Source organism: Streptopelia decaocto (genome assembly GCF_964273445.1).
Source record: "Streptopelia decaocto genome assembly, chromosome: 13".
Taxonomy (NCBI): Eukaryota; Metazoa; Chordata; class Aves; order Columbiformes; family Columbidae; genus Streptopelia; species Streptopelia decaocto.
This window is the reverse complement of record NC_138668.1, coordinates 129480-380155: the sequence shown is the minus strand read 5'-3', so window position 1 is coordinate 380155 and position 250676 is coordinate 129480. Positions and strand designations below refer to the sequence as shown.

Below are 250676 nucleotides of genomic sequence, written 5' to 3'. Positions count from 1 at the left end.
TTATTTTGTAAAAGCAATATAAACCAATACAGTCCCAAAGCATTCCTTGTCTGTCTGGCTGTACATTTTATGGACCGGGAAGGCAAAATGTGGCCCTTTCCCTTTAAAATCAGTGATACGTCATATGCAATATGTAACACACTGGGATTTTTCATGTACAAGCAGCCACCATCCCGACCTCAATAGCTCCGTACCGCTGCAACCCAGCGGGGGGCAGCCAGGTCTGCGCGCACCCGCGACACCCGCGGACACCCCGTCAGCCCTTCGCTCTGCCGACCCTCCCTCCGCCGGGCACGGGCGCCGGGGCCCTTCGCTCTGCCGACCCTCCCTCCGCCGGGCACGGGCGCCGGGGCCCTTCGCTCTGCCGACCCTCCCTCCGCCGGGCACGGGCGCCGGGGCCTCGGGCAGTGAACGTGTCTCCTGCCTGACATCACGGCCGCGTTTCTACATGATGGTTTTTCAAGGTACACTGTATTTCTGTGGTGTAACCACATGGGCACATCTACCCATCAGTACAGTGTGTGGGGTCTGCGGTACTTCTGAGACCTGTCACTGACCTCATGCAAATTCCAGACATAAAGAACGTCAAGGTTCACAGCAGCTACCGACATCAACTTCATGTGTAGCCTATGAGCGGGTCTGCAATGCCATGGTGTTCTCATTTCAACAGTGAAAACAACCCACTGCATTTTAAACACAGCAGACTGCTTTATTTCCCAACCCACCCTATCACCATTGCGTGTTAGGCCTTTGACGCCACTTGCTGATAAAACACCAGTTGTAACAGCATGCGGAAGTCATGGCAGTACGTGTGTCATCAAAGGGACGTGTAGAGCACCAGTCGGTAATGATGGTGCACTTAGGTTAGCTGTGAATTAGTCACTGGTAGAAGCTTAATAACCAAACCTTCCAGCCCTTTGTTCCCCATGTTAGTCACAGTTACTCCTGATCTTCAGATACACCACGAATATCCCCAAAACCAAAGATGCACACCTAATCTGGCTGCCGTCATCAGCAAGGTTACCATTCACCCATTTACAATGTGTGCAGTTAAACATTTGTAGTAACTATGGGATGAGCAACCTAGTACCAAGTAATCCAAAAGGTACTTACAAAGAAAATATATTTACTTAAACAAAACTCTTCCTGTACACAAAATGGGATGTATCACCACATATCACGGCCTCACGTCTCTTGATTATGCGCTGTTATCATTGCCAAATTACTGAAGCCGCTGTTCCGTGTGGGAGGTGTTAAAACCTTTTTTTAGAGACAGATAATTGGATCAACTAAAGGATGTTGATGGTTTTATTTTCTGTTGGTTTTCTTCAATATTTCTTATAACATTATTGGTGCGGAAGGAATACTGTCTAGCAGCCTGAGCAAGCTGCCAGAGGGGTGTTAAAGGTCTTCAATTTAACTGCGAATAAAGCCCCAAAAGATGCACAATTCGCTTACTACAAACCAGAGTGTCACTGAGCATCAGGAACAGGGCCGGGTACAGAACCAAGGTCTTCATTCCAGGTCGCTTTTAAGCATCAAGATTAGTTTCTGTGTGTAAGAATGCTGAGACACCCTGCTCTCCCCCCTCCGCAGCACAGCCCCTCACCCTTTCACCTCTAACCTTGTCTTTCCCTCTCAGTGTTGTCTTTTTATATTTAACAAAGTTATTTGCTTCTCCACCTGACAGAGACAAAACAAATGCCACTGCTTTTAACCTCCACGTTCAGCTGTACGTGACCCAACAGAGTTTCTAGAGAGCTGGAGGCACCTTTCCCAGCTCCAGCACCGCAGCTCCCAAGGAAAAACAGCTAAAGAAACCCGGGTTTACAACAATCAGGCACCAGATCTGCCTACTGGAGGCCGTGGTTTCCCCTGAGGACCTGTCACTCCAAACAGGGCTTAGAACAGAACTCTCTCATTTCTCCCCACATATGCTTAAGTTTGCCGACGGAGACACGAATCTCTGAAAAATATGGCAGGGCACATTTCGAACCGCTGATAGAAAATTCGGTTTACGTTAATTTAAAGTGTGTGCTATGGGCGCACAGCCCGTCCCGCAGCTCAGCGCCGCGGGACCCTCTGCACCACACGCTGCTGCGGGCGCACAGCCCGTCCTGCAGCTCAGCACCACACGCTGCTGTGGGCACACAGCCCGTCCTGCAGCTCAGCACCACACGCTGCTGTGGGCGCACAGCCCGTCCGCAGCTCAGCACCACACGCTGCTGTGGGCGCACAGCCCGTCCTGCAGCTCAGCACCACACGCTGCTGTGGGCGCACAGCCCGTCCGCAGCTCAGCACCGCGGGACCCTCTGCTCAGCACCGCGGGACCCTCTGCACCACACGCTGCTGTGGGCGACCGCAAACACTTGAGCAGGAGACACAATATGAGCTGTGTGTGTCTCTAAAAAGTAGTTCTAATACTACTTTATTAACTATTATACATCACCACTTGAGTATGTCACCTGTTGAAAGAGAAAAATTGAATGAGTTACTCAGATGTGTGTTTTGAGTCCTATCATTTCCCGGGACAGCTGGGAATTATATATAAAGGAAACAGTAGGAGAACAGAAATTACAATGACTAAGGAGAAACAAGCTGTATTTCTTAACATAAAAAACCACTAAGGGATGCATACAATCTATTCCCTAGATACCAAAACGACTAGCATAAGAAATGACAAGTAAAAGCAGGCAGTGTTTAATCACTCTGAATGAAAGCTTGCCTAGGACTTCTGTATAGCAAATATAATACTTATATTCTAAAAAGTATTTTTAGTAATTATATATATTCTAAAATGTATTTTTTAAGTTCTGAATAATGCAAAGTCTTAGAACAAATGTTGAAAGAAAGAATAATTAATTGCAGAGAGGCAAACAGAATGTGAGAAAAAAAGCCCTTTTGAGCAAAGCAGAGGATGTCAGACCGGGCGAGTACCCTCCGGTAGGACCGCTGTCTTTTTAGAACTGAGCAGTGCAGCGAACTCGGTGCAGTGACGTTGGAACAGATCATTTGACACAGTGCTCCACAGGAGATCAGCGCTGAATGTGGAGATGATAGGGATTAATACAAAAGCAATACGAACAAGGAGCAACTGGTCGTAATAAAAAGGGAGTTGTAAGAATGGAGCAAATTACCCGACGGAGTTCCTCAGGGAGCCTGTGGAGCTATACCATGTAACGTATAGTGCCTTGAACCAGCAACCGTGAGCAGGCCCGGCCTCCGCAAGCCTGCGTGTGATCCAGAGGCGGCAGCGCTGCGGTGCCGAGCCGGCCCGGAGCAGCGCGCTGGAATTACTCGACCTTCTTGCCTGCAGTGACAGAAAATTAATAATACGAGCTGCAAAGTCATGTTCTTGGGCCTCATCAGCTGGAAGCAACAGAGGAGGGAGAAGATGAGAGTGCTGTGACCAGGGTGCCAGAGCTGCCCGTGTGACACTGCCTGTGCGACACTGCCCGTGCGACACTGCCCGTGTGACACTGCCCGTGTGACACTGCCCGTGCGACACTGCCCGTGTGACACTGCCGGTGTGACACTGCCCGTGTGACACTGACCGTGTGACACTGCCCGTGCGACACTGCCCGTGTGACACTGCCCGTGTGACACTGCCGGTGTGACACTGCCGGTGTGACACTGCCCGTGCGACACTGCCCGTGTGACACTGCCGGTGTGACACTGCCCGTGTGACACTGCCGGTGTGACACTGCCGGTGTGACACTGCCCGTGCGACACTGCCCGTGTGACACTGCCCGTGTGACACTGCCGGTGTGACACTGCCCGTGCGACACTGCCCGTGTGACACTGCCGGTGTGACACTGCCGGTGTGACACTGCCCGTGTGACACTGACCGTGTGACACTGCCCGTGCGACACTGCCGGTGTGACACTGCCGGTGCGACACTGCCCGTGCGACACTGCCCGTGCGACACTGCCCGTGTGACACTGCCGGTGTGACACTGCCGGTGTGACACTGCCCGTGTGACACTGCCGGTGTGACACTGCCGGTGTGACACTGCCCGTGTGACACTGACCGTGTGACACTGCCCGTGCGACACTGCCGGTGTGACACTGCCGGTGCGACACTGCCGGTGTGACACTGCCGGTGTGACACTGCCGGTGCGACACTGCCCGTGTGACACTGCCCGTGTGACACTGCCGGTGCGACACTGCCGGTGTGACACTGCCCGTGTGACACTGCCCGTGTGACACTGCCCGTGTGACACTGCCGGTGTGACACTGCCCGTGCGACACTGCCGGTGTGACACTGCCGGTGTGACACTGCCGGTGCGACACTGCCCGTGTGACACTGCCCGTGTGACACTGCCGGTGCGACACTGCCGGTGTGACACTGCCCGTGTGACACTGCCCGTGTGACACTGCCGGTGTGACACTGTCGGTGCGACACTGCCCGTGTGACACTGCCCGTGCGACACTGCCGGTGTGACACTGCCGGTGTGACACTGCCCGTGTGACACTGTCCGTGTGACACTGCCCGTGCGACACTGCCGGTGTGACACTGCCCGTGTGACACTGCCCGTGCGACACTGCCGGTGTGACACTGCCCGTGCGACACTGCACGTGCGACACTGCCGGTGTGACACTGCCGGTGTGACACTGCCCGTGTGACACTGCCGGTGCGACACTGCCGGTGTGACACTGCCGGTGTGACACTGCCCGTGCGACACTGCCGGTGTGACACTGCCCGTGTGACACTGCCCGTGTGACACTGCCGGTGCGACACTGCCGGTGTGACACTGCCGGTGTGACACTGCCCGTGCGACACTGCCCGTGTGACACTGCCGGTGCGACACTGCCCGTGTGACTCTGCCCGTGCGACACTGCCGGTGTGACACTGCCCGTGTGACACTGACCGTGTGACACTGCCCGTGCGACACTGCCCGTGCGACACTGCCGGTGTGACACTGCCCGTGTGACACTGCCCGTGCGACACTGCCCGTGTGACACTGCCCGTGTGACACTGCCCGTGCGACACTGCCGGTGTGACACTGCCCGTGCGACACTGCCCGTGTGACACTGCCCGTGTGACACTGCCCGTGCGACACTGCCCGTGTGACACTGCCCGTGCGACACTGCCCGTGTGACACTGCCCGTGTGACACTGCCCGTGCGACACTGCCCGTGTGACACTGCCGGTGTGACACTGCCCGTGTGACACTGCCCGTGCGACACTGCCCGTGTGACACAGCTGTGCAAACAGACTGCGTCAGTTCAGCAGAGAAGGAATATTGGGGCTTTTACACAAGGCATTGGTAATGTTGGTGTGAAATATTTATACAATTCCAGTCAACAGTGTTAAAAAACATTAACTTAAACTAGAATAAGTGCAGACTGGCTATTAGAATGAGTACAGAAATATCAGTCTTCGGGAGAGATGTAGAGAGCATGGTTTGTTCAGAGTGACAGTGGAGAAACACTATGCAAGTCCTTTATAAATACATTTTGAAACAAATAGCATGGAAAAATAACTAAGTTAAAGGTTAATGTGACTGCGAGATCAAATTTTTGTAACTGATCGGCAGTATGTTTAGACTGAAAACTAATAAACCCATTTCTAACTATTCAAGGAGATCACACGCCGCCATGATCTTTCAAAGGCAGCAGTAAGGGCAGGAACCTAAACGGTCTGGAGACGGAACATGATGTGCCCATGGAAGAGCTGCATAACTAAGTACGAAAATGAGTCTGTCATCAGTAGATGTTTTGGATATACCTCAAGAGGTTTGAAACGAGACGAGATCTCTCCTGCTCTTCACTCATTCTGGACCCCACGCCTGACAGAGCTTTCTGATTGCCGACAGGTTCCGCCAGCGGGGAGCACACCCGCCGCTGCTCGGGGCCCTCCTGGGGATGGTCACACTCCTCCGAACCCCCGAGCTCTGCAGCGGCTCCACTTCACCCCTGCCGGAGGATGTGCCGAGCGGGCGCGCCGCACCGGACGAGCCGCGGCTCGGGGACGCGCCGCCCGCCCAGCCCGCCGCGGCCCGCACCCGCACCCGGGCACACGGGGACGCGCGGGGACCCGCTCCTCTCCCCAGCACGGGACGAGCCGCGGCTCGGGGACGCGCCGCGCGCCCAGCCCGCCGCGGCCCGCACCCGCACCCGCACCCGGGCACACGGGGACGCGCGGGGACCCGCGGGACCCGCTCCTCTCCCCAGCCCTCCTGCTGCGCGGGTCCGGGGCCGCTGCACCGCACCCCGCTGCGCAGCCTGCCGCTGCCTGGTCCGTCACTACACGCTCTCTTCCATCGCCCGAACTAGTTCTTGCTTGGCATTTTATCCTCTACAACCTTACAGCTGAAATGCTATCCCTTAAGTTCTTGCCTGCTCTATTCCTATGATGGTATCAACGAGGAGTAACCCCCTGGTGCCGAACCACCGCCCCGCTCCGCAGCACGGCCAGGCGCCGCCCCCGCCGCAGGGTGGCGCTCGCGGCCCTGGCCGCCGGGCCGGCTCCGCGCCCAGCGCTGCCCGGTCAACACGGGCTGTCGGCATCGGCGTCCGCGCACCCTCCACACCGAAAGGCTTTACACCGCAAGTCTGACCAAGTGCAACAAACATAGGAAGGTAGCATGTGAAGGGGAAGAAAATGGGGGGAGCCAAGACAGATGCTAAAATACTGATGTCCGTCCTACCGCAGCTCATCACTTAGTATTCGCAGGCTTGCCAGCCCTGTCCTGCTCTTCCTGCTGAGCTCAGGCAATGGAAGCAAAAAGGAGAAAGGCAAGCTAGCCCGAGAGTCAAAATCCGCCCGATCTTCACCCGCGTTTTTACCCTGGCGCAGTCTGTAACATCACTTAAAACGCATCCTGCTCCTGAGACTAATCCGAATTCCTGACACACTCATTCGTGCACTGCTCCACGCCCAGCACAACAGCTACCCCCGAGAACGTGGGTTTTGAAAACAAAACAACCAACAACAAAAACCCAAACCCACCAGATCCAAATAGGAGCGTAGATCTAGAACCAAGCCTCTCCCTCTCCACACAAATACTGTTAGCCTGTGCTCTATAAAAGGAGCTGCTGGGCTGCTGCCTAAAAATAGGAAGCCTTAAATTTTTTACATAAAAAGGACAAACAGAGAAATTATTCTGATTACTCTCTATCTGATGCTGGTGGGTTGTTTTAAAAGTAAGTTAAACAAAATCACTGCCCGAAGCATTTACATTTGTGGTTGTTGTTGAGCCTCTAACGCCCAACACATCAGTTCCGCGCAGAAGAGCCGTGACCGGCCCCTTCCAGGACACGGCGCCACTTCGGCCCATCTCCTGGACAGCACGGCCAGCTGGGCGCCCGGCCGCCCCCGAAGGACCAGCCGAGCAGCGGGGCCGGGGCCGCGGCCCGACGGCGGCAGACGTGAGGTCGGACCCCGCCCAGCCTGATCCAACGTGCGCTCGCAGCGCGGTGCTGCGCGGTAACACGCTCCTCCGGGTCACCGGACCCCGCCCAGCCCGGACCAACGCGCGCTCGCAGCGCGGTGCTGCGCGGTAACACGCTCCTCCGGGTCACCGGACCCAACGTGCGCTCGCACCGCGGTGCTGCGCTGCAACACGCTCCTCCGGGTCACCGGACCCAACGTGCGCTCGCACCGCGGTGCTGCGCGGTAACACGCTCCTCCGGGTCACCGGACCCAACGTGCGCTCGCACCGCGGTGCTGCGCGGTAACACGCTCCTCCGGGTCACCGGACCCCGCCCAGCCCGGACCAACGTGCGCTCGCAGCGCGGTGCTGCGCGGTAACACGCTCCTCCGGGTCACCGGACCCAACGTGCGCTCGCAGCGCGGTGCTGCGCGGTAACACGCTCCTCCGGGTCACCGCTCCGAAGGTCAGTCAGTGCGGGGAGGGCAGGGGAGACGGAGGGTAAGGCAGCCGGTGTCAACATGGGGATCCTGTGTCTGCGCCGAAGAATGATTCATTTTACAAACACGTAGGTATCAAAATGCAGGCAGTTCTCCAGCTACATACGAGTTAGACTATCTGTTCTTGCTGATACAAATTTTCACACACGAGGGGGGAAAAGTGCTGGTTTCAAGCATCACTTTGCACTGGATTGTGTCCAGTTGCTTTACTTAACATTATGCAACTTAACCCAGGGCAATTCAACACCCAAAGACAAAATTAGAAATAGTAAATATATTTGCACTGTTTTCTTGCTCTCCATAACAATATTTGTTTCAATCCCCAACCCAAGACGAACTGCATCACGCAAAATTAAGTCTAGAAAAACATACCAATAATTTTATTTTTCTGAACTGAGTATTTTGCTGTTTATTATTGTCAGAGCAGATGGGACTATTTCTGTTTAAAATAAAACACCTATCATCTTGATGACTGGGAAAATTCAAGCATGGACAAAATCCATCATAAATCAGCCCTAATTCAGGCAAAAGTTCAACTGACTTCCAGGGATAAGCACGGATTTGGGACTAATGCAAGCTGAATTGCTTTTACTAGAATGAATGAAGAACTTACAGAAAACTAGAAGGACTGGCCTGTTCTTCAGCACAATTTTTCATCTCCAGAATTAATGGTAACTAGCAAGTTCACACAACACCTTTTTAAGTCATTAAAGAAATTAAACACATTTAACTTAGAGAGAAACAGCATCTTAACTAACGTATAGGAACAACTGTCTGATAGAGTGGGTAGGATGTGATTCCTACGTTCACCTGCGTTGTCCTGGGGCAGTTTGTAGCACGTGATCTATTCAACGTACACGGAGGCGGGATCTCCACCGCCCTTTTGGCTCTGGCCTCTTTCCTTGACGCTCCTTTGGGAACAAAGCGAATCACGTGAACGCGGTGAGACTGCACGGGAGGCGCTGGCTCAGAGCACACGAGAACCAGTCATTCTGCAGGGCCGCAGGGAGACTGGACACCAGGTGAGAACTACGACTCAGACAGCCCACCCCGGTGTTCGTTTGTCTCTCTGATAAGCGTGAATGATTCAGCGGTAAAGACAGGAGGTACCTGGGCACACGGGCAGAACGCAGAGTCGTGGGTCCAGTCCTGTGCTTGCTGTTGATCCCTAACAGAGCACATTCCGGCTCCTAAACTCAGCCCACGCGAACCGTTCAGCCCAGTATCAACCCGCTGCCGTTCCTGGGGATCCTGCAGCCGCCGCTGTCTCAAGAGCTTCCTCTTTACACTGAAAACTGCCATCTCCTCCTGACCATAGCTCGGAACGCTCCTCTTCTGACCAGAAAGTGATTTAAGAATAGAGCTACTGTTCTGAAGAACAGCACTGACAACAGCCACCTCGCCTTAACAGAACCTTCCATCTCTTTCGACAGAGACCACGAAGCATGTTTCACTAATAACAATACTAGGATGGCTTTAACCACAACGAGTATAGGATTAAAAATTCATAGAGCTTGGTAAAAACAGGGACACTAATTTTAAATTGAAGTAGTAGAGAAACAAAGAAAGATTCAATTAACCCTAATGACCCACAGCTTCTGTCGCTATCAGATTCAGCTCATTAAGCAGCTTCCCAATGCTAATTATATCATAATTTTAATGGGAAACATTTGTCTTATTGTGGTCCAGATTTTGTTGGCCCTGAAGTCAATGGGAATTTTGCCATTGACTTCAATGGAAACAGGAAGTGTCTGTACAGTCGGCATTTATAAATATCGCATGGTTGTCCCTATGATTTATTGCTCTGCTTGGAAGACTGAACCTCCCTGCAGTCCCCGTAAAGAGCCGTGGGATTAGCTCGTCCCGGCCCAGAGCACTGTGCAGGCCGTCGCCGTGTCTGTCGCTGCAGGGCCGGCGGGGTCCCAGCCGTGCGCAGGGCGGCTCCAGCGGCGCGGCGCTGCGGCCGGGCCGGCACGGGCAGCGCCGACCAGCCCGAGACGCGCTGCCATTGCAAACAGAGGCGCCTGCCCGAAAAGCCGTTTCTGGTCAGGGGGGTTCCTTATCGCAGGATAAAAACACCTATTAAGTGCAATCCCCTCAGCATCCTCTCCAAATAAAGCTATAAAATCCTAAGGAAAGATCTGACACAGCTGCCGCACACGTACAGAGCCTGTCTTTTCACGCACCGGGGGAAATCCTTTCCAAGCGCCACCGGCTTCAAAAGATCCTTTCTTTTGAAGCTGTTCAGCTGGGAGGACTTAGATACATAATAAATACTAAGTTAACAGGCCACAATCCTAATGCTGAGAAACCCCGAAGTTTTATAAGAATGAAAAGCAAAGAAAAATAATATAAATAGGAGCATGTAATAAATTTCACTGTTGTCATCCTTGCTAATGCAGTACAAAAACCCTATTACATAGGCACTTTACTCTACACAAAACAAATTAAGAGATTGATTCCACAGTCTGTATTCATTAAATTCCCACTGACTCCTCACCAGAGCTGTTGAGGAATTTCCTGTAACTGCCCAGCTGTTGAATCCACAATCCAACCCACCACTGAGCAAACGCTGCCTGCAGAAACGCCAGATGATGCAAACTGTTCCAGAAAGATCTGCAAAGTGCTCAGCATTCCTCGGAGCAGAAATAGCTGGTGCCAGCCGGGAAACATTCCTGGCAGATACGATTCAAAGAAACGGGCTTTAGAACATTAATTGCATATCTTTAGAAGCTGACACGATACAGACAGTGCATTACGTTCATTTGGGGAGTGGGCTTGATTTTCAGTGTTCAGAGTCACTTTGCTCAGGTTTCCCACCGCACCAGCAGCTTTTGCTGTGATATTTACAGACTTCTCTAGCAGTCTGGTGTTATCAAGCACGAGGCAAAGGCCAAAGGGGGTTTTGTGCACACGGTGCAGGACACACACTTCACTTGCAGCTCTGTTGCAAAGACGAGCTCATCAGAAAATGTGTCCCCTCTCCCTGGCTTGTCAAAGTTGCACTTTTTCACCTGCACGAGAAAGAAAGGAAATACAATGCTGCATTTTTACCAATGCTATGGAGGAGACTAAGTCCTTGAGGGTCAAAAACCTGATGCATTTAAAGAAAATATCTTCCATGTATTTACCTCAAAACCATACCTCCTTCCCCAACAAACATGATCTGGTAAAATGCGAAATCGGTATGCAGGACGGAATCAACAGCAGAAGCTGGGGAGAATTTGGATTGCAGCGGCTCTGCTGGGAAGGGAGGCAGAGCGTATTGCACCAACACAGAACTCGGTGTTTTTGTTAAATATAGCCCCAAACTGTTGCTATGCTTGAAAGCATGTGTCAGCTTTATCTGCGTTGACCAGCCTGTAACTTTATACCCCGTCGGGGTCCGTACACACAGTCTGAGCAGGAACGAGCCTGTCCTTCAGAAAGCCCTGGGCCTGGGGTAACAGTCAGGGCCGTTCTCAACGCCGCGCGCTGCTCTTGCCCCAGGACGCCCCGGTGCGCGAGCAGCGCGGGCCGGGCGGCTCCAGCGCGGCGCTCGGCTCTGCGCGGGTACCGCCTGGGAGGGACACACGGGCCTTACGGAACGGAGCGTCCAAAAGACAGGTAAGGGCCCTGGGGAGATTCTTGCTTTTCACTTGCAATTTTGGTGGAGAGAATTTCCCACCACCAAGAGGGATCCATTAAGCTTCTTTTATTTTCTACTTAATTCATTGTTAATAATGAATTGCACTAAATACCAGTAAAAAGAAAAGGAATATTCAAGACACTATCCTTTAATTCAGAGGTTTCTAACATTGATACCATTTTATCTTTTCAATTAAATCCTCTGCCATGGCCAGATAAACAAGTCTGTGAGTCACTAAGGCTGCGTGGTTCTCCCAGGAATGGTGCTAAAGCCATCATGGGGATTCTGGGCCAGCTGAGACACAGGATATCTGATCCAGCAGGTCCCGACTGGAATTTCCTTAGTAGCTGAAACAGTAGAGGCCAAGCTGAATTACCAAATTCATCAGACAACTCTAAATGGTCCTAAATTAAGTGGTAGAGTTAAACGCACTGATGTGCTTTTGCTAGGCTGGAGTGCAGGGAAACAAAGAGCATTTGGAAAAGCATTCTTTGAGTGTAATTAATTTGATTCTAAATGGAGTTAACAATAATTTTGTATGTTAAGGCTTTTTCACCCTAACACCCTTCAAAGTAATCAGGAGAGAGACATACATAGAAATCTCATGTTTTTCACTTTAATTGTGAACATTTCTCATCTCTAACTCTGTGCTCTTTTACTCTCTCCCATCTGCTCCACATGCGTTCAGCTCTCCCCAGGCACAGGAGGCCGAGTAACTCTGCTGGCTCAGTTCTGCACTCCCGACATCGAGCCCGTGTCACCACAAGCCAGCAGATGAGGATATTTAGTGTTAGTCCTACTGCTCGCAGCAGGGCTGCAGAACCGTTGCAGTAACTGGCCTCCAGTGGCTGCTGGCACTCTGGAGTCCCCTCCGCAAGATCGCTTTAGGGAAATCACTGCTCTGTTTCAAGGGGCTCACCCGGATTATTTTACAGAAACAAGAAAAATCTCAAACTCTTCTCCGTTAGATGTCATGAGGCAGCAACTCAAAGCAGACTGGGCTCTCTGGAGAAGGCTGAACTGCAGGCTTCTTTCCTCGGCAGAGCTCAGTCAGGCTGTGAGCGGCGGCTGTTGCTGCCCTGCGCCCGCTGCAGCCTCTGCCACTGCAGCCTCTGCAGCCTCCGCCGCTGCAGCCTCCGCTGCTGCCACGGGCTCCAGGCGCTGCCACGGGCTCCAGGCGCTGCCACGGGCTCCAGGCGCTGCCACGGGCTCCAAGCGCTGCCACGGGCTCCAGGCGCTGCCACGGGCTCCAGGCGCTGCCACGGGCTCCAGGCGCTGCCACGGGCTCCAAGCGCTGCCACGGGCTCCAGGCGCTGCCACGGGCTCCAGGCGCTGCCACGGGCTCCAGGCGCTGCCACGGGCTCCAAGCGCTGCCACGGGCTCCAGGCGCTGCCACGGGCTCCAGGCGCTGCCACGGGCTCCAGGCGCTGCCACGGGCTCCAGGCGCTGCCACGGGCTCCAGGCGCTGCCACGGGCTCCAGGTGCTGCCACGGGCTCCAGGCGCTGCCACGGGCTCCAGGTGCTGCCACGGGCTCCAGGCGCTGCCACGGGCTCCAGCCGCGCTCACCAGAGGCCGAGACCCAAGGGCCCAAGCGCCGTGGCCGCATCCCGGAGTCAGAGCTCTCAAACGCCACCTCCCAGCCACGATCACCACTCGGGCTGCTCCAGAGCACAATCTCCAGCAGTTATGGATGTTTCTCTCAATAGAATAGCATAAAAGCAATTGTGGAAAGGAAGTTACAGCGTTTCAACGCCTAAGCCTGCACTTTTAGTTTCCATTCCACTGACTGGTTTTGTTTCTCTAAGAGCTCTTGCTATTTTTGCCATTGTCATTGTTTGCACAGTTTTTATTGGAAAGCTCGAGGGGGTTGCTGAAGAACTGGCAGAATTAGGACACCAAGATACACTCAAAGTGATGCCTGATTATCAGATCGTGTTTTTCATACTTCTAGTTTTAAAAGTGGGTGAAATCCAATTCCAATCACCCAAAGGAAATCCTCCTTTTGGAAGGCGACCCGCTGGCTGTATCCACAGAAGATGAGTTACCACAGTTTTTTTTTGCTAACAACACTTAGCTGAACGCTGTCCCTAGACCCGGGGTCTAACTAGAATCATAGAATCATAGAATGTCAGGGGTTGAAGGGCCCTGGAAAGCTCATCCAGTGCAATCCCCCCAGAGCAGGAACACCCAGATGAGGTTACACAGGAAGGTGTCCAGGCGGGTTGGAATGTCTGCACAGAAGGAGACTCCACAACCCCCCTGGGCAGCCTGGGCCAGGCTCTGACACCCTCACCGCGAACAAGTTTCTTCTCAAATTTAAGTGGAACCTCTTATGTTGCAGTTTAAACCCATTACCCCTTGTCCTATCATTGTTTGTCACCGAGAAGAGCCTGGCTCCATCCTCCTGACACTCACCCTTTGTATATTTATAAACATTAATAAGGTCACCCCTCAGATGCTCCACTCCCTTAATCACCTTGGTTGCCCTGCGCTGGACCCTCTGCAGCAGTTCCCCGTCGTTCTGGAGCTGCTGTGCACAGCGGGTGAGCGCGGCGGGCACTCGGAGCGGCCGCTCGCCCCTGCGCAGGACGCCGCTCTCCCCGGCCCGCCGCAGCCTCGGCCCGTCAGCCCCCGGAGCAGCTCCCCAGGGGAACAGGCAGCGGGTGGGCTGAGCACTGCAGCGCCTGTGCCCAGAGGGGAGGGCTGAGCACTGCAGCGCCTGCGCCCAGAGGGGAGGGCTGAGCACTGCAGCGCCTGCGCCCAGAGGGGAGGGCTGAGCACTGCAGCGCCTGCACCCACAGGGGAGGGCTGAGCACTGCAGCGCCTGCGGCCAGAGGGGAGGGCTGAGCACTGCAGCGCCTGCACCCACAGGGGAGGGCTGAGCACTGCAGCGCCTGCGCCCACAGGGGAGGGCTGAGCACTGCAGCGCCTGCGCCCAGAATGGTGGGCTGAGCACTGCAGCGCCTGCGCCCAGAATGGTGGGCTGAGCACTGCAGCGCCTGCACCCACAGGGGAGGGCTGAGCACTGCAGCGCCTGCGCCCACAGGGGAGGGCTGAGCACTGCAGCGCCTGCGCCCAGAATGGTGGGCTGAGCACTGCAGCGCCTGCGCCCAGAGGGGAGGGCTGAGCACTGCAGCGCCTGCGCCCAGAATGGTGGGCTGAGCACTGCAGCGCCTGCACCCAGAGGGCAGGGCTGAGCACTGCAGCGCCTGCGCCCAGAGGGGAGGGCTGAGCACTGCAGCGCCTGCGCCCAGAGGGGAGGGCTGAGCACTGCAGCGCCTGCACCCACAGGGGAGGGCTGAGCACTGCAGCGCCTGCGCCCAGAGGGGAGGGCTGAGCACTGCAGCGCCTGCGCCCAGAGGGGAGGGCTGAGCACTGCAGCGCCTGCGCCCAGAGGGGAGGGCTGAGCACTGCAGCGCCTGCACCCACAGGGGAGGGCTGAGCACTGCAGCGCCTGCGCCCAGAGGGCAGGGCTGAGCACTGCAGCGCCTGCGCCCAGAGAGGCACCCACAACGGCTACAGACGCTTTAATTTAAGAGAGGTGGCCTTTTGTACCAACTTAACAAGGCTTAGACAACTTGCAAACATTTTCAATGGATGCTTCTCTAACATCTAATACCCACATATTTAATAGAAAAATGCATTTGGTTACTCAAATATTCATGAATGTTAAACCATGCCCAACTTTGTACTTTTCTCCAAAGTATGACTTTAATTCTTCTACTAGTTCTAATAATGCACTCATTTTAATTCCTGTGCCGAGAAAATCCATCATTCATCACCAGAAGCATTCATAATTTAAATGACTGTCTCTGCTGCTGCTGACACCATCAATTATAAGGTTATGTGAGGGGGAAGATCTTCTGCACTGATTAGCGTGCATTTTTCAACCTTGCTGTTATGTAAAGTTTTATATCACTGCAACTTTCAGGAAGTGGCTGGGATTTGGTGTTCTGAAATTACCTTGCCATGGTATTCTGAAATAACAGCTTTGGAGCACTGCTTAGGAAAGGCCTCACATTTCATACGAGAATCAAATTTCAGTAAGATCACATTGTGCACACAAGTACTCAACATTCCAGCAAAAATGTTAAGTGCCAAATTCTGCCCAGAACTACAGCGTGTACAGCCCCGCTCAGCACTGCGTAGGACATACAATACCTTCGCAAAATGGGCTTACTTTTCTAATTCAGCAGAGCACTTAGGCACATATTCTGTTTAACACCTGCTTCCACCCACCTCTGTTCAGGAAGGGACATGCCGATATGGAGAATGCAGGAATCAGCGAGATACCTTCTGCTCTCACCTTCTGGATTTTAAAATCTGGACATTGCTATGCAGTATATGCAAATGCAAAAGTTAAAAAATAATGAGTCAAATCCTTCAAAAATGGTAAGATTGATCCAACAGTATCCAGAGTGTTGTTCGCTAATTTGTCATCTTGTGTTATAATGGCACCCGGCACCCGGCGAGTTGTCCCAGAGAACAGCAGATGCCCCGTCACCGCTGGCAGGACCCGTCCTGTGCGAGCAAGAGCTCGCGGTCCATTTCTGGATATTTAAGGATACATTCTGCTATAACTTTCAACCGGTCACAGCCAGACTTGAATTTCTGTGAAGGAGACGGGGTCCTGCCCTGAGGTTCACTCAGCCTCTTCCTCCTGGAGCTTCCAGTTAAAGCATATCCTTTTAGTGAAGTGCAATCAGTGCTATCATCCACCTTAGATGGAGGCCACCACAATCCAAGGAAAAACCGTTACTCGAATGTAGCACTAGAATACAATACTTCACACCTGCCTGCAGCAATTCGCTAACAGGATCCATGATGAACATAATGCGTTTTGTCCATAAAAGAGCAATAAGATCTCACATTTGCTGTCTGTGTTGTTCTATACTATACAATGCAGCGTGGAATCACTGGACTGTCTGACACCGGTACGAGTCGGGAGCCACGGCCCCAGCGCAGCACTGCGCAGGAAGAACAGCGCCCGCTTCCGTCTCTTCATCCCGCTGGCCCCTTCAATATGTGAGCAGTGGAATCACTTTATTGATGCGCCAGTTGATTAAACCAGGCTTAGCTCTCAAATACTCAATGAATTCTTGTTTGTGAAGAGTTAACGATTTCATATCCGACGCCATTATGTCTTTAGTGCCAATTTCCATATTCATGCAGCTTACTTTTCTACAGTTCTCATTCTAATTGCTGTCAGTGCTTTGCTGTTTGCTGGCAATGCCTGACGAGGGACGGAGCAACGCTGCTGCGTGCCCCGGCGACAGGAGCTGCACGTGGGGGCCGTACCGACACACGCAGCCCCCACCAGGCTCCGGATCGCACAGGCCGGACAGCGGGGCCCGCTCTGAGCAGCTCCCGTCCTGCACAGCTCCTGTCCTGCACAGCTCCTGTAGTGCACAGCTCCCGTCCTGCACAGCTCCTGTCCTGCACAGATCCCGTCCTGCACAGCTCCCGTCCTGCACAGCTCCCGTCCCGCACAGCTCCTGTCCTGCACAGCTCCCGTCCTGCACAGCTCCTGTCCTGCACAGATCCCGTCCTGCACAGCTCCCGTCCTGCACAGCTCCCATCCTGCACAGCTCCCGTCCTGCACAGCTCCCATCCTGCACAGCTCCTGTCCTGCACAGCTCCCGGCCTGCACAGCTCCCATCCTGCACAGCTCCCGTCCTGCACAGCTCCTGTCCTGCACAGCTCCTGTCCTGCACAGCTCCCGTCCTGCACAGCTCCCGTCCTGCACAGCTCCCATCCTGCACAGCTCCCGTCCTGCACAGCTCCCGCCTGCACAGCTCCCGTCCTGCACAGCTCCCGTCCTGCACAGCTCCTGTCCTGCACAGCTCCTGTCCTGCACAGCCTCCCGTCCTGCACAGCTCCCGGCCTGCACAGCTCCCGTCCTGCACAGCTCCTGTCCTGCACAGCTCCCGTCCTGCACAGCTCCCGTCCTGCACAGCTCCTGTCCTGCACAGCTCCCGTCCTGCACAGCTCCTGTCCTGCACAGCTCCCGGCCTGCACAGCTCCCGTCCTGCACAGCTCCCGTCCTGCACAGCTCCTGTCCTGCACAGCTCCTGTCCTGCACAGCTCCCGTCCTGCACAGCTCCTGTCCTGCACAGCTCCCATCCTGCACAGCTCCCGTCCTGCACAGCTCCTGTCCTGCACAGCTCCCGGCCTGCACAGCTCCCGTCCTGCACAGCTCCCGTCCTGCACAGCTCCCATCCTGCACAGCTCCTGTCCTGCACAGCTCCTGTCCTGCACAGCTCCCGGCCTGCACAGCTCCCGTCCTGCACAGCTCCCGTCCTGCACAGCTCCCGTCCTGCACAGCTCCCGTCCTGCACAGCTCCTGTCCTGCACAGCTCCTGTCCTGCACAGCTCCCGTCCTGCACAGCTCCTGTCCTGCACAGCTCCCGTCCTGCACAGCTCCTGTCCTGCACAGCTCCTGTCCTGCACAGCTCCCATCCTGCACAGCTCCCGTCCTGCACAGCTCCCGTCCTGCACAGCTCCTGTCCTGCACAGCTCCTGTCCTGCACAGCTCCTGTCCTGCACAGCTCCCGTCCTGCACAGCTCCCATCCTGCACAGCTCCTGTCCTGCACAGCTCCCATCCTGCACAGCTCCTGTCCTGCACAGCTCCCGTCCTGCACAGCTCCCATCCTGCACAGCTCCCGCCTGCGCCGCGGGCACGGCCCCCGTGCACACCGAGCGCCTCTAAGAGTCACGTTTATGTCAGTTAGCGTTTGGGGTTTTGAAACCTACCTGTCCTTGAAATATATATATCCTTAGCATGCGACTCTAGCAGAACAACTGAAAGCACTGTTTTATTCAGCAATATCAATATTAGATTAGTGTAAGCATGAATAATGACCCAGTTCTTAATTCACACTCCTGCAATTACATAACTGCAAGAAGCTGTTTCTGTTTATAGTGACACACACAGTTTACACGGTGTGATAAGGACTGCACAGGATTCTCAGGCTGAAAAACATCTGATTTAATTTCAAGATTTCTATATTTGCTGCGACCTACGGTTATTTATAGTGCTTACAAAGCAGAGCGACGCAGCGCAAACACACGGACGAAGGCCACGGCTCCTGTGAGGGGACCCTCTTCAGCCCAGCTGAAGACACAATATAGATCGAGTATTGATTAGAACTTGTGTTTGCAGAATATACCTTCACTTCCAACTTAGCTAGAGAAGATTGCCCTGACAGAACTGATTTTATTTTCTACTCAAAAAACATTATTATTCCACACATACCTTTTTATTGGCAATTTTATTAGGATACCTCCAAACCTAGTAAGCTTTTTGCTTCAGAATTGAAGCAGGAAAGATCTCTATTCTATAGGCCTTCCGACACCTGCCGCATGTAGTTTTTGAAGTATGGACAGAGTTCAAGCATCTTGTCCATTCATGAACGACTGCATCAGATTGAACAGAGCCCGGAATCCCTCCTTTCCGAAACCATTCTATGGGAACTTCTTTCTTCAAAAGAAGCCTTTTCTTTCTGCATCGATGCATGAACATGTTCAGAAAGAAACAGAAATGGAAGCGAACTGGAAAGTTTCAATTCAGAAACACGAATCTCAAGCTACAGATTGAGAAATCGCATCCATCTTACATCTGGACCATATTCCTTTCACACTTTGGAATGAGAATTGAAACTCTCTTGCAGATTTCAGAAGTGCAGAACCACAAAATGTCTGATTTATGCAAACAATCCACTTGGCTTAAAAATTACGCTTTACACGTCTAAGAAAAATACAACTGAGGAGATTTTGTAAATCAGCACTTTAGCGGGGAATCCGAGTTGGAAAGCACATTGTACATTCTTAGACTCTCTGAAAATCCACCTCAGAGGTCAAGGCCACTTGACACGAGAATAACGGGTGAAAAAGAAATTACTCCATTTTTTGTGAGTGTTTCAAGTTCGCAAAACCAAAGCGATGTTACCTGGTGTATTCCATGGACGGCTTCCTCACCCAGAGCAACTGCTTTCAGTTTCCTGGGGCAGCTGTGAGGTGTCTGCAGGTATCAGGCTAAGCAATATGAACCTCAAACCACTCACTAATATTTCCAGATCACTCCAAGACTTCTGTTGCTCAAATGACAGGAGCACAATGCATTAGTACAATTACACTAAGTTACATTCATGCAACTTCTTTCATGTCATATATTCCCAAAACCAATTACAAGCTGAATGAATATTCCACTTCCAGTATTCACTTGTCATTTAACCATGGGTTCAACATGTTATAGAAGGTAATTTCTGTTCCTTGACTGGGGACTGTGGATATCCCTATCATAAGCATTCGGGGAAACAACCTCGGGCATATAGAAGGGCAGTAAATCACACTTGTTTAAATCAAAGTGGGCATTCACAACTGTTTAGTGTATTTTTGTTATGCTATTGCACACGACTCACGTCAGCACTCGAAGAAGAATGACAGGAATATATTACAGAACAATCACAGAACTTATGATGACCTAATATGCTTTTCAACCTGGGGAGGTAACTTCAGGTGTTAGAAGAGTTAAGATCAAACATGGGAGAATAAAACAAGAAAGGAGCGTTCATCAGAGAGCCCTCTAGCAGGCACTGACTCGCCACTACAGCGACACGCTGGAGTCCAGGGTTTAAACTGCTGCCAGTGGTAACCTGACAATCTGAAAGGGACATCTTCTCCTTACATTTTAATACCTCCCCAGTTCCTCTCCCTGATAAGTTGGATGGCAGCTGGAAAGTTACTACAGTATTTTAGAAAGTAAAACTGACCAGACAGATGCTTTTGCAATCTCTGCTGTAGGGCTCGAAAGTGAAACGGCTGTCGATAGTTCGAGGGTCCTCGTGCGTCCCATCCCGCCGGCCGCGCACGTGCCCGGGTCTCCAGCGCCTCAGTCCCGCTGCAGACGGGACTCCAGAAGCTGCTGGAGTCTGAGTGCAGCCCCACAGACTGCAGTCATAAACCATTTGACGTTCATGGTCTATCCTTAACATTTCAGAAGACAAAAGGAATCATCTTGCTGAAGCCTCTTAGAAAACAAAGCAGACTTTTAAAGACTCCATCCTTCTGTGATTCACATACAAAAGTTCAAACTAATGGCAAGAGTCCACAGGCATTAAGGGAAATAACAGCAATCAATGCTATTTTTAAAGGGAAGAGTGGGGGCGAGGGGTTAACATATGTGGAATTAGCTCTGGGCAAAATGAGAAGCCATTGCATCTAAAATCAAATGCATTCTCTGAAACAGACACCAGAGCCCAAATTCCCATGTCGACTCCTGCAGCCCAAGAGTTTCGGCAGAAGGTGGCCCTCCTCCTAACTTAGCTTCACTAGGTCAGACCCTGCCACCAGTTTCTATGTAGACTCCCCAGAGGTCCCATCAGTTGCTGGCACTATGTAGGCATGTTCCGAGGCGGAGGGGCACAAACGGTGCTGTGTGCACGAGTGAGAGGAAAGTTTTTTCTCATGTAAAATAAAGGTAATTTCTTAGAAGAGTTTGAGGGGGAGAAAGTGGTATTTGTATCCCTCCTGCCAGATGTCACTAGTGGCAACGAGAGCCAGTATTAAATATCTATCCATCGCATTCTTCTTGAAATGTTTCAGCGTCAGCTGGTGAACAACCCATTCAGACACCTGGGAAAGCTGCAATTTCTACAGCCACTCTTACCAGTGCTTCTTCCTCTCACAGGGATCATCCGTGCCTGAACCGCTTCTGCGGATGACAGACATGTAGAATTTTAAAAAGCAACGATTTTTCTAGGTTTCTGTTCAGGCAGTGGGAGAGCGCGGCTCGCACACGGTGCCGACAGCTGCCGGCCGCGCCGCGCGGCGGCCCCGCGGGTCCCCACCTGCCGCCCTCCAGCCCCCCGGGGTTCATCAGGCACTGCCTGCAGCGCTTGGCTGGGTTTGCCTTCCATCCTAGCGGGAAATGCTCCTGAGAAAAGGCCCTGGACACTCTTGCTGCCACTGGGACAATCTCTGTGCCGGCACCTGAAGCTGTGACGCCAGCTGCACCGCCAGCCCCTCCGCCGTCCCCGTGGCTCGCCCTGCCCGCACGGCCCGTCGGCGCCGTCCTGCGCCCGCAGCGCGGTGACGCCCCGCGGACGGCCGCCTCGCCCCGAGCTGCGCTGTTCGGGAGAGAAAACTGAGACCATAAGATTGCTTCTGTGCTGCTTTAAAAAGATAATAATACTTTAAACAGATAATGAGCACAAAGGAGCACTATGAAACAGCCCCGGCCAAAAAATCCATTAAAAAATAACTCCTCTAGAAGAGATCAGAAGGTAGTTGCAGAACTGCATTCCTCGCACGCGGTTCGCCGCAGGGGTGCTGCACCCGCGCTCTCTGTTCAGCAGCACGGATCCGGAGGGCGCGGCTGGCCGCAGGACACGGCGGGCACGGCCCTGCGCCCCAACGCGCCAACCGCAGCGCGTCAGAGCCTCACGCCACCCCGAGGTTTTCTCTGCAGACACACCGGGCGCAGTGCCCTCCCCAGACAACTCTTCCCATGGGCTGGCACCTATTATTTTACCTCCCCTAGCAACAAATTCACTTGTGGGGTTTGTTGACTTTTTTTCCAAACAAAAACGGACAAGAGATTCTGGGAGACAACACAACTGTTGTTTTCCCTAAATGCTTTGCTACACAAACAATATTTGAACGGCACATTTTAGTTATTTTTTTGTTTAGTGGTCTAATGATGAAACTCCATCACATGTAGTGTGTACAGATAAGATAACAAGTTATCACATTCAAACATTCATTAAAGGCATCTCTTCCAAAGTTCGCAATGCTTCATTTCAGCTGACTCCTTGGGTCAAGCATAGCAGATCATGGGGTTTTTTCTGCCCTACATTCTACAGAGAAGTTGATATTTTCTCCTTAAATCAGAAGAAATTCAATATGACTGTCCTTTTCACCTATCCGGCCGCTCATCTTGTTTCGCTTGCAAATATCAGATGTATTCTCTTGAGATAAAAATAGTGCAAGATGATTAGTTAGGCAAGTTCATTTGACACCATTCCCACTTCGTGACGCTGAAATCCAAAATCTGTATATGGTATACAACTTAAGGTATATATATGCAAGCTCAGCCCAGCTCTGGAGGAGACGCACAGCAGGCACGCTCCTCCCAAGCAGCCGCTTCCTCACCCAGCGGGACGACCACAAAGGTAAGCTCACTAACCCTCTGCTTCCAGAAACGGGAACACGAAAGCAAAATGCTCCCTGCATGCAAAGCTCCTATGCAGTTAAAATATCTATTATTCTATCAGCTTCCAGTATGTTGTGGCTTTACAAGCTAACATAGAATAGAATCAGCATTCAGATCATAGGATGGGAAAAGACGAGAACGACGCCCCTTCTGAAAATGAGACCATGCTGCGATTTTTAGGTTTTCCTTCAACTCTCCCCCATTTTTAATCCTGTCAGCAGAATCAGGTGCGTGGCAGAGCTCCAAATTACCTCACCCAGCGCTGAGAGGGGGAAGCACTCTGCCCAAGAAGCCACTGGGACAAAGTAGTTGCCAGCAAAACCCCAGTAAGCGCGGTGCCCAGGCGCAGCAGCGCGGCTGCGCCAGCGTGGGCCGCCAGCGCGGGCCACCAGCGCGGGCCGCGGGCCACCAGCGCGGGCCGCCAGCGCGGGCCGCGGGCCACCAGCGCAGGCCGCCAGCAGGGGCCGCCAGCATGGGCCACCAGCGCGGGCCGCCAGCACGGGCCGCCAGCATGGGCCACCAGCGCGGGCCACCAGCGCGGGCCACCAGCGCGGGCCACCAGCATGGGCCGCCAGCACGGGCCACCAGCATGGGCCGCCAGCGCGGGCCGCCCGCCGCCTGCTCGCGCCTCGCCAGCCGCAAAGCCACCGCGGGCACTGACCACAGGTGCAGACGCAGCCGCTTCTCATTCGCGGCAAAGTTTCAACTGTGCGTAGGTCCCAAACCAGCGCCGAGTTTAAGTGGTTCCCAGCATGGCTCTCCCTCTCGTGAACGCTGCTTTCCATGCTCAGACAGGAGGGATGGTGGTGGGGAAGAACAGTTAGAGACCAATGAAAAGATATTTCTGTTCTCTTGTGGCTCTCAGGAGCAATTTCTCTATGCCTTAGCTCCCGTTCCTTCATTCACATGAAGCTACTTTACAGCGCTGCTGCGAGATTTGAACTGTAGCCAGTCTGTACCGGTGGGTGCATTTACCAGACTGTAAATGCATCGACGCTCTGTTCACACTAAAAAATTGACTAGAAATTCAGGCCTTGTAGCATTTTCTTAAGTGATATGTATTTCACTGACAAACCATTGCAGCTGTGGGTGGCTGAATGGACAAAGAGCATCTTTTGTCAAATGCTGCTGTATCAGAAGAAAGCGGCTCCTCCGCCCTGCTGGCTACAAATATGAGGTCTCAATACCGCTGTTCCAAGCACATCAATATACTGAAATGCCAAAATCTGCATACAACTCTGGTTTATTGTCACCTACATGGAATAATAAAAAAGCCCACAGGAAACTTAATCGAGCTGTCATGAACTGTAGTCTCTTAATGAAGCAGCAGCCCAGCAAGCCCAATTTATAGTGTAGTTACATTTATTGCTGCAACTAAACAGAGGAGGAACTTACTCTCCAAATTTAGATTTCCTTAAAATGCGTGAAATTATTATTACTTCTTCTACACTATTATTTTCATTCTTTGAAAAGATCACTACATTTATTGATAATAATATACTAGATTTATTAAATTCCAATTGCATTTATTCTAGATTTGTTCTAGGGGACATAATGAGCCTTATCTTTCATGCATGCTGAGAATACACACCGATTTTAATGGGGTAACAACCCGCCTCCGGGAGAAGCCACGCAGGAGTGCTGAGGTTTGGGTGCCAGACACCTCTGCCCTGCTCCCCGGGCGCAGCGCGGGCACCGGGTCCTGCGGCGCGGGCACCGGATCCTGCAGTGCAGACACCGGATCCCACGGTGCAGACACCGGATCCTGCAGTGCAGACACCGGATCCTGCAGTGCAGACACCGGATCCCGCGATGCAGACACCGGATCCCGCGGTGCAGACACCGGATCCCGCGGTGCAGACACCGGATCCCGCGGTGCGGGCACCGGATCCCGCGGCGCGGGCACCGGATCCCGCAGTGCAGACACCGGATCCCGCGGTGCGGGCACTGGATCCCGCGGCGCGGGCACCGGATCCCGCGATGCAGACACTGGATCCCACGGTGCAGACACCGGGTCCCGCGGCGCGGGCACCAGATCCTGCGGTGCAGACACCGGGTCCCGCGGTGCGGGCACTGGATCCTGCGGTGCAGACACCGGGTCCCGCGGTGCAGACACCGGATCCCGTGGTGCAGACACCGGGTCCCGCGGTGCGGGCACTGGATCCTGCGATGCAGACACCGGGTCCCGCGGTGCAGACACCGGGTCCCGCGGTGCAGACACCGGATCCCGCGGTGCGGGCACCGGATCCCGCGGCGCGGGCACCGGATCCCGCGGCGCAGGCACCGGATCCCGCGGCGCCCGCAGAATTCCTCCCCCGTCGCGCAGCTCTGCGCGGCAGCACCTGCTGCAGACAGCTGGTCCAGCGCGCCCCACTCGAACCCGATGAGTGACGTCTGCCCGACCACACGCTGTCACAGCAGCGACTTCCAACGGAGCCATGAAAGAGGCAGAAATATCATTTTAATGACTAAGTAGCTCCCATTTAATTTATTTTACAGTTCAACGATGGCCATCACTGACATCCTTTCTGCAAAAGATATTGAATCTGCTCTCTCCAGCTGCCAGGGTAAGGAATGGGCTCTCTGCAGCCAGAAGATGCAGATCATTTTTTTGTCAGGATGACATGCCTATCATTTCCCCCTCAGATTCCTTCCCCGTGAGATCTCTTTTAGCTGCATTACAGTAAAGCCTCTTGAATTCAGAAAGTCTCGCAAGTGGTCATTGGTGGGTAACATTCCCTGAAACACAGAGCAGCAACCAAAAGAGCCACAGTTTCGGTTCGGGCTGGCTTAACTCTAAATTGTCCATTTTTAATCCCGTTAAAGACCTATATTTAAATAGTCAGCCTTTTTCTTCAAAATGGCAAAAAAGCCTCAGCTTGCAGAATCAAAGAACCACTTGTGAAGCAATGACCAGTCTCAGTTCTCTGACGAGTTCCTTGGTAAGATCGAGCCGGTTTTCCAGCTGCTCAAAGAGCTAGGTTAAGACTGTTCATTACTTACTTTTCTACCAAATTGTCCACCAATGTAAGGACTAACCGAAAATGATGTGAGAATTATAGGAGTTTAAGCCACAGTAGCACCCTCTAAATATTTACTATCAATTGCACGTGACACATTGCACAGATCCTGATCTAGCAGAACGTGCGTTGTAGCAGAAAGCTTCGAGCTGGCTGAGCGGACCCACCACCACAGGCACAGAGTGGCTGCAAAGGGAAATTATCCACCCATCTTCTTTGCTGCTGCACTGAGAACCAAGAGGAGCAGGCTGGTGCTGGGGAAGGACACACGTCTCCCCAGGACACACAGCAGCAGCTTCAAGGGCAAATGCTTAAACAACTTGTGTTTCTTCCAGCTGACGATTCCTTCAATTACAAGTCTTTCTTCTCCACGGTTGGTTTATCCAGCAAAACTCCTGATCAGATAAAGTTAGTTTTTGGAATCCTTGATCAGGACAAGAGTGGTTTCATCGAAGAAGAGGAGCTTCAGTAAGTATTTCTTTAAACGCCATAAACCTTTGAGCTTGCTTAGTGTCCTAGAAGCAGCTTCCTGTTGTTTGAAAAATAACACGATTCCTTGTATTTCCTTGAATCTGTGTGGATTTCCTCGGATAATAAGACCAGGCATTACATGATGGGGGTTTTGGCCGGGGTTTAAGAAAACCAGCAATATGGCAAGGCCGCTTCAGAACCAGGACGCGAGCACAGCACTCTGCCCCGTTCCCTTCCAGGCTGTTCCTGAAGAACTTCTCCTCCAGTGCCAGAGTCCTCACGGCCGCCGAGACCAAGGCCTTCCTGGCCGCCGGCGACACCGACGGGGACGGCAAAATCGGGGTGGAAGGTAAGGCTTGGGCAGCCCCATTACATTTGTGATTTAAAATGCCTGCGCTCAGGGCTGCAGCCGAACTGCGGCATGAGGAATACATCCTGGTGCCTGGCCTGGCAAACTGGCATGAGGAATACATCCCGGTGCCTGGCCTGGCAAACTGGCATGAGGAATACATCCCGGTGCCTGGCCTGGCAAACTGGCATGAGGAATACATCCCGGTGCCTGGTCTGGCAAACTGTGCCATGAGGAATACATCCCGGTGCCTGGCCTGGCAAACTGTGCCATGAGGAATACATCCCGGTGCCTGGCCTGGCAAACTGTGCCATGAGGAATACATCCCGGTGCCTGGCCTGGTACTTTCTGCCACAATTTTTATACCAGCGAATACTCCTTTAGTGTCATATTTACTCCCATTTGGTCTCTGTTGCAGCAAACAGCATATTTAGGCTCAATGGAGAGCCTTTTCTCCCAGCCAATAGTAACAGCTTTGGGGTTAATTTCTGCCATGTGCCCGATCCATAGACTCGAGGTGCCAGGTTTTTAAAACATCCCGAACACCTTTTCATTCTTTGAATTTTCGTTTTGGTAGCAGATGATCTGTGCTTCTGGACATACGAAACTTCCATTTTTAAACACACTTCCACCTACATAAACCTATTTCTTCATCTACCACTACTAAGGGTTGGCCAATATTCCTGCGTGCTTAATTCAGTGATGTAAAACAAGGCTGGCATTGTTTCTCAAGGCTAGAACTGGTGCAATGCAGCACAGAATTTGACGCTGGAGAATTATCAGATAGGTGCCAATTTCACTGGGCGGTCCTTCTACAAGAAACTAAAGAAAACCCCACAGGGATGATGTGAACTGGCCAGGATATTCCTTTTAGAAATGGCAGCAAAGGAAAATAGGACATTATGCATCATGTATTAGAAATGAAGCCACGGAAAACAGGGCCGCCTCGGCCGAGCTGGGACAGGTGGCAATGACTCCAGCAGCCACGCGTGCTAATCTTAGCCAGTCTGGGAGGAGACACACACACGCTGGTGGAGGAATCCGCTTTAGCAGCAGCTTTTGCAGCTTCTGTTTATAAGCTCCAAATAGGGCATTATATTATGCAGACCTGAGCCCTTAACCATTGAATTTCCCATTCTGAAACCACATCACTACTGATATCTTTGCTTTGCAATAACTAAATGAAAAAATCCCTCACACTGAAAGCTACAGGCTGGACCTCATTCGCCCTCTGCTCCCGTGGCTGTTACAGAGTTCCTAAGGGGTTAAACCTTTAGCTCAGGACGTCCCGCAAACATGAACTTACAGACGCACTCCTCCTCTTTGCGCTCACTCTTTTTAAGGAGTGAAAAATCTGTTACGCCCCCAGAATCTCAGTTTAGCAGTAGCTTGTGCAGTGTTATAATAACGCTGGGAGCCCTCCATAGCTAGGAGTTTAAGTCACTTTTATCTATATTTTCTAAACAAGTTAAAAACTGCGTTCATCTAATTTTATTCCCTGCCTTTCTCATTTTCTTCCTTGACAGAATTCCAGTCTCTGGTGAAGGCATAGACAGCATTAGACCAAAGGCAACCCTGGAGTGACTCTTTCGATTACCTCGTCCAACAGGCACTTGGCACTCAGCACGTTTCCACATTTTGGTATCGTTTCAGGCATCAGCAGTTCCCCACGTGTCAAGTTCACGCAGTTTGGGTCACGCAGTGTTGTTACCTTTCCACTGTAAAGACGGCACTTTGTGACCTTCAGCCGCTCGTGATGTTGAAATTGGGGCTGGAGGAGGGGAGGGAAAAATGTAAAAACCAGCTTGGGGGGGAAAAGCTGCTTCTAAAATGTCGTTTACGTCTTCCGTCCTCACACTTCACTGTGACTTCAGACACAGTTTCGATGATCTTCAACAATACCACGTCTTTTAAGGCTTAATGGTAATGATTTCATTGAGTTTTATTTCTGCTTAATTCTCTGATCTTGAGGAAAAGCAATGCTAACGAGATAGCTAAAAATAATTTCTGTTAAGTCCCAACCCTGAGAATATGAGAAGAAAAATTGAAGAGGAGTTGACACATAGCTCAAAGCACGGAATAAGTCTGTGGGTAGCTTTACAAAATGAAGTACCAGGCTACAGCATGTGTCGCCAGAAAGTGTTTATGGCCTAAAATGTAACTCTCCCTTTGGAAGATTTCTCCATGAAACCGAAGCAGCTGTGAGACAGAGGAGAAGGGTCTAATCCTGCTCCGACAGCGCCCTGACGGGGCGGGCGGGGCTTTCCTGTGAATCGCGAACGTGTTGCTTATTATCTCCTAATGTGTACAAAACAACCCCAATTTGCCACATTTGTGAACTTCTGTGTTTCCTACAGATGAAACAACTGCCAGAATTGCTGTTTGATTACCTTAAAGCTCTGTTACATTGCTAAATAATGCTAATTACTCGATCCTTTCATTTATTATAATGAATAATCATCTATATAATGCATAATATTAGCAATTTTCTTAAAGCTGAAAATCACTAAGAACTAGTCTTTCCGTTGATAAGCGTCTTACAGGATTTAGAGCTCGCTATAGCATAGCCAAAGTAAATCCCGCTGATGGTTAAAGGCAGAGCTCAACAGCCTGAGCAGACGCTGTGCACCTCTGGCCGAGTGGGCTGGAAATCTCCCCATCTACCACGACGTGGTTCTAGCTCACAAGTACACGATCATTTTAATACTCCCTGCTGAAAATGGATGATAATTATAAAATAATTTGGTAGCTGTTTTGAAGAGGAGCAGAAACAAAGCCTTGTGGAACTTCCACGTGATGCTGAATGCTGGCGTCTCCATGCGCTGCGAGATGCCGATGTCCGAGCCCGGCTCCCACAGCGGCACGGCACGGAGCTGCCGCGCAGGCTCAAGGAACTCCAGCAATCGAGCCACTGGAGCCCTGGCAGAATGATAATGAATATAAATCCTAATTCTATCCCCACTGCCTTTGATGTTAAATCTGGGCCTAAATTATAGCTGCTGTTAATTGCAGCACTGAAATATTTTGCACAATGATGGGATTCTGCTGGTTCCTTTTACCTTATTCATTTTCCTATCTGCTAAAGAAAAAGTCCAGCACAATCCAGATCTGCAGCAACATGCAGATGTAATATATACATTAGCTCTTCACACTGCTAATCACTACAATATCATGTCACTAGCTCACGAGCAGGTGGCACAGACAATACCGTAAGGGACAGACCTGCTATTGCATTCCTTGCACATCTGAAAGTCTCATGTGGAATGCAAGTATTTCAGAGACGCCGAACAACTGCACATCACCGCCTTCTGTCGCCACAGGGGGGAACGGAGAACTTGGAGAATCAGGCACTCAGTCCTCGTGTATGTCGCAACTTCAGAGAATTTCGCTCATGAGGCAATCTGTTCTTCTTAAACAGCAGCTCTTGGCAAGAAGATGAGTTTTAAATCTTATTAAAACCATTCAGCCGTTTCATTAGAAAGAATGAAAATTAAAAAAACTGCCCAAAGTCCCCAATTTTGGAAAAGCCCATTGACTGTTCAGCAAAAACAAACCCCTAGTCCCTCATAAGTCTTCTGTTGGCAGCAGAATCTACATTTTTAGAGTTAAACCAAACTAGACAATAATATTTACCACTAAAAGAAACCAATTCTAGCAGGGTAAAGTTTTCTTGGAAGTCCAGGCAGTGGCAGCCTCAGTCTCCGCAGGGAACACACAGCAGCGCTCTGAGCCTGACGCCGCTGCGCCACAGAAAGCCCTGGGCTGGGTGTCTGTGTGCGGGCCAGCCGAAGCAGTAGAGAGACGGATGCTGGTATCACAAGGTTACCGCAATTAAGGTGCAGAATCACAGAATAACTCATGCTGGTCCAACCACCTCCTCAGGGGCACATTGCTCTAAGCTGAGCTTGAGTAACTTCAAGAATGAAGGTTCTGTAACTTCTCTGGGCAATTTGATAAGTAAGGATTGAACCCTCTGCATCCTGCTCTTGTGAATGAAGCACACAAATAAATCACTGCTGAGTGCACAGTTAAACCCCAAAGTTCTGTTACAAATTGTTTGTGCTCCATCCAGTCAGAAAGGATCTAACGGCACCCCGTGTCTCACGCTGCCAACCCGTTCTCAGCTTTTAGAACAAGGCCATCCTACTCAGTACAACACTGCTTCAGAATTCCAAGGATAAAGGAAAGGTTGTTTATATATTTTACCTTTATTTAAGACAATGAAGGAGCAACCCAAGACGTGAGCAGCAGATCTGAGTTCCGCTGAGCCCAAAGACTGAGTTTTCAGCCACACCTCAGCTGCACACAGTCCCCTCATTCCCCTGTACGAGCAGTTTCATCTCTAACCCTCCCAATACTTCTTGTGAAATACAATAAAGAGGTGCTATGATTTCTTTAAACACAAAGAAATTGATTGTTCTACACAAGCGCTTACAAGAAGGATGAAGTGGCTGGGGTGTTGAACCCAGTATCCCAACCCCAGCCTATTGCTCTAGCCACTGATTCCATCACCTCTGTTAATCTCAGACGCTTGGTTGTCCTGATAAAGGAGCAGAATCGTGCATAAGATAACATCTCCTGGTATTTAGTGGAAGGTGGCTGCCTCCTAACTTCACGCTCCTTTGGAAAGCCCAACCTGGAGTCATTTGTAAACTTCAGATTCAGTTTCAGCTCTGTTTGAAATCTCACACTCATCTTCTAACAAGAGGAGCAGGAGAGCACAGAAAGGGCAGGGGGATGTCAGAGCACTCACTGCACACACAGACCGCTCGAGTTTCTTGAGTTAGCAGCCAGCGCAAGTGGAAAATCCGCGCTGCAGCACCCCCAGAGGCGCCCGGAGCTCTTCAACAAACAGCGTGCGCAGAGGTGGCCAGGGCTGGATTAACTTCCCAGAACGAGTTACCGAAATAGATACATCTTGATTAAATCCCTGAACTGACATGTACCTGACATTTTCATGCTTAGTCGTTCATATAGTTTAAAATATTTTAATAAGTGGATGCCTAGAATATGAACTAATTTGAAGTGTTCGTATTTTATGAAACTTAATTTCCATATTACTGTTGCTGGCGGGCACAGAGAGATACCATTGCATTGGTACGGACCGTCTGGTACGCCCTCTGTACCGAAAGCTGAGATATAGCTGCTCTATAGCTTCAGATGTGCTCATCAGCATGTCTTACACTCATGTAAACAAGAAGATCAGGGATTTTGTACATCGAGCTTCAGAAAAGAAGAACAATTACCACATTGGTTACAATATGAAAAGAAGGCACCCCTAGATGATGCCTTCCCCTGCAGACACAAAGCTATTATTGACCCTAAGTTCAAAGGGGAATTTATGTCAAACTAGAATATGGAAATACTTGACTCAAAGGGAATCACATCAGATTCATCCCAACTAGACGTTAATCAGCTGGTATTTCCTAGACACTTTCTGCTCTAACTGCCAGGCTTCCAGAACAAACAGATCCTGCACTTGCAATCATGTCCCCAACAGACTGTAACAGCCAGCACAGAAATAAACACGGGAAGATCTGCTTTTGTTAGGCAGATGAAATAACCTGCTCTTCCTCATCATCACTACAGGAAGGTCCCCTGGAATAGTCTCTGAGTTCCCGATCCTGCCAATGCCAATGCTGCCACCCGGCGGCAACGCTGCCACCCGAGGGCAACACTGCCACCCAAGGGCAACGCTGCCACCCGAGGGCAACACTGCCACCCAAGGGCAACGCTGCCACCCGAGGGCAATGCTGCCACCCAGCGGCAACGCCCAGGACCAATACCAAACTCTGCACGCTTCCAGCACCGAGCATGTCTCACCCATTTGCCCCCTCCAGGATTTCTCAGCCGAGCTCTGGCCGCTGCTGAGGCCAAGGTGGTCCTGGCAGCAGGGGACAGCGGTGGGGACAGAAAACTGGAGCGGATGGTAAGACTGCGTTTATTACATGGAGTCCAATGTACCTGTGATACGCGGCAACAGCTCTCGGCAGCTGCCCTGCTCCATACGTTGGATGTTACGGATGCGATTTCGAGGTGCTCAGATCTGCTCTGCACTGCAGAGCGGATTTAACACAGGAGCCGGCCTATATTCTGCCCTTGGCTACAGGTGGTCAGTCCCTCTTCATCTACAGAGAGTTCTTCAGGACTGGAACCTGAACTGGTGTATGTATAAAATTTCAGTGCTTTTTACTATTGAACTACAATGCGACACTTAAAATGCAACACTTCGGTTCTCTTAAGTATCTAATATTATGAGTATACAATGTGTTGCCTTTAAGGAATGATTATCAGAGGAAGTATCGCTAGTTTCCCATTTTAACTCTAAAAATTAAGAAAGTATTTTTTTTGACTGTGAGATTTTCAAATGTCCCATTTTATTATTCTTTTATTTATTTTTTTGAGTCCTGGTCAACTCTTAACAAGCAGTCAAGATAAAGACAAGATATCTGTGCCATAAACAATCTTTCCTACTGCAAGCCTACAATTTATTTACACATTTGGTATCCTGAAAGATCATGAACAATTGCTGGCAAGTGATTTGCTATCACTGGAAAACACCTGCGCAGCGCAAGCACCACTTCAACCCGCTCCCCGAGGCTTTGAGCAAAAGGTCTTTGTATCACTGGGGCACTGAACTGGAATCCATCCTGCCCATCCGAACTGGAATCCAGTCTGCCCGCTGAATTGGGGGCATTCCAGATTCTAGTAAAAATATTAAGAGAAAGAGAAAATAAAAGCATCTGTGTGGGCTATTTCAATATTTGCATAAATAGCCAGCAGCTGTTGTAAAAAACTGGAATTAATAGCATGCCCAGGTGTAAAACGTGGTCATGGTAACTGGTATAAGTGGTATTTAATCATTAGGTGTATTTAATGCTCCACACGTGTTTATGTCATTCTTTATGCAGCTGATTATGTTTCATGCACTAATTAAACAGCAGGACCTAGCATTAATTAAGCTGTCGTTTTTTATACAAGATCAACTGGATCCAAGATGTACCCAGATCGCTGAAAGAGCAAGACATTCCAAATTCTGCAAGGAACCTCTCACCTTGCTGCCCAGCTGATGGCACTATCGTCCCACTTACGAGAAGTCAAAACAGTTCTACCTGCTTGAATTAATTCAAGTCAGAACAACTGCAGTTCCCCACTCGGCCACTTCTGCTGATGACACAGTTTTCCCAGGTTAAATTATCCCTGAACACAGAATGCCAATTCCATCTCATTCTCCAAAGGAGGGGACCCTGCGCCTTAGCCCTCGGGAGCAGGATGGAGGTCTCAAGAAAGGTCTGTGGTGCTAATTTGCAGCTGGGGAATAAATACCTGTTGTTGGGTCCACTTTGCACCCTATGTATTCTTTTCCAAAAATCGAACTCTTACAGAGTGTGTTCTTGGGCAGTGGTCTTGCAAAAACCTCTGTGGCTGTCTCGTACTGTATCTGCTGGAGCTATTTAAGAAGATGTTTCAATAGCTGCAGATCAAAAATCAAAATTATCTGCTAACGGTATAGTGGTTCTGACACATAACACGTTTACAATACGACATTATGGAGAAGGAAGGAAATATCAATACAGCACTGGGGAAATCATTATGTTACACAAATTAAAGCAATCTACAGGACTTTAATGAATACTCAATAATGTGTTACTCCAGTAACTCTAACGAATGAATCAGGCCCTAATATTGTAGAATTTTCCTTAACAGTGAAAAGAAGAATTATCCATCAAACAAATTCACATTTATGATTTCAATAGCATGTCAGAAGAGCAATAAACAAAGGAAATTCTGATAAATTAATAACTGCAGTTTGATGGCAGGGCTAAAAGCTCTTATTATGGTCAGGAAATGCTATGTATCTCAGCTGATATTCTGTTGTATATATTTACCATGTAATACGGGTCGCTGGAAGATACTCGAGCACCATACCAGTATTAATGGCTAAGTGAGATAGGCACAGACAGCTCAGATAACTTTGGAGTTAGCAGTCAGCTCCCTTATTTAACCACACTTAGTTCCACATTGATTACCCTGCTAGATCTACAAATCTAAGACAATTTCACCACTTGCCATTCCATTAAGAACAGTAAAAAATTAATGACAAGGTAAGTCTGATATCAGCTTCAGTGATCTCTCCAGAAAGTTAAGAAGAGCTTGTGACTAGAGACGTTTTTAGACCTTTCCTTCCTTCACTATTACCACTAAACAGATGGGTGGAGAAAACAGTGTTTTCTGTCTACAAGAACACACTTACCTTCTTGTTCTCTCAGAACCTGGTTCTGATGGGCGACTTCAACTACCCAGACATTTGCTGGAGCTCACGTGCCACCCGCCCGGCCGCTGGACACGCAGGACGGCTGGCTCACACAAACGGCAGAGGCGCAGAGCACGGCTGGCTCACACAAACGGCAGAGGCGCAGAGCACGGCTGGCTCACACAAACGGCAGAGGCGCAGAGCACGGCTGGCTCACACAAACGGCAGAGGCGCAGAGGACGGCTGGCTCACACAAACGGGAGAGGCGCAGAGCACGGCTGGCTCACACAAACGGCAGAGGCGCAGAGGACGGCTGGCTCACACAAACGGGAGAGGCGCAGAGCACGGCTGGCTCACGCCAACGGGAGAGGCGCAGAGCACGGCTGGCTCACGCCAACGGGAGAGGCGCAGAGCACGGCTGGCTCACACAAACGGGAGAGGCGCAGAGCACGGCTGGCTCACACAAACGGGAGAGGCGCAGAGCACGGCTGGCTCACACAAACGGGAGAGGCGCAGAGCACGGCTGGCTCACGCCAACGGCAGAGGCGCAGAGCACGGCTGGCTCACACAAACGGGAGAGGCGCAGAGCACGGCTGGCTCACGCCAACGGGAGAGGCGCAGAGCACGGCTGGCTCACACAAACGGGAGAGGCGCAGAGCACGGCTGGCTCACGCCAACGGGAGAGGCGCAGAGCACGGCTGGCTCACACAAACGGCAGAGGCGCAGCCAGCGGAGAGGCGCCGCTGCACCGCTGCTCGCACCCCGAGAAAACCCGCTCGGGAGCAGCTCCGCCAGGACGGCCCGGGCTGCAGGGACCCGCTGCTGCGGGCCTGCGATCCTGCTGCGCGTGCTGGACGCTGGTGACAACACGGGGGCTTCAATTTTAGAAACTCCAGCTCGCTCAGGGCTCCCTCCCTTGAGAGGGATTCCATGGGAAGCTTTCAAGAATGCTCCCCTGGAATAAAAGGCCATTTCTGTTAAACAAGTGACATTTGAGGATTATGTATGATAAGGCTAACTCTAATTATAGGGTATTTTTACTTTAAGGTTATACTAAGGGTTCTACATGCTCCTACTGCTGAAAGTAATGGCAGAAATCCCACTGACATCTGTGAGGACAGGCAGTGAACACGGAAAGAGTTGGGATCACCTTCAGTGTTACTTGCTTTATTTTACTGTGGCTTCTTGCACTGTGGGTCACAGTGAAACAGCCATGTGCAAAAAGCCTTTGGGAACACTATAGTACCGCTGGACACGTCTTTGACACGTCACAAAAAGCAGCATCCAGACTGTTTCACAGCTTCCAACCTTAGGACACAGTTATTCTTAAAATACCCAGAAAACCTGAACAATTTCGACTTTTAAAGATCACTCCACCTGACACTGTCTATAGTGCTGACAGCAGACAGAAACCTCTTAGACAATTATGTTTAGGGTCAGAGTCAGAAAATTGTGTTACTGAGTCACAGAAGCACTTGCAAGTGCATTTAAAGACAAACACAGTGTATTAAATTCTAGCAGAGTCCTTCCAGGACAGCTTTTGAAGTGAAAAAGCGTTCTGATCAGAACAATCTCTATGAATCAGTTACACTATCAATCAGTTGTGTTAGCCTATTCTGCTCTCATTTTCAAACAGAAATCAGTCTCATTTACATAGAATAATAAGGACATCCTTTAAACTGGGGAGAATACATCAGATGCACCTCCTGAGAGAAGTACCTGTCTTTGCTGAGCTCCGCACCCAGCGTGCTGCAGGATGGATCTCGGATCCTGGGCTCTACAGTCCAGGTCTCTGCTCGGGGCTCGGGGCCATGTCCTCTACTTGCTGCGGGGAAAGAAACCTTTGTCACTGAGGCTTCCAAGGCCTGGATTTCATCCTTCATTGCAATAATGCACAGTACCAAACAAGTCAAAGACTAAACCATGTTCTTAAATGTCTCTGTTAAATATGACAAAAGACTATGGCCCAAGCAACCCTTCAAATCAGATTCTGTAATTATTTCTATATGATTAAAGCATGTGCCTTAAGAGACAACTTGAAGCAGCAGGCTACACCTTGTTTTGTTGTAAAGGGCCTTTTCAATTATTATAGCTATATTCACACTAAAATTCTCTGTCATCACCATTAAGACATCGACGTTAATGATCGACCTCACAGGTTACCGAGTCCCTGGTTTAGTGACTTCCGAAGTCATTACAAAGGCAGAACCTGTTCCCCAGGGTCGCCCCAGCACAACCAGGGTGAAAGGCAGGGTTGTGTGGGCTTCGGAGCAGCGGCTACAGCCTCTCTGAACACGGCTGTGGAGGTCCAGGCTGCACCTCTCCTGAGACAACTGCTGATGTTTCCTCTGCATCCGAAGTCACAGGAACAAATGTTAAACGTCCTGGAAACTGCGGTAACTCAGACTCTGTCCCACATTTTGCACTGCTGTTAACTGCCCATTACTTAGCAGCTGTTCTACTGGAATTATTAGGTATTTTCTTTATAGCACTACATTGCCTGCATATCTTTTAGAAAATTTCTTTTATAGATATCAGTGTTTGAACCTCTAAAATGATAACACTCACCTAAGCTAACACATACCCCGGAAACAAGGAAAACAGGCAGGTAATTTAGCCGTAAAATAGATTATCTAATTAAAACATCCCTTTATATAATATACTCATCCCTGATTATGTCATTCTAATTGCAGCGGAGGGAAACCTGTTCTTCAGATGAAGTGTCATTCATAAATAAATAAACCCCAGTAACCTTAGATTTCCACCTGTATCAATATACAGTGACATCAACTTGATTCTGAAATTCAGCTCTTTTAGGCTTTTGTAAACCACCTTTCCGCCAGGATTAGCATCGCTTTGTTGGGAGTGTTGAATTTCAAACATTAAAACATCCCTTCATAAGCAATAATAGTGACCTTATTGTAGCAATTAGCTCACTCTTGAGATATTTTAATATAATACTAATTCTGGCTACTTTACTGTTGTTGAATACACGTAAAAGTAGCTCAGCACCTTGTGAGCCGTGGCAGAGTGTATGAGGTAACCAGACGCCATTCTGTAAGCGTTTGGTGCTTGTATTTTAATACAATGCCTGAATTAGTTGCAGACATATTTTGAGTTTGAGTATTATATGCTCCCCTTTATCTCACCATTTTCCTCACTTTTAATAATTACTGTTGCACGGCAAGTAAAAACTGTAAACAAAGCAAGCAGCTCAGCGAGCAGCCTGTGGGCACAAGCAGAAATAAAGGAAGCCCCTATAAAGTAACATCTATGGCACTATGGCAGTGATCTAAGAAGAATTCTCTTCTCCAGAAACATTTTTGCAGGGAAAATGTCACGAGGAATCAGTAAAAAGCCTTCTGTTAAAACCCATATCAACTTGAGAAGATCATAAAGGAGAAAATTCACAACAGAGGGCAAAAGGTACCTACAAGGATGAAAGCCATTACAGGACTAACTCGTAGAAACCACGCTATGCGCTTCATTCCTACGGCCACCATCTGATGGATCGTAACTTCATGCAGATCTCAGAGAGAAAGCAATATGAATGTATAGCACTACTTACACCAAGGCTTAGATATACTACTTCTAGTCTACTCCACAGCATAATTCATAACCTTTGCTACTACAAAAGATATTACTTGTTCAGCATACTATGCTATTTGCATTCATTAAAAACCAAAACAATGCTCACGTGTTAGGAGAGCATTACTTTAGATGCCGCAATGGACTGTTATCCAGCAAACTCTAACCAAAATACATGTGGTTTTTATTGGTCTTCTATTTTGTCCACATAACCACCAAAAAGATGGAAATAGACTTTGGTCTGAGAAGGAGCCTCATATCTGCTCTTCCCAATTTTCTCTAGTGTTTTTTTCCAAAACTAATGCTACCTAAACATACATTAACCCCTCACTCATTTATACCTGCCATTTTAATTTCATATTAAGGAAGCAGGTTATAAGAGCGTGTGCTGTAAGATGACAGCATGCTTTCCTATGGTCACCTCTGATCTTTTCTCCCCAGCTTCCTTTATACATTCCACAGGATCAAAACACTTGGGGAAACCAAACTAGTTTCTCTTCATAAGGGTTTGACTGCTGGAGCCAACTCGCAGTGGGCGCCGCCGAGGTCCAGAGGTTAACTGGCAATCTTCAGCACACCTGGAGACTGAAAGGCTACGTTTGGATGGCAGAGTTGTACTTAATTACGTGCAAGCATAATAGATGTATTAAAAAACCTCTTCTTGTCCATATTATCTTAGGATATAAATAGAAAGGTTTAATTAGTTAAGGAAGAAATTTGAGCTAGGACTCAAATCAAGCATTTGATCCATGAAACAGTAACCTAAGTAGTGGTTATTGTCACCTTTTGAATCCTTTATAAGCCAGACTCGCAAGCCAGAGCCAACATTAGTATTTTGCCCGGTATCTCCTCAGCTATTTTTCCTTTACCTAGCTGAGAAAACTATAAAGGTGAGCAGCTGACTTGAGATTCCTTGAATGAAATTACTGTGCAGAGCTGCACCAGCAGTAAGTACGATAACCATTCCTCTAAGACTATGATTTTAACTGCTGGAATTACATATGGATGGACCTTATTTGGATAAGTATCGGTTTTCTTTTTCATTCTTCAGAGCTGTTGGGGGAGAAAACAGGAATGAATCTCTTGACTTCTTTTTTTCCACTGCATATACTGTTATTTGTAGTGCCAGATGCCATGCATTCCAGTAAGACAGTATTTGGTTAATGGTTACACAGAGTTTTAAAATGTGCTGTACTTAAATAGGATGCAAGTAAATGATAAAAAAACAAATCATCAACTCGCAACATGATTTATGTAATCCATCTCATTAAAAAGTATTATTTCAGCACGGCTCTTTTTAAGGAAGCAATGTAGCAAATCCTCTCACTTGTTTCGGAATAGCGGTGATGTTGGTTTAACCAGATTCATCTGCCATTGCAAGTCTTGTTAGCCACAGAACAATCAATTTGTTGAAGTGTGCGTTTGCATTTCACAAATCTGTTCTTAACGTACTACTTTGCACAGGTCTAAAATGAGCCTCACAGACATCCTAAGCCCTTCGGACATTGCTGCTGCTCTGCGGGACTGCCAAGGTGAGACACAACTAAAACCCTACACCCCTATTCTTTTGTGTAGCACACGGCAGCTTTAATTCAGTCCCAAAGGAACACTTAATAAGTGCGTAGTGTCAACAGATTGCTGCCATCTCTTCACTTAGCTGCCACAGTACATTGTTCATGACTGGTTTATTGTCAGTTTGTCACTTATCCCCATGTGATGTTTTTATGTTTAGGACAGTATGGTACAGCACAGTAAAATTCATGCTTTGACAGGCTTCATCCAGCCCTCATGTTTAGAACAATTAAAATGTAACAAAGCAGCATCCTCAGACCATTTACAAACAGTGAAAATAATGGTCTGGGGTTAATCTATTTATTAATTTATTTTCAGCTCCAGATTCCTTTAGTCCCAAAAAATTCTTTCAGATCAGCGGCATGTCTAAAAAGAGCAGCAGCCAGCTCAAGGACATCTTCCGGATTCTCGACAACGACCAGAGTGGCTTTATTGAGGAAGACGAGCTCAAGTAAGGATTTTCGGTGTTAACTATTTAGAGGCTACTCAAAAACCAGCACCTTTTTTCTTCCAGGCTGTTCTCTAAAGGCGAGCACAGGTGATAACACCTTCGGCAGACTGTCAAAGATGTATTGAAGTAGATAAGCCCCACAAAGAAAAATACATCAGTAAATGACCACCTTTAATGCTTGGTATAGAGGAAAATAACTTCCTGGGACTGAATTTTGGCAGTGGGCAGAATCCATTGTATCAGGGCTGGACCTACAAAGCAGAAATGTATACAACTAAGATTTGGCTTGTCAAACAAAGCAGTGTTCGGAGGACTGGCTAATGCGGTAAATGATTTATTTACAGAAAGAGATCAGTTTATGCAGGCAGCATAAAAGAATAATATTCTGTGAAAATCATAACCCAAGTTATTTTCTTCCTAGGTATTTCCTTCAGAGGTTTGAGTGTGGAGCCAGAGTGTTAACCAGCTCAGAAACCAAGACCTTCTTGGCAGCTGCAGATCACGATGGGGATGGTAAAATCGGGGCTGAAGGTATTAATTTATTTATATATAGAATACGGCTGCTCAGGATGTGTCGTAAATAACGTGTGATTCTCCTTCCTTTTATACTGTCAGCACGTTGATGTACTTCCAGTGATTTTACTGAATCCCTTGCAGTAGCAACCTGTTTAAGGGCAGAAACGGCCCCCGATCTAACAGGTTGATCTCTGCAACTCCTTATGCACGAGCAAGTAAATAAAACCCACGCAGGCTGCCCCGGGAACCTTCTCATCCCACTCACAAATTTCCAGTTGTTTTGAAAGGAACCGCCCCTTATTTCTCCTCTCACTTAACACCAACGTAAAGCAGCGCTAGCATCACTCGTAATACACAAACGGAAAACTGAGGACACAGGAACCAGCTCACACAGGAGAATCACCAGCACTAACATTAGCTCTTTTCCAGCAGTCGCCTCCCAACAGAAGTTCCACTAGTCCCTGAAATCATTCACCACACACAAGAGCCGGTGGCACGCAGCTCGGGCCCGGGGGAGGCCAGCTGCCCAGCGCAGAGCCCCCCGACGCAGCGTCCTGTGCTCCTGTGTCCCCGTGAACACGCACCCCCGCAGCAGGCTCGCAGCTCAGGCCCGGGGGAGGCCAGCTGCCCAGCGCAGAGCCCCCCGACGCAGCGTCCTGTGCTCCTGTGTCCCCGTGAACACGCACCCCCGCAGCAGGCTCGCAGCTCAGGCCCGGGGGAGGCCAGCTGCCCAGCGCAGAGCCCCCCGACGCAGCGTCCTGTGCTCCTGTGTCCCCGTGAACACGCACCCCCGCAGCAGGCTCGCAGCCCACAGCCCGTGACAGGCCAGCTGCCCAGCGCAGAGCCCCCCGACGCAGCGTCCTGTGGCCCTGTGTCCCCGTGAACACGCACCCCCGCAGCAGGCTCGCAGCTCAGGCCCGGGGGAGGCCAGCTGCCCAGGCCGGCACGGCCGCGGCGCAGGGCACGGCGCGCGGGGAACGTGCTGCGGCGCCGATTCCCCGGCTCTCTGCGCTACAACGACAGAACTGCTTCTTTCCTTGGAAGGAATTACATCCAGTTCCTTAGGAAACGCGCCAGAATAAACACACATGATTTATGAAGCAATCTACATACTAATACAGCTGTTCAGGGACTGGACTGATCAGATACTCAACTCACACAAGCCAAACATTTACAAGATCTTCCAAACAACAGTATTCTATTGTACAACACTTCAGTACCACACCACATGGAACTGCACAACAACTTTGGCTTCAGACTGTGCTCTAAATCAACACTTCTCAACCGCTGAAGCATTACAAACAGCTAATAAGACACATCAACTCATTTCTCATTCTTCAGCTCTTCACTAGTTCTTACTCAAATTCCTTATTAGCCATTCCATTATTTTTGCCCAAGGTCAGTATTATGCAGAGAGAGGCTAAAACTACCATGAACATTTTAGTATTCCTTATAAATGTCAGCAAAACACTGCCTTCCCTTGTGTTGTTTAGAAGTTTAGACAATGTCTTTCTTCCATACATGTTTCTTCCCCTCTGGTCATCTATCGGGTAACTGTTTTCTCTTCATTCCTATCCTAAATCTCTTGATAAGCCACTGATCCTTTACTCCTAATCCTTTCATTTTAATATTTCTACTGTAAGCATTCTCTTCTCTTTCACAGAATTCCAGGAACTTGTGCAGTCTTAGAGGTTCAAAAGGACCAAACAAGATAGAATTGGGATGAATCTGCACAAGATGCTCCAAAACCTTGAAAATCAGGACTCCCTTATTTATCTTGACAGTGTCTGTTATTTGTTCATTGCCTTAGCAACATAATGAAACACTGATTAATGTTTTTTTTCATTGTGTGGACCATTTACCATGTTCTAAATTCTACTTTAGCAGACACTTCCCTTAAAAATTTCCAATAAAAAATAATCATATACAGTAGCTTGTGTCTGTTTTTCTGACTGCTAAACTGAAATGTGTGAATTCTTAAACCAAAAGTGTTAATCCCTCCAAGATCTTGATCTTATCAGACCTTCGTATATGGAACACCTTTGGTATCAGTGGGAGTTCTGGTTACACAAGGCCCTCTGGACTAAGCTTGAAGTTCCTCAGATCACCCAGATTTGGGTCAGACTTGCAGCTCAGATATAGTCGTGAGGAGGGTGAGGATAAAACCTTGCACTGACTTCCAAGTGAGAAGCAGTCATACGTTTTTGCTTAAGACGTGGGTTCTGCGTGAGACTGGTGCAGTTTCAACGCGCTCTTTTACAGCAGCCACTGCAGAGCACAAGTACAAACCACGTGCTTTCCTGCAGAAAGCGTTAAAGGGAAAGCCCTTGTGGACTTGAGCTTTCAGACAACGGTGAGGCTTTAAAAAGCAGAGGGGAAGCAAAAGGTGTCTCCTCGGTATTATTTTCCGTCTTTCTCGATAGGAAGGGCTAAAAGTACGGAGGCAGAATTTGTAGAAACACACACTGAGAAAGCTCCAATGTACTCTACCTGTTTTTTCACACTATGGCCTATTGAAATGTCCTTCACAAAAGCATCCAGCTCTGTGGGTGCTGAAGAAATGTCTTTTTGTGAGCAAACAATATACAAATACTATGATGGAGCATTTATTCACTTGCTTTCCCAACATTAACAAGTGCCATATACTGCAGTTCACACAGGCGCGGCTCGGAGCAGCCACGGGACAGCGTGCGGACAGATCTGTGTGCTGCCCTGGCCCACAACACATTTGCGAGTGAAACCGGAACCTTCTGCATTTCCCAGAAAGAAGAATATATCACGGCTGTTTGCACATGAAGTTCCTGTAAACATGGGAACTACAGCATGTACTCAGGCCCAATCAGGAGGTGGGGAACAAAAAGAACAGGGAAACACTTCTTGGCCTGGCACATATCCCTTTCACTAGTTTGTACGTCAAGGCTTTATAAAAATCTTACTCATCATTACTAATTCAAAGCATGTCTCAATTGTTTGTTTATAGCCTATTATCGTATACAAGTTGTGTGCTGCCGCACCAAACAGAAGAAATACAACCCGCTTACTCTACTTGAGATACTCTGAGATCTCTCTAACATTCAAGTATTGCCGTTAAAGGAACCTTTCCATGCACTTCCAGCGGGAAAAAAGTACCTTAAAAACCTGAAGAGTACAGCAGCTCCTCCAGGAGATTACTGTTCTCTGGGGGAGAACGTTTTACGTAAAGGAAAACTTCTTGACTTGTAGGATTTCTGAAGTAGAAGAAACTTCTAAAGGTAAAACAACTTCTCATTTCCCCTCTGGGGAACACACGATAGTGACAACTCGGACGGGGTTCCTCACTGGCGGACACCCCTCTGCTCCCTGCCCAACCCAAAGCGCGCCAGTGAGCCTCCTGCTAGAGCCACGCTGTGCAGAGTTCCCACCGTTTCTATAAGGACTTGTAACTGAGAAAGCTCTTGGGCAAGGCTTTATTGACTGATAAGGACGGGAAAACTACAGATATTTACCATATTTCACCTTCACTTAACATGTGGATGTAGGGAATGAGCAGCCACTTTCTATAATCATATATTTAATGAATGGGATAGAAATGGGGACTGTATTCTCTACAAAAACCTGACATGAGAGGCAGCATTCAGAAATCAGCTACTACTGACAACGATGCTTAGGGATGGAAACAAAAGTTGCAACAAGTTATCAGAATTACCGCTTCTATGTTGTATACTAATATGATTTACTGCACACAACCACTATAAAAATACATTTTTAGAAAATACCAGAATACTTGTGATTCTGTTAAAATACAGGTCTCCACAGTCCCATTTCACATTCACATTATGTACCCCGTTACATCTTGTGCTATGTTACCCTGTCTGTGAAGAATATAAAAGAACAAACATTGGCTTTGTTCGATCTCCGAGCATAAAACCCACCACACCTTAAATATGTCATACTATGACTTAATTATTAATTAAATTCTCTCATTTCTTGCTATGACCAGCGGGGAAATAATTAACATATTACTATAATTCATCTTCAGAGCTGAAATCCTTTTAACTGTCTCGTCCCTTCCTCATCCTCTCTTCCCAGCCTTTCTTTCAGATGCACTACAGACGCGGGCTCGTAACAACAGCCAGGAATTCCTGTTAAACACATTAAACATCTCAAGTTTTGCATGAAAGTAGTTTTTTATTGTTATTCGGTGACGAGCGTAAGGTTACTACCTTCATGGAATTTCTGACTCTGACAGCAAACCTCTCGGTGACGGGACCGTCTCTGTTCACCGGGGCACTCGGGTGCTCGCGTTCCCGACACCGCGCTCAGCAGAGCTCCGGGGAGGCAGCAACACCCTCAGCAGAGCTCCGGGGAGGCAGCAACACCCTCAGCAGAGCTGCGGGGAGGCAGCAACACCCTCAGCGGGGCTCCGGGGAGGCAGCAACACCCTCAGCAGAGCTCCGGGGAGGCAGCAACACCCTCAGCGGGGCTCCGGGGAGGCAGCAACACCCTCAGCAGAGCTGCGGGGAGGCAGCAACACCCTCAGCGGGGCTCCGGGGAAGCAGCAACACCCTCAGCAGAGCTCCGGGGAGGCAGCAACACCCTCAGCGGGGCTCCGGGGAGGCAGCAACACCCTCAGCGGAGCTCCGGGGAAGCAGCAACACCCTCAGCAGAGCTCCGGGGAGGCAGCAACACCCTCAGCAGAGCTCCAGGGAGGCAGCAACACCCTCAGCAGAGTTCCGGGGAGGCAGCAACACCCTCAGCAGAGCTCCGGGGAGGCAGCAACACCCTCAGCAGGGCTCCGGGGAGGCAGCAACACCCTCAGCAGAGCTCCGGGGAAGCAGCAACACCCTCAGCAGAGCTCCGGGGAGGCAGCAACACCCTCAGCAGAGCTCCGGGGAGGCAGCAACACCCTCAGCGGGGCTCCGGGGAGGCAGCAACACCCTCAGCAGGGCTCCGGGGAGGCAGCAACACCCTCAGCGGAGCTCCGGGGAGGCAGCAACACCCTCAGCGGGGCTCCGGGGAGGCAGCAACACCCTCAGCGGGGCTCCGGGGAGGCAGCAACACCCTCAGCGGGGCTCCGGGGAGGCAGCAACACCCTCAGCAGAGCTCCGGGGAGGCAGCAACACCCTCAGCGGGGCTCCGGGGAGGCAGCAACACCCTCAGCAGAGCTCCGGGGAGGCAGCAACACCCTCAGCAGAGCTCCGGGGAGGCAGCAACACCCTCAGCGGGGCTCCGCAGCCGCGCTAACACGGAGCTACGCAGGCCTGCTGGGGCGTTAACAAAGCGTGCGGAACGGGAATACACAGGCATTGTGCTTTTTGCTGGATCACAGCTCTATTTTGTAATTTATTTGCTAAACTAATCCCAAACTGCTGAGTCTGCACATTTGTTAACACATTGAGACTGCGTACTGTCAATGGAACAGCTATTTGAGCTGTCAGCTCTATTTATTTACAGCTGTCAGCTCTAACACTCAGAGTGATTTATAGTGTCCCTTTTTGTTAAGTCTGCTACTATGTAGTTGATCAAAATGCTCAATATAGTACCCACAAATAGGCTCAACAAACCAAAAACTATGACCACACAATGCCGAAGATACTGTTTCTTATTCATACATATTTTTTTAATACACTGAAAATCACTGGTAAAGTTGTTAAATATTTGTCTCTTGATGGAGGGGTTGTCCTGTCAAATTCCCAGGGTACTTATGCAGCAGTTTAATTTTACATAATCATGGGCTAGGAATCACATTTCAAACTCAGGGTGATCTGATGCCACTTTGCAAATGTCAAGGTGTGGTGTTACTGCACATACAATTAAGAAGATGGGATGAAATTGGAACCACAATTGAAGTTTCTTCCTGCCCTGTTAATTTGTACATTAGAAATGTAATAATTTAATTGAATCCGTTATCACTTACTCTTTGTAGATTGTCACAAATACTTCCACCAAAAGCGAAGCCAAGTTAGAGATGAGGCTGCACTGAGCAGAATTATAGTTTAGTGATCCCTACACATACATTAATTCCCTTCCTAGGGAAAGTTTGGCAGAGAGACACCTTCCTTAGCAATCACCAGTTACAGTCAGTATCCACTGACCAACCATATACTCCCCAGCACACCCCTTGCAACAACAGCATTTGTATTACCGCGGGAAGTAGGCACCCTGGTCACAGCCCAGGACCTCCATTGTGTTAAGTCCTGAACAAACACACATCTAAAGGTTCAATCCAACATGAGCCCGAATCCACAGTCACTGCAGCTTTATCATTTATTTGGTAAGAAATTAATTAACTTGCCTATCAATACCACCAATTTTAAGAATGTCCATGTTTTGCATCAAGCGAGTAGTGAAGAGAATTAACTTTCCCTCTGACCTGCAGACCTGATCACCACCCCATGCCCCCACAGGACAGGGCAAGTGAGAGGGGCAACTTTGCTTTTTTCCTTTGGTCTATTCTGTCCTGACTGGATGCTCCCAGAAATTGTCTCACCTGTGCTGCAGCCTACAGACAGACAGACAGACAGACAGACCGTAACTCCAAAGGGCTGATCTGCGCGCTGCTGAATTTTGACTCACAGATAGCTGCAGGGGAGGAAACAAGAACTGCTGTATTTGGATGCCTCACCCTGACACATTTGGCCTGATCCTTGCTGAGGCAAAGCAACCCTGTGGAGCTCAGCACCGCGGCACCTTGCCCCTCCTGCTGCCTTGTGCTGGCCAGAGGCAGAGCCACCTCCCACCACGGGCTCTCTTGAGAACGCCTGCATTAGATCATAAACCGGGTTCTCTCTGCAGCTTTGGAAACATTTCCTACAGCAGTGTGAGGGCTGGCTGCCACTGGCTGGAAGTGTTCTGTCTGCTGCTATGGCTCAGCCCCATGTGTTGCTCCCACCTGGAGCTGCTCGGCTCTAAGGGCTTTGGGTCAAACACCACGTGTGCGGGCAGCAAGGTGCCGCCCAAGGTGGTGATGAGCTCTGTACCCGTGGAAATGGAGCCTGCACACATACTGCACCCACAGGAATTCACACATTCAAACCCCACGATGCAGCGCCTGAGAGGGCCTCAGCACGGCTGCCCAGCTGGCTCACTGCACCCCACAGCCAGCACCCCCACTTTGTGCCTCCCCGCCCTCACAAGAAGCAGCTCCTTCCATTTTGTGCCTCACGACAGGCAGCTTCCTCCATTTTGTCCCTCCTTCACAAGAAACAGCCCCTTCCTTTTGTATCTCCTCTCCTTCATGCCTCACAGGACGCAGTTCCCTCCATTTTGTGCCTCACCTCCCTCAGAAGCAGCCTCCTTCATTTTGTGCCTCGCCTTCCTCAGAGAAGACAATTCCTTCAATTTTGTGTCTCATCATGAGAGACAGCCTCCCCCTTATTCTGTCTCACAGAACGGAGCCCCCTCCATTTTGCGCCTCCCTCCCTCAGAAGCAGCAGCTCCTTCATTTGTGCGTCTCCTTCCCCACAGGAGGCAGCTGTCCCCTCCACGCTGTCCCCTCCATGCTGTCCCCTCCACGCTGTCCCCTCCACGCTGTCTCCTCCACGCTGTCCCCTCCACGCTGTCCCCACAGGACACAGCTGTCCCCTCCACGCTGTCCCCTCCACACTGTCCCCTCCACACTGTCCCCACAGGACGCAGCTGTCCCCTCCACGCTGTCCCCTCCACACTGTCCCCTCCACACTGTCCCCACAGGACGCAGCTGTCCCCTCCACACTGTCCCCACAGGACACAGCTGTCCCCTCCACGCTGTCCCCTCCACGCTGTCTCCTCCACACTGTCCCCTCCACGCTGTCCCCACAGGACGCAGCTGTCCCCTCCACGCTGTCCCCTCCACCCTGTCCCCACAGGACGCAGCTGTCCCCTCCACGCTGTCCCCACAGGACGCAGCTGTCCCCTCCACGCTGTCCCCACAGGACGCAGCTGTCCCCTCGGGTGGGTCCCAGCCGGGTTTTCGGCCGTGGCAGGAGGGATCAGACGGAGCTGCGTCCCCGCTCTGCCAGCCCGGGGAAACAGCGGCCATGTCTCTCGCTCACATCACTCTTTTCGAGTACAGACATTAAATATGAACCGACCGCAGCCCTACAGCAACCTTTGCTCCGCACAGCGCTCCTGCGGCGCGGACCGGGCTCCGTGCGGGGGCTGGTGGGACTGTCCACAATGACACTACCAGCACTGAAAGTAAACAGAACCTGAGAGTGATGACAGGAACTGAAATAATAACAGAAGTGAAAATGAAAAACTCAATAAATACTGTTTTCTTTCAGATTTAATCTGGCACAATTTCAAGAAAGCTTAGTGGTACGTTTTTCTAAATGACCTGGTGGAACGAGATGTTCAATTGCATCTTTTACACCTTACCAGGGTGTTTAAGCAATTATGTAACTTCAGTTTATTCAGATTCCTAAACTTCACACTGCTATAGAGAAGCAAAGGGATATATCTCCTACCGTGTTGCTGGTTTTATTTACAACTTAGTTCACACTGAATTTTGATTAAAATTGAAATTGAAAAGTAACAGAAAAGCTTGAGTATTTTGTTAGTTAAATGCCACTATCTTAAATGTGCCGGACAACAACAAAAAATCAGAATAAAAGTAAGTATCTATTTCTGGAGAAAGGATTACCTGCACTAAGTGATGCTGGATGACATTTCCTTCAACATATTCAAACTTGCAGATCTCGTATTTCAAATCTCGGGTTTTACCTCTAAAAATAAAGCGTTCCTATTTGTTTTCAGCTGGCAGGCAGCTCTGACGGAACCAGCAGGGACTGAGCTGCGCAGGGGGCTCTTCAGACAGGGCTGGCGCGGCCGAGCGGCGCTTCGGCCCCGCAGCGCTGTGCCGGCGGCGCCCCCCGCGGGCACCGGCTCCGCTGAGGGAGGCGGGATCCCCGCGGGCACCGGCTCCGCTGAGGGAGGCGGGATCCCCGCGGGCACCGGCTCCGCTGAGGGAAGGCGGGATCCCCGCGGGCACCGGCTCCGCTGAGGGAAGGCGGGATCCCCGCGGGCACCGGCTCCGCTGAGGGAAGGCGGGATCCCCGCGGGCACCGGCTCCGCTGAGGGAAGGCGGGATCCCCGCGGGCACCGGCTCCGCTGAGGGAAGGCGGGATCCCCGCGGGCACCGGCTCCGCTGAGGGAAGGCGGGATCCCGCGGGCACCGGCTCCGCTGAGGGAAGGCGGGATCCCCGCGGGCACCGGCTCCGCTGAGGGAAGGCCGGACCTCCGGCGCCCCCCAGGCCCCCGCACCCCGGGCAGTGCCCGCTCGCGCCGGCCCGGGCAGCCGGCCCCGCCGTTCCTCTCCCCGCCGGCGGGGGGCGCTGCGGAGCGCGGGGCCGCGCGGGGCCCGGGAGCACTTCCTGTCCCGCGCCGTGCTGTTCCGGGGCGGGCGGGAAGGCGGAAGCGCCGTCTCGATGGTGCGCGGCGGCCGCCGGCTCCGCGCTCACGATGGCGGCGGCGGGAGCCGGCCCGGAGAAGCTGCTCCCTCCGACCCTGCTCAGCTTCTTCATCTACAGCCCCCCGCTGGGGCCCAAGGAGGGAGAGGTACCGGCGGGGGCGCGGCCCGGTGCGGGCGGAGCTCCGGCCCGGCCTCGGCTGCCGCAGGCGGCTCCGGGGCGGCTCTGCCGGCCCTCCCCGGGGCCGGGGCCGCACGGAGCGTCCCGGGCGGAGCGGCGATCGCTGGGCGGGACGGGAGGAGCGAGAACGGGACTGGGCAGCGCCTGGGGCTCGGGTGTCTGCGGTGCGGCCGCGCGCTGCCGGTCTGTGCCCCGGACCGGCGCAGCGGTAACGGCGGTGTTTCCAACAGTCGCGTCAATGGGCTGCGCGGCCGCTGTGGGTAACGCGCGGTGCGTGCGGTAACCGTGAGTTTGGTACGTTCCGAACAGAACAGCCTGTTATGTGCTCGGTAATGACGTGGGCGATGAGGCCGGGCGGTGTCCCCTCCGCGGGGCCCGCGCGGGACGCTGCTGCTGCGCCGCGGTCAGCGCTGCCGGGAACCGGGGGCTCCGCGGGGTCGGCTGGGCCGGAAAAGCCCCGCGCGGTCGGCGGGGCCGGCAGCGGAGGGCGCGGCGCTGCGGGCCGGCAGCTGCCCCTCGGGAGCGGCCGTGCGTGGGCCGGCAGCTGCCCCTCGGGAGCGGCCGTGCGTGGGCCGGCAGCTGCCCCTCGGGAGCGGCCGTGCGTGGGCCGGCAGCTGCCCCTCGGGAGCGGGCCGTGCGTGGGCCGGCAGCTGCCCCTCGGGAGCGGGCGCGTCCCGCGCTGTGGGGCCCGGGTGCAAACCGAAGCCGCCGAAGCGCGGGGCCGCGAGCCCAGCCCCTGCGGGCCGGAGAGCCGCAGACAGCCGGTGTGCGCGGCGCGGCCGGAGCCCCCGCCCGCCCGAGCGCGGCCGTAGGGGATGGAGGCGGCTGCTCCTGGAGTGCAAGGCTGAGGGGTAATGGAAGAAGTGCCAGCAAGAGACATTCTGATGCGATAGCAAACAAAGTTCTTCGCAGTGAAGTGGTCAGACAGCAGAGCGGGCCTGGAAATGGTGTGGAATCTCCGTCTTTGGAGATACTCAGACCTTGACTGGCCAAGGGCTTGAGCCATCTGAGCTGGCTCTGAGCCGGCTCTGAGGCCAGCCTTGCTTTGACCTGCTGTAGGTGACGAGGGCCTCTGATTTCGGTAGCTGGGGAATTTATAAAGCATTTTGAGATATCTGGGGATGGCCAGCTGCTAAAGTGTGGTTAAATGCGCCTTTTATCCGCTTTACAGAAGCCCATTTAGGTACAAGATAAAATTCTGCCTAAGAAATTAAGGGATTAAAGTAAAAAAACAAGCAAACAATGAACTTACTGTTCTTTAACTCTGGTTCTGTTAAATGCATTTGCTTTGATTCTTCTTCAAATTTTAGGAAGAAAAGAAGATTCTCTTCTATCACCCAAACGAAGTAGAGAAGAATGAAAAAATTAGAAATGTGGGCCTATGTGAAGCTATAGTACAATTCACAAGGTGTGAAGCCTCATTGCATGGCTCCTTGTATTAGCACAAACCCTCTATTTTAAATTTCCCAGACATATGTTTTCTTTCTGTGTGTATAAATATCTATGTCTACATATATGTTTTCCTTCCAGGACCTTTAGTCCAACAAAACCTGCAAAATCCCTGCATACGCAGAAGAATAGACAATTTTTCCATGAGCCCGAAGAAAACTTCTGGATGGTCATGGTACGTATGCACGTGATATGCATATTTCTAAAACACCATGTCGCAGCGTTCTCAATGCATTCTGCATTGGCTAATAGCAGCCTGTTCCACTTTCCAGGTCGTACGGAATCCCATAGTAGAAAAACACAAAGATGGAAAGCCAGCCTATGAATATCAGGAAGACGAATTACTGGTAATAAAATATCTTAGTTTGATTCCTCTTGAATTGTTGCCAAATTGACTATCTATCTATCTCCATAAATGGAAAAAGGGCAAAGCATTTTTCAATAAAGCCTAAAGAAGAGCAAGATAGAGAATTATCCAGAAGCCATTGGTGAAATTACAGCTGTGAGACTTTTAGCTTGGAATAGGTGACTGTTTCTTAGGATCTCTTTGTTTAATAAAGTTATTGCGGGATTTTAAATGTATGTATTTTTATTCGGTTTAAGTGTGCATATTACTAGTTTCTTAAGACTGCTAGTAATCTTTGAGCTGTTTGTTTTCCAGATTATTGGCATAACTATTGTGGGATTTCTTGTCCAAACTGCAGCACCATTAGGTCATTTTAGTTGTATACAGGAAGGTATTTGGGCAGCTGGGATAATACTGAAAAAGCTGGTTGTTCATGGTGCCTCCATTCATTGCAGCGTGCGTTAGTTCTGTTCTGTTCCTCACTGTGTTCTAAGGAAAGGGCTGGTGTAACAGGCACCCTGTTTCGCTAGACAAACAAGAAAATAGTCCTTCCTTCGTCTGGCCCCATAGAAACATCTGTGGTGTCCCACCTCCTTTAGCCTTGGCCTTGGATGAAGAGCAGTCTAGTCGGAAATATATTAATTTTCACTGAGTACTGGCCTTAGGGAAAAGTATTTGTAACCGGTATCTTGTGCACGAGTTAATAAAGCGCTCTTGGTATTAAATGTAAGGGGGAAAGGGATTCCCCCTTTATTGAAACTGTACTTTTAAAGTACAAAGAATTTCTAGATGCTGACTGAAAACGCTATTTAACTTCTCAGAGATCCATTTCTCTAATTTGTGTGTTTGCTGGCTCTTTGAAAACATACGTTATGTGTAGCTCACCCAAAGTATTTGGCAGTCTGGCTCTGCTTACACTAACGCCGTGCTCTGTTTTGCGCAGGACAAGGTGTACAGCTCGGTCCTGCAGCAGTGCTACAGCATGTACAAGGTAGCGTCAACAGCAACGGCTCCTCTCGTGGGCAGAGGAAGAGATCTCGCGGTGCCGTCGGGACGTGCAAGCTCATCAGTGCTCTGGCGTTGTCTCATTACTGCCGTCTGCTCTCTTACAGCACTGCAGTGGTGTTGGTAGAAAAGTAAAGCTTTTGCAGTTACCTGTGCTGGTTCACTAGAAGGCTCTTGTTTTTACAATAAGCTGATTTCTGTGAAGTCCAGATTTCTTGTGTGGGCAGTCACACTACTAAGTATTTGACTTTAATGGCATTAGATATTGAAACAATACTGATAAAGGCCATCAGTCTGGCTTCTGCAAAGCAAGAGCATGAGATACTTAAGTAACACAGATAAAGAATTTAGTTTCCTTCTCTATCTACATCTGCTTCTACCGACATATATACCTGGACGCTGCAAATCCGAGAGGGTTTTTTCAATAAAGAAGGGGTACATTTGCATCTTTGTGGAGCTCAGATACTGAGAAGCTGTATTGTAATTTAGCTATATTCATGGCCAGGTTATAAGAAAATATTGTAAGTGATTACCCAACTGACTGACTTTGATTTTTTTTTCCATTTAACTCTTAGCTTTTCAATGGCACGTTCCTGAAAGCCATGGAAGACGGAGGCGTCAAAGTTCTAAAGGAGAGACTGGAGAAATTCTTCCATCGGGTAAGACCTTATTTTTCAGGCACATACAGTGGGGAAATAAAATGCAAAAATCTTGAAGTGGCTTTAACTGTAAAGCACAGGCAGTGGGAAAGGTGCAGTAGCAACACAAGAAGTCTGGTTACTAATTTTGTCAAATGCTTCCTGCTGATGCGGGAGGTTCTTTAAATGGAGTTGAGCCCCAGCAGGATTATGGCTTGATGGAGCAGCTTAGCTCTTGGACATTTTTTCTGATGGAATCATGTTCATTCTGTGGAAGTTCTGCTTTAACGTTTGAGTGGGTGAGCGTGAGGACAGTCTGTGCAGACCTGTTTGAGTAACTGTGGCAGGACCCTTCAGGTTGGAAGGAATGTGGAGGGGTCCTGGGCCTCCGCTCAGAGCCGGGGAACGCTGGACTGCGCTGGACTGCGCAGGCGTTGGCTGGTGGAGTCTTGGCAACATCTGGGGCTGGAGAGCAGATGCCACAGCTGCATGCACAGAGTTCAGTCCCGCAGTACTATGAAGTAATGGGTAGTAGTAATTTTTAACTTCCTCCCCCTGCTCTGCCCCCCATGTGGAATTAGTAGTCATGCTTGATAAGGTTTCAGGAAATAGTGCCTTGGTTATAACTAGTCTTCAGAATTTAATTTCAATCTTTAAAATCAAATGTTCTGGTGAAAGGATGGAAGGCAAAACCTGTTTCTGAGCAATAAATCAAATATTATTCGGGTATTTTTCACATGAAGTAACTGACTGAGTAGTCGTGTCTGGCGGAATGTTGAGTTCCTGCACAAAAAGTGTCACCAAGGAGCTTTACAAGGTGGCAGCCAAGTGTCTTCTGCCCCCGTTGTTCTCGTGCGCACGGAAGGAAGCAGAGGACCGCGCTCAGCAGCTAATTCTGCTGCGGCGGAGCTGTGGATACTGGTATCTCTGATAGTGATGGCATGTAGACACTTTGCTAGTGTTTAAAATGTTGTTCTAGTAAGTTGTTAAAACAGCCGGACGTTGGGACGGTGAAGAGCAGCACAGCTGGTTTGATTTTAGGACGGCCTTCGCTTGCGGGCTGTGGAGGGTTGTTTGCTTTTCTTCTGCGAGGCTGTTGTGGGCTCCAGAGTGAACACCGTTGGCACAAGGACTGTTTGGTTTGCTGTTGTATGCGTCCGTCTACACTAAGCTAAAAAACAGAGCATGGCAAAAAGGGAAGTAGTAGATTTTTATATTTAAAACGTTGTTTTTCTTTGAAGTTCCTAATGAAGATAAAGCAGTGATTGCTATAGATTTGTATAACAGAAAGAAATCCAAGGAAAAGTTGTTTCTCCGGGGAATTAGGGATGCTCAAGAAGCTGGGTCTGTCTAAGCCCGTTGGAGGCTGGCCCCGCGGTGCCGGCGGGCTCGGCCGGCGCTGACCGACCACGACCCGCGGCAGAGACCACATCTGTCGGACCGTGTGTCTGCGTTCACCTGTTTCTCTGGCAGTGTGGAGTGACCGCAGAGGGAGCTGTGGGTAACTCATCTTTCACGGAGCACAGCATTTGATAACGCAGCTGAAATCTGTGGGTAGAGCTTACAGTCCATCAAGAGAGAATGATGGGAATTAGCTTTTCACATTGGAAGCTAATGGATTTAGCTGCTAATATTTCCAGAATGTTCTGAAACTGAATATTACTGAGACTCCTTCCTTGTGTCTAGTCTGAATCTCTCTCTTTCCGTTGAAAACCATTACCCCTTGTCCTGTCACTACAGGTCTGTCCCCACATGAAGGAGTGTGTCATATGAGCAGAACTGGAAGGGGTTTGTGGGGCTTTTTTGATTATTAGTGTAGATTACTGGGGATTAGACTTGAATTTGACATTTAAATCTACACATTGGAAGCTTTCTGAGTTCTGTAAAACAACTGTCATTCTTTCTTAGTACTTGCAGACGCTGCATTTACAGTCCTGTGATCTGCTGGATGTGTTCTGTGGAATCAGCTTCTTTCCACTGGATAAAATGACTTACTTGAAAATTCAGTCATTTATTAATAGGATGGAAGAAAGCCTGAACATAGTCAAGTATACAGCATTCCTCTACAACGACCAACTTATCTGGTAGGTACTTCAGTTTCTCATCCTATTAACAAGTGCCATAACAGCAAAGCTTCTGAGTTAGTGAGTTACATGAAAATGAGAAGACCGAAGGGTGCGATGAGCGGTGTGCAAGAAAGGCCCTGGCCTCTGGCTTTCGTGTCTGACCGGACCCGGCGCTCACTGCCCAGCCGGCCCGAGGAGCAGCTGGAGGAGCGCCCGTGTCCTTCCGTCGCACGGAGCCTCCTGCATACGCACAGGGTCCTCTGCAGGACCTCTCAGTAGAGAAGGTTCATTACGTGATTCTTCTCTACATGGTTATGAACCAGAAAGCTGCAGTGATTGTGAAGAGTTCCACTTTTAAGTGGACTTCAGAATAGAAAACTTGATCTTTGTGTGTTTAAATGTTGTTTCTATTTCTCTTCTGGTTTACAGCTAATTTAGATGTGGTTTGTATTTAGCAAATAAACTAACATTTTATAAAAATGAATGTTCTGGGATTTAATCTGAGACATGGAACTGTTGCTGCCCGAGTCTGGTATGTGCTTTGCCTGAGTTTTGGTTAGAGGAAGTGTTGGATCTGAACTGCCGCACAAACACCACTTGTGCTTCTTTTCCTCCCTGATGCTACAGGAGTGGATTGGAACAGGATGACATGAGAATTTTGTACAAATATCTCACGACATCTCTCTTTCCAAGGCACATGGAGCCCGAGGTAGGGTAGTTGGGTTTTTGGGGGGTGGGGATGGAGGCTGTTGTTGCTTTTAGTTTTTGTGTTTGCTTGGGGTTTTTTTGTTCTTCCTGTTTATCTGGTACCACTAAGGGCTAAAATACCAAAAAGGAATAGGTCTCTTTCCCTCTTCCCCCCTTAAATTCTGAGATTTATTGCTTTTGGGGCGCTTTACCTAAAGTCTGTAGTATTTGCACCTAGTGCTCACAATATGAATTGTGCTGGTCATTTAAACGTGTGATATTGGTAGGAAATGACCGAACGCCGGTACGTGGTGGCTGCTCGGTGCTGCAGATGAGTCACCGCGGCCCAAGGGCTGGTGCAGCGTGCGGTGCCGCGACACCACCTGCACTTGGCTCGTGCTCCAGAAGCTACGTTTTTAAATTAATAAAGGCAAAAGCAGGATGGCCTGTTCTATCAGCACCTCTTACACTTTAGCTTTACCTCCTTCATGTTACACACGTATAGATCTTCAGGAGTCTGCATGTCTGCAAATGGTTTGCTTTGATTTGAAGAGCTCTCAGCTACTTTTTGTGTGTGTGTTCTTGTCGCTCAGTTAGCAGGAAGAGATTCTCCAATACGTGCGGAAATGCCAGGAAACCTGCAGCACTATGGCAGGTAGCTCTCGTTCACTGTCACCACCTACTGCTGCTTCCCTCGAGGGCAGAACGTTTGGGAGGAGAACCTGTATTTTGAGAGCACATTCCACACACCGCCCACGGTAGAAGGTCACACAGTAGTTCGTGCAATATAACACTTGACCTCTGGGAAAAAAGAGAAGAGGCTTCGTTAACATTACCATGCATTTATTTTTCTTCCCCACTGTTCCTGATGTACTGCATGAAAAATTCTGAAGTGCTCGGGTCATTTCTTTTCAGTCGGGCACTTCAGACAAAGGTGTGGATTTAACCTAGCGATTTATCTACTCCTTTTTCCTCTGTATTGAGCATGTCACAGTGGGGAATTCTGTACTTAAACAGCTGGGCAACGTTATTTTGAACAGTTGTGGGGTTGGACATGTTTCTTTAATCGCGGTCATTCCTCTTGCCTGATTTATTGTATTCTGGGATCCCGGCACTGGGACGCGCTCCGTTTCCACCCCCACAAGTTTCTGTGCTTCTGATGCACCTGTTGTACACAGAACTCGTGTGAAGGTTCTGTTGGAAAGCAGAGTGCTTGCCCAGCAGCAACAAACAATGGGGTTTTACAGACAGTCACAACTTGACCGTCAAAATAGTTGCGGTGCTGTTCCTTTGACGATCTGCACAGTTTATTTCCTTGGCAGCATTCTGGCTTTCTGGTTCTGTAACTCTTTAGAGCTTATATGCAAATAATACTCGGAAATGTAAGAGTGTTATGACGATATATAAAGGGCTCCACACCTCTCTAGAGAGCTGAACGCTCCTATTCAAATACATTCATGCATGCAAGTATGTGCTGGTTTAAAAACATCTGCTAAAGAGGAAAAACTGAAATATAAGACTTCAACACACCTGACCTATTATTTTATAGGTTTCTTACTGGACCTTTAAATCTTAATGATCCAGAAGCAAAATGCCGTTTCCCAAAAATATTCGTTAACACTGATGACACTTACGAAGAGCTTCATTTAATTGTTTATAAGGTATTACATTTTTCTCTGCAATTATTCCACAAAATTAGGAATCTATATAGTGTAAGGATGACAATGATGTGAAATACTTAGGAACTGTGTAAAGAGATGCGTTGGTATGTCCAGGTTAAAGCAAGAGACAGAAAACTGGTGTTTCTAGCAACAAGCTTTTAAAGTCTGAATCTCTTTTCCCCCCATCCCACGCCCTCCCCAAACAACCAGCTGTTCTATTAAAGCAAAATACCAGCCTACAGTTACTTTAGGTGGTTTCATACCTGGCTTTATGTAGCATTAATCAATAAAAGAAACAAAAAAACATTAAATGAAATGCAAGTTGCTTGCCGACATTTATCCTTGCAAAAAATCCTTTCTTAGCAAATTTTACCTTTCCCCTACAAGTTAAAAACTGTTAACAGGACTGAAGTTTGAAATCATAACTACCCTGTGTTGTGCGGGGTTGCACAGAGGTTATCCTATTGAAGCACTGCCTTTGAACTTTATTTAATGTGACTGTTGTGCCTCGTGACCTCACTGACGTGTCGTCATTTGTTGGAGGTAGTGGAGGTGACCTGCTGTAAATGCTTTGTTTCTTGTTCCAGGCCATGAGTGCAGCGGTCTGCTTTATGATCGATGGTGAGTACCTGGCCAAGCCATAGTAAGTACAAAACGCTATTACATGCCACTTGTTTTACTCTTGAAAATACTCATGTTAATTTGTTATTTGAGTTTGTTCTTCACAAGTGCTTTTATCAGTCTTGATTTCTGTGCCAGTGGTATAAGTAACTCAACTTGCACAGTAAAATGACTAAATATTGCCACAATTAGCCGTGCACTCTCAAAATCATCCGTAAGGTTATAATTAAGACAGAAAATTGTCCAGGACTCTCACCTGTTGAAAGAAAACTGAAACTCTGTACGTTCAACCTCTCCCTTTTCTTTGCCTTCCACCAAGCCTCAATTCCTCCTACGCTGGAGTTTTGCCGTAAACTGGACAGTATTGTTGGGCCTCAGCTCACCGTGTTAGCATCAGACATATGTGAACAATACAACATCAACAAGAGGATATCAGGGTTCGTACCACGTTTCTGCTCCTGCTGCAATCCCTTGTTAGTTGGTTAAAAAGTAGGTTTAATGAACTGCTTAAATAATGGTAACATGAGCCCAAATGTCGAAAGCATTGCATTAACTGTGTGCTTTAAATGATGTTTATCTACCTTCCTGCATCTTAGGCATTTAAAAAGGGCCTGTTGTTGCATATTTAGGTCTCCCTGAAGTAACAACATACACATTATTTATTTAGGAATGAAGTTTTATTATGTGGCTGCTGAAACCTTTTTCCTCTATGTGCATAATTGTTGCAGAAAAAAATCATGTCAATATTAAGATAAATGTCCCTCTTTTTGCCATTCTGCGTCCTGACCCCCAGCTGTGAGTGGAACACTGAGGTGCAGGAGGCGGAACTCCAGGCTTTGTTCCTCACGTGTGAACACGTGTGCGCTGGGGAGCTCAGGTGGCTGCGTGTGCAGAACAGGTGGAGCTGGGCAGCCCCAGCGGCAGCGCAGCCTCCCGTGCTGTCCTGCTGCAGAAGCAGCAGTTCCTGCAGAACCTTAACTGCCGTTCTATGTCACTGTTCTTGAGGAAGACGGAATCTCGTGTTCACAAGTAGCCCCTGGGTTAGTCGAACATTGGAGTTTGGAAAACAAAAACAAGAAATATCATGGTGTTTGTGCCCACGTCCTTTGCGCTGGTTTCCTGTGACTTCTGCTTTTACCTTCTGCTGTTCTGTGTGATGCACAAAACGAAGGGTGTTTTTCACACCAAGTGGACACTGGCAGCACCGGCTCCCGGTGTGGCCTTGGACACAGTGTGTGTAACCCTGAGCTCCGGCTGCAAATCCAAAAGGAAAACGAAGGTCTAGATACTAGAACCATCTGTGTTTAACAGTTTGAAATGGGATTTTAGTAAGCGGATTATCTGGTTACAATGCAAGTTTTACAGTTCGAGTACTCTCTTCAGGAACTGCTGCCTCTTGAAGTGGTGCCCTGTATAGTGAGGAAGAACCTCTTACTGTTTCTATTTTGCAGGACTAAGGTGAGGGCTTGAGGGGCACAACAGGTGAAACGAGAAAGGATGTTCATGCTTTGGAAAAATACGCTTCTTTTAGAACTATAGCTGACTTGCCATTAAATTGTATCAAATTTTAGATAGATCTGTTAGTTGGGGAAGCCAGAACAGCATCGCACATGGCAGCGAAAGAGGAATGAACCAAAGATAGGTGTGTGAGTGAACTTGCTGAGGGGTAGCACGCCAGATCAGCAGCATCGCAGGGTATACAACAGGATACGCTTGAAATTGTGCCAAACTACTAAATCATTCAACTTGGTTTTTCTAATGTCATCCGGGACTGGCTTTGGCAGCTTTACCGGTTTTAAAGTTTCATGCCGTGGTGTCCTGAGACCGTGATACAGTTTCTTGACACCGGTGCGTGTGGGTGACACAGAGCAAGGGGATCCAGTTGTTTGCCAGGGCGAGTGGTGTCATCAGTTATCTCCCTGGCTAAATAATACATGGCCTCAAGGACCAGCTGCTAGAGCTGGTTTTTGCCAGTCTGAATTTGTTGTGACTTCTACCAAAACTACAGCTCTGACAGATCCTATATGAACTTAATAAAAGAAATGGAAGAGACCACCAAGGCAGGAGTTTGAAAATAGTCTCTTGATTGGCCCACACAAACGATGGGGGGAAGAATGATTTCTTTTGATTGTAACAAATAGCAAAGACGTGAGTGGAAGGTGACTTCGGAGTCAAATTAAAGACCTAGGATCCATTCAGAGCAGACCAGACTGGCACGGGGGAGCAAGGAAACAGAATGGGGACAGAGAAAGAGCAGCTCATTAGAAAAATGCAGACTGCTCGTGGGCAGTGGGACAAGGCCTTCGACTCCCTGTGTCTGTTTACCAGACACTGAGAGCACAAGGGTTGGTTTGGCAGGCTTGCCTTTTTTTAAAGTGTTAAAATGAAGTTCGATTGTACCACAAGACTTAGTGCATTATACTTGGTCTCTTCAGTGGTAACTTCGGGATGTCTGAGCACGCTTTGCATGGCTGTTCTCTGTGCAGCCTGCGCTTACACAACGTGTCCGTGGTCACAAGTACGTGGTTTTTAAAATCTTCCTAGGGCTGAGAAGGAGCCTCAGTTTAAGTTTATCTATTTCAATCACATGAACCTGGCAGAGAAAAGTACCATTCACATGAGGAAAACACCCAGCGTATCACTTGCATCGGTTCACCCTGACCTCATGAAGATTCTCGGTGACATCAACAGTGACTTCTCCAGGTAATGCTTAACTATTAACTAGTCTGTAACTCCTCCTGTCAGGTAGATCTTTCCAAATGAGTGAAGCTTTCACGTCTTTTTGTTCACAGATGGCTATTCATAGCTCTGTGAGATAAATGGTGTAACATGGGTCACATTTGGTATTTTGTGTTGGTTTAGAAGTAATCTGTCTTAAACAAAACTTCTCTTGTCCTTTTAAAAATAATTTAAAGAAGGGCCAGAGCCTCTATCCAAGAAAATATCTATTTGAAGCTTCAGAGTACCTGTAACAAACTGAGACGGGACATGAGCATAGTGGTTTTGCACTTGAGTCTGTCTGATCTCTGCATCAGGAAGGACAGGGAGCCGTGCTGTGCCCGTGCTGCGCGCTGCTGGAACAGCGGTGCCCGCAGTGCGTGAAACGCGCGTCGCAGCTACGACAGAGCCCTAACTGCCTTTTGTCAGTGGGTAGCGCGCGTCACTATAAAAATGGATAAAGAACATGAAAATGCTGAATGATTGTGATGTCTGGAACTCTAATTAGCAACTAGCAACTTTTCCACTACTCAAGGCCAAGGTTTTCATTTTTCTGTGAAAGAAAAAATAATATTTCATCATAGTGTGGAAGTACTGGGTTAGTGACAGCTTTATGTAATGTATCGAGCTGCTGAGCATGGTTAGTTCTAGGTTTAACGATTTCCACATGTGAAAGTTTAGTATCACCACACCGTCCACGACCTCCACGAACTGGGCGCTGTGCAGCGCGTCGGCGCTCTGGGTGCGTTCACAGCACGGAAGGGTTTGGCCGATGCACAACCTAATGATGTCCTCATCTGGGGATGTCACTGTCCTAAGCAGCCACTTATGAAGCCTTTATCCTGCATGGCTGAATTATGCCTAATTAGTGTTCGGAGTCTCTCTTTGCACAGCCACAAGAATTTATGACATTAAGCTGTCCTAATGATTACAAATAAAGTTGTTGAAGGAAGAGGAACTTGCTGCCACCTGCTTTACTCTAAAAAATCTCTTTCAGAGCTGATGAAGATGAGGAAATTATTGTGAAGGCAATGAGCGATTACTGGGTAGTTGGGAAAAAGTCTGACCAGCGAGAACTGTATGTTATTTTGAATCAGAAAAACGCAAATCTGATTGAAGTTAATGGTAAGGATTGCTCTTTATTACCTTTAAGTACAGTTATTACTAAAATGTATGTCCCTGGAGAAGTAATAAAATCCATGTCTCAAGAACTAGAGAGAGGGATGGATCTGTGCCAGACGGGTCGGTTTGCGCTGGGTTTCAGCCTGCCTTCTGCCCGCTGCGGCAGAACACCGTAAATATTCAGCAGACATTCTAAATCATTCATCAGTCATTCTTCCTCCTTCAAATAACAGAGAGCTCTGTGAGCTTAATTTAGGAGTAATTAATGAAGTGTATTACAGGTGACAGCTGAACATATTTACATCTGAGTTAGGTTTTTATTTGTCAGTGATCCATGAGTAAGTTACTTATACATAATGTCTGTCCTGTCAGTGATGCTCATTCCTTTGTTCTCTGGTTTCTAATGCTGTTTTGAGAATTATTTACTATGGCTAAGAGTGCAAATTAACATTAAAATGCAATAAGCTTATAAACGGACTAACAGAAATGGCAGTTTGAGTCTTACTTGCAGCAATTTTAGGGCGCTCTTTTAATAGGACGCAACATGCTCATTGGGATGATGGGAAAGAAAGCTATGCCAAGACTGCAGCCTGGCCGCCTCCACTGTAGAACGGGGAATGAGCTGCGTAACTTGCAGTGGTTTCCGATTTGTCTTTCAGGGTCAAACCTGCCATACAGAAACAGTAAATGAGTGTTTCTGTGCCTGATAAACTGAGGGAGTTCTGCTTCCCTCAAAGTGGTGTCTGCCAAACAGCACAAAGCAAAAGCTTTGCTGACTTGATCTATTGTCTCAGGCCACACTAATCCCTCCTCCCCCGCCGAGGGGTCACAGTGTCTGAGTCTTGTGCTGTTGCAGTACAAAAGTCCCACAGGATGAGGGACCCATCGCTCACACATCAGCACTTGGAACAAACTTTCAGACAGCGTGACGTGGCGGACTCGGTCGACTTCCTCTTACTGAAGACAGAATAAAATTCAATGTATTCCTACATTAGAAACTCCAAGGCATTTTCCTGGTTTAATTTAATTGCAGTGTTGTTGATGATCCCCAGGGCTTCTCTTGCAGAGGTTCTTATGAAATATACTGAGATAACTTTTTTCTTTTTTTTTTTTTTACAGAAGAAGTGAAGAAACTTTGTGCAACACAGTTTAATAATATTTTCTTCTTGGATTGATTTGCAAAGGGCTGATTTATTGAAGGTGTCAATGTCAGATACTTGTTCAACGTATGAAAAGTTATTAGTCATATTATTGACTGGAATAATGACAATAGTAAAGCAATACTTGCTTTGTAAGAATCAAATTTCTACTAAAATCTGTAAACTCTGACCGTAAAATTTTTAGATTTTAAAATGTTTATGTGCACAATAATTAAAAACCAGTCTGAATTCATCTGTACCATTCCATTCTAATATCGTTATGTGAATATTTTCCTGGAAAATAAAATTAATAATTGTTACACTTTTAAGGGCATCTTTGTCTTCACGTGTTCGTTTGCATCATCGCGTGATGTTCTGTTAATTTTCTACAATGTGAAACTAGACCAGCTACAAAAGATCCCTGAACAAAGACCTTCCCAGGTTGACCGGTTCCTTGCAGCTGCTGCTTCAGCCTGTTACGTTTTAGCTGCAGGTCAGGTACTGCCTTCTGCACCACTTTTGTTTAAAGGGTTACACTCGTGTAAATGACTGTATTCCTTCTCCCAAGCCCCTTGGCGTAAGAGCATTTCCCTCTGAAACCAGCGTGTCTTGTGCAAAGTTTTATTGTACTTGTATTTCAGACCTTACTGGCAATCCGGTTCTTTAGTTGTAGTGTTTTTCCTCCTTCCAGGAGTACTCACGTGAAGCGTCAGTAGTTCCATCAGAAGGCCGATCTCTTCTTTTTCCTTTTGCCAGCAGGTGCCTTGTTGCCAGCTGGCTGCGACCTGCCGGACGGCTCCTTCACCGCCGGCGCGTCAGGCTCCTCTGACTCCTTAGAATGTGCACTCTTGGAGTCTAACGCCTTTTCTGCCGCTTGCCTTTTTGCTTCTTCTGCTTCTCTTTCAGCAATAATTCTGAGGGAACAAAGTTTAGATTTAATGTACTGTAAGAGGGGGGAGGCAGATTTCTGCTGGCTGAGCAACTACAGCTGTATTCACAGTATGAGCAGGATAAACTGTCAGAACGTAGAGAAGCAGAAAATCTGTCTAGTTACCACTTCGAGTTTGCATTACACCATGCAAAAGATGTATGAACTGCTGTTACAATGAGCAGGGCTCAGGTGCCAGGGGAGATCAGAGTTAAGGGTTCTGTAACCTGAAAGCAGGCTGTATTTAGCGCTGCCACCAGTAACAGCAGTCACACAGCTTACATTCTGTATGTCCCTGGATGAGCTTGTTTTCCCAGTTATATTATGCTATTCTACTTTATTAAAGCACACTCCTCACTTTCCATAATTTTGTTAGTAGAAGAGATACCGGTACTTCAAGACAAGATACAACACTCACTTTGCCAGTTCCTCATCCTTGTTCTTTCTCAGCTCAGCTAATTCAGCATCACGTACTCGATTTTCTTTTATTTTCTCCACCAGCACCTCTTCATGCTGGTAGGCAGGAAAGAACTTAGTTGTAAAAAAGATTTGCATCTGACACATCCACAAACTACATTCCGCACCTTCTTCAGTTTTGGCTTCTGGTACATCTGCAATATGCAAATTAAATATGTTTAGTTAGCAGGGCACTTCTATTTCAAATGTGGTTTGTACTACACTACTTCAGATCTGTTAGTCTGCAATGGGAAAATCCGTTTTCTGTGTGGCACGGAACGTGACAACTGTGAGAAACTTGTAGCTGACGCACGCGAAAGGGGACGGATGGCCCTTCTCCGGGTCTTCAGAGGGATCTGTCCCTAGGAATGGCAACAAAGAACAGGAATGTCTTCTGCAGTAATCTGATGACAAGTCAGCATCCATGACTGTGCGCGAGGAACGGAGCAACAAACACGGCATGCGAGCAGCCGGCCGTCCCGGCTGTCGAACCAGGCTCGGGCAGTGCTGGTCCTGCAAGAAAATGTATTTTTTCAGCTCTGTAACTTTTCAGTCATCAGAGTCTGGGGAAAGAGCTGATGACCACACACAGATCCTCGTCCCCCGCTGTTCTTGGATGTGGGTTCTTCATCTGCAGAAAGCATTTAACAAGCACAGAAAACACCCAGAGGAGATCCGCTAACCCACCGGAAGGGAGACGGTACAAGGTCACCAGCCTCCACGCTGGAAAATGCTGACTGATCTGTGTTCTGCAGGGATGCTGGGCTGTCATAAGAGAAGACGTCCCAGCTACTGGTGGCACACCAGTAACAATAATTCTTACATTAAGTAAAAGCAGCAAGACATAGCAGTGGTGTATTCTATTTGTCTGAGAGATGGGAAAAACCACACAGGCAGGCTTGCAGATGGGAGTAAATACAAATTAGTTTATAGGTGCCCTACAAATAATATGTGGCATTTTAAAATTCAGGAAACTAAGTCAGTACTTACACTTCTCACTTACTAAGTTTTTCTTTTAAAAAATATTTTAAAAGTTTTCTTTAAAAATCCTTCTCCAGAATTAATACTCATTTACCGCCCTCTTGTGACAAGCTGAAATCTGCATACAGAATTAGAATTCCACAATTCAAGAGCTATGAGGGATTTTTTGTGTTAGTCTTGAAACAGCACAACTGCTTTACCTGTCACCTCCTTTGCTGGACTGAAACCTTGTTCGTTTTCTGCATCCCTGCTGAGCAATGATGGAGCATCTTCGGTATCCCCCGGAGTTGTGTGAAATGAGAGGATGGTATCTGATATTGCAAAGAAAGCAAATGAGAATTACTCAGTCTGTAATTCTGTGAATTAAGTGTCAGGTTTGATCTTCAGCACAAACATAAATTGTCACCTGGCCTTCCAGCTGCGCCTGTAGTTGAAATACTTCTGTACTGACAAAAAGTTTGTTTCTAATGAAGGCACAGCACAAAGCTCAGCCTCCTGTTTCCATGCCCCAATCAGTGGGATAGAACACGAGAAAATACATTTTAAAAAGCCTTTTAAGTTACTTGAAGGACAATGTGACAGCTTCCAACTAAAAACCACAGAAAGTTCAGAGATTCAGACCTGCCCAGCTACCTGTGTATAGCGGGAGTGGAAAGCTCAACGTTAACCGTGCCGTAATTGCCACACTGAATGCAGCTCCCCCATGGAACTGCAATATACATCCCCCTGCTGCACTGACCGGCTGCCATTTCAATCACTTTTAAAACTGTAGGAAGTGTGAATCTCCTGTAGCAGCACTGCTTAGAGATGCTCCTGGTAAGCACAGTACTCACCCAGCAGAAGTTCTTGAGGTTGCCCTCTGCCTTCGCAAGGTCCCTGGGACTGGCAAGAGATTTAAATTCAGTTACTAAATGCCTGGACTTGTATTCAAATTCAAAAGTGAAATCACGTTGTCAATTTGAGTCATGCAAATTCCTATCTCCAAAGCATTCTGCCGGTCAAATGTATTCTGCAATTACGCCTATTTCAAAATATTTAACTTACAACAGCATTTCACGCTCTCAAGTATGAGCAAATCACTCCTAACACTTTACCTCTGCCACTGCCAGGGCAGTGGGGTGATCCCACTGCAGAGCCAGGGCTCCTGTTCTGAGACATGTCCCTCTGCTCTTACATATTGCTCTATATACTACTATTCCTTTGTGCCTGAGGAAACAATGATGCATATCTATTCCTGACCATTGAAATATAATCCAGGAGTTATACTGAGTGAAAAGGAGAGAGCAATATCAAAGCATACATCTGAGAAAGCAGCTTCGAAATCTTTCCAGCTGACATCCGAGGCATCTCCTGCCGACTGATGACGCCACTCTACTCAGACGAGTGACAGTAAAAGTCTCACGAAAACACAGATCAAACACAATTCTAATTTCTAAGTCTTGGTAGACTTTCTAAACATCAGAAAGTTTCTAAATTCTCTGTCTGATTTCCACAATTCCAGTACAAAACAATAACCCTTACTATCTTACCCTGAAACCACAGGGGTAAGAGAATCCATTTTTGCTCTTGGAACAACAAGAATCTCACTATAGTCACACACTGGCTACAAAACTGTCAAAGCAGCGAAGGTCAGAAGTTTGCTGGAAGAATTCGGAAATGTGTTTTATGAATTACATTACAGTTGCCTTCCCAGTGCTTTTACATTTCTCTGCCCACTTCTCAGCCTCTCATTCCCCACCTTGTGAATAAAGATTAAAATGTAGTGTTATTCACCTCTTTTTAGTTAATGTAGAAGATACCACCCAATATCCTAAATAACACTCTATGAGGGTATGTGTGGGAGCAAATGCCTTGTTAGCAAGGGAAATGCACCACTTCTAAGCTCATACGTGGGTCCAGGCACAGGAACACGTTGTATTTAATATAACAGATGAAATTCTAGTCACTTTCAAAACTGCCTTGGCCTCTCTACCACCCATGAATTACAAACCCTCTGCTCCATCCTTTAGTGTGGGTTTTCTACATACCTCATGTTTCTTTATTTCATCTTGTGATAGCACAACTGTGGTTGAAGACAACCACGCGTGATCAGCTGCCTCGGAAATCTCATCATTTATGTCTGTACCAGCTGCACTTCTGTAGGTGGTGCACTAGTAAAAAGTAAACACAAGAAGAATTTTACAATAAATACATTTTAAAGTAAGACTTTCTTTTACTCTTGGAAAATCTGAGTATTTTTACTGGACTGTTTTCATTGTGCAGCTGCCTTAATGTTTGCAATGATACAAGGGAACGGTTCCATAGGACAGAAACAACTGGCCAGAGAATGCAGGGTGGTGGTGTTCAGTGGCACCAGTCAAATCAGGTGTTTGCGAATGCTCTTTGAATGAATAAAAATACCTTCATTTTGTGCATAATTCTGAATAATAATTCTAAGTCCCTGGGCATCTAAACTGCACAAGAGTCACAGGCAGCATCTCACAACCTACAAAATCTTTATTCAAAAGTTTAGCAAAAAGAGAGCATAGTTTAACTGCTGGGAAACAGCAAGTCTTGTGACATAGAACAGCTGCAATGCTGCTTTTACAGGGCAAATGGAGACATTCAGCCTCGAACAGCAGAGACGTATCTGCCACCAGTCAACTCATCTGTCGATTCCCTTTTGAACACCAGAGGACTTGCGAGTACTTTATGTATATTTATAGTTATCTAGGAAAATGTGCAAATGTGTTAAAACTGTCTACACTGATGTTATGATCTGAAGTAGCTACAAACAGAAAAAAAAGAACGACCCAATCAAATGAGTGTTTATGCAAAAAGGGAAAATTGGTTTTTATGTTCAGGAAACATTCAACATTCACAAGGCCCGACTTCGCACTCTAAAGAGCCATATGATCATATTTAACAAGTCTGCACCAAATTCACCTGGGACAGAGAATATTCTGGGTACAGAGACACTTTTGTGGTTTCCTCGGAAAGGCCCGCAATTCCAAAGCTGCTTCTTTTCTGATTATCACGATCTGCTTGCTCCTTAATCACATCGCCGGTAACAAACACCAACGCACAATCAAGAAGAGCTTCAACAAATTCAAGAAAAACCAACTAGAGTAAAACAAACACAGTGATTCATTCATTCATTTTGTAAAATACTTTCATTAATGTGCATATGTACCTTAGCAAGCAAAAAACTCAAAAGTGACTGTTTGTGAAGCCTCACTGGCCCCATTTATGTACTGAAACATCCCTTCTTCTGAAGAAAAACTGAGAACAACCAAAGCTTAAAAAATTCAGGTGATATACTGTGTTACACCTTACACAAGTCACATTGAAAAAAATACTGCATAGTTTTTGCTGTACCTGGAGCTATGAGAAATTTCTCTAACAACACATAACTGTTGCTATTACCGAAAACATTTAATTTCATGCAATGCTTCCAGAAACTCAAAGAATGGGTGTATAATGAATCCCTTAGTTAGACTTACACTGTGTGTTCAGTTTATCGGACCGTGTTTAAAACACTCCATTGAATTACTTACACACCTCCCGCTCCAGGTTGGTACTGCTGCTGTCATGCAGAGGGGGACCATCGCTGACAAGTATTTCCACAACTCTTGAAGCAGTTAATTGTTTGCTGAGAAGTTTAAAATCCTGAGTAAGAGCAAACGTTACATGTTAACAGCACTGAAGGCATTCCCACATGGACCTAATGGAGCTCCCTTTAAATCCTGCATCAAACTTTCTAGTGGTTTCAAATGATACTTCCACATATGTCATTAATGACCGACTGCAGTTCTGGCCCTACTGAAGTCAATGGCAATTTTTCCTGCAAACACAGTGCTAAGAACCTGTGAAAGCTCATAAATAAAAGTATTAAAAAATCACATTACTAAAGTGGTTTACTGTATTATTTTCAAAAGCTGCCAGTCTTTGAGTTCTACCATTAGACATTTTCATGCAAACATTTCACAGGATGGGGGGGAAAAAAGCTAACAAAAATATCTCTATTCCCTTAAACCACATTTTTCTAAGGTTTGATTATCTGAAATAATCAAGTACGAAATCAGAATTCAATCCTGCAAAAGCACATAAATAACTTCTGTAGAACAACTGTAACGTTTGTGAACAGTCTGCACAAAAAACATTGCTCCTACGTTTTCAACTGTGCAGAAGCCATAGGGAGTATTTTAAAATGCTTATATCAACCAATCAAATAAAGCACATCTAAGCACACAAAATCAAAAGAGATTATTACGTTCAACATGCAAAGAAAATGCCTCATTGTCATTGTAGGTTCAAATGGAGGTCTGGTGCTTGGTTTACAAAAAGCTCGATATATTCCCCAGCATTTGTCGAGGTAGTTCATGGCAAAAACTGTGCATCGTTCTTCAGAAAATAAGGTACCTTTAAAAATTAATTGGGATAGAATAAGTTACAATAGAACTGCGATGGATGTGGTACTAACTGATGAATTCTGCACAGCACAGAAGGAACACCATTACTCACCTTGGATATGACAGGCAGCAGGAGTAACGTTCCTGGCCATGACTCCTAGGAAACACTTACACAGACAAGGACCTTTGTCTCTGGAGTTGGAACAAAAATACTCGTCTGGGAAAACTCACACTGGTTACACTGCAATCAATTGCACTAAAAGATGAAACTTACTTGTACTCTTCATGATAGATATGAAATGCCAGACGAATAAGATAAGATAAGAAGGTTCTGAACAGTAAAGTCTGATGTGGACAATGTATCTCCTCAAGTGGCGTTTTATCACCTAAAATTTTTGACAAAATAAATCTCTATTGCTATAATGTACATTTAACTGCTTATAGTTGACTTGTCAGTCTGTCTTACCCTCCCCATCTCCACCTATCACAATCTAACGACACTCCTGGAAGAATCAGACAGACACAGCATCACTTCCAAACAAGCAATTCAAGGCAGAACTGTTCCCCTATAGCTGAATCTTATAGAGTCTCTACTTCTGGAAACACGTCCACTCGGCATCCAGGAACGAGAGCGGAAGTGAAGCTGGGGTTAAACCCTGCAGTTCTAGATGGGACCGATAGATTAATGGTCTCTATGGAAGGAACAAAAGACACTACATGCAAACCAAAGTTAAGAGCACGGCGGGGAGAGGGGGAGAGAAAAAGATTTGTTCCTTCCACTTTTCTTTCACAGACCTCTCAAAACTGCATGTAATGGTAGCAGCAAGACCGGGGTGAATACAATTTTTGAACAGATGGCTCTGTAGCACAATTTTAAAGCAGTATTTCAGTTTTGCATTTTCTCACGTAAGCACCTGAAGTGCCTGGAGAAGTTAACGCACCCCTGAGAACTCACAGGCCCCGAGCAAGTACCAGAGCTGAGCTCCTAGTAGAAACTTGTCACTCCAACTCTCCACAGCTTGCTATTAACATTTCCAGATGCTAGACCCCAATCCAAAGTACAAACCGCTCAATAACCGATCCATTTCGGCAAGAGTTGTGTTGGAGTGATGAAACCGGCAGTCCTTCAGAAATCGCCAAAATTGGAACTTAGTCATGAGGAAAGTGTTGTCAAGAGAATGGTCACAGCCCAAGCTGCTGTAGAAAGTGTAAACTCTTCTCAGTTCTGTCATATGTCTCAACACGGCAAATTCTACCTAAATAAAGTAGGATATGTTTTCAGCATCATCTCACAGCAAGTAGGGATCAGCTTGTATTGATCCTCCAACTGAGCATATAACGCTCTGGATCTTGTAACCTCAAAGACCATAGCCCTGCTCAAGTGTTCGTGAGAACATGACTCACATGTAGTTGTAATACACATTTTTTGGTGACTGATGAAAATAAATTAGTCTCTGTCAGCAGATAAACCTCACGGGAGCTAAAGGTAGTTGCTGAATGCACTTCCAGACATGTTTACATATTTTTTATTGTCTTCTAGTGGAAGCTCAGGAGGAGGAAATACTGTCCCTTCTTTTTGTTTTTCTGTTTTCATTGTCTTTGTATTTTCAAATAATTCTTTAGTGGAAAGAGTTACTTTAATACAAATAAACCAGAAACAAAATAATATGAAACATAGTGCAGGGGAAACTGAAATCACAAACCAGTAGACTCTTACTTGTTTTACTTCTTCATGCCTCTTCTCTCTTGGCAACAAGTCAAGCAGTGAAGATAAATCCAGCTCAATATTTGATCCCAGAGCAGAAGTATCTTTTGAGCCATTGATGATTGTGATGTTTTCTACTATGCAAATAAAATAAATTAGAACAGACTAAAAAAATATGTATAAGCACACACAGGAAACAGCTCCTACATTATTTCTTCTTATCTTACTGACTTCAAACCAAGAATAACAGAGACTCCTTTTTAGTGAGCAGAGTTTTAACAATCAACATCGTAACAACTGAAGAGTAATTCCATCAAGTCCAGCCCCTAGGCAAAAGGAAATTCAAATATTACATATGTTACACAACTTTCAGACAACAATGTTCCAACAGCACTAAAAAATGTCCTGTGGATGTGTCGCTCAACTCCAAGTGTCATGCACAGGAAACAAGAAGTATGGGAGCAAAAGCCATTAATTATTAAGATAACTCCATCTTCATCAGAGATCTTTAAGAAATATATCTGGCTTATATACTTCCCAGTATAGAAAAAAAGGAACAACAAAATGTGAACTGATTAGAATTTGTTTTGTTAAGCTGCTTACCAGTGCCAAAATAACTTCCTGTGCAAATGGCATTCAGCTCTTCTGCATCCATTGCATCCACTTGAAAAGCTGCAGATTCTACTATACAATCATCTATGAACCCTCCTTCATACACGTGACCATTCTTGAAGACAAACTTGCCCTACAGACAGATTAATTTGATTAATTTCAATATAAATCAAAGATCAGAAAAAAAAACCCTTATATTTTCAGTCAAATTTCCTTTTAAGAATCTTGGCTAAAATGAGATAAAATAAAGCAAAATATTTTTTCCTACCCTCTTTTATAAAGTACTTTGTCATTTGTTAGTTAAAGTACACTGTGGGGATGAATAATTGCTGATATATATGTTTGATTTTGAAAAGTATTTTGAGGAAAACTGTTCCCCCCCATATAGAAAGACGTGTTTGCAATCTTCAGTTTGCACACGTGGCACTCGGCTCACAGGTGTTTTTAAACACTGTGTGAATGTGAGAACACCTCTGTGCAAGGATATCTTAAAATCCATTAGCTCATAGTGTAAGAGCGAAAGTACCGACCAACTGCAAAAATCAACGTGCACCTATTGCAGTGAAAATCTCCGCAGTAGGATGTATTTCTTCATATAATACACACGACACACATGTAACCACAGAGTCAAACCTGTGGCCCAGCAAGGTTTCCAGCGGACCCTGCCCCTTCTGTTGGGATTTCACCCACAATACAAATTGAATGTGGTTTTACGTACAGAAATCTAGAGATCCACTACACACAGCAGAATAGTCTCCTCTGGTGTTGCCTGTAGTTTTGTCTTGCTACTTGTCAATCCTTACCTTGCCGTGCTTCTTATTGCAAACCCATTCACCGTCGTACACTGCTCCACTGGCGTATATGAACTTCCCACGGCCGTGTCGTTGCCCATTTACAAAATCACCTATGTATTGATTCCTTAAAGGATACTGAGACATAGGCATTCTCTTCAAAAACCATATGTGGGTGCCATATCCATGCTGAAAAAAAAACCTGTATGTTTAAAAAAAAGTCTCCAGAAGAGCTACTATAGCTACAAGTCCAGACTTTTAGCAAGGAGAATCACCTGGGCATCTTTAAGAGCCACTGCTGGCAAACCTCGCAACTAAAAGCACCCAGCTGACAGCTGCTGGACGCCAAACCATCCGCAGAGCTGCGCTCTACAGAGGTGCACGGGAGAAGTGCTCAGAGGGTGCACGGAATCCACGCGTACTTGAGCCCGCTCTCCCAACAGACACCCGGCCCGCCCCAGCCTTTGGACCTAACGGCGCGCAGGCAGGAGGAACAGCACGCCAGGCAGAGCCGCCGTGTGCCAGGAGCCGCACTCCATGACCGCTTTATGCAAAGACAGAGGAAGCAGTCCACACTCTTTTCCCAACAGAATAAGTAGAGAGAACAGAAAATGCCAGAAATCTCCTTCTATCATAAAACTTTTACAAGAGGGAACAATTTGGTCTAGTATTTTGCAGGTGACACAGAAGCAAACTGCCACATATACTCACTGCTGAAGTCCTATCTCAAGCCAAGTATAGTCACAAACATTTAAGGTTTTACACCTCTTTTTAAATGCAAAAGGGTTATATTTTCCATTAGAATATTACATTATGATTTTGTAAGTCTATGTCAAAAGCCTTTTAAAATTTGAATACTCCTAAAATGAGAATCAACTTAAACAGCGTATTTCCACTACCGCAACTGGCAAAAATCATACAAGCTCTGGTATCGCACCGAACTCCCCATCTGCTTTTCCTGGAGTAACGGACAGATGTTGAACTGAAGAGGCTGCTGCGGAAGAAATGAATACCTGTATGCCGTACACCCACTGTCCCATATACTCCTGATTAGCTGTCAACCATCTCATTCTTCCTTTGCCATGACGTACATTTTTCTCCCACTGACCTTCATAGGTATTTCCAGACTTATAGCTGCAATAAAACATTAACGACCCATTCAAACAGAATTCTGAGTGAGTCTTCTGAAAGCAAGGTTTATGCAAAACCTAACTGCTGATAAATTCGGCATTTATTAATGCAAAATATTAGCATTAATTTTAAAGTTGCTCACTGTGTCATGTATACAGAGCTTTGATTGTACCTACTGCTACCTTCCTATTTTAATTTACAAGTCACTGTAAAAATATTACCCAGTTCTTTTTATTCAAAGAGTCTTTGCCATAGCTAATCAAAATATTATTTTATATGTAATTCCACAAATAATTCATTTATACAGGAAAACAGCTCCATCTGTTCAAATCAATTGAGTGTATTTGGTTTCAGATGTTGATTTGTAGTTTACCAAAGCTTATTTTGTATTTTATCTTTATATATTCTTTTATGGGAATGATCAGTAGAAATATACCAACATAAAAATGTAAGTTATAGAGAAGATCTATCTTACTATTATTAAGCACATTGTACAATTATTTATTCCACTGCAGAAAGTGCACACTACTTTGAAATGGTAGCATTTGTATCCATTATAAACAGAAGAAATTGTATGCTACTACATGTAAAATAAAAAACGTGAAGAACAAGTGTTACTGCATTTACCATCTCATTCCCCATCCTTCTTTGACGTTATTTACCCAGTCGCCTGAATACCAAGAGGTATGTTCCTTATCATAATAAACAGTACCCTGAAACAAACAGTACAGTCAATTTAAATACCTCAATATTCATCTACATTAATATAACATTGCATACAAATTACTTAAAACACTTGTAATCACCCTCTTACAGTCACTTCAAGACACTGTACTGAAAGCCACTGATGTGACAGAATTCAATAAAAAAGCACCCTCTTTTGATGAATGTTAAGACCTTAAGACAGACCAAGTATTAAAAAAACCTCGTATTACACTTCGAAGCCTACCACGTGTTTCAAACCACTCGGAAATGCTTTCAGAGAGCTAATGTTGGCAACTTCACCACAGCAGTCACCCCGAGGCAGGCTGGTTTCCTGACCCACTGACAATTCAACACCAGGTTACAGCATTAGTTGTTCTGTCTTTATCTGATCACTTCCTCTCAAAGCAAACCAGCCAGACCATTGCACCAGTGACCACCCACAGCAGCCTGTGTGATTTCAGTGTCTCTTTAGTGACACACAACTCAAAACCATGTCATTAGAATGGATTTTCCTCAAACGCTGAGCATCAGTCTTCAAAATGCCAGGCCCAGAAGAGTGTCTCAATGTGGATGCACAAAATGGAGACAGATAAGAGCAGTACTTGCCTATAAAAAGTTTGAATTGGATGTTACAATTAAGACTGCCTTATGTCCTGTAAGTAATTACCATACTTGGTCTGCTTAACACATTTGGGAAGTGGGATCCCTTTGTTTTCACTGGGAAGCTGATTGTCATTGCTATGTGGCTACTGATGCAGTTGTCGGTTCTGACTTTGTCATCACCCCCTTGGAGCAGCACAAAGGATGAACCACCCAAGAGGCCAAGCGTTCTTTTAGGACACTGTTCATCCCTTCTACTACAAACGAGATCCCACCCCAATTGTTTCAATTAGCATTCACGACTTCAGAGAATATCCTTAGCAGAAACGAACCTCTATATAGTATAAGATCATGCAATGGCATAAAAACCTCTGCAGAAGAGTCCTTGCTGTTCTGGATGGGAGTCACCCAAGACCATGCTCTCATTTGGTGTTTTTCCTTACCTTTCCGTGTCTTTTGCCTTTACACCAATAGCCAATGTAAGAAACAGGACAAGTACCACTCCTGAAAAATCCAAATCCATGCCTAAGTCCATTCTTGACAGATCCTTCATAAATGCTGCCATCATTCCATGTATAACGGCCATTAAGCATCTGCACATTCTTAACAAATGTTCCCTAAAAGATTAAATTATAACATTTAAAAAACTAAGACTCACTGTTCCCCAACTATCTCAGCGAATTTGGGCTTGTGATTGAAATTACTGCCATAGTTCTGCAGTTGCCACCTGTACTGTACCCATTACTGCAACTTACCTAATTTCATTGAATTTGCACATCTAATTGGCTGTAATTGTGTTCAGTTATAAGTTAAATTGCACTTTACCTCATACTTGACTCCATCAGCCCACGTGTAAGTCCCTTGTCCATGCATAAAACCTTCAGAAAACATGCCCTTCAAAATGAAGAGAATGGCAGTGTTTGCAAAGTTGTTCTTAGCACAACTGAATTTTAAAGATTTCAAAATAATGACATATTAATTCCCCTCCTAGTTTCAAATGAGGAGTTTTAAGGTCAGAAACCAACAAAGCTTTCAATGCTCACACATTCTGAGTGCTTAACCTCCACCTACATTAAAAGAAATAGCCTGCCTGTTCTAGAGAAACAATGTGATCCACTATTACTTTTAAAATATATTTATTTATATACTCACCTTATATGTATCTCCACCCTCAAAACATGCAAATCCTTCACCCTCATACAATCCATGGACTTTTTCACCTTCATAGCTACAAGGAAAACAAACTAAATGTGAAGATTTCAAATCACTGCCTGTAGACCTATATCACAATAGACATTCAAAAATGACCTTTCATTTACCATTGTCTACACACAAGCCAGTTGTTGTATCCTGTGCAGAAAAAAAGAGCTATAACATTTCACATCATTGTTGCATTGCTTCAGACCTACACTGCTGCCAGTTAAGAAAACAAATCACGTTGGCAGCAGCCACTAGCTTCCAGCCAGGCTGCCCCGTCAGTACGCTGAGCGTCACACAGAGCCCCTGGAACCACCAAAGGGTCTGATTAACGCTGCCATTCACCTGCTTCCTCAGTTTAGCATACTCTTGAGGGATATGAGCAGCCCTACACAACAAAAGGCAGCAACAACTGAACATTAAATGACATAGCTACACTTTCTTCACCATCTGTATACTTAAGACAAAACTCCACTGCAGGTGAACAAGCTACAAGAATGAGGCTTTTGGCAAATGGAGAGCAGCAGCAACTCTCCAGGATGCAAAAAGGCGCAGAATTCCACAGGTGTCAGTCTCACACGGTGTCACAGCTATAAGTTCTGAGTAACGTGATTCAGTGACTCAAACCAAGAGTCCAATCCCTGTTTTCTATGACACTGGGTACACCAGAGATACTTAGATGAACTCCTGACTTCACTGGATGCATTTGTAACAAGCATACCTTTTTACAATAACTTCAGTAAGACTAGGCTCCTCGTAGTATTGCGGAACATCCTGGACTGGAGGCTCCTCTACCTCCTCTGGTTCTTTATCCAACGTCACTGGGTTTTCCTGTGCTTCTTCCACTCCATTCACTGAGGTCTGCAAATCCGGCAGCTGTGTTGAACTACTCTCAGCTGTAGTATCACCTGAAGGAACAGGAGGACGGGCAGACTTTTCTGTCTTCTTGCCATCCTTCTTCTTATCCTTTGCCATAACTACTCAATTTCTCCTTCTGAACATCTACATTTGTACAAAGGCTTTTCCCCTATTGATTTAAAAAAACAAACAACAACAGACAAATGAGCTAACTACATGAAAAATTATCAGTCTTTTCTTAATTTGTATCCATGTATTTTATTTGTGCAATGCCACTTCCTCAAGCGGTGGTTTCAGCTTGTGGGAGGCCACAGGGCTACCAGGAAGTGACGCCTGTGAGTTATCTCTGAGAAGACCATCAAACCCACTCCACGGGAGTCTTGCCAGTCAACACTCCCGCTACATGGAGGTCTCCATCTGTACTAGAATTTTAGGTGTCTAGATTTAATAATGTGGAAAAGTTCAAAACAATTTCTCAAAGATATGAGTTTGATGAGGTTTTGTTTTTTTTTTTTTTTAAGTTACAGCTGCACTACTATTATTGATTTAACTTGCTTTCAAAGTTAGGAGCTGCAGACTGAACCACAGCATAGAATAACCACTATAGCTTGTAAAGTTATTTTGCCAGTTAGGAGTCTGAAGGTTACAGGACCGTTTCAACAGCTGTAATTAGAGTTCCCCCTCATTCCACAGGCCGACCCTCACTGCTTTGTGCCACCAGAACCAGCCCCCGTGCTGCGGGGGCCGGGGCTGACAGTGCCGCCTCACACCACCGCCATGGCCCCAGCCCTGCGCCTCCAGCCAGCGCCTCGGCCCGCCCGGGTCACAGGATGGATCGGCTGCGCCAAGGGCCCGAGTGGGGAGCGAGGGACGCCGGCGGCTGCCCGCTTCTGGAAGCCCTTCCCGCCCGCAGGGCCGCCCGGACCGGGCCCTGAACCCCCGGCCGCCGCCCCCCCCTCACGGCCGCCGCCCCCCCCTCACGGCCGCCGCCCCCCCCTCACGGCCGCCGCCCCCCCCTCACGGCCGCCGCCCCCCCCTCACGGCCGCCGCCCCCCCCTCACGGCCGCCGCCGCGGAACCGCGCAGCCGCAGTGCGGAGACGGCCGCCCAACCGCCCCGGGGCCCGCCCAACCGCCCCGGGGCCCGCCCAACCGCGCCCACCGGCCCGCCCAACCGCGCCCACCGGCCCGCCCAACCGCGCCCACCGGCCCGCCCAACCGCGCCAGCTTTAGTATCAAAAAAAAGTGCTTTCACTTGTATATGATTTGCATTTTTTTTAAAATGATCGCATACAGGTGTATAAAAATAGAAAGTTAATGTTTGCTTTACAGCATTACTGAGATTTAGTGCACATTCCACTGACACATCAGTGTTTGCTATAAATGAGGTTCACCTGCTGTTCATCTTTATATATAAACATTTGTATTTATTTTTTAAAAGTCTTGATTGCAAAAGTAAGTAGTACACACAATAAAGCACAATAAAAGAAATGTTATTTACACACGAATGCCATTACGTCCAGTTTGCTGACCTGACAGGAGTAACGAGGGCACTCTGAACGCTTCACGTGTTACTGTCTTCACAGGGGGGGACTGGCTAAAATTTTTTTTACTCCGAATAAAAGAGTAACGATAAAAGCTCAAAATACCACCCAGAATTAAAATACAAAACGTTAATAGACAGAAACTGACTTATCCTGATGAAATCAAGTCTAAACTGACGACGTGTCTCATGGTCGGCCTCCCGTGGGGGCAGTTCCAGGGATGCTCGATCTCCCCCATGTGGGTGACGAGTTTTCTCATCTCCTGCACGCTCAGTGCCGTTCCAATCATCACCTGCAAGCAAAGGCAAAAACCCCGTTCGTTCTTCTGTTCCCACACCGAGAACGGACACGGACAAGAGCAGCGTTTCAGCTGCTAGAGCAAACCACCACGGCGCAAGGCAGGGAAAGCAGAAGAGCTACAAATGACCAGCAGACAGAACACAGCTGAGAGTGTTTGTAAGAGCACCAGTGAGTTTGAAACTAAATTAAAACCTACTAGAAGTTTCTCCCAAGTTACACTGGACAAAAACACAAGTAAACAAAACAAAGGATCCTACCTGCTGACACTTGACAGTAAAGTTCCCCTGCAATATATATCGATATGGCCACTTATAATACAACAGAAAATATTGATTTGAAACCAATCATCCCATGAGGTACTCACAGACTTCCTGCAAGCTCGAGAAGCGAACATCTGTCTGACCCGGGAGGGCCTGCACATGACCCCAGGGCAGTCACTCAGCATGAAGATCAGCTCATCTATGTCTTGTGCACCAAAAGTCCAGTTTTTGCTCGTTGGCAACGATATTAATTTAACTTTTTGAGTTGCAGGAGCTGAAAGATTTGCCACAATTAATAAAGAAACAGAGTGCTACAGGAAATTCCTTTTTCTTGAGAGAAAAATTGAGAAACTGATACATTAATATGATGTGTTCTGCATATATGCTAAGGCTTAAATTCTTTTTTTTTAATGATTTTAACTAACCAAAGTGGTAACTGTGGCAGATATCCTTTTAGCATTAACAAATTAATTACTTGCAAAAAGAAGAGCCAGATCTAATTTCTGACAAACCTTTCAATTTAAAAGAATAAATAGCGTATTAAGCTATTTTGAGGTTATGAGTACAAAATAATGAAGGGTTGTGTTTTTGTTGTTGCTTTTGAGATGGATAATTATAGCATTTAGGCAAAAATTGGAGATTCTTGAATGAAGAATATGGGAAGAATTCTGCACTGACTTCCCAAATACCAAAGTGGTAACACAGCGCTTTCATTAGTCTTGTTGTATAAGGAAAACGATCAAGAGCTTGCAGGTTATACAGTTTGCTCAAAAGTACACAGCAAGTCAATGCTGAGGTGTCATGTGGAAACCCAAGGAACATTATTTACCAATGGTATCTATTAATTTAAAGTTACTAGATTTATAACTGACCTGTATCTAACCCTGCTGAGACCTACAAGTGTACCAATATAACAGCAGGATTGTGTGTAGCACATCTGGAAAACCCACACCCAGTCACATAGTCAAACAGTGACCCCGAAGAGTCTCCAGAACCTTCTGTAACAAGCTACTAAGATAAAGACTGCAGTGTTCTGTTCGATAGTGCAAAGAGACTCCAGAATCCTAAGTCCTGAACACCAAAACACACTGCATACTAGAGTGCCCATTATATTGGAATTTATGGTAACTACCAAAAGAGATTTTTACATAATAAATGAGATGAAATAGTTTAACTTTTTTAGTTCCAGTAACTTTGGCCCAAACTCACCATTTTCATTTATGACAAAATCAAACCCATTTTTTCTGAATATTTCCAGGTTTTCAATCAATACAGTTTCATTTACAGCAGTTAAATTGAGATTCTGAGGTCTGAAAGAGGCAGAAAAATACGGTATTGCAGAGTTACATAGGGCAGACCAGTTAAGACAGGTTTCAGAAGCAATCAAGAGATACTAATACAGGGCTCTCTTTTAAAACATTTTGCTTTGCTTCGTTTAAAAAAAACCCCTCATTACTGAACATAGAATCATAGAATAGTTTGGGTTGAAGGGACCTTCAAAGCACATCCCGTCCAACCCTGCCATGAGCAGGGGCATCTTCACCCAGACCAGGCTGCTCAGAGCCCCATCCAGCCTGGCCTGGGACATTCCAAGCATTACTCAGTGGAGCTGGGTGGGCTGGGCAGCGCTCCCTGTCACAAGAGCTGTCCCCAACACCCCCGCTGTGACCACGGCACCAGACTGAGCGCTCCTGTCACAAGAGCTGTCCCCAACACCCCCGCTGTGACCACGGCACCAGACTGAGCGCTCCTGTCACAAGAGCTGTCCCCAACACCGAACTGCGGGGTGCCGTGTGAGCCCTCTGGGAAACCTGCTCCACCACCGCCTGGCTGCAGGGCCACGACTGCACCTGTGGGACTCACGTTTCATGTGAAGAACAACTCTTTGAAAACAGAATATGAACCCAACTTTTGTCTTAAGTGTTTTGATTCTGTGAAATGCTACCTGAGCATAATCATACATATCCTTCTGAAACACTGAATTAAACTTAAAAAATATTATCCTTAAAACACTGAAAATACTTACGCTATCAGCTTCTGACCTTGAAGAACAGTGTGCTGTTGTAACATCTCGAAGTTGTACTTCTCATCAGTAGCATGTTGGTCAATTATGAAAAGATCAGAATTCAGCTTTGCTATTATAAACCCTAAATTGAACTGGCCAATGATTTCCATTTTTGCAAACATTTCTTTACTGTGTATAGAAAATATAAACAGGTTATAAATTACACCTCATCAGTAATCATGTTAGACTGTAAAACTTAAAAACATCTTTTTCTACACTGCAGAACATACTTTACATTTGGAAAAAAAGTCTCGTTTAGGCAGAATACAAATGTGAGCAAACAGAGTTATCTGGAAGCTGCCACTGACTGACGTGGCTGTTTCTGGCGGAACACAGTCCATCATTAATACAGAACTTGTTCAGGATTCTCACATTCAAATACAGCCCCTGGTGAAAATAAAGTTAGAAACGGGAGTGCAGCGATGGCCCAAGCAAGCAGCACTGAAGGCAGCATCGTGGTTTTGAAGTATGGCATGTGATGTATTTGCCTTCTTTTCAGTTACAAAGCTTTCTTAATACTTTCTTAGATGCAAAATTAACAAATCATACATTCAGGTGGTCAGTGGACAGTAAAAGTGTAACTTGTTTTCACAGCCAAGTCTCACCAAATTTCAAATTCACGTGAGAGGGAAATATGAGTTATGGAGTCTTTTCAGAGTGTTCTTATCTATCACAAAATTTGGTGTTTCTCTGACTACACTGCAAATTACAAGTCTGAATGAAGCCCATTCTATGACTTTTGTGCTGCCTGTTTAGTGTTGCATTCCATATTCCTTATGCAGTTAGTTCAGCAGCTGCTCGTCAGGTAAAAGTGGCGTAAGTTAAAGACGTATCCAAAACTAACAGGTAGATGTAAGCCCCCTGCCCACCTCCCCGACAGGTCTTATGTTTTTCCTTGACTATTTTTATTAATTGGTGAATACAATACATTAAGAAGGTAAAAATACCTGATCTCTTTTCTTAATTCATCTTCTGCTACTTTATTTTCTCCGGGACTAATTTTTGCTTTAAATCTTCTGTAATTCTGTGCTTCTGTACTTTTCTGTTGTTGCTGTATTACCTTTTTTACCTTTTCTGCTAAGACCTTCATAGAGAACTCAAGTGGAACAGTTTTCTTGTTAACTTCCACCAGTACATCAACACTTGGCACGTAGTTCCTAGAATTCGTCACTTCAGGAGATTTACCTGCCTGGAAGTCAGCTGCTTCACTTTTAAAGCTACAGCTTTTAAAACGTTTTACTCTTGGGGAAGAACTATTGGCTTCTTGAGATACCTTATTCTGATTAGTCCAGTCATTCACTTGACTTAACTTCTGTTCAGTGCCCAAGACCTGAATATCGCATTCCAATGACTTCTCACTACACCCAACACTTTTAGGACATTCATTTTGAAGCTGTTCTTCTGAGCTACACCATTCTTCTTCAGGAGGATTAATCACGCTTTCACCACTGCCGCAGCTCCCAGGTTCCGGCGTGCTACACCCAGCATCCGGCTCACAAGTGCCACAGAATCCAGAATCCGTATGATCTTCTAATTTTCTCAAATGTCTGCTTGGAATTGACAACTTTGAGTCCATCTTACGACAACTCTCAGATCCCTTACTCAAGACAGCCTTTTGAGTCTTTACAGTACTCCAAGTGGTATCAAGTGACATTTGTCTAGAGGAACTGTGCTGCTGTTTCACCTTTTCAGGGCTTCGAAAACTACTCTCTGTCGTTTGATGTAGAGAGAACGACTCCCTTAATCTGGCAAGAGTCATCATTCTTTTTCCTTCACCACCTGGATTTTCAGTATCAGAGTCAGGCAGCACTTCTACCCGAGGCTTTTCTGTCTCTTCAGGAAGCGTCTTCTTCAGGTTGCCTAATAAAACCAGAAAAAATGAATATACCAAGATTCTAAGCTAGCTAGAAATATGAATTAAATGATGTGGTTTAGTAAAAAGAATGAAAAGAGAGGTAGAAAAAATAGCAAACTCCTTAAGTTTCAGACTGACTGAGTAGGGGGCTGAAATGCATTAATATCCAACAGACAGGCAATTACATCTTTAAGAAAAATAATGGTACTTGTGTGAATGAATTTGTAATCTCTTTTTACACTGGAACAGCAATCAGTCCAACCAGCACATTTATTTATATTATCAAAAGAGTTTAATGACTGAGTGAATGAAAAGCGAATTGCTCTTACACATTAATGGTCACGATAAAACTCCATTGGCACGGTGTTAAGGAGCTGGCACAATAGATACTTGTACTATATGTGATTTGTAGATAGTTAGAGGCCTTCAGCCTCACACGTTGTCAGTCCTACATGTCTTTAGTAAAAGACTAATTTAAAATAACAGTAAGAGTCAAGCTACAACTGATTCTAGATATCAGTAAAAAAGGAAATTAGGAGGGATTCTGTTGAAAGAAATAAAGAGGATGATGCGGTGTTAACAAAGAAAAGCAATTTTGAAAGAAGATACACTCACAGGAGAATCAGCAATTTCTGTACTTATAAAAGAATCAAAGTTCAAAATCCAATAAACTCTTACTCGAATTTGAGATTTATGAGACCTTAATCATTCTTTCTCAAGGACATTTAAATAAAGGAAACACAGATCTCTTCCAGTATCTTGGGATAAAACTTTTTCAAGCATTATCAATTAATTTTGTGGTAATTTTTTCTCCATAATGTTGACTGTAAATAATTTAATAACTTAGGGTCCTCCTTTATTATTTGATGTCAATAACAATCTTTCAGCATAAGCAATACGTGAAAAATCTGCCCCAAAAGGCGTATCAATTCATAGCCACACTTTTTTTCATTTCTTCTTTGGGTTTTTACAAACCCATTTTCCATCTTCAGTTCTCTACCACATGTCACACATAGAGCTTTCACATGTTGTGTCCTACCTGCAACGTCCAGCAGTTTCTGATTGACATTCAGCTTGTTTACATCACTACCAAACATCTCTGTCAGGGAAGCTTTTAAAATTGCTAATAAAAGCTTTTCCTCCTGAAGTAAAATTTGCCTTTTGTCTGGAGTTACATTGATGTCAACACATTCTGAAAAGAAAAAAGGAAAAAAATTCCAGCCTTGGATCAAAGTGTTTCGCCCTTTCAGCCTCCATTTCCATTTCCCAGGACTAGAACCAAAGCCACCGTTAACATTCACAGTATGTCTGCAAATTAAACCTTTAACTTTCTCAGCATTCCAGCAAACGGAAGAGAAGCTACTTCTGTGCAATTACGTGATACAAGTTTCCTCGTATTTAAGCTAACCACCAGATTGCCTCTTTCCCATTACTTAAGACAATATGTTACTTCTGAGTATAGAAAAAGTGGAGGGGGAAAGAAGTGGAACCAGGGCTGGAACCCATCTCTCCATCACCAACTGCAAATCGAAAAATTGCCACCGTGCAGGGAGTCACACAGACTAAAGTTACAATGTTCGCTAAATAAATACGATTTATTCTTCTATTAAATTATAGCATTTACAGAAGTTACTGAAAATTATTTATAACTCACCGGAATCTACACAAATGTTAAGGACAACAAATGGATACTGGTGTTTATTGTACAAGTGATAAACTTCATTCACAAGCTTGACAACCTGCAGAGAAGGTGAAAAACCAGTATTAGTCCCACCGTGTGTTATTTAGCCCCCATCAAAACAATTAACACAGTAAATCATATCTTGTCTGACTGAGCTTCTGTTCACATAAATTGACACAATGAAGACAAAAATGTGAGACACAGGAACTTGCAGCATCAACCGCAAATATCAGCTGCTAATCCAGTGGTTTTTAGAGAATAATGAAAAAGTTAGAGCTGGTGATATTAAAAAAATGAAAACCTCACCTTTGCTGGATCACATGGACGCTGGTTGATAAAGAAAAACTGTCTGTCTGTTGTACTTCTTCCAACACCATGATCACAACGAGAAATGAAGCCTGTGATACTGTTGAGTAATAAATAACACAGTAACAGCAAGGGAAAATGAAGGAGCGAGGCAAAAGACATTTTTCTGACTGAGCATACTTAATGGAAGAGTATTTTATAAGTGGCTAAAAGAAACACACTTATCCAGCACCAGTAAATATGGATGCATATTTCCTCTCTCAGTTACTTATGTGACAAAGACTGGAGATTCAGCTCCAAAGAGGCATCAGACAACTGAAGAAGCAGCTTGTTCTGATTTCAAAAGTGGCATTTGCAGTTCTGCTCTGAAAGCAGGAGAGGCCAGTTGTCAACAGTCATTGCTCAGATACTGATGCACCTATTTGCCAAACTCATGTATAGTGAGAGACTAAAAGCAAGTACACTGTAAGAAAGTAAATAGTAAACTACTTACACAAACCGATTCACAGCCATCTCATACCATTTCTCAGTAATGCCACTGAAGAAATGCAGGTATAAACAACTGATACAATTCAGCCATCCAATTCCTCAGAGCACTGACGAAGGTGACGCTCAGCAGATTACAGTAATATTGAACTAACCAGGACACACAGAACAGTAGTTTTGTTCTTCCCGCATATCTGGCTAGCAACACCTTAGTCCTGAATTAACTATGCTGTTCAACACGTTTTGGGTTTGGTTGGTTGGTTTTTCTTTTTTTTTTTTTTTAAATTTTGGGTTATAGTAAAACACTACTGGCAACAGTGGTTTGCACTTTTCTAATTACCTATAAAGATTTTGTGGCATGTCAGTAGCACTGAGTCCATATTCTTCACAAACAGCTTCATTAGGAGGTAGCTGAACAAAAGGAATAAGGCTCTGCAACTGAAGAGAACAAACAAACAAAAACAACCAGAAGAAAAATGAAACATTGAACATGTATAGAGTTTTTTACTTCTATTTTATTGTTATTTATTAGCCTCAAAATCTATTTGATAAAACGTTGGGGTTTTTTCAAGTTGGCTGACGAAGTCAAATACTTCAAATCCCCAATCTATGAGAAGCCAGCAGCACTGCTTAGGGAGCAACAGAGATGAAGCCTTACGGACGGCTGTTCTCACCCTTTGAGATCACTGCTTTTGCCTCAGTCGCTTCACAGACCCTTACTTGGAAATGTACATAGACGTAACAACAAAGTGATTGACACAATTTGGACTCTCCAGCTACATACATACGACTTAATCAAGTTTCATGCAAAACCAAGAAGCACAAACAGAAATAGAAGTTTCTTCTGAAACACCAATAAAACTATCAAAAATTATACGTTACTTGAATCACAGCTGCCAAAGTGCAGGTATGTTTACCACAAACATTTTCCCAGTCCTGCCACTATTATTTTTCAGTCATTAGAACATCTTGTACTGATTTTATAACTAGAGTATTTGATATCATATAAGCAGGCTGTAGGCTGAACATCCTATTCAGATAACACTGAATTTTCAGCTATGCTTGTTGCTATGTGGCAAGACACAGTCACATCTTTCAACTCATCTTTCAGGCACAGCATGAACGGGCGCTGAAATCTCTACACGGACCCTGCGATGGAGGAAGTGCCACCTTCCACGAGCACATTCAGAGATTTACTGCCAGCACAGCTCACAGAACTCGCTTCAGAGAGATATTAAACAGTAACCTCATCTCCTAAATAGTTTCTCTTCCATCAAAGCATCTCTGAGCAGATTTAGAAACTTCAAGGGAATCCATGGAGGCTGCATCATTTCTCCTCTTTCAACCGGTAGGGTGTGCTAGAAGACAACACATGCTCCATCCCCTTACAGTTTTTAAAGGTTTCCTACGTCATCTCTATTTATTAGATCTGAAAAGTATCTCTATGCTGCTATCTCTCTTTTCCATAATAAAAGTAATACCTGTTTTTGCCCAAATACCGCTCCAATGTTTTCCTTTAAACTAGGACTTCCAGCAGTTGATACCACACAACATTTTTTCCCTTGGCCAACTTGATTAGTGCAGTTAATTCGCACTCCTTTTGAAACAATACAGTACGCCTGCAATACCTGGACCATCTTGGCATATTCCTATTAAAGAAAAAAGAAAGTTCGCATTTATGTGAAATGTCTCTTTTTAAAACAAAACATTCAATATTTGCAGGTAACATGAAAAGGGGGGTAGGTTTAATATTTTTAAAAATAGTTACAAACGAAATTTTTATATATATATATGTGTGTGTGTATATATATTTTTATAATAGTGCCTTTAAAAACAAACAGCATGTTTACAGTACTTTTAGTCATAACACAGCAGTCGCTGATTTTAAGGTACACGAAAGTGACCATGATATTGGTTCTTTTCAAAACCTGAAAATCTGAGAAAGTACCTTTAAAACCAATAATTGCAAAACAGAAGCAGAAAGCATACAGGAATATTTGTTCTTATTTGATGAAGATATAAGACAGCCGTGACATAGTCTGACATAATCAAGGTATTCCACAGAGAACTGAATATCATTCAGCAGTGAATAAACTCTGGGATATGACACTCCTTTGAATTAATAATTTCTGATCTAACCTACCTTTTTAATGTTTCTCTGAAATTCCTTATGCCGCACTGGCAAAGTATAAAATAACTGCTGTACATTAACAGTCGTTCCTTGCTGTCGTGGAAAAGGAGTTTTCTGAATGATTTTACCATTGTGATCAAATACCAAACGAGTCCCAACCTTTGCAGACTTATGGCAAGTAAAAATGGTAACATCACTAAGGGAGGGAAAAACACAACAGAATTACTCATTAACACTACATTTTCCTATCCATTCCTCACAGCCTAATCAGGCAGAGAAACTACACCAATACTATTAATTTAATTAAAACTAACTCTTCACCACAAACAACTTAAAGCATACCGGAAGAGTAGTGTAACATTTTCCTAACTACAATGCAAACATTTTATTTGTATCCCTTTCATTCTTCTCCTATAAAATGCCATGTTAAAGTCTTGTTTTGTTGGACGCTACATTCCTCATACTAATATACAACACCAGAATATTCTTGATGCAGAGAATTGTGTCCGAAAGCTGCGTTATTTCAAAGGTACAGTTTGTCTGGGAGGAATTAAAATACAGTTTTAACGAGTTAGAGTCTTGCAAACACAGCACTTAAATATTACAGTGCTTTCCATCAGAGGACCAAACACTTATGCAAGTGCACAGTTCCATCCTGAAAAGATTTGTATACTTAAGTAACACTAAATTCTGTACATAAAAGGACCTATCAGGTGCTGAGAATCATAGAATAATTTCAGATGCTTAGAATCATACAATAATTTTGGTTGGAAATAACTCAGGATGTCATGCAACCAACTGCTCGAAACAGACCAAACATTAAGGAACTGGAAGTTTCCAAAGCCTCTTTTATCAATAATGGTAAACTAAAAAGTTGGCTTCAGTTATTTTTGTTCATTTAGTAACCTTCTACTAGTAAGTTTAATATTAGTACCTCAATGCACACAGTGAACTCAGAGCTTCACCTCGAAACCCAAATGTTTCAACATGTATTAGATCAGAAAAATCTTGTATCTTTGATGTATAATGTTTCAGAGCTGGAAAAAAAAATTAAAACATGTATTTCATTTCAAAGTGACACTGGTCGACACAAGTAGGCTTTGCATGCACATCCAGAAGCAAAAAATCTTCTGTATTATTCATTGTATTTTACATAATTATTAGAGAAAATAATTAGATACTTAATGTTTCTTTTCCCCTTTTCCTATGAGCAAGATTCCTCTAAAATCCTCAGACGCACCTGTCGTTCCATACTTACACCCCAAATTCATACAGCACGAGATGCCCTGGAGCAGGACTCAGTACCTGCCCTGCTACGGATGGACCTGCCTCAGATTCTGCCCTGGAAGAAAACAGCCACAGTGCCGTGCTGTGCACTGTACGGAGCACACGGGAGCCTGTTCCACCCTGACCGCAGCTGAGGAGGATCCAACCTACAGCCACAGTGCCGTGCTGTGCACTGTACGGAGCACACGGGAGCCTGTTCCACCCTGACCGCAGCTGAGGAGGATCCAACCTACAGCCACAGTGCCGTGCTGTGCACTGTACGGAGCACACGGGAGCCTGTTCCACCCTGACCGCAGCTGAGGAGGATCCAACCTACAGCCACAGTGCCGTGCTGTGCACTGTACGGAGCACACGGGAGCCTGTTCCACCCTGACCGCAGCTGAGGAGGATCCAACCTACAGCCACAGTGCCGTGCTGTGCACTGTACGGAGCACACGGGAGCCTGTTCCACCCTGACCGCAGCTGAGGAGGATCCAACCTACAGCCACAGTGCCGTGCTGTGCACTGTACGGAGCACACGGGAGCCTGTTCCACCCTGACCGCAGCTGAGGAGGATCCAACCTACAGCCAGAGCAGCACTGGTCAGCAGGTAACAAACCGGGCGAGCAGCAGCACCCCTGAGTTTTCACTGTCCCGCAAGAGTAGGAGAAAGAGTTTCTGATGTACCATATACATACTGCAAATACAGTTACTGAGTAATAACTGGTAGTCATTACCTACCCTAGTCATTACAGGAAAACAGAAACAGGGGTATTTCTGTTGCGATGGCTAGTTATGTTTGTCTTACAGAATTGTTTCTGCTCCCATTTTGTGCAGTTTAAAACTAGCAAATGGAAAATGTGACAGGCATGCAGTGTCCATTTTCAGCAAATACTCAAGTTTAGAATTCACCTCTCAAAAGGAGTCACATTCACGAAGCTTGACTCCTGCAACAATGGCTGATGAATCAACCTGAATGAACCTAAATGAACATTTATATGTCTTTCTCTTCTGTAATTATTTCTATTCCTTGTTCCACTTAAACATGCAATCAAATAAAATCAAAGCTTCTGAGCTACAAGATCTATAACCACAATGGCACTACGGAAGTCCAGTTTAGTTTTGCCCAAGTCTTGCAGGTCAAGCATACGCTATGCAAAAGTCAAGTATCCATTAAAAATTATTGAACGTAGGAAATTTGGTTTAAAAAAGTAGCTTTTTTGCTTAAAATATGCTTTCAAAATGTCTAAACATAAATTATAAAAAAAGGTTCCACTCACTCAGGCCTTCAAAGTTTTCCTCTTCCACTCCATCTCCATTATCTGAAACCTCTATCAGTTCTGCTCCATGATCTTTAAGTTTTATATCTACAAAATTGATTAATAAAGTATTTCCATTCTGTATGTTCATACAAAGTATTCAGTACTATTTTTGCATTTGAAATAACTTTACCAGATAAAGGTTTTCCATGTCAAGTTTGACCAACAAAGAATTCCCATAGCAGTCAAAAGTTGGGGCAATCTACCGCAACCAGCCTGCTCTTACAGACAGCTCAGCCTCGTTACACCTGAACAGCCTGCCCACGGCTCGCAGCCATCACCCGGCAGCTCTGGAAGCTGCGACCCTGCCGTAACTGTCTGCTCGCTTGGGGCCACCGGGTAGCAAATGCTCATCACCTCTGCTCTATGGGCCACGTACCTTAATTAGGGGCAAAAAGGGCTCCACATAACTTAACAGACAAAATCATGCACTTCTAGGAGCCCAGCTGGAGCCCAGGAATCAAAACGCTTTATTTATTTTAAGTGTAAAATCACTGCAAACCTGCTTGCCCCAAATATAAAGTATTCGCACAGGTCCGTTAATGTGCACTCTGCTTTGAGGAACTACTTTAGAAGTCTCTGAAACTGGATGGAGTCAGGGTGAGAAGCAGGTTACCGATGTTGGTAGCTCCAGCATCCAGGCTGTTTTCCACCAGCTCCTTCACAGCAGTGCCGAGGTTCAGCACCACCTGTCCCGAGCAGATCCGGTGAACGGACCGGCGGTCGATGGGCCGGATGGCTCCGCCGGGCGGGGGGCTGGAAGGCAGGGACCGGGCAGCAGCGTCAGCGGGGGGACACCGCCCCTCGCCCCGCTCCCCTCAGGCTGGGACACCCGCCCCCCTGGGTTTGTAAAACACCGGCACCCCGGCTGGCCGAATGCGGAGCGCCCGAGAAGCCCCACAGGCCGCCCCGCAGGCCGCCCCACGCCGGGCGGAGGCGGGAACCAAGAAGCCGGGGCGGCCGAGAAGGCCGCAGCCGCGCCAGCGGCCGGGGCATGGCCCGCGGCGAGGGGGCGAGGCTCCGAGCCTCCCGTGAGGAGAGGCGACTCGGGCAGGGGAGTGCGAGCGCGGCGGCCCTACCGCCAGCAGCAGCGGCAGAGCCGGGACCCGCTCCGGGCCAGTGCTCACCGGGACTCGGCCGCCTCCATCGGGACCCGGCGGACGCGCCTTGCTCTCCTCAGGATCCCCCTCCCCAGGCCCCGCCCCCGCGCAGTCATTGGTCGCTGGGGAAAAGGTCCGCCAGACCTAAGCGAATCTTCAACTCCTTGACACCACTTGGTCAACGGGGCTGCCCAATCAGAACTGGCGCCGTGCTCCCGTCTGGCCCAATGGGTGCAGCGGGCGGGCGGGCCCCGCGGCGGGCCGGAGCGCTGCGCGGGGCCGCCATGCCCATGTACAAGGTGCGGCCGTTCCACCGCGCCGCCGGGGCCGTGCTGGCGGAACACCGGCCCGCCTGCATGTACCGTGTGCCCAGCCTGCACCGCCGCCTCTCGCCCGATGCGTCGCCGACGCCGCAGGTAGGAGCGAGGGAGCGAGGGTGGGCCCGCCTGGCCGGCCGGGGAGGGCCTGCTCAGGCCGCGGCCCACAGTGCGCGCCGCGGCGGGCTGGGCCGTGGGCAGCGGGCCGCGCCTGGGGCCGCGCTGGGGGGCGATGGCGGGGCCGGCTGTGGCCGCGCCGAGTCGGTGTTTGCTCCGTACGGGACGGGCGTTCGGGGGCTGGCGGAAGCCTCCGGCGGGGCGGGAGGCGCTGGGTGCCGTTCCCTGTCAGCGCCCGCTCGAGGTTTGGGGAGGAGTTCCCGGAATTCCGCTGGTATTTGTAGAGCCTTCGGTAACGCTCAGCGGGGCTTTTCTGGGCTCCCGCGTGTGTCTGTTTCTCAGTTGTTGTCTTTGCACTGACGAGGCCGCCCGCTCGGGTTTCTGCTCTTGAGACAGGAGCCGGCCAGCGACACACCCGCGATTTCTAGCTGCAGTTATTTCTTTTTTAAACAAGGCAAACCAGTAAACCGCTGTGTTACGTTATTGGAGTTGACTTCAGCCTCCTTGCAGTGTCAGGAACGCTGTGAGCTCTTCCAGCTGCTCGGAGCCGTTGCTGGCCTGGCGCCACCGCACCTTCTCAGCGAGCTCGTGCCGTGCGCTGGCCGCGCCGCCGGTGGAGATGCTCAGCAGGAGCAGACTTGGGGCAGAGCGTCACAGGAATGCTTACTACAATACCCTCCCGTTGCAACAGCCAAGTATTAACTTCCAGTGTCCTCTGAGCGTGTGTTTTATTTCACAGAACTGTGTACTAGCCAAATAACGGTCACTGAAGAGGTGACCATGTTTCAGTGTATTGTCTTTGAGAATATTGTGTAGGTGGGTATCAACATTTCATTTGGACACCTTGCTTGTTATCTGCTTCTCCATTAGACTGAAAGAAGGAGGTTTGGTTGATAGGTTGGGTTTTGTTAGTTCTTATTCAGGATGCTTAGAAATGGATTATCTATATAAAGTTTTTTCTTTAACATTACTCTAAGTTTGTAGATTTAAAACTTCCCATGGGAATATATTTTTCATATTTTAAAAGAAGTAGCATTGTAACATGAGGCTTGTAAAATAATAGAAATAACAAAAAGATGCATTGGTATTAATACGTAACGAAGGCTACAGTGTATTTTGCTCCACAGTTTATATTCTCTGAAACAAAGAATGCCTACAAGGAGTGATTTCATGTAACACCATCCATCCCACCTGAATTGTCAAGAAGTTTCCCTGTTGGGCAGCCTCTGTGTGCTGTTCTGGACCGAAGAGAACCCTGACCAGCTAACGTTGGGTTTTCAGGTTTTAATTCAGCACTTCACTGCCAATGTTGAAGTTTCTGTGGTTGTGGTCTGACTTCTACTGTGTTATGGAGTTTGCTCTAGCTAGCGGTTTAAAAACTGTCAAGCAAGAGGTTTTCAGAGGTGTGATTAAATAACCTGCCACCACATTCATACAGATAAATGATACAGCTAGTAGACATGAGACCATGACATCCTGGTTACTGGAATATGTTAAAATATTTCACAACTTACTGTGAAGGGAGCTGTGGTCTGCTTTGACACGGAGCTCAGTGAACGTTTATGTGACCTTGTTTGTTCCTCTCCTATAGGAAGAGGCTGACCCGGTGCTCCAAGCACTCGAGTCCCGCCAGGAAGAGATTCTCAAACGCTTGTATGAGCTGAAGAGTGCTGTCGATGGTCTCTCAAAGATGATACAAACCCCCGATGCTGACTTTGATGTCACTAATATAATTCAAACTGATGAATGTCCTCCTTTGACAACAAGTGGAGCAGACTTAGATTCGATGCTTGGAAAGGTGAGTGTAGTTGAGCATATACATTGATAGATACTTTCTTTGCTCTCAGACTTTACAGGTTGGGTGGCATTAAAACTTGGGATATTCAGAACTCAATATACAAGTGTTATATTTTTACAAATAACCTACAACTACCATTTCATTTTGGGCATCCAGATTATAGATTAAAACACTTATAAATACTAAATCCTATATATTCTCAGTTGGATATAAATCCAAGGTAGAATGGTTAATTTTGAAATAATGGCAGTTGTTTTCTTGTTTGTCACTAACTGGCAATTTTAACTTTGGCTTCAGGTAGGACTAGAATTTACCTCAGTTGTGTTCCTGACTGATATTATTGTTGAGGAAGGAAGATATTTAAATGTTTAAACACATTTTAAATGTCCAAACTTAAGTTATTTGAATGTCATTAGAATTTCAGATATACATGTGCATGCCTAGGTACACTTTGGAGTCAAATGAAAACTCCATTACTTCAAAGTCTGATCTGGAATGTGTCTTATCTGCTGAATGTCTTACTCTCCATTCAGGATTACGGTGCCCTGAAAGATATTGTAATCAATGCAAATCCTTCTCTGCCTCCGCTGTCATTATTAGTACTACACAGTCTGCTTTGTGAACGCTATAAAATACTATCAGCTGTTCACACGCATTCATCGGTGAAAAGTGTGCCAGAAAACCTCTTGAAATGCTTTGGAGAGCAGACTAAGCAGCAACCACGTCACGAATATCAATTGGGCTTTACTCTTATTTGGAAGGATGGTAAGAATGAAGTTATCTTGTAGATCAATGTTTTAAAATAGGTGAATAAAATGAAATTTGTGTTTTAGAACCTTGACAACAGATGCTTCGGTGGTGTCATGGTGACACGTGATGGATACATAACTGCAGATAACATTTTTGCTCTTTTTATAGCTGTGAACAATGATGGGGACAGAGAGGAAAGATTCTTGTCTGTGGTACTGTTATTAAAATATATGTGGTTTTTTAAATTTTTTTAATGTGTTTTTCAGTTTCTACAAACAAACCTGCTAGAACGGAAATTAGGTGGGAGACTGGGCTGGAGTTTGCAAAAAGGGATCACTTTATCCCGGGTTCCTGCCTTAGTCTAAGTGCTTAGACTAAGAAAACTGAAAAGTGTTCATCATGTTAATAATGTTAACGGTGCTGGCATCACAAGTAAAATATATCATAGAATTACCATGACATTTAACTTCTCTAACGTGTGGTATTCACTTTTTTCTTAATTTCAGTTCCTAAACCCCAGATGAAGTTCAGCGTTCAAACGATGTGCCCTATTGAAGGAGAGGGGAACATCGCTCGATTTCTGTTCTCCCTGTTTGGCCACAAGTACAGTGCGGTTACTTCCACTCTGATTGACAGCTGGGTGGATACAGCCATCTTCCAGCTGAAGGAAGGGAGCAGTAAGGAGAAAGGGGCGGTCCTGCGCTCTATGAACGCTGCCCTGGGCAAGGCGGCGTGGCTGGGGGGCAGCGAGCTCACGGTCGCGGACGTGGTGGCGTGGTGCGCGCTCCAGCAGACGGGCGGCGCGGGCGCTGCCCCGGCCAACGTGCAGAAGTGGATGAAGTCGTGTGAGAACCTGGCACCTTTCAGCTCTGTTATGAAGCTACTGAAGTGAGCCCCCGTGCTCCATAATGGTGTAATTTTTATCTTGTTCCACCTCCTGCCTGCCGTAGGGATCAGAGCCCTTTCTGAGATGTATCCAAGTACAGTTCTAAAATTAATAAAAACATTGCAGCTACCTTTTGTGTGTGATCTTTCTCCTAACTGATGCTCAACATGCATGTTGGCTTAGTAATTCTAAGGTACCTAAAGCAGTCCTATTTAAATACAAGCTGCACTTTTAATTTTTGCTTGTATTTTTCCCGTACCCCAAATGCTGCTTTACACAAGTTAAAATGTACCGAGGCTCAGTGCAACGCGAGTCCTTTCTCTTGACTGGAAGGCTTCTGAACTCAGCCAAAAAGATGAATACCTTTAGACAGGAAAATAAAAATGCATTGAAATATTGTTCTGTAAAAAAAGAAACGTTTTATATAACTTAGCATACAATACAGGTTAGTTCTTCCGGTACTTAAACTGGAGAACCGAGTCTTGCATGTTCATCGTGTTCTTCAGAAAGCAGTCTTATTCTCTCTCTCAGTTTCTCTATTTCTTCCTCTTGTTGTCTCACCTTCTGTTGCAGGTTAGAAATAACCTGAAAATGAGAGTCAGTTTACTTTGTTTATAGCCGGGCAAGGATAAAGCCTTACTAACCTCTTCCGAATTGTGCTTGCAATCCACTACAGACACGTTCTGCAGCAGCACAGCTCTTCAGTGTATTTCACACTAACATAATCCACAAACAAAAAGGTGGGGCAAGGGAAGGAAAATGGATAAAAGGATTCTGAAGATCTGATGGAAAGCTTCAAAAGCTTCTCTGAGCTATAAAAATGCCTCCAGCTGTATGTAAATCAACTGTCCAGTCTCCAAAAAATTACCTATACTTAATGACTATTTATCTCACTTCACCAGAAACATTACCACAGTGTAATCAGAAAAAAAGAGTGTCTCAAAAACAAAACCCCACAATACAGGCAGGGGAAACAGTGCATTTTTGTTTTGTATTTCTGGGTCTTGTAAAGGTTGAGGTTAGTGACATAACTTACATGTTCCGTGGTATGAAATAGTTCACTTTCACGAAGCTGAGCAGCAGTTGGTCTTTCTGTACATCTCTGACTGGTGAGGAGTTTAACATACTTGGCTTGAACTGGCCATTTTTTGTAGAAAGTATGAGGAATTTGGCCATTCCTTAAATGTGTAAGAACTTCTGTCCTCTCCATTTCTGTTCCAAACGGTTGGAAGAGCTCTAGCAGGATAACACCCATGCTGTACATGTCTGACTAGTAATGGGACGAAGAAGAAGTTCTGGGATAACTGCTAGTTTTTATTACTTACTAGATTTCTCTTTCTCATACAACACAACATGAAAAAGTTTCATGACAAGTTTCACAATGATATGAAAAGTATCAAGACCCTACTAAAGGAACACTAATTCAAATCTATATGGACTCCTCAGAATTGTATCAGAAACACATTTTTTGCATTAGTAGCAGACTAGAAGGCAAAACTGAAATCCATGTTTCAACAAAACTTAAGAGTAGGAGGAATATTTTCTGTATTTACCAAATATTACGTATTTACCTACTGAAAGACTTGTTTTATTCTTATTATCTATCATTGTGTGTTAACAGAAAAAACCACTCCTTACCTTGAAATCATAGTGAGATCCCTGCAGTTGTTCTGGTGAAGCATAGAGGCAAGTCCCCACGCCTGAAGTATGCGTCCGGCCTTCAAAGAGGCAATTCAGACTTGCTCAGTTAGTGTCACATTGTTACCATTTCACTTAAGAATTAAATATTTAATGGTAGTAATATCATAGAACCCCACTAAGCTTTCTTCTCTTACCATTTATTCTTTCTGTCTTAAACCACTGGTCTGCATCATCCCAAAGAAGATCTTTGCAGGCTAATCCAAAGTCTCCTATTTTCACATGATGGTCTGATCCATGTAGGAAGATATTTCTGGGCTACAAAACAAGACAGTACAAAACCTATAGCAAATTGTGACATTGCAGCTGTTTCAAAGTCTATAAATTCCAGTGTTTCGCAGCTATAAGAATTATTGTTTAACACTTCCATTAGTGAGAGAGAAAATACCGTCGTAGCTGATACCAGATTATGTGTTAGCAACACCATTTGGGCAGAAAGACCACATATGAAGGGTCTAGAAAAAAAGGAAGAAAAGCATTAACAGAAACCCCAAAGATTTAGTGGAAAGAGATAGCACTTTTTTCAGCAGAAAATGGGAAATTTGCGTAAGAATAATGTTAACAGGAAGAGGCAAAAGCAGAGAGCAAACTGGGCAGACACAATGTGAAACAAAATGTACTTCTCTATACGACCAGCAGAGCTGTAACACGCTACTTGGTATGGAAAGTTGCTATGAAAAAAAACCCAAAGGGATGGGAGACTTGAGACCAGTAACCGGAAAAACTGAAGTAGTTTTATCCATCTATTTTGGCTTTAGGATGACTAAGGAGGAGAAATGCTAGCACTGTGTATCTAGAAAAAAAAGACATAGTTTCCAGATAAAAGAAAACTAATAGGGAATTACTGGTTTTACTGAGTCTATATCACAAAGTTTCTTGAGCTTAGGTACGTTTGGGTGAGAAGTAAAAGCATTCTTGCTTAATACACGTTTTTTTCCTTACTCAACAGACATTGGCACTAGCAAGGAAAGCAACGGCAACTTAGGCCTTTTTTTCTTCCATTCTGAAGCTTTTGGTGGTTTTATAGTACTTTCAAAATGTTGCACTGAATGATACAGTTACTTCAAAGCTATTGTAGAACCAGACATTCTGCAACACCTCAAAGAATGACACTGTTCAAGTGTGAGATTCCAAATCCTCTATTTCTGATTATGGACTATCACTCCAAAAATTACAATTCCCTTGTCTATGAGCAACATAATCAAAGGAGCCAGTCCTCCTGCCGCCGTGTTGTCCCGTGGGCAGAGGAAATCAAATTAACATCAAGAAGAGCTATAAGAAGTAATGGTGGAAGATGACAGTGGCCCTGCTAAAGCTTTACCAGCTGATGATCCTGTTGAGATGTGAGTGCCTGGAAGGGCCCGTTCACCTCACTGACCCCCACGTAACCATCTGATCGAGATTATAATTTGTGACTAAAAATACCTTTAGATTAGGAAATGTTACATTTTTTAAAAAATGAACAAAAGAGGGAAAGTATCCACATACACTGGTATAGATGAGACAATGCATCTTTTCATTGTGTAAGAGCCCAGGTCATCTCAAATTTAACTATGATGTTGCTTTAATTCTCTCATAATGTAAGTCATTTTTGTTTTCTTCAACCTCCAGTAACAATTCATTGAACTTACTTTAATGTCTCGATGCATCACTCCCATGCTGTGGATATAGCACACTCCTTCCAGTAGCTCTTCAAAAATTTTCATTGTCCAGCGGGCATCCACAAGATGGTATGGACCTTAAAACAATTTAAAATCTAAATTATTTCAGCTAGTTTAACTGAGTTTTTAAGTTTATGGTGGTACATCTTGTTGAATTCTGTTTATTTGTGATGTGGACAAAATTTTTAATAGAATGGGATTAGTTTAAAAATGAAACTTCTCATGCTTCTCTTCACAGAATCCCAGAACGTGAGGGGTTGAAGGGCCCTGGAAAGCTCATCCAGTGCAATCCCCCCATGGAGCAGGAACACCCAGATGAGGTTACACAGGAAGGTGTCCAGGCGGGTTGGAATGTCTGCAGAGAAGGAGACTCCACAACCCCCCTGGGCAGCCTGGGCCAGGCTCTGCCACCCTCACCCCAACAAGTTTCTTCTCAAATGTAAGTGGAACCTCCTGTGTTCCAGTTTGCACCCATTGCCCCTTGTCCTGTCACTGGTTGTCACTGAGAAGAGCCTGGCTCCATCCTCCTGACACTCCCCCTTTCCATATTGATCCCCATGAATGAGTCCCCCCTCAGTCTCCTCTTGTCCAGCTCCAGAGCCCCAGCTCCCTCAGCCTTTCCTCACACGGGAGATGCTCCACTCCCTGCAGCATCTTGGTGGCTGCGCTGGACTCTCTCCAGCAGTTCCCTGTCCTGCTGGAACTGAGAGGCCACAACTGGACACAATATTCCAGGTGTGGTCTCCCCAGGGCAGAGCAGAGGGGCAGGAGAACCTCTCTGACCTACTGACCACCCCCTTCTAACCCACCCCAGGTCCCATTGGCTTCCTGGCCACAAGGGCCCAGTGCTGGCTCATGGTCACCCTGCTGTCCCCAGGACCCCCAGGTCCCTTTCCCCTACGCTGCTCTCCAACAGGTCGTTCCCCAACTTACACTGGACCCTGGGGTTGTTCCTGCCCAGATTCAAGACTCTACACTTGCCCTTGTTCTATTTCATTCAATTTTCCCTGCCCAGCTCTCCAGCCTGTCCAGGTCTCTGATGGCAGCACAGCTTCCAGTGTCACCCACTCCTCCCAGCTTGGCGCCATCAGCACACTTGCTGACAGTCACTCTATTCCCTCATCCAAATAATTGATGAATATATTGAATAATCCCGGTCCCAGCACTGCCCCCTGAGGCTCTGCACTGGATCCAGGCCTCAACTGGACTCTGCCCATTGACCACGACTCTCTGGCTTCTTCCCTTCAGCCAGTTCGCAGTCACCTCACTCCCCGCTCATCCAGCCGCACTCCCTCAGTTCAGCTGTGAGGATGCTGTGCAGACTGTGTCAAATGCCTCACTCAAGTCGAGGTAGATCACATCCACCGCTCTGCCATCATCCATCCATCTTGTTACGTCCTCATAAAAGTCACTGAGGTTGGTCAAGCACGACTTCCCCTTGGTGAAGCCATGTTGACTGCCCCTAATGACCCTCTTATCGCTGATATGCCTTGAGAAGCACCAAGGAGAAGTTGTTCCATCACTTTCCCAGGGATGGAGGTGAGGCTGACATAGTACTTTTGAAACAGTAAAAAGTCACTAACCTCAACATTCCAAAAAGGAGAGGTCAGGGGGCAGGAACATATGTCTGCCTGAAAACACTCCTCCAAGCCTCATCAGATAGTCATTTGATTATGAATTTAACAAATCCTTTAGTTTTAAGTAAGTGCTGAATTAGAATGAAAAATACGGTTCCAGATAATTTACACAATGCCAGGTTTCCTGTATTGATTTGCACCCTTCCTTTTTGGATCCTAATCCTGCTGTTGTGCTACACTCTGAAATTCCCAAATCCCCTCTGGCTGTAGCTGTCCTGAACAAACTTACCATCTAATTGTCTTTACCATTTCCCATAATATTATTTTGTTAAACTACATTGTCTTCCTGCTCTAATGACACAGACCTAACATGTCTGTTGCCACTTTAAACACCCACCATTTACTCCTACTTGGGTTTCTGCTTTTTAATACCTATCCCAGGACAGCGTTCACCTTTCCCCCCATCGCCTGGGAAAATGTGGGAAAACAGCGTTTTGCAAGGTCATTCCCTGACCAGGAACATCATTGTTTAGCTTATGATAGCAAAACCACTACAATTACAGGAGAGATTAGTGGAAGTCAGCTGATGGTTAGCTGGTAAACCTGACTCCATGACTGAAGAGAACAACAGATTTATCTTAATAGCGATTAAAGCTAAGATTAAGCATTAGTCATACAGTCTTACAATCTTACAATCTATTAAGCATATGCTTCTTTTATGCAGCCACCCCAGAGAAAGGAACACATCTCTAATGCTTTAAGAGCATTAGACTTGTTCTTCCAACTGTTACCAACTATTGAAGACGGCTTGTTATCAGAGCATGGGAACTCCTCCGGCCACTCAAGCAATGGCAGATCCTTTAGACTGACGATAAATCAGCCTGTACAGGAGTTCTGATTCTTAAGAACAAACTTAACTATGCTTCCGGCATACATTCATTCTTCTAAGAACTGTCTAAAACTCATGAACTTTTATCTCTTTTACCAACAACTATCGAAGACTCAATACTAGCTGTTACTTGATTAAGTGAATAAAGGATCCCATGAAGAAGATCCATATTATAAGCTCCTGAAGTAAAACAAAATCAGGCAATTATGAAAAAAGAAGTATTTGCTTTATAAAGAATAAGTAAATTTTTAAGACGGTGATGAATCTTACTGGAAGTTTCTTCTGTTTTCTCGTTGCATCTTTTATTACGGTCAACAATCCAATCCCACAAGGATATTTCACATAGTTGCATTTGTATATGAAGCATCAAATGATATTCCACCTAACAGAAAAATAATAGCCTATGATTTTGCCACTGTAATATGAACAGTATTTCCTTAGTTATTTTCTTTAGAGCTTATATATATATATATATATATATATTTTAAACTAAAGTTAGATATCAAAATGACATTGGATACATTTTGAACACATTGAATATCAAGGCTACACACCTTGATATTCGAATTAGACTTTAAAAGCTTCTAGACATACTGAACAGAGGTTCATTCTGGCTTAGAAAAAGTGCAAATTAATATAAAATAGCTAAAAATTCAACCTCTTGATATCTAATTTTATGATTTATTAACATGAATATGTAACTTCATACTCAGTTTCTAAAAATGTACTATTTCACTTGATAACCTGGACAACTCAAGCAAACACCTTTAAAATCCTGGATTTCTTGCAAGAGGAAACTCCAACTGATGGCAAAAGCTGGAAGCGTTGCAGAGCTGGCCTGTCACACTGCACGCTGCAGCGGTACGAGCGCCAAGGAAGTTTCACTAACAGAAGCATGGGCAGATTCCCTGCCCAAATCTGCTTCTCTCTTTCTCATGTGTAATCCTACAACATATGGGCACCATATCACATCCCTAGAGACTTCTTCAGTAATATCTGAATTCGCCATCAGTACGGAATGCTGATGATTTCCAAGTTTGATTTTTTTTATGCAGCAGCAGTTCTTTTTATTCATGTAGGTACTTGGAAAGGACGCAAGAAAAATAACACATAGAAGCTTTCTTGTATGCTGACTTTTGCCAGCTCCTCTGGTCAGCTTCCTTCTAAACGTGTAACCCACTTAAGTAAAAATTGCCTGTATTTTTGGCTCTAATCACAGTCATTTCATTTTTTTAAATGTTTCATTATGAATAATTCCTCTGTCTACCAAAGACTACTTTACAAACATAATTAAATTAGACAGCAGTTAAGTATATTTAAAGAGTATTCACCTCAAACTCTCCACAGAGCGCTACATCATTCTTGGAGCATCCCTCAGTGCAGGACTTAGTTCCAGCGCTAGCAGCTTGATCCAGACTAGAATGAGGTACTTGTGCTGAATGGTTTTTCTCATCAGTTGATTGACTGCTAACACTACTTAGAGAGTCTTCTTGTAGTACTACGGATAATTCACATTTATTTGGTTTCATACACTCTCTACTATTGCTGTTGGTAAAATCATTCCTTGTATCCATATTCTGCATTAATTCACTATCCAGATTTCTAAGACTGGTACCGTCACAGGACTTCTTTTCTTGTGAACTAAGGTCAGCAAAGACAATCGAACTACCGCTTTCCACACTCTGAACGTGGCAGCGATCACTGAAAATAATAAAGGGAGAGAAATCAAAATACGTACACGGTTTTATACCATTTACTTGTCATAAACCATTCTGAAAACTTTTTTTTTTTCCCCAATTGCAAACGACACTCCAGAGCAAGAGTCCAGCCGCCTCCCGATTTAAAACTTGGGGATTAAATAACCGGCAGCGTGGGCTCCAGCCTTTGTAACCCCTTCCCCGGGCAGCCCCCGCGCTGACCCGGGCAGCTGGCAGGGACGCACGGCCCCGGTCACGGCGAGCCGGGCAGAACTGAGACAGCTGGCAGGGACGCACGGCCCCGGTCACGGCGAGCCGGGCAGAACTGAGACAGCTGGCAGGGATGCACGGCCCCGATCACGGCGAGCCGGGCAGAACTGAGACAGCTGGCAGGGACGCACGGCCCCGGTCACGGCGAGCTGGGCAGAACTGAGACAGCTGGCAGGGACGCACGGCCCCGGTCACGGCGAGCCGGGCAGAACTGAGACGGGGCTCCACTCCTGTCAGCTTAGGAAGTTACACCACGATTTCTCATAAGGCTCCGTGTCCTATTGAAAGGGCTAATCAACACGTCTGAGAAACAGAAGGCCCCATCACCCTAATGAGACTCCACAGTACTAATTAGTGTTGCTGATTGGCACAAAACTTTTGAAGTGAATTTGAAGCCCAGGACTACATTCAGGCACTCAGGAACGGAGAGATCCAAAGAAGGTAGAACTATCCCGTAATATTCTTCAGCTTACGCAACCAGAAGACAAACAATCACATGGAAAATTAAGACTTTTTTTGGTTATAATTTGGAAGCAAAATGCACTTGTGCAATGTATGCTGAATTCTGTACTCTTTAAATGTTACTTAAAAAAAAGCCTTATGTTAAAGCCAAATAAATTTTACAATGGAGATTTACAATACTTACTTGCCACTCTCTTGCTCCAAAGATAATGGCTGCAGCTCCATTATTGCTTTACCTGTTGGGTGAAAAGATATTTTTTTCACAAAACAAAGCATGCATATATTTACTCTAAATTAACATTTAAGCTATAGCATCTTACTGAACTTCATTGCCTGGAGATACCTTTTTCTCTATTTCTGCTGCTGTTTCTTAGTCTACTAAGAAGAAACCCTAATAGGTTTTTCATTTTTCTTTATTGAAAAGAAAATACATGTTGTCCAAGGTAACTGGAAGAGTTGTACTGGGCTCTCTTACATATTTGCCTAGATTTCACATTTAAGAAGGTAGCCTGTTCAGAATTAGAGCTTATAATGTCTATGATCATACACAGTTAAAGCAGCGACTCCACAAGGCACCATCCTTTGCATCACCCTGCTGCTGTTTTGGAGACACCCAGTATTTTAGAAATAATTTTCATTAAAATTGTATATTTATGTGAAGAAGCAGTTTGTTTTAGCACACAGAAGCAAATATGAAACATCAATCTTGTAAGCCAAGGAAAACCATTAAGTACCACAGCACCTACCTATAGATCTAGTTATGCACTTACATTATCAGTGCTAAGTCCTTGTGAAGTACTGCTAGCACTAAAAATTTGCATCCTTCAAGATTCTCAGTATCATTGGTTAAAAAGTCTTGTCTGTTTTACTATACTATAAACTTCCTATGTGTTTTCTTTTGTGCTTATAGCTGAGTGGACATCAAGTCACTGACTTGGAAAGCAATGAAATCATAAAGAGCATAAGCCAACCTCCCACTAAGAAAGGATCAAAAGATCTGCGTTTCGGAAAAGGACAAGAAAGGGACTGACGGATTAGAGTTACAAAGGGACCAAAGGTCAACGTGTGGAAAGAGCTGAGAACAGAGAAACTGAAGAGAATAAAAAAGGGGGCAAGCAAAGTCTAAAATGATATAAAAGTAGACAAATTCTCAACAGTTACAGACAGTAGCCAATACTCGAAAAAAACAGATTGTTCTGTCGCTTCAGCTCCAAATTCTTCATTAAGAAACAGATAAGTTATTCGGCAAGAGATTGAAGTGCACAGAGAGATACAAAGATCTCGTGGTCACCCGTAGTTTGCTTTTTTTTTGGGGGGGGGGGTTGTTTTAACGAGGGGAAAAAAATAGTTATTTTATCAGAGAAGTAATACTCCTCTTTAAGTAACAGGACAGAGGTCATAGGCAGGACGCAAGCAAGAGTGACGCAATCTGCTGCACTTTCCTTTTGGACGCGCTGTTTGAACGTATTCCATCCAAGCAGTGTGGTAGCCTACGATGTTACGATGCTGCAGCCCAGCCAGCACTTTAACTTCTCGTAGCACCTAAAAAGACCAAAAAGAAACTGTATGACTGTCCTTAGTTCTGAGTGCTTAGCTAACTCAGAAGATAACAAAAAATAATAGTTTCTAAGAAAGAACAGATAAAATTATTACAGTAATAGAGGAAATTTGGAAGCTTTAAAACAAAGAATGATTTTCATAGTTGCAGAGATGATCCAATTCAAGTTAATAATATGCTGCTTTCAATGGACTTAAATACGACTCAATTTTTTTCTACTAGGTATTGATAGGCTCAAATGTTTAGAAACTCAGAATGCATTACAAATGTTATTAATGTCTTTGTTGCTTTGGGAAACGTTAACTGTGTTACTAAATTAAATCAGAACCAGCTACAGCAGACAAGGAGTTAAAACAGATGAAACATAGGAAAAATAATACCTTCATGCAATCTCTTCTTGTAGCTTTCTTAATGTTAATTTTTTTAATGGCATAGAACTGACCATCTAGCTTGTTTCTGACCTGAAAACAATTGCAATAGGACAAAATCAGATGTTAGTGTGTTTAGATTAATGAATTATTAAATCCTTTAGAACCAACTATTTTCTACAAGTTATTTTCTGCACCCCATTCAGATAACCTTTCACCCGTACCAGAGGATGAAACCAGGGTCAGGCTCCAGCTGTCCAAGATAAAGATACTCTGCCTTCTTTCAGGACTGCAAACATCTAATCCACTCTAGCTGAAACACATGGCTTTACCTATCTATCAATTAAAAAATGCTGATAGGTCCTGATAACTGCTTGAATAGGTTCTCAATAGATCTGTGAGATCACAGCTGTCACTTACATATGCAGATACCACATGGGGAACCTAGGCTGGCCATACGCTACAAGTATTTACAATTCAACATGGGGCTGGAGAGTTTACACTCCTATTAAGGCTGCTTTTTATCAAGCAGTCACAACTGGGCTGTGCAGACTAATTGGCTCCTGTGGACGTTTTAAGTCAATATATCACCACACTTCACACGAGAAATAAGGAGTTTTCATGCACCTTCGAAGGGTCAAAATACACAAAGTAAACCATCTGATAAATCCTGCTTCCAACAAACAAAAACCAGAACTAAGCGTCTTTTGAAATGAAATGGCAGCATCCTTCACGTGTGCAGGTTTGTACCTATTCTATTGGAAAATGAGTATTTTTATCTTACAAAAATAAAAAGTCAAAACATCAACTCTAAATTTCAAAGGAAAAAGAGGTATGAACTGAGCAGCTCTAAATGGAAGGTAAAGAATACCTTGTATACTTTACCATATCCTCCTTTTCCTAGCCTTGCAATCTCATCAAATTCATTCAAGTATCGTGAAGTCTGTGCTTCAAAGAGAACTTCTTTTCCCCTATTAAAAAAAGGTTAAGCTGCATTAAATAGAACTACAACTTATAAGTAAGGTATTATATAGGCTACAGGTGTACACAATCTCGAAATACTATTTACATTATGGAAAGAAGAAAATACTTTGACATTACTATAGTGAATACTGCAAACCAGCAGACTGCAACAGCATGCCTGTGTGCTACAAACCCACCCTGTGCTAGCAGAAGTATTCAGATTATTTCTTGAAGTTTATGTCTGATAAATCTTGTTTTCCTGACTGGTGAAACTAATCATGAGAGTTGTACTCAAGAGGGAATTTTCACCAGATCCGTTTGAGAGTTTGGAGAAAATGTCACTTTTTTTTTTCCTTCGCTGTTTCAGAGTCAAAATATGAAGTGCAGTATTAATTAAATTTGCGGTGGAGTACAGAACTTTAGGGAGGGAGTTAAGTTTAATGTTTCTAAATGCTTTGAATACATACCCAGTTGCATGAGAATCTCCATTACCAAGTTCCTATGAAACAACAAAATGCAACATAAAACGCCATAACAGAGTAACAGGTCTATCGTGACATCAGCATAAACAGTTTAATCGAACTAGAAAATACAACTATGTTCCGAGAGAAAATTAGGCTACTGATAGCCATTCACTTTCTGCAGAAAGCCTCACCAAACTAAAGTATTATTATCCCAGCACTAATCTGCTATCGTCCCTCTGCTGGAGAGATTACCGCCCTTTCAGAGTTCTGCTGGCAAACAGGATAAAATGAGGGCTCTAAAATGTGCTTAAGACAGAATTAACTAGCTTAGTTCAAGCAGCGAGATAAGCACACTGGTCCGATTCAGCCTGAAGCACACTATGCAGTATACAAATTATGCCCTCCACTAATATAAATACAATGGTGTTAGAACAATCAACTGGAGCAGTTTAAAATCGAAAATGGAAGTCTGACCATTGTTGAAAAGATCTGTAGCAGTACTTAAAATACCTTGCCTGTGTTATAAAGATTTTTGAATTATTTAATAAGGAACAAAATATTGCTGGCTTCAAAAGCTGTGATTTGTACCCGTAGAACCCGAACATGCCATCCCAAACATCTGAGGTAGCACAGGAGTACCATTTTGTATAATTATTAAAAAGATCCAATCCAATATTAAAAGAACCCCCAAACAAAAGCTTCCTTGGATACAATGATGCATTAATTCCTTAATGCAGAGGTTGCCAAAGAAATTTAACAAAGCTTACCCCATTAAGTATTTGTCGATTAGCTGCTTTCATTAGTTCAGTGATGGCTCTATTATGCTGCAGTCTTACAGTACTAAATTCGTCACAGAAGGCAAAAGGGGAGAGCAACCCCGTTCTTGTGAACGCCTGACGAAGTACTGTACAAATGGACACAGAAAGGTCACAGTAAATAAAGCCTGCCAGTAAGACCATGTAAATAGTTGTTGCTTTTTAAATTAGAAACTTTATTTGAAAGGTAGCACGTCTGAAAAACAGAATAGTTACTCCTACCCTAATGCCATTTCCCATACTCTTAGCAATAAAAACATCCTAAGTCCAAAGTAGAGCTGCTCTGTGGGAATGCGTTTGCATAATACAGTTATTTGCCATGTCCTTCACCTCCTACCTCATCTCAGCAGATGAATTATACCAACATCCACCCACTCACTTATTTGTTACTCTTGGACTTATTTTGATGAGAGAAAAGAGAAATTCAAAGGATGGTCATAATTACGAGGACACATTTATAATAGAAACTGCTAAAGTCAAGATTTTCCAATTCACATACACACACATTTGTGCACATTCACTGTGTAACTTCATTGTAAATGAAGTCACTCCCACCCCTATAAAGCAACATATCTTTCTCAGTTGCAGTAAAACAACGCTGTGGCACACAAAAACTAACAAATACTGGAGATGGGCGCAACTGTGAAGATGCTACAAAAATGCACTTAGAAGGTTTAAGGAGTCCCACGGTCTTAAACCAAACTTGCTTATAAGAGCTTTTTTGAAATGTACCAGTATTTCCAAAATTAGCCTATTATTTTCTTGTTTAAAGTAGATTATATGTATTGGAAGTGAACCTGTAAGCAATTAGGAGTTTTGCTGCACAAGCGCTATGGACACAGTTACACACACCAGAAAAGCGGGACAAGTGCCAACATGAATACACTAGCCAAAGCCACAAAACAGATACAATCCTGCAATACATATTTTCTTTATTCATCAGGTTTATTCCACTTGGGAAACTGCTTTAAACTATACCGACGGAAGAACATCAAGCAGCTACCTACTTTGGAAGATACCCAGGTTGGTATTTTGTTCCTCTCCCAAAAGGAGGAAATTTGGTTGGTTTTTTTTCTCTGATATTTTCAGCTTTGACGGAGAGAATAGTAAACCCAGGGCTACACAGCTCCATCAGACTTCAAGAATGAAAAAAATGACAGTTGTCTACACTCGTTACTAGTTGCTACAAATGGCTTAAATTTTAAGTACAAGCAATATATTAGATTTTATTTTTTACAACCACGTATAGTAAGGAGAAAAACCTTGGAGATTGTTTCTCAAATACACTAAGTATGCGTTTAAATGAACAAAATACCTAAGATAAGTCACATACCAAAAAGACAGATTTCAAAAGAAAGACTTCACACCTAAAAATGTTATTTCCCTGAATTATATCAAAAGGCTGTAAGGGAAAATAAAGGACTTACAAAGATATTTCCTCTGATTTTCACAGACCATAATTTTGAAAGATCTAGTGAAAACTATGCTATAGCTATTTCTTGATGAATGTTTTTACTAAATCCCTCTTCTGTGTTTGTTCTTAGATCAGATTTGACAGTCAAATTGCCCTGCTCCCTTTCTCATGAAGTAACTCACATGACTTAGCTGGAACAGAACTGGCTGATCTTTGAACTTACTGTTAAATTTGTTATTGTTTTCAAATTTGTTACTGTTTTCAAAAATAACACAGGTCCTCCTTCCCAATTAAGTTGATTCAGGGTATTTATCCTCTTCACAGAATTACTCTTGTCCCAATGGGATGAGACCTACAGCGTTGTATTGATATTACACTGTAATTCTGCACAGAAGAATCAGGCATATATTGCAGTAAGGTAGTTTGAGAAACAAGAAAGAAATACTCTTACTAACTTCGGAACAGACACCTCGAATGAACGGGGTTGTGTGTGTACATGTGGCAGAGATGCTCCAGCAGCGACACAAGCAGCAGCTGGTTTTGGATGGTCGAAGTGAAATTCACAAACTTCTGCGACCCGTTTGCAACTCGCAGCTCTGCGGGCACATCCGATTCTGGAAAAGGACAGTCAGACAAATTAATTCACATCTCACCGTATGCCTGTTTATCAAAAGCCCATACCAAACCAGCGAAACACACGAACCCACACAGCTTCAACACAACCCCGGCTCACAAAAAGCCACCACACGAGCTGCCACTGAACAAGAAGCCTGAGACACTAATTAGGAACATCATTATAACTAATTTTGTAAGTGTACACAAAATAAGCTATCCGGAGAGGGCGGGGCGCTCCTCCGGCGGCCGCGGGGCCCGGCGCCCGCTGCCCGCGGCCTGCCCGCTCTTGCATCACCCCGCCGCTGCCTCTTCCTCGAGGCGGCGGGGAAGGGAAGGGAAGGAAGGAGGAAGGCGGCGGGTCTGCCCTCCTGCCCACCCCGCCAAACGGGGGGAGCCGGGCCCGCCGCCAGTCCCGCGGAGGACAGGGCTGCCCCGGTCCCGCTTACCGTCGAAGCGCGGCTCCGGGCTCTCCTCAGGAAACTCGATGGCGGGCGGCGGGGCGCGGGGGCCCGCGGCCCTCGGCGGGAACCCGCCCCGCCACATGCCGGGCGCTGGGGTCCCGGCCTCCGGGCCAGCGTTTGTGGCCGCTCTTTGAGCGCAGAGCAACAGAACATTAACTGGAGAAATAAATCGGAGCGGGCTAAACACGGCCCGGCGGGCAGAGACGGGCGGGCAGGCTACGGCCGAGGCTCGTCCGGCAGCCTGGCGGCTGGGAGCCGAGGCGGCCCCTCACGCAGCGGCGCCGGCGCAGCGCCCTCCCGCCCGCGCGGGGCCGCGGCTGCCCGCATCGCCCGGCGAGGCCCCGGGCCCGCGCCGCCCCTCAGCTCCGCGGGAGCCCGCTCGTCGCAGCCGCTGCGGCCCCTCGCCCTGACCGGGGGTCGCGGAGCCCCCTCTAGCGGCTCCCGGCAGCGGCACAGGGGCGGTGCTGGTCCCCGTGTGACCCGGAGGAGCTCGCTTCTCCCCCCGCCGCCGCCGCCGCCTCCTTCCCTCCCCCCGCCCGCTTGCCCGGCCGGCGCCGGGCCCCGGATGCAAGAGGCCGGCGGAGGGACGTCATTGTTCCCCGACGGGCTGTAACAGTAGGCGGAGCGGGCCGGGCTGAGGCGGGGGCTGCGGCGAGGGGGACCCGGCAGCGCCGAGTCAAGCGGGGCCGAGCCAGGTAATGGGGCCGGGGAGCAGAGTCGGGCCTGGCGGCGGCCTGGCAGCGCCCGGCAGCGCCGCGTGCGTCTCCCTGCCTGGAAATCAATGGGCCGGGGGGGAGGGGCCGGCCCGGGAAAGGGAAGGGAAAGCGACCGGCGGGAGCGGCCGCTCAGCCCAGCCCTGCCCACCGCGCCGGGGCGCCGGCCGGGCGCTCGGCCGCTGCCCTCCTGGCTGGCGGGCAGCCGGAGGGGGTGGGACCCCCGGGCGGGGCGGGGCGCCGTCCCCAGCACGCGGCGGAGGGACCCAGCCCCGCCGCCGCCGCCGCCACCCCCTGGGCCGGCGGGACCGGCCCCCTCCCGGCGCGGCGGGGGGTGGCGGTGCCCGGCGCGATGCCGCCGCTCCGCGCCTGCCGCCTCCGTTATAGGCGCCGTGTTCCCGCCGGCGCCCGCCTGCCGCTCCCTTCTCCTGCTGCCGGCGCGGGGACTCGGCGTTGCTTCCCTGCGTCCCGGTGCCGGCGGGAGGGCGGCCGCCTCGCCATCGCCCCGAGTCCCGCGGTGGGAGCGGCGTTGTTCCCCGCCAGGCGCGGCGTTGTTCCCCGCTCGGCGAGGCGGCGGCTCCCCGCGGGGCCTGCCGCCTCCCGCTCGGAGGGTCCGGGTTCGATTCGTCTCCCCTTCCCCCGCCCGCAGCGCCGAATCCCCCCCCGCCGCGTTGCCATGGGCACGGAGTCGCCGTTGGGCGCTGCCTGTCGCGGACCTGCCCCCGGACGGTCTGGAAGGCGCGGGCGCGGGCTCGGGCCCGGAAAGGTGAAGATGGGGAGGGCGGGCGCTGAGGCGGCCCGGCGCGCCGCTAGGCCTGCCCCCCCTGGGCCGGGGGCCGCGGGGCTGTGCCGGTGTGTGAGTTGGCGGGAGAAGGGCGAGGCGCGGGGAAGCGGGGGCGCCCTCAGAGCCGTTTCCCGGCCCCCTCGTCTGCGTGTGGGGGTCGGTTTTCTTTCGTGTGTGTGTGTCTTCGGGCTCTCGCCGCTCCCGAGCGCGGACATGTTGCGTGCAGGCGGGCTGTGCCCGCCCGCCAAAGCCGCCGGGCGCCGCGGGTGCCGGAGCCTCCTCCAGAGCCACAGCGCTTCAGGGAGGCAGAGCGGAGCGGGACCGAGCTGGCGCTCCCCGCGCAGCGCTGGTAATGAAAGGGCGGCGGAGGCGGACGGTTTGATTTTAAACAGGGCTATTAGGAGGCGTTGAAGGACGCAGGGCGGTTCGGAGTCCGGCGGAACGCGGGGCGGCCCGGGGCGAGGTGCCGGGGTGCGGTACCGGGGCGAGGGGCCGGGGTGCGGTACCGGGGCGAGGGGCCGGGGTGCGGTACCGGGGCGAGGGGCCGGGGTGCGGTACCGGGATGAGGGGCCGGGATGAGGTGCCGGGGTGCGGTACCGGGGCGAGGGGCCGGGGTGCGGTACCGGGGCGAGGGGCCGGGGTGCGGTACCGGGGCGAGGGGCCGGGGTGCGGTACCGGATGAGGGGCCGGGGTGCGGTACCGGATGAGGGGCCGGGGTGCGGTATCGGATGAGGGGCCGGGCCGCTCCCCCCCGGCGCCGCCGCCAGAACAGCCTGCACCGGGAAGCGGCCGCTCACCGGTGCAAGGAATATGTAAAGTTATTCTGTACTTCACGTACGTAATTGGCTTCCAATTAAGGGCAAAGTGATGATTAATTTCGCGTGTCCCGGCTTGGTGGCTGGGTTGTTTTTTCAATGAAAGCAGAACTAGTGCAGCGTGTGTGCATTTCCTTTAGTTTTGTGTTTTGGTTTGTTCTTTTTGCTTACAGTAGTGTTGTGGTGTGGAAGGGTGGTTTGTAATTTAGAGGTGGAAACATGCCTGGTCTTCATATCTATGCCATAGTAGTTTTCTATTGCTTCTTATTTCTACGTAGGTATATTTGTGCATGTATGTTTGGGGTTTTTTTGCAGTCACTGCTGAGAATGTTTGTTTTGTAATGAGACAAATGCATAATCACTACTTCCTGGTTAAACGCCGTTTTGTGAATGGGATCTTGTATGAAATCTTCCTGAGCTGTGATTTATTGTGTGCAAAGTGGAGACCCAATATAAATATTGAGGACCAAGTCATAGCTGAAAAAATCTAAACAGCGCTGGTGCAAAGCTCCAGTGGAAGGGCAGTAACTTTTCAGCGTCATAGTGAGAAGTCTCTTGTGACATCCTCACAGGGAAACGGCGCTCAGTGCACACGGCAACGTAAAGTCACATCCAGCAGCGGTATCGGAGCAGGATTTGTGTGTATGTTGAACGAGTGAGGAAAAAATACCAGTGTTTTTATTTTTTGTACCACTTTGTCAAAGAGATGTCCAAATATTGACGTATTTTGAAAAAGTGGCGGATCTGATTTATTCTTGCTAGCATTGATATTTGCTGTGGATGGTGCTGGATATCTGGTACTGTATCCCTCAGTTGTCAAAAATAAATTAAAAAATACATAGGGCTGACCTCATTGGCCAATATAATGCTCAAGATTTTTTGTGATAATATTCTTCTGTTTGCCGCTCACCACAGTCTTGATTCCAGTTTTTTGCCCTGCAAACATGCTTTAAATATGTTGTGGAAACACTTTCCCTTCAGTTGGGAAATGGAGATGCCACTGGTGTCGGCAGTTTGAAGAGTGGCTCTTACCTGAACTCACTCGCAGCTTTCCAAAGGGACAAGGATGGCTTCATCTGTCAGGAAAATGGGGGAATTTTCCAGCTTTGTGTATTAGCGTCTGAGAAATGGAAAATGAGTATAGAGTGGATTTTAAATTGAAAATTTAAAGGAAAAAAGATCTAATTAGAGGCTTTGCACGTAATTTGTCATTTGTGAGACTAGAAGTTCTCTAATTTACTGTGCATTGTTTAATCTACCTTAAGTTTTATCAATAGCAATCAAGTTGTGCCATAAATCTGAAACTGCTTTATGCTTTGTTCTCTCAGTTGCTTCAGTATAACAAAGCTGCTTTAAATCCTCAGTTAAGTTTATGGTTTCCCCAAACTTAAAAAGGCCCTACGTGCTATGGCAACACAGTAGCAAAAATTTACATATAGAAATTGATAATTGATCATTCAGCGGCTTACTGTGCACACACAATTACACATATTTAAAGAGGTACCATCTTGAAACCTAATCAGCATTTTAAACAGGACTTAATGTCAGTTATCGCATTTGTCCTTGAGGGCTGAGGGTTTGTTTTGCTTTCTTTTATGTTTAGCACTTCCTTTTTATAGCTTACATTCCTCTGTTGTTTTGCCAGGGAAAAGTGTACAACTTTACATAAGTAGAACTGAAAAAGATGCTTTTTGATTCAACTTTTTGGTTGATAATAAGAGTTATAAATGTGATTGGTGCAAAATACCACAAGTACTGCTGCCAAAATTGTACCCAAACAACTATTTCTTGGAGGGGCAGAATAAACCCAGATGGAAGTAAATTTATAAATGTTTTCTTGCTCTCCTTTCCCAAGATTGCTCAGCGCTCTATCCCATCCCCTCCTGGATCTCAACAGGCCAGCACTTGGAAGTGCCTCTGCTCACAGCTCCCTAAACAGACAACAAAAAAAGGTCTTTATAACTGTAACGGATTAAAATCCTGTCAAAGTGTGAGAAGTGTCATCAGTCACCAGCTCTGCAGAAGTAAAAAGGAATATTGCTAACGGTTCTGATGGAAAATTCCACTTTGCGTGTTTAGTTTCGGGTTGGTTTTGTGGATTTGTGGTTGTTTCGTTTTATCATCATTCTTATCAGCTTTTTAGTTTTTCGTGATATTTCTTTGGGACTAAGAGACAGGGTCTCTCCTTTTCTTTCTGGAACGCCTCTTGACGTTCTTCTGTCAACCAGAACTTTTGCCTCTCTTGCAGATATGAACAATGACCATAGTTAACAAGCCAAAATCTTCAAAATCTAAAAAATCGTCATCGAGGCGATCTGACAAATCTAAGAAACCCCGTACTAAGAAAATGACGTCACGCACCGCAAATTTGGGCCGGGTACCACCTGCAGAAGATCCAAACAAAGTCTCTGTGGACAAAGGACCCGGAGGTGCTATTTATTGTAGATCATCTCAGAAGTCTAAGCCTTTTGCCCAAAGAGATCTAGGTAAGTGCTGCTTCTGTCCTCCCCCTTTTTCTTAAAAACGAAGCAGAACAGAAGTAGAGAATGCAGTTCTTATTCGTTGCAATGCTATAAAATGGGGCTGTCACGAATAAAGATTTCAGTAGTGGACTTCGATTTTATGAATCCTCTAAGGCAACTGAAGGGACTGGTGTTGCAAAACTTAGCTTTCTCTATTTACAGTCTATTTGTAACTTACTTTTGATTTTCCAATCAATTATGGGGAGATTTTCGTGATACGTAGACTTATCCAGGTTTTTTCTGTTCTGCAGAGAAAAGTACATTTTACTATTGCTATTCAAGGCTTCCATTATTCACAAGTCTTTGAATGGTAGCACTGCTCAGGAAGAGATCTGATTCTGTAAGGTTACCTTCTGTGCTAGTTACTTGCTTATTTTTCTTAGTTCTTATATTGATTACTGTATAATTACAAGGTTAAGATTGTGGTTTAAGTTGCAATGAGGAAAAAAACTGAACTAATAATCAGCTTAAAGACTATAGTTGGAAAGAAACCTGGCAAAACTTCTTAAATCAGAGTGGTAGTTTGTCTTGTGTTAGAAGCTGAATAAACTATTGTCCAAAACAGTATGTTTACCAGCAAATTCGAGTGGCAGTGTTGTGTGGTTTTGTGGTTTGGCGTATAGCTGGCTCTTCTGGGTGCTCCTGCGGAATGCTACTTTTTGATTATCCAAAACCAATACATGTCTTTTAAAATATAATGTTCTTGCAGTTGTTAATGACGGAATTGCCCCGCCACAAAGGATTCTTTTTCCACCTGAGAAAATTTGTATGGATTGGCAACAAACGCAAAGTGTCGGAGTTGGGCTGCAGAATCTCGGCAACACGTGTTTCCTGAATTCCACGCTGCAGTGTCTGACCTACACGCCGCCTCTCGCCAATTACATGCTGTCGCTGGAGCACACGCAGTCATGTGAGTGCGCTCCCTCGCTGCGGAGCCGACCCGAAAGAGCCGCCATGCCTGGAAAACCCTCTTGCTTGTCCTCTCTAATCTGTAGACGCTGGCTTTGATCATGATCTTAAAGGTCTTTCCAGCCTAAATGATTCTATGATTATATTAAGAGGAGGCTCAGAATAGCATATAAAGTGTGTTTATTCATTTAATGCACCGTAGTAAAACTTCAAAAAAGGGTCATTTCTTGCTTCATGTGAATAATGAAGTGCATCGTAAAGTAAGACGTTTGAAGAACATTTGGCGTTTGGGTTTCCTGCTGGTAGAAAGGTGGAAAAGTTTAGGATCTTGACGTCATAGATTCTTGGTGTTCGCAGCCTAGATACTGTAATGCGCGAATACTGTGGTAAATGGTGTGTTCACTGGTGAGCCCTTAGAAAAAAACACCCCAGAAAGCACTATGAGCTAATATTTTACAAACTTAAATAGAAATTTGTGTGCAACTTAATTAAAATTTAGGCTGATCTTATTCTAAATATGATTTTCTATCTTTTAAACCCTTAAATTTGTGTTCTTTGATTTATCTTTTTATATTTGAATTTATTTAAGCCTAGGAGCTTCTTTTCAAATCCATCTATATGTATTTTTACAAAGGCAGCTGTGTGCTTTCTAGTCTGGTATTTTAGTATTTATTCCTAGAAATTTAACTCTGTGTTCTTGCCATATATAAAAATTATCAGTTAAGAATCCTGTTGCAAAAAGGAGGGCAGAAATACTAGTACATACATTACTTTAATCTTTCCGTTCTCCCAGAGGATCCTTAGCTCTGTGTCGTGTAGCTCACCTAACAGCAGTGTGCTGAAAATAACACACATTTGCTCTTCGTGCTGTATCATCAGTGTCGATATTGTTTCCTCATATATTCTGCAGTCTGTGGAGTTCACGTTCCTGTCAGAGTGCAAAAAAAAGACATTGCAGCAGTTACTTACATTTCTCGTAGGGAAATGCGCTTTAATACAGAATTAATTGACACTTCTATACGGTTCTGCTTAATAAAATGTCACAGAAGTGTTGGGATACTGACACCTTAGGAGAAGAGAATGCAGTGTAGAGGGTGGACATTGTACCTGTAGCGTGAAGGTGTTCTGTGGCAATGTATGTTTACTAAACTGGGATGCTTTCTTTCGCTCCGCAGGTCACGTAGAAGGTTTTTGTATGATGTGCACTATGGAAACTCACATTAATCAGGTCCTGTGTTGCTCTAATAATGCCATCAAACCTACATCCGTTATCAATGGCCTTAAAAGTGAGTCATTTCAGACAGTGTTAATTTTTGGTATTTTTTAATTATTCAAATAATTGTTTGCATATAAATGATTTTCATACTTTAAAGAAGAGAGAGTTTAGAAATACAAGCTTTTTTCATTTTATGAGGTAAATATAATAACTTTCTTATTTATTAGGAATAGGAAAACATTTCCATTTTGGCAGTCAAGAGGATGCACATGAATTCTTATGCTTCACTGTTGATGCTTTGCAGAAAGCCTGTTTGAATGGAAGCAACAAGTAAGCATAAACAGATTAACTTGAAAATGTTCCCTAGCCCCTTTTTATTCCTTTATTTACTCTGATAAATTAAAATTGTGTCCCTGGTTTTTATAAAAAGAAAACTGTTTGAAGAGGTAACTCTGTGCCTTCAGCCTTCTGACGTGTGGCTATCATTTATTTCCAGATTAGACAGATCTTCTCAAGCCACCACACTTATTTATCAAATATTTGGAGGATATCTAAGATCCCGAGGTACTTTTTAAAAATCTTACTGTTCTTTGAAACTCGTCTATGTCTTTTTGTCTGTCTGTAGCAAAGGAGTTTGTAGTTTGACTAAAGTAATACAGATTGATAATTTAAATTTGCACATTTAGTCTCCTTTGCATATTGTTAAGCATTTGTATTTTGATTCCAGTGAAGTGCTTGAACTGCAAAGCAGTTTCAGATACGTACGAGCCATTCCTCGATATTACTTTGGATATAAAGGTAAGGCGTTTGTGAATATGGGTCGAGATGTCCAGAGACTTGTAGAGCTTTCTAAAATAAGCTCATTTTACTGGAGAGCATATACTGTTAAAACAAAGGAGCTTGGTGGTGGATGAGAGTGGATTTCACATTGTTCTTTTGTGGAAGCCTTGTAAATGGTCTCCATGTTTGCATTGGATTTAAGCTGGAAAAATAATAATTATAGCTAAGCAAACAACCATACTGTCATTTTTCTTGATTATTCTACTTCAATATACATCTATCGTTAGACTGATGGGTTTGATTGTTCTCATTACTGATGCCAAAGCATACTGCAGATGCTGTCTGTGGTATTGCAAAATTTATTAATTCGGAGTAGAATAATTTTCAAATGAGGGAAATGTTCAGTGTTTCTGTTTCTGCCTCCTTCATAGTAATTGCTGGTTCACAGCAGGTCACTGAAGTATGAACTAGCACGGTTTTCTCCTAAACTACTAGTAAGTGTTCAAAACTTTGCATTTTCAGCGACCTTGTGCTCTCCTTTCTTGTTCATGCAGGCAGTTACGTCTGTCACCCGAGCGCTAGAACAGTTTGTGAAACCGGAACAACTGGATGGTGAAAATAGTTATAAGTGCAGCAAGTAAGATTATCTCTAATTCCATCTTAATACAAGATAGTGTGTTGCATGGTGTGGTCATAAGTTATCTTTTATCTTTGTTTAGAAATAAGATGAGACACAACTCTCTGTTCTTTCATTTAGTTTTGTTTATACAGCTAATACACTGAAATAATTCAAAGCTTGGAAAAGAATACATTTGTTTCTGGGAGAGTAGTTGTAGTGTTTCTGTTTGAATGTTCGGAAGTGGCCATTAGCTCACATTAGACTTTTATTCATAATGTTGTCCGCGCTGGCGCTTGTCAGCCTTCCTGAGTGCGGATCTGCACGGGGCAGTATTCACATGGCCACGAGTCAGACAGGTCTGGCGAGCAGGGGCGAGCTGGAGCGCGGAGCTGTGGACAAGGCGCTGGGGCGGGCGGCAGCGTCGGCTTCCTGACGGTGGAACAGAGCGAGACTGGGTCTCGGTGAACGTGCACAGACTCAGTGATAATCACCATCAGCAGCTCCTGCTGGCTCGTCGAACAGTGTCTCGTGTTCTTGAACTGTAAAACCTCTGGACTACAGTTGTTTGAAATGAGCCACCGTAAACCGAACCTGTGCTTAGTGAAAGCAGATGGAGTTCAGATGTCCTGTATGCTGATCAAACACGATCAGAACATGAAGATTTACCACTGTCCAATGTCACCCTCATGCAGAATGACCATTTCTTTCCATTGGCATTGGCATTTCCATTTTGGAAATGATGTGCAGTTTGTAGTGCTGCAGACAGGGGCTCTCTTGTCCCACATGTAACATTTGCATTTCAGCAGAAAACTGGAAGAATGTATCCAGAACGAGTTCAGATCGCCACTGTGGTGTACCAAGATGTGGTACCTTGCCCTGCTCTCCCCATGAGCTCCAGATTCCTGGTCCTGCTTGGCGCCGGGTTGTTGAGCAGCCTCATCTTTTGGCACAACAAAGATACATGTTCAGACATTTGTTTGACCATCAAAAGATAACATTCTAAACCCTGTATTCTTTGTTGTGTAGAGCTGTCCTCTTATATCCTGCTATCTTCTCTCTGATAACAAACCTGAAATGCAGTGTATGGATTTATGAAAAGAAAAAACATATTATGCAAGTAAATATCATTCAAATAGCATAAGCATCTGTGAGAGAATAAAGTTTGTTTGACTTTTTTTGGGGGGGACAGAATCTGCTGTTAAACATTTGTCTGTGCTTGTTTTTAAGGTGTAAAAAGATGGTTCCGGCGTCAAAGAGGTACACGATACATCGTTCTTCCAATGTTCTCACAATATCACTGAAAAGATTTGCAAATTTTACAGGTGGAAAGATCAACAAGGTACATTTACAGCTGTCATGTAACATTGTCATCTTGGAATGGGAGATTTCCAAAAGACGAACACTCATTTAAAAGTTGTTAATGTTTGTGGGCAGTAACTATAGACTGATAACTATAGTCGAAGAAGAGCCAATATAGCAACTATGGCTGCTTCTTTCTTTTTTACTAATGGTAAAGTTGCTGGGTGACCGTCAGAGTATGCCTTGCTCTTTAAGAGCTAATTCTGTAGAAAACAGTTCTCTGCCATTTAAATTATTAAATGTTGTTTATGAGAATAGTATTTTTAAATGAAAAAATATATTTTCATATAATCCTAGTCTGTTTTTAGAAGTGTTTTTCTCATCCTATGAAGTATTTCAGGATAATTTTTGAATCTTCTTGGTTTCTCTTTAGGACGTAAAATATCCTGAATATTTGGATCTTCGAGCATATATGTCCCAATCAATAGGAGAACCACTCATCTATGCGTTATATGCAGTTCTTGTACATAGTGGCTTCAACTGCAATGCAGGACACTATCTCTGTTTCATAAAGGTAGATACCAGCTTGATTTCTAACAGGGGAGGATCTGTGCTGACCAGGAAATTAAAATCTCACTGGTAGCCGCTGTTCTTAGGGGAAAAGTTGCACTGTATGATTTGTTCAATTTGTTTTGTTCTGTAGCGTTCTATGTGTGATGTCATTTGGAAAACATGCAATTCCTGTAAAGATGTAATTGTCTTTATTTGCAGGCTGGTAATGGACTTTGGTATAGAATGAATGACGCATCAGTAGAACTTTCTGATATCAAAACAGTTCTCACTCAGCAAGCTTATGTACTTTTTTATATCAGGTAATAACAAAAACTAAATGTGTTCAGAATATGTTTACTCTTCTGTTACTGATATTTGTCTCATTTTCAAGTGTTTTTCTTCCTGTCCTATGAAAAGATCACTATCTCTATAACTCGGTTCTGTCTAACCTGAAATTCCCCATGTCATTTATTATCTTTCATTGCTGGGCCTTAAACTGCTGCGCTTGTGTGAATTGTTGCATATGTGCTCTCTGCAGCTGGCTGATTTAGAAAAGAGGAGACGTTCAGGCCATAGATGGTGTAAGGATGAGTTATTGCTCTGGAAAGGATAGTCATTGTAGGAAGACCATTATCCAGTTTTCAGTTTGTAGTGTTAGTTAAGTCTTCCTTATGTGTCTTCTGTGTCTTATAAACTGTTCCTATAAAATTATAGGATGAGGTTTAATCGCGAATAGGCTGAAAGAAAAACTCCAGATTCAGATCACTGCTCTTTTCCCAGGCGCTACGATCTGACCCTCGGAGAACGCGCGTTTTACTTACCAGCTCCGTCTTATCCCCGTCCATTCCTCGGTCAACGGGGGGCTAATAGTAAACAGGCTGGATTTATGGGACCACGACTTCCTCCTCATATGATTAAGGTAATTTGAGGGTGTCAGATAATGGCACCAAATTGATAGTGCGTTTTGGGTTTGGTGTGGGGTTTTTGTTGTTATTTTCTAGCATCCGAGTTTCATTTTCCCTCCCACGCTGCAGCTTTCTCCACGGCCTGTGCGGCAGCCACACGATTCCTACAGTGGCTGATCCTAAATTGTGCCGCCATGCGACTTCACTTCTGTACTTCCAGCTCGGCTTTCTGAAGTACTGAGCACCACGCTTTTGAGACAATTGAAGTAGCCTACTAATGCTTAAATAATTTTAAAAAAATCTCCCCAATGAGTGTAACTGTAGCTGAGACAGTGAAAACAAATTGTCTTGTTCCTGCACACCAGAACAATTATTCCAGTGTTTTCAGGCAATGTTTAAAGGAGAAAATAAACCTTTGGGAATAGCTGTAGTCAATGTTAACTTGTTTGGGTGGGTTTTAAAAGTTATGCTCATCTGATACCAATATGCAGTAAAACAAAAGCAGGAGTTAAGCACACTTGTTGGACTCACATTTGTATTTAGAGGGCGGTGTTTTCTTAGGTGTTGTGGCAATTTGTAGAAACATTTAGTAGGAGAATTTCGTGTTTTTAAACTTCAATGCTGTGCGTTTGCACATATCCATCTTGAAATCTCTTTTTAAATACAGAATTCAAATCGTTTAAATGGGAACGGACCCCTGAAAGAGGATCCGAATACCGTCGGGGTCACCCTGAAAAGACCGTCCTCAGCTCCGCCCACGGCCTGTGTGCAGAACTGGGCCATCACCAGGCCCTCGATGGCCGACCCGTCGAAAAACCAGAAGATCACTATCAGTATTCACAACAAGTTACCTGCACGTCAGACTGTGTCACAGCCCAGCTGTCTTAGCAGCGCTGCGGAGGACGAGGACCCGAGCAAGCCTGCTCCTTCTTCCACCATCACAAACTCCTCCGCAGCCGAGTCTACCTCAAACGCATCTCCTGTGTCCGTTGCTACTAACATTTCCAAGCCAGAAGTTCCCGATGAAATGTTTGTTGAGCCAACAGTGAACGGAAATCCCAGTCTGGGCTCGGATAACGCCGTCCTGTACAGCGCAGAATCCTCGGGAAAACCTGAGGACTCAAAGGGCTTGTTCAAAAGGAATTGCAGCCTAATATCTTCTAATGGACTTCTGATCGGAAAGATGGTCCGTACATTGCAGAATTCCCATTCTTCCTGTCCCAACACCGAAGAAGAAAGATGCCCACAAGATCTGCCAAAAAATGATTCAGTAAATGGTGCTATTAGTTTAGATAAGGAATCTAAAGAAAATGGACTGAAACTTAATGATTCAACTTGCCAAGTCCCACCTGTTAAACCTTCGGAGATTTTCTTCTCTAAAACAAATGGACTGCTTGAAACAGTGAGTGAATTTCCCACCTGTGATTTATTGGGTATTCAGGCGCATTATAATGTTCCCAGTTCATGTGAAATACCAAGAAAACGCACAGCACAAGTTTCATCGTAACACTTTGTCCTGTTATCCCATTAGAATTTGCTGAGCTCACATATGAGAACATGTCGGCTTAAGAGAAGTTCAGCTGAGATAATACTTCATACATTTTGTAAATGTATTTGGGGGTGGGGTGAGCGGGATGCTGTGTAAAACAGGGATAGCGCGTGTAACTCAAACAGATCTACACCTAATGTAGTTTTGTACTAAAACTAATATTTTTTTCTGTCTGTTAACTTCTGCACTTTAATTGTAGATGCCGGTAGCTCTGTCACCAGTTCCTCAAGACATAATCTTAGAATCACTTACCTATAGCCAGCTGAACAACTTGTCAGAAGAAATAAGGTAAACGGAGTACTCTGCTTAAAACAAGATCCCATGCAAGTTTATAATCGTTTTACCTGTCTAATAATACTAGTTCATGGAAAGATATTTAAATCAGTCCAGAGAATTCCACACTGCACATCTAGTGTTGCAAACATCAGCAGTGAGCATGTATTATCCTGATATTAAATGCAGGTGGATGCCTCCTGGAGAGCTTCTTTATAGCATGTTCTTTTTTTTTCTTCCTGTTGTCTGTAATACTTTTTCTATCCCTCTCTCCCTTTTTTTCCATCTTAGGATGTGTGAATATAAATTCCCACCATCTGCTTTGCCATGTTAGAGAGAGGGAGGCCTCTGTGTTTACTTTTTTCTGGCTGGGGCAGAGCAAATACAGCGGTGTTGGCTGTGATGTGATTCAGAACAGCGGGTGGAGGGAGCCAGATGCGTTTGGTGGGGGGTTTTTAATGCAGTACTTGCAGAATCAAGATTAAAACCCCACATTCTCTAGGAGCTGAGGAAGATTGAGGGTTCTAAAGGGAATGTCTTTCAGAGTTTTCCAATAGCCACCAATTTTTTTACTTAAGGGGATTTTACTCCTAACATTCGTCTTTCAGATGGACTTTTTGCAGTGAAAAATGTGTTTTTATTTTGTGCAGTGTCCCTGGACCTCTGAAGTCTTCTGAGAATGATGCTCTTATGGAAACTGTAGTCATGGAAGCACTGTTTTCCTATGAAGAAAACAGGAAAGTTCCTTCTGCCTTTAGGCCTGAGGTTGAGAATCTTCTCACTCAACCAAACTCTGAAACCACTGCTGCCAAAGAAGATGTTACTGAAAGTGTTATACCAAGAGCTGACAACGCGCATCCCAACATCAACGGTCAACATAAGGTTAGAAAAAAATCCGTGGATGCAGCAGATGAATTCCTTGGTCAGTGTGAGTCTGGAGACCCTCGAGACAAAGACAAACCAAGAAGATCAAAAGAACCCGAGCTCGTTTCAAAAGAAAATCCCTTGTACATCAGGGGGTCTCCTGAGAGCGAAGAGAAATTAGGGCAAACTTCCTCTATCAAGTCTGACATTGAATGTAGTTCTAAAAAACTTGCATCTCTAGATATTACAGAAAAATGCCAAGACACAAAGGACATTTCTAATAACTATGTGGAGGTACCGCCTGTCAATGACTCCTCCATTACGAAGCTCGATAAAGTTTTGGAGAGTCAGTTTTCTAGAGAAAACGAGGGACTGGGTAATAAAAAATGTGAAGAAGATAAACATAGGAAAAAGTATAAGAAAAAAATATATGACTCTAAAAAACCTGACAAAGAGCACTACCGGAAGAAGAGAGAGTACTCGGACACCGAAGAGAGGGAGAAGGAGAAGCAAACCCGAGGCAAAGCCGATGAGCATTCCCACAAGAGGAGGTGCTCTCGCAGCGTGGAAACAAATAGGCAAAACCGTCATAAGCAAGAGTATTGCAATGAGAGCAAGTACAGATCTTCCCACAACGAAAGAAACAGTCCAAATAATGGCAAAAGCTCAGGAAAATATTCTCGTTATAGATCCCGAAGCAGAGAAAGAACAGAACAAGAGAGGAATAGGTATTATTATTCCAAAGGAGAGAGAACTTGGAGCAGAGAAAGATACTATCAAGACCAACCGCGCAGATGGGAAAAATGCAGATACTACAACGATTATTATTCGTCTCGTGGAGCAAGAGACGGTAGAGAGAGAAGGTCCTCTTATTGCGATAGAGACTTTGACAAATCAAGTCAAGCGTACAACAGCCGGTCGCACCAGGATTACCAGGGCAAGGGCCGCTGGGCTCACGGCGCGCTGGCCCGAGGGGACGACGCCCCCCACTGCGGCGGCCACCGGGCGAACCCGCACCACGGCTCAGCACCCCCGCAGCACCCCCAGGAACAGCCCCGCGAGAGGCGCGCGCCCGCCCCCCCGGAGCCCTCCCGGCAGAACGAGGAGCCGAGGGCCGGCAGGAGCCGCGCCAGCCCCGGCCAGGGCGGCAGCGACGCCCAGAGCAAGTGCCGCAGGGGGGATGACCAAAGAACCAGGAAGTACAAGAAGGTCAAGAAGAAAAAGAAGTCCAAAGATAAACACCGAGAGAAGGATTGCAAGTAAGCAAGGATTCCAGCATCATCAACAGTTTTTCCCTAATTCTTTTCTGGGTGTTTCTCATGTCTGCCTTGTTTTCGTTGTTTCTAAGTTATTTCTGTTGCACAATGTCACCGGGGATCAATCATGTCATTAGGTGAGTCAAGTGAAGACAGGAAAGATTGCTGAATTGTGTTAGAGCACTCGGTCTGGACCGCGTAGTTAGAGTCACATCTGCACACCGTTCTCATTGGGCTACAACAAATTCTTGTAATTCCACATATTCCACAAGTAGCTCCTGTTAATAATTTGTGTACAAACCGGGACCCCTTGGCTTTCAGTCTGAGGTCTCACATTTGCTGCAGCTAAAGTGCAGAAACTACCACAAAATAGCTGACATGCTGCAAGTCCTCACCCGCGGCAAAATAAATAACGTTTTCTATATGCATCAAGTGCTACATCTGTTTTTCTGTTTTTAACTTGCATGTCTCCCTCAGACTCTATGATCTGGATTTCTCTGTGCTCCGCTTTGACAACGACAATCACAAACACAAGAAAAAGAAGAAAAAGAAGAAACACATCAGGAAACTGAAAGGCTACTTGGAATATTTAGATCCTCATTTCCAGAAGAAAACCCGGGAGAAGAAGGAGGAGTCGTGTCCTCCGGGCGGTTACTCGTGCGAGCAGCACGGCAGCCGGGGCAGCGCCGGGGAGGCCCCGCGCCGCAGCGCCCGCCCGGCCCCCCAGGGCCCCACAGGTGAGCAGCCGGGGCCTGCCGGGCTCCTCTTCATCCACATACACACTGTTACGTAAAACAGCCTCAGATGCTTGTGAGCTTAAAGCTCTGCTTCATCTCGTGGCTTCTGAACAGTCTGCATCAATAGTTCAAAAAAAGTAGTGAGGTTTTTCTCCTTTTTTAAATCACTGTTAAGCAAGGAAGTCTGAAATAGAACTGCAAAGGGGCTGAAGGGCAAGTAACTTTAATTTGATCTGGTGGTGAAGCGGCAAACAAGCGGGAGAGCTGCAGCTGCTTCTCGAAGGTTCCGCTGCGCGCGGGGGGCAGCAGCTCACGGGCGGCGCTGCTGCGCCGGCACCGCCGAGCGGGTAAACGCCGCGTGCGGCTGCTGCGCCGGCACCGCCGAGCGGGTAAACGCCGCGTGCGGCTGCTGCGCCGGCACCGCCGAGCGGGTAAACGCCGCGTGCGGCTGCTGCCCACCCGAACAGTCACTCAGAGCAACAGAAGTGGGTGGTAATACCGAAACGTTGTTTTTCAGACGATCTGCCTTCTGAGCACGCTGAATTCACGGTCCTTGACCCTGCAGACGACGCTTCGCAATTTAACACCTGGAGAGTATGTTAAACTCCTGCTCTTTCACTTACCTGGGGTTTTGTTTTCCGTTGTTGTGGTTTGTGTTGTTTTCTGTTTTGGTGTTTGTTTGTTTTTCTGTTAGTATAGGCTTAGAAATACAGACAAGCGGACTGATGAAACCATTTTCCCCATTTTTAGTATTAAAAAAGTCAGTTTGGTGCCTCTTCTAAAAAAACCTAAATACAAACTTGAGTTCCTGACTGAATTTACACTGAAATCTCTGCTGTTGCTTGTCATGGTCCAGACGTGTATCCTAGCAGATAATATGGTTTAAATTGATTAGCTTTGGAGTTACGCACTGAAGAAGATTGCACACTGCAACAAATTCAACATCTAAAATCAAATTTGACAACGTGCTGCAAAAGGACTGAACCAAGGTCTTTCAGAGACTCTGTGTAAAAACAGACCTCTTGATGATGCCGATGTGAGATGACCCGCGTGGCACCGGGCAGAGGCAGCTCCGGCGCGGCCGGGGCTCCGCCAGCGGGCGGCAAACGCGGCGGCTCCGGCCAGGAGGCCGCGGTCCTGTGACGCGGGTCGGGGCCGCGGACCTCTGGCCACGCGGGACGGGCCGTTCGGCCGTTAACGCGACGCCGGCCCCCCGGATGTGCTGGAACGCGGCTCCTTCAGGTCTGGAGAACTTTAATATGGGTGTTAATGAGCTTCATCGCCTGGAAGGTCCATCTTGTTTTAAAAAATGGTCTCTGGAAGGCTCTTCTGAAGGATGGAATCTGATCTCAAGATACCGCTCTCAAAGAGCTGGAGCCAGATTAGTAAAACTGAGAAGGAATCGTTAGCTTGTGCTTTTTCACCAGGGCCCGTGTTCCTTTGAACAAATCAAGAGGGTTGACCAGGGCTGAGTGGCAGCGCGACTTAAGAAAAGTCCAGAGAGGAGGGGAGAGGCAGCAGCTCAGAGCCGCCGCTTCCCGCGCTCCTCCGCGTGCTCCCAGCGGGCGCTGGTGCTGCGGGCTGCGAGGAGACGGGGATGCTGCCGAGGCCAAACCTCGCCTCAGTTCAGCTTACCGAGCCTGTTTGCCGTTAGAGCGGCGGCTTTGTCTGCGCGCCCGTTCAGAACCAAGACGGGGCCGGTTCGAGGCGCGTCCCGCGGCGCGCAGAGCCCGGCGCCGGCGGCCTGTGCTCCGAGCCGCTCGGGACACGGGGTGACGCGCTTCCCTTTGTCTTGCAGGTGCGGAGCTCGCGGACGGGACCCTTCGCCGCTGCAGCCACACCGACCGGCCCCGGCAGCCCTCTGCCACCGACACCCACCGCCCTTCACCATCAACCCCAACATTACCAGTACTGACCATCACACTTCACATTCATTATCAAAACAATTACCATCAAGACAAAATCCAGTCATAAGTGGTGCTTAACATTTCTGTACAGAATTTTACCATGGAAGAACTTTTTTTTAGTTTTTAACTTGAGACTTTCTTTTTTAAAATATACTTCTAATCCAAAAGGGTGGAAACTTTTTACAACTGCTGAACATTGTAAATTACCACATAAACATCTCACCGATGTGAGATAATGCCCTGGAATAGACCATCTCAAATGCTGCTTAATTACAGACTCAGGTTGACTTTATGTTATTCATGTAACGTTACTCCAAGTTTGACATCTGGTGCACGAGCGACCAGGAACTATAAAAATTGCAACTGACAGTCTGTATATTTAATTTAAAGACTTATTTAAAATTTCACAAGCTCTCCAATAACTAGAGTTTTGCAAGAGCTTCATCTTTTTTCTGTGATGTCTGACACTAGAAACTAATCCACTTCACATTTGAGTTATATTCAAGATCTGAAGAAAATCGTCTGGTTTTCAACATTGTGAAACAACGCATATGCAGTTCTGAATGTATCTCTCAAGACTATTTGTATACTCTTCCATATGTTTTTATTACAGTTTCTTAATATACTGTCACTTGTCTGAAGTCTCGGTTGTCCGTTTTGTCTCTGAAGTGTCTAGTTACAGACGAATTCATACTGTGATTTTTATTTTTATTATTAAATGCTATCAAACTGTGATGCACTTATTATTCACTGGTCCTGCATCAGGAGATGAGTGGGGAACCTGTATTAAATACAGTTCATCTGAATAATCTGTCTGGTTTATACAAGCTGTGTTGTTCAGAGATGTCTAAAGTTTGATCTTTGTTTTTTTAAAAAAAGCACTTGCCCCACTGTAAATATATAGCATGTAAAATTTATATAGTATATAAATACAGCAAAGTTAAAATGGATTTTTTACTTGAGTTTACTTGAGTTATTTAACATGCAATATGTCATGCGCATTGACAGCTTTCAGAGCGTGCGATACTCGAGATCAGATCTTCCTTTCGGTGGTAGGTGAGAAGATGCTGTCGGTGTGACCCGAAGATCAGTAACTCGGACTCCAGCTGCCTAGACAAGAGTGCAGAAGCTTTCTCCTTTGGCGCTAAACGCTTCCAAAACCCGGCACCAGGTTGGAAGCTCAGCAGTAGCTTTTTACTGTGTGTGTGACACTAAAGAAAGGAGCAAGGTTGATGTTTTACTAAATACTTAAAGTAATATTTTGGTACATGGAGAACATCATAAAGCCAAACCATAAGTGTACCCTGCATAATGTTCCTATGGCAACGGTTATGTGAAGTTACATAAAGTAACATGACAAAGAAACCACATACCTTTCCTGTATCTGGCTTTTTTTTCCTCCTTTGTCCTCCGGCTCCAGGATTCGGTGTCTTGTCTTTTGTCTGACGAGTAACTCGGCGCAAGCGTGGAAAAGGAGCTGGAGCGGGGGCGCGCGGCCGGGGGTCCCGCAGGGACGGGGCTCAGCGGAGCGGGACTGCGGCTCCGGCAGCCGCTGCTGGCTGGGGGGGGTCTGATTAACCCACCTGGGGAGCAGAGATCTCACTGCTCCCACCTCACCTTCGGCTGAAACTCATGGAACTGAAAACCCCCCTTGGCTGAGCGTGGCTGCGAAGGGAAACCAGCTCTCCATGCAGCGCGCGCTCCCGAAACCATCTGCCTTGCGGCTGAAGGTCTTTCTCCGTAAACCCGACAGTTGGACCGGGTGAGCCTAGAGGTGGAGAAAGGGTAATTAATTACAACACATGCTGCGAAACGGAACCTTCATCTCAAAAACAAAACATTGCCTCCCATGTATTCTTGGTAAATGAGGAGCTACACAATAGTGCCGTTTCACACTTTATTTTTGAGAAAATCTCCAGACTTAAGTAACAGGTCTTAATGATAAATGAAAACATTAATATTGCAGTGGATTTACATAGAACATCACATTTTTAACAATGATTGATACAGAGTATTTGTCATGCAAATCACTTGTGTACACCAAGTAATACTTATAATCAATACATATCTGTACAGTATTTACAGTTTGTATTTAAACTCTAGCTAGAAACATTTTCCAAGAAAATATAGAAATGAAACTGGTAAGCCACAAGTCTTAATTTGTAGCATTTGGTCTACAACAGACTGAGCTTTTCCAGCAAGCATATCTACATAGATATGTAATAAATCTTAAAAATATGCATTGTTTTTATATATATGGAGCATTATAAATGCTGCTCAGTTTACAAAGGTTCGGTTTTGTACCAGTTTAAAACAGTTCAAGATGTTCAGCAAAGCAGAGCCTGTTTTGTCGGGATACTGTGAAGGTGAAGTCAGCGCAGCAGAGCCCAGGGCTCCGCACGGCCGCCCGGCTCACGGCGGCCCCGCGGCCGCGACACCGAACACGGCCCCGCGACACCGCGCACGGCCCCGCGGCCCGGACACCGAACACGGCCCCGCGACACCGCGCACGGCCCCGCGACACCGCGCACGGCCCCGCGACACCGCGCACGGCCCCGCGGCCCAGACACCGAACACGGCCCCGCGACACCGCGCACGGCCCCGCGACACCGCGCACGGCCCCGCGACACCGAGCACGGCCCCGCGACACCGAGCACGGCCCCGCGGCCCGGACACCGAACACGGCCCCGCGACACCGCGCACGGCCCCGCGGCCGCGACACCAAGCACGGCCCCGCGACACCGCGCACGGCCCCGCGACACCGCGCACGGCCCCGCGGCCCGGACACCGAACACGGCCCCGCGACACCGCGCACGGCCCCGCGACACCGCGCACGGCCCCGCGACACCGCGCATGGCCCCGCGGCCGCGACCGGCGCCACGCAGCACCAGGAGCTGCGGGACTGCCCGTGCGGCACCAGGAGCTGCGGGACTGCCTGCGTTGGCACCGGGAGCTGCGGGACTGCCCGCGTGGCGCCAGGAGCTGCGGGACTGCCCATGGCAGCACCAGGAGCTGCGGGACTGCCCGTGCGGCACCAGGAGCTGCGGGACTGCCCATGGCAGCGCCAGGAGCTGCGGGACTGCCCGCGTTGGCACCAGGAGCTGCGGGACTGCCCATGGCAGCGCCAGGAGCTGCGGGACTGCCCATGGCAGCGCCAGGAGCTGCGGGACTGCCCGCGCGGCGCCAGCAAAGGCCCGCGGCCGCGGCCCCGCCGGGCTCGGGCTCGCACGGCCCCCGCGACGCGCCCCCCGAGGCCGCCGCGCCGGCTCCTGCTCCGGCAGCCGCCCCGCGCCCGGAGCCAGCGCGCGAGGGAAAGGTCGAGAGATTCTTCTTCTCTCATGGGTAGTACCTGATTTGGCCAAAACTTTCACAAGCCACTTTGTTTTACTGGCCTCATGGCCAGTGGAAAGTTTGGGCCAGTTTCACTCCCTGTTAATACTGTTTACAAAGAACATTTGAAATCAAATATTATCACACACAAGAACGCTATTCCATTAGCTTTGGTAAATAGATATATTGAGCACCACAAATAGCTGTTTAAGATGTCGCATTTTAATGCTAAGAAATAATATATTTCCTGCTATAATATTCTCTGTTACATGTTACTCTAAATAATTATTTCTGCCAGATATAAGAACTTCAAACTAAATACAGCAAATGAACTCTGAAGGCGTTTCCTTCATGCGTATGGGCAGACGCCCTTACCTGGGTAAATACACAGATTTTTCTGGAAGGTGGTATTTCGGAAGATAAGAATTGATGCAAAAGTGCTTCATGGCTTATTAATGCTTTTGTAATGCCACATTTCTCTAGAAATACTTGATTTGCTGTTTTCTACCTTTACACCCATTAGTACCACTGACTCTGGCTTATCGCTGTTTGCATTACAAATCTACTTGTCCAAAGCCAGAACTGACGCACAACCTGCCTGAGAACAAAGCCCGAAGGTGCGGAACAGAGGACCCGAAACGAGCGGCTCTGCCATCGCGCTGCTTCGCAAACACAGCACACACAACTTAACTGCTTTCTATAGAGTTTAAATGTGTTCCATTAAGCAAAGATGTCCCCACACTGACACTTATCCAAGGATTCTGCGTCCTTTGGTTGAATTTTACTGCCCTGAAAGCACTGGGCTCTGGGCACTGCCCAGACTGCAGCTCCACACGGCAAAATCCGAGGGGCACAAAAGTCTCTCTTGCTCTTTTCATGCAATAAAGCAAAACATCCACAGGCTGACACCCCATGAAAAACAAGGCAAGTAACAAGGCAAGTAGTTACCAGGAGACGTGACCCAGATGAACCGAAGAAGCCTGGTTGTGCCAGCGCAGCTCATTCCCTGCAGCGCCAGACGCTGCTGTAACTGCAGCCGCCCGAGCTGCGCTGACAGCGCTCGACTGCAACTGCTGAAGCACAGATCCGAACAAGCGCCTTTAAGAACGCAGTAAAAATACTGAACTTTCCTGTATGTCCAATGTTTGTCATCAAGCAAAGGAACAAAACCTGCTCACTTAACTGCACAGGGCTGCATCTTGCAAAAAGATTCCACCTTCCTGGATTTTCCAGTTAAAAACTCAAAACGCATGTTAAATTACTGGGGGGTGTTTTCACATGCAAAGCCTCAACTCGTGCAAGCCGTGTCATCTTACTCCTTTAGTAGTAACTTAGTGTTAATTAAACTACAACATATCTAAAACAACACAAGAAGGATGTTGCTATATAAAAAGCAGATTAAACCAGTCATTAAGTCTTACTGCTTATTGTGAGCGTATGAGCTGACAGGAGGGAGTTTTAGCAAACACCAAACCACGTCTGTACTCAGTGTCACGTCCACAGACTCGAACCTCTGCTGTCGGGACCTGCACGTGTCCCAGGCCCTCACGGCACAGCCCCGCGGCACGGCCCCGCGGCACGGCCCCGCGGCATGGCCCGTCACCCGCACGGCCCCGCGGCATGGCCCGTCACCCGCACGGCCCCGCGGCACAGCCCTGCGGCACAGCCCCGCGGCACAGCCCGTCACCCGCACGGCCCGTCACCCGCACGGCCCGTCACCCGCACGGCCCCGCGGCACGGCCCCGCGGCGCGGCCCGTCACCCGCACAGCCCGTCACCCGCACAGCCCCGCGGCACGGCCCGTCACCCGCATAGCCCCGCGGCACAGCCCGTCACCCACACAGCCCGTCACCCGCACGGCCCGTCACCCGCACGGCCCGTCACCCGCACGGCCCGTCACCCGCACAGACCCGCAGCACAGCCCGTCACCCGCACAGACCCGCGGCACAGCCCGTCACCCGCACAGCCCGTCACCCGCACGGCGCCGGGCTGCGTCTCCAAAGAGGAAAAGCTGCTTCCACAAGGTAAGAGAGCGAACCCCAAAGGAAAGCTTCACACAGCTGTTCACTCGCTGTCAAACGCACGACAACACATTTCCTGTGAAACTGATACTGAGACTGTGGGTTTTCTGCTCACACGGTACTTTTGATGCATTTTAGTGACAGATGAAAGTCTTATAATCACTCCTCCTTTCACGGGCAATGTGCTCAAACAACAGGAACAGGACATTTACTACGACCTTCGAGCTCCTTCCCTCCCAACCCAAGTAAACTGGAGGTGTAACTAACGTCAGTGAAAACAAGGCTCCTGAGTTTTCAGCTGAATTAAGTTCCAATATAATCATCGTCTGGGATTCAAAGCTTACTTCAAATTGCACATCAATAACTTTACCTCGAAAGGTCTTGTCACGGTTTTGTCTTAGTAAAGTGTATATATATATAAAAATTACAGTTATCTTAATTTAGCTTGTCCAATTTTTACATTATCACTCAACTGCACGCTCATTTGTACGATGATGCAGGTATACAAGTTGCTGATCGTGTTCTATTTCTTATTTGCAATTCTTCGTTTCCTTGTTGCCAGCATATCGTAAAAGGGATCCCTGCTGATACTTGCTCTAGAAGGAAAAAAGTAATCGTCAGTTTGGTTAACAAAGAGTTTTGAAAACCAAAACCATTTTGTTCCTTTTCCCTGACGATGACTCCGCACTCCTACTGAGATAACGGATGGTTCACTTCTGAGCATCACAAATATTTCTTTAGAAAAAGACATTACTCAGCTGTGATTTGCTGAGAGTTCATACCTTCACCTTGACCATTATTTACTTCTGCTTTACAAACCCTACAAGATGAAGTCAAGCTGTGAAAGTTTAAAGCTGCACTGTGAACATGCTCGAGATACACGTCACGAAAGTTGATTATTAGGTGACGCAAGAATCTAACAAGATTAGGGTTAAAGATGGCTCACGCAAGGCTTTACATTTGCTTTACAGAAACATTTAGAACCCGCATTTTCCCCATCTGAGTTCGCAGCACTATTGCCTTAGGACCCGACAGGAACAGATTTGTCAGCCCCACACAGCCTGTCGCTCGCCCTGGCGGATGCTGCCGTGTCAGAACGCTTCAAACAAGCTGGAACGCAAATTCTCTTCGTATCTTACTCCTAAAAGAGCTTACACTCAATTTCTGAAACACACTTACGACTTTAAACTCACTTGATAGATTTTATCCACTCTTCCTTTTCCTCCGGGGTGGGAGCAGAGATCCTGTACACTACGTGGTTGCCTTCCACCACTCTGCCGTCGGCTTCCGTTTTACACGCTTTGATTACTTGACCTTTATGACTGGGGTTGTAGAGCTCGAAGCAGTTCTGAAGGGCAGAAATTAAGAAATACATTTTAAAAACAAAACAAAACCGACAAACATCTTAACTGAACACTACACCTAAGTTCTATATGGTTTACTTCATTTATAAAATGAATGTTAAAATATCTTACTGGTTTTCTAGGGTCTTCAACTTCTCTTATGCTCAGATTTTCTAACGGAATAATTCCTCTAGGTTCTTTGTCCTAAAAATTAAAAAATTACCACATCATTAGCCACTTAAATATCCTGATTACAAACACGGTTCACTGTAATATATACTCACTGTTGTGTATTCGAAGTAATACAGGCAGTTATCAGTCAGAATAAACCATCTCCGTTTCCACGTTTTCACTCTTCCCCCTACAACCAGAAGGTGCGGCTGAGTTAGACGGGTGTCGCTGTCAAGGCTTCAACAAGGATAAGAAAGTAATTCCATTTTCCTCGTCTTTCAAAATACGGGTTAATTACTCAATGGTAAATGGATCGGGCAGAGATGAGCTGAGGCTACAGCACGCGCTGCCAGACGGAGGCAGCACCGCCCGCGGCGCCGCCGGGCAGACACCGAGCGGACACCGGGCAGACACCGGGCAGACACCGGGCAGACACCGGGCAGACACCGGGCAGACACCGAGCGGACACCGGGCAGACACCGAGCGGACACCGAGCGGACACCGAGCGGACACCGAGCGGACACCGAGCGGCAGCGCTGAGGCCGCGGTGTCTCCGTCCCCGCACCGCCGGGCCAGCCCCGCCCCCGCCCCCGCCCCGGCCGTTGGCTGCGTCAGGAACCAGAGCGGAGCGCTCAAACGCGCCCAGCGCGGCCGCAGCGCGGGGGCCCGGCCCCGCACCGCCGGGCCAGCCCCGCCGGGCCGTTGGCTGCCTTCTCTCCTTCCTTTCACTCCACTCATGAGCATTTGTGTGATTAAGAACCTCTCTCTACTTTCGGATTTAACATCAAGTGCATAAGACGTTTATAAATATTACTAGCAGAACAAATATGATGTGTCGTCAAGCGGGAGCAGATCCTATGCCAAAATGTTCTGGGTTTAGTCACTTTTCAGCACTTAGTATTTTAAAAACGTGTTCTCTTTATGGGTTAATGCATCATTGAGTACACATGACAGAAGAAATACTGCTCCAAAAATGCCAAACTTTTCCTGCATTTTCAGTTTAGACAAGAGCAACCACAGAGCTCCTCTTTCTTATTCCTGCTAATGTCCCCCATAGGGAACAGTTCCTCTTAGAAGCACACACTGTTGTCTCGGTCCGTCCTGCCGGTGGCTGCCTCACAACATGCCTGGCATTCCACTAGTACCTGATTTTAAAAACTCATTTCCAGGAATGACAATTGTAGATAAAGCATTCACATGTTATTAATATACAGGCTTGGTTCCACCACAGTTATCTGGCTTCAGGAGTATGTCACCACCTGTGCATCATCCATTCAGCAGTGATTTAATCTCATTAACCCAACTTCTCAGTAGTTGATCTTGCTATTGAACACCCGTGCATAAAAGAGTACTATTGATACACACAAGACCCCCAATTTGATCCAAGTCATATAACTAAATCCAAGGCAGAAGCATATTTTTTTAATCTTTTCATTCTACTTGAGATAGCTGGGTTTTTTGTTTAATACAGAAATCCAAATCATATTAACTTAAAGAACCACTCTAGGAATATAATGAAATTTCTTGATAGCAGCCCACTGCGTGCTGGCATCGCAGACCGAGCGCGTTGCGCGTCGTGTGCTCCTTTTGCCTGGTTCCAGACCTGCACGGTCACCAGCGCGAACTCTGCAGTGCTCAACACGCTCAGTAAACTTTATGTTTCCACTACACGCACAAACATCTTAAGAAAAATTCAATCTGCAAGCAGGTGCGGTGAAGTGGAGAAGGCAAAATAGTGCAAGATGCAGAAGCTGTGACAGAATGAATGGCTGAGTGGAGACAGTGAGGGAAGAACTGGTGGCTCCTTAATACAACCACTGTGACAGATCCTTAAATAAAGCATTCCAGAAACAGTCAAACTGGCACGTAAGTCACTAGAAAAATTCCCATCACCTGGCCTGAGAGCTGGTTGAAGCATCAGGAAGTATTCGGGCTTGGAATGGAAAGCTGACGAACTTCAGCTTGACCCACTTCCAGATCACTGAATCAGCAGCCACCCAGTCAAGGCGGCTGCCGGGACAGTCCGCGCTGTCCCCGTTACAGGACGTGTTTTCACACACCCCATGCTCATTGACATGATTTTAAGTCACACTGTGCTCTCTAAAGTTAACAGGTTAACATCATTTAACATTTTTATGGCACAAAAAGGCCACCATGTTTTTGGGGCTGGCAATAACATCAGCTGGCACCACACGTCCCGGTTCACCCAGTTCTAGTAGAAACACAACTCAGCAGGGGAGAGGGTGAAACCAACAGGCACACAGGTTGTATCAAAGGCAGCTCAAACCGAGCAAGGGTGTCTCTCAAACAGTGGTATCGTGTCAAAACACAATTAATAAAAAATAACCAGGTAATAACCATATATTTAAAAGAAGGCCTGCTTATAATTTAAGGCAGAAACACCAGACTTACAACACACCTCCCAGAACAATACGAAGCGCCAAGCAGCAAGTGACATTTGAGTTTGCCTGACAACATTCCCTCTCTTTGGAAAAGCCAGACTTCTCAAACCTGAAAACTTTTGTATTCAGTTCTGATGAAGCTTTTGTCATTAAACATTTCCCAGCTCCAGGACAGTATTGATGTTGAAGCCAGAAGATTAAATATCTCCAGCAACATCCCTCCTGCTGCTCCCTTCGCCCCAGAGCAGCTCCAGCGCTCACGGGAGTCATGGAAATGGACCCCGGGTCCCTGCTCCGCCGAGCCAGGAGTTGCTCTTCTCTTCCAAAAATAGCAGCATGGGAGGGGTTTTTTTCAGAATAAGGAACTGTTCTCGCATAGAAGTCTCTGTCTTCCTGCCTCCTGTTACTTCATTGTGGCTGTCAACAGCACAGAAACACTATTAAAGCTTGAAATGCAACCTAATCTGTACTTATCAAGTTTGCAGGGGTCACCATATAACATGCATTTAATACGCCTTTACAACGGGCTAAAACCCAAGAAGCTGGCTGATAAGGCTCTGTGACCCGTACACACTGCGTGCAAGATTAACGGGTAAGAACTCGTGATAAGTAAACATTCTTTTCCTCGGCCGAGACTGCTGCAGGCTCACAAAACAACAAAGGGCTTTAGTACCATAGTTCGTACCTTCCTCCAGCCCCCAGCCTTTTAAAGATTGAAACTGGAAGGAATTAAGTTAGCAGAAGAGGCTCAAGAAAATCACAGTATGAATCCATAAACGCTTACAGAAGTGGAGAGATGTCGGTGTGTACTTCTCAAAGAACGAGCTGATCAAAGGCATCTCAAACAACAAAATAAAGCAGCGTGATATCTTGTAGGTAGAAATCTAAGGAAACCACAAGAAAAGGCCACAACAAGGCAGAATGTGCAGAAGGAGGAACAGAAACACTTCACCTATGTAAGCCAACATACAATTATTTTTTTGCAACTCTGGGCAAAGTATGAACTATAGAACAAGGTAAAAGAAACCACCTATACCAAACGGAAAAACAAGGGGCAATGACTTCAAAACCACCAATTTTGGAATTGAAGGCGGTGTTAGGACTAAAGGCAGCAATGTATCTGAAGTTAGCAAATTCTACCCAAATCTTCAGCACATTTCTATAAAGTCTGAGATAGAAAGAGAGATGCACACTTCAAGAATGTTTTTTTCCTCTCGGTTCATTTAGATACCACTAGGTGGAACGGACTCAGCAACTGTACAACTATACAGATGATCGGATTGAAGTTTGAGTTTTTTTCAAAAAAGAAGGTTCACATTAAGTGAGAGGAGCAGCAGCCAGCAGGAGCCGGCGGGCGCCGGGCAGCGCCCGTCCCTCGGCCAGCCGCGCTGCGCCCTCGCCCCGCAGCCGAAGCCCCGTCCCTCGGCCAGCCGCGCTGCGCCCTCGCCCCGCAGCCGGAGCCCCGTTCCTCGGCCGGCCGCGCTGCGCCCTCGCCCCGCAGCCGGAGCCCCGTTCCTCGGCCGGCCGCGCTGCGCCCTCGCCCCGCAGCCGAAGCCCCGTCCCTCGGCCAGCCGCGCTGCGCCCTCGCCCCGCAGCCGGAGCGGGAGCCGAAGCCCCGTCCCTCGGCCAGCCGCGCTGCGCCCTCGCCCCGCAGCCGGAGCCCCGTTCCTCGGCCGGCCGCGCTGCGCCCTCGCCCCGCAGCCGGAGCCGAAGCCCCGTCCCTCGGCCAGCCGCGCTGCGCCCTCGCCCCGCAGCCGGAGCCCCGTCCCTCGGCCAGCCGCGCTGCGCCCTCGCCCCGCAGCCGAAGCCCCGTCCCTCGGCCAGCCGCGCTGCGCCCTCGCCCCGCAGCCGAAGCCCCGTCCCTCGGCCAGCCGCGCTGCGCCCTCGCCCCGCAGCCGGAGCCGAAGCCCCGTCCCTCGGCCAGCCGCGCTGCGCCCTCGCCCCGCAGCCGGAGCCCCGTCCCTCGGCCGGCCGCGCTGCGCCCTCGCCCCGCAGCCGGAGCCCCGTTCCTCGGCCGGCCGCGCTGCGCCCTCGCCCCGCAGCCGGAGCCCCGTTCCTCGGCCGGCCGCGCTGCGCCCTCGCCCCGCAGCCGGAGCCGAAGCCCCGTCCCTCGGCCAGCCGCGCTGCGCCCTCGCCCCGCAGCCGGAGCCCCGTCCCTCGGCCGGCCGCGCTGCGCCCTCGCCCCGCAGCCGGAGCCCCGTCCCTCGGCCAGCCGCGCTGCGCCCTCGCCCCGCAGCCGGAGCCCCGTTCCTCGGCCAGCCGCGCTGCGCCCTCGCCCCGCAGCCGGAGCCGAAGCCCCGTCCCTCGGCCAGCCGCGCTGCGCCCTCGCCCTGCAGCCGGAGCCCCGTCCCTCGCAGGCGGACGCGCCGCACGGAGCGCGGCCCTCGGTAACCGCCTGACCGCGTTAACGCCGCCACGCGTCTGCCCTGAATCACTTCCCCTCCAGTCTGGCGGAGTAATGGCACCGTTTCCCCTCTAACCAGAAGACAATATTACAGAAACCAAGCTATTTGCCAAGAGCAGCTGTTTTAGGCAAGGAAACACCTCCCTGTGCAAAATGATTGTAACTTGGATATTAGGACAGAGAACACAGAAAATAATTTGAAAATAAAGCGGATAGCAGAAAATTTCATGGTACTAACACCACTAATAATGATGACACAGAAAAATCTAAAAGCTCGTAATGTCTCCAGCTGCTCTAAGTGAGGATTCGCTAGCACTCAGCAGCTTTCAGATTTTCACTTGTAGCACTCGTTCTCATTACACCATGCTTCGAACAATGTAGAACGGAATGATAATTCAGGTTTACCGAGATAAAAGGTGTCTATATAAAGGCACCGGCTGAGTCTGGAGAGATAAAACCAGAACTGCTGTCTGGCCGCCAGGTCTGGCTCTCAGACTTGCACAAAGTCACCTCTGAACAATTCGGAGCAGCAAACTCGCCCCGAGGTTCTACAGCCAGCGCCAGGCTGCAGAGCTGGAGTGGGCTCTAGGACAGGTGAATTTTACCATACACGAAAGTTTCACGATACCCACCTCCTGCCCAGAGGATAATCAGCACAGCTGGAGTACTCAAAAGAGGGCCACAAGTAATAAACAGGAAGGGCTGACTATAAGAAAAACTAAATACAAAATACTGTCTTGATATACTCAGGGTTTGGGAGTTGTCTTTGTGTTATTTATAGTTTTATCTAAAACCTTCTATTTCAAGTTACAAGTATTATCACAACTAAGCACCTGAACTCTCACCCAGGAATACAGTCTCCTTCACACTTCAACAATACTGAAACTCTCAGTATCGGCATCTTCCAGAACCGAAGGAAACCCCATCCATTTCACAAGAAGTGTTTCCCAACAGAAAGGTCTGTAAAAATGCAAACAACATGCCTGAGACGGCACGGTCTCCAACGCGCGGCTGAGCCTCCCAGCGAACAGGAAACTCACGGCAGAGGAAAGACAAAAGGAAATTTTTAAAAAAGCGTGCCAGGTTTGTTTCTGGTCCCCGCATCTCGAGTAGCAAAGTGTCTCTGTCTGCACCAGCCCGTGTCTGCTGAAGAGACACAGTCCGTACGGAAGCGTTCGCAGACTGATTCACCAGAGGCTCCCGGACACGTTTCGTTTCTTCCCTCAAACAACCCTCCCGCCGTGGGAGCGTTACGTACACCACCCTGTTTCACACGTGCTATACAACTGGGTTTTCTGTGCACCTTCTCTCATCTGTGTCGTATGTAACGAAAAGTTGGTTTTATTGACCTTGTACCAGAGATGGATTGCGCCAGCTGAGCCAACGCACGTCACATAGCAAGGGCCGTGCGCTTTCAGAGCTAGAAAGACAAAGAGCTCTATAGCATCTGTAGCGCGACGGTCAAAATAAGACATTGGAGAGCATGTGAATGAATTCAAATGCTTCCTTTTCACATGTAACTCCTTCCAGCACTAGCGTGACCACGAATTTCCAGGTGCAGTCAGTACAACAGGTTCACGGCTCTAACGGGCTCCACTTGCACCACACTGACCCCCGGCACACATCCCTTCTCACACTTCAGCCATCAACGCAAAATTCCTCTACTTAAACAAGCAGTGGCCAACAACTGGCTCTACTGCAGCACGTACTGGTGGTTTTTAGTGAAAAACAAATGTCAAAATAAAATTTCAATGTCCTTTATATAGGAAAAGCTTCTCTAAGCCCAAGTGGAAAAGTGAATCTCGACAACTTTAAGAGCCTGTAAACAAGGGCACCTTGCATTGCCAGGAGAGCGCCAATTACCAGAGGTTTCCGCAAGTCTAAATTTGATGCTCATTTAAGTGTCTGTTTAGTAAGCTAAATGTATGATTTACAAAGGAAAATAAGCAAAGAACAGTTTTTATAAATGCATAATAATCAATCTTTCAATAATCTAATATAATTGATATACAACTAACAAAACCACTCCGGAACTTTATCACAAGAGTAAGACATTTTCTCTCAGCAGAAATTATTCTTCCCTTGTTACATTCTGCAATGAACAAGAAAAGAAGGTTGAATAGATGTCTTTATTTTTCTCCTTTATAGGTGAGCAGGTTCTTTTGCAGAGCACACTCACGTGAGCAAGACACTGATATGCCAGTCCCCTAGAGCAGCAATGACTATCCTGCTGGTGACACTGACACGCCAGTCCCCAGAGCACCAGTGACCATCCTGTTAGTGACACTGACACACCAGTCCCCTAGAGCACCAGTGACCATCCTGCTGGTGACACTGACACGCCAGTCCCCTAGAGCACCAGTGACCATCCTGTTGGTGACACTGACACGCCAGTCCCCAGAGCACCAGTGACCATCCTGTTGGTGACACTGACACGCCAGTCCCCTAGAGCACCAGTGACCATCCTGTTGGTGACACCGAGGACAGACACTGACACGCCAGTCCCCTAGAGCACCAGTGACCATCCTGTTGGTGACACCGAGGATAAACAACACGCTACAATGCATTTGATTAAAAAAAAAGACAAAAAAACAGGAGGAAGGAGGAAGAAAATTGAAGAATGAGCAACTGAAGAAGAGGGGACTGGAAAGCAATCGGATACGTACCTCCTAATGCAGAATAAGCAGAGACAGCCAGTCACAGAACAGAAAGGTGATAGAGGTCATAGGCCATAAGGAAAACAAGAAGGCACATTTAAACCACTCATTAAAAAAATCATAGCCAAAACCAAACCAAGAGAAAGTCACAAAAAATATGGAAAAATAAAGACATACTAAAAAAGTATTTGAAGATAAATCCTTTTTTTGTACACAGAAAACTGAGTTGAAATAGCACCCGGTTTTCTGCAATGACCTTATGGAGACCCAGCTGTTATTTCTCAGTCACAGCATGTAGCAAATACCACATGGTGTTTCCTTTTTGTCACGGAGTTTTTATTTCTCATAGATCAGAAATAAAACTCCAAAGTTTGGATACACAGAATAACAAGTAACAACCTTTAGATGTAAAGGAGTTACTATTTTGGTTCATATATTTTTAAATACAAATTATAAAGTTAATCCTGTTACTTTCACAAGAAAGCAGATAGACATGGAAGCAGTAAACACGCTAACAATGAACAAACATATAGCAGCAAAACTGCCCTTATAACTAACCTAATTTCAGCAGCCAACCTTCTCTATCTGGATTAAAAAATGTGTGCGTTAGATCATTTCCATCATCCTCTGGAATTTTAAACGGCTCATTCTTAATACTTTCATATAAATTCTAGAAGAATAAAAAAAGAGGAGAAAGACCTCATTAATAAATGTCTAACAGAAAATGCAATCAGGACATCTTAGTGCTTCTGAGACTATTTATAAAAAAGCATAGGAGGGGCTTCCATAAAATTCTGGAGCACCCATTCTCAATCTTTGTTTACTACTTTGATTAAGTGTGATTTTAAACTACTTAATCTACAAACAAGCGTCTCTTTAACAGGTTTTTATAAGTGCTCCTAGCAAAGACATTTTCTCTTTAACGGCAGCATTCGGTACTTCCAAGGTTTCAGGGTCCGGTCTCATTCAGTGCAAGGTTTGCCAAATGAACCTGGGTTTCAGAAGGTGGTTCAGACCATCACACTGTCTCAGAGAAATAAGTATTTTCATGGATATCTCAAGGGACAGGAGGAAACTCCCCAAGACACATGGAAAGAAATGAGAAGCAGTAACAAAACAGTGATTTTTACTATTTTTTCCATCTTTGACTTATCCAGAAATACTACTTTTTCTTTTTTTTTTTCCATAAGAAGCCAATTGCACAAGAATTTTGCCATCAGCAAACTACTGAGAGACGTACAGAGCGTCTCCTCTGTACTGCCGAGCCTCAACGAGCTGGAACGCAGGGAGAAGCGGGTCAAGGCAGCTGTGAGCCCCAGAGAAGGCTCCTCTCAGCGGCTCAAGGCAGCTGTGAGCCCCAGAGAAGGCTCCTCTCAGGGCTCAAGGCAGCTGTGAGCCCCAGAGAAGGCTCCTCTCAGCGGCTCAAGGCAGCTGTGAGCCCCAGAGAAGGCTCCTCTCAGCGGCTCAAGGCAGCTGTGAGCCCCAGAGAAGGCTCCTCTCAGGGCTCAAGGCAGCTGTGAGCCCCAGAGAAGGCTCCTCTCAGCGGCTCAATGGCCGTGCACGCCAGAGCGCGTCCTACGGCCCCTGACAGGCCTGCGGGAGCTGCTGTACCTGCCTCTGCCTTCCCGTTAAACACACAAAGCAATGCCTTGTCTTACCCACTCTAACTTACCCGTAGTAATTCTTCTGGAAGGTCTCCACCTTCATTAATTCCACGATTCATAGAAATAAACCTCTCGACTGTTGGTTTATCTCTTACATTCTGGTTGTGCAGACTGGTATTTAACATAATGATTGCAAAGGACAGCACATAGCACGTATCTGAAAAAATATTTGAAAAGTTATCTTAATGTGTTGTGGCACAAGCATGTAAAATGGACCGATGAAGTAAAACAGACAGGCAGTCAGAAATCCCGAACACTAGACACGAAAACAGTCTCAAATCTTTCTTTAAACTGTTAAGTAAGCCTAAGGAGAAAAAATATGTAACTATTCAAATTAAAAGCCAATATGGGAAAAACAGCACAAGAGCATTCAAAGGCTGTTTTCAATTCTTTGAAATCGTTGCTATCGGCCTAAATGAACATTCTACTTGAAACACTGAGGTGCTCCTGGGCAAAACAGTCTCTGCACACAGATTCTGCCTAGATCATATCAGTAGATCCTATAACAGACATGGTCAGACTCCTATTCCAAGCACTTCCGAAGCTTTCTCCAAAGAGAAAGAACGGTGTCTTCAAAATAATATTTGAACTGCATTTAAACAGAAGGAAAATTACATTGACTCCACTTCTTGGCATACACAAGGTGGCTAGTACCACTGAATAACATCAAAAGATGACAAAGGAGATCTTATGCCTCTTGACATGGTTATGATTATTCTCCCAGAATCCAAGTACAAGATCCTGAGTAAGAAAAAGCAGGACAGAAACCTCCGCTACATAGAGGAAAATGTGTTTGCATCCTCAGCATTTCGTTTTCTGTAAGTATTTTCCTCTCTAGCTGTTGCAGACCTGCTGTACATTAACCTTTGTCCGGCCTATTTGTTCCTCAAACTAAGCGATCAACAGCAAGCTGTGTATGTAACTGAAGAGACCAACAATGCCAGGACACAAGGGCATCCTGTGCAGCATCACAAAGCTCCATCAGCTTTTAGGACTTGCGTAATTCTGAAGTAATTAAACAGAAAACTGAGGGGCATTTCTAACTGAGATAAATTATCGCTGAGCAGACTGCTAAAGAGAAAGGACACAGTCCTGACAACGAAAATGGATGACCTTCTAGAGAATATACTATAGCCACACATAGGTGGACTTGATACTGAGATAATGAGGTGTAAAGTCCTTATAACTGACAGACAAGGCTACTGAACCTATTGGCCTCTTCTGCCTTTAAGCCTCTGAGAATCCTATTTTCCAATTGCCAGCAAAAATATTTGGTGACATTTCCAAAGTGTGTTTCCCGCTTTAAATGGCTTAGATATATATTAATGCTGAAGTTTTATAAATGGAAATGCATTGTGACCATAAGCTTGCACGTCCTGGAAACAAAGCATAGGATTAGACAGTTGCATTTGCTGAGTACTTAAGAACTACTGTTTCCTGTGACTGACCTGTAGACTGGAAGACTCCTGGGTTACAAAGGCAATAGCGTGAAGCAAAAGCTTCCATCATACGATCAATTTTTTGAGCCTCTCCTGGGAGTCTGAAGCTCCACAGAAACTGCCTACAAAAGGGAAGAATAGTTCTTGGACTCATTCCAATATTTATATATTAAGCATATATTACCAATAATCAGAAACAAAACAAACCCAGCAATGTCTATAAAACGTCCTAGAACCACGTTCTCAATCTTTCGACACACAAGTCAGGAGCTGCTGTAAAGCACCATGCACAGATGGCTAGCCCAGCAACGCAGCCAGCAACACCGCATGCGGTCAGGCAAGGTACGACACTTCGTGTTCTGAGACTCCCCTTTTCCAAACTACTAAGCAATTTTCTGTATGCATCCCATTTTTGCCACGAGAATGCTATGGGAAACAGTTAGTTCAATCCACCCTGGGTTTCCTGCCTACTACAAGCAATAAACACTCTGATTTTATTACAATGTAAAAAAACAAATTATATAAAATATTTCTGGTAGGGGAGAGAAGCAAGGAATACAAAACCACTTAACAACTTTACTTGAACTCATCGAGAACATTTTGAAAACAGCAACAAGAGAGACGCCAGAGCCGAGCGGTGCTGCCCGTCAAGCGTAAACCCACCTACAGGAATCAGACCTAGATCTTCAAAAGACAGACTCGTTACGTCATTTCAATAATTTCGTAATATATGCAGCAGATCTGTGCTCCTGTTTAGCAGCATGACCTGGAACACAGTTTTTACTTTTATAACTTACTCTTTCTACATATAGGTACACTGGAATGCATACAGGGCACAAGTCTTCGTAAATTTACTTTTGGCACACTATGGCACAAAAAAATCTCCAATGAATTTAACCACTTATTCTTTCTTAGCAAAAGAATTATCTAAATTGTAACAGGTCTAAACCAGCAAAGTGACATGCTCTGCCATGCAAAACAGGTTCTCAATATTCCCTGTACACTGGGTGGCAATATAATAACCATTTATTCCTCTCTTCATCAGTTTTCATTTTAGAACATTATATTAAAGTGTCGCAGGCCATCTTTAGTTTGTCAGTTCTACCTACTGTCTTTTACTCACCTTGTGCAAGGTTCCAACCCAGATCACGAATTTTGTAAGCTACCAAAATACAAACATTTAATAGTAACAGCCGCTGAGGAAGAATAAAGTCAAACCTAATGTTAAATGGGGTAACAGAGAGGAATACCAAGCCTCCCAGACAAGCTTCAGCAGCCAGAAAAAAGGCTTCCTTAGCCAAAGCCTCAGGCAGCTCAAGTTACCACCACCACATCACTCAGCCATAGCAAAGCTGCTCTGACTCCGCATCACGAGGCACCAAAGATCACAGGGACACTTCCATTTATCTGGTGTCACGAGGGAGCCGCTGTGACAAATAACTGGCACAACTATCTACATCAACTTGATCTGCTAAATCTGTTATGTATTTCCACCAAGACAAGAAGGGACTTCACAAGGTCAGTGTATGTCGGCAGCCCGGAGAAACCAAGTAAACTGTTCACTTGGCAAGGGAGCGTCCTAAGATAATGCGCTATTTCACACGACAAGCGGGAAGCTCGGAGGGAAGGAGGAGGAAACGGCTTGGTTCAAAGTCTACCTATTGGCAACTGAACATAATCAACTATTACGGTCAGTGGGATTCCCCCTTCCTGCCCAGAGGAACAAATCGAGGTGGAGGGAAAGGAGAAAAAACACGGCAGCAAAGAAAATGATTTATTTGGTTGGGTTAGGAGTTTTGTTTGGTTTTTACCTATCTCAGACCTTCTCATGTCCACACATGGCAGGCGCACCAAAGAGTTACGGCTACGTTTTAGCTGTTCGCGTTCATCTGCAGTAATGAGAAGTTCCCCGCTCCAAAGGCAGCGCACAAGCCATGGGAAGGGTTAACGCAGAGCTGCCTCCGCTCACCTGCACGCAACGCGTGTCACCCTGCTGAGCTGCACACCAGCCATGGGAAGGGTTAACGCAGAGCTGCCTCCGCTCACCTGCACGCAACGCGTGTCACCCTGCTGAGCTGCACACCAGCCATGGGAAGGGTTAACGCAGAGCTGCCTCCGCTCACCTGCACGCAACGCGTGTCACCCTGCTGAGCTGCACACCAGCATGGGAAGGGTTAACGCAGAGCTGCCTCCGCTCACCTGCACGCAACGCGTGTCACCCTGCTGAGCTGCACACCAGCCATGGGAAGGGTTAACGCAGAGCTGCCTCCGCTCACCTGCACGCAACGCGTGTCACCCTGCTGAGCTGCACACCAGCCTTCTGGCCGGAAAATCAACACAGACTCACAGGGACGTTCGACTCAGTAAGGGAAGCTCAGGTCAAAAAAAGAGAATTGACTCACCTTAAGGCTTGTACAAGATTGAGATCAGCGAACTCATGGAGTTCAACAAAAGCCTGAAGAACTTTAATATTAAATTCATCTCTGTGAAAGACAAAAACATAAACAGACAATTACAATTCTGAACTGTAAAGACTTGTTATTTATCTCTATTTGCTTCCAAGAGTAAGCAAGGAAATAAACAACCATACTGATAGAATCAAGTCATCAAAACAGTTTACGCATTGATTTGAGAAGTATTGTAACATTTAATACTAGTATTTTGCCTGGTTTTGCTGGTACATTAGCAAGAGCCAGTGCACCTGAGCTGCCTGTGGCCCTGCTCGCCTCCTTTGTTCCACATTTGTCACTTCCGCACCCGCCCTAACGCCGCATGATACCCAATGAACTGATCCACTAAGAAGTCCTCTGCAGAAATTGTCATGAGCTTTTAAAACATTGGTTAATGTAAGATTAATTTCTTTAGCCACAGAACGCGTGAAAAACAAACTATCCCACTTTTCCTCCAAGGACAGAAAGTATTTAAGCAGTATGTTAAATTTATGTACAAAGATAAGGAACTGAAGTGATTCAACTGATTGTACCTAAGAAAAACAGCTTTTAAAAAGAGTGACTTAGTACGTACTAAATTCTTATTCTCAAAAATTGTTGCAATGGAAGTTTACTAAAAACCAAAATACGTTTTGAACTGGCTTCCTCTCACATGTCTTTTATACCGATACATAAATCATGAGCCAAATGATGCTTTGTTTGGTACAAAGGCGTGCAAATGCAAAAGTAACATTTAAACACTAACATAGTAGGTTTGCGTGGCAAGTTTTGGTAGTGGGCGGGCGACGGGGGTGAGAGCCAACGCCGGCGGGCCCGGGACGAGCCGCTGCTGGTCAAGCCCACCAGCAACGGTGGGAGCGTCTGTGATCGTGAGTTCTAAAAGGGGGAACGCTGCAGGACAACAGGCAGCTGGAGAGAGCAGGGAGAACACGTGAGAAACGGCTCTGCAGACAGCGAGGTCAGCGAGAAACCGGGGTGACGCTGAGCCCGGGAAGGACGGAGGGGTGGGGAAGGTGTTTTAAGACTGAGTTTGTTCCTCATTATCCTCCTGTGATGGGGCTGGTAACAAATGGTTTTTTGCCCACGTCAAGTCTGCTTTGCCCCTGGCTGTAACCGCTGCGCGGTCTCTCCCTGCCCTTAACCTTCCGCTGCATCTTGTTCCCCCGTCCAGCTGAGGACGGGAGTGACGGGGCGGCTTCGGTGGCACCTGCGGGGTCGACCCACCGCAACCAGCGAACACAAAACTGTTTGGATGCAGACTAATTCGGTCTACACCACCACCGAGTCCATCTGCCAGAAGTGCAGAGGTTTATATTAAAGCACACCCTGGGGATTATATCACCCAGACAGAATGTTGCCTATCAGCCTCCACCGGAACACAGGAAGGTGTGAACCCACCAAGAAACATCTGCTGCATTACTAACTGCACAGTCGGACTGACCTGCAACACTCAGAACTAACCCATAGAACACACTGCTCATTCATTAGCGTGTCCCCATATCGTTTACAGAAAAACACATCAGCTCTGTCAAACAAAACAAAGCCATTTTCACCTAATTTAGTCATGCACAACTCAACTGCCTGACTACTTTTCAGAGCAGTGAAATCAAGTGGTAGCACAATAGTACAATGATTTTGCTTATATGTACGTAAAGCTTCAGTAATTCAGAAAATATATTAGCCTTCTAGTCTAATTTTTGGTTTTCTAGGTTTTAATGTAGACTGTGTTAATAGTGATGCTGGGCACACCTGGGTACAGCTCCAAAGAAACCAACCAGGAAGCCACGTAAAAAATAAGTGAAGACTTACCCACATATAAAGAAATCTTAAATATTTTTAAGATGTAATTCATCCCTTATTTATTGTACATTTTAAAGTATTATCTCATTCCATTTTACCATTCACTTTTTTCAGTTTGCTGAGTGCTGTAACACTATAAAAGTGAATAATTTAAATATACATCTCTTTATGGCAGAATGTTTTACAAATATTTCATTCTGTTGACTTCAGCTCTATTTAGCAAGCATGCAGAAGTAATTAATGACGGGCCCCTGAGAGGGAGTGGCCAAATAAAAGAGAATGTCCTCAGAGCCCAAGGGCCTCGATCCAAGGGAGCCCGTGCCCCACCACGGCTCAGTGCAGCGAGCACGGCCCTTCGCACGGCGGGCCGCTCAGCGGCAGAGCCGTCACCTCCAGACCACCTCAGCTGTCACGCTTTACTTTATCCAGGCTGTTTATTATACCCCAGGCTGTAACGGCCTAACACCTTGTTTTCAGACGAACGTGATTTATTTATACAAAATTTCTTGACCAAATTTGCTATTGGGTATGGCCACTGCATTCATCTATATTTAAGTCTTGAAAAATTCAGAAGATATAACTGAATTGCGTATTTATCTGTAGACATACTCAATATTGAGAAAGGTTCCGTGTATTTTCAGATTAGACCACAGTGCCGCCCAGCAGCATCCCTGCAGGGATGCAAAAGAAAGAGCAATAGTTCTTTAAATTTGAAATGTGAACCTATAACTAGTCACACGAGTATTACCAGTGACTCCCGTGGGGCTGGACATGTGGGTAGGGCCTTTCTGCATTAACACAAGGGTCCTGGGAACAGGGCTACAGAAACTGGAAGTATTTCAGGAGACGACAGCAAGGCGGAGGGCAGGCCTCAAAACCAACAGGCTGCTTTATATACGCTTTGTTACAGTTTGGCAATTATGGACGTTAACATACAAGTGATTTTATAATACTGATAGGCCAAATATTCAAGAGAAACAACATAATGCTGTTGTATAAAAACTGTTGAAACGTCTACATATACAGAAACTTCATAGCAAACATCTATTTTCAAAATATATATATTACAGTGAAAACTTCCATTAAACCTATTAAAGCCAGGAGGAAATTGCTGAGCAGAAACTAAGCTGCTGATGCTGTAAATAGATTATGGGTGCCTCAAAGGGATCTGCCGGAACACACGGCTACAGAGCGCGTCCTCGAGCCAGCTCTACCCCCGGACGGGCGCCGACCGCGCAGGCAGGCGCCCGAGCCCCGCGCTCGTCCTGCTGCTGCCCCTCCCAAATCCATTCTGGGTTGCACAGCAATGCAGGTAGTTCGCATTTTGATTGTGTTTTGCAATACTATGCATAAATGTGCATGCCGCATGTTTATTGTACCAGGATTGATAAAGATGGTGCGGCCGCCCTCTGAGGCACCTGCTTACCAGTGGGAAGTCTGTGTGCAGGGAAGAAGACAACAGTAAACCAGCTTATAACTATTGTCCCAGGAACTACCCATTTTAATAAGTAATTTCGTAACTGTCCAGTTACGAGTGATTGTAAATCACTCCTCGTCTGGGCACAGTATCAAGAGTTACCGGAACTGTTGCAATACAACTCTCCGACATTCCACAAGCTCATGGTATCAAATTCTGCACTATAGCCACATTTATGGATATTTTCTCAAAACAGTAAGTTATAACAAATTAAGTATCATTCCAGAACGTACCCTTTTAAAAACAGTACCAACCTAACATAAAAACCCACTATCACAATACTTCCACTTTCCGCTGTAGCTTTTCTAGACCTCAGCGCAGCAGAGCAGCTCTCAGGTAACTACCAGAACCCCAGTTTGCTTTGTAAACACGAGAATAAAGTTTAAGTATTTTCATTTTACCTTTCACCGAGGTAATCTCCAATTACCGTTTTATTTAATCCTTCTCCTTTATAAAGGAACTGTGCAATGTCTTCTGCAGTGTTCTGCAGGAGGTCGTTTTCTATCAGAAACTGTATTCCCTAGAAGAGCAATTCCAGAGGAAAAGGAATGTTACATTTTCTTCCACAAGCATTTATGTAAATACCACTCATAACATTTGGTATTAATACACTGACACAGACATATACATAGTACATTAGGAATTACATGAGCCTACAGATTTTCTTTTTAAATGAAATGGTAAACAAATGTTTTTCAGTTAGATAAGCAATATTGAGCACTGGTTTAAAGATTAAAACAAGAACATATTTTTAAGGCCAGAAGTGCCAGGTGGCAGCCTGACTCCCTCAACAATGGAAATATCAAATATTAATTGGATAACGATTCCGTGTTGCTCTTTGGAGTTAATGTGTGAGCTGGCCTGTTCACAATATTGCATAAATGTCTGCAGAGACATCATCTGTAAAAATCACATAATGAAGAGGTACGTAGAAATAATTAATACCATGACACTGTTTGGTTGATTCTGGTTTTTTATAACGAAATTATTACCTGCCTGAGAAAAAAAAAAAAAGACAATTTTCTGACCTAATTTAACAAACAAAATGAACCGTAATGTTATACGGCTTGAAACTTTTTTAAAAAGTCTGGAACGTAACCCTCTCAAAACAATCTCATCACCATCTGCAAGCTTCATTTCAGTGACAGGCTGGTATTCCGACTCTGACAATATTTGTAAGTCATTTCAGAACAGACGTGCTTTCGTTCCAAATAATCTATGTTTTACCTTGAAGCTGTATGGGCAGCTTTCCTCAACGTTCCCTTCAAAGCTTATTTGATAACTATTCGTACAAAAAACTAATTTGACTATGAAACAATGTTTTTTCGCACACGAAGTTATTCAAAGAGCTTTCCCAGCTCTGTCAACCGAGAACCTGCCTTCCAATAAACAGCAGCAGGAGCAGCTGCACGTTCCCTTGCCCAGCACCTGGACCGTGTTGTTCGCGCCTGGTGTAAACAGACCGAGCAGAAGAGTTTCTTTAAGAGCTGTACAAGTTACTGAAGAAGATAAGAGACACGACTGGAGTACGTAAGACAAACGTCTGGGCAGAGCAGCAGATACTTCAACATGCTACAAAGATCAATTTCAGTTCCCTTTTTCTGGATTTTTTTTAATTCTTAAGATGTTAAAGAACCAGAAGTCAAACAGACAGGAAAAGGAATTTGTCTGGAACAACAGCTCCAGCGTCTGGAATAAATGGTAAAATAGGTCAGCCAAACCCCGCCAGCTCCTACGCTATCTTCTGTCCTGATGCACGTTTTCTTCCTGGGGACCGACAGGAGACGGCAGACAGCTGCACTCGACAGCCCCACACACACTCCATGGTACAGAAACAGCCAATATTCACTGCAAATACTGCACACTTTTTTTTTTTGTCAGTGCAGCAATGAAATCTGCTTCTAATTTTGTCGCTTTTACAGTAACTTATTTACAAATTTTGTAGTTATGGCAGAGATAATTCCTTTTCTGCGCCCAAGGCGGGCAGCGGTGACTCCCAGCGCAGCGAGCTGCGGGCGCGGCTCCGCTGCCTCTGCAGGGACTCGAGTGTTGCTGCAGACTCTACCGGCAGAGCCCTTCCCGCAGCAGCGCAGCAAACCCCAACAGCACGGGAGCCCCCGCCTCCCGACCCCAACAGCACGGCGCAGGAGCCCCGGCTCCACGTCCGAACAGCACGGCGCGGGAGCCCCCGCTCCACACCCCAACAGCACGGCGCGGGAGCCCCCGCCTCCCGACCCGAACAGCACGGCGCGGGAGCCCCCGCCTCCCGACCCGAACAGCATGGCGCGGGAGCCCCGGCTCCACACCCCAACAGCACGGCGCGGGAGCCCCCGCTCCACACCCCAACAGCAGGGCGCGGGAGCCCCCGCTCCACACCCCAACAGCACGGCGCGGGAGCCCCCGGCTCCACGCCCCAACAGCACGGCGCGGGAGCCCCCGCTCCACACCCCAACAGCACAGCGCGGGAGCCCCCGCTCCACACCCCAACAGCACGGCGCGGGAGCCCCGGCTCCACGTCCGAACAGCACAGCGCGGGAGCCCCCGCTCCACACCCCAACAGCACGGCGCGGGAGCCCCCGGCTCCACGTCCGAACAGCACGGCGCGGGAGCCCCCGCTCCACACCCCAACAGCACACATGCCCTTTCCACAGACAATTTAGATATGCAAATATAAGAGTATATTTGAAAACAAATTAAAAAGCATTAGATGTATTTTGGACGAAACCAAAATAGGGGGGCACCAAAATAAAGTACAGCCTCACTAATATCCAAATATCAAAATATTTTTAGAATGATATTTGAGATATCAACAAAGAACACCTCTATAGGTACAAAGAGTGTTTCTGCAAGGCGGCTCAGTCAATACCTGGCATATTTGATTGTTGATAAATAACCTCCATTATCAAAAAAGGGTTGCTTAAGTGAAGAAAGCACACACGACTGGCAAATGACTGGATGACCGCTTCCAACTGCACCTTCTGCTCAGCATATTACAGGATATACAAATAACGCCTGTGAACTTGTATTATCAGAAAGGTTCCCTTAAGAAAACACGACTGTGTTTGCCACAGATCACATTACAAGCGGGAATGTGATTCCTGAAAAGTGGAACAAGAAGATTCTCTACCTTCTTGGGGTCCATGTTGAATTTCTTCCTTCCCATGGCTATTTGCTTATTTCTTTGTGTAGTTTTGCTACACATGGAGAGAAGAAACAACAAGCAGTTATCAGTTACTCTTTTACAAAACAAACAACTTCTGCATAAGCTTCTTTTCATTTGTATTTTGGCTACTTCATATTTTCTAATACAAACCAATACCTCACTTTTTATAAGGGCGGAATTATGTTACTATTTTCAGTTCTTTCAAGCATTGCAGCTTCAGAGAACTATATCATTATCAACTGGACAGTCTGAAATACTGCATTCTATCCAACATATTCTCTATCCAAAAAAATTACCCACAGGAACAGGATAGAGTCAGGCTTTACATACTTTATAACAGACTGACTAAAGGTGATCCAATGTTTGTTTAGCATGATAAAGCTATTTTAGTTTGCTATTCCTGGTAGGCCTGTTCCAAGGTCTTACTAAATCATGTCCATATGTTAAGCATTACTTACCTCTCTTCTACACTAGTCAGATTATCGATTTCTGTCATAACCTCAGCAATTTCAAATTTTAATCTCTGCCAAAAGAAGACAAGACAATATGTTAACCTACACTGAAACACTTTTGGAAATCATCTGTCGTATATCAATACGATCAATTACGTTTCATTTTCTAATATTTGCTAGTCGCCTGAAGAAAACTGATACTTAGCCTAAAGATTTTACCACAACTGACTGCACGTTAAGCGCGCGGATCTGAACTCGCGTGTGCGCACGTCGGAGCGTCAGGCGCTCCGGGCTCCATCGCCAGGGTCAGATTTCCTCAGCGAGGTGTCGCTCTCACTCCTGCCCTGTATGCAGCTCTGCTGCTCAGTGAGTTCTTGATTACCCACAAACGTGCGCATATGCATGTATTGCATTACGTAAATACAGCAGTCACCATTTTATAAAAGCACACAAATGATGCATCAATCCTATTCATTATTAGTAACATTTAGCTCACACCATTTATGTGCTTTTAAAACCATTACCTGGAATTCATAGCTAGGAATGCAGCTTACTATAACTCAATCTACTGAAGCAGTCTTCTAAGGATCTTTACAGATAGATCAGTTACCTCAATATCATCAATCAGTTCTTTTTTCCTGCGACGAATATTTAAAAGCTCTTCTCTCTCTTCCACGGACAGGTCATCAGGCACTGGAACAGAGCAAAACGTACCACCTTTTAACATTTGCGAACATCCCTCATGATAGAAAACCGAATAAACCTGACTAAGTTCAGATGAAGCAACAGGACATTTCTTTTTAGCTGGCATCATTTTAAGGAAAAAAGAACAAACAACAAACCAAACAGTAACTATATTTTACAAAATCAGAAGTCATCAAATGAATGGCTATGGACAGAATCTCTCCTTCCAAAGAAAGCTAGACAACCAAAGGAAACTTGTTATCATACAATATGTGGTAAGATTTGGCTCTACAGCTTAATTGTCAAATCCAAGTCCAATATCATTCCCATTATTTCAGTAACGGACCAAAATTCTTCATGAAAATTAATTATGATTCAAAGGACTTGACTATCTTTCAGGGAAAAAAGCCAGAGAACAGCTGAAGCTGTGTATCCCAATGCCGACTGCAGACAGCGTCCTCATTTTAGAGCAGAGACGCGGCTAAGCAGAGCACTCCCGACATCCTTAACATCAAATACTTTCCATCAGTAGGATATACAAATAAATATCAGTCAGAGTCATTTACCGCACTGTATCACAAACTTGTGGTTTAGTGTAACATCATTTCAGAGAGCTGAAGCGTTCAAGTCGGCGTTAGGCCTCCCCTCGGCTCTGCTAAAACAAGCGCGTCGCCGCTGCCGAAGGTGCCGAAGGGTTTGGGGCGGAGGAGGCGCGGCCGCCCGGCACCGCAGCCCCTCCTGGGCCGCAGAACGGGAGCGCCCATCGCACTAAACCTGCGCTGCTCCTGGGCCGCACAACGGGAGCGCCCATCGCACTAAACCTGCGCTGCTCCTGGGCCGCACAACGGGAGCGCCCATCGCACTAAACCTGCGCTGCTCCTGGGCCGCAGAACGGGAGCGCCCATCGCACTAAACCTGCGCTGCTCCTGGGCCGCAGAACGGGAGCGCCCATCGCACTAAACCTGCGCTGCTCCTGGGCCGCACAACGGGAGCGCCCATTGCACTAAACCTGCGCTGCTCCTGGGCCGCACAACGGGAGCGCCCATCGCACTAAACCTGCGCTGCTCCTGGGCCGCACAACGGGAGCGCCCATCGCACTAAACCTGCGCTGCTCCTGGGCCGCAGAACGGGAGCGCCCATCGCACTAAACCTGCGCTGCTCCTGGGCCGCACAACGGGAGCGCCCATCGCACTAAACCTGCGCTGCTCCTGGGCCGCAGAACGGGAGCGCCCATCGCACTAAACCTGCGCTGCTCCTGGGCCGCACAACGGGAGCGCCCATCGCACTAAACCTGCGCTGCTCCTGGGCCGCAGAACGGGAGCGCCCATCGCACTAAACCTGCGCTGCTCCTGGGCCGCACAACGGGAGCGCCCATCGCACTAAACCTGCGCTGCTCCTGGGCTGCAGAACGGGAGCGCTCACTGCACTAAACCTGCGCTGCTCCTGGGCCGCACAACGGGAGCGCCCATCGCACTAAACCTGCGCTGCTCCTGGGCCACAGAACGGGAGCGCCCATCGCACTAAACCTGCGCTGCTCCTGGGCCGCAGAACGGGAGCGCCCATCGCACTAAACCTGCGCTGCTCCTGGGCCGCAGAACGGGAGCGCCCATCGCACTAAACCTGCGCTGCTCCTGGGCCGCAGAACGGGAGCGCCCATCGCACTAAACCTGCGCTGCTCCTGGGCCGCACAACGGGAGCGCCCATCGCACTAAACCTGCGCTGCTCCTGGGCCGCAGAACGGGAGCGCCCATCGCACTAAACCTGCGCTGCTCCTGGGCCGCACAACGGGAGCGCCCATCGCACTAAACCTGCGCTGCTCCTGGGCACTTAGACTTTCCCTGGCAAGGAACGTCTTTGGACAAAGATCACTGCCGCTCGCCTGTACAGCGCTAGACACCAGCCACAAGTGTTCTCCTCCTTTGCAACGACCCTCTAGTAGCAGTTTTAATGCCACCCACCTTTTTGGAAATAGCTCCTTAATTACAGAACAGCTTCTCCTTCCAGCTCAGTGAAAGGGAACAACAACAAAAAAATAATAAAGCTATTTAAATGGTTCTGTCCCAACAGCAACACACAATAAACGCAGTCATTTGGGATGGCCAAAGCTGTTTCTTTATGTCACACACACGCGTAACAAATCGATCACAGGCAAAGGTTCGGCTCGACAGGAGGCTGTTAAAGACATGTGAAACACAGCCCCTGTTCACATCTTGATGATGAAATACATGGATTATTTTCAACACCCAGTGGTTAAGCTGCTTTCCCTTCACGATTCGAAACATAACAAAAAAATCCAAATGGTAGCAGACCTTGCTAGACATGAAATAATTATGGCAAATGATCTCATTTAACTACTCCAGATACAAACCTGATTAAATTACTTCCAGTTTAGGAAATGACAGTCTTCTGTTGAACAAACACCAGACTTCAATACGTTTACCTGCTTTTTCCCTTCACCTCATCAGAAACGCACCCACTCCGTGCACGCAAACACCAGTAAGATTCTTCTCACATCAAACCTTACAAATACACGTGCCTACATCACATCTTTGTCTTTCATGCATACTGAGATCTTAAACCGTCAAAATACAAGAGATTTTATGACTACACACACACTACATACACATACATACCACAAACATTCCAATTCGTTAGCTGAGCATTGACAATTTAAAAAATGAAGACTGTTACCCAACGCTGACTATTAAGATGGCAATCGGTGCATAATCCCCCTTAGCTAGGCAGTATGCTCAAGCATCCCAAAGCTCTTCTGAGGTACTGCCTCAGTAGATTAAGTTAGTTAAAATTTCACGGCACCCATGTTAGCAAGAGTTCATTTCTTTTAACTTTTTGCCACAGCAGGCGTTTCGGTACCTCTCACTTTCACTGGCAACGGAAAATGCTAACCAGAACCCAACCAGCAAATAATCTTTAGTATTATAGGATTTCTCTATTATAGTCTTAAATATTAAAGTATTGAATATTTAGAATTCCTAGATGGTGCCTGGTTTTTCCTTTGAGTGACAGAGTCTCTGGTTTAGCTGCTGCCACCACCTCTTCCCGGTGTCAGGGAGCTGTACCGCAGTTTCGTTTCCCTTGCGTTACCATGCACTGAGAACTCCTGGGGATGGGTTTGGAGCATCTAGAACAAGTGAAATTACTGTTGGGAATCAACGCAAAGCGTGACAGTTTCCTGCGCTCCAGCAGCGCACCAAGGAAAGACATCGAGCCCCTCGGGCCCTTCCCAGCGCAGCCGAGGGCGTCCGCGGGTCCTCCTTCCCTCTGGTCGCAGCCAGCGGAGACGCGGCCCTCGCGGCGTCATTAATGATGCTGTTAGACAACAGAGAAACAAACTAAAAGGAACGAGGCTGCCTTTTGCATTAGGAAATAACATCAAGTATCTGTCTGCCAGCTGCAAGACAAGAGAAGGCTGCTGGAAAAGAAGATTCTGCAATTGCAGAGCACTTAGAAGACAGCACTTAGAGAAAATTGCACATTGATGCAACATCTTTAAATAATGGTACTCATATCAGAGCCAAAAGTTTCCAGTATCTTTTGCTAAGAACAAAAGAACCAAGATACAACTGAGCAGGGGTGCAGTACTGCTCAGCTTCAGAAACTAGTGGTAAGGTCACAGTATTTTACTTCCACTGACATTTATGAGGATGTAAGAAAAAGTTTTTGAGAGAGCAGGCACCAGAAGAGGGAAAGTCAGGTCCAGGCTGAGAGAACCGCAGCGGATCGGCTCGCACAGGACGCCCCACCGGCTGGTGAAAACCAGGAGCAAGTCCCATAACAGGAGACACAAATCTAGTCTTTCCCAAGTCCATACCCTTGATACCACCGCCTTTTTCAGCAGCAAAAATTAAATCCTTTACAGCTCTCCAATGGTATTTTATGAACCAAAACTCCTGTGTTGTGTTGGTGGTGGTTTACTGTGGGTCTGTCTGTTTCTGGGGGGGTTGGTGTTTCTGTATTTGATCAGCAGTCACCAGCCAAGCGCAAACCAGTCTCACTCTACCACTTCAACCCGCCCACGGGTCAGTCTCTCGAGAGGATGCAGTAAAGCAACCCACGGCCAGAAAAAAGCAACCATGTACTATCTAAGACAGAGAAAACACCAATTCTGTATGTAACCCCACTTACGACGCAACACAATTCCCTGACCCTCGTTGCTCAACTAACTTATTTCATAAAGATAAATACTTTCCTTCTCCCATGTCAGCCCCAAATTGGTGGTCTTAAGTGCTTCCATTCCAAGTAAAAAACAATTAGGAGGAATTTAATTTTGCTGCAATTGAAACATCTTGCAAGTGTAAAGAAGTTTACACAATGCAAGGCTTTAACCTAAACAAACCTCTCCTGCCCATGCCAGAATGGGCAGACGTGTTTCTTCTGGCCTTGAAAATAATACACATCCATCTCTGAGAACAAATCTGGTTGTCTCGGGACGTTTGCCTCAACGGATATTCTCAGGCTATTCTCTCTTCCTTTTCCCCTACACGCTCCCTGTTTTAAGACTGAATTACAGGAACATTTCCCAGCTTTCAGACGAGTGTATAAACAAAGCTGTGACCACTTGTGGCTATTACGAATTCCACACAAGTTTTCGTAGGAGGACTCCCTCCTGAATAGATTCATTTCACAATGCAAAACTAAACTATATCTGCATAAAATGCAATCAGTAAAACTAGTTGGATTTGGTTGCTTCCTCACCTACCTTACTGCACTAATCTTTGCTATTTAGTCCCTGCTGAACGTGCTCTAGCATCAGAGCACTGTACTTCCACTAAGAGGGAGAGAACCCCGCACGGGATATCCTTTCACAGACAAGGATCACCAGCCAGCGCACGAGGAGCCCAGGCGAGCCCGTGGCCTGCCAGGTTGTGCTGAGTTTCAGCCACGGGGACACTGTGGCCAGAAAGCGCGTTAGCGGCCAAGCCCAAGGGAACCTCCAACATCCGCCGTTCTCGTTGTTGGAAATGACACCTTTACAGGATGTTCTGAAAACGCTTTTCACTCCAGGGTAAGGTGACACTTCACAGGCAAGTTACAGTTAAGATACTGTCCTTGTGCGCTTCTAATAATGTGAGGGGAAACAAGCCTAACAATATCAATCCTATTACCGCATAAAAATATGTTTTCGGGAATTTAGAGGAAACATTTTCCCTCTGACATGACCCACTAATTTGTTTTTTTTTTACTTCCATGACAAGGCAGGTTTAATTATACCAGCGACTCATATTCATCTTGGTTTCTGAAAGAACCAAAACATAAGAAATTGGAAGTATGAAATACATTTTCATTCTATACAGAAAAAAAACAGAAGGGTAACTGCATGGCCAAGTGTGAAATCACTTCTTTTAAAGCACAAACAGTATGTATTCTAATCCATGAGAATGACTTTAAATAAGGCAAGATCACGTTTTTGCCCTGGTAAGGAACAGCCATGTATAATGTAATCAGTGTTACCATATGCAGCCAAGCAGAAAGTAGGCCGCTCCAAACTGTGCAGTATCAGGGTCCAGATAACACTGATTCGGAGAGAAAAAGAAAAATCCGATCCATGCATTTTACCGGCCTCCCAGCAAACATCTGGTCTGGGCTGCCGCGCACAGAAGTGCCGCCTCGCCCCCCTGCCTGGAAACATGCCTCTGTCTGCAAGGTATAAACCACAGCAAATGCGTGTCTTGAACCTGGTGGCACAGGAGTCTGCAGCATACGTGTCTTTGCACACCGCGTGTGCAGATAACAGGAGAACAGCGGCTGTGCAGGGCAGGAGCACAAAGCCCCCGGCTCCCGCACGAGCCGCAGCCCTCGCTGGAGCCGCTCGCCGCCCCTCGTACGGCGCTGCAGCACCCACAGGCGCCCACCGCGGCGTCCAGGCCTCGGCCGTGCCTCACAGACGTACCCACGGCAAGAACGGGAGAGACACCGACCTCGCTTTTGAGTTCCTAAGTACGCCATTGACATAGATATTTGCCATCTGAAAGCAGTGTGCGTCTGAGTTAGTGCGTACGTCCTTTTTACTGTCCACACTCTGTTATTTTTATGAACAGGCAGTACCGAAGGCCACAATTACATTATATTTACCTCCTTTACATCTTCTATTCAATAATGTATCTTATTTCATCATTTTTATACATTTCTATTAGGGAATCAGGTGTTTTGCAACAACAAAGTAAAAGAGCATCACTTGAGGAGAAAGAAGGAAGAACCACGTGGGGACCAGGTCTGAGCAAGAGTTCACAGGCCAGCCCCGCTCCGCTCCTGCATCGCTTTGCGGCTCCCGGACAGGCCGTCCTGCCCGCAGCCAGCCCCCCCACGCTCCTGCATCGCTTTGCGGCTCCTGGACAGGCCGTCCTGCCCGCAGCCAGCCCCGCTCCGCTCCTGCATCGCTTTGCGGCTCCTGGACAGGCCGTCCTGCCGCAGCCAGCCCCCCCACGCTCCTGCATCGCTTTGCGGCTCCTGGACAGGCCGTCCTGCCGCAGCCAGCCCCCCCACGCTCCTGCATCGCTTTGCGGCTCCTGGACAGGCCGTCCTGCCGCAGCCAGCCCCCCCACGCTCCTGCATCGCTTTGCGGCTCCTGGACAGGCCGTCCTGCCGCAGCCAGCCCCCCCACGCTCCTGCATCGCTTTGCGGCTCCCGGACAGGCCGTCCTGCCGCAGCCAGCCCCGCTCCGCTCCTGCATCGCTTTGCGGCTCCCGGACAGGCCGTCCTGCCGCAGCCTGTTCACCGGGTCTGGTTTGTGCCACGTAGCAGGGCAGGCGGCTCCACGGAGGGCGCACGGGCAGGAGCAGCAGAAACCGGCCGGCGGGAGGTCGGGCCAGCAGCCCCTCGCGTGGGCCAGCGCAGCGCAGCCCGGCTCAGCCCGCACCCCCCACAGCCTGTGCTCTCCAGATCCTGAAAGTAGTTCAACCTGATATTAAAAATAGATGAGTGCGGATTTCCTTTTAGGAGCATTTTTCTTTTGAAGTCTCTCTGCTCTTGCTTCAAGATCAGAAGATGCTTCTAGGCCAACTTGTATTTCTAAAATATGTAAATACAAATTACTGAATATGAAAAGAAAGCTGAGTTTAACTCAACATTCTAAGTCTCTTACCCAAATATATTAATACTTGCATTAATAACAAAGTGTTAAAATATGTATGGCCATGCATATTTAAGAAGCCTAGAAAAAATGTATGCTGAAGTGGAAATGAGAAAGGGAGACACTGGCCACACTGCAGGGGTATGTGCTTTGGGGAGGGTGATGAACAGATTAGCACAGACACAGGAAATACTATCCAAGAGAACACGGGCCTTCGTCAGCACCAGCTACCACCCCTGCTCAGAGAACCCGGTGAAGCACCATCCTGGTCACCGCGTGTGCCGCTCCCTGTCGCTCCGCCATGGCCTCAGCCTGCAGCCTCGGCCGCAGGGAAACCAGCGGCCCTGCAGCAGCGGGGACACCGGGTAACGCCCCGCGCGCCCAGCACCGCCCTGCAACGCGGAGCCTCGCGCCGCCTGCTGCTTCAGAACAGTGGGGCCTTTACACGGCCTTAAGGTTTTTTAATAGGCTTTCAGCTTTCTCAGCTTTTTAATAAAATGACTGCATCTGATTTCTTTCCCCATATCAAATAATAGGGAGGGGTGATCAGAATCAGCTTTGTGTAGTAGCACCACCAGTATGAATACAGATATTACCCTTCCAAAAAATAAGAGACCTCAAGCCTTTTCTTTACACTGGATCAGATCGACAAAACACTGACAAAGAGAATCAAATTAATTCCCTCTCCCTGTCCCCCCCAGTATCTATGGTGCAAGGTAGAGTCTCACAGATAAATAATTCTAGAATAATTCAACAGTGATTCTTTTCCCTACGGAGGACTCACACGTGCAAAACTGGAGAAACAAATAGGTAGGTTCCTTAGTGCTACAGCTGAAATAAAATTTTCTCCAATGTTTGCATTTGGAAGCCTTTGCTTACAGTATATTACAGTAAACATTAATACAAAATTTAGCCTTTACAGAGTAAAAGTCTGAAAATTATGAATTTCTTTTGTTCACTTCCATAGCAAGATCAAGGCCACAAGAAATTTTAGCACCCCGGAGTGAGAGAATTATCCAGCAATGACACCAGGAGAGATGACAGGTAACAGCTGACAGCAAATACTGGATCCACTTGCAATGCAGAACTGCAGCCACTTTCTACGTGGGAGCCTTGGGAGGGAAATCAGGGTTCCCCTCCGCGTTATCCAGGAGGTGGATGGAGCAGCTCGGCACGCCAAGTATGCCCAGCATAGCTAAGTGACACATTAGAGATACCGCCTATTTAACCGAAACCCTTCATTCATTCCAGTGCAAAAGAAAGGGGACCAAATAAACACTGGATTTTGCTTGCCTGCAGCAGGAAGAGAAAATTCTGAAATTGAAAAGTATAAATGCTTTCCAAGAGCAAGATCTTCTAAGCTGCAGAACAGAAGCAGCATGTATCTTTTAACTTGGGGCATTTATGATTTTGCCCAAAGTGTCATGTATTACCACACAGAATTACACAAAGAACGGGGCTGGATGGTCCCATGACCCGTTTCTACGACACGCGGTTCGCTCGGATCGGCCGTGCACACAGGCAGCGCTGACGGGACCTGACCGACACTTCAGCTTTCAACACGGCAAGATGGCAACCTTCAGATCAGCAAGCTCTAACACATTTCCACTAAGTCTTCAGCAAGCTGACATGATGGTATATAATATGAAGACTTTATCTAGTTCAAATCCAGATCAGAAAACTGGCAATGAATATCCACCTTTGTAAATGATACGACATTCCCTTCTCATGTACAATAGGAAACGGTTAGTGCTGAACTACATCCGGTCCGTCAGTCGCCATCCACGTCGCTCTCCTCTGGTCCCGGATGCACCTTCAGCCGACCGGCGGGAGCGCGGCCGGCCGCGGCTGCTGGTGGAGAACAGGACGGAGCAGGGGAGGCCCACGCAGGCCGCGAGGCCAGGCTGCTCGCACTGCTGCTGCCGCTGAGCGGGACTGGCTCCGTGTTCACTGCGGAGGCTTTGAGAGGATTCCCAGCAACTCCGCAGAGCCGAGAACAAACCTCTCCTGTCGAGTCCTCTTCCTTGTCAACCAGGACAGGACTCTCTCTCGCCAGCAGTCTCAAGGAGTACGAGTGGACGAAAGGGTAAGCAGGAAACCCCATCTCCCGCTGGCACACAACTCCCAGTAGTCCCTGGGAACGACTGGACTAACCGCAGACGTCCTGCTGCCAATCCACAGAGCTTTCAGCTCCAGATTCAGGCATCTCAGACCAAGGACGGGACAGCTCTTTCTGAAAGCAGAGACCATTTCATCATCTCTTGGGCGAGGAAGAAGCAAATAAGAACATGCTGTTCTCTTCCTCTTTTGAAATGTTATGAGAAGGAAAAAACAGTAAAATTATAGCAATGTGTTTCAGCTTTGCCCTTACAAAACGGCCGTGTTCCCACAGCACCCCCAGCTACTGGGATGAGGAAACAGTTGGCTGGCGTGCACCTACATTTTTTCCTAGGATAGACCCCGGAAAAAAAGACTCGAGAAGTAAAGACTCGAGAGTAGCAGCAGACATTCCTGTCAGACCCACTCTGAGCAGCAGCACAGAAACCTGACAGGAACGCCACCGAGCAGCAACACCCTGGAACCCCTCAGGCACAGCTCACCAGACCTACCGTGTTCCCAGCACAACACCGGGGCTCCGACAGCCCTTCTCTCACAAGTTTCCAGTAACATCTGCTCTTGCCAACAAGGGAGCTGCTTGCCGCACTTCACTCATTAGTGGAGAGCATTAGCCAGTTCCTTACGATTGCTGGCTGTTTCTAAAGCACACAAATCCAATTTTCAGAAAAAGCAAGGCAAAGTTCATCTTTCCCCTTCCCCCATCTCTGCCTGACACAGCTCTGGAATTAGATTTCAGAAGCAGTATTTATTGCAGAGGCTTTCTATTTATTCATTTTCCAAGATCAGTTGCACACTGAAGGAGGTGGTGCAACTGCTGGATTTGAAATACATCTTCATTCCCCAAAGAATGCACAAGGTGCAGCCAGAGCGCCACCCAGGACCGCTCGCCCGGTGAACAACTGCTCCAGCAGCACGTCCCGTCCCTCGGAGCACCGCGGCGCCGAGGCCGTGAACAACTGCTCCAGCAGCACGTCCCGTCCCTCGGAGCACCGCGGCGCCGAGGCCGTGAACAACTGCTCCAGCAGCACGTCCCTTCCCTCGGAACACCGCGGCGCCGAGGCTGTGAACAACTGCTCCAGCAGCACGTCCCTTCCCTCGGAGCACCGCGGCGCCGAGGCCGTGAACAACTGCTCCAGCAGCACGTCCCTTCCCTCGGAGCACCGCGGCGCGTGAGGCTGCCGCAACGCCAGGCCCAGTGCTGAGTCAGCTTCTGAATCCCTGCCGTCTCTGCCAAAAAGAGTAACCCCAGTACCTGCTGAGGAAACCGCTGAGCTGCAGCTCTCGGAGAGACACTCGCTATAGGTAATACAGTATGTTGCTTCTTGGCCATCTCAGGCTTGAATTGCTCCAGCTTGTTGCTATTACATCAAGAGGCCCATTGGCCACGTGCCCTGTAGCTGAGAGGGCAACAAGAGGGGTCACAAACGCATTCACACATTTGTTAGTGAAGGAATAGTAAGGCTTAGTTTAAGACTTTAAAGTCTTTTCAGATTCCTCAGAAAACAGCATATTTAGCTTTTGTGAGTTGTTGGTTGTCATCACACCATGAAACAATTAGCTCGACAGGTCACTAATCCAGATATAAAAGAGCTTTTTATCTGCTCCACTGATAAGAGGTTTGCTGGACGGCTCCAGCTCCCGTAAGGTCAAGCCCCTGGTCTCCCATTCTCTGCTTGGCAAAAGACCATCGGCAGCTCATACCAATCTGGCTCACCCCACTGCCAAAAGGGAGCACATTCGACATATGCTTCAATCTTTTTAAGTACAGACATAAGTTCTATGTTAAAAAAAGAAAGATCTTTCATACTCCAAGCAGATCTTCTGGCATTCTGATCAAAAACTCATTTGAATAAATACATTCTTCCTGTTTAAAGTTTCCCTAACAGTTTCAGCCAGATCTGCTAAAATATTACATTGCCCTAAGCTGTTTTTTCTGCCTGTATTGGCAAAATGACTGCATTCCTTCCAGAGACCACTGAAAAATAATCTGAGCACATAATCTTTTGTACTTCATTTTCAAATAATTTAATCATTTTTTTCCTCAGCTAAGTACTTAACAAGAAAAAAAAAATCACATCCTTACAACTTCAAAGATCTAAGCAATTTAGTTTTATTACTCTCAAAGTCTCTGACTTATAGCATATAAAATTCAGCATTTTTCCTGAAAATGAATAGAGATTTTAAAACTTCAAGCAACTATCTGGCATTCAACCCTCCACCTCTTTAAATCCACCAGCTCCTGGTGCTCCTACTAATAAACATTCTTTCTCAGACTCCCACTCACCCTGCCATGCTCAAATGGGAAACACCTGTTGACTGGGAAACAACTGAGTGGGACCAAATGCTTTACTTCTGCTACCTGCAACACGGCACCAAAGGTAACAATCAAATATATCACTTCCTAAATGAGTAAAACTTAGTGCAGATCATTATTTTTTTACCTGCAGATACCATAGTCAAGGTGGTCACATGTGCCTCTGCTAAGCTCATGTCCAAAGAGCGATCGGTCTCTCGGTCCGTGCTCCACCTGGCACGAACCGTCGTCACACACAGACAAACCCTGCAACGCTGAGGAAAACTGACTCACCCTAACCCCCCTGCAACCATCGACACCTGCCTCAGAAACCAGAAACACCACGCTGTGACTTCTGCTCAGCAGCTTGAAGCAACAGTGTCTGCAACCCTGCTGGCACAGTTCACACAGCCAGACGGGAGAACACCTGTCCATGCAGTTTAGAGATTCTCCTGTAACTCAAACACAGACAAGACAGCAGCGAGCACAGAGCACCCTGAAAATACCATCCGCAGATAAACTCTTCATTGTTTGAAGTATCTATTGACCACTGAGAAAAGTGGTTGGTATTAGAAGTGGTGGCACTGATATGCAAAGATTTTGTCAGCAACAACCATCTAATCCTGACAGCAGACACCTAGACAGGCAGAAGCCTACAGTCCCCTTCAAAATCATACAAAAACTAGTTCTAAAAGATTCTTCAATATGGCACCTGTCCTACCGTCTCGTCAGCGTCATAACAAGTTGCGCCCTAAAGCTTTGTTGAAGTACGTGCACCTCGAGAGCGCCCCGAGCCCGCACCAAGCTGAGCGGCACACGTCCAGCCAGCATCACCAACTGTCCAGAAGCCAGTTCTGAAATACTTTGTTCTGATCCTTTCAAGAAAAAAGGTCACCAAAAATCAACTGTTACACAAGTTTTTAAATCAGGCTGTTGGATTCCATTAGTATTGCAAGTATTTTACCATGAAGGTTTACAACTGCTAAGACAAATGGAAGCATCTAATTTTTTCCTTTTCCTGAATTCTTCCACATTCGTACCTTAAAAAACATCTTACCATACACCAGAGAACCTCAAAGCATAGTTAATTACAAATTAACAGTCAATGGAAGTCTAGCTATCCTGCGTTAGCCTAGCTAAGAACTTAGAAAATAAAGTCTTACCATTAATTTTCCATTTTAAATGCCAGACCAGTCGCTAATGAAATCTAAAAATATTTTCCACTGATTCAATGATGATGTACATGTTTTCACTGAATACTGCACCATGCAACTTTGCATGGCACACTTTATGTGCTCCTACTAAATAGATCACATAGTTTCCATAAGAATTAGTAGCAATGGAAAACGACAACTTCTACAGACCCTCAGAACATAAGGAGGACATTGTCCCGAGCGCCCGCCGCCGCTGACGCCGTCCCAGCAGAGCTCCGGGGGGCCAGACCCAGGAGCAAACCTGATGAACTTCCAGCGCAAGGGGTGGGAAGGAAAGGAAGCAGACCGCTTAGCTGAACGGATTTATTGTATGCACATATAGTATGTTATAGTAGATAGGGGTTTTAACATAGATTTTTTGAGTCGTTTGACTGTTCGCAATTCAAATACAGGAAAATGCTATCAGGCTTACATGTGTTTGTTCAGCAGGAAACTCTTTCTTCAAAATGTAAAATGAGAGAGCAAAAAGCCAAAACTTCACTAGACCTGCCACACTATTATTTCTCATATGTGAGAAGGACCTTCTGATGTTCTCCCGTCGCATTAAAAGAATCACCTCCTACGTCCATATGAGCTCCAGAGAAAAACCCAACGCAGCAGTTGCTGAAATGCAGCGTTCGCTCCCTCAAAGACGTACGACATTATTATCATACTACTTCCTTCAATTTAGCTGGCAGGTTTTATTCTCCAGCCATAAATATTTTCTGAATTTTCCTTATATCATGAATGCAGCCAAAGCATCTTAAAGCAAATCTGTAAACAAAGTTTATTCTGGTTGCTGTATTTTAATGGTCTTTGACACTGGCAAAGTCTACATAGAACCAATTTTGCAAAACACAGTGTAAATTGACCTGCACCTCAGTAAGGCAACTAAGCTGAAAGAGATTCTTCTGGGCTCTCGACAACTGAAATCAAGAACATAATCCCTAAAAACTGGGGGGGAAGGACTCTGACCACCATTCTTGCAAAACAAAGCTAAAACGAAGTAATACAGCTTATTTAATCACAGCAATGTTACCAAAAAAAGCAGCAAATTATTTGCCTTGTATTAATTTATAACACTGTATAATAAAATAAAAAGACTACTACAAGAGTGTTTGGGAGAGGAAACAATCAGACCAAAGCCCAAACATAGGTACACAATATAAATCACCCAATGCAGTAACAGCAAAATAAGTGTCATAATTTGCTTAATTAAACAGAAGAAGAAATTCATGCCAATTTAAAACAAAACTAATTTGTTTGCAGGTTTACAAAGCACACTGACAGTGACCTCCTGAGTCACCATGCAAACAGCACCAAGCGGCAGCTCAGCGCAGCAGCCCCGCTCCTGCAGCCGGCTCCAGAACCACCGCACCTTACGCTGCTGTACGCAAGGCGGCATTACATGACGTTTAGACGCTGCTTTTGTTGTGACTGTTTCGTGTTAGCAGCGTTTTGCTTTCAAAGCATGCTGGTTTGGCGACCCCTCGCTTCCACCTGGAAGTCCCAGATCAGCTCCTACAAGCTCAGGAAGGGGCTGTTTTGTTCCAGCACCGAAGTGCCGGGCTGCCCAAGGGTACCCGGCTGACCACAAACCCTCCTCCTTCCTCCTTCCACCCCTCCAACAAAAGAGTTCATATCAGCAGCCAGTTGAGGCACACAGAAAGGAATGCACTCATCCTGTCCAGGATTATGCTTGAGACAGTAGTTATGTTTTAAAATTCCTTTCACTGTCACTAGCAATGGAATAACTTAGAGTATTTCAAAAGCTAGCTCTTCCAGCCTAACAGGGCTTATAACTTGTACACAATTGTTAATAAATTTATTAAACTACAATAATTACAAAGTGATTGAGTAACAACATTCAAAATTAAAGACTCAGAGTAATAGCAAAACAATTCTGAAATTCATATAGCCGTTTGATGGACCCTGTCTGTAAATGAAGTTTAGAAGGAAGATTTAGAAAGGAAGGGGATACCTCAAGGACAGCGCATCTCTAAACTGTCATCACTGCTCTCAAGTAATGGAGAAACAGGGTGACTGGCTACATTACAAAGAAATAGAGAAATACGACCTTTTTAAGAAGGAAAAAAAATTCAAACTGTTTTAAAAGAAAAAGAGATGTATTGTTTTGATCATCAAGTAGTCTCACCATTCCCCACCCGCTGCACTGCTCACTTGTTTTGTTTAATCTCAATCCCAGACATAATCCAGAGTTGGAAGCACTCAATATACCAAAGGTAAATCAAACTCTATGGGAAAATATTAGGCTTTTCCCCTTCTTATATACTTCGGTTCTATAAAACAAAGGCTAATGAAACACAGCATAAGTGAGATTAGTAAAATCAAAACTGTTCGATATACTCCATGTTGTAGCATTCCATACTGAACCAACACTTTAAAGAGTACAGAATTTTGTGTTAGCTAAAACCTTGCACCATGAAGGAGAAGCTGGCATCTTCCTTCCCAAGTAACGTAAAAGAACAGCCACCTTCCCATTCCGATCGCCTGACTTCATTTCTGCTTAAAAAATAAAGCAAGAACTCCTAGATTACTTAAAGTCTACAGAAAAATCTGAAGGCGTTTAAGTATTTCAGGATGGGATTTGTGGCAGAGTTCTGAAATGGATACTCCTAGTTCCTGTTGCTTTTACTGGAATATTTTTATAGAGAGTCACTTTTTTCCCACCCTACCCTTTTCCTTTACTGAATTTCCACACAATAACTGAGATTCGACCATCACCGGACATCTGAACAACAATAAAAGTTACAGCTGGATCCTGTATTAGTCCCAGCTGCACAGGATCTTCGGCTGCTTCCAGAAAACAAGACCGCCAATAGGAAAACAGTAGGAGAACTTCTTTTTGCAGCTTACCTTTGAATAAATTGTTTTCCCATATGCTACTACAGCAAACTATTTTACTATTCAGCGCAAACTGAAGCTATTCTTCCTATTTTTCACTCCTTAAAAACAAAAAAAAGCTTCTTCAAAAACCTTCACTACAAAATGCCAGAAGATAATCATCTCCACATGGCCTTTCAAGTCTAACACACCACGATGGGTCTGTCTGCCAAGTCCACCGCCCACCGGCCCCAGCAGCTTTACAGTATTATTTGTATTTAATTTGGATTACCAATTTCGCTCAACCTTTCCCCTTCGTAACACACGTTACTTGTTCCGGTTTACAACACAGGTAGAAGACGCTTAAGGAAAATAAGTTTTCAGCAAAATCAGAACAATAACAATATATATTCTTTTTATTTTGTGTATCAGTGAATTCACAGCTGAGAGACTTAAACTAGTCTTCTTCTTATGTTTGCTCTTACAAAATACCACCTAATCTTTTAAAACACTGATGTGATACTATGTCATTTATTGGTACGAGACCAAGACTGACCACTGCAGCCTTTCCAGCTTACATTGCACAGAGAGAGTGAAGAGAGTTCCATGTATTTTTATTAAAAACCCCACACGACGCCAACACAGGGGGTAGGGAAGCTTCCTCTCAGATATTGAAAAAAAGAAAGTTGCTGCATTTAATGCACAAAAATCCACTTCCTACAGCCAAAAAAAAAAAATCAACCCATGTGCTCTGTTTTCTGCCCCGCGCAGAACACGCAGCAAACACCGCCCGGGCTGCCGAGAGGCTGACCTCACGCAGCACGGAGAAGCCGCCTCAGACCCAGCCTGAGACCCCCACACTAACCAGGACACCTACACGAAGCACGAACCAGTCCCATATCCGACACCTTTCCGTCTGCCCCCCGCGCCCGCGAACGGCGCTGCGGCCGCTCCGCTGAACTGCGACTCAGCGCGGCTCCGAGCCCCGGCTTCAGCTAGGAAACCGTTCTATACAACCGCGATTCAGGAACAGAGCACGAATGATGGGACATGGTAGGAAAACAAGCACAGATATTCTCCTTGTCCCCAGATGAATGCTGGATGCTGCCTAAAAATGTTGCAAGTACATGATATGATAATTTTAATAAAGGTTGGTACAGTAGGTCAAAACTGACTTGCAGAAGAGAAAGTTAAATAATAAAGCTATATAAATTTTTTAAAAGTTACTTTGAGACTATAAAAACATACTTCCATAACACGGACTACTCATTTAGGTATTTACATGACAGATACCACATGCAAAAAGAGTTTTCCTGAATTAGTATATACTGGGGTTCCCAAATGCAAGACTAAACCAAGCATTACTTCAGCCTGATGGAGCCTCTTGAAGGTAGGCTCCTGAAACATCAAGTGCTTTGTGAGAGTGTCAAGCAGAACACTTCCAGTGAAAAGAAAGAGAAAATAAGACTTTTTAAAAAAAAAATTAAAAAAAAAAAAAAAGAGAGAACCCCAAAACAATATATAGACACAAATTCACCTACCCCACGCAGTAAAGTCCACAGATCTGCTGCAATGGACATCACCCCGCACAGTTTGCACACAGCAGCTCCTGCGTGGGCAGCTGCGAACAGCTGAGCACTCTGTGCACAAGAAATGGGTCGGGTCCATTTGCCTTCTCCAGAAGGACCCGGACCAAGCCCCTGCCCTGCACACGTTGGGAGGCCCACAGTCAGAAAACACATTTAACTTGCAAGGTTCTTCCCACGACCGGAGCTGCTCCGTAACAGAGCCACCATCTCTTTCTACAGCCCCTTGGCCTAACCTCAACGTCCTCGGAAAACTCTCCTCCGCACCTCCTGGCTGCCCAGTTGTGAGACGCGGACACAGGACCAGGCAGCAGTGTGACAGATTCAACCAGTGCGCCTGCAGCGGTCAGAGCTGTGCCCGGGCCGAGCACGCAGCCCGCGGGCAGCTCCTGCTCCGCGAGCTCACCGAGCAGGCAGCGCGGTCATCACTGCAAAGAGAGAAAGAAAGAACAACTTATTTGGAATCTGACTACTGAATATAAGAAATACTGCTTCAAGCAACAATAATTCTTTATTTATAATATCCAATGCAATTACAAATGTCCCTTCTGACAATTCCCCCTCTCTTAAGTATTAAGGCAACAGGATCTGATTATGTCAGAATCTGACCCTACAGTCAACACAGCTTATGAGCTAAACACGGATCTTACTAAGGAACATGATCTCTAGAGTGCATTAGAGAAAAAATGTAACAGCAAAGAAAGACTCTTGAATACTTGGAATTAAACAAGAAAACCACCTGAATGGCATTTGGATCAGATAGTAAAACAAACAAACAAAGCACACATCTCCATGCTAGAAGCTACAGTAACTATTAATGAGGGGGTAGTACGAAAACGTAGTGATGACTCATTAGATGATCACACCCCACAGCTCCTCTCAGAAAACAGCACGAGGCCGTTCCCCCACTTGCACGTCGATTTCTTCAGCCTTTCTGTGCGTGTGAGAACGAGACTCAGCGCAAGAGAGACTGGACACGTCTTTTCCTGCCCACTAACTCTTCTCCAAAAGCACGCCCAGCACAGCACTCCATTTCAATCTAATTTGACTGAGGAGCAAATATTCCTACAAGCTGTATGAGAACTGGTAGCTGGGTAGACAACCTACTAAAATTACTTCCCACAGTTACTGTTCAGCTTCTTCTACACGCACCCTGAGAGACAGCAGACTGGCATTCCATCATTTTCACACAGTGCTTTTGTTTGGTTAAGAAACTCAAGGTATTTCACCTAAAAATAAACAACAGTTTCTCCTGTTGTATTAAGGACCCACCTCTGCAAAGAACAGCAGCAGCTCCTAAAAATCCAGCTGAGCCCGTGGACACGACAGCGTCAGATTCAGCTCTCACAAATGAACCCATCTGTGACTCTTGTTAGGGATTTTCTTATGGAATTCACAAAAAATACTACTTAGTAGTCTTGCAGTAAAATCTGTCCTTCCTGGTACAATTCCCATGGGGTTGCTAAATAACAGCATCACTTTCACAGTCCTCCCATACACCTGGCATAAGGTAGCTATTTCTTTTAATGAGAAACAGAATATCTGAAAATGAGGCTAATTAGTAAAAGCATGCCAAGAAGCCCAACCTGCTGAGAAAAACAGATCAAAGATCTTCAGTGCTCCATATCCGAGATGAGGTTCTGATTTGGGTTTCACCAGCTTCCAGCACGAAACATTTCCTGTTACCTCATGAGATGCTATGGAATTTGTCAGGTACTTTCTGCCGAGGAAACACTGGATACTGTTTGTGTTTGCCTTTCAACGCGTCCACTTTCATTGGAAAACCTACCCACTTACGCCTATGAGTGCGCAGATATCAAAACTTGAATGAAATTGTGGAAGTATCTGTGCATGTCTTTATTTTCCTTAAATAATACCTTATATTACCAAATAATGGGTTTAAAGAACCTCAAAAAGTAATGAAATAAATGTGACACAGATGTTCACCAAAAAAAAAAGAACAAGAATGTTTTTCCTTCATAGCAACCACATAGGTCAAGCCATTTCCTCCTCAGGCAAGTCTCCGAGGACCACAAAACACATGGTTTTCTAGTGGATTCTGTGTGTCTGTCCCACCAGGAGGAAACACTGCTGTCCAAAAAATTTGCAATACTAAGTTTTCCCATGAAATTGTTGGAGTTAAAAGAAGGAAGTCATATGCAATTAAAAACAATTTGTTAGATGTTAAAGTTATACAAATGGCATAATTAAATACACTTTTACCACTATGGCTTTTCACACAATTTTTCCTTTGCTTCTGTAAATCTTACAGTAAAATTCCACGTGTTCTTCACTTCCACGGGATTCCTGCCTTACAGTTCTAGAGACTGACAGGTTTTTCTAATAATCCTGCTGCTGAGTACTTATTTGTATCCTCTGTGAACGAAGCACATGGTCACTGTGTCTAAACTCTTCACTGAAATAAGTGTAATCCTCCGTACGCGCGTAAGCACTCACAGGCTACCGGGAGACAAAGTGAAGCAGACAGCGTTAACTTTCACTCTACTTTAAAAAGAGAGGAAAAGAATCCTATGGATTCATTCAATCATCACAAAAACCACCCGACAGGCCGGCTCGTCCCATGCAGAAGTCTACAGAAAATGTCACATGAGATCCCACAACCAGGTTAAATCTGTTTGTGCATTCAAACAGGAGAATTAATATTGCAGAAGATAACACTGCAAAAGTGTTCTAATACTTTGGCATTGCCATTTTACTGCCACTTTTGTTACAACTTTCCTATAGACGACTTTTTAAGAAATAATAAATTATAACATCGAACCATTTACTTGTCAATAACCACTTGAGATGCCAGCGTGTATCCACAGATATCAAGAAAAGGCAGAGGGTGGAAAAAAAACATCAAGAGTTCTGTTTTAAACTCATTAAGACAGCAATTACGCAATCTTAAGATGTCAAACAAGCCAACATTTTAGCTAGGACAGATGGTACTGGATCCAGAGCACACAGTATACGCTGTGAGTCATCAGTTTAAATATGATAGTTCAATTTTCATTTGCAAATTTCATTATCCAGAAACAAGACGTAGAGAGGAAAAGCGCATTAAACCAAGCACAGGGTCCTGCACATCTTCACAAAAAGCTGGAAGCACAAAGATCATCTTCCAAATGAAAAAGCAATTAACAAGATAGGAGGGGAATGAGGAAAGAACAGCCAAAAAGGCCAAAACCCAGCAAGATTTCAAAAAGGAAAGTATAGTAAACAGTCCTAGAGGCAGCTGGCAGGACCAAGAGGAGGAAGGGAATGTGCCGAGTACAAGGGGCCAGGACAGGCCCGGGAAGGACCCAGGATGGACCTGGAGGAGAAACTTCAGACACTGACCGCAAACAGCTCACCCAGCGACTTTCAACATGAAAAGGAGATGGGCAGCAGTTCAAAAACTAAACAGGGCTGAAGCTGGGGTGTAAAAAGGAACAGACTAAAGCACGTTTGCATTGGGAGGGAAAGGAAGCAAGCAAAAGATAGCAGCAGATAAGATGGAGCCACAGTATACCTGAAACAGCTTAAAGCTTTTTAAACCCTTCTGTTGTGCTAGGAAAGAAAAGACTTATAGGACAAAAGATGGCAAGCAGAAGAAACTGGAGGAAAGCAAAAACATATTTCATTTTCACTTGAAAAAGTTATTAAAATCCTAGAAAGAAAGAAGGGGAGGCAATAAATACTATGAGATTAAGAAATTCAATGTGAACTGCAGAGTATAACGGTGTGTTGCCTCAAAATCTGCAGCCCCTCAACTGGTAAAAGCTCTTAAAACTCCGGTGATGTTAAAAGCACACGCAATATCGGTCCAGACCCAGCAGCCCGCGGGACAGCCACTGTCACAGCGCTGTCACCACGGCTCCGGCACTGCTCGCGGGAAGGGCCCGGCGCCCGTCCTGGCGGGGGCGCTGCTCGCGGGAAGGGCCCGGCGCCCGTCCTGGCGGGGGCGCTGTCCGCCGGAAGGGCCCGGCGCCCGTCCTGGCGGGGGCGCTGTCCGCCGGAAGGGCCCGGCGCCCGTCCTGGCGGGGGCGCTGTGCGCGGTAAGGGCCCGGCGCCCGTCCTGGCGGGGGCGCTGTCCACCGGAAGGGCCCGGCGCCCGTCCTGGCGGGGGCGCTGTCCACCGGAAGGGCCCGGTGCCCGTCCTGGCGGGGGCGCTGCTCGCGGGAAGGCCCGGCGCCCGTCCTGGCGGGGGCGCTGTCCGCCGGAAGGGCCCGGCGCCCGTCCTGGCGGGGGCGCTGTCCGCGGTAAGGGCCCGGCGCCCGTCCTGGCGGGGGCGCTGCTCGCGGGAAGGGCCCCGCGCCCGTCCTGGCGGGGGCGCTGCTCGCGGGAAGGCCCGGCGCCCGTCCTGGCGGGGGCGCTGTCCGCGGGAAGGGCCCGGCGCCCGTCCTGGCGGGGGCGCTGTCCGCGGGAAGGCCCCGCGCCCGTCCTGGCGGGGGCGCTGCGCAGGCGCCACAGCGCCCTGTGCCCCTGGGTCCACGGCTCGCTCAGGGCGCTGAGCACACGCGCCTGACAGCGCTATGTAACTATACATCAAGCTTGGCAAACAATGACCTCTGGAAATTTTGTTAGCAAAAATGTAATGTTTTCTTCCAAGTCATAGCTAAAAATATTGAACATTTGGCTAAGAAAAAACTTAAAGTGTTACTGCAGTTAACAAGCCCATTTTCTGATGCCACCAGAAATAAGTTCATAATTACAACGTAATTAGCAATATTTTACCACGGTATTTTTCATTAGAGTGATAAGAGTAAATGTGTTTGAGGCTAAATATTAAGGTACTACTGAGCTGACAGGTAATCTGTACAAATGTGAGATTAGTTTAGCATGAAGAAATATTTATTTAGTAAAAAGAGACTTAGCCAGAAGCTCTGCTGGCTGATAAACATCGTGTTCATGTAACGCTTTTAATGTTCTGTCTCTGCATCTGTTTTTCTCTCCCTAGAATCAGTCTGGGAGGTCAGTCTAACACTCAGGTGCCTCTGCATACTCTTGGCACTTCCCTAGAGTGCTATTTAAAACTACAAGCCGTCCTCTAAACAACTTTCAGGACAACTTTTTAAAACTACTGGTACAAGTTATCCACTTCGATGAGCAGGCAGTGAAACATATTTAATGTTCTTCTGTGTTAAAATACATTTATTATTTTATGAGGGTTTTTTATTTTAAACAAAACGTGGAACATCAGCCTTAAGTGCAGAATAAATGTCTATAATCACAACAAGGCCACATAGACTCTTCTATTATATCTTTAACGTCTACCTTTGAAAGATAGTACAATGAGAAAATAACAGAAAAGGTCAGGCTGCTCATATAGATATATACATTTAATCAATTTTAAAACACTTTTTCTACAAAAAATCTGTGGGTTTGGTTACATTTAATAGCTTCTACCTATAAAAGGATAACTGCTCTGCCCTGCAGAAGAACAGAAGTCATCTTGCTAAACCTGGTGTGGCAGCAAATCCGTTCTCCTGAGTCCCCTGCGAGACGGCCTGGTCTCTCAGCCCAGCTCCCCGTGCACGGCTGTCCACGTAACAGAGGCAGCGTGTTACTGGCACCACTGCCGGCAAGCACAGCCAACAACTCACAGAGCCTGGCACCTGTATCGCTTCCTCACCCTTCAAAAACCTTCAAAATTCAGAAACAAAGCATCGGGTCTGGGGAACAGTAGGGAAACCTCCCTGGTATAATTAGTGCTATAATTTTGTCTATTTGTCAAGCAGAAACAGGATTTAAACTTTTTGGTATGTCTGTTTAGAGCCCTTCATAAAGGTAGCTTAGAACATACACACAAAAGTTGATAAGCACTTGATGTCTCAGTCTTTTCCAAGAGGAACGGCATGGAGTGGAATGTGGGGGACTACGAAGCTGCTGCATGACTAGACCCAAACACAGAAAGGGTGCCATTCCGCACCTCCAGCACAACGGGCCCCACCGGCTGTTCACGTTTTGACTATGCAGAAGATCACTCGCTGGTTTATGATGCGCAGCACAGCACGTGCTGCCGGTGGCCCTGCTCAACGCGAGGGCCCCGCGCACCGGCACCGCCGGCACCGCCGCCCCGCGACAGTGACCACGCAAGAAAAGCCTCAGTGAAATCACAAAAGATCAGTTTTAGACCAAGTGAGGAGAGGGAGGAGGAGAAATTTCCTGGATTAAGTGAAGCAGAGAGGTATTTTAATCAGAACACAAAAGAAGGCTGAGACAAACACCAACTGACTCGGATCATATCACATCAATAATCCATGCACAGAGCCTCTGCTGAAATCAATGGGAGGCTTGTGCGTAAGTGGATTGTATAACAGAAACGCATACCCCTATTTAGCACTCCACATACAAAAGAGAAAACAGCACCAAGAACAATTCCCTTAATTAACATTTCTCTTCCATGAAGTGCTTCTAAAATAATAAATGCTAACTTTACAGAGCTCTGTTTCCATTCACAGTTTTTATTAGCGGTGGTAAAACAACTGACCCCATTTGACAAGTGAGGGAACCGAATACAGGATGCAAATTAAACCGAAGAGCGGGGCAGCAGGCAGAACCAAACTGGGAACAGCAGTTTACCTTCTGAATCACAGTTTAATGTCCTGGATATTTAGATGCTTATCTAGTTCAAGCACCTCTAATTAGGGTGATCCTGTGTAGTCCTCAAACAATTTTGCATACTACTTTAAGCATATGGCTGTGCACAGGTACTTATCTCTACAAGTTCCCCACTCCATAATGTCCTTTTTCTGAGGATTGCAAATGTCCTGTAGAGGCTCAAAACACTGGACCACCCTGGTCAGACTCCCTTGAGAGACTCCATTAGTCTCACTACTCAGTGGCACTAAAGGATTTTAAAATTGGCTGTCAAATCCACACTTTCCACATGCTTGCTGTTGTTTAAAAAGAAAAAACAATACTTTCAATTCAAAATACCAACTTATTAGCTGGAAATAACCTAAGCTGGTGTTCCAAATTGACAGCAGTCCATAAAAAAAGCCAGACTGGATCTCTATTCAAGAAAAAAAATGCAATACTCACAAAAAGCCACTGTAAAATGTCAAATACACTGATCACAAAAAAATTTCCAGTCTCGGTAGCCTACAATTGTAGTCTAAAATTCACAAGGAAGAAGGAACTTAAACTATACTGTAATTCGACCCAAAAAAGCCAACATGTTTATTAATGTGATATGAAGTTATAAATAAAAGAATACTTTCACTTGCATACTAGGTGAAAATCTGACTTCACCTACGGAGCCAGCCTTCAGCTAAACACAGACCATCTTCTCCCAACGTCCTGAGTATTTTTCCTCCCATGAAAATCCAACTTTGAAATGCTTATCACCTTACGAAAGACTGATTTAGCAATACATCTACTTTCTGGTTTACTTTTTGCATATGATTAAGTACTACATTACACAGGGTTAGTGCCAATAATAAGCATGTTCATTTCCCCTAACTACAGATGCAAGTCCATAATACTGTGAAAATAACATATTTTGAGTTGAATGAGCTTTCTGCTCTTTACAATTACAGTGTTCAACTGTTTTGAATAATAACTTCTCAGGACTGGCTTGTTTTGTCTTTTGTTTTCCTTTTTCAGAAAAAAAAAAATAAGTTAAATCTATCACCGACAAAATGAGCAGGAAAAGTGCCTGCTGAGAAATGGCCATATTCCCAGAAGACTGCTTGAAGAATTATTTTTCTGATTCATCATAGCTTTTTCCTTCCAAGTTGTCAAAACAAACACCACACCCACTTGATTTCCGAGTTCTGGGTAATTATATTTAGAATTAGCAAGCACGGTGCAACTATTAATCATACAAGGTTTTGCCCTTACTTTACCTATTTAGAAACAAGCCGATGCATTCAGACACAGTCCGTTTTGCATTTTATTTAAGAGATATCCTCATCACTCGCTCTGCAGCACCGCAGACACAGAGGGTCCAGGACAGCCCGTTCAGCCAACCCCCTGCCCCGGGGCAGGAGCAGCTGCTCCCGGCCACCATCACCGCTGCTGATGATACACACGAACTGGTTATTTCGGGCAGCAGCTCCGCACACGGACTCACAAAACACATTACAAATTAAAGGAGGGAAGCGTGTTGCAAGTCTGCAGTGCCTTAAACCAGGACGGTGCGCAAGCCGGCCTCCGAAAGATAAAAATTAAAAATAAAAGCTCCGCCAAGATGCGAGTCCGGATTTTCTAAAAGTAGTATCTGGCAACGTTACCGCCGCTGCCTTTAGAAACAGTTCACCTTGTTCAGACTGGATGAACCACTCCGTGACTATCACCGAGCCTCCATCAAGATGACACACACAAACAGAGCTTAATGATTCCTTTCGCTGCTCGTACACTGCAAGACACGTACTTGTCTTCCTTCTCCCGGTCTCCCCGGCTGCTGGCAGGAGCGCGGGGCGCGGCGGGGGGACGGGGACCCGCCGCCCCTTTGTGCCCGAGCCCGCCTCACCGCCCCCGCCTGACCCTGCCCGGCCGCGGGGCACAGAGCCCCCATTGTGGCCGCCGGCGAAAGGGCCAACCCCGCCACCGCTCTCCCCCGCTCCGGGAGCTGCTCGGTACTCGCTGCTACAGCCGCTGCGCTCGGGCCGGACGCTCCGTGCCCCGGGGCCGCCGGGCAGCACGGGGCCGCAGCGGCTCCGGGCTGAGGGAAGGGCGAGGCGCGGGGCGGCCGCGCCGGCAGCCAATGTCACGGCCGCAAAAAGGGCGGGCGAGCAGCGGCCCCGCGTCCCGGGAGGGGGGCGCCCCGGCCGCGAGGGCGCCAGGTGAGGGGCCGCGTCCCCCCGCGCGAGCCTCGCCGCGAGCCTCGCCACTCACCGCCGCCGCCGCCGCCCTCCTCGTCCATGGTGGGGCCGCGGGCAGGGCGCTCCGCAGCGGCCGAGGGAGGCCCGGAGCCCGCTCCGCTCGCTCGGCGCCTCGCGGCCGCTCCTCCTCGTCCCCCACGGCGGCCGCGCTCCTCTGCCCCTTCGCGCTCCTCTGCCCCTTCCCGCTCCGCCCCGCTCCGCCTCAGCCCGGGCGGCGGCTGCCGCCTCTGCCCAGCCGCCCGCCCCTCTCATGTGACCCGCGGAGGGGCGGACGGGGAAGGCAGGCCCGGCCGGCCCTGCGGCGCCACTCCCGCCGCCACAGGGGCGCCGGCCGCCGCCGCGCCGCCTCCTCCCCTCAGGCCGTGCCCTGGGGCGGAGCGGCCCGGGCGGACAGAGCCCGCTTCCCGCCTCTCCCTCTCTGCGTTCCCCCTCCCCGGCGGGCTTCGCACGGCGTGGCCTGGCCGCGTTGAGGCCCCTAAATCGACATCCCCGTGGGTTGTCAGGGGCCGTGAGGGCTGGCGGGGGCGGCCACGACGGGAAGGGGGCGAGGGCGGCGGACAGGGAGCGGGAGGAGCCCTGGCCTGGGGGCACCGCGGGGAGCACCCGAGGGCCGTGGCGGGAGGGCCTGAGGGGACCCGTCGAGTCACTTGGGGTTTCATGTCACTTGGGGTTGTCTCTTGGGGTCTGCGGTAGCCAGAGACTGTCTGCCGGGCCCCTGGTGCCTTTGAAGGAGTCTAAAGATGGGGAAAGAGCAGGAGGTGACAGGAAGACAAGGGCCGAGCTGGCCTGAAGCTGCATCGTGAAGGACGGCGAGGTTGGTTGAAGTCTCCAAAAAGGAGCCTGAGGTGTACGAGGTTTCTTTATGTTTTCTGCCGATTCTTGCTTGCTCCTCGTTTGTGCGTCCGCTCTGGCGCTGGAGGGGCGCTGGGGGCTGCCCCTGCCGCAGGGGTCGTGAAGAGCCTGTGCATGAATGGGACTGTTCCCTGTATGTGGCGCAGGGGTTTGTGTTGGTGTGTATTATCTACGTTGGTAACAGAAAGAATTTGCCTGTTTACTGCCCTAGGAGTCAAAGTATGTGTGGGATTTCCTAAGTCCTCAGTAAAGATCTTCGGTGAGATATCACAGGAGTCGGAATATCAGCAGCCTCCAGAGTCTGTAAAGGTAAGCAAAGTATGCTGGCACAGACCACTCTTCCTTCCTTTCTTCCTTCCTTCCTTCCTAGGCACCACCTGTCTTTATTTTTTTGAAACGTTTGGTGTCAAAGTTCTATTCAGACAGGAAGCTGTGGGAGGAAAGGGTCAGCCAACAGGAAAATATCGTGGTTTTCATTTTCCTCTTGTAGGCTGGCATGGGGCAGAGCCCGGCCTAGGGAGCCGTGTCGGGAGCACTCACCTCTTGACACCGCTGCTGTTAGGGAGCTGTTACAGCTCATTTTGCTGGGAGCTGAGGTTTGGCTCTGACAGCGGCTCCGGTGGTAAAGCGTTTTACCTCATCTAGAAATCATAATCATCACAAAACTTTAAAATGCTCTTCTGTATTTCATATTTTATATTAAACATTGTTATAAGTTTAATAGCTTAGTGTATAAAAAGGATATGATTACATAAAACAGAAGCATTACCATAGAGAATGATTTTGAAATGTTTGTCTATGAAGTGCAATAACAAGGCAGTTTTAAAATAATTCTGAGTGCAGATGAACTGACAGTGAGCTTTTAATATTTTTGCATGCTGAGAAAACTTATTTACACTAGAGGGGAATCTGGTTCATGAGAAAAATTCTACTTTTATAATTGATTACGTTGTTTTCATTTCATCTGTGTTGTTTTACAGCTTTATATAAAATATATTCTTTTATTTTGTTGGTTTTGTTTGTTGGTATCATTTTTTTCCCTTCTTTTGTAGATTTCAGTATAGCTTAATATACTTTTGCTATAAGGAAAATTCTAGTGCAAAAAACAAGATAGTCCAGTCACTGATTCCTATAGCAGAGAAGAGTGAGCCGTGGAGAGCAGTCCTCCTCCCATCAATTCAGTGCAAAATTCCTGTTGACTTCATGGAAGCAATACTAGATTTTAAAATTTTCCAAATCAATAGCAAAAATAAAAATTATCTTGTGATGCAAGCAAGATGTGAAAAAAGTCTGTCCTAGTTATAAGTGATCAGTTGGGATATTTTATATAAGCTTCACAGTGAAATCAGACAATTCTAAACTTGTGAGAAAAGTAAAAGGTTCTTTATTATAACTTCATTATTAACTTGAGCCAACAGTTAAATTTTCAGTATTTTGTATTGTTGAATATGTAGCTTACTTTTTGTAACTTTGAAATATAAGTCATTCAATACTCTACCAACAAAAATCTGTTCTTTCCAGTTCCATTTTTGTAGGATGACTAATTAATGATACATTTTACAAAAGATTATTGAAATTACAGTGTCTCCTTTGAGGCTGTATGTCTCTGAAATGATGGCAGATATTCCGTAAAACTTGGAATTTTTATACATATTGTGTATAAATAGACAACTTTTGCATGGGCCTGATCCTACAAGTGTTCTTGGCTTAAACTGTTAGTTCTGTGTACAAGGTGCTTACTGGACAAAGCTGCTTAATGTTCAGGTGGGATGTGTGATTGAAACTTTTAAGATCAAACCTTTTACCTTGTTGTCTCATCTTCCTGCTTATAAAAGAAGTCTCATGTCTGATTATCAGCCTAACTAGGTCTGGAATAGATTTTCTGAAAATGTACAAAATTAACTAAAGAATTACAGTCATAGTTCCACATTGTAGCTATAGTAGTTCTACGACAGAACTACTTTATAGATTTGGTAATTCAACAGTAGCAGTGCCACTGTCATTAAATACTGGGTAGTTCCTTATCAACAAAGATGCTGGGTAGAAAGACAAGTTATTTTAGGATGCATTCCTATAAACTGTTTTCTACTCACGTGAATAATTCTCTCGCATCTACTTTGTTTTCTGGAACTTTGATCATTCTTCTGTTTTGAAATACATATGACTTTTATTTTTCTTGCTGTATTAACAGGGGTTTCAATCAACAGTTTTCTAAAGATTGTGTGATCTTTTTTCTTTTTCTTTCTTTCTTTCTTGCAATCCCTTCTGCAGTTGCAGCTCTATTTTTACCACAAGTGTGCTTTGCCAGATTTATATCCACATGTCTAACCTTCTGTGCTGGAAGAACTTCGTAGTCTGTCATTCATGTAAATAATAGGCTAATAGCTGGTCTGTTGAAATTATTTTTAGGGGAAAATTGGGCTTTCTCCAAAAACTGCTGTTGGCAGGATTGATTCCTTAATGATAAATGTAGTTATTTGCTGAATTTTCAGGTAATACACTTTGTCTTTGTATTTTTTCCCCTCTTTGGATAGGTTAGTATCTGTTTTGATTCAGTTTCCACTAAGTAGTAATTTATCCTGTCATTTTTCATTTTAAGGGGTTAGAAGTGATCTATTATGACATTTCTCCCTACACAGAGAGTCAGTGAAGACAACTGAATCTCTTGCATCATATTTTTGTGGTTTAAAAGGCTCGTTAAATATTTTGCCATTTCTATGAATTTAAATTTGAAGCAGATTCCAAGTAGTAGTGAATGAAAATGAAAATTACTCTTTACTCCTCCCTGCCCCCTTCTTTTTAATAATCAAAGAATTCAGGAGTAGGAAAGCCCTGTTGGTTGTCACATCCTTTCCTCAGCAAGAGTGGATTCCCTTTTTGCTGCTCTTTATTTGTTAATGGAAATGCTGAAAAGATGCCATTCTTCTAAGAATTTTGCATGGGTTTTTCTCCAGTTGAACTTTTAAATCATGTCCTGAATTTTATTTGCAGCTTGTTTCAAATTCCAATTCTTGATATATTTGAAGTTGTGGTTTTTTGGTTTTGATTTGGTTTGGTTTGGTTTTTTTAAGACTTCTAAATGAGCTTATTCTAGCATCAAATATTACTGGTTTTGGAAGTCAGTGCTTGTTTCCATTGTGTGACACTGATAGGGCCAGTGGTGAGTCATTGAATAAAGAGCTCCAGAACGTCCCAATGAAGAAAACCAAATGCATTAAAAATTTTGGAGGCCCACCAACTCTGTAATGCTTATGATCTGAAATACACTTTGCATTAGAACTTGTTCTACCTGTATTAGTTATGCATAGTACTAGGCAGAAGCAGGATGCTTTCTAGCGTGAAAGTCGTGCCTAAAATAGCAAAAAAGGAGGACTTGGATTCGAAGGACGTGGACTGAAACAGATTGTGAGTGGAATTTTGCATGAAGCTTGAGAGGGTTCTTCTATCTCAGGAAAATGAAAGAGCTTGATGTAAAGTAGTTCTCCAAAGGAGCATGCACTGATTTTGGCCAGTTTCCCACCCTGAGAAGCAGCTGCAGTCTGCGAATTCACCGCTGCTGGCTAACTCCAGCTGGGAATGCTGAGATGTATTAGCACACACCACTCTTCGGTCTCGCCAAGGCCTGGGAATCTGAAATTGCTAATTGACCCTACGCTGGGAACTCTAGCTGGCTGCAAACCGTAGGTGAGTCCTGCCCTAGCTGCGTGCCTATGGCGGCAGTTGAGGGATTTGTTGTAGTAGTGCTGATAACAGGGGAGGCCCCCACAGTTCCTCCTCCCCCCGCCTGGAGCAGCCTTCTTAAAGAACTCCGCAGTGTGATGGGGCTGGCGTCCCGCAGTGAGTATGGCAGCCAAGTGACAAGCTGGGCTCGCTCGTGACATACAGTGTTAGAAGGGTTAGACCAGGTGCTCTTGCTGATTGACCAGCGAGCGTCTGAAATGCAATTGCATATCTCCACATGAGCTGGCTCAAATCTTGCTGCTGGCTAGTCAGCAGTGCACAAATCTGGGTTTAATAAATATGGAGCCATAAATTTAGGCAGAAGCAGGAACTGACAGTTAATGATTCTGACTTTTAGTGCCCTCTCAGCTGTTCGTGCAACCGTTTGTGAAGCCATGCTGTAAATCAGATCACTCAATCCACATTTTAAACATTCTATCTCAAATAATGATTTTTATCCAAAATATTCCATTGATTATGTTCATGCAATGGTCCCACAAACTGTTCCATTGGCACAACTGCAGCATTGGTAGACTTTGACACAGATGATGTGGAAAGAAGGAAGGCAAGCTGCTGGATAGTTATTTTGTCAGTGGGGACAATGTTGCTGCATCATTCAAACCTTATCTGAACCACCGACCCTCCATCAATTTCACTTTCTGATCTCTCATGCTCAGCCCTTCTCAAACTTCGCGTAGTCAGACTTACATAGTTGTTAATGTCTGATCTGTGCCATACTAGATCACCTAATGGTAATACATTGATAAAGATCAAATATGAGCATGTAATTGCATTCCTGTCAAGATTAGCCAGCTATGAGTTATGGTGCTGAGACCAAGCTTTATCTTGGCTTTATAATGGCAGCAGGAAGATGATACTTACTCTAAAATAAAATCATAAGGAGTAAAACCACTCTCTACTCCTTGTTTTGTGAGGGGTTTGCTTTGTAAGGTTGGGGTTTTTTAAATAACTTTGTACTCATGGGTTGAATTTGTACAAAGAATTTTGTGCCATGTCACCATCCAAAAACTAAATTAATTGTGTCATGAAATGGCCGTTGTATACTGGTGAGAATATGCCTTCAGCTTCTCTTGTAGGTTATTTTTTAATACATAGCCCCTGTTGAGTCCACGTGCAAAGGGATGCTGATTCTTTGTTAAAAGGCAACGTGTAATATTTAAAATTCTTACTGTCTCTGACCATGAAAGGTCCCTGTTTATTCCAGCTGCTGTAACTGGAAAAAACACATGGGGTCTGAGGCAGAAAAACATCGCTTAAATCCTTTCTCTCTCATACATACTACTTTAGTCTTTTCTAATCCTCATGGATATAATTAAGAATAATCCCATGCACGTCTATACCCAAACAAAAAGGTTTTGGCATTTTCTTACCCTAAGTAGTGTACTTTCGATTGAAAAAGCAGATTTTCACCTTAATTGTCTTTCTCCTGCTGTATTTCTCTTTATAGTCTTAAAGAAAGATAAACTGTCTCTAAGTACAAGAAGCTGTTAAGCAAGGGAGAGTCAAAGTAAAAACTTGGCAAGCACTAAAATAAAGAATTTTTCCGAGGAAATAAAGGAGACGGATCCAATTAATTCCTTATGTAACTCTGTTTACCTCAGGGGAGTTACATGGAGGATGAATTTGGTACCTTGTACCTCTGTGGTCAGAAAAGGATTTCTGTGATCTCAATCAGCAGTGTAAAATAATAATTCTTAAGAAATAAAATTGTAATTTAAGTCTGATAGAGCTGTCATTGATATTTTTAGTCTGTTAATATAGTTGTAAAAGAACAATAGGTCTACAGAACAACAACAAAAATGTCTTCATAAAAAGATTAGTACATGATGATTTGCAGCTTACATCCTTAGTAACAGTTTTTTGTGGGAAAGAGGAATTCATGCTAAATTCACTGCTAAGTTGGGCAGTGACATCAGGAACAGCTTCTCTTTCTTGTGAGTTCCAAAAGGTTTTTCCAGTTTGCTGAAATGTAACTTTGACTTTTTTCCTCCAGTCTCATTCTTCTACCCTGATGGCCCCTAATTCAGTTCTCCTTTCGCTCAAGTTGCTTTGGGTTCCACTGTGTGTGCAGGGATCTCTCTGGCTTCTCCTAACTGCTGATTTTTCTAGGTTTTTCTCTTCAGGCAGAAATATTCGACCTCTTGAGACAGATGATGGAGAGATGTTTGGTCTCCATCATAATCTATTTTTAGATTTTAAATTTCAAAATGCTTAAATATGAGATGCTTTAAAAGAACACATTTTCACTGCGAGAACCTAGCCTCCATGTGTCGTTCTGTGGTACTCAAATATAGCTGCACCCAGAGATTATTTCCATTTCAATACCTTTTTATGAAATACCGACCCTTTCCTCCCCACCCCGCTCCCATATTCAGGACATATTTTTTATATCAGTGGCTTAAGATCCTTTAATAATGTGATATAAAAGCATCTGTATAGCATATTAGTGCAATGAAGTTGAAGTCAACAGTCTGTCCTTTTTGTCCTTACCAGCTCGTAACTGTCAGTTTTAATACGGGGAAAAGATCTGTGTATACATGCATATAAAAAATGTGAAAATACAGAGGCATTTATTGAAAACAGACAAAACCAGGAAGATGATAAAATAACAGAAGGAAGTGGCCTCAGATATAAACACTTTTGCTTTGTATAGCAGAATTTATCAGTAGAAGCTAAGGCTGGCAAATTGCCATGCTTAGGTAAAACAAGAATGTAATGTAAAAAAAAAGAAAACAGTGTACAAAATACGGTGGACACATTTGAAAAACTAATGCCTTAAAAAGTAATTAAATTAAACGGATTTTGGTTCTTTTTTTTTTTTAAATGTGTATCTTAGAGCTTCGCTGTATTTCCGCGTATCGGAAATCTCAGTTGTACGGAGGCAGCTCTCCTCTGCGATCACTGCGTCAGGTGGGCCGTTCAGCAGGATGGAGAACATTTTCAAATACCCAAAATGAAACAAAGGTGGTGGAGATATATTTTTGAAAACTTTTTGTTTGGTTGGTTTCGTTTGCTTTCAAAATAGCAGAACTGATGAAAATTTCTAAAGACTTATAATGTGCTGGCACTGGCAAGTAAGTAGTTTAGCTAAATAGAAAGAAATCAGAAGGTACAGTTTTCAAGTGCAAATGAATGGTTATAAACCAGAAAGAAAATGTGAGGAAGAGCTCTGAAAATCCTGTTTGACAGTGACAACACAGACCAGACAGCTTTTATTTTAACCAACAGATTGTTGGGAACAGATACCGTAAATCAAAGTGAAGGGCTTGAAACCTGCTGTAGTCTGTACAGATGTTCTCACTCAGAAAGCTGCTAGAGGGAAGAGGAGACAAAAGAAGGCTGTCCAGCTCGGAAAAAGGTTTAAATTTTCAGTCTGTCGTGACAAGTAAATCTAGTTTTTGCGGTAGTCTCTGATTTGCAACCTGATGGAAAATTCAGCATATACAAACCTTAAATGACAGACATCCGAAGGTGTTCAAGCAAGCTCCTAGAAAGGTGCTATACAGTATCACAAAAATATTTTTGTTTTTTAATCTTAAATGCTTTTATATTGAATGAGAGGAGCAAAGACCAGAAATTATAATTGTTGTAACTATTCTAACTCTGAAGCAGGTCACCCCTGCTTGCAGTCACCGTGCGATACTTGTAATGCAAGGCTAAGATCTGAAATGCCACTTAGGAATTTCTGCTGTGGAAAAGGTGTTTTTAATTATCTGAGGCAAGATGGGATTACCCGGACTCAGAAGGGTTATTTGTGAACGACTTCCAGCTAGAGTGATTAAGGGCTTCAAGAGCATCAAGAACATCCTGCTTGTCATTGCTGATGGCTTTTTGTTCAATGAGCAAGAGGTGAGCGTTTGACTTCTGTGTTGGTTTTGGTCCTTTGCACTTGGGGATACTTTTAACAATGCATGATGCTTGAAAGTATTCCAAAATGTGCTGTGTTCTTGGTTGATGGTTTTTTGGTTGTTGTTGGTTTTGGTTGGTTTTTTTTTTTATTTTTCTTTGAACTATGAGGTTAAAGATAAATAAAGGAGTATTTTGGTATGTCTAGAAGATATTTGTGATAACAAATAGAAACAGTGCTTCCTGATGCTCAAGAGACATATAGTGTGCTTTTTTACAAGCACACCACAGTTCTGTATTACAAGACCCCCATCCAATATTTTCTTCTTTAATGGAAGGTAAATCACTCCGTCCACTTTTAAAACATCATCTCTTTAAGAAATGTGAATATCTTCAGCAGAATCTTTGGTACTTCTGTTTGATTTGAGAGGGCCTTGTTGTTGCTTTGTTTTAAATTTTAAGCTGCTCTCATATCTGCCAGAAAAGATAGGAGCTAGGGACATACTGAAGAGGTGAATGTTTTGATGGGTCTAAATTGCTAAAAGGTTCATCTGGCAATCTCACATTTGCAAAGAGGAAATCTGGGCTGCTGTACAAATGAGCTCCTCCCAGAGAATTCTATAGCATGAGGCTGGGCGGGGCTCTGAGCAGCCTGGTCTGGGTGAAGATGCCCCTGCTCATGGCAGGGTTGGACGGGATGCGCTTTCAAGGTCCCTTCCAACAGACTGTTCTAAGATGCGGTGAACAGAGACACAGGCAAGCACAAAGTCTTAGGCTGCCAACTTGAATTTGACTTCAAAACACTTCAGATCCTAATAGGAAGAGATTTGGATGTGTACATGGTAGCACATCTATTGCTGAGTTTATTTGCAAAAGTATTGCGAGTTCCTTTAAGTCCCCCATGTGCTGCAGGTATCACACCCACTTATATAAATATACTTAAAACTACCAATAAACCATCTGAACGTGATGACAACATGAGTAATCAAGGCAAAGCCACATCACTGTCACAGTGGGGTGGCTGGGACGTGGGCAGCTTTTCCAGCAGGAAGGAGCCACCTCCGGCGCGCGAGGGGCAGGGACGGCGCGTTCCTCACCGCGCGTGTCTAAGCGGCTGCTGAGACTTTATGGCCCTTATTAGATTACTACATTCATTTTCTTCTCCCCCTTCTTTTTTTTTTCCTCTATTAGATGCATGTGGAAGGAAAAGATGCTCTCAGCATTTACCATTAAGAAAAATATTAATTGTTGATTTTATACTTACGGTATCAGCCTTTTCTTCAGCCTTGTCAATATCATTTCTTTTCAGAATAAATAGAGCACATAACAATAACATACTTCCTCAGAACACATCACTCATGGCATCAAGGGACCCTGAGATCAAGCAAAAACTTTAATTATGTCTTTTGAGTCTAGAATCAAGAAGGCACCTGATAGCAACCTTCAGAAGAGACCTGAAAAGGGGTTTCTGGTTTGGTTGGTTTTTTTAATGTTCAACATTAAGCAGAAGATACGCGTTTATTCCGCACCTTTCATGTGAATATTTCATTCGGTAAAAACACGAGGTGTGACACACCTGTTAACACCGAGGCGGTTTTACCTCCGCGAGAGCGGTGCTGGGGCTGTCCCACACATTTAGCGGGGTTTGCTTCCACCTTCTAAAATTAAACGATGTTGCAATGTTAGAGCCAGTTGGTTAGGAAACACCTTGGAACTATATTGAATGTAACTGCTTTGCTGTGTCAGTTTAAAAAAGGTCTGTAAAAAGAATGAACGCTGGTGGCTAACATGATTAGGCGAGCCTAGAGGTCAGGTAACACATCTCCAAGACCAAGTATAAATGCCCTTTTCTTCTCACACACGTTTAATTTGTTTGGTATTCAGTAAACACACATCTCTCAAATTTTATCTCTGAAAAAGCCACTCACTGTCTGACTTTATATTGTCAGAAACATGATCTCTTTAAGTACATCCGTACCATTTGCACAGTGAAAAACTGGAGCGAGAAGCAGCAAAACTAGCTCTTTTGTTGAGCACAGACAAAAGAATTTTTAAAAAATATTTTTATTTCTGTTTTAAATAGCTTGATAGGACCCATCAACTGGTATTCAGAGTTCAATTGTAAACAGTTCCAGTATGTGACTGCTGTGTATCAATTTTGTACATTAACACGTTTGCAGTGACAATCCGTGAGACAGCCGAAGTCAGCATATTTATAAACTGAAATGCACTGCACTACAAAACAATGCTGTAACGGAAATCACGCAAAGACTGACGTTTAACTCCCTCCTGTGGTGTACGCGAGCAGCACCTTCTGAAGTTTAGATAGCACTGTACGTTACTCAAAACTCTGTATTCACCTCATTAGGACAACAGGCTTCAAGTTTACTATGGAAACTCCTCTCACAAGTCAAAAGTGTTACGATAAATTTCTAAAGTACATACAAAGTTGTAAACATCGTTATCTGGAACAAACAAAAATGGTTTGTGCCAGTCTTCTCCATCTCCCCCCCTTGCAATAAAACAAAATGTAGAAATATCGAGGCCAAAGACCAAGGCCATAGACTAAAATTGTTCTGCATGGATAACAGCACAGCTCACAGGAAGTATTGTGAGTATCGGCAATTAAAAGTAGCGTTAGTCACCAGCAGACAGCAGAACGCGCTTTCAGGAAGGTCCATGGAACACTCATCAGCTTCAGCTGATGATTCAGGCACTAAGCATCGGATTTACCTACTTTTAAGAACAAACGCTTAAATTACATCTAGGTGTTTTTATATTTGATAATAGGTAAAATTGACTATGACCAGAAAATTAAAACACACTCATACTTTTACAAGTTTGGGTTTTAACTATTTTTACTGTTAGGTTTATACAGATCTTCCACAAAGAAGGAAAAAAAGATATTTGCAAACCAGACTATAAATATATTGAGATCGTGGAAATAAACTGAATCTTTTCAAGGTAGACTTTCTAGAAGTCCCTCAGGCCACTACTTTCTAAGATGTTCTAGCTTTTAAATGTATTTCATCATTAACAACAAAATAACCATCTGCTTGGTCTGAGTCTTGTACCAGCAATTCCAAAAAGCCTAAGATAACTGAGATTTTGAAATGCAACCCAGGGTTAGTCAAAGTACACACCAATAGGATGTTCTTGGCGCAGGGTAGTGAAGGATAGCATCATTCCAGCTCTTCCATATCAGATACCAATCTACACAGTTTCTGTCCATTTTTAATACAGGGGAGTGTTTCTGAAATGAAACCGAACATCAGTATATGCTTATGCTGAGAAATTTTGGGGAGGGAAGAGAAGGAAAATATACACGAGACCAGGCCATAAAACTAAAGGAACAACCTGACAATAAGATGATACATTAGCAGAGTACATACAGGCTTGCTTCTTCCAAAAATTAAAAGCAGATAAACCTATCAGGAGGGGGAAGGGAGGAGACAAGGAGACAAAAACAAACTTTGGCAAAGTTTAAGAAAGTGCAGTTTTTACAGCCCTAAAAAACCCCATAACAACAAAACCACCACCAAACCCCAAACAGACAAGAAACCCCACAACCAGCACTGAGAAAGCAAAGGGCTGCCTGCAGATGCACCGCGCGGCGCAGGACGACGCACACAGATCACATCGCACTGACAAACACCAACTGCCGCATTTGGCACTGTAATGTCAGAAAGCAAATAAGCATTTGTATAAGCATTCCAGCATCATACTGTGAGAAAACACTTTATCTACATGCAGAGCTCTGTGTGCACACATTTAAAAGTATATTTTCTTTTTCAAAGCAGTACACTATAGTAAATTTCCACTAGTGTACATTTATAGGAAACCACCAGGCAATTCTCTAAATATTGAGTATTTCCTTAATTTGTTTTCTAATGGCAGAAATAGATCTGTGCTGTGTAGTGCAGGAAGGATCTAGACAGTGGTGAATGACATTTTAGAAAGCATGAGTTGTTTAGCAGGACATTTTGCTTAGAAACACCCTTTTCCAACACCAACAGAATAGCAAGATGAGAAAAGAACTGGAAATAAGAAGGCAACTCCCGGCTCAGTATAAAGGTCCCTTACCCCTACTAAAAATGTTCTTCTTCTGTACGATAATAATCATCCATCCCAGCCCTAACAGGATGTTTACTCAGAAAAGCAGTTTGCACATCTGACCTATTGAAGCCACAAAACTCCACACAAAGTGGTTCTTAGCTGAGACACCTTCTGTCTTTTGAGATTAATTAATATCAAAGCATTTGCAGGAAGAGAACAGTGGCCTAAACCATATAGTGTTTGATTTCTATATAGTTTCAAAGGACTGGCATCCTTCTGGTTCACTGTTCTCCCCCAGGCAGTGAAGCCAACTGAGCGTTGTCACCGCTGAACAGTTCTGTGAGAGCAAGAACAGCGCTTTCAGTTTATGGCCTCCCCAAGCTTAAAGTGCAGCATATTACATGAGATTTTAACACACCAAACTATCCTTTATTTGAATTTCAGAAGGAATGTTCAAGTTACAAAGTTACCTTTTAGGTTTTAAGCAACAAAATCCAAGGCAAAGTACATAAACTATCTTGAAATGGATAAAATCCACTCACTTAAGACATATTCTTTATATCTTATAGTCAATATACATATAATACATTAAAAAATCCATCAGTTCACTTAGCTGTATTGTATATGTATTTAAAGTGATACTGTAATAAGTGATTAAAGGCCACTCACTCAAAGCAAATTTTGCTTAAAGCAGGACTGCACGAGCGGGGCTGTGATCTGGAGTTCGAGGTGCCCTCCTGCACAGGCCTGTCAGCAGTAAACGGACAGCCCTGGGCACCCCGCTGTACATGCATTTAAACTCCAATTTACAGTTGGTTTTTCTCACGTTTCATTTGCACCTTTAAAATCACCATGCAGAATAGGCGCCTTAAAAACTGGATTAATGCTTTTATGCCGTTAGCTGCTCCTCTTGCCTATTAAGCTGACAATATCGCCTACACATTTTTGTTGTATTTAACTATGGTTCCATAAATATCTGGTTCCCAAATGATGTACAGCAGAGTAGAAAATCTTCCAGGCCAAACTGTTCAGCTGAAGAGACGAGGTCTCAAGTAACAACCAGAGGTACAATTGTGCCAATCAGTTCTTTATCTGGGCAGTTTCAGCACTCAGTTGTGGATGCAGGATTGTGTTCATGTGCAACTGGAAAGAAACACCATACAGGAAAAGAGTATTTCTTTACCCATATAGCTAGTTATAGAGATGCAGTTACAAACATCAACACCCTAACGCAGACAAGCCACAGACCTCTGGAGAAGTGCCCTTCGTTCTGGCCCTGGGGGCTTCAGCTCCACGTCACTTCAGTGTCCAGAGCCACACACACTCGCGTTGGCTCCGCTGCGAGGGGGATGAATTGCAGCAGTGGAGGTGGGAGTGAACAGCATGAATGGTTTAACTAAGAGGAAACTTGTCAAAATAGTTACTTACTATATGTAACCCATTATTACTTTGAGGTTTTTGGTAATTTTGTGACAAGTAACTGTATGGAAAAAGTCTAGAGGTTAAGCAATTAATAAAACTACACACCAGGGAAAAAGTTATTTTCTAAAATAAAGGGCTTTTTATCTCTTCTAACATCCAGAAGAAATTGCCAACCCATGGGGATAATAAAAACGCAATACATCATTTAACGTAAAAAGTAGTAGATCTTACTTTCAGCACATCAATAAGGTTAAAAAATTCCAGCATTTCTCCCCATAACACTGATAACCAGCGTCTCCCCCTCAGTATCAAGGACTTCTCTACACAAGTGTGTTAACTCCCAAACAAACACCACGTTAGAAACTCCACTGGGTTTCCAGGTGAATTCGGTTCAAACTAACTGCAACATCACTTATTTTGTTTCCAAAATGAAGTAAGCTCGCCAGCAAAAGGATATTTGGTGTGTGAATCACTGGCATGACTTTACTCTGCTTTATGTCCTTGTTTTTAACTCAGAATGAAGGGTGAGCTGAAAATGCATCCTAATGACCGTACCAATCCCTCCCTCCTTAGGAAAGCTGCTAGAAGCCACCTACACTGACTCCCTTATTGAGAATTTTGGACACCGAGTTCACACTTTGACCTACTACACAATGGGTTTCTCCATCTAATTGCCCATGGGAGCATATTCCTGCAAATTCTTGTTCACAAGCAGCTCTGTGGATTCCAACATGCTTGCTCTGTTCTTTGCCAAACTCTGTTGTCACAAATCTGTCCCAAAGCCAAAGTCAACAGGCCCAGAAATTATTACTATGCTTCAGCGATAACCATCACTTTTTTCAAAGAAAGAACACATTCTTTTATAAAAAAGGTTTATAGTGTCTGTTGTAGTGCAATAAAGCTCATGAGATATTGTTTAAAGTTGACCAGTACCATCCCTGAAAGGGAACACTGCTGAGAATTATGCTGCATCCAAGTGTTTTAAGGCCCGATAAATTAGTTACTATTAGATTCCTGGCAAGAATTCAATTCTACAAGAAACAGTTTCAATGGAAATGGTTGTAAATAGTAGCCAGAGCACTCAGCTAATACAAACCCTAAAGAAAACAAAGGATCTGTGCTAAACAAATGGACCTCTAGTCTAGTGTCAATGGCAGACCTGCAGAAGTCCCGAAGAGTTCTGAGATTACGTTCTTTCCACTCAGATGCAGATTTTCCTTACCAAAAAAAAGTCCCTATTGTTCTAACAGCCAGTTTTACTAGCAATTACACAAGTTTAATTTCTACTTTAGCTGTCTACTCACAAAAACCTGAACTCTAACCTTGTCTGTTACTTAGTTAAGTTTCTATTAATGTTAAAAACAGTAATTATTGAAATCTTAGTACTTTTTTACCTTCACTATTGCATACCAGAGACCTTCTAGTGCAAAAGCTAGCACAGAAGTTACTAGCTGTATGATGTGAAAATTATTAGTCATGTATCGTATATTTGAAAGCATTTTCTCATATCCAAGTGTTTGCTCTGAAGATACAAGGGTTAAGTAACAAATACAACCCCGTGGTTTCTGGCTGTTTAAGAGTCCCATAGAATATTCATTCAGTGAGGCAACTGGAATATACCAGAGATCAGGAAGTCCACCGAGCTCCAACTCTTGAAGAAATGCAAGCGGCAACTCATTCTCTTTGCTGCTGCTCATTTCTAATTCCAGAAACTGCAGGTTATACCACAAGTCTCCCAGCCAGAAGTGTGCAAAACATACAAAGTTGTCTCCTGGACAATGTGAGCTGAAGTCTCCAGCAAAACTGCAAGCTTTCTCCAGCCAGCCCATTACTGAAACGCTATTAATGCGGCGAGAAACCCCATCAAGATTGTCTTTCCCAGAAGAAAAACGCAGATGAAATGAATCCTTCCAAGAAGCAGTTGCACTGAAGTTCCCCACTGCTGATTCACTCAAACTCAGAGGCATTTCCTTGCCAACAGCAGGCAGAAGTATAGTATTAAAGAGAGAACAGTTCCTGATGTTAAAATAAACTAATTCTTTTTGTAAACTGCTACTATGATTTTGAGAGTCGTTCAACACGGAATGTATGTGCATCAGGTGAGCTGCTGCCTTGTGATGACCTGCGCCACTGTCACATACTTGTCTCCGGTTTAAATCTTCTTCCTTCATAGTCCTAGAGAAGACAAGCATGGCTTTGGTGTTTCTCAGTGAGCTGGGCTTGAAGAGGAGCGTGGTTGCAGCTGCAGCACACAGCGCAAGCAGCACACCAAGTCACAAGTCAGTGGATTTCAATATGGACCTAAAGAGAAAGAACGCAGGATGCTGTTACACTAATATCCCACTTTTTTGGTGTCCTGAATATAGAAATTTTCAAAAAATCTTTAACATCAAGAAAAAGAATAACCCAGCTGCAGAAAGCAATAGTCATCCAGACAAGTCTCCTTACTGGCTGAGCACATCCAAAGGGGTGAGAAGTATACCCAAATATGAACTTTATTCTGTAGTTTCAGTTTAATCTGCTACAAAGTCTCTTCTGGTAACAGGCATCAAAGTGAGCCAGCAAACACGCAGCTAGAGGCGTTTGCTCCCTAACAGTCCAGCTTTCCTTAACCAATAGAAATGCAGACCGTAGCTGATTAGAGGCCTAACATTAAAGGCAAATATTAAAGTAAACTTCCTGTAAACAGAAGTGCATGCTGAAATCTGTCACACAGCGCTGGAAATAACCACGTACCCTGTGGAGCCTCCCAAACGGAACTGGTCAGACTGGCTGCACCAGCAGGTAGAGGGTACATAGTTATGACAAGCTGATGGTACAAGAGAACTATTATGTACCAGCACAGATAACAAGCAAAGACAAGGCATTTTTAGCCACCAAGGTTACTAAGCTTCATGTACAATTCCTGGCAGCGTGGCTCAATTTCAAGCTTCAGAACTTGATGAGGATGAGTCCCAAAGATAACAATATGAGATGCCACATTTTGACCTCTTCCCATTTCAACTTACCTTTTACAAGTCACAAACTGCAACCAGACTTGTCTTTCAGCGCTTGGCCACTGGCCAGCTGTCAAAACTGTCGTTACAGCTGTGTTTACCAGGAGAGAGAACGTGTCCAGTCTCCGGCTAGAGCAGGCGGGGGCTGTGACGGCCCACAGCCTGCCTCTCTTGCCAGTCAAGTTAAAAGCAACGCTTTGATTTCATCATAAAATTAGGAAACTTCAATCCTACAAAAGAGTGAGAGCTCCCAACATGTGTAGGTCACAGCTGGTTTAGGGAGTTATATCTTTTGCAGAAACAAGCTCAAGAGAGGAGATGCAAACTTAATTTGAACATTCTTTTTCATACAATGACATTACTATTTAAAACCTTTTCCCTGCTACAATTGTTCTTGACTTAAAAAGAAAAAAAAAAAAAAACCTGATGAAGGAAATTATTTTATTGGCTCCTTACAGGGTGTCAGGAATGCACTGTGAAAATGCATATATTCACAATTCATTGTCGTTAAGTTAACCAGGGCTTAGTAACACGAGCAGACTTCAGCCGAGGCAGCGGCACGCTCACCGCTCACACCCAGCGCAGCCCGGTAACGGGGCGGCCGCAGCGAGCCCGGCGCTGGCCACCGGCACAGACCGGCGGCAGTTCCCTTGGAGACTCCGGGGGCGCAACGGCCGCCCCAGGCCCGGAGCCGACCGGCGGCGCTCACCGTTAGCCGGGGAAGCGGGAACGGCAGCACCGGGCAGGGAGCCGGGACGCGAGCCGCCCCCCAGCCCCGCCGCCCACCTGCAGCCGCACGTTGAGCATCATGGAGGCGACGATGTAGAGATAGGGGAAGTTGATGCGGAGCTTCCAGGCCAGGTCGAAGAAGATGAGGAGGGTCCTGGTGAGCCCCTTGCAGAACACGCCGTAGGACCTGGCCGCGGCCGACTGGGAGAGCCTGGCAGCCAGGGCGGACAGGCCCGCCGCCATATACCCCCGCCCGCGGCCCCGCCGCGCCGCCCGGCCCGCAGCCGCCCCTCCCGCGCCCGGCGCCGGGTGTCGCCAGCGGGGCGGAGCCTCCGCCGCCGCCGTGCGGGCGGCCGTGACGCTGACGCCGTGCGTTGGGGCGGCTGACGCGCGAGAACGCGCCGCTCCCCGCTGCGCATGCGCACACGGAGGGGCGGGGCAGCGGGCTCGGCGGGCCCCGCCCCCGCCGGGTGGGGGCTGCCGGTGGGGGCGTGGCCTCCGCGGTTGGTGTCGTGCCCGCGGCGGGGCCGCTGGGCGGGGCCCGTTCCCCGTTCCCCGCCGGGCGCGGCCGCGCTGCCCGGGGCCCGTTCCCCGTTCCCCGTTCCCCGCCGGGCGCTGCCGCTGCCCGGGGCCCGTTCCCCGCCGAGCTGGTCCCTCTCGGCTGCGGAGGAGAAGCCTGAGGGCTTGGCCCAGGTCTGTGCTCTGACACTCGCAATAACAAAGTTCATGGATGGGCCAGCGATGTTAACAGTGGTTTCTGGGTTTGGGTGGGGTTGTTGTTTATGCAGCTGGAAATCAATTCAGTGAGCTACTTCCACAAAGAAATACTTTCTATGCTTTTCAAGGCAGTACTTATTTTGCATCAAAAATACAGTGTTCCAGGTTACACTTAAGATCTCCAAAACACTTTGCAAACCTTTCCTAGAAAGCTCTTAGAGATAAATTATCATGACACTTGCCTTGCAGTTAGGGGGAAATGCCCCAAAAGATGAAGACAGGACCAATACCATTTGTGAAGATGCCCTTTTTCCCCGCCCCCGAACTGTTCTATACAGTTTCCATTCAATCAACTTTTACTAACTGTAAAATGAAACAGAAAAACTGATATATTGATCTGAACTCCTTGTAAAATACTATTTTATTGCCACAGGATCATGCTGGTGCACAGAGAAAGAACAATTCCAGAACAAATCAGGACACCTTCCCAGGTTTATCTGCAATTCCTTTGCCTGTAGTGTCTTAGTTACAGAAGAGAGTGGAAAACCCCTGGAAAAACCTGCGTGCGTCTGCAACCTGTAATCAATTCCATTAACAATCCAGGCCCGCTCGTGCTCTCCGGAGCGGGACAGTCAGAGGACACGGGTGTTCCAGGAGCTCGTTGCCGCGGAGCGAGGACATGCGGCCGAGCCGCTGGCCGGACCTGCAGCCCTGCGGGGCGCAGGGGGTGTCCGTGGCAGAACCAGCAGCCGGAGCTGGGCCTAACGCGATTTCAACCCTGTCCGGCCTCTGAGCAGACCCGAAGGAACGCATTTGGATCTCAGGGCTCCAGATAGCCCCTTCTTAGTGTGAAAAGTCCTGATCTACTTCCTACAGAGCCAGTTCTGCAGTTTTGGACAGCTGCAGGTCACCGCTGTCTTCTAAGTCGATCTGACTGAATTTCAGGCTGTGGAGTTAAATGTCTCAGAGTTAAAACATCCTACTCTTACAGAGCAAAACGCCACAAATTCAGGTCAAGAAGCTCTCAGAATGTATCTTAAAACTTACCTTCTCACCTTCCACGGAGCATCCCAGCAGATTCAGAGCTCTTCAGATGCCTCTTTAGTCAGACTTGTGTCAGTTCTTCAGCCAAAGGTGCAGGATCCCCTCTGACGCCAGCACTGGTCCGTGGTTTCACACCTTCCATGCGCTTGGTTGTCTCGGGCGTACCTGTACCATTCCAAAGAGGGAAAATTTCAAAGGACTTGTCGTCTGCACTGTTTTCATTCTGGAGAAATTGAAGTAATAGCCCTCACTCTCCCCATGAGTTCACTCAAAGAGTATCCTTTGGGTTATTATTACAGCAAGTCATGCAAAAAACAAACAAGCAAAGGCAGGAGCCAGAAGTTATGTATATTATTTATAAAGTTCACGCAAAAGCTTCCAGCTCCACGGTGTCCCAACCTCTGTCACAGGTTTTCCAAAAGCAGGTACTATGGTTGTGGCGAAATCACGTCTCTTCTCGCTCACCTGAGGATTTTAATAGCCCTGTTGGTACTGGAGGCACAGGAACTGTCTCCAGGTCCTGCGCTGGACTTCCAACATGATTCGAATTCCTTATTGTCTCCATTCCCTGTGCCGTTGTACACACTGAGACCATCTTCTCAACAGCTAAGCACAAACGGGATTTAGCTGCCACGGGACATTTAGCAGCTTTCCATGATTAAACTGGAACGCAATGTGACACACAAAGGTTAAATCAGGAAGCTGATTAACTTTTATATTTATCAGTAGATATCTGCCAGATTCTCATTAGTTCCGGCTCATGTTTCTCATTGAAACGTCACACAGTATCAATTTAAGTATCTTGATTAACTGTAAATTACTTTTTACTCTGAAATAGGCAATATAATTAATTAATTCACTCATAATAATCAGCATCAGTATTGATTTGGATCTAATTAATTAATTAAATAGTGAGATTGATAAAACACTCTTTAGCTTTCCAAGGAAGAAAACAGCAGCTAATGCAATTGAACGCCAATTGAAGAGATCCACCAGATTTTGTCATATCAAGATTTGGAAATCAGCTACTTATCTTGACAGTGAAACTAAACCTCTAAACCATGCCACACTTCTGCCTTTTCTTTCAGTTCTGTCGTAGCCGTAAAATCCTTTTCAATTAGCTATAACACTGATTAATATGCAGAAGTTCAAACCTGTCGACATGCAGGTTGTGGCTGATGGGTGCAGAGATCATTTTCCATCACTTTAACGCCATCATCCCAATTTTGCTTCGTAACCCTGACTCATGTTCCTCTGTTGAATCAGACAAGCACATCCTTATCTTTTCAAGTGTTTCATGTTTTATTTAATTTTACCTAAAATTTATCCTGAGGTATTCAAATATTCTTCTATTCAAAGAAAAAGATGTTAGGCCACATTGCTGACTTGCTAAATCTTCAAAATGTCCTCTTAAGCTTTCTGAACTTATATCCATTACATTTAGCAGCAGTTCCTCATGGATTTAAGCAAAGATTCTCGTCCTCCTTCGGGGCTCTTCAGTTACCGTGTTTCCAAAGGAACGAACGATCGGGCCCTTGACGCGCGTCCCGCGGGGACCAGCGCTGCCCCCGCTCCCGCCTGCAGCCGCCGCCCCGCGCTCCCGCGGAGCCCAGCGCCGCCGCCGCTCCCACCTGCAGCCGCTGGCCGGGCCGCGTCCCGCGGAGCCCAGCGCCGCCCCCGCGCCCGCCTGCAGCCGCTGGCCGGGCCGCGGAGCCCAGCGCCGCCCCCGCGCCCGCCTGCAGCCGCTGGCCGGGCCGCGGAGCCCAGCGCTGCCCCCGCTCCCGCCTGCAGCCGCTGGCCGGGCCGCGGAGCCCAGCGCCGCCCCCGCGCCCGCCTGCAGCCGCTGGCCGGGCCGCATCCCGCGGAGCCCAGCGCCGCCCCCGCGCCCGCCTGCAGCCGCCGCCCCCGCGCCCGCCTGCAGCCGCCGCCCCCGCGCCCGCCTGCAGCCGCCGCCCCCGCGCCCGCCTGCAGCCGCCGCCCCCGCGCCCGCCTGCAGCCGCCGCCCCCGCGCCCGCCTGCAGCCGCCGCCCCCGCGCCCGCCTGCAGCCGCCGCCCCCGCTCCCGCCTGCAGCCGCCGCCCCCGCTCCCGCCTGCAGCCGCCGCTGGGCCACGGGCCGCGGGGCCCGCGCGAGAGCTCGCGACGGCAGGTGAGCTGCCGACACCGAGTACTTGAATGAGACAGAGTTCAGGCTTATTTACGCTTACAGTTCATTCTTTCCAGTGCCTTTTTGTATCCATTGCTACATATGCAAAAATTGCATAAAATGATATTGATAAAATGATTGCAGAAGACAGAACTCATAACAGAAACTTGAAAAAGCCAAATATTTTAAACAACGAAACATTTTGTTCTCTACAGTTCCTGCGATCTTCTGCAGTTTTTTGGACTGAAGGTTCAGTTAAAAAGAAAGGCCAGATGGTTCCTAACAAAGCGCTTCCTGTGAGCGGGACGTTTGGGGTGCGGAGCAGCCGATGAGCAGCCGTGCGGCTCTGGAGCCCGCGCGCCCCTCGGACAGTTGATTGTCCCTGGTGACAAGAGCATTCCGTTCGTTCTTTCGGTTTGCACTGAGAGCCCCCTCTCCAGAGCCTTTCAGAAAACTCAGTGTACAACACGCCGTGGGTTCTAATGACGCAGTGTTGGTGCGTTACAGTTGGATACGTGGGAGGCTGCCGCCAGTCCGAGCAACTCTTGGAGAAGCTGTTGTGTTGTAGCAGTGTTGCACAGCTTGCACTGAGGAGCTCTGGTACCCCAACACAGGTGAAATTAAAAAGGCAAAGACCTCACTGGAACAGGTGTTTTTCATCAGTCTAGTAAAGGCAGACTCTAACACTAAATGAAAATAGCTGCCAGAAGTAAGCAGAAATACCAGCCACCCAACTGCATCTCTTGCTAACACAGAAAGGAGGTTGACCTATGTCACCATTAACCTGGATTGTTTAGCAAACAGGGTAGTTTTGTAATTTTTATATTTAGGAAATGGAGAATAAATCAAACATCTTATTTTAGGAAGTCTTCTTCTTGACAGAAATTGTTACTTAACAGCTTATCAGTATACAATCATTGGGGAAAAAAACCCACATTTTTTCATACAATTTCTGTATTCAATGTATGCAAAAATAAGCTATTTTGTACTTATTTATGACATTTATTCCTCTTATAAGTTCTTCAGAATTCCTACAGATGTTTCCAGTGAGGAAGAGATTCTGGAATATATAATCACTTTTTGACAATTATTTCTGTAATAACTGTACATTTCTGTTGTGAGCGCCGGCGGTGCCACGTGAGGAGCTCTGATTTCGCCCCGCTCCGCCGTGCTCTCTGGGGCTGTCCGGGCTCTCTTGCGTTCCCGCAGAGAAGCTGGTGGCCGGGCTGCGCATCCTGCGCAGACCAGGTGGCCGGGGCAAAGCTTGCAGCCTTCGGTCTTGGTTCATGTGAAAAATGGTTGGACAGTGGCGGGCGGTTCAATACCGAACCTTTACCCTTTTTCTTAATACTTTAAGGCTCATTTCTGTGAAATGCTTGACAGGTAGAAGTTGAGGGGAACTTGCGGTTTACACATCGGTGTACTTCGGTAATGCCTCACCTCAGGCTTACAGTTACAAAAAGACTTATTCCCGTATTTCTGCTGAGGGAGTTAGAGCGATAAAAAACTGAAGTGACACAGAGAAGTCTCAGGTCCTTGTTTATAAATATATAATGATGTCTCTATTCCAAACAGTTTACAGCCATATACAGGGATTTCTGTCTGTAATCCCGCTGCCTTCAACAACGGTTCTCACTGTTGTGAGCCCTGTCTGTTACCGCTTGCAAAACCTGAGGGCAGACATAAGTGAATGCAAAGCCTTATGTGGTTTTTATAACTGAAATTCTTGACAGAAGAGTTATTTATCAGAAGCTACCGAAGGCAAATACATGACTTGTTTCTGTTGTACACTTAGACCAGCTAAATCATCTACGCTAATATCACATTAATGTGATGCATTTATTTTACAATATTTCATTACTGATGTGTGGATTTAGATACTAACATTTGATTTTCATGCTCCTTTAGTCTGCTCTCTCCGACGCAGCCAATGCTGACATTACAAGTGGTGGTTCTCGTTCATTGCTGGCTCCGGTTCCCCGCAGCAGGCCGAGTGCTGTATTTGAGCAGCGTGCATATCACATGCTAGTACAGGTTTTTTCAACACTCAGGAAACTAAACACGCCAAAAGTGTCTGCCTGGAGTACCTGGAAACTTGGGACCATTACTTGTGGATTATATTAGTCTCTAACATTAATTGTATGTCACAGTATCTCCCCAGCTTTAGTGAAGATACTCTCAATTTCCTCCACAGCAATAGTTTCACTTTTCTAATTGAAACTGTGTGCTCTGTTAGCTTGATGAAGAAAAACGTATAACTTCAGAATTCAAAGGTCATAAGCAAAAACTTCAGAGTCTCGGGCAACTGGATTACATCTGAATCTTTAAGCATCAGCTGCTGTCCAAACAGCCTAAGTACAACCATCCCGATTAACATGTGGGAGGGCAGAGGGCTCAGGGACGGGCCGCAAAGGCAGATGGTGCCACAGGGGCAGCTGGAGTCCGCGGAGGAAGCTGGGATGGATGCCCAGTGCTGTGCATTAAGATTTCTTTCCAGTAGTTCCTATGACTGTAACACTACATCATCAATCACCTGACTTTTGCCACCAACTCAAGACAGGATAAAATCAAGCCTGAAGTGCAATTTTTAAAGACAATTTTCTTAGCTATTTTAAGATGAAGAAGCATCTGGAAGTCCTGTTTTTCTCCAGGAAGAGAAATCTCTCTTCAGTTGTTTTGGGTGGGGATTTTTTGCTTCTGATTTCAACACAAGTGTCTAAAGAAAGAAAAGTGCGACATGGAAAACCTTATTCCACCCTGTGACACTTTGTGATACCTTTGTGTTTCACGTCATTTTGCACTCGCACTTCAGTCCAACCCCTGGTTTGAAGTGGCTGTGAATTACAATTACAGCTTTTTGCCCCTAGAACAGTTCTGATGCTGTCAGTAAGGACAGAATTTTACTTTTGACCTAGATATTGTATCTTGTTGTTTCCTGAAGACAACTGAACAGAACTGGTGTCAGCAGGAAGCGTGATCCAGGAGGAAGGGAACACACCTATGAATCACGCTGAGGTGGTGTGTTTGTTTCACTGACGTGTTTCCCGTGTGCGATGGGTGGACTTGTACTTCTCTACTTCTCTGTGCATTTGTTTGTGGCTTTATTAATGAACTAACATGTTAAAGGACACAGTAATACTTTGGGATGAAAGATATTACACAAGTGCAAATAATTATTGTCTCTGTAATGCTGATAGTCTGTGTGGTGGTGAGCAGAACTTTCCAGTATTGCATCAGCGTGATTACCCTGCCACTCCCCACCCACAAGGACAATGATCCTCCCGCAGTGCCAGCACACGCACAACACGCAGTCAGGCACAGTACTGATTTCAGGGAATCCGCGTCCCTTTGCGGGAGCAGCACTGCACGGGCTCCTCCCCACCCGTGACGGTTCAGGACTGATTTCAGTGAATTCGCGTCCCTTTGCGGGAGCAGCACTGCACGGGCTCCTCCCCACCCGTGACGGTTCAGGACTGATTTCAGGGAATCCGCGTCCCTTTGCGGGAGCAGCACGTGCACGGGCTCCTCCCCACACCTCTGAGGAAGGGTTGGCATGGACACAAAGGGAATAGCGGTCATGTGCATCTGTGCAACCAGAAGCTTCTCTGCCAAGTAGAATTATGGCAAGAATTACAGAAATTAAAAGACTCCTGTGATCATTGGACCTGCTTTGCTTGACTTTTACATCAATATTTCCTGAAAGTAACTGGTTTGCTTAGGGAAAAGAGAAACCCAATGCTCCGTATCCTGGCAGTCCCTGGGCTGTCCCATCCCACGGCGGCTGACTGCGCCGATCGGCTGTAACGCGTGCCAGCAGGTACCCGATGTTACAGCGCGTCAAGGGCAGGGGGGCGGCGCGAGGATCAGCGCCCCGCGCGGGGGGGGCGGTGCGAGGATCAGCGCCCCGCGCGGGGGGGGCGGCGCGAGGATCGTCAGCGCCGCGCGGGGGGGGCGGCCCGAGGATCGTCAGCGCCGCGCGGGGGGGGCGGCGCGAGGATCGTCAGCGCCGCGCGGGGGGGGCGGTGCGAGGATCAGCGCTCCGCGCGGTGCTGGCGCGCGGGTGGGAGGGGCCGTCCCACGCCGGGAAACGGGCGTTGCCCACAGCGGCACCGCGGGAACGGGGCGGGTGTCTCTGGTCACTTGAGTTACATCCACTCAGTCCGTCAGGACAAACTAACTTCACGTTAACATGCTTTGGGAGATGTGAAGAAGCAGATTGGTGCATGATGGGTGCTAGGACTGTGCTGGCCCGTGTTAGGAGTGAAAGACAGGATCCAGCGTGGTGCCAGGAGGCAGCCTTTTGTTTGAGGGGTGTTTGTCATGACACGACAGCGCGGGTGCCAGGCGGGTGCGTCACCGGTGAGGCGGTGGCCAGGACCGGCCGCTGGCGGAGGCGGCAGCTGCCTCGCCCCGGGCACGGGGCTCCCGCGGCGGCGCTGCCCGCCCTGCTGGCCCATGGCCGCTGGTTCCAGCAGCGCCAGGCGTGGCGTCACACTGCAGCACGGCTCCGCCTGGCTAAGGGAAAGGATCGCCCTGGGGCCCTGGTCCTGAGGCGGAGCAGCCGCGGCGCGGCCCGTGCGCTGGCCGGGGCAGCAGCGCAAACATGGCGGCCGGTCCTCCGCGGTGAGCGCGGCCGAGCGCGCCCGAAGCCACCCCGAACCACCCCGAACCACCCCGAACCACCCCGAAGCCGCCTGAAGCCACCCCGCCGGGACGGAGACAGCCGAGCGCTGCCGAAGCGCTGCCCGCCAGGGCGGGGTGTCGCCGCGCAGGCCCGAAGGCGGGGCCGCGGGGGCCGAGCGCAGCCCGGCCGGATGTGAGCGGAGCGGCCGCTTCCTGTTTCCCCGCAGTCCTCCCTCTCCCCGCCCTGGGTGGTGGCCGCTGCCTCGTCCCCGCTCCCAGGCACAGGGCGGAGGCGGCCGCGACCTGGTGCGGAGACGCCGCCGGCTCCCTTCTTGCGCGGCCCTCCCGCCCCGCTCGGCAGCAGCACCCGCCGCCGCGGCGCAGCCCCGATGCAGGCCATCAAGTGTGTGGTGGTGGGCGACGGGTGAGTCTGAGGGGGCGCCTCGGCCGGGCCCTCGCCAAGGGAGATCCGCCGGCCCTGCGGGGAGGGGTGGCCGCCTGCGGGCCGGGAGCGGCGCGGGCCGCCGGGCCCCCCGCGGATTGCGGGCCCTTCCGCCGCGGGGCCCGGGCGCGGCCCTGCCGCCCTGAGGGCTGGGGGCTCGGCGGGAGCGGGGTGTCCGCGCGGGGCGGGCGGGGCCGGGCTGGCGGCCGCGGCTTCCTGCCGGCGGGGGGCGGGAAGGGACGCGTGTGCGGGGCTGTCTGCGCGGGAGCGAGCTCCGCGCGGGGCTGTCTGCCGCCCGAGCCCGGGGTTGCTGTTGCGGAGGGAGCTCCGGGGCGGAGGCGGGACAGTTCCCGTCCGTGCGGGCAGGAGTGGCTTTGCCTGCCGTGGTGCAGGGGGTGCGGGCAGGGCTGGGCCTCCCGGCGCACCCCGGCCTGCTCCCGGGTCTGGTGTTCGGTATATCACTAGACACTTCGAAGTGATCCAAGCGTATTTTAAAAAAATCATGCTTTTAATGATGTGATAAATTTAATACTGATTTTAAATCTTTTATGAAAGTAACAAACTTATTACTGCTGATAGCTTGATTTTTGACACCTGATTCTTGCAGTAAAACTAAGTGGAATGTGCTAAACTCGGAGCAGATCATAAATGCTGTGAGCAGAGACTGTCTATATGCATAAGGTTCCTGCCTAAAGGAGACTGATAAGCAACATGAAATACAAATAATGAACATTATACTTGCCTGTAAAGAACTGTTACACCTACAGCATTCTAATTTGGTGTTAGATACAAGTGAAACAACTCGAGGGTGCTTTTTAGAATTGAGTTAACTCTTAAGTTTAGCTGTTGAATTTCAATGTGAGAAATGCTGGAATTGTGGTGGGGAAGGAGTTCGTTGCGTTTGCGACTCTTGAATACTCTCCGTGATGCTATTCCCGTCAACTCGGAGGCATTCTGTGATTCTTGCTCTTACTGAATGTCAGAGCTCAGGGGAACATCACAGGCCAGCTGGAAAACAAGACTTGTCTTATGCAGTTTGAGAGGGTTTTTTTTCCCCTTAGGAGAAACAAAAATCCCAGTGTAGGCTGAGCATAATTGGTATCACAGCAAACTTCTGTAGATGACAGAGGAGTGAAGTGTAGCTAAATGCTCCTGCCACTCTCTGTAACTTCATGTGGTGGCTTAAGCTTCACGTTACTTGTGTGTGGGTTTTTTGTTGTTTTGTTTGGTTTGATTTTTTTTTTTAAGATGTAGAATTCCTTGAAAGGCAGCTAGATATGGTTGAAAGATAAACTTACTCTGTATAGCACATTTGTTTTGACTTGCTGCTTAAGATTTTGAGCAGTATGAACATGAAAGTGATATCTTGAGAGTTGAAGACTTTTCATTCTTTGATGCTAGATAACAATGGACTGTTCTTTTTGGTTATATTGATTTTAAGAAAAAATATATTTGCTTTTATATCATTTTTTTTAATTCAACTGAACTGTGTTGTCAGTGACACTGCTGTACAGAAATGTGATGCATCGTGTTTGGGGGGGGGGAAGTTCAGTCTGCTTCGTCCACTAGATTTGAGAACTCAGCACAAACTGTTCAATGTTCATTAAACAGAACAGTTCTTTTCATCATTTGCTTTGTTTTTTTCATCATTTGTGTGTGTTGGGTTTTTTTTGGGTTTTTTTTTGGGTTTTTTTTTTCCCCACTGTGAGCTTTGAGGAAAAATAAATGGCAACTGTTGCTTTGATAGAGAGGAGCAGGAATGTGCAGGACAGATGAAGGGCCCTCCACTTGAGTAACTGCAACCATTGCTGTTGATTGACACTTGAGAAAAAGCATTAGTCTGAGTTATTTTTAGCAGCTTTTGTTTTCACACTCAAAAGGCAACTGTTAAGTGGTATGAACTCTCCAGCGATGTTGTGTCACGTTATGGGGGGTTCTGCCTTTTGGAGAAATGATTACTAGATGCCACAGAAAAGGTCAAACTTCATGCTCTCTTATAGACATTTTTAAATTGTAGAAGTACTGTAAGAACACAAGCATGGAATTAAGAGTCCCTGTTTGGAATTCTGCTTAATTTGAGACCCTGGCTGCTAAAGCCATGCTGTATTTGGTTTGATGGCTTGTTGAGAAAGGGGGGCAGGGTGATTGGCTTCTTACTGAGTGTAGTGTGGTGTTTGTGTAAGATGTGAACACCTCGGGTCCCTCCAGTGCACCCTGTAGAGAGTGCAGTGACTTGAAGTTCAGTAACTTGCGTTACCGAACTTTTAAAGTTTAAAAAATGCAGTAGTACTGTAGATACTGAACAGCATATTTGGGAGAGGGTGTGTTGTAGTGAGTAAAACAGCTTATCTGGCTGAGCCATATGTAACTAAACCTACTATAGCAAAAATACTGGACTTTTGATCTGAGGATGGTACTAGAGAAATCTCATCTGTTTAACGTTTGAGTGAAGACCTGGGCTGTGTGTCACATCTGCTAGAGGGTAGTTAATGTGCTCCGGAGAAAGAAAGAAAGAAATGACATAATCAAAGCTTTTGATGAAGGCTGCCACCTGTTTGCACTTATCAGGGTTTCCAGAATTAAACCAGCAAGTACTTTGCTGGCCTCCATCACCATGGCTGCAAATGGAAACTAAATTCTCATCATTAGGTTTTAGTTGCAGGAAAGCAGGAGATTCTCAACCACCTCTGCAGCTGCGGTGCCTTTGGAGTGGAAGAAGCAGGGGCATCGTTACTGCGTGTCACAGAACACGGCTCCGAGCAGCTCTGGCGCAATGGAGGAACTTCACAAAACTTGTTAGTGTAAATAAGGCCAGGAAAGAGATGACAGGTCCTGTTTTAAAGAATTAATACACATGTGGTTATATACATACATTGATCCCTGGATGGTACCTGAAAGTAATAAGGGACTCAGTGCTGTCTTTTGTGATTCTTTCACTTACTGTTAAGTGATTAAAATGCCGGTCTTCTGTAGGCCATATTTTTAATTACAGCCAAATGTTACCAGTTTCATTTATGTAATAGTGGGTGGACAGAGCTATGATTAAGTAGTTGCTAGAAATCTTGTTATGACTAATCTTGGTTTGGTGTTATTTTGGTTTCTTAATCCCTGTGCATAAAGGCTCAGACTTATACTTTGCCAAACAGTTGGAATTCTCTTTAGGGGAGTTGCTTTAATACAGAAGTTAGAAGTCTAAAAAACCGTGGCTAAAGTACTTGGAGGATGTACCTTATTTGTAAAGGTAGGCAGTAGTGTTTATTTTTAAGACTGGTGACCATAATGATCTGATTCGTAGGGCAGTGAGCCAAAGGCAAGGGAAGCAGGAAACCTAGATGGAGCAAGTCTGAAATGGGGTTGTTGAACGTGTTTTTGCTTGTTTAAATGACTCTGGCTGGCTGGTGCTGTAGGAACACACTACAGGCGCCTCTGATCTTGGAATGAAATCTCTCACCACCTGCTTCCTGCGCTGGTTTGATTAGCCAGAGCAGACTCACCAGTTACAGTGCACGGTGAGCAAAGGAGCATGTGTGCAAAGCAAAGTTCTTGATCATTGCTGAAAATGTTAAGTTCAACATGAATTTGTTAGAAGCTTAAATTACCTGTAATGAACGTACTGGAAAATGAAGCATCAGACCAAACAGGTTCTAGAAGCATGAGAACACGTAGCCTCTGCGCCTCGAGAAGTTTCCAAAGAAGTGGGCTTTTGCTCCTTGGTATTGTGAAGATTTTCACGTTTGTCCTTTAGAAGCTGGACCAGTGCAACCTGCTTTATGGTGTTGTGGGTGCAATTCAGAAATAGATTCAAACTGATCTGATAACTCAGGGAGCTAAAATAGCAAGTTATCTGCATGGGGCGGGCAGGATGAAGAGCTTTCCTTAATTCCTTGTTCTGGCTTGTTACAGTCAGTGAGTGCTAGTGCAAGAGATGAGACGAGATCTCCTCTGACAGCTGTTCGGTTAGCTGAGCTGTGTTGTCATATTGCGTCCAGAATTCCTTCCTGCATAAGTTTTTTAATGGTAAATTCCTCCTGCTTTTGAGCGCAAGTTTATCTCAAGCCTGTTACTGCAGGAAAATGTTCAGAGATTGTACTTTTCAAGAATATAACTAGATGTCCCCTTTGTTGTTACAGCTTGATAAAAGAGAGTGCATGCTGGAAAGAAAAAAAATCTCAGACTATACAAGAAGCTGGCGTCTTGTTTCCTTAGGCGCAGGTGTGAAAAGCGGTGTGGAAAAATGCATGGTGTGATCAGAGAGAGCTGCAACAGATGGGATGTTATGCTAGGTGTCAGCATAGAAACATAAAATTACAATTAAAGAATGGGCATGTAGGATAAAATCCTAGATAATTTTGCACAGTGAAGCAGTGCTTTCGTTGCTCAAGCATTGCTCAGATGCTGCTATCAAATCACTCATTGGGCTAATGCAGCATGGAACAGCTTGAAGTTTAATACAGAGACTTGTTACAGATTGAGCTACAACATACACAGTAATTTACGGTTGTGACAGCTCAAATTTACTTAACCTGTCTGAAATTGTGAGTCACTCGATAAGGCTCATTGGTTAATGTTGATTGTTAAATCACTTTAAATAATTGTTTTGAAGACAATCTTGGGTAAATGGACAGTCCACATCTTTCCAAACAAAGGGAAGAAATGCAGTGATTTAAGTGGAAGACACATAGTAAAATTCAGATATGAGTGCCTCAGAACGTTTGCAGCTGGAGAGCCAGGAAGCCCTTGACTAAACTTGTTTCTGTGAGTGATTTTTTTTTTCACCTGCAGAAGTTAAAGAATAATAGAATATTTTTAGCAATAGCATTTGGTTCTTGGGTTTGGTTTGTGCTTTTTGTTTTTTCTGTTTCCCTTTTTTTAATACTAACCATAGTTCTAGACTAAAACTTCAGTGAGTTCTTTCAGCTTGTGTAAGATTATTCAAGAGGTTCATTAATCAAACCTAAAACTGATGGCAAGGTTATATGTGTAAGTTTCCAAGTTACTGGTGATTTGCTTTGAACGAGTAGTTGTAGTGATAAAGCATCTGCAAGACAATGCAGTTTTCCTTGCACAGGAGTTTGTCTGTGTGAGCAGAGTGCTGGGGAGGACTGTGGGGCCGCCTGGGCATTATCGCTTTGGAGGAACTAGTTGCACGCTCACCCCTGGAATCTCTCGCGCTGCCGAGGGATTATGCACGTCAAGTGAGAAGCCAGCACGGGAACCCGTCTGCAGTGTCAGAAACAGTCTGTGCGGAGTCTGCTTTAAAGAAAAAAATAAAAGTTTTCCAACCCTTAATTGAAACTGTAACCCAAATTCAGTGGTGTCATTAATCTCGTGTTTGGCTCTAGATAAGCTGTGTGGAGGAGGGCGGAGAGGGAAGGAGGCGCCTGCCAGGGTTTTGAAGGAAGCCTGGAACAGAACCTTGTCCTGCCCTCGTTTGAGGCTGTTCAGAATTAGATCTGTTGGGAAAGGTTCGGTGTTGCAAGTTCTCCAGTATTGGACTGTAATTTATCTATAAATCAGTTTACTAAATGTTTGACAGTTGACAAATGCAGGGAGTAATTTTGTAATAGTACTAAATATTGTGAAGATTATAATTTGTATTTTTTCCTTAAACACTCAAAAGTAATAATGTGTTGAGAAATTATACTTTTCAAGCTTTTTCAAACTTATGTGAAAGTAAAGCATTTTCTGGAAAAGGTACCCTTTACACAATTCCAAAAGTGCTATCTGGAAATACTTTTCAGGGAGTTAGAATAAGACGTCCTTGATGAGTATTCAGGTGACTAGTGATGTTAGTAGTCTTGTTCATACTTGTGTGTTGCTTTCTTTTGTCTAAAGATTAACAAAATTTGGTGGTTTACCACTTCACAAAATGGATGTTTTTATTAGGCATGGTTTCATTGCCAGTAAACTTGAGGCTTCAGTCTATCAGCTGTTCTCCTGCACAGCAGTGACTGCTGATGCTCGATTGTTCCTTAGGTGACTGGATGTAATCATTCTTCCCTAAAAGCAATATTATTTCTCATTATTCAAGATGAATGTTTTTACATGTGAATTTTCTCTTTTTACAGTGCTGTAGGTAAAACATGCCTACTCATCAGTTACACAACCAATGCATTTCCTGGAGAATACATACCCACTGTGTAAGTACTTGTAAAATCAAAAAAACTCATTTAGATCAGCCTCTCTGCACTTACTGCCATTCCAGGTTCCCTGTTTGAATTGTTTGAGCTGGCTGCAAACACCCCTCAGTTTCATCTTAAATATTTAACTGAGGCTGTAGGTCTGTCTGTGAGAAGCACTTGGGGCTTTTACCACTCAGCAGAGTCCGACCTGTGCTTGGTCGTGCTCCGTCAGTTCTGCCTCTCTCTGCTTACTAGGCCCAGCTTATCAGAGACCAGCATTTACCAACGGATCATCAGATCCTGTTCTCTGTTAAAATAATGTGTTACTTCTATCTTTACCATCATTAATAACAAGCAGTCCCAAGGCTAAACAGCTTGTAAAACATATCATAGTCAGAAATAGTTGGTTTATGTGACTAGAGATTTTTGTGTTGTTCTTTCCACTTTTTGTGCTCCTGCCAAGCCTGTGCTAATCTGGCCACAACTCCATAGCTTCTCAGGCATGATTGTAGGGCTTGATTTATTTTGGTGCTTCTCCTTTTCTTGCATGTAAGGATTTGGCAGTATCAGTATTAGTGTAGCTCCTTTCCTGGGGCCTGTTGGGGGAGGTGTTTTGTGCATGTGCAGCTTCCTTGCCTTTTTCAGATGTCTCTATTTATTAGGTGATTTTGTTCTCTGTAAGTATCAGTGAGTTTTTTCAGATAACAAAATACATTCTAATGTGATTTACAGATCACTTTTGTCACCCTTCCAAGGCCTCGTTGTCTCAGTTTAGCCATAACAAATAATTAAAATCTTTGTGCCTACAGCAGTGGTGAGGTAAAAATCATACCTGCACTGGCCTCTGGTTATTAACTTTGGTATTTCATTGGAGGGGTTTTTCATTAGCAGGATTAATGAATTTGGGTGTGGTTTATTTTTTTTTTATTTCTTACCTCCTGTTGTCATTAAGGATTCCTTGGTTGTTGCTTATGTATCTGCTGTTCTAAATCTTACAAAATGGAACAGATTAACGTGCTGATGAATGTCGCACTAAGACTGGAAAGCACTTGCTAAGGGCATCGCCTGCTTTCCTGTGCTTACTGAGGTCAACACTTCCTTCGGAAGAGCAAAGAAAAAGATTTCTGTTCAGACTGGACTGAGTCTGTTGCGGATGTTCTTTCCTTACATTACCCCATACTCATTTTTTAAAGAAAAACTTCACTCTTTCTGGGCAGCAGACGGATGCAGTAAAAATGTTTCTTTTTGTAGTGTTCCCAGTTAGGCCTCTAGGAAGTGAAGTCCTTGGATGCCTGTTTTGCTGCAAGCTAACGCAGTTAACTCTCTATTTTTCAGTTTTGACAACTACTCTGCTAATGTAATGGTTGATGGAAAACCGGTCAACCTGGGTTTGTGGGACACAGCTGGTCAAGAGGATTATGACAGACTACGTCCGCTCTCCTACCCACAAACAGTAAGAACTGCAGTGTCAAACTAGAAAGAATCCGTGCAGCGTAGTCTAACAAAGATTTTTTCTTTTTGAACGTATGGCCAATGTTGTCACATCTGGAGTTGTACTTATTAGTAACAGTGACTCGTTGCAAGCTGCCGTCCTTGGTCCCATGTGCTGGAGCTGCAGCACTGTCATCTTGGATGTGTGTACAGCTGCACAGATGTTACAGTTTGCACGCCTGTGTGTTTGCACGCACTGATACATGTCGGCTTTTTTTTGTAGCTGCAGCCTCAGAATCAACTAGAGTGCTTGATTTTAAGAAAACAAACCTAACAAACAAAAACCCCTTTAGTGAATAGTCCTGTCAGCCAGTGCATTGATTTTAAGGTTAGCGTGCCTGCCAAAAGCAGGGTTTGTTTTTGGTTTTAGGCTGATGTTTGGCTGCAACCTGACACTGTCACTGCTAAGCACTTGATACTGTTTAGCCTCTGTGAAGATGTTCTAAATGTGCCAGAGGCAGCACTGAATGAAGATATTATTGGTATTGACAGAGGCTGGGTTGTCGCTTTCCAACGTACTTAAGCCCCAGCTATTTTATTACTTACTGTAGTTTGTGCTATAACGTCAATACAAATGTGCTTCTGTCTCCATGCCTGGACTGGTTAAGCCCTGTCCGTGTGCTGCGTCTTCCCCGTGGAAGGGAAGTGCTGCAGTAACCTGCTCTTTCCACTGCAACTTCAGCTACAGTTAATCTTTGCAGGGATTTGTTTTCTAGTCTTCTTAGAGTCTTACTTTTATCTGGTGGAGTTTTTCTTTAAAGAAAGGTGGTAACTTGCAGGGTTTTTTGGTATTGATTTACTGTTGTTAACTGTCAGTTATATATATTCAATGCTAATAATGTAAAATGCAAATTTGTTCCAGTTATTCTACAGCATAACGGCTCTCTTTAATAATGTGAATCTTACTTAATTAACTCTGCTTTTTTAAAAATTCACCATTTTCCTTAATTCACTGCTCACTAACTCTTACAATTAGGCTTTCCCATCAGTTATGATACCCAAGATGTATATGAACTTGCCAGTGGTAGGCGACTGTTAGCAATGCTGGAAATATCTGGCTTTTCTAGGATGAGAAACAATGGAAAACTGTTTTTCTCTAATATGTAGATATTTATAGGATATTTAGAACTTAGGCTTTGCTTATAATCATAATATTTTCAAAAAAGTATCTCTGGGTAGAAAAAGCTATGTTGAAAGATCACTCAATAGTGTGAGAAAGCAGAGTTGTAAGGGAGAATATTTGCCTCCCCTATGGCAATCTAAGCATATTTTTTGGAAAAATCTCATCTGTACAAGCATGTATAACTGAAGTAAAGGTCTGAAGTACTTTCAGTTATTCAGATTGTTTCTTACAGCAGAAAATGAAACGGGGCGGTAAGCCTTGAACTTTGTTTGAAGTCTTTAGATTTTAGACTCATGTGATACGTAAGATTCACTGTCACTTAAAGGCCCAGACCACCACAGAGGAGGAGCCGCGCGGTGCTGATGAAGCCTGACTTTTTTTAGGATCAGCGTTCAGCCTTGCCCTTCCTTTGCTGTGCTATTTAAACTCCCCCTCACAATTTCTGTGGCCTCTGGTCCCCTGTGTGTGCACCTGAACTATGTGCTGGGCAAGGTGGAACCGGGGTTGCCGATTATGTGGCCAACACGTGTATCTTGATGAGCCGCCCAGCAGTTCAAAGGTTCTTAACTTCACAGGAAGGAATTGGCCATAGTGGAGGCATTAATTTGTATCCTTTCCCCTTACTCATTTATTATCAATTTTTTTTCCTTAAAATACAGAATAAATGTTTGGGGGAAGGAAGTAGTTGGGACAGAGAAGGTGGTTAATGTTGTTTTCTCAGGAGATGAAGCCAGAGAGAATGAAGTTCGGTGGTGCTTTAGGGGAGGTCTGCTCTTGCAATGGCTCGGACATTGCCGGGTTCACGGGAAGTCTGGTCTGTTCTGGATGTGGGTAGCTGGTTGTGCTGAGTGACAGGGCAGCGTCTCTCTTGAGGAGAAAAGCCATGTTCTGGGTATTTGTGAGCGCAAATCGCTGACTGAGAGAACGTTTTTCCTTAAATCCATTCGAGGAGTAACTTTATCTCCTACTGTTATTAGGTTGGAGGAACCAATGGTAAGAATGTATCTTCCAGTCTGACAGATCAACCTATTGCCGTATGTAAAACTTTAAGTAAACTTCAGTTCCAAGTTCTGTCATCTTGTCTTGCTTACGATAGTGATAAATTGGCCCCTATTTTTAAAAGAAACCCTACTTTTCTTGGAACTATCAAATTGCTAGATTTGAGAACTGTTGCCAAATGTCTTTATAGTAGTTGCTAAGACTAAAGCTTTTCTTGCAAATAAATAGCTTTTCTTCCTATTTGTTAAGATTGGTAGTGTGCAAGACACCTGAAATGTTCAAATAATTTCACATGGTGGTACTGATTTAAAATCTTTGGAGCTAGTAAAGGAGAGTCTGCATAATGTGCAGAACTTCAGTCACCACAAACGTGCAGAATTGGAAACCAGAAGTAGTGGCCATAGTATCACAGTATTTGATGTTGTTTCTTTCTTCTGGGACGCTGCTGTGGAGACTTGTTGAGGTGATGCATGAACAACGGGGTTGCAGGTGCTTAGCAGTGCAGACACCAGGTGCTGACCTAACAAAATGCCTTGACAAGCAGCACAATCAACTAACACTCTGAAACGCCTGATTTGTAGCACATGCGATAGCAGAACAAGTACGGATGCAGAGGTAGGTTGGGGGGAGTTGGGCTTGTTTGTGAGATGCTTCTTGAGTTCTGGGTCATACAACAAGATTACAATCTTCATCTGTTTCCACAGAGAAAATGATATTGTTGTTATTCCCAGTGCTTGTAGGCTCCAGGATGTTGTGTGCAAAGCTGGTTGTGTTTTGCAGTGTATACTGTACAGCGGGCAGTGTAAGCCTTTGCTCTGCGAATGCTTTTACCTGCTCCTATTTATCATCTTTCTTTTGCTTCCAATTGACAAGTGGGATGTGGAAGATCCCTAAAAACACCTGCTCTTCTCTCTGTTTTCACATAATTTGAGAGGGAAGGAGGGAGCTGTTGTCCTACTTCAAGGTTTTTAATACATTTCTCCATCCTAATTTGGTTATAGAGAAATTCTGAATGTCCATATTTCAGTAGAAGTGACAGTTCAAGATTCTACAAGTACTAACTGTGGAAATCTGGTGTTCTATGATTTTGTCTATGATTTTTGCTGTATACTTTGCCTTTGCAATTTAAAACTATAACACTAGGGTAGTGTATTAATAGTATGTTCGTATTTAAAAAATGAGTGCCAGCAGTGACACTTTGCAGTACGCTGTGCTGATGAGTTACGTGGCTCCTGAGGCGTAAATCCCGCCGAGGTGTGCGGGTCCCGGCCCCCGCGCGGCCGCCGCTGCGTTCGCCGGGATCTGCAGGCGGCTTTTCTCAGCGCCGGTGGGGGCAGTGACACGGCGTTTAAGGACAAAAGCAGCAGCGCAATGGTATTAGTCTTAGTTGCTGGCTGCTGCGACAGCTGATTAGAAACTTGATGAGAACGTTTGTTGGTTCCCCCGTGTGTCTGCTTGTAGCTGCCTGGGAATGAATTTCCCGCTGGGAAGCTCGTTGGCACAACCGAGCCCATTGCGGGGGTGCCGTAGGTCACCGCGGTACGGGTGCTGGCGCTATTGCCGTGTTCGGGGAGATGCGATTTTCTAACGCTGCTCTGCTGGGCTAACTTCTCTCAACTTGTTTTGTAGGATGTCTTCTTAATCTGCTTTTCCCTTGTGAGTCCTGCTTCCTTTGAAAATGTCCGTGCTAAGGTCAGTATGAGCTGGGATCACGTACTTCCTGAGGGTCCTGCGTAGGGGTCACTTCACAGCAGAGTCTGCAAAATATTTGCTGATTTATTTTATTTTTGGCAGGCAATGTGAAATACAGTTTGAAAAGGCAGAAATCCCTTTGCCAAACTCACACGTCAGGAAGTTCAGGGCAAGTGAAACACTAATTGTGAGTCATTGCTTGATGCAGTGATAACAGCAGTTATCAGCCAACAAGGTGCTAAGATCGCGAATGAGTACTTTTATTGCAATTTAAAGAAAAGTACTGGAAACCAAATGCATGCAAAAATTAGGTTGGTAATTATTTTTTGCACAGCTGGCATTCTAGCACATTCTGCTACTGTTGCAGTCGCTCATGTCCTTGGCCAGCTGAGCTGTACAGCATTGAGGAGGCTTCACAAATGAGAGGTGATTTTTCTGGTGTCTGGAGAAAATACAGTCCTTAATAGGGTAAATGTTTAAATTAGATGGAAATACCTGTTGGCTTCCTTAAAAAATGTTTTGCAATTGAATGCTCATTTTTAATCCTGCCGTAATGGGGTCTTACGTTCTCCCCTTCCTCTTTGGCTCTTGAAAATGTCATGACGCGCTGTGAGCCTTGTTGCGGTAACGCTGGAGGGCGCTTGCGGAGCTGTCCCCGCACACAGCCCACGCCGTTGTCTTGCAGTGGTATCCTGAGGTGCGGCACCATTGCCCCAACACCCCCATCATTTTAGTGGGTACCAAACTTGATCTCCGGGATGACAAGGACACTATTGAAAAGCTGAAGGAGAAGAAGCTGACGCCCATCACCTACCCACAGGGCCTCGCCATGGCGAAAGAGATCGGTATGCCTGCAACGGGGTTCTTGTTGGCTTCATCTGAATTCTGTTTGCGGAGGATGTTGTGCTGTAGTTGAAGTCAGTGCCTGGCTTTTGTTGGGGTTGCTAGAAGCAGCCCTGCTGTAAGTGTGGAAAACTGCTTTGTAATTGCCTCTGTGCTTCCCGCAGGCGCAGTGAAGTACCTCGAATGCTCAGCGCTGACGCAGCGAGGCCTCAAGACAGTGTTTGACGAAGCCATCCGCGCGGTTCTGTGCCCCCCTCCTGTGAAGAAGAGGAAGAGAAAATGTCTGCTGCTGTAAATGTCACCTCCCCCACCCACTCCAAACCCTGTGCTTTGCTCAAACAATGGAGCATTCACACTCAATGCCAATTTCTCTGTTATAAATTAGTTCTTTTCCATAAATTCTTGAACCAATCAACAATTTTGCAGTTTCATTTGTTTAAAGTATGAAAGTTACCTTGCATTCTTCTAAAAGCAAACTCCTGAAAAGACAAACCTATGTAAAGCCTTATTTTTAAAATCCTATTCTTGCTCGATTAAGTGTTGCCAAACTATCTGCTGAACTAAGTTGCATTGTTGTGCTATGAACACTAAGCACTAAACTGTTTTTTAAAGATTCGTCTTGAGGATGACTCTAATTTCTCTTTGGAAATACAAAAACACTTTCTAGTTTTTCACAGTAAGTAACAGTACTGTGCGATTAGCGAAGCACCGCATCTCATGTGTGTTGCTGTTAGTGTTTTCTCAACCCCCAGTCATTGCACAGCCTCGTACACCGAACCTGAATATTTGCCAATGGCTGACGCCCTCGAGTCGCAGTGTGAGCGCTTTGTCATCAGTAAGGCTTGGTCGCAATCTAGTTCTTGCTGCTGTGATTGAAAAATAAATAACTGTTCTTACTGAAGTGTATCTAGTCCTTCTGCCAGCATTGTATTGTGGTGGGTAAATGAAATACTGGGTTGGATCAGACGATGGTGCCAGACAGTATTTTGACACTGTACAGACTTACATGGCACTGCCAGGGAGTTGAAACTGAATTGATGTTTAGCGCAGGCTGAGCTCGGCCACCCCCTTCCCAGCGGTGCCACGGCGGCAGAGGTTGGTGCGCACTGGTGAATTCCTTTGAATTCCAGCAGGGCATTCATTTAGGTACCGTTCTGAACCTGTCATTCCCACAACTGTTCGGTAGTAGACGCTTTCTTGTAGAACCTCTTTCTTAGCGATATAACTTGTATTTTAAACCCCTCCTGATGATAGAAAGTTCTTTTTCTTTTTTTGGTAGAGTAGGCTGTTCAAGCATATCCTTATTTTCCTTAGTTCTGACCCAGTAAGTTATATGCTTTCTGAGCTTTTAGTCTATTAACTAGGTGTACAAATCCTGTGAAGCAGCTTTACCATTTTAGCAATTTTTATCTTTTAAAGCTCTCTGAACTATGAACCTTCTCAACCGTGACCATTTGCCAGATATCCCCACCAGTGTAACATTACTAATGCAGACGAATGTTCTTTATGTCACTACATGTACATGTGCAGCATAGATTGAGTAATGGTAACTTGGGTCTGTGAGGTTCTGTAAATTAGTGCTAATGTTCTGTACATCCTAAATGGGCAGGAATACAATGTTGAACTACACCCTTTCAACCACTAAAGCAAAATTTAAAAATAAAAGTTGCAAATTTGTAAAGTTTTTACATTGATCTTTTGCTAATGCAATTAGCAGTATGTTTTGCATGTATGACTTAATAAATCCTTGAATCACACATGTGGTAACGTTTGAGTTTCTGAGCAAGTGTTCTGGGGTACTTGGCTCCTCCAGGGTGTGCAAACCACAGGCTCTTTCCATGGTGACCTGATGTTAAGAACCAGAATTAAAACAGTACTTGGCACCATTTCTTCAGAGGCCTGGTATTATCAGGGGAGTTGTTACAAGCTCCAGCTGCTGCGGACAGCAGTGCTTTGTCACTGCTGACAACAAAAAAAAGTTTCCCTCGATGGTACGCAAACAAAAGCGCTTATGTAGTTGCCTCTAAAAATGTTGCTTACTTTATCAGTCTGTAAAATGATGGTGCGGGCACAGTACAGTTTGTTGCTTATTGCCTCAGATTTTAGCCCTGCGAGGTGAGAGTTGTGCCCCGTGCCCTCTGTCCCAGCTGAGCGTCCCTGCAGGGAGCAGGAGCCCCGTGCTGCGCAGCGTCAGCTCTTCCAACAGCTACAGCCCAGAGACTCATGTCGCTCGTATTTCACCCGGTGTACCTGAACACAGTCAGACAGGTTGTTACAGTGCATTTTATTTTGTCTCCATAGTAAGTATCACAGGAAGAACATCCACACAGTTACTTTCAACCACATCATATTACTTATTTCCATTTTTTTAATAAGAAATGCTGCTGAGACTTAAAGAAAAAAAAATTAAAATACACACTAGAAACAAAGGAATCCACTTTTTAAAAAAATCAGTACAACTGATAAATTTTTGGCAGAGTTAGATTAGTGCTCCTGGTAGCCAGAGCTGGAGATGAAGATGATGCCAGAGCACGAACTCTTTTTTAATTTTCTCCTCATTAAGTAGTTAATAGTTTAGTTTAGACTCACTGAAAGTAGTCCTGTTGATCAACAACATTAAAAAATACTGGTAGATTAAAGAATATTGCACATGTGTATCTAAGCAGCATTTAACCACAACACTCCCTGCCCCAGGATACTACCACAATCTGTAAGAAAAATAGTGCAATCGCTCAGAACCGTGGGCAGCCTGCCTGCACGCTCCTGCCCGCACGCTCCTGCCCGTGCGCTCCTGCCCGCACGCTCCTGCCCGCGCTCCTGCCCGCACGCTCCCGCCCGCGCGCTCCCGCCCACGCTCCCGCCCACGCGCTCCTGCCCGCACGCTCCTGCCCGCGCTCCCGCCCGCGCACTCCTGCCCGCACGCTCCTGCCCGCGCGCTCCTGCTCGCGCGCTCCTGCCCGCGCTCCTGCCCGCGCGCTCCTGCCCATGCTCCTGCCTGCACGTTCCTGCCCGCGCTCCTGCCCGCGCTCCTGCCCGCGCACTCCTGCCTGCACGTTCCTGCCCGCGCTCCTGCCCGCGCTCCTGCCCGCGCACTCCTGCCTGCACGCTCCTGCCCGCGCTCCTGCCCGCGCTCCTGCCCGCGCGCTCCTGCCCGTGCGCTCCTGCCCGCGCTCCTGCCCGCGCTCCTGCCTGCACGCTCCTGCCCGCGCTCCTGCCCGCGCTCCTGCCCGCGCTCCTGCTGCAGAGCCGCTCGCCTGCCGTGGAGCTGCAGCCGCCTCTCTCGCACCGCAGCACTGCGCTTCTGGCACCTTTCCTGTCACCTCCTGGCTTTGCCAGGATCGGTCGCAGCGCTGAGACGCTGAAGTGACTTTGAAGCAGACCGGGATTTTTCTTTTTAATATTTCTTTTAAGGTTGGACTGGGCTGTGCTCTGCTTTGTAGGCCAACCTGTCCTCGTGCACTCACGGTGTCAGGTATTCAGCTGAAGCCGTGCCGCTCACGTGACGGCGTACACAGGCGCAGGTGGACCTTGTGCTGTTTCATTCTCTAAAATCTCAACCTTCAGCATAAATGCAGAATCTCTGCTTTAACCCGGAAAATGTTACTCAAGATTGCTGCAGAGGCAAGGGCACAAGTACCCTTGTTTCTTTTATACAATATGAGAAAAGTATTGAAATCCACTTCAGTATGAAGGCAGAATGAGTCCTGAATACTTGAAACCTGCAATTAAAAAAACAAAAACAAACAAAACAACAAAACAAACAAAACCAACAAAAAAACCCAAAACAACCCACCCGCAACTCCTCTTGGAGTTATGGTTGTACCAAATTGGTGTTACATTCTTCTCGTGTTTGACAAGAAATACAAGATCCAGGTTCCTGAGACAAACTGTTGAGAGCTTTGAGCACAACATCTGGCATGTGGTCTGTTACCATTTTGGGACTTATTAAAATGCTGCTGAAGACTGTCTCATTTGACCATCTTGCCGTGTATTTAATATCTGAAGAGCACAACCTATAAAACAAACAAAACACACCACAAGTACAACTGCTCAGACTGTCAGAACTGGTGCTCAGTGCCACACCTGGAACAGACAAGCTGGAGACTGGTGTCCTCCCTCCGGACCGGCCGGCACGGGCGGCAGCGCTGAGCTGGGCGCACCGCGGGCGGCAGGACGGGCAGACGCGACTGCGCCTTCACCGCGAGAGCAGCAACCGACTCGTGCTGCTCACAGAACACGGCGCACAGCCCGGGCGAAGGGGAGCCGGGTAAGTGCTGCATATTCACGTGGTTAGTGACAAATTCAGAGAGTAAGTCACAGTAGGAGACTAGACACTAGATTTAATGCTGCACATATGATGTATTTTGGATTTTATTTTACAGAAGGTACATGGTGGGGGTTCTTGTGTATTAGTCCAGTTAAGACAAAAACATGATTAACTACTGCTGTGCTGTGGAGTAAATGAAGGAAAAGAAATGGACTCAGTAAAGTAGAAGAGCAGCCATCAAGAAAACCTGCCAGGTCACAGGTGCTATCTAACTTGTAAAACCAGTATTAAAACTGTTAAACAGTAAAGATGTGAAGCTTAAATAAAATACTAATCTACTGAAAAGCCAGGAGAAAAGTGTGTTTCTTCTCGAGCCCTTTTCTTCCCTTTTCTATAAGTTGCATTTTTTTCTTCTGCACAAAATAAAAACTGAAAAGCTGGCTAATGCCTAAAAACCAAAGACGGTATTGGAGACGTGGAGCTGGAAACGTGGACTTTGAAAGTGAGAAGCAGCTTTAAGTAGATTTTAGGAAAACAAGACATTTTTCTACTTACCTCTTAGAGCTGGATTCTTCTACAATATGGATAATCTTCCCAGGAAGATACAAATGAGGATACTGAGGTGGTGAATTTAAATGTGATTCATCCTCAAGGGCACTGTATGAAGGTGACCGACGAACCATTAAACTCTCCTCAGCTAGAAGTGGCTGCGTGAGGGCATCTTGGTTTCTACCATCCAGCTCGGTTGGGAAGTCATCTGGATCCCCTCCAAATACTTCATACCAACAGCCACGCAGCAATATCTGGTACTAAATTCAGAAAAACAGTCGAATTGAGGTTTGGAATCTCTTCAGGTAACTCATTTCAGTTGCGTGCTTGCATGCACATCATCTGAAACTACAATTAAAAGATTAAAAAATACTCTATGCACATGATCCCAAAACTTTTTGTTTGATAAAATCTTGCTGAATTTTCCCCACAGCAATATCTATCTCACCGCTATCTAACCCAAGCTACTAGTAGCACTACGGAAAACTCCCATCTTCACCAGATTTTCCTTTATCGGCAAAACTAGCAAACAGATAATTTCAGGTCTTGGATGTTGTGCACAGATATCGTCCAGGTCTTGACGAATCTTAATTTCCAACAAGAAAGAGACTAACACAAATACTGCTGGATTAAAACTAAACACTTTTGTTCCAAAACACAATTGTAACTCTCAACATTAAAATCAAAAATCCACACACCACTTGTCACTTCATGGAAGCTGGGGCTTAACGCAGCTAACGATTCCACTGACTTTTAACCAGGAACTGCGTTTGGTTACCTTGGGTCTGTTGCAGTTTGCCACAATTCTCACTATTCTCCTCTTTAAATCCTCCATGTTGGGCATGCTTAACCTATTTAAACACACAGAGAACAAAGTAAAGCAAAGCCTCCTATTCTCTGCAATCTAATGCATTCCTGAAAGAACACCTTAAAAATATGTCCATCTCACCTTGCAACAAGGTCCTTCCCAACAATGACTGAAACAATGAAGTGCTTAGTGTAATCCGCAAGAGATTTGCTTTAAAAAGAAATGATACACTTTAGATACACTAAAGAGATATGGACATTTTAGTTTTATGATGATTGTTATCATTCAATAAAAACACAATCTGTGGCGGCAGCAGCAGCGTTTGCAATCAGTTCTTCAGTGGGCTTTCAGACCTGCTTGCTACAGGTCACAGGGTCACTTCAATGCTGACTGTAACAGCACACGTAGACATCAAACAGGCCAAGCTACACTAGGCAGGTGAACATTTTATTTCCAAAACATTTATTTTAAATTCTAATTATACTACCTGACAGAATTCACTAGATATATTTCATTCTGTAATATTCCCCCAAGAACTCAACTGTAACTAAAATGGAGCAAATCTAATTCTAGTAGAGGATGTATAAACAAACTCTTAGCACAGTCAAGCTCAGAGTTATCATCTAACATTTTTGTACACTACCTTGAAGACTTCCACATCTTAGACACAGAACCAAATAACACAAGTTTCTTACCTTAGAAGCCCTCCTGGAGGAGAAAAAGCATAACATCTTAATGTTGGGAAAGAGTTCCTGAGCATGACTGCCAAGATGGAAGCTGTTCCACCACCCAAACTGTGACCAACTATCACAAGTTTATATTCCTGTGGACAGAAAGAGAAGCTTGAAACGCAGACGGACGCAGAAAAAAAGCTTTGTGTAATTCTTTTGGCAAACAAAATTATTTGGAAGGCAACTTACTGGAGCAGTCGTGAAAGCCTGGTTTAAAATTCCATCATTTATTAGCTTTCTATAGATGTAATTTGCAGCTTGAGTTATTCCCTACAAGACACCATTGAAAGTTAGAAGAGAAGGATGTTACCTAATGTGAAGTGTGATACATATATACTTTAAATACAACACCATCACAGAATGACCCTCATTTTGCAAAGCTGGTCTTCTCTTTTAACATGCTCCTGACAGAAGTCTAGTTATAAACAAGCAATCTTGTACATAATGGTTAAAACGTATTTGGAATTTTTAAGAAGGATATGAAGTCTGACAAGAGGATTACAAATTCTGCCTTGCAGTTCCAGAAGGCAATATTTGCTGTGACAACCAAGTCACTGAAATAACTTATGCAATCCGTCTCACAAGGAGAATACTGTTCCTGTTTAACTAAAGGCTGCAAGGTGCTTATCGTTTTCTTACTGCTGAGGATTTATGAACAGCTACAGACCATACACACCTTATGCACAAAGCCGTTCTCTAAAACATCCTCCAGTGTCAAGTCTTCACAGTCCGCTGACAGATCAGTGAGGATGTCCTGTGAACAAGACAGCTTCTGTCAGACCTCTCTGCAGGGCTTCAGGGCTCATGCTCTGCGCTCAACATTGTCACAGGGACATCATCAAGCTGACTTCCAAGTTTGTCAGCAACAAACCACAACCCACCATAAACCACCACCCCAGGAAATATACACGGTGGTCACAATTCTGATTTTAGCAACTCTTTTCAAGTTGCAAACACAAACATTAGGAATGCACCTCTACTCAGAGCGAATAGGAATTACCGCTGCCCATCCTCCACACTCTCTTGCACTGGCATAGGGAGTATTAAACATCCAGGCACTGGAGGATTTACAGCTCAAGCCTGGCAGACTCAGACCTGTGAGTTGTTTTCACATGTGCCAGTGTAACACAATTACCTCTAAAAACTAGTTCACTCATTTCTATAAAGCTAATTAGATATATCAGATGGAGGATACCTCAAAAGACAAAGTTCCTCTCACTGCAACCACAATAGCTTCTTTTCTGTGATCCAAAGCAACAAAAAATGGAATCTCATAGATCTGGAGGGGAGAAATGTAATCAGTAAAGACACCAGCCTTTTCTAAGAGTAAGCATATGTTCTCACCTTCCAAAAGCTCTCTTATTGAACTCTATTGCATTATGGAAAGGAACTGAATTATTGTCTTATCAAGTTACTCTAAGTGCCTTTATTGCAATACTGAGACAGATTTATGACAATGGTTTTGTGGCTGTTCCTTTAGATTAGAAAACAAAACAGAACTGAATGTTTCAGGGCCTGATTTAGCTTTGCATTTTGCATGTTATAAATGCTGAAGGCAAAGTAGAAACTTCAGCCCTCACTTTCACTGAATTAATCACTAAGTTGTTTTGCTGAATGCCTGTCTAGATTGTTTACCTTGTTATGAAAACTGATATGAATGAAGTCTCTGTACTGCAGTCCTGTTATTTTTAGGATGGATCCAAAGTGAAAGTTATGACGATCACTGCCAGTTATATCAGAATCTGTTGGTCTATTTCCGCAACTAACAAACACAGAAGAGAAAAACTTTCATGTTCCTTTCAAGGAATCAAACTCGGTTACATTTGCAGAAGATTTCTGCCAGGAATCAAATGCTCTTTGTTTTTTTTTTTAATAACTTGTTTTCAATAATACCAGTAGTCTGGTACAAGGTGTTCCCTCTGCCCACAAACCTGGTTTTGCTTGAGCAGCATGCCGTACATTTTCAGGTCAAGGACTGGCAAATACACGGTTGCTACAGGACTATCAGCAGAGCAAACAATGCAATAAGAAAAGAATTCTTAAGACTACAGGCCACCGACAGAGAATACAAACAAGCAAAAAGGAAAATCAAAACAAATTCTGTACAGCAGGCTTATCTCATGTTTTCTGCATTGTCTTATGTGATATTTTCCCCTGCCCAAGTCACTTCTATTTCAGTACGTTAAAGAATTTCATGTTACTAATTAAGAAAATCATGGTTACAGTCACAAATGTCAGTGGTCACTGCAGTATCCAATAATCCTACACAGCATTATGCATATTTCAATACTGACTGTAAAACTTTTTTTTTTTTGAGTAAAGGGAGTAAAATGGAGAATGCAGGGACAGGTAACTTAAAGACAGGGAAAACTGCTGATACGCTTTTATTTCTATATATACGTATATGCCCAAAAGGCATATATGTATATACAGAAAAGCCTCATTTTAAAACACGTTTAGTTTAATTCCCATTCTTCCTTTGTCATTTTGTTAAACCATTTTTTTTTTAGCTCAGTCAAAAACTTTACTTAAACAAAAGCTAATTTGTTTCCGAGTGTGGAAAGATGTTAGAATTTTGTTTCTACTTTGATGTTTGCAATTGTGAAAGATAACTCTACCAGTCAAGCTTATGTACACCCAAGAGTGATTAAATTTAATGCAATAAAAATAGTGCTATTGAGTTATTTTATTTCTGGTAATGCTAGTTAAAAGAAAGTGATGTGTTTTTAAGTTCTTGATCGAACCTACCAGTCACCACTGAGCTTACAGAGTGCAGTAAAGGGGCTGGTGTATATGTAGTAGGGCCACCCATAAGCAGCTGCAGCAAACAGCATATAGTGAGCAGCATTCTCCAGCTCAACATCCAAATCATCTGTCTGAAAGGACACATGGAAAGGAAACAAAGGAGAGAGAGAAAGAAAGGTGTGTTAGGCAGCCCCAGAATAAAACCTGAGCACAGACCAGTGAAAATCAAGGCATGATTAAATATGCACTATCAAATAGGAAAGAGGAACTAAAACTAGTTGCTCATACTCCAGGAAAGACTGTTTATTTACATAGCTACACAGCTCAAGAATCTTGAAAAGCTCTCATTAAATTAGTTTATTTCAATACTTATACACTGAGAAGCTCAATACTGAAAACAACATTCACTCAATATGTTACTTAAGGTTATGTCAAAGGAATGGCTAAAAAGTCTGTAGCAGATCTCTCTGGCAAGGACTTTTAGGGCATGATGCCATCATATTGGCTTCATTCAAAAGGAATTTGATAGAAATTGCTTGAAGTAGAATTATATACTTCCATGAAATAGAGAACAAAAGAATTTACAAAGGCATTTTACCACAGAAGACTAGCAAAAATCAATTAGTAAACTGTAACCTGGTTTTGCTTGTTCTCTTGTCTGGATATTTGCAGTAGACATAATTTAAACAGACCACAATACTAAAAGACTAGCATTTCAGCTCTATGCAAATAGTACTAAATATTAATTTTCTCTCTGTTCCCTTTCTATCGCAGCTCTTCAACAATGATCAAATGTCCTAAATGGTTCCTTTTTGTACTTAATCCCCCGTTCTTATATGTCCTACTTGCAAAAGTAGAGAAATGTCTTGACTGCAAACTCATCAAAATATTTCCACTGCATGTATTAAGAATTTAAATTGTTGTAAATTTTTATAGTAGTGCTTAGTTCTTGTTAAAAAACAAACAAACAAACCAACCAACCAACCAAAACTAAAACACCATTGTGTGAAGAACTGCATTTCAGTTTGATCTGGCACCCTCTCCTAAAGTAACTGCACCAGAGACTGCAACAACACTATCTTACCACAAGAGATGATAGAGAATGACACAGGACTTCTTCAGGCTCTTTTGGACAATTTTCCATTTTATCTTGCTCTTGATGGAGCAGAATCAAACCAGCTGCTATGTCACTTGGCACCAGATCAGTGTCCTATACAAAGAAATGAAAGAGTGCTTAAAACCATGCTGCATCTCAGCATAGCAAGACTATCTCGCTAGGAAATGCACAAGAAATTTTATTTTTCAGTCCTAAAAATACATTTCACTCAGAGACAATGCACATTGGAAACAGAGGTCACAACAGCATCGAACCTCCCACCCCTCTGCACATATTGAATGTTTTCTTCAATAAGACCAATGACAATTCTAAACACATAAACTTCATAACTTAACAGAATACCTGATGGAAGACTAGCTTGACCATATACCAAACAATGGTCCAGACATTATTGATCACTGTTTGACACCACTATGTGATAAGCTCTATGTGCAAAGTCCTCTATACTGAGAGCAACTCAGAAGGACTTTACATGGGAGAAGGCTGAAGGGTTTTTATTCAACTACCTGGGGCAGTCATCCCTCCATCCTTCACCCTATAAACCACTGAGGAGGCTGTAGCTACACATCAGCATGCCCAAGTGCTGCTTAATAAACAAGAACTACTCATCTTGAAATCATGGACAGATTTCGAAGTCAACATGGAACTCCAACTGCCCGAGCAGTAGGTGACATGAATTTGAGCTCAATCAACAGTATGCAGACTCTTTTCCAAAAAGCAACCTCCTGCATGTGCACACTCTAGTCTCGTACGTGCTCCAAGTGGCTCAGAATGAGAAAGTTGCCTTAACATACTGTGCATCTCATTATTTTAACAGCCAGAAAGTTGTCTGATTCCTCGCTGTGGGTATGGCTCCTTACTCATTGTGAGCAGAAAAAAACCCCTGGATCTTCACATACTGAGGAAAAAAACCTCACCCTTGTTCTCCTGACCACTCGCCTATGGAGAATACTGTTTTCTCATAGCCCTCCCTCCACGCTTGTGAAAGGAGAGAAACCTTTGTTAAAAGGAGGAGAAAAATCAGCGTTGTGTACTTTATATGAGAATCGCTCTTAAGCTTGAAAGTGGTATATTCAAAACCTGACTTCAAGGCATAGGGTAGCATGAACCTCTGGCTGAACAAAGGTATATGTGTGTTGCAATGTCTGCAAATTCAGAGTTAGTCAGAACAGAACAAAGAAAAGCTTTCCATCTTACTGAAAAGTAGGTGCGGAAAAGCTCTGCGATACTTGTAAAAGCCACTCGGTGGTCATCGTCTTGCACAATACAACAACACAGTAACCTGATTCTTTTTTCCCAGACTCTGGTGGCGGTGTTCTTCACGTTATACAGCAATTGCCCTGACTGACTGCTTTCCAGGTTCCGATTTAGGCTATCGGTGAGGTAAAACGTCTTCTTCCCCCCAAGCGGATCAAAGACGATTACAACTCCAATGACAGTAAAGATGATGATAACCCAGCTGCAAAACAGAAGCAAGTGGGATTAAAAAAAAAAAAGGTGAAACCAGATACTTGTGACAAGTATGCAAGAAAATACAACTCTAGATCTTGACAGACAGAAAACAAAGTCAGTTATGAAATGCTGTATAAACACCATCTGTTATCACCTTAAGGGTGCAATGTTTTGCTATCAGGTTTTCAATCCACTAGGCACGAGAACAAGGCTGTCAGTTCATTTCACACAGGGCACCAAACTCAAAATCACAGCCCTGTGCTTTGCAAACAGCAACCCAGATGTGTGAAGGCTCCATTTTTCACTGCCAGTTAAGTGACTGAGTTACTACCTTCTTCACATGTATCCATTTTTCTACATTCCCATCTATCCCTCTTACCCTTTCTGATCTTCACCTCCTGTCTTTCACTCTAGCACATGTGCTCTCTCAAGACAAGTTACTCAGGCTTGTTTAGGAAAGGATACCAACTCATTCTAGCTGTCTAGATTCAAAAATTCTCTTCCTTTCAAAATGAAAGCACTTGACAGAGAAACCACAATAATTTACAAGGAATATCAAAGTCTCCAACTGTTGGAAAAGCCTTCAATAAACACATCCAACAAACATGTAAGTGGTATTTTTCCATTTCATGTACACGATCAAGCTTAGATTTGGGGGGAAGTACCTTTACCTTGCAATAACTGTCCCAATTATAACATTTATCACAGTCTTCTCACAGTGCACACTGCTGTCTGACACCCATACAGCTCCTACAACAGCCCAGAAGAATTCAGGCAAACAGAGAACTAGGCGAATGTAAAGTAGCTTGGGAAGTGATTTTCTTGGGCCTGGATTAGAAATTGTTCCTGAAATTACAGAGAGAATTTAATACAATAATTGTTTATTAATGCATCTTAAGTACATAAAATGCTACCCAGATATGTGAACTCTGTGAGCTTTACAGAAAGTAAGAAACTTAATTGAACTTATAAATTGTTTTCATACTAATGGAAAGCTATCACTGAAGCTGAGAAAAGAAAAACTACAATGAGTTCATAGCCATGATTCTTAGAATCTATTCTACTAATGCTAACTCCAGGTTAAAAAAATATATTACAATTCTACCAGATAAATATAAATATAATAATTATTATTTACCTTGCATACTGATGTATACAAGAGCAGATAACACACATATTATAGAAGCCAGGAGAATGAGGAGGACGAGCAAGTAGCTGTGCAGTAATCCTCCCCCAGGACAGTTAAACTGCCCCTTATGAACGGCGTAAACAGCAAGAATGCCAACCCACCTACAGGAAAGTACGATAAAAGTTATAGTTGGAAGGGAAAGGTGCATCCTGCAAAGTGATCAACTGATAAATAACTTCCATCTTAATTAAAGCATTGCACAGAGATTAATAGAGGGAGAGTTGTTATAAAAGGCATTTGTCAGAATGAAATGACTACGGGGTACTGGGCAGTAACTACAACAAAGCCACTGGCAGACGGAGCAACAGACTCTCCTCTTTACGGTGCTACTCATCTCCACAGACCCCGAAGAATCTGCGCTGATCTAAACACAGGAATCACCATAACAACTCTTGAATAACGAAACCACGTTAGTTAGCACCAGGCAGCGATTAAACACACGGAAGCGATGGTGGTTCCGTCCCGCGCGCACACAACACCGCAGAGATGCTGTTGCGCGATGCCATTGCACAAGGGGCTGTCACCAACCGGGCCGGGACAGCCCGGCACACCGCGGGTCCGGCTGGCACACCGCGGATCCCGCCGGCACACCCAGCACACCGCGGATCCGCCCGGCACACCGCGGGTCCGGCCGGCACACCGCGGATCCGGCCGGCACACCGCGGGTCCGGCCGGCACACCGCGGATCCGGCCGGCACACCGCGGATCCGGCCGGCACACCCGGCACACCGCGGGTCCGGCCGGCACACCGCGGATCCCGCCGGCACACCCAGCACACCGCGGATCCGGCCGGCACACCGCGGGTCCGGCCGGCACACCGCGGGTCCGGCCGGCACACCGCGGATCCGGCCGGCACACCGCGGGTCCGGCCGGCACACCGCGGATCCGGCCGGCACACCGCGGGTCCGGCCGGCACACCGCGGATCCGGCCGGCACACCGCGGATCCGGCCGGCACACCGCGGATCCGGCCGGCACACCCGGCACACCGCGGGTCCGCCCGGCACACCGCGGGTCCGCCCGGCACACCGCGGATCCCGCCGGCACACCCAGCACACCGCGGATCCGGCCGGCACACCGCGGGTCCGGCCGGCACACCGCGGATCCGGCCGGCACACCGCGGATCCGGCCGGCACACCGCGGATCCGGCCGGCACACCGCGGGTCCGGCCGGCACACCCGGCACACCGCGGATCCCGCCGGCACACCCAGCACACCGCGGATCCGGCCGGCACACCGCGGGTCCGGCCGGCACACCGCGGATCCGCCCGGCACACCCGGCACACCGCGGATGCCCCTCTCACGCGCGGCGCCGAGCGCCCCCCCCCCCCGCCCGCGCAAGGTTAACGGCCGCGCGCACCGCCTCACCACACGAGCCTCACGAAGAGCTCAAAGGCCCCCGGGAGGACGAAGTCGTCGCTGCCGATAGCCCAGCGCCTGCCGAACGCCACCAGCCCCGGCATCCTGCGGGCCGCGCCGCCGCTCCGTCACGGGCGCCCGAGCACCTGTGCCGGCCCCGCCCTTACGGGCCGCCCCCGCCCCGCGGTCCCCGGGCCCGCCCGCTCCCGCCGGCCACACCGCCCAGCGGGGGCAGGCGGTACGTCACGGGGAAGCGACGTCATGACGCACCACGCGGCGCCCCAACCTGCCCTGCGGACGTACGCCCCGCGCCCCGGATCGGGTTAAACCGCGCACGCGCGCTGGCAGTTCCCGCCGCTCCGCGCGCCGGCGGGGCAAGGCGCGGCTTCTCCCCCGGGCGCGTGCGCAGCGGCCGCTAGAAACGCGCCCCGCCCCGAGCGCGTGCGCAGAGCCCCGGGAGGGGCGGGGCCACCGGGGGGCGGGCGGGAGCGAGCGGGGCAGCCGCACAGCCCGAGAAAGGCGGCGTAAGGGCAGCGATTGCCCACGGGAGGGACCAGGGGACACGGAACGAACCCTGTGCCCAGGACTTGCACATCGCAGCACCCACTGGGTGGCGTTTCCACCGCCACGGGGCACGGGCGGCACCAGAAAACCGGCGAAAACGCTCAGCAGCTGCAGCAAATGCAGTCCGAACACTGACAACGTGTCCTCGGGCTGGGAGGTGTCACAGCTGTTGGCACTTGTTCCAGGAGCCCCGCAGCCTTCTCCTGCAGGGCCCTGCTCCTTCTGCCCAGGGACAGCACCGCCCAGAGGGACACGTGGCAACTGAACTAAAGCACAACACTAACAACAGGGAAGCAAATAACCTTCCCCCATCCTGAGGAGTTCACTCTCATGCTAACCAGCACAGATTGCATGTAGCCCCGTGGCTAGGACTAGAGTCACTCTTGTATTTCATGACACGGACAGACCTTGGTTTCAAGCAACTGTGTAAAGCAATGGAATGCTCAGTGTAATAATATCCAAGGTATCAGAGACTGCAGCATCCTGGCATACACATTCTGCAAATAAAAAACACTATTCACATTTGGGGGTTGGAATTATAACCATCACTACCAAGAAGGATAATGATGCTAAACTAAGAGAAAATAAACAATTTTTTGAAGACAAAACCACATACAAGCATGAAACCCTCATTTGCACTAGGCTGAGATTGTGCTCTGGCAAAACAAGAACTAAGTCACTGTTGCTTCGTTCAATGATAATGCCCCTCAGAGCCTTAAAAGTTCATATTTCAACTGAGCAAACAATGACATGAAGCAACTCATCCTTACTACAACTTTCATCCAGTCTCAGGCTAACAGAAAACTTGAGTTCAGGAATAAATAAATAAAAACCCATTTTCACCATTTCATAAAGTGTTTATTAAGGATGGTAACACAGGATAAATCATGCAACAGCTCAGTAAAAAAAGGGAATCATTTAAAGGATAAAGAATGGTAACTGGTGCTGCTGATTTTGAAAAATTTATAAAAAAAATATTAATTGTCCAAAAGTGACATCAAAAACCACTTGAAGCTGAACATGGAAGTTGCTTATAAAGCATTCATTAAAACAAAAATGTAGATAGTTTAAAATGATCGCCTACAGATTACTGTAATCAACTTACGTGTCTCCCATTTCTGCAGCCACAATGCTGCAACAGGGCTGTACACCCAAGATATTGAACCTTCTTTTCCTGAACAACCAAACCTGAACTTACAAACGTTTGTCACTAAGCAACACACCTGCATCTCTTACCCTTCACAACCTGTGCTGCCAAGTGCTTTCATCACTGGGATCGCCTTCCCAAACATCATGGCAAAGCAGGAGAGGGCCCATCCTTGCGGCCTCGAGAGATTTCCTGCTGTCTTCTTGCCATCAGCCTGTTTTAGAAAGGGAACAACTACAAAATGTGACTGTTCCCCTTCTGGAACCAACGTATGTTTTAAATAAGGAACTCCATGTCAGCAGATGGCACAAGGACTGGGCACCAGCACATCACATCAAACAGTGGTGGTTTCAGATTTAGAGTTGACATATATTCACCTTTTGGAAAAAAATAAATATAGTGGAATGAAAATTGAATCAAAGGGAAAGAACAGATGACTACCATCCATCAAGGATGCACATATCTGTGCACTGAAAAAAAAAAAAAAAAAGAAAAAAAATCAGTCATTTCAATGAAATTCTTGAAAATTAAAAAAAAAGTTTGCACTTGTTCCTCATAACAATCTCACAAAAATCTCACTTTTGGAACTATTCCAATTGAAACCATACACTGAATTTTTTAATACAGTATAAGTTTCTTTATGTAAAAAATCTTTATACATAGTAATAAAAAAGATAAAGGCAAGATGCATCAAACAGAAATCTGCTGGTTGTTTTTCCTCCGTTCTTACAGAGCCGCTGATGACTACCTGCACTATAAAGAGCTGTGTTTCTGACTTTCTGTCTCAAGCATCTTCACCTTTGCTTGTGATAAGGATTGTTCTGTCCAAGCATCCAAAAGGACAGATGCTGGTGATGGTTTTTTTTGGCACTTATGCTGGCAAACTGAGCTTCTTTCCCTTGAGTACTGTAAGGAAAAGTAGGAAAGAAGATGGTGAGCAAAACAAAGATGTGATCTCAGAGCAGCACATACTGTTAAGGCTTCAAAGGGACCAAAACCTGTCACAAAGAGTCACTCTGTTACAAAATGGGTGAACTGCAGTCAGTCTTCACAAGCCTGCCTCTCTCTCTTCAATACATACTGGTAAAATGATGATAAATTAACAACTGTTCTAACCTTGCCCTCTTGTGGCACTTTGAAATTCTCACTTTTCATCCCCAGGGCACACCAGCCTGTGGCTGTGCTTTCTTAGAGAGTTATGAATAAAATAACACAGCCCCATACAGCTTCCTAGTTACATGATGGAAGCTGGAATGTGTCTAAAGGCAGAATTACTAATGCACCCAGTAGAAATGACTGCTTCTACACTTAGCATAAACACCCAAAATCCTTTGGACCTTTAAGGTGTTTAAAACACCAAGGAAGGTGTCTGTAAAAGCGTGAAATCCGCACAAAGCAGCGTCATGTTGTCAGAAGCATGAGGCTCAGGCTTATTGATGGAAGACAATAGCAACATGTATGTAGCCGTACTACTTTTAAATTTGTCAAGTCATTTGACCATTTATGTATTTATATTCTATCCACACCCAAAGCAATCCTCAGAAATGCCCCACACTAGCAAAAGTGTACTTAATAAATCTACCAAGGAGATTTCAGCGATAATTTGCACATCGAATTAACAAGCTAATAGTGTTGAGACAGCAGATCCCTATGAACATGCTAATTGCTACATTCCACAAACTGAAGCTGGAAGTTAATGCACTACTTACCTTTTGTAACATACAAATAGAAGAAGTCACAGTAAAGAACGGTCTGGACCACGCCAGCAACAACAGCTATGAGGTCAAAAAATCCCTCAAAATAGTAGCGCCAAATCCAGTTGACTAAGTACAAGGCACGGTACAGACCCAAGAAGAAAAGGTAGTGAGTAGTGATGGTCTCTGCTTCCCCAGTTTTGCTGATCATAAAAAGCTGAGGGAGAATAGCAACTGATTCGAGATAGATGGAGAAGGTCCACAGTATCTGAAAGGAAAAAAAAAAAAAAAACAACACAGGTATATTCAACTGTCTTACTGATAACAAAAAGCCAGAAGATATTTGACTTGGCTTGACTTTTCGCTAACAATGTTATGAATAAGTACAGTATTTTGGCAAACTATCCTTGGTACAGGAAAAACTATGTGAAAGCTTCATAATCAACCACGAGATGATACAAGGTAACAACTCTTTTGACAAACACCAGACTCTCCAAACCAGCTGCCTAGTGAGCGGGCAGGTACAGGTTTACTCGTGAGGAAACTCGTGCATCCATCAGTTCAGGATTCACAGTACCATGAAATACAGGTTACAGAGCTGGTGCTGTTTGAACTCTCTATAATTACATTTTAAATACAATTTTTTCTGATAGGCAAACACATAGCTGCATTTCAAATACAATGTAATTAATCCTAATACTCTAAACCATTTGTGATTCTAGAAAATTTGAGAAGTATCTTAATTCCTCACCAGGTGGCACCAACTATTCACAAACAGCATTCTGGACATTTCTTTAGTAAACATAACAAAAGGAAGGAAAATTTTGAATTAATATAACCATCAGAGTGTACTGCAAAGGGACAGTCTTTTGCTTAATAAAATAATCAATATCGACAATAATGCCAGTCTCCTGAAGTGCCTTAAATTTTCAACAAAATCTACACCACAAAGATGCAATTAAGGAAACAGGATTAGGCCGAACCTGCCAAACACAGGCATCTTCCAAACATTCCTCAGGCAGCCTAAAAGCACTCATCTTCATGTTCTAAATGTTCTAGAGAAAAAGCATAACCTCCTGCCCAGAATAAACTCACCTCCAGAGGAGAGAAGTCATGATTGACAAGAAACGAGAGTCCGCCAACAGGAACTATCAGAAACTCCACTCTGAACGTATCATGGTTTCCATCATAGGTAGCCTTAAATTTCATGTAGATCAGATACACAGTTGCATACGAGCAAGCAATGTAGATGAGCTAAAGAGCAAGAAAAGACAAAAAAAACAAACAAACCACAACCCAAAGAGGTTGTAAGATTAGATCAAACACAACAAAGATAAGCCAGGGCACTAAGAGGAATAAGTGCTGTCTTTTTTGGTTGTGCGTATTACTTGTTTATGTGCTTTTGCAGTTCCAGGCTATGTGGTAGTATTTAACTTTTCTCAGCAGAGTAATAATTCAAAGCTCTGGGCTCCAGGCCCTACTGGTTTTGTTGCTTTGAAAGCAGCACCTTGCCTCAGGTTGAAGGGACTGTCCAAATTGTCTTTAAAGACACCTTCCTGAGTAGACAGAACTAAGGAGCTGACTGGAGCAGGAGCAGCCCTTCTGCTACTGCAGGAGAAGCACCGGCCCCAAACATTTCAGTTAAAAATGCACACTGCATACATGCAATAACCATGGAAGGGGTCTTTTTACACTCAAAAAGCCTGCTAGTTGTGTGGCTCACTTAACATATCACAAATTAGCAGATTTATTTAGAGCTTTAAACATCTCTAAAAGCTGAAGAGTGGCAAGTGGGCATTGCTCTCCACCAACCAACAGGCCATAAAACCTGCAAAACTAACAGGCTGCTAGAAGCACTGAACCAGAATTCGGTTTCTATTTCAGCTAACATCTAATGTTACCATTTTTAGTTGTTATGGTACAGCAGACTTCATAGTTTTTTCCGTGGAATAGGCAAATAGCCTTATTTTACAGATGAGAAAAAAAAATCAGAGAGAATACAACTTTCTAAAGGTCAATCTGCCACCATCAGGACAGAGTGCAGTAGACTAGACAAGCAGTTTAGCTTCTGCCTCAGATTCATCACAAAGATTAAATATTCCAAACCATTTATCACGTTAAATATAGGTTCTTTACAACTGAAAAGTAACAGATTTTAAAACCCACTGTTTGCAGATGCTACTAACACAAGTGCTGCTCACAGATATAAAAATGCTACAAATATCACATTAAGGCCTCAGAATCCAAAGACTGCTACACTAGCATGCGGTTGATGGACATAAATGACCACAGGATGGGACATCACATACAGGGAATCCCCACTGCAGATGTAAACTGATAGTAATTTATGTGGTCACAGAAGACACTTGAAGTGTGAATGTACCCCAACCCATATTAAAGATTTCTTCATGAGAATTATACTGCATTTTGGGACACTCCAAAAGTTTTCATTTTTAAAGCTACTCAAATAAAAAAAAGAATGACAGAAAAATTACTGCAGAGTGCACCAAAGAAATGCATCCAACACGCAGATACAGATACTACAAAAAAGAAACCCTAAGATGCAGAATGCAAAAATCACAAAAAATGTAGTCTGCAGGTCATAAGGAAATGCAGATAGACCCAGTTCACGTATTCATATATTCCCAGAACACAGAAGAAACTAATTTTCCTAAATATCTGATGGTCACTGCCAAATAAAGCAAGTTGGCACCTGCAGTTTAATTTTCTCTAAAAATACTTAAGAAAACTCTAACTCTATAGAAATTAATTCCTTTTTTTGCTGCCAAGTACAGTATTTTCCTCAGATCAGAAAGTTCATCTAGTTATGCTCTGCGTAAATATACACAGAACAAGAAGTTGTGCTAGGACAGTCAAGCAGCTTCATCTTGGCACTACAATAAAGGCCTGACAAGCCAATTACATCCAACAGTCTCTCAAAGCAGCAACCTCTGAAACTGTAACAGGGGCTTCCATTTTGCAAGTTAATTTGAACAGAGGAGCACTCTTTCATTACTGGAAAAGACTCAGCTTAGTATGAAGTTGAGTATCACAAGTGTAATTTCTCATATTAATTCCTTTTCTGGGTAGGAGGGCTGCAGAACAAAGATATGGTCATGACCTTGAATCACAACCAATAAATAAACCGAAAAAAAACCTAGCTGTTGCTTTAACGTACCCAACAGTAGCTTTCAATATTCTCAGAAATTAAACAAGAAAAGGCTTGTATTTCAATAATATTTTACCTGATCCACAGTTCTTCACCTAGACTGTTAATATTAAAACTTAAGCACACGTTTTAGAAGACAACAGTGTGACTGGGTTTAAAATCCAAAATTCTATTTCACAGCATCGTTTCCCTAGTTCTCTGGTATGTTTTACATTATTGACTATCTAGTCTTTCCTCTTGGTAACGTTATAATATCCTCTGAACTGAAGTTGAAAAGCATGGAGAAAATCCAAGAATAAAAGAACTAGATTAAAAAGGTGTCTGCTCTGGTGCTACAAATCCACTAATTTGTACAAGTACCACAAACACACTGCACTCTCCCAGTTGACTGCTTTATTTTCTTGTACTCAGCACAGTGAACTGCAAGAATATATAAGAAATAAGTAAAACATTTTAGCTCACTAACATTCAGTGGGCAAGCAAACAGGCTATAATACAATGGAGGCTACATTTTTGAACGTGTACTCCTGTCAACTTTTGATCAGCCTCTGACCAGACACTAGCTACAATTCTGGCAATGCATTTTGAATACTAATTTACCTTGTAGTGGACAAAGGCTTTTATTCTAAATGTCACAGTGCCCACACAAACAGTTTTTAAAAATTGTATGTAGAGTGCAGAAAAATGTAGAGTTTTGAGTCTATTTTCCACATTCTTTATCCAAAGCTTGCCTAGAACTTGTTCTGTAATAACTGTGCAGTGGGCCATTCAAAGAGGCTTTTATTAATGAAATTATGCATTCCACATGCAACATTACTAGCTTTTCTAACTCTTCAGTATACTCTACCTTCATAGATGTGTTATACAATGAAATGAATGAAGTGAAGAGGTCCAGATAACGGGTAGTGAAGACCAGTGCAAACAGAAGCTGGCTTTTCCCAGAAATACCTAAAGTGACAAAGGAAATAATTAATTATTCAAGAAGCGATAATGTGCTTTAAAATACCTGATGCCAAGGATAAGAAAGGATATATCCTTTACTTCTAAGCCATTTGATTACAAAAACAGGACAAAATCCAGGCTTCCAGGACTAAGCTTTACAAACAGAACTGTGAATTCATGTATCTCAGTAGTGTGGATGTAAGTTACCTACACACCATTGTACTGGAAAATGTGCAAGCCCTACACAAGATTTAGAGGTTACTCACAGCAGATAGCTCACAGGTGACATTTTGTAGATTACACTATTCTGCATTATCACTGGGCACTATGCAGCAAGGCTGCAGTAGTTTTCAATTCTCAGAGTGCTGTCACATGCCTCAGTATATTCTTTAGATGCTGAATCACTAGAAAGGTACAAAGGCAATAGATGCTACAGATTCAGTGATAATCACAAACTATGCTAGCAACAATAATGGGATTTTAAAGGAATAAACTGATTTTAAAACATAAGGCAATTCGATTCAGAAACTTTAATGACCACATGGTGGAGAAAAACACTATCAGTCAAAACCAGATATTACTAGGTATTTTAACAAAATTAAAGAAAAGAGAAGGGAGCTAAAATGACAGACATTGACACTGCATTTTCAAAGTAACTTGATTTTAGACCAAAGGCCCAACATTTGTTTGTACTTAACTTCAGCCACTAGAGCAGAGTTAGAAGCATAAAAGCTTTGCACAATCAGCCACTAAAAGCTTCTGAAAACGGAGGCAAAGCATCGCTCCATAATACTGATGTAGTGGTGTGTCACAGCAGGGGTACAAAACAACCTAGTCTGCGCCTCTATCTTGTTATTCCAATTATTCTTGTTTTCAGTCATCCAGGGTGAAAATACTTGAATCTGTTCAGCTAAGCATGCAAATATTGTTCAAAAAACAAGAGGGAAAAATATTCTTGGAGAGGTTTATGATGCATGGCTGAAAATCCTTGTCCCTTTACACAGAAGTATTTCTGAGAAAGGTTTTTTTTAACAGTGTCATAAAGTAATTAGAAGAAAGGCTATCTGCTACGGTTATTGAACTTGTTTTTCACCTCAGCTTAAGAAATACTGAATAAATTGCCCCAGATGAAGGGACTTCACATTTATACATAAAGTACAGGAATGGCTGAAACAGTAACAACTACAAAGGGTTTTTGTTTGCAACTTTCACATGTGAAATGTCTACAAGGTGAGCCTAATGTACTACTAGGAGAACCTGACTGCCCATGAGCAACTGCAGTACAGAGAAGCAATGCCCCCAAACCCACAGGCTGTATAGTTCTTGAACTAGAACTAGGTAGCAAAGGCAGCTGAAGCAGCACTCCAGTTGCACCCCAGCTGTGCGCGCTGACATTACAGCAACGCTGGCCTAAGGGCAAAACCTACAGGACAAAGAAATCCACCAGATTACAGTACAGCATCTAGTTATGTTAAATTATTTAGCATGCTATTTTATTTTAGTAAATTACTGTGAACAGCAAAAAAAAAGCATATAAGATACATTATTTATTGATAACAGCTATAAAGTTGGATCTGGATGTATTGTCACATAAATACATGTAACATACTTGACAAATTCCTCTAAGCCATCGCCAGCCTCACCTCCCCTCCAACCCAAAAGCTGTAATTCTTATTAAGACTTTCAGTATTTACACTGAATTTTGAACCTTTAGAATAGTAAAATGTTCCTGAAACATATCCTAAAGCCAAGTTTAAACTCATTTTCAAGTTAAGTAGGCTAGACTAGGCAAGGTTCAAAGTTTAAATCAAATACCTAAGGAGAGACAGGCTAACTGGGAGAAAGTAAGATCCACACCACTAGTAAAAACAGCAGGAGGAAACGGGTAAACATTCTGCTGTATGAATTTTATGCACTCTAGAAGTTTAGGAAATATATCAATATACCTGCCACAGCACTGACCCTGCCTCACAGTTGGTCACTGCAATACACCGAGACTACACTGCTGTTCTTTCTTGTCGCCCCTCTCCCTTCTACTTCCACAAACATGACTTCCTTCTTCAGCCAAATAAACATATTTTTATTTCAAAGGTCAAAGAGTCAAGCCTCTCCATTCTGTTCCACCCTCACACGTGGAACTCCCTTCAATTTCTGCACTCTAGCTTGGCTAAAAGCAATAGCATGAAACTTGGATTCAAAAGCTCAGCTGGTTTGCACTCATCAACTGGCCCTCAGTCAGCCTGGCTGCGCAGTGTGTACACAACTTGCTAACGATGAACTGCATATCACAACCATAAAATCTACAAATGAAAGTTTATCTAAGGAAAGCCACAGACTTTTTGATGTATTTAATTAAAAAGTAACTTTGTTCAGTATGAAGTCCACATAAGCCACAGAACCACAGCTTCTTTGGTTCTGCTAACAAAATACTATCATTAAGAACCCCGTACTTTCAATTTAGAAAAACCCAACCTACCTCTAAACAGAAATTGGTCAACTGAGAAAGGCAAAATGTTCCTTCAAAGACAGAGAAATTCCAAACCTACCTAAAGCAGCATTTTTTGAGAAAATACAGACAAATTGGCAACAGCAAAGTCCTATCTAAAGTCTTCAACCTAGCACGATCCAATGAACATCATTGCAGATACATAAACAAAATTATGAGACAGCCACATTACCTAGCATAAGTATTACATATTTACTATCTACAAGACTTTTTAGAGTACTCAGCACATAATCTGACAGCAACTGCAGGTCACCTTTAACACTTGACAAATGACACGGAGAAAGGCAAATCAATTTTCAGGCAGCAATTCGCAGCGCAATCTAATTTGACTTGGAACGGATTAGAAAATACAGTCTGAACATGACAACATTTGAAAGCACAGACTCTTCAAAAGTCTCATGAATTTCCTAATTATGACAGGAAGTCAATAACGGAGTTACCTGCTACATTCTCCACAGCTCCTAGTAATTATTTTTGAGCTGTTATTTGGAGTAGCAAACATTTTTCCAAATTCTAAATCTAAACACTCAAACAAGCAGTCATGCAAAAAACTGTTTCCCTGCCAGCTCTGAAATCATGACTTGATTTGCTTTTCCCTTGTTCTCTTTTTAACACATTGACTAAATTAGGAAAAAAAAAAAAATTAAGTTTGTCAAACATGGAAAACACAGACTGCTTGGCAATGTAGCTTATCCTAGCCTCACTTATTTTCCTCAGAGGAATCATTTCTTAGGAAAGAAAATGGGGACGGATGTGTCTTCAGAAAACAGCAGGTTGCGGCAGAGGTACGCAGGCTGTCTCCCTCTCGTCTCCAGCTGCTTTTACAGGCCTCTGCGCTCCTCTTGGAACAAAGGCCTCAGACACACACAGATGCAGCCAGAGGAGAGGAGTCAGCACCATGCGGTTTGCCAGCTCTTCATGGATCGCAGCCTACAGTTTAGCAATCAGTTAGAAGCCTTTATTTATTCTCTAGGCTTCTACTGCTTCAAAAGTGCACGGTTAAAGCAGCAGCCGGTTTGCCCACGTTTCCTTAGTCACCAATAACCATGAAGTACAAGTTTATTTAATTATAAACTGCTCTAAGAAGCATGCAATGTAAAGGAATCACATAAATCCCTCTAACAGACATTTAACAACTGTTCAACAATAGCTGGTAACTAGGGTTTATCGAAACATATTTTATGCAAATATACAAAGTCTTTATTAGTAGGAACCACTACAAGGATGGAGCCCCAAAAATAAAATCCCATGCTCCTTGGAGGTGCTCTCCTCATTCTAGACAAACTTGGTGGGCCTCAGACACTAATCTCATAGAAGGAACATGAATCTGGATTTACTTGTAAAGACTTGGGGAGAACTGGAAGACACTAAAAATCCCAGACAAATGCAACCCCATTTCATTCTGATGCTCAGGAAAATGAATGAAGCAGATGTTTTCTACTGAAAAAGCCCATGTATGTTTGTGTTCAGGGATGCTAACTAATTTGGTAAAGGGAAGAGCTGAGGGCCTTACGTAGTACAGGCACATCTACTCTTCTCTGTTGGAGAAAGTGGTATCAAAGAGAATGATTGGTATGAGTCTACTTTCTTATGAATAAACCCCCAGTAACAGATCCTCAATCACAACTGACTTAAGGAAAACAATACCAGTTCACTTTTTAAGCAGAAAGATGAGACTACATTATCTTGTACTATAAGTGTGCAAATAACCTCACGTCCAAAGGTCACTTAAGAATCTCTTGGCTAAAACCCATTTGAATTTTAGCCTTGCACTAGAATTTATTGTTTTTCTTCTTCAGACAGCAAGAAATGTTTAGTTGTCAGATCATCAACTCTGTTGTTTGTAATGTTGACTGCATTTCTCGGGCAATGCAGAGGACAGAATTCTACAGAAGAGCTGAAGCAAGCCAGGCCTCTCCCGCCAGATCCAGACAGATCTCCTGATCTACTAGAGCCTCAGCCAGGAAAGTTCAGTAGGAAGGAGCTCTTGCACTCCATGCCCTCAGAAACAATAGCTCTGCGCTGCCGCCACATTTGGACTGTGAAGTCATTTGCTCCAACTCTTTTGTGAAGTTAAGAACAGTTTTTACTTTGTGTGTGTTTAAAACCAAAGCTATTCATTTACTACGATTTTTTTCTTTTGCACTACCAAGTGATTAGCAAAAAGTCACTTGACATGAAAACACACAGAACCCGTACTTCCTCTCACCTGTAGCGTAAATCTCTTTCACTTCCCCATTCTTAGCTCCTTCAGGTTGCAGCTTAAACTAATTCATGCTCTCAACTGAAGACTTTACAGACACATCTGTTCAACAGTGTTTGCTCGGTATCTGAATGATATTTCACGTCAACACATTGCAAACTGTTTTCAAAAATAATCACTCTTATTAAGTAAGGAGAAGCTCACTGGAGAGAAAGCCAAGTCAAGCTCACAGTCAAACCCCAGTCCACAGCAAACCCGGTATTTCCAGAGTCGGTGGCGCAATCCATGTAATACACACCAAAATGCCCATTTTGAATCGTAACAAATCCCAGTTTTCTGAAAGAAACCAGCTACGCTACAGAATTGCTTGCAATTCCCTCCAACCACCACACCATACACTAGAAGTGAAAAAGCAAACCCCATCACCCGGAATTAAGGGCAAGCACGTACCAAACCCGGGAGGAAGAGCGAGCGCTCCCCCCGGGCCGGCGGAGCAGCGGGGGTTCCCGCTCCCCCCGGCGGGGCCCGCAGCGCGGCCGCCCCCCCGCCACACCTCGGCCGCTGCCACGTCAGAGCAGCCGCGGCCGCACCGCCGGGCGCTGCGCTCCAGCCTGGAACGTCTCCTGCAGCTTCCCACCGCAGCTGGGCACGCCAACACGAAAACACCCCAGAAGCCTTAAAAACGATACGAATTCACAGTTCAATTCTTACCGCAGGGAGGGGGGGAAACAAAGGGGGAAAAGAGGGCGCGTCAGCCTGCCGCGAATGCAAACCGGTGAGCAGAGAGAAAGGCAGAGAGCGAGGGAAACTTCAGGATCTGCAAACTGCAAGTCAGCTACTCCCAGCGCTGCACCAACACCCGCTTTCGCGCACCCGAGCGGCGCTTAAAGCTGCCAAGTAACCGCGCAGACGGCAGGCTGTGCCCTGTCAGGAAAGGTGAGAAAATAAAATCCGTCTCCTTTCCCGGCCGGGCGCGGGGAGGGGGGTCGGCTGCCCGCCCCGCGGGGGCCGCATTCCTCCCTCCCTCCCCTCCTCCCAATCTGCCTTCCCATTCATTCACCCGCCGCCGGGCAGTTACATAAGGAAGGAGCGACCCTCCGGGGACAGCCCAAGTAGTGCTGGGGGATTAAAGTACGAATAACGGCAACCGCTAAACCTTTAACGGAATCGCAGCTCCCACCAGTGCATCCCCACCCCGGCGAGGACGGGGGATGCGGCTCCCCCTGGCTCCCCCCCGTCTGCCACCCGCTTCCCTGCACCCTGGTTTTGGAAGGGGCCGAGTCAGCAAGGAGGGAGCTCAAGACGGGGGTTGAGACCCCCCGCCCCCACGCTGAACGAAGCGATCGTCCCTTCTCACCCGCCCGGAGCGAGTTCTACCCGCCCGTCCTGGGGCCTTCCCGGGGCGCCTGAAGGGGGGATAATCCCCCTGCCGCGCTTCTCCCCGCGTTTCCACGGCCGCCTCCCGGGCAAGTGGGGCACGGTGGACCCCCCCGCCCACCCCCCACCGTCTCGGCTGGGCTCTCCTCAGGCAGCGGTCCCGAAAGGGCGGCGGAAGCGATCGCACCCCCCCCACCGCGGTGAGAAGGTGACGATCGCGCCCAACCTCCACCGAGGCTGCCCTCAGGCAGCGCGGCCGGAGCTGCCCGGCCGGTCCCGCCGCCCTCCCCTCGCCCGCCCCGCGGCCTTCCGCACGCACCCGCGCAGGAGCGGCTCTTCCAGATCTTGAGCAGCAGGATGATGATGGCCGCCAGGTGGGACAAGTCCCCGGTGAGGCGGAAGATGTTCATGGCGGCGGCAGAGGCGGCAGCGCAGCCCGGAGCCGGGGAGCGAAGATGGCGTAAGCTCAGCGGGCACCGAGCGACGTGGCCCGGGGACGTGGCCAGACAGCCGCCGCGCCCGGTGCACCCTGGGAAACGGGAGGGAGCGGCCCCGCCCCTCCGCCCCGCGCCGCCTCGCGGCGGGGTGGCGGAGCCGTTCGCCCTGGGGCGGGTCCGGCCGCCCGGGCGGGGGCCGCACACACGGGGCTCCCGTTGTCCTGCGCTCCCCGAGGGGAGCGGCCCCGGCCGCCTGGTTTCCCGCCAGGCGGGGAGCTGTGAAGCGCTCGCTCCAGCTCCAGCGCAGCGCGAACGCTGAGGGCGGAGTAGGCCACGGTGCCTTTTTTTTCCTTAAACTCTTCATAAGGCCTTTTGGAGGAATGAATCCGAGGTTCTTTGTTAACTGGCGGTGAGCAGAGGGCAGAGCTGCGCGGCGGGAGCGGCTCCAGGCCGAGGCTGCCAGTGGAACCCGCAGTGAATGGGAGAGAAGCCGCCGTTGTATTTCAGCCGTCTGGGTAGTTGAGCAGTTGTTTCTAACAGCTATTGTCATGTTTTGTGAAAAGGAGCAATTGACTTGACTGATGTTTAGTAGCCCAAGAGAGTATGCAAATCCTCCCAGAAAAAAAAAAAAAAAAAATAGTAATTATTCCTTGCAACAAGAAGGCTGCGTGAGTTCACGTGCTGCCCCTGCAGCCCGAGTCCCCGCGCAGGCCGGCACGGCGGCCGGAGTCCCGCGGTGTGCACACCCAGGGGGACATCGCCTCTCAAACAGCGCTCCGATAAACAATGTTCCCTGTAAAAACCCATCCGAGCAGTAACAAAGCTGGGAATGGCCTCACAGGAATGGGCTTTCAATGACTGTGGAAAACAGGTGACAACTTATCCCATCTGAACACGGGTACTTTCCTTTCTATAGCATCGCAGAAAAGGTAGGATTTCTTTAAAATATCTTGGTTTACATTATTACAGTCCCCGTTTGAGGAAATAGTGTACAGCCGGTTGTATATTGTTGAAAAATTTATGAAAAAGATCCTAACTACAATCTTCCATTTTCTTATTTAAAAT

General features: G+C 46.0%; 13 protein-coding genes and 4 long non-coding RNA genes across 39 annotated transcripts; 7 read left to right on the top strand and 10 right to left on the bottom strand.

Moving 5' to 3' along the window:
• The first annotated feature begins 25219 nt into the window (after window positions 1-25219).
• Window positions 25220-28229, top strand: LOC309445509 (parvalbumin, thymic). Its single transcript, XM_082064384.1, has 4 exons — window positions 25220-25283; window positions 26072-26204; window positions 26447-26556; window positions 28083-28229. Exons 1-4 carry the CDS (start codon window positions 25223-25225, stop codon window positions 28106-28108), a joined length of 330 nt encoding a protein of 109 aa, XP_081920510.1. The 5' UTR covers window positions 25220-25222; the 3' UTR covers window positions 28109-28229.
• Window positions 28230-35413: 7184 nt separating this feature from the next.
• Window positions 35414-49941, bottom strand: LOC309445592. The gene is made up of 3 exons (XR_014185310.1): window positions 49540-49941; window positions 36530-36635; window positions 35414-35765 (listed from the first exon to the last, which is right to left on the bottom strand). It is a non-coding gene; the product is annotated as an uncharacterized lncRNA (long non-coding RNA).
• Window positions 39870-42694, top strand: LOC309445433 (parvalbumin, thymic CPV3; the record flags this gene model as incomplete). The annotated part of the gene is made up of 4 exons (XM_082064249.1): window positions 39870-39930; window positions 40289-40421; window positions 40843-40952; window positions 42601-42694. The coding sequence occupies 4 exons, from the start codon at window positions 39870-39872 to the stop codon at window positions 42624-42626; spliced, it is 330 nt and encodes a 109-aa protein (XP_081920375.1). The 3' UTR covers window positions 42627-42694.
• Window positions 49942-50268: 327 nt separating the features above from the next.
• Window positions 50269-64266, top strand: CCZ1 (CCZ1 homolog, vacuolar protein trafficking and biogenesis associated). Of its 3 annotated transcripts, none has more exons than XM_082064352.1 (15): window positions 50269-50453; window positions 51796-51893; window positions 52016-52109; window positions 52207-52281; window positions 53224-53271; window positions 53861-53944; window positions 55832-56007; window positions 56617-56698; window positions 57270-57331; window positions 58226-58337; window positions 58925-58958; window positions 59278-59395; window positions 61503-61661; window positions 62674-62801; window positions 63918-64266. In XM_082064352.1, exons 1-15 carry the CDS (start codon window positions 50358-50360, stop codon window positions 63971-63973), a joined length of 1422 nt encoding a protein of 473 aa, XP_081920478.1. In that variant the 5' UTR covers window positions 50269-50357; the 3' UTR covers window positions 63974-64266. The 3 variants fall into 3 exon arrangements, with proteins under 3 accessions (XP_081920478.1, XP_081920476.1, XP_081920477.1); XM_082064350.1 differs by having other exon boundaries at window positions 50271-50453; window positions 63921-64266; XM_082064351.1 differs by lacking the exons at window positions 57270-57331; window positions 58226-58337 and having other exon boundaries at window positions 50271-50453.
• On the bottom strand, window positions 57339-79162 carry RSPH10B (radial spoke head 10 homolog B). 4 transcript variants are annotated; one of them, XM_082064347.1, is made up of 21 exons: window positions 78156-79161; window positions 77390-77465; window positions 77063-77131; window positions 76681-76854; window positions 75560-75645; window positions 74815-74935; window positions 73814-73990; window positions 73002-73143; window positions 72411-72535; window positions 71760-71949; window positions 70968-71079; window positions 70806-70885; window positions 70555-70703; window positions 69843-69950; window positions 69228-69404; window positions 68330-68452; window positions 67136-67184; window positions 66503-66613; window positions 65284-65476; window positions 64639-64851; window positions 57339-57477 (listed from the first exon to the last, which is right to left on the bottom strand). In XM_082064347.1, the coding sequence occupies exons 1-20, from the start codon at window positions 78407-78409 to the stop codon at window positions 64659-64661; spliced, it is 2709 nt and encodes a 902-aa protein (XP_081920473.1). In that variant the 5' UTR covers window positions 78410-79161; the 3' UTR covers window positions 57339-57477; window positions 64639-64658. The 4 variants fall into 4 exon arrangements, with proteins under 4 accessions (XP_081920473.1, XP_081920475.1, XP_081920472.1 ...); XM_082064349.1 differs by lacking the exon at window positions 57339-57477 and having other exon boundaries at window positions 64063-64851; window positions 69228-69379; window positions 69839-69950; window positions 78156-79162; XM_082064346.1 differs by lacking the exon at window positions 57339-57477 and having other exon boundaries at window positions 64063-64851; window positions 78156-79160.
• A 389-nt stretch (window positions 79163-79551) lies between these two features.
• PMS2 (PMS1 homolog 2, mismatch repair system component) lies at window positions 79552-92700 on the bottom strand. The gene is made up of 15 exons (XM_082064911.1): window positions 92631-92700; window positions 92120-92259; window positions 91465-91551; window positions 89853-89955; window positions 88931-89114; window positions 88269-88436; window positions 87128-87225; window positions 86302-86401; window positions 85969-86053; window positions 85354-85506; window positions 83407-84319; window positions 82421-82588; window positions 81604-81704; window positions 80499-80668; window positions 79552-80126 (listed from the first exon to the last, which is right to left on the bottom strand). Exons 1-15 carry the CDS (start codon window positions 92648-92650, stop codon window positions 79983-79985), a joined length of 2634 nt encoding a protein of 877 aa, XP_081921037.1. The 5' UTR covers window positions 92651-92700; the 3' UTR covers window positions 79552-79982.
• A 131-nt stretch (window positions 92701-92831) lies between these two features.
• On the top strand, window positions 92832-96600 carry AIMP2 (aminoacyl tRNA synthetase complex interacting multifunctional protein 2). The gene is made up of 4 exons (XM_082064912.1): window positions 92832-93019; window positions 94629-94835; window positions 95369-95600; window positions 96092-96600. The coding sequence occupies exons 1-4, from the start codon at window positions 92888-92890 to the stop codon at window positions 96475-96477; spliced, it is 957 nt and encodes a 318-aa protein (XP_081921038.1). The 5' UTR covers window positions 92832-92887; the 3' UTR covers window positions 96478-96600.
• Window positions 96601-96876: 276 nt separating this feature from the next.
• EIF2AK1 (eukaryotic translation initiation factor 2 alpha kinase 1) lies at window positions 96877-111647 on the bottom strand. The gene is made up of 15 exons (XM_082064918.1): window positions 111369-111647; window positions 110763-110921; window positions 108846-108982; window positions 108082-108113; window positions 107523-107622; window positions 106664-106744; window positions 106150-106267; window positions 104910-104961; window positions 103628-103997; window positions 102567-102678; window positions 99801-99907; window positions 98307-98427; window positions 98110-98189; window positions 97508-97741; window positions 96877-97056 (listed from the first exon to the last, which is right to left on the bottom strand). The coding sequence occupies exons 1-15, from the start codon at window positions 111463-111465 to the stop codon at window positions 96934-96936; spliced, it is 1923 nt and encodes a 640-aa protein (XP_081921044.1). The 5' UTR covers window positions 111466-111647; the 3' UTR covers window positions 96877-96933.
• Window positions 111648-111970: 323 nt separating this feature from the next.
• USP42 (ubiquitin specific peptidase 42) lies at window positions 111971-129818 on the top strand. The gene is made up of 18 exons (XM_082064910.1): window positions 111971-112078; window positions 115944-116181; window positions 116927-117127; window positions 118302-118412; window positions 118570-118672; window positions 118839-118906; window positions 119070-119140; window positions 119677-119759; window positions 120969-121080; window positions 121474-121614; window positions 121812-121912; window positions 122373-122511; window positions 123165-123899; window positions 124246-124334; window positions 124970-126442; window positions 126917-127176; window positions 127694-127770; window positions 128975-129818. Exons 2-18 carry the CDS (start codon window positions 115953-115955, stop codon window positions 129089-129091), a joined length of 4110 nt encoding a protein of 1369 aa, XP_081921036.1. The 5' UTR covers window positions 111971-112078; window positions 115944-115952; the 3' UTR covers window positions 129092-129818.
• LOC309445812 lies at window positions 117322-123470 on the bottom strand. The gene is made up of 3 exons (XR_014185354.1): window positions 123349-123470; window positions 117893-118054; window positions 117322-117422 (listed from the first exon to the last, which is right to left on the bottom strand). It is a non-coding gene; the product is annotated as an uncharacterized lncRNA (long non-coding RNA).
• A 1148-nt stretch (window positions 129819-130966) lies between the features above and the next one.
• CYTH3 (cytohesin 3) lies at window positions 130967-182657 on the bottom strand (the record flags this gene model as incomplete). Of its 10 annotated transcripts, XR_014185350.1 has the most annotated exons (14): window positions 130967-132073; window positions 132134-132192; window positions 132224-135029; window positions 135627-135781; window positions 135909-135980; window positions 136061-136137; window positions 143969-144080; window positions 145083-145231; window positions 146523-146635; window positions 148916-148996; window positions 152642-152760; window positions 155368-155434; window positions 155862-155926; window positions 156466-156582. XR_014185350.1 is itself a non-coding variant. In XM_082064915.1 (13 exons), the coding sequence occupies 13 exons, from the start codon at window positions 182515-182517 to the stop codon at window positions 134957-134959; spliced, it is 1194 nt and encodes a 397-aa protein (XP_081921041.1). In that variant the 3' UTR covers window positions 130967-134956. The 10 variants fall into 10 exon arrangements, 4 of the variants coding, with proteins under 4 accessions (XP_081921041.1, XP_081921039.1, XP_081921040.1 ...); XR_014185348.1 differs by having other exon boundaries at window positions 130967-132044; window positions 132075-135029; XR_014185349.1 differs by having other exon boundaries at window positions 130967-132192.
• Window positions 182658-182981: 324 nt separating this feature from the next.
• On the top strand, window positions 182982-197102 carry LOC309445638. The gene is made up of 3 exons (XR_014185319.1): window positions 182982-183290; window positions 183540-183637; window positions 196967-197102. It is a non-coding gene; the product is annotated as an uncharacterized lncRNA (long non-coding RNA).
• SMIM10L3 (small integral membrane protein 10 like 3) lies at window positions 195379-200517 on the bottom strand. 2 transcript variants are annotated; one of them, XM_082064619.1, is made up of 2 exons: window positions 200099-200517; window positions 195379-198694 (listed from the first exon to the last, which is right to left on the bottom strand). In XM_082064619.1, exon 1 carries the CDS (start codon window positions 200359-200361, stop codon window positions 200101-200103), a length of 261 nt encoding a protein of 86 aa, XP_081920745.1. In that variant the 5' UTR covers window positions 200362-200517; the 3' UTR covers window positions 195379-198694; window positions 200099-200100. The 2 variants fall into 2 exon arrangements, with proteins under 2 accessions (XP_081920745.1, XP_081920746.1); XM_082064620.1 differs by having other exon boundaries at window positions 200176-200517.
• A 763-nt stretch (window positions 200518-201280) lies between these two features.
• On the bottom strand, window positions 201281-202504 carry LOC309445639. The gene is made up of 3 exons (XR_014185320.1): window positions 202345-202504; window positions 201883-202044; window positions 201281-201781 (listed from the first exon to the last, which is right to left on the bottom strand). It is a non-coding gene; the product is annotated as an uncharacterized lncRNA (long non-coding RNA).
• A 6188-nt stretch (window positions 202505-208692) lies between these two features.
• Window positions 208693-223115, top strand: RAC1 (Rac family small GTPase 1). The gene is made up of 6 exons (XM_082064187.1): window positions 208693-209070; window positions 215157-215228; window positions 216546-216663; window positions 220453-220515; window positions 221201-221360; window positions 221523-223115. The coding sequence occupies exons 1-6, from the start codon at window positions 209036-209038 to the stop codon at window positions 221651-221653; spliced, it is 579 nt and encodes a 192-aa protein (XP_081920313.1). The 5' UTR covers window positions 208693-209035; the 3' UTR covers window positions 221654-223115.
• Window positions 223116-223623: 508 nt separating this feature from the next.
• DAGLB (diacylglycerol lipase beta) lies at window positions 223624-235814 on the bottom strand. Of its 8 annotated transcripts, none has more exons than XR_014185278.1 (16): window positions 235582-235814; window positions 234166-234317; window positions 233699-233873; window positions 232773-233034; window positions 231543-231668; window positions 230462-230589; window positions 229349-229475; window positions 228909-228992; window positions 228390-228467; window positions 227903-227983; window positions 227678-227805; window positions 227124-227192; window positions 226953-227025; window positions 226181-226434; window positions 224354-225371; window positions 223624-224111 (listed from the first exon to the last, which is right to left on the bottom strand). XR_014185278.1 is itself a non-coding variant. In XM_082064185.1 (15 exons), exons 1-15 carry the CDS (start codon window positions 235674-235676, stop codon window positions 225170-225172), a joined length of 2034 nt encoding a protein of 677 aa, XP_081920311.1. In that variant the 5' UTR covers window positions 235677-235814; the 3' UTR covers window positions 223624-225169. The 8 variants fall into 8 exon arrangements, 2 of the variants coding, with proteins under 2 accessions (XP_081920311.1, XP_081920312.1); XR_014185279.1 differs by having other exon boundaries at window positions 224406-225371; XR_014185280.1 differs by having other exon boundaries at window positions 223624-224349; window positions 224452-225371.
• Window positions 235815-236972: 1158 nt separating this feature from the next.
• Window positions 236973-249713, bottom strand: KDELR2 (KDEL endoplasmic reticulum protein retention receptor 2). The gene is made up of 5 exons (XM_082064874.1): window positions 249494-249713; window positions 242994-243094; window positions 240073-240231; window positions 238993-239245; window positions 236973-238189 (listed from the first exon to the last, which is right to left on the bottom strand). The coding sequence occupies exons 1-5, from the start codon at window positions 249582-249584 to the stop codon at window positions 238155-238157; spliced, it is 639 nt and encodes a 212-aa protein (XP_081921000.1). The 5' UTR covers window positions 249585-249713; the 3' UTR covers window positions 236973-238154.
• Between the last annotated feature and the right edge of the window lie 963 nt (window positions 249714-250676).

Coding starts and splice junctions, on each gene's coding strand:
- PMS2 (XM_082064911.1), bottom strand. CDS start 92,650: ATGGAGGCGGCCGAGTCCCG. Junction 87,226..88,268: donor CGGTATTTGGGCAAAAACAG/GTATTACTTTTA, acceptor TGTTCTCTTCAG/TTGCAGAGCCTTATTCCTTT. Junction 84,320..85,353: donor GAAACTGCTGGACGTTGCAG/GTAGGACACAAC, acceptor TGGTTTTATTAG/GCAACCTGAAGAAGACGCTT.
- KDELR2 (XM_082064874.1), bottom strand. CDS start 249,584: ATGAACATCTTCCGCCTCACCGGGGACTTGTCCCACCTGGCGGCCATC. Junction 243,095..249,493: donor GAAGAGCCGCTCCTGCGCGG/GTGCGTGCGGAA, acceptor TTGTCACTTTAG/GTATTTCTGGGAAAAGCCAG. Junction 240,232..242,993: donor TGTATAACACATCTATGAAG/GTAGAGTATACT, acceptor CTTGCTCTTTAG/CTCATCTACATTGCTTGCTC.
- EIF2AK1 (XM_082064918.1), bottom strand. CDS start 111,465: ATGTGGCGGGGCGGGTTCCCGCCGAGGGCCGCGGGCCCCCGCGCCCCG. Junction 110,922..111,368: donor CCCGGAGCCGCGCTTCGACG/GTAAGCGGGACC, acceptor GTCCTTTTCCAG/AATCGGATGTGCCCGCAGAG. Junction 98,190..98,306: donor TAAGACAGAAAGAATAAATG/GTAAGAGAAGAA, acceptor GCCTCTTTGAAG/GCCGGACGCATACTTCAGGC.
- DAGLB (XM_082064185.1), bottom strand. CDS start 235,676: ATGCCGGGGCTGGTGGCGTTCGGCAGGCGCTGGGCTATCGGCAGCGAC. Junction 229,476..230,461: donor TGTAAGCTCAGTGGTGACTG/GTAGGTTCGATC, acceptor TGTGTTTGTTAG/TTGCGGAAATAGACCAACAG. Junction 225,372..226,180: donor GAAGAATCCAGCTCTAAGAG/GTAAGTAGAAAA, acceptor TTTGTTTTATAG/GTTGTGCTCTTCAGATATTA.
- RSPH10B (XM_082064347.1), bottom strand. CDS start 78,409: ATGGCAAAGGATAAGAAGAAGGATGGCAAGAAGACAGAAAAGTCTGCC. Junction 75,646..76,680: donor AAGGCAAAAGACACGGAAAG/GTAAGGAAAAAC, acceptor TGTTTGTTTCAG/GGTACTGTTTATTATGATAA. Junction 71,950..72,410: donor GGCATGAAGAAGTAAAACAA/GTAAGAGTCTAC, acceptor TACTTTATTTAG/GTAGAATTTGCCGTGTTGAG.
- RAC1 (XM_082064187.1), top strand. CDS start 209,036: ATGCAGGCCATCAAGTGTGTGGTGGTGGGCGACGG. Junction 215,229..216,545: donor GGAGAATACATACCCACTGT/GTAAGTACTTGT, acceptor TCTATTTTTCAG/TTTTGACAACTACTCTGCTA. Junction 220,516..221,200: donor TTGAAAATGTCCGTGCTAAG/GTCAGTATGAGC, acceptor GTTGTCTTGCAG/TGGTATCCTGAGGTGCGGCA.
- USP42 (XM_082064910.1), top strand. CDS start 115,953: ATGACCATAGTTAACAAGCCAAAATCTTCAAAATCTAAAAAATCGTCA. Junction 119,141..119,676: donor ATATTACTTTGGATATAAAG/GTAAGGCGTTTG, acceptor TTGTTCATGCAG/GCAGTTACGTCTGTCACCCG. Junction 121,615..121,811: donor ACTATCTCTGTTTCATAAAG/GTAGATACCAGC, acceptor CTTTATTTGCAG/GCTGGTAATGGACTTTGGTA.
- LOC309445509 (XM_082064384.1), top strand. CDS start 25,223: ATGGCCATCACTGACATCCTTTCTGCAAAAGATATTGAATCTGCTCTC. Junction 25,284..26,071: donor TGCTCTCTCCAGCTGCCAGG/GTAAGGAATGGG, acceptor TGTTTCTTCCAG/CTGACGATTCCTTCAATTAC. Junction 26,205..26,446: donor ATCGAAGAAGAGGAGCTTCA/GTAAGTATTTCT, acceptor GTTCCCTTCCAG/GCTGTTCCTGAAGAACTTCT.
- CCZ1 (XM_082064352.1), top strand. CDS start 50,358: ATGGCGGCGGCGGGAGCCGGCCCGGAGAAGCTGCTCCCTCCGACCCTG. Junction 50,454..51,795: donor TGGGGCCCAAGGAGGGAGAG/GTACCGGCGGGG, acceptor TTCAAATTTTAG/GAAGAAAAGAAGATTCTCTT. Junction 53,272..53,860: donor AGTGCTACAGCATGTACAAG/GTAGCGTCAACA, acceptor TTTAACTCTTAG/CTTTTCAATGGCACGTTCCT.
- SMIM10L3 (XM_082064619.1), bottom strand. CDS start 200,361: ATGGCGGCGGGCCTGTCCGCCCTGGCTGCCAGGCTCTCCCAGTCGGCC.
- AIMP2 (XM_082064912.1), top strand. CDS start 92,888: ATGCCCATGTACAAGGTGCGGCCGTTCCACCGCGCCGCCGGGGCCGTG. Junction 94,836..95,368: donor TAGATTCGATGCTTGGAAAG/GTGAGTGTAGTT, acceptor CTCTCCATTCAG/GATTACGGTGCCCTGAAAGA. Junction 95,601..96,091: donor TACTCTTATTTGGAAGGATG/GTAAGAATGAAG, acceptor TCTTAATTTCAG/TTCCTAAACCCCAGATGAAG.